General features: G+C 38.0%; 3 protein-coding genes across 10 annotated transcripts in view; all 3 read left to right on the top strand.

Moving 5' to 3' along the window:
* Window positions 1-1,140, top strand: part of ATXN3 (ataxin 3) — a 36,138-nt gene extending 34,998 nt beyond the window's left edge. For all 3 annotated transcript variants that reach the window (XM_021004269.2, XM_021004268.2, XM_021004271.2), the window contains one exon: window positions 1-1,140. This exon is cut by the window's left edge and continues 3,743 nt beyond it. The gene's annotated coding sequence lies outside the window, so the exon portion shown is untranslated.
* Window positions 1,141-24,528: 23,388 nt separating this feature from the next.
* Window positions 24,529-121,440, top strand: TRIP11 (thyroid hormone receptor interactor 11). Of its 3 annotated transcripts, none has more exons than XM_021004266.2 (21): window positions 24,529-24,762; window positions 38,675-38,751; window positions 39,303-39,413; window positions 43,252-43,530; window positions 45,080-45,148; window positions 46,887-47,052; window positions 49,630-49,815; window positions 51,704-51,744; window positions 52,477-52,563; window positions 67,948-68,160; window positions 71,153-74,161; window positions 76,094-76,234; window positions 78,795-78,988; window positions 82,928-83,091; window positions 83,837-83,940; window positions 85,592-85,691; window positions 103,572-103,653; window positions 104,993-105,107; window positions 114,618-114,737; window positions 115,680-115,824; window positions 118,976-121,440. In XM_021004266.2, exons 1-21 carry the CDS (start codon window positions 24,624-24,626, stop codon window positions 119,194-119,196), a joined length of 5,763 nt encoding a protein of 1,920 aa, XP_020859925.1. In that variant the 5' UTR covers window positions 24,529-24,623; the 3' UTR covers window positions 119,197-121,440. The 3 variants fall into 3 exon arrangements, with proteins under 3 accessions (XP_020859925.1, XP_020859924.1, XP_020859926.1); XM_021004265.2 differs by having other exon boundaries at window positions 49,477-49,815; XM_021004267.2 differs by lacking the exon at window positions 24,529-24,762 and adding an exon at window positions 24,858-24,982 and having other exon boundaries at window positions 49,477-49,815.
* Window positions 121,441-137,891: 16,451 nt separating this feature from the next.
* FBLN5 (fibulin 5) lies at window positions 137,892-274,721 on the top strand. 4 transcript variants are annotated; one of them, XM_021004285.2, is made up of 11 exons: window positions 137,892-138,385; window positions 141,185-141,239; window positions 143,182-143,230; window positions 145,400-145,642; window positions 205,233-205,355; window positions 217,683-217,799; window positions 224,675-224,794; window positions 234,764-234,886; window positions 237,013-237,139; window positions 249,537-249,732; window positions 273,968-274,721. In XM_021004285.2, exons 1-11 carry the CDS (start codon window positions 138,369-138,371, stop codon window positions 274,127-274,129), a joined length of 1,332 nt encoding a protein of 443 aa, XP_020859944.1. In that variant the 5' UTR covers window positions 137,892-138,368; the 3' UTR covers window positions 274,130-274,721. The 4 variants fall into 4 exon arrangements, with proteins under 4 accessions (XP_020859944.1, XP_020859943.1, XP_020859940.1 ...); XM_021004284.2 differs by having other exon boundaries at window positions 137,893-138,385; window positions 143,179-143,230; XM_021004281.2 differs by lacking the exon at window positions 137,892-138,385 and adding an exon at window positions 138,638-138,972.
* The last annotated feature ends 13,637 nt before the right edge of the window (window positions 274,722-288,358 follow it).

Below are 288,358 nucleotides of genomic sequence, written 5' to 3'. Positions count from 1 at the left end.
CATTCCTGTAACTATTTTGGTAGAGAAGGGTGGACCTGAGAAAGTGTAATTTAGTGTTATGGAATTGTTTTTATTAACTTCTTTAAATATTCTCACCTTAAAAACTGTAAGAAGTCTATATTACTGGTATGATAAATTTTAAGTTCATTGTAATTACTGTTTTTTATACTTTTAAAATGAAAGGTTTCTTTCATTCTTACTTTCTTTTTCCTTTAAGCATATTATGTAAAAAGATGCAGACTTTGGTTTCTGCACACACAAAAAAAAGAACTTGCTTCATTCCATTTTCAAGGTCCAAGTGGATTTTATCATCATTAATCCAAAATTTGATCTGTGTTAAAATTTTCCTGTACAAAGCCCTTCTAATTTCTTAATCTGGTTCTTCCAAAATGTCTCATATCTTTTGAATGTTAATAGGTTCCCTTCTCACATGGAATTAGGCCTGTTTAATTGATGAAATAAAGGAAATGTATCATGGTTTTTAAACTACCTGGGTCTTTTAGACAAAAGCTATGGCAGGGATTAGCAAAATGTATATGAAAAAAATACCTTTTAGGCTTAATTGGTTAGCAGTTATGTATGTTATTTTGGGAAACACTTACCAAATATGTTTCTGTTATCTTACACAGATCAAAAAAATGTGTTTCGGGGAGAGAGGGACTTGTGTGTGTGTGGGGGTGGGTATGTGAGCGCACGTGCACTTGTGTAAGATAGCCGAATGTCTTATTTTTTGAAAGAGGAAAATATAAAAACTTGAAATGTGACTCATTTCTATACCACTGGATTACTAGGTAATAGCTTTTTGTAACTAACACTCTGTATAAATGGAAATTTTAAATACAAAGAATTTATGGAAAACATCATAAAAGCAAAACATTTTGTTTTGACCATGATAGAAGTGCACTGTGACAGTGCTGTTTTCTCAGGGCCCAGCTCTGCAGCCCTTTATTGTGTAGAACTCTATCTGATTTTATTTGGAAGTATTGACACACAAAGGTTTTCATGTCTGGTCCTTAGAAAAGTCAGGCTTCCAAAGCACTGTTTGAACATTAAGGATTTTGTCTTCTTTTTGGTGGATGAACAACTAAGTTGTATTTTAAATATCAAAAATTACTAAATAAAGATTGCTCTTCTTTTTTATTTCTGTCTGTAATCTTTTTAGCTTCAAAATCTGTTTACATACATCAGTTTTTAATAACTTTGTTATTATGAAATAATATCTTTAATAATAATTCTTTTGTTTTTCTTAATAACTTGTACAAACTATTTTAATAGAAAAGATTTCAGAAAATGATACAAAATGTTAAAGAAAAGCTCAATAGTGACAAGAAGTACAAAGAACATTAAGGTCATTAGAAAATGGGTAGAAATGAGAAGTGTGTTTCTCCTGTTTCTAGGTCAGACTAAGATGGCTTAGGGTGAGTTAATGGTCAGTCTCTAGTAAAAGAATTGAAAAGGTAGAAGCAAGAGGGCAGGTAAAGGAGCTAGCTTCTAGATGTGCTTTTGGTAGGTTAACCACATTTCTGCGCTTGATCATTTGCTGTGGAGCAGATGTCCTTAGCCTTTTTTGTGTTATGGACCACTGTGGCAGTCTGGTAAAGCCTGTGAACCCCTCAGAATAATATTTTTAATGCTTAAAATACACAAGATTGTGAAAGAAAGAAATTATATTGGAATAAGTTATCAAAATATTTTTAAGTATAGATTTATGGATGTCAGGATAAGAACCCCTACCGTAGATCAGCTGACAAAATACACTGTTTCATCATGGAAAACCAGTAATGGTATCCCTACACAGCTCCTTTATATATCCGGGTTCTTTTATTCTGCTTTCTACTGAAATTCTGAAATCCTCATTTGCATTTCAGTGTGTGACTTCGGTAAAGGATAGAGACAGCTTCAGGCACACCACTAAGATTTACTTCCTCTTTCAAAGTTGTGATAAGGCAATCCAACACAACCCTCAGTGTTGTGATGACATCACTTTTAGGCCTTGGGGAAGATACAACATTTAAATAAGACACTTACCCTAGTGGAGTTTAAACCTAATGGGAGATAAGACACCCCCACTGATAGGTTGATGTCATAATGATCACATCATTGTGTGTAATTCTCCAAGGGTCTGGGGGCCTCCCTCTAGGTCTGACATTCCACCAAAGGCCAGTCATCTTGCCTTTTGTCTTGCCACTGGACTCCGATGACTGTTTGCACAGCTCTGCCTCATTAAAATCCAAATCACACACAAGCCGAGACATCACCCTTAAGATGTCATTGCTCTTCTTTAAAAACAAAACAAACATTGACAAAAACAACACTCCGGCATAACTATGTTATCTCATACTTTTGCTTCGTGTCCAGTCCCTTTCCTTTTCCAATTCCCTATATCTGTTTGTCACTTTCACATGCTATATAATTAGGAAGATGTTGTAGTCTACTTAGACCCACTATGAATCTCTCCATTAGGTCACTCACTGTTATGATTCTTTAGAGACTGTAGGGTTCAATGATTTACAACCATATAGCATCTCCAAAAGAATAATAGTGTTTTAAAATGAAGATTTTTTTTTCTTTTGGAGGGGGAAGGATATCTGGAAGGGTGGGGAGAAGTTTAGCATCATTGAAAGCCCTTTTTGTACATGTAATCCAGTCCTCTTTCCTCCTACTAATTCTAGGCCCAGCTATGATCCTCACTTGTGGCATAGCTACTGATAGACCAACTCAAAGGGTTGCTTTTTTTGGGTTGTGAGAGTCTAGTTCACAGAACTGAGCAATAGACAAACTATGTCGAACTCACCCGAGGTGAGCCTGATAATTCATTCCACCTGAGACCTGAATCATAATGAGTTACTACCTTAACACAGATATATCTTTGAGTCTAAATTTATTCGGTGATATATGACAAAGTAGACATCTGTAGCCTGCCTTTCCTAGTAAGGATGGGATAGGGTTTCATTTGGCCCCTCGTTTGTGCCATTTGGTTTTCCAGAGGACACCAGACATAGCAAGGCTTTTTTTTTTGTTTAATATTTTATTTCCCAATTACATGTAAATACAATTTTAACATGATTTTTAAAATTTTGTGTTCCAAATTCTCCCCCTCTCCCTTTTCTTCCCCTCCTTGAAAAGGCAAGCAATTTGATATAGGTCAGACCTGTACAACTTGGCAGTAGGTAGGGGTCAAAATTTAAATAGGCTACACTTTGGGCTGCAGATAGGTTTGACTAGAGACAAACTGACCGTGGTTGGTTGCCATGGTCACATGACAAACAGGAGAACCTGCAGTGGCAACCCTACATTTTTCGCAGGCCCTTGTAACTCATGAACAGTTATGTTGTGCAGGCTTGATAGAGGGTATACATGTGCAGTTATGTAAATCTTATTTCCATACTAGTCATGTAGTGAAAAAAAAATCCAACACCTAAGAAAAATAAAGTATGAAGTATGTCAATCTGCATTCAGATTCCATCAGTTCATTCTCTGGAGATGGATAGCATTTTTCATAAGTCCTTCAGCATTTTCTTGGATCATTGTATTGCTAAGAATAGCTAAGTCATTCACAGTTTATCATCATTTAATATTGCTGTTTCTGAGTACAGCGTTCTAGTTCTGCTCATTTCACTTTGCATCAATTCATGTAAGTCTAGGTTTTTCTGAGAGCATCCTGCTTGTCATTTCTTATAGTATAATAGTATTCCATTATCATGTGCCTCAATTTGTTTAGCCATTCCCCAATTGATGGTAGCCCCAAAATTTCCAATTCTTTACCACCACAAAAAAGCTGCCATAAATATTTTTGTACATATAGGTCCTTTTCCTTTTTTTTAAAAATCTCTTTGAAATACTGACCTAATAGTGGTATTGCTGGATCAAAGGGTATGCAGAATTGTATAGCCCTTTGGGAATAGTTCCAGATTGTTCCCCGGAATGGTTGAATCAGTTCACAACTCCACCAACAATGCATTAGTTTCTCAATTTTCCCACATCCCCTCCAACATTTATCATTTTCCTTCTCTGTAACATTAGCCGATCTTATAGGTGTGGGATGGTACCTCAGAGTTGTTTTAATTTGCATTTCTCTAATCAATAATAATTTAGAGCATTTTTTCGAATGACTATAGATAGCTTTGATTTCTTTGTCTGAAAACTGCCTGTTCATATCCTTTGACCATTTATCAATTGGGAACGGCTTTTATTTTTATAAATTTGACTCCTTTTTTATATACTTGAGAAATAAGGACTTTAACAGAAAAACTTTATTAAAGAATTTTTTTCAGTTATGATTACTGTGCATTTCCTTCCATCGTATCCTCCCCCATTTATCCCACTTTCATTTCATCCTGTCCATCCTCAAAAATGTTTTGCTCTTGACTACTGCCTTCCCCAGTCTGCCCTCCCTTCTGTCAGCCCACCCCTCATCCCCTTCCTACTTTTCTGTAAGTTCAGATAGATTGTTATATTTAAATGAGTGTGTATGTTAATAGAACATGCAACCCTCCTTGAGCCAATTTCAATGAAAATAAGGTTCAAGCACTCCACCACCCTCCCACATCCCATATCTTCCCCTCCACTATAAATGCTCTTTCATGCCTCTTTTATGTGAGATAATTTACCCCATTCTACCTCTCCTTTTCTCTTTCTCCAAGTGCATTCCTCTTTCTGACCCTTAATTTAACTTTTTTTAGATATCATCCCATGATGTTCAACTCCTTTGACTTCTGTCTATGTATACTCTTAACTGCCCTAAATAATGAGAAAGTTCTTAAGAGTTAGAAATATCATCTTCCTATATAGGAATGTAGACAGTTTAACCTTATTGAATCCCTTGTGACTTCTTTTTCCTTTTTACCTTTTTATGCTTCTCTTGAGTCTTGTATTTGAAAGTCAAATTTCCTATTTAACTCTGGTCTTTTTATTAAGAATGCTTGAGAGTCCTCCGTTTCATTAAATATTCACATTTTCCCCCTAAAGTATTATACTTTTGCTGTGTAAATGATTCTTGGTTGTAATCTTAGCTTTTTTGGCTTCTGGAATATTGTATCCCAAGCCCTCTGATCCTTTAATGGAGAAACTGCTAAAACCTGTGTTACCCTGACTCCATGGTATTTGAATTGTTTCTTTCTGGGTACTTGCAATATTTTTTCCTTGACCTGGGAGCTCTGGAATTTGGCTATAATATTCCTGGGATTCTTACTTTGGGGATCTCTTTCAGGAGGTGATGTTCATATTCTTTCAATTTATGTTTTACCTGCTTATTTCTAGAATATCAGAGCAGTTTTCCTTGATAATTTCTTGAAAGATGAAATCTAGACTCTTTTCTTGATCATGACTTTTAGGTAGTCCAATAATTTTTAAATCTTCTGGATCTATCTTCCAGGTCAGTTGTTTTGCCAATAAGATTTTTCTTCTATTGTTCATTCTTTGGATTTTGTTTTATTGTTTTTTGATGTCTCATGAAGCCATCATCTTTTTCTTGCCCAATTCTGATTTTTAAGGAATTTTCTTCTTCAGTGAGCTTTTGTACCTCCTTTTCCATTTGGCTAATTCTGCTTTTTAAAGAGTTCTTTTCTTCAATGAATTTTTGTATATCTTTTTCCATTGACCAATTCTGCTTTTTAAGGAGTTCTCTCAAGTGGATTTTTGTACCTCTTTTACCATTTGGTCTATTCTGGTTTTTAAGATAGTATTTTCTTCAGTATTTTTGCCTCTCTTACCAAGCTGTTGACTCTTTTTTCATGATTTTCTGCATCATTGTCATTTTCCACTTTTTCCTCTACCTCTCTTATTTGATTTTAATTTTTTAAAGTTTGTTTTTCTATTTTAAAAATTTTTTCTCTCCACATAATAGTATTTTATTGTTTCCAATTACATGTAAAGGTAGTTTTCAACATTCACTTGTATAAGATTTTGAGCTCCAAATTTTTTTCTCCCTCTCTCTCTGAGACGGCATGCAATGTGATATAGGCTATATGTGTACAATCATATTAAACATATTTCCACATTAGTCGTGCTGTGAAAGAAGAATCAGAACAAAAGGGAAAAACCACAACAAAGAAAAACAAAAAGAAAATAGTATGCTTCGACCTGCATTCTGACTCCATAGTTCTTTCTCTGGATGTGGATAGCATTTTCCATCATGAGTATTTTTGAATTGTCTTAGATTGTTGCATTGCTGAGAAGGGTTAAGTGTATCAATATTAGTCATCGAACAATGTGGCTATTACTGTGTACAATGTTCTCCTGGTTCTGCTCACTTCACTCAGCACCAGTCCCTACAAGTCTTTCCAGGTTTTTCTGAAATCTGCCTGTTCATCATTTCTTACAGCACAATAATATTCCATTGCCTTCATATACCACAACTTGTTCATTTGATAGTCATCCCTTCAGTTTCCAATTCTTGGCCACCACAAAAAGAGCTGCCATAAATATTTTTGTACATGTGAGCTCTTGTCCCTTTTTTATGATCTCTTTGAGATACAGACCTAGTAGTAGTATTGCTGGATGAAAGGATATGCACATTTTTATAGCCCTTTGCGCATATTTCCAAGTTGCTCTCCAGAATGATTGGATCAGTTCATTCTTATTGGCTTTTAAAAATAGTTTTTGAGCTCTTCCAGGAATTCTTTTTGGGTCTGAAACCCATGCACATTTTCCTTTGAGGCTTTGGATGTAGCAATTTTGACATTGTTGTCTTCTGAGTTTGTGTTTGTTCTTCCCGGTCATCATAGTCACTTTCTATGGTCAGGTTATTTTGTTGTTGTTTGCTCATTTTCCAGCCTACTTCTTGACCTTTAACTTTATGTTAAAGTAGGGCTCTGCTCCTGGGGTGGAGGGAGCACCGTCCCAAGCTTCGGCTTTTTTGTGCAGCTGTTTTCATAGGTAGTTCTGGGGCCTGTAAGTTTTCAGTGCTTCCAAAGTACTATGATCCAAGGAGAAGTGTGTTTACTGCTCTCCTGGCCTGTGCTCTGGTCTGTGAGGAACCACAAGCACTCTCTTCTGCCCTGGAAGTGTGACCAGGGTCCCACACTCCATTGTGCTAGTGCTCCTCCTTACCCTGGGACTGCAAGCCGGACTGAGACCAGGACTTACATATGGGTAATGTAATAAAGTCCTATACCAACAAAGGGACCCCGGTAAATCTCCCTCTGACCAGTTGTCAGACCCTCTTATCTGTTGGCTGAGAGTTCCAGAAACATGATTTCAGTTGCCTCCAAGGCCTTGCTGTTGGCTTGCTGGGGCATTTCCTGCTGTGCACTGTGGCCCCCTCTCACCATGGTGTAATAGACCTTTCTTGCCAGCATTCTATGTTGTCCTGAGCTCAAAAATTATTTCACTCTGTGAATTCTACTGCTCCAAAATTCTTTTTTGAGGTATTATTTAAGTTTGGAGAAGAATTTGGGAAAGTTCAGAGGAGTTCCTACCTTTTCTCCACTGTCTTGGCTCTGCTGCAGATTGATTCACAATGTTTTTTTTTTAAGGTATAAGGTAGAATAGAATGTTTATACTTGTAAGTATTTATGGGAATCCAAGGGGAATGCCTTTTTAAAAAAAAATCTCTTTTTTTAAAAAAATTTCTATCTATTTTGAACTTCAAAAAGACAAACCCCACATTTCAATGTACAGAGCACAATATAAAAAAAGGATTCAATATAAAACTATTAATTTCCATTTCACAGTTTACTTTTTTGAAAAATTATGTAATAAATACTAGACATCCATGATAAAGGGGTTGTCCTTGAGGGACATGGGGATCATTTTCAAAGTTGCCTTCCTTTTCCAGGCAGAAAAAAGGTTTTCTTTTGGGCACTTTTTTTCCCCTCTCTCCTTCCTCACCACACTCCAATGAAGACTACCATTAGACACAAACATGTATATACATGTAAAACCATACTGCACGCTTTATCAGTTCCTTCTCTGAATGTGGATAGCATCTTCCTTCATAGATTTTTTTGTAGTTGATTTGAGTATGATACTCAAAATGACTTAGTTGTTCAAAGTTGTTCTTAAAATAATATTGCTGTTACTGTGTAAATGTTCTCTTGGTTCTGATCATTTCCTTCTTCATTATTTCATTATGTGTTTTTTTTTAATCAACCAGGTCTTCATTTCTTATAGCACAATAGTATTCCATCACAATCATATACTACAACTTGTTTAGCTATTCCGCAACTGATGGACGTCCCCTCAGATTCCAGCTCTTTACCACCACAAAGAGTTCTACCATAAATATTTTAAACAAGTTGTTTTCCTTTTTCTCTAATTCCATTGGCAAATAGAACTAATAATTGGACATAATTCCAGATTACTCTCCAAAATGATTGGATCACTTCACAGTTCCACCAATAGTGTATTAGTGTCTCAATTTTTCCACATCCCATCCAATATTTTTTGCTTTTCCCTTCTATCATTTTAGCCAATCTGTATTTCTCTAATCAATAGTGATTTAGAGCATTTTTTCATTTGACTATATATAGTTTTGATTTCTTCATTAAAAAACTGCCTATTCATATCCTTTGACCATTTATCAATTGGGGAATGTCTTGTATTCTTATAAATTTGGCAAAGTTCTTTATATCTTTGTGATATGAAACCTTTATCTGAGAAACTGTCTATAAAATTTTTCTCTCAATTTTGTTTTCCTTCCAATTTTTTCTATATAGGGTTTTTGGGGTTTTTTTTTTGGAATTTCTTGAAGAGGGATACTCACTTTTAATTGAAGGTAAGCTATTCAAAACATTCATGAGATTTCAGTACATGTTCAGGGGACCTGGGACATCCAGTTTAATTGGAACATAGTATGAAATGAAATGCTGAAAAAGTAGTGATGCCACATTGTGGACAACCTTGAATGCTAAACACAAAAGTACATAGAAAGCAATAAAACACCCCTGAAGATTTTTGAACAGAAGAATGATATGACCTGACTTATTTATAAGAAAGATTATTTTGGCAGTGCTATAAATAGTGGATTCTCCTCCATTATACTATATGCTCCTTCAGGTCAGGTGTTTGTTTTTTTCCTTTCTTTTTATCCCCAGCACTTAGCATAATACCTTGAGCATAGCTTGTTCATAACATAATAGTTACAGTATTCCAGATGAAAGGAGTGGACAACATTATGTAAGGAGGTTCCTGCAATGGTCTAGGTAAGTAGTAATGAACACTTACACTAGCTTGCTTGCTTTGTAAATAGACGGGATATAGACAGGGACTAGATCATAGATAGGAAATAGAAATAGACAGGGACTCTGAATCCCTGGTAAGTAAAGGTTATAGGGTACAAGAAAGGCTAATTTTAGGGAAAAAGGCATCTATATGCATTCCATCTGTAAGTCTATTCTCAGGATAGGTTACAATTCCTAGATGTCTCATTCTCTACTCTAAATGTCAGTCATATAGTCCACTGCCTCCCTAAATTAATAACTGGTAGCTGAGAGAAGAAGAGAAGATGAGGTCACAGAATTACCTGGAGTCAGGGTAAAAGCATACTTTATTTAATTTATCAAACTAGTACGCTGCCATTTTCTCACTGGCATGTCATGTATTGTCCTGTGTTGTTTCCTTAATCCCCTTGGTCCCTGAGGTGGAGCTACAGAGGACAATTGGAAGCAAAGAGGAGAGGGTAAGAGATGGAACAGAAAGAAAGTTTAAAAAATAATGTGTTTTATATATATATATGAACTATCATTCCTTCCACCCACCCAGCCATCTCCAGGTTCATGCAATGCAGCCCCCTTAGGATCAGCCATATCTGACTCTGTGAACCTGGGAAAACCTCTCAGTGCTGAAGGCAACTCTCTTAATCCTATAAATTGCAGAACTAGCTGTTACTGATCTGCGCTGGTAAAAGTTTTCCTGTCCAGGAGTTCCTTACACCAGTGAAATCACAGATCTAATTTTTTTTAAAAAGTCACTTCTGTATTGACTAAGGCCTTGCCAAGTAAACAAATCAACATGCTGCCCTGCCTAAGAATGCCTGCTTTATTTCACACAAACGTTCACCATTCTGCTGAGTAGCAGTAACATGCTTCACTATTAGTTGTCTGAAGTCTTGATCGTTCACTGTATTGATCAGAGTTCTGAAGACTTTCAAGATTGTTTCATTTATATTATTGTGTTTATAGTATAAACTGTTCTGGTTCTTATACTTCACTTTTGATCAGTTCATATAAGTCTTTTCAAATTTCTCTTACTTCATATTTGTCATTTCTTATGGTGCAATAATATTTTATTAACTATAACATGTTCAGCTATTTCCCTAATAAAAATATGTTTTTCTATATAAGAATGTAAAAAGGTAACAGTAATATTGCACAATGATCATCTGTGAATCTCCAAGTCTTAGCTATTTTGAGCAATAAAATGATCCAAGACAATGCCAAAGGACTCACAATGAAAAATGCTATCTACTTCCAGAGAAAGAACTGATGGAGTGTGAATGAAGATCGAAGGACACTTTCTTTCTATTTTTTTGATGGATTTTTTTTTGGTCTTTTTTTTTCCACAAGATGACTAATATGAAAATAGGTTTCGCATGATTGCACATGTATAACCTATATCAAATTGTTTACCTTCACAGGGAAGGCACAAGAAAGGGAAGGAAGGAAAAAATTTAGAACTCAAAAATTATTTTTTTTCTTTTTTCTTTTTGGCTAGGCCGTGGGGTTAAGTGACTTGCCCAAGGTCACGCAGCTAGTAAGTGTTATGGGTCTGAGGTCCTCCTGAATTCAGGGCCAGTGCTCTATCCACTGTGCCACCTAGCTGCCCAAAAAATTATTTTTAAATGTTAAAAATTGTTTTTACATGTAATTGGGGAAAATAAAATATTATTCAAAAAAGAAAAAAAACCTCCTGATTCAGGAGATCAGTGGTTCTGATGAGGATGGCAGGAAGAAGAAAGGTGGATTTGAATTCCAGAAGATATTAATGGCTATGGAAAATATTGCCTTTCTCTTGCAAGATGTTAATTTTGACCACTACCATATGCTCACAAATAAACATTTATGACTGTTTAAAAAAAAAAGAAAGAATGTAGAAAGGCCATCTAAGTCAGCTGACAATTTATGTAACATTGTAGAATCTAAACTGACTAGAGAGATACAAGTATAATCAATACGAAAGGACCTCCAACACACGTGGTTTATGGGACATAAAATAATTCATACTACAGAAAAACTATATAAAGAAGCTTTCCTGGAAAGAATACCTAATCTTTAACAGAAAATCCAAACAGGAATGAAACATTTGAACAAAACAACATATAAAATGATTTCAATCACAACTCACACTTTACTGGAAATTTACAAACTCAAAACTCCTTATAAATAAAGCAAATCTTTAATTTCCTACAGTGGTTGTTCCAAAATGGCAAGTTTTGCCATACAAAAAAGAAACTTCTGCTCACTTTCAAGCTATCCTGTCCTTTTCCTTTATAACCAAACTAGAAAAAAAGAAAACACATTCATTGCCTCTGCTTTATCATCTCAATATATTTCAATCCTTTATAATTGTGTTTCCATCTGTACAACTCACGTGAAACTGTTCTCTCCAGGGTCATGAATGATTTCTTTGTTGCTGAATCTAATGGCCTTTTCTCAGTCCTTATCCTTCACTGCTTTGCAGTGTTTGGCTCTTTTGATCACCTCTCCTTCTAGATACTTTCCCCTAAATTTTTGTCCTATGGCTTTGTCATATTTCCTTCCTATTTGTCTACTCAGTCTCCTTTGCAGGATCTTCATTCATAACCTACTCTACAAAGTCTGTCCTTGACCTTCTTCTCTATCCATATTCTCTCTAGTGATTAGCTTTGATGAGTTCAATTTTCACTTCTATGCAGATGATATTTATCTAGTCTTCAACTTTCTTCTGAGCTCCAAGCCCATATCTCAAACTATTAATATTTTAGAGGACCGGAAACTGACTACCCCAACATTTGATAATCAGAACTGATACTTTGTGCAAGTCTGCCTCACTTAAATCCAATTCACACATGAGTCAAAACATTACCTTATGATGTCATTGGTCCTAAACAGAACAGACCATGGTCTGTATAGAATATAGAAAAAAAAAAGAATATACAATAATTAGAATTTGTCATGTTCTACATCTAGATAGCTCCATGATAAATAAATAGATGGGGTGTAGAAATATCATCTACGGATATCAAACTGAACATGTCTAAAGCAGATCTGACCATGTCACACCTCTGCTCAAGAAACTTAAGTAGCTTTCTTTTGTCCCTCAGATAAACTACAAACTCATCTGCTGAACATTCAAAAATCTTGATAATACTAACAGTTGAACTCATGGAAACTGAGTTCACTAAGAAAGACAATATGTAGAAAGAACCCAGGACAAAACTATGGAGAACAGGATATGGATGATGGTTCTACAAAGAAGATTAAGGAGTAATTAGGCAGATAATAGGTGTTGTGTCAGTTTGACTGGTGCCCTAAAGTGCAAGTATGCCAAGACTAATACACCTAAAGACTAGGCATTAACTCCTTTCAGCCTCTTGCTTGATTGTCCCAAATAGAATTAAATTCCCTACTTTGCTGCCTCTCTTCCTTATTAGGCAATTTGGAAAATGCCCTTACTTTACATAAATAACAAGAAATTGTTACCATACTGTCCCTTTGTCTAAAATTTTTTGACTTTGATCCCTGAGGGGGTCTGGGTCTTTGATGAAGTGTGAATGATCCTCCATGTTGTGTTGTCCACTGTAGGCAAGCAAGCCACACATCACAACTGTCCCTGCTAGGAGTTGTCCTCCTCCCCTTATAAACAACAATAAGGTTGATTTAAAGCTATCTTTGTGTGGGCTGCTTTAGCCATTTGAACTCCCCTGCACTACAAATAAATATAGGAAGAATAGACATTAAATCTGAGCTTTATTGCAGATTAATGGGGAGTGAGTACTTTTTAAAGACCCTAGGGACTACATCCTATTAATATTTTAGATGACTGGAAACTGACTGTTCCAATATCTGATAATCAGAACAGATACTTTGTGCAACTCTATTTCACTTAAGTCTAATTCACACACAAGTCAAAACATCACCTCATGATGTCATTGGTCCTTTTTGAAAATGAAGAACAAACAGCAACAATCAGAACAGAACATTGCCTGCATAGAGTCTAGAAAAAATACAATAATTAGAATTTGTCATGTTCTATATCTGAAGAGCTGGATGATAGACAGATGATAGATGATAGGTAGATGGATGGATGGATGGATGGATGAATAGATAATAGATGATGGATAGATGTATAAGGTAGGTAGGTGGATGGATAGATAAATGATAGATCCCTAGCATGATGGAAAAAAGCTGGGTTTGGAACTAAAGGGCTTGGGTTCAGGTAGGCTCTGCCACTTACTGTTTCTATGATCTTATGTAAGTCATGTTACCTCTAGTCACAATTTCTTCATCTGTAGAGTGGCGTAGCGGGACCAGTTCTATCTCTGAAGTTCAGATCCTGTCTCTTATGCTTCTTTCTTGCACAATGTTGGCCAAGTCACTTAACCTTCCTGGGCCTTAGTTTCCTCATCTTTGTGTTGTGCCTTCCCTAGCATCCTTTAAGTCTCAGCTAGAATCCCACCTTCTACAGGAAGCTTTTCCCTGATCCCTCTTAATTCTAGTGTCTTCCCTCTGGTGATTATTCCTGATTTAGCCTGTCTACAGCTTATTTGTACATAGCTGTTTGTGTATTATCTCTCCTATTAGATTGTGAATCCTTTGAGAGTAGGGACTATCTTTTGCCTTTCTTTGTATCCCTAGTGCATAGCACAGTACCTGTCACATAGGCAGTAATTAATGAGTTGGATTATATGCCCTCTAAGATACCTTCCCACTTTAAATCTATGAAACTATGAAAAAGGTTCAGATTCAATACTCACCAAGCAACTGTCTGATTTGGTTTGCCAAGTAAACTTTCTTATTGTGAAGAGATTGTACTGACCGGCAGATACAAATATATATTAGCACATTGACACTGTTTATAAATCAAATCACCTGTGAATGTTTCCCTTTTTTACCCTAGGCTAACTAGAAAGGGAGATATGAAGGGTCATATCTAAAATACCAAGCAATATGAAGCTTTTGGATCCCAGCTGGAAGCTTACCTATGAAGTTATTAGGAAAAGAAAAAGATTTTGGGGGTAAATGTAAGAGAAGAGGAGCAATTAATATAAGATAATTACAATTGATATAGGTATAAATCTTCCCAGGGATTTCAGAAAGAGTGCTAGGGAAATGGCCTTAGTGCATTCTTTCAGACTGAGAAATCAAATGGCTTCATGAAGATATTTATAGGTTTTTCCCCCCATTTAAAAAAATTAAATATGAATGCCATATTTTACATATAAATGCTAACTCAGATTCCATAGGAGAGTAAGGAATATACTCCTGGATGCTCTCTTTTCTCTATGTTTTCATGACATTACTCTCTCCTGATTTTCCTTCCATTTGTCTGACCATTCTTTAGTCCCCTTTGCTGGTTCATCATCCATATCACACACCTTATCTTTGGTGTTCCCTAATCTCTGGATCCTCTTCTCTTTCTGACCTGTCTCTCTTGTTGACCTTACCGGTTCCTATGGATTTAGTTATCTTTCTTTACACATGTCTCCCAGATCTATATATCCATACTTAGTCTCACTCCTGTGCTCCAATGCCATGTCTCCAACTATCTATTTGGAATTTCAAACAGAGTGTCCCATAACCATCTCAAATGGAAGATGTCCAAAACTAAACTCATCATCATTTTCCTTCCCATACTCTACAATCCAAACAAACTGGCACTCTTGCTATGTCTCTCACATAACAATCTATTTCCTATTTCTGAGGCTTTGTCCTAGTTGTCCCCTATGCCTAGAATGGTCTTCTACCTCCCCCGGCCTCTTAGAATCCCAATTTCTTCAAAACACTCCTCAAGCAATGCCTTCTACGTGAAAATTTCCCCAATCCTCCCAGCTATCAGTGCCCTCTCTGTCAAAAAAAATTTTTTTTTGTATATATCCATCCTTTGTGTCTGTTTTGTATGTATCTTGGACATAGTTATGTTTATGTTGCATATTTTACATATACAATATCTTGTACTTATTTTTGTACATGTTGTCTCCCTCAATAGAATAAAAGCTCCTCAAGGGCAACAAGTATTTCACTTTTGTCTTTGTATCCCTTGAGCTTAACATAGTGCCTGACACATAGTCGCTGCTTAATAAATCCTTGTTGATCCATTGATCAGTTACCTGAGGATACCGAGACTTCTACTCTGCCTCAACCATCATATCCAATGAGATGACAGGTCCTTTTCATGTTATCAAAACAAAAACTACGTTGCTATCCAGAGGAGACTTGACAGGATTAGGGGAAGTTTTGTGGGAGAAAGATGGTGGGAAGAGAATAGTAGAGAGTTCCAGTGGGGGGGGGAATTCACCCTCTACCTTGGGACCATGTCAACAGGAGTGAGAGTGTCCTGGTATTTAGCTCCCCAGCTTTTCCCTCTGGAGAAGTATCAAAATCAGTGGCTACCGTTGCTGCTGCTGCTTATTGCAGCCAAGGAATGAATGTGTGGCTGTGCTGGCATGAACCATGACTAGTGAGTTTACCCATGCACCTCCTTGTATTGGTTTCCTTTTCCTGGGCCTCAGAATTAGGGAAGGAGACAACTCTCATTAATTGAGCCTTTCTCCTCATGTGAAGAAAGAATCTAAAGTGAGAAAAGCTGATTGTTGCTTCAACTAGCTATGTAGCCTGTAGCTGGCTGCTATTCTTTTTTTTTTTTTAAAGGCAATTGAGGTTAAGTGATTTGTCTAGGCTCACACAGCTAGTAAGTGTCAAGTGTTTGGTGTGAGGTCGATTTTGAACTCAGGTTCTCCTGACTTCAGGGCCAGTGCTCTATCCACTGCACCACCTAGCTGCCCCGCTGGCTGCTATTTTATCCAACAATTTGTACCACTTTTGTTCTCTATTTTTTCATTGCTACTGTCATGATTTCTTTTTCTATAAATGTAAATATAATGGCCACTAATCCTTGTCATAAATCCTTAGCAATGTTGAGAGAGGTTTGGGAGAAGACTTGAATTGGGGTAGAAAATGAGGAATAGATATGTTCTGCTTCAGTGTGAAGCACAGGAAGGTGACAGAAGTCATCTTTTGGGGAATCACAAACTCTTTGAAGGCATTTTGTGATAGTATTCCCAGCCCAGCTCAAACTCACATAAGCAGAGAGCATAACAAAGTGAATCAGAAGCCTCTAGACATAATAGAGAGAATTTTTTGAGCCATGACCTCCTTTGTCTGCTCATAGGAGAGCTGCCCATGAAGAACTAAACAAACCATTTCCTAAATATCCTTGTTTTGGAGTTGCCAATGTACACCATCTCAGAAGTCAGTCCATCAACAAATACTTATCAAAGCACTTATTATGTGCCAGGCACTATGCCAGGAGAGGCTTTCAATTCTCAAACTAAGTGGAGAGGATGGCAAAAATACAGAAGGATCTAATGGAGCTTTTGCAATTCAAGGTGGACAAGAGATGGTTAATTTTGCCTTGTTCTGGGAAAGATCAAAGACATGTGGTTGGGAGTTTTATCATATATCATTTTGTCATATAGTGTTCAGTGCTTTTATGGTTACTATGCCAAGATCAAAACAGAACATTTTTTGCCTTTTCTTGTAGGGAGTTATAACATGTGATTAGAGATCAGTGAAGTATAGCAAGTCGAAGGGAGGAGGCAGGGTTAAGCTAATAGGTGAGCGCTCAAAGATATTAACCATATACCCTTGGTTAATAGGTAAGGATAGCCATCCATGGAGAGATGGAGCTAGAGAAGAGAAGGTCTTCCTGAGAATCAAATAAAGCTTGTCATTTCCCTAGCACTTCCTTTCAGCGGGAATGGAGCACCATAATTAACAGAATGGACTTGAGGTTCACTCAGTACCTGAGCCTCCCTGTTGAATGGGATCAGGTTAGGGGTTGGAAGTGCCACCTGGTGACAGAAGAATGTGAATGACCTGAAAGCATGGACTCTTTAATTTTTGTCTTTGTATTCCCAAAGCCTAGCATAGAACCTGGAACATAGTAGAAACTTACTAAATATTTTCTGATTGAATGAATAGCACTTAAAAAAATCTCTGTAATGCATTTATCAAGTAATGTTGTTTCATATGGCTATTTGTATTAGTGTCTCACCCCTATAATAGACCAAGTTTCATGAGGGCAGAGGCTTAGTCTCATCTACATAATGTATCATCCCCTTTGCCTAGTATGCAGTACACAGTAAACAATCTTAGATGTTTGTTGAATGAATCAATCCCTTGATTAAAGTTTAAGGACATATTCACAGAACCACACCTACGTATTTCTTGAGCTCATGTAAGGACTCTAGTAATAATGATGATAATTAATATCTTACATTCATGTAAAGTACTTTATAGTTTTAATACTAAGCTACCTCCTCTCTCCTACTGCTTAGTTTCCCATCAGTGCTCTAAAGAGATCCCTTCTAGGAGTTGGAAGCTGTGATATTTGGAAGTGATTTAGAGTTTGGAAGAAATCCTGTAGGCTCCCTGCTTCAGTTAGTGTCCACTTCATGGATCTGTCTTTATCCTGTAGCCCTACAACAGCTATCCAATAAAAAGTCACAGAATCCTTCAGAGGCTATCTAGTTTAACCGGAACCTGCCCAAGAATCACTTGTACAGTATTGCCCAAAACCTTCTGAGGCAGCCCATTCCATGTTTGAAAAGCCCTAATTATTAGGAAATGTCTACTTATGTAGAGTAGAAATGTGTCTCTTTTCAATGTCTACCCATTATTACTTGTTCTGCTCACCTCCAATGCCCCCTCCCCACCTAAGCAGAATGAATATATTCCCCCTTCCACAAGGGAGCTGTGCAAATACCAAAGATGTCAAATCTAATGTCTCTTTCATGTGATAGGCTCTCAAATACTTGAAGATAACTGTCATGTGTCACTTAAGTCTTTTCCTTTCTAAGATGAACAGCCCAAATTCCTTCTGTAATGGGATATACCTATCCCACTTTATTTTTTAAAATTAATTTATTTTGATTTATCAACAATCACTTCCATATGCTTTTGAGTTTTAAATTTTTCTCCCCCTCTCCTCACCTCCCTCCCCAAGACCACTCAAAATCTGATATAGGCTATACATATAAGTTCCTATTAAACATACTTTCACTTTAGTGATGTTGTAAGGAAGAATTAGAACCAATAGGAGGAACCATCAGAAAGAGGAAACAAACAAACAAACAAACAAAAAAAAAACAGAAGAAAAAAGTAGCAAATAATATGCTTCGATCTGCAATCAAACACCCTAGTTCTTTCTTTGGATGCAGATAGCATTTTCTATCATGAAACCTTTGGAAATGTCTTAGATCCTTGCAATTGCAGAGAAGGGCTAAATCTATCAACATTAAGTCATCACACAATGTGGCTGTTACTGTGTACAATGTTCTCCTGGTTCTGCTCACTTCACTTGGCGTCAGTCCATACAAGTCTTTCCAGGTTTTTCTGAGGTCTGCCTGCTCATCATTTCTTAAAAGCACAATAGTATTCCATTACATTCATATGCCACAACTTATTCAGCCATTCCCCAATTGATGGGCATTCCCTCAATTTCCAATTTTTTGTCACCACAAAAAGAGCTGCTATAAATATTTTTGTACATAGGGGTCCTTTTCCCATTTGTATGATCTCTGTGGGATACAGCCCTGGAAGTGCTATTGCTGGGTCAAAGGGTATGCACATTTTTATAGCCCTTTGTGCATAGTTCCAAATTACTCTCCAAAATGGTTAGATCAGGGGCAGCTAGGTGGTGCAGTGGATAGAGCACTGGCCCTGAAGTCAGGAGGACCTGAGTTCAAATTCGGCCTCAGATCAAACACTGGACACTTACTAGCTGTGTGACCCTGGGCAAGTCATTTAGCCTCAATTGCCTAAGGAAAAAAAACCAAAAAAAAGGTTAGATCAGTTCACAATTCCATTAACAATGCATTAGTGTTCCAATTTTCCCACATCTTCTCCAACATTTATCATTTTCCTGTTTTGTCATGTTGGCCAATCTGATAGGTGTGATGTGGTACCTCAGAGTTGTTTTGATTTGCATTTCTCTCATTAATAGTGATTTAGAGCATCTTTTCATATGACTATAAATGGCTTTAATTTCTTCATCTGAGAATTGCCTGCTCATATCCTTTGACCATTTATCAATTGGGGAATGACTTGTATTCTTATAAATTTGACTTAATTTTCTATATATTTTAGAAATGAGGTCCTTATCAGAGACACTGGCCATCTCACCTCAGAGTTCCAGAGTGCCTTGAAGAGTTGGGGATAACTTTTCTCTACCGCAATTGACTCTATCCCCACTCACTGTCTCCCCCCCCCCATTTTAGGGGGCCAGTCACTATCACTCAAGCAATATTTAACCATATGATATCAATTACCTTTTGTAAAAGGATATTTACTTCAAAGGTATAGCAAGAACAAGTGTATAAATATTATCCCTACTGCTTTTGTCTCTGGGAGTTGGGGGAAATTAGGGTCATAAACTGCTCAGTTCTTATATAACATTAGTCCCACCAAGTCATTGTCCAAATGTGTCATCTCTGCTGGGCAAATCCTCACCCCAGCCTCCATCAGGCAGGAGTCCCAAAGTCCTCCTCAAGGTTGCTTCCTCTTCCCCAGGGTATTAATGCTGTATTGGTGGCAACACTCTGCCTGGGGTCCAACTTTCAGATGTGTGCAGCTCAATCTCTTAACTTCTGAAAACTCTCCAAGATAGAGATCCTAGTCTCTACACTTGGAATGGAAAAGAATGATTAAGAAGTCCAAGGACCAGAAACTTAGAGGCCTATTTGAAGCTGCTAACAGTTCTGATTAAATAACCAATAGAAAAAAACTCCTTCCAAACATATGAATAGCCAACTTGTAACAGCCAACCTCTTATAGAATGTCCATTCATGTGCCTGTATCCATGAGACATTTTACACATTGTCACAATTCTTCTGGAAGTAGCTTCTGACTGTATTCCATGTGGAAAGATGCCATCTGATGTAGTCTAGGCATGCACCAGACCTCTGTTACATTTTGATTGATCTATGCTGCATAAAGCATGGCTTCCAATCCCCATAGGATCCTAGTTGCCCTGTTCTTCATGCAGTTCAGTTTGTCAATATCCTTTCTAAAAAGTGGTGGCCAGGACTGAACAAAGTACTCCCAATATGATTTGATCTGCAGCTCTTCCAGTCAGTCAACAAGCATTTATTAAGTGCTTAATACTGGGCATAGAAAGGCTAAACCAATTTTGGCCCTTAAGGAGCTTGCAACATGAAAAAACAATGTACATACAAGATAATGTATATTTACAGGGTGAAGGGGAGATAATCTTAGACTGAAGGTATCAGTATAGGAGAGATTTGGAAAACCTTACAGAAATTCAGATTTGAGCTGACTCTTGAACAAAGTCAGGGAGGCCAGTGGCCCAGGATCAGCACAAAGAACATTTCAGGCATAGGGGATAGCCAAGAAAAAGTAGTAGTGTTTTGTGCAAGGTATAGCAAGACTGCCAGTGCTTCTGGATTGTAAAATATATGGAAGTAAAAGAAGACTAGAGAAGTAGAAGGGAGCCATATTGTGAAAGACTTCAGAAGGCAAATAGAAGATTTTATATTTGATCCTAGCGAAGATAGGGAGCCAGTGGGATTTACTGAGCAAGAGAATAACATAATCAGGTTTGTACTTTAATAAGGTCACTTTGGCAGTTGTGTGGAGAATGGACTAAAACAGGAAGAGACTTGAGGCAGGGACAATGCTTTTTTTTCAGTGCAACTTAGTATTAGCTATTTTGGCTGCCATGTTAGACCAAGCTCATTTTGAGCCTGTGGTTCACTAAAACCCTCATATCTTTTTCTTGCATACTATAGTGCAATCATATCTTCCCTAAACTATATTTGTGAGGTTGATAATTTCATCTCAAATATAGAATTTTAAATTTGTCTCTCTGAAATTTCATATAATTATATTCTGCATAGTGTTCTAGCCTGTCAGTACCTTTTTGGCTTTGATCTCTGTCTTCCATGATAGCTATCCCTTCCCAATTTCATATCACCTAAAAATGGCAGAGTATAATTCTTCATTTTGTTGACCAGGGTCACATGAGAAATGCTGTCAAATGCTTTGCTTAAATCTAGGTGTTCTATGTTTATATCATTCCCCTATTCTACAACTCTAATTATCTTATTATAAAAGAAAACAAAGTTATTTAAGCACAATTCTTTTCTTTCTTTTTTATTAATTTTTTTACAACTCTTTTCTTGATGAAGCTATGTTGTCTCTTCCCCGTTTAAATGATCAGAAACTATCCTTTCAATACTGAGTTCTGGATTTTGTCAGGAATTGAGGTCATTTGAATTGAAGTCATTTGTAGAATTCATCTTCTTGATTTTCTTGATAATTAGAATAAAATTTGCCCTTCTCTAGTACTGTAGCACCTCTCCCATTCTCCATGATCATAAAAAGTTAAATATTTTTTAATATATTTTGTTTCTACATCACCTAAATTTCTTCTTGTGTTCTTTCCTTTTTCCCCTCCCAGAGATCCATTTTATATAGTAAATAATTTTTTTAAGAAAAAAAGGAAAAGAGGAAGAAGAGAAAAACAAATCAACAAAAAGAATCAATACACTGAAGAAAAAAAACCCTGAAAATATATGCAATGTGCCAGAACTGTGGATTCCCCACTTTTGAGGGAGAGATGTCTTCTTATATTTCTTCTTTGTGGTCATGCTTCTTCTTTGTAACTTTTCAGCATGCACTTTCAATTGTTTTGTCATTATTCCTTTCATTTACATTGTTGCAGTCACTATGTGTGTATACATATGTGTGCATAGGTATATACATATTCTTATATGGACTCTACTTTTCAACAATTTATGTAATAATAATAGCTAGCATTTATATATGCTTTTAAGGTTTTCAAAACACTTTAATATATTATCTCATTTGATCCTATGAAGTAGGTGCTATATTTTACAGATGAGGAAACTGAGGCTGAGAGAGGTCACATGATGTTCACAGGGTGAAATAACTACTGAGTATCTGAGATAGAATTTGAATTCAATCCTTTTTACTTCAAGACCAGCTCTCTATGCACTGTGACACTTAGCTGACTCATGTCTTTCTATGCTCCTCTGTATTCATCATATTCATTATTTCTTAAAGCAAAATAATATTCCATTACATTCACGATTTATTGAGCCATTCTCTAATCATGGGGCATCTATTTTGTTTCCAATTCTTTGCTACAAAAGTGCAGTTATACATATTTTGTTGTATATGGAGATTTAATTCTTATTAATTACCTCCTTGAGGTATAAGCCTAGTAGTGACTGGAATCTCTGCATCAAAGAATTTGTACATTTTATTCTCTTTTTGTAAGTACAAATTGCTTTCCACAATGATTGTATTGATTCACAGCTTCACCAACAATGCCCTAGTGTGCCCATCTTCCTACTATAGCCCCAACATTTTGTTATCTTTGCCAGTTTGCTGAGTGAGAGGTGAAATGTTGGGATTTTTAAAAATTTGTATTTCTCTTATTAGTGATTTGGAACATTTAAAAATATGATTGTTAATAATTTGCAGTACTTCTGAGAACCGTTTGTTCATATCCTTTGACCACTTATCTATTGGCTTTTGGTCTTATGTATTTTTATTAGTTGTCCATACAACTCGAATTTTTGCTCTTATTCAGTCATGTCAGTCATGTCTGACTCTTCCTGACCCCATCTGCAGTTTTCTTGGCAAAGATACTGGAGTGGTTTGCCATTTCCTTCTCCAGCTCATTTAACAGATGAGGAAACTGAGACAAACAGCATTAAGTGACTTGCCCAGGGTCACACAGCTAGTAAGTGTCTGAGTCTAAATTTGAACTCAGGTCTTCCTGACTCCAGGCCAGGTGCACTATCTACTTTGCCACCTAGCTGCCCTATGCTGAGATCTACATGCGTATATAAATGTGTTTATAGACAGATATATAAACATATAATACTATTATAGGACATATAATGTATTATCAATTATATACAACATAGTAAATATATATTCATATATTATATATAATATGGTAAATATTATAGTAAATATAATAGACTGTGTTGTATATTAAGTTATTGTCACATTGTAAATATAATCATCACACAATATAAGATACATTATAATTTATTACAATGTTATAAATATAATGTTATAGAGCATACATTTATAATATATTTACATATCTCCTATATCTATACAGGATAAATTGGAGAGAATGTCAGAGGAAAGGCACTATGATTAAAGAAGCCTGGGAGAGAGGCTTCTTACATAAAGTGGTAGTTTAGCTGTGTTGATTTGATCCCAACCCTTTCAGAGCCTCCTGTTCAATATTTGCACCTACTCAACATTTTCAGACTGCAGGTCCAGTGCTCCTACGTAGCTAGCAAAGTGCTTTGTCTCTGGTGTCTTTTTCCATGTTCCATATGGTATTATTAGTTACATGAGTATTCTTCAAAACCCCTCTGCTGTCTCTCTTTTAAATTTGAGCTCAGGGCTGTAACAGTAATAACCTTTTTCGTGTCTCCCCAGTGCTCAGCACAGTGTTTGGTGGTTAACGAATGTTTGCTGGATGGAGGCAGTGACTGTTGTAAAGGGCCGTGCATCTCGAATGGAAGACATTTCAGACTCTAAGACTAACCTTCCTAGCTCCCTAAGCCTGTTTCCTCAGAAAGAAGGTGCTGTACTAGATGAACTAGTTGAAACTTTATCAACCTTAAAAACGTTTCATAAATGCTATATTAATTTTAATATTACACTAAATATATTAATGTAATAAATAATATTTTAAAATCCTATGAATGACCTCACTGGGCACCCCTTAGGCATGGCTCATTTTATCTAATGATAATATATAGTTAATAAAATGTCAGGGAAAATCAGGCTGCCTAAATTGCAGCACACGTTAACTTTCTTTATGTTGCCAAACTCTAGTTGTTGTTTTTTTTCTTCTCCCCAGGGCGATTAGCGGGGAGGGAGGAAGATCTCTCAGGGCTGAACACTGAGGGAAGCCCAGCCCCCGCTGACATGGTCCTCCGGCATCCCATCGTCCCCCGCGACATGGACACGTCCTCTCCTTGGCGGCCGCTCTGCCCCACCGGTGCCCGGCGCTCTCTCGGTGATCCGCCGCAGCCCCCGGGCGGGTGTCATAGCTGCCAGCGTCGAGTTGGCAGGACTTGTCCGCGGGCCTGGCGGAAAGTGGCCGAAGTAGCCGGACAGACGTATCAGGAGCTCCCGGGCAGGATCCAGGCCTCCCTCGCAGGGAAGGATTTCTCGGTGTTGGCGGCTGGCCGTAGTTCGCGGCTCGGGAGCGGTCTGGGCGGTGGTGGGCTGTGGAGGGGCCGGCCTGTCGCTCCCCTCGGAGGCCGGCGTCTCCTTGGAAACAGGCGGAGCGCTTCGGGCGCCTGACCGGGGGGCTGCCCTCGCCCGCGGGAGCCGGGCCAGCGGCTGCCGGGACGAGGCTCAGGCCCGGACTGGGAGGAAGCTGCTTCGCAGTCAGCCGCAGCGATGTCTTCGTGGCTCGGCAGCCTGAGCTCTGGCCTGGGCCAGTCCCTGGGACAGGTGGGCGGCAGCTTGTCCTCTCTCACGGGCCAGATCTCCAACTTCACCAAGGACATGCTGCTGGAGGGCACGGAAGAGGTGGAAGGTAACGCTGGGCTCTGGGGAATCCCAAGAGGGATTTGGGACCTGGGCTGTTCCCTGAGGGTCATCCAGCCCAGCCTTCATATTTAACAGCGGAGACATTGAGGCACAGAGAGGCGACGGGATGTGTAAGACCACGCCGGTAGTGACATTGACCCGGGTCCTCTGACTTATATTCCAGTTACCTTTCCACTGCTGAACTGGCTGGCCTCCAGTTTTTACAGGTCTGGAAAGAAATGTCACTTTTTTTTCCCCCTCTTTAGCTCCCTTGCTTCCTTTCCTTGTCTGACCTCATTCTGTGAAGTTCCTACCCTGCTCTCCTTTCCTTGAGGTCCTCTCTCTCTTAGCAAAGATCTCGTTTCCTTATCCTCCTTCCCTCCTCAGTTACCGATTTAGTCTTCAACTTAGAAATGTTTACTTTGGTATCTTGGGCCGGGAAAAAAAAAAAACAACGGTTCAATAGTACTTTCTTATCCAGGAACGCCTCTTTCTAGAATTGAAGTGTCACCTAAGCTCTGGGTCTCAACATTTAAAAAAAAATCTCATTACTCTCACTCAGAAAATACATTTGTTTATCACAATTTTTGCAAATTTAATTTTTCTCCTTACTGTTACATCTTTGTGAGACCAGTAAAACCAAAACACTTTTAACTGACCTGTATGCTGTTGACTAGCCCCAATAAACATAAAGCAGCTTTTTTCTGTGTTCTCTTTGACGTAGGGTATCTTTTATTAGTAAAACAGGGTTGTGTTTTAAAAATTGATTCTTATTCTTATCACTGTTTTGCTTTTTCTGTAGTCAAATGACAGTGTACTTTGACTTGTGCTTATTTTTAATCTGCATTTTTTTTTCATTTTCTTCATTTTTCCACTGTCAGATGGTGCTTTATGTTTAAATAGTACTTCACAGTTTTCAAAGCTTATTTTCACTAATATTATCTTGTTGAGTTCTGACAACAGCATTGTGAGATAGGCACAATAGGTATTTTCCCTCCATTTTAGTTAAGAAAACTGAAGCTTAGAAAAGCAGAATTAGAGAGTCCCTGGTCCATTGGAACCTAAGTAATTGAATGTTTTAGATTCTCACTCTTTTTTCTTTCTTTTTTTTATTAATTAATTTTGATTTATCAACAATCAATTCCTTATGCTTTGGAGTTTAAAATTTTTCTCCCCCTTCCTCCTCACCACCCTCCCCAAGATAGCACACAATCTGATATAGGCTATACATTTACATTCCTATTAAACATATTTTTCACATTAGTAATGTTGTAAGTAAAAATTAAAACCAATAGGAGGAACCATCAGAAAGAGGAAACAAAACTCACCAGAAGAGGAAAAAAAAGATAGCAATTCAACTTCCATAGTTCTTTCTTTGGATGTGGATAGCATTTTCCATCAGGAGGCCTCTGGAGATGTCTTAGATACTTGTATTGCTGAGAAGGGTTAAGTTTATCAGTATTAGTCATCGCACAACGTGGCTGTTATTGTGTACAATATTCTCTTGGTTCTGCTCACTTCACTCAGCGTCAGACCATACAAGTCTTTCCAGGTTTTCCTGAAGTCAGCCTGTTCATCATTTCTTATAGCACAATAGTGTTCCATTACAACAACTTGCTCAGCTATTCCCCAATTGATGGGCATCCTTTCAATTTCCAATTCTTTGTCACCACACTCTTTTTTTCTTTCAATTACTGTTGTTGTACACATCAGCAAAGAACAGTGACTTACCCAGAGTTTCACAATAGCAAATAATTATTTGCAATTACATGGCACTTTATGATTACAAATCGATTTGTATCTTGTATCTTATGTCATATTCCTAAGAGCCCCGGGAGACAGTGACATTGCCTAGCACTAATAAGGGGTGCTTCTGAAACCCAGGTCTTTAGACCCAAAGTCCAGTGTTCTTATATCAAATTACCTCTCACACAGCTAATTGAAAGCTAATATTTACTAACATTTCTCTCTGTTTGCCAATTTGTGACTGCTTTAAGTGATTTTGGAGAGTCACAGAATTTCCGAGTTGGAACATCGATGACCTACAGCTAGGTGGTGCAGTGTATCAGGTCCTTAACTAGGAGGCAGGAAGATCTGAGTTCATTTTCTGTCTTACACTTAATAGTTGTGTGATTTTGGGCAAGTCACTTTACCTCTCTCATCCTCAGTTTCCCCTTGATGGGGCATGGAACCTTCCAGCTCTAAATCTTTGATTCTATGATGCTAAGTGGTCCAACCCATTCCTCTAAAAAGAGTCTCTACTCTAACAAGTGGTCATCTTGGCCCTCCTAGAAGATCTCCATTGAAATGTAACCCACCATTTTCAGCCCTTTGCACTTTGGACAGCTTTGCTTCTCAGGAAGTTTTTCCTGAAATCAAGCTTAGGTTTGTTTCTTTGCAGTTTCCACTCACTGTTTTGCTCTCTGGGGACAACAGAGCAAGTCTAATCATTTTCCATAAAACAGCCCTTCAGACACTTGAAAACTTAAATTTATTCCCAAGTGCTTTCTTCAGGATAAACATACTTAGGTAAATATCCCTTCAGCTGGTCTTCATATGATGTGGACTTAAGGTCCTTTACCATTCTTGTTGCCTTCCTCTAGAAACCCTCCAGCTTATGAATGCCCTTAAACTGTGGTCTTCAGAACTTAATGCAGTACTCCAGATGTGGTCTGACCAAAGCAGAGTGTGGAGGAGCTGTTACTTCTCCGTTCCTGGAAGCATTGTCTCTCTTTAAAAAAAGAATTATGAACTAGAAAATAATCAACAAAAGAACATTTCCATATGCAGAGTAGAAAAGAAAAAGATTATATGCAAAACCATGAATCTACTATGTACAACTTGGTCTTTAAAAAAATACCTAACATGATAATTTAACATGGTAGTACCAGTGTTGCTCTCCCCTTGCTTGCATGTTTTCCGAACTACTTTCTGTTCTTTTCTGTGTATTTAAAAAATAGCAGTATCTATTTTAATGTAGTCCAACATTGTATTAACCTTTTGGCTCCCTTATCACACTGCTGATTCATGTTAGCCTTTCAGTCTACTAAAACTGGCATTTTTTTTAGATAGTCTACTCTTTAAACATTCCTTCCATATTCTGTACGTGTGAGCTTGACTTTCTTTAACCCTGATGTAAGACTACATTTATTCCTATTTAATTTCTTCTAACAAGTCAATTTAATGCTCCAGACTGTCAACTTTTTATCACTCTTGACTTTGTCATCCAGTGTTAATTGTCCTTTTCAGCTTTTTGTCATCTGAATGTTTAATGAGCATGTGTTTTATGCTCTTATTCAAGTCATTGATAAAATTATTAAACCACTTGGGGCCACGCACAGATCCTTACGAAATCTGGGGGTTTCCAAACCCATGGGAATTGGGAGAGGAGGATAAGAAGGGAGTAATTTGAGTAATGGGAATTTACATAAAGCAAGAACTGTCTGTATGCATATTGGGAGTGCATGCTGAAAAATTTCTTACTGATAGGGTTATATGATAAAAAACTTGGAAAGCACTAGTTCACATCTTTCCATCTTTTCCACAAGAATAACATGAGAGACTGTCAAATGTTTTTCTAAAGCTAGATAAATTGTATCTTCAGCATTCCCATTCTACCAGCCTTACTAATCCTGTAAAAACTGGAAATGAACTTCATCTGTCATGACTTGTAGTCATTCAGTCCACTAGGCTTTTTAAAGTGTCCACTGGGTTTTAGGCATTTTACTAGGTACTGGAATAAATCCAAAGGTAAAATAGTTATTGCCCTTAAGCTTATATTCTGCTTATGTTCACACATAAGTAAATACCAGAGACACACAAAATAAATGCAGAAAGATATGAAGGGCAAATCACTTAACAACTGGGGGAATAAGGAAAGAACTGTTGAAAAAAGTGGCATTAGAACTGAAACTTTTAAGGAGTTAGAAGTATAAAAATCAGAGGTAAGAGAGAGAACATTCCGGAAATCAGGTAAAGGCTATGCAAAGGTATTTTGGTGGGAGATGGCATGTCCTGTATAGGAAACAGCCAAACTCTACTTTGGGTGGAATCTGAGGGGGAGTAATATGTAATCAGTTTGTAAAGATAGATTAGAACCAGATTGTGAAGGGCTTTGAACGCTAGACGAGATTGTATTTTGTCTTAGGAGCATTGGGGAAATACTGATGCTTCTTAAACAGTTAACTAATATGGTCAGAACTTTACTGTGTATGGGATGGATTGGAATAGGGGAGAGACACAGGGAGATAAATTAGGAGACTAGGTGATAAATGACAAGGTCCTGGACCAGGGTGATAGAGAGAGCGGGATGGGTATAAGAAATATTGAAGCAGAATCAATAAGATTTTGCAACTGATTGGATTTCAGGAGATGAGAGTGAATGGAGTGTTGAGGATAATTCCAGAGTTGTGAAGCTGAGTGCCTAGAAGAATGGTGGTACCCTAGATAGAAATAGAGAAGTTAGGAAGGGTTGGTTTGGGGGAACAGTAATGAGTTCTGTTTTAGAGATGATGAGTTTGAGATGCCTTTGGAGCATCCAGTTGCAAATGTGAAATTGGAGATCAGGAGTGAGAGTAGGGCTGGATATATAGATTTGGAAATTGTCTGCACAGATATGATCATTGAATCTATGCGAACTGATAAAATCACTAAGAGAGTCTTGAGAGAGAAAAGAAGAATGCCCAAGACAGAGCCCTGGGTTACACTCACACATAGGACATGGAGACAGAGATGCAACTGTCATACAGGTAGGAGGAGAACCATAAGAAAAGAATATCTAGAAAATTAGAGAGGAGAAAGTGTCCAGAAGGAAGGAATGGTCAGTAGTATCAAATGCATAGGTCAAGAAGGATAAAGACTGAGAGAAAGCCATTGGATTGAGTAATAGATTATTGGGTAATAGATTATTGGTGACCTTGGAGAAAGCAATTTAAGTTGAGTGATGTGAATGAAAGTGGGATTGTAAGGAGTTGAGAAGTAAAATTGGAAAGTTATGGAGTGTTGGGAGTTTTTTCTAGGAATTTGGCTGTGACAGTGTATGAATAAGAGGCCAGTAGGTTGAAGAATTGGTAAGGTCAAGTCTTTTTTTTTTTTTTAATTGGTAGTGGAGATTTCGGCTATTTTGAAGGCATGAAGGAAGGAGCTAGAAGAGGAGAAACTAAAAATTAGGGTAAAAATGGATAATTGAAGGGGAAAACTGCAGGAGGCGGTAGAAGGTGATGATGCGCTCATGGGTACTAATAGGTTGGTGTGGACAAGGAGAAGGGCAGCTTGTCCTAAGATGAGCAAAGGAAAGGATAGGGATGTTTCAGAGATGATTTGAAATTTTAAATAGAATAATTTTAAATAGGGAGCTTTGATGGATAGTGGAATATGAAATGAGGTGCTCTTCTGTGAGATTGTGATGGTATAAAGGGGGCTCAAAAAGAATAAAATGTTGTGATTGTCATTAGGGGTCTTGTGATTAAAAAGTTAATCAGGAAAGTATAAAAGAGTTGGTGTGTAGCAGAGCCATCCTATTGAGATTGGATTACATAAGGGAACCAACCAAACATGATTATGTGACTTTCTCCATTGGCATTCAGCAATAAGTGAGCAGGAGCAGAGAAGGTAAAAAGTGGGAATAATCTAGTGTTGGGGTTTGGAAAAAAGGATGAATATCAAGAGGACAATGGGGCAAATGATCCAAGGGTCAAGGACAGAATAAAGTTCAACTGATTAATCAGAGGGTCAAGATTTTTAAGGGAGAGAAGTGAGGCCAGAGTAAGAGTTGTAGCTTGGGAAAGCTGTTGGTTGTTCTTGAAGAGGACCATGACATCAGGAAGGTGATATCATGACTTGCATGACAAGATATTGTCAGTGGCAAGATATTGATCAGAATGACTGGAAATGGCCCCAGATGCAGAGGGAGACCTCAGCCATCTTCAGTCATGCTGATCAGTATCTTGCCACTGGACTCAGATGGCTCCAGAGAAGGGAGTGAGGCTGGTGACTTTGCACAGACCTCCTATGCTTAAATCTAATTCACTTGCAAGTTATGGCATCACCTTCCTGATGTCATGGTCCTCTTTGAGAAAGAAGGACAAACAACAACCTGTAAGTAATAGTAGCTACCCCACTGGGGGCCCAACTGACTAGTTGCAGTTTGGCAACTCAGCTCTTTCCTTCCTTCCTTCCTTCCTTCCTTCCTTCCTTCCTTCCTTCCTTCCTTCCTTCCTTCCTTTTCCTTCCTTCCTTCCTTCCTTCCTTCCGTCCTTTCCTCCATCCCTCCTTCCCTCCCTGTGCTTTCTCCAAAGGAATATTTGCAAAATACCTTAGTATTTACTGACTCTTTCTTAAGGACCATACATACTTTTACCCCATATCACTCTGGCTGTCAGTGATTTGCCAGCACTAGGTCCCAGCCCAAGCCTCAGGTGACTGTTGTCTGGGCCCTGATGGCTCTGGAGTGAGTGTAAATAGTAGTTGTTTCTGTTTTGGCTAGTAACCCTGAGGGTCTTCCCCTCCAAAATAGATTTTTTTTTTGACTAGGTAAAAGAGGCTATTCTTTGTCTGAGACTTAGGAAAGACCTTAACTTAAAAAAAAAATCCTGGGAAAACAAGGAAGTGGGTTTGTACTGAATGTAGAGATAGGAGATTTTGAAGGCGGAAGGCACAGGGAGAACTGGAAGGACAGGAGGTTATAGTCATAAAGTAATTTCAGTTTTATGGATTGTGGAGGTAAAAGAGTTTGAATGATACCAAGAGTTTGAGCATCCCTCTGTGTGACTAAGGTAGAGTTAAGGCACACACACGTATATACATATATTAATATATGTATATAATAGCATTTGGGGAGGTTAATGAACTGGTAAGTAACAATATTTGGAGAGATAACATATAAGTTGACATCTTCAAGTGTTAAGGGCAGGGTTTGGTGTTGAAAGGAAAAGACAAAGAGCCAGTACTGCACTTCTTGAGAAAGGAGAAAGAATTATTCTTGGGACTAGTAGGTAATAGTCACTAGGTTCTGGGTAGGGTGATATATATGGATACATATGAATGGAGTGAATCTCAAAGCAGGAAGGTCTTGGAGTTCAAGTGATTGAGGGAAGGCCTGAAAATGACAATGAAAGGCAAGAAGGATTCCTCCTACTCCTAGTCTAGTGTGGAATGCTTGAGAGAGTACTTTCTAGTACTAGAAAGGGTAGTCAGTGATGCAGTGTTTTCAGGGGAGAACAAGGTTTATGTGAGGATAAGAGGAGGAAAAGATTGGCTGTTAAGGACTATTTGTTAAAATAGGATGAGCTATTATTGATGAAGTCATGCAGTTTCTTTGTGATGAACACTTCCTTTTCTTTATGTTCATTAACCATCATTTAAAAAATACATTATAGAATTTTGGTAGGAATGGTAGTCAAGAACACTGCCCTATAGTTGAAAGGGCTCCATTATTTTCTTTTTTTTTTTTTAAATATAGGGACATTTGTACTTCTCCAGAGGTAGAGCCCACATCTCTTCCATTCTCTAGGATCTTTCTAAGAGTATTGGCAATGGTTCAGTAAGAACATCTTTCAGTTACTCTAAGGTTGTAGTTCTTCTGGGCCTGATGACTTAAATGCATCAAGGTACTCCTCCCTTTTTACCTCCCTTAGGTAAAAGCTATCTAAAAGCCATTTTTGTTTTTGCCTTTGCAGTCTAAAGATTATTATACTTGGAAGAGAATACAGAAGTAACAATAAGAGCTTTGTTTTCTTTCCTTTATCATCATCCCTTTCATCTTCCCCCCCCCACTAAACAGTTAACAACTTTTTATTTACTTTTACTTTACTTTTACTTTGCTGTCACACTGAAAGAGTACACAACGAGGATACAATGATATTTAGATTCTGTGGTTTTCTTCCCCCCCCCATAGGAAAATGTAGCTGGACATTAGGGTGGGGTATGGTACAAATATGTATAGTTGGGCAAAACAAATTCCCCCATTTAGCTATGTCAAAAAAAAAAAAGGAAGGAAGGAAAGAAAATATGCTTTAATCTGCACTTTGAGTCTATCAGCTCTCTATCTGGAGGTGGATAGCATGATTCACCGAGTCCTTTGGAATTCTGATTAAATTGTTGGATTGATCAGAGCTCCCAAAGTCTTTCAAAGTTATTTATCTTCATGATGTTGTACATAATTTTATAAACAATATTAATTGTTTTCCTGGTTCTACTTACTTCACTTTGCATCAGTTCATGCATGTCTTTCTAGATTTTTTCTGAAACCATCTCCATCATAATTTTTTAGAGTATCTTAGTATTCCATCACATTCACCTACCATAACTTGTTCAATCATTCCCCAATTAGTAGGCCGCCCTTCAGTTTCCAGTTCTTTGCCATCACAATAAGAGTTGCTATAAATTTTTTTTGGTACTTATGGGACCTTTTCCTCTTGCTTTGATCTCTTTAGGGTTTAGACCTAGTAGCAGTATTGATGAGTCAAAGGAAATGCACAGTTTAGTAGCTTTTTGGATGTAGTTCCAAATTGTTTTCCAGAATCAATCCACACCTTCACCAACAGTGCATAAGTGTATTTGTTTTTCCACAGCTTCTCCAGCATTTGTCATTTTACTTTTTTGTCAGTTTAGCCAATCTGTTGGGTATGAGATGGTACCTCAGAGTTGTCTTAATTTATATTTTTCTAATTATTAGTGATTTAGAGCGTTTTTCCATATGGCTATTGATAACTTAGAATTCATCTGGAAACTATCTCTTCATACCCTTTGACAATTCATCTTTTGAGGAATGGCTTTTATTCTTATAAATTTGACTTGGTTACACACACACACACACACACACACACACACACACACACACACACACACGGAATGAGACCTTTATCAGAGAAATTTGCTGCAAAGATTTTCCCCCAGTTTCCTGATTCTCTTCTAGTTTTAGCTGCATTGATTTTGTTTGAGTAAAAACTTAATTTTATGTAATCAAAATTTTCAATTTTGTCTACTGTAAACCTTTCTGTCTCATGTTCATGAACTGTTCCCTTATCCATCCTTCTGACAAATGTAATGCCGACCCTCTGGCACTTATTGCCTGAAGGCTAGATAGATTAGATTTTGGTCCCCTCCCAGGATTCTCTGGATGGGAGGGAGGATCTAGGCTCCTTCCAAATGGTTCCAGTCCCCACCAATGGTATTCCCTGAATTATAAAGGGTTTGTCCCTGTTCCATTAGCAACTGTCAGGTTAGCTTTTACATAGTAATATTTAGATAGAATTACAAATATACAATCTCATACTCCCTAACATGCAGTAGGCTTAGTCCCCTTCCCCCTTACACCTAGTTTCTGGGGGATACTGAGGTTCATAACTTAGTTAATTTCCTAAAGAGCATAGTTCCTAGTCCTAACCCCATTCTCAAGCTCAAGTCTCAGGGATGTTGCCTTTTCAGGGTTTCTATGCTGGACTGATTGGCTGCAATCCTGGTTTAAAGGTCAACATGGTTTGAACTTCCAGGTGCCATGTAGATCCTCTGTGGCATCTGAAATTGAGGAAACAAACAACACAGAACAGAAACAAATATACCTCAGGTCCATTTCTAAAGGCTGGAGTAAAAGAGAGGCAAGTATAGCCCTTCACCTCCCACCAGTTCAGTTCAAGGCATCAAGGCATCAAGCTATCAAGCTATCTTTAGAACTAGGAGGAGAGATTCTGAAGGTTTAGATTTGAGAGGCTAGAGGAAACATGGCATTTCTAGCACTCTCCGAAGAAAAAAAAAGAATAATCAGCTCTTGGGCAACTTAGTGCAGAAAACCCAAGCTAATGGAAGTCCCAAAATAGGTTGACTTTTTCCTCAGCTTCCCCTCAAGGTGCCTGTCTATATCAACAAACACCGTGATGTAACCTGCTGTTTCATTTCCCAATCCCAGTATGTAGAATTTTGCCACAAAGAGATCAGGAGTTAATGAGCTAAATAGAAATGTGAATGATTTAGATATAAAGGGTGAAATCATAAATAAATTGGAGGAATATGGAAAAAATTACCTGTGCAACTCAGGCTTCTTTGGGCGTGCCCAGTTCTCCTAACATGGAGACCCCTTTGAGGGGTCTTTTGTGCATGCCCAGTTTGCTTAACATGGAACCCACCACATTCCTACCATATACATGAGAGTAGCCTCCTTTGATTGGCTACCTTCAACTGTTATCTGCTACATCCAGAGGGTGAAGATCCAGTTTACCCCAAAGTGAAGATGCCTTGGACATCCCTTTCATCTTGATCAGAAGTCTTATCTTTTCTTTGAGTCAAGTAAACAAGTCAACAAGCATTTATTAAATGCCTACTATGTATGCCAAGCACTGTGCCACGTTCAAGGGATACAAAGAAAGACCTTTATAAGATAGTTCCTGCACTCAGGGAGCCGCTAGTCCAGTGGGGAAGACATTACATAAATTATGTACAAACAAGATATGTAAAATCAGCAGAGGGAAGATACTAGTATTAAAGGAGATTGGGAATGGCTTCTTGTAGGAGGTTGATTTTAGCTAGGCTTGAAGGAAGCTAGGAGGCTGAGATGGAGAGAGAAGAGGCTAGTCATAGAGGATAGCTGGTAAAAAAGCATGGAGTTGGAAAATGGAGTGTTGTGTGTGAGGAACAGCAAGAAGGCCAGGTGCTTACTCCTTTTTTGTTTTAGCCTTCATTTCCCCTTGGAATAGCAAAACAAAACATAACAAAACAAAAACCACTTAACTCCACTTTCTCTTTGTCTTCAGCATTCTTTGTCAATCTCATCTTATTCTGATATTTTAGGGCTTTGGACACCTTTCTTATAGGACTATGTGATTTTTTTTTGTCACTTCTTCTTCCTTCCATCTTCAGCATATACCTTTAAAAATCTAAGTTGTTTGAGTTCCCTGTGTATTCAGATCTGTCTTTTTAGACAACTTTCCCATTTTTAGAACTGTTGCTCATTTGATCCTCAGAATTTCTGTATGGAGAGCTTTCCATTCCTCCTAGGTTCTGTCTTGTCAGAATTTTATGCTTGAGGGTCCTACCTAGCCTTTCTTTGAATCCTTTGAAATTTGTTTTCCCAAAATCTTGGGTACATGTCAGACTATGCTCAAATATCTTCTCTTTCTTTATTATGGATTTTCTTCCTTTTTTTTTTTTAAAAGGCAATTGGATTAAGTGACTTGATCAGGGTCACACAGCTAGTAAGTGTCAAGTGTTTCTTCCGAGACTGAATTTGAACTCAGGTCCTCCTGACTCCAGGGCTGGTGCTCTATCCACTGTGCCACCTAGTTGCCCCTTTATTACGGATTTTCCGTGATTCTAATTGAAGTCACATTCTCCTTGTTGGTTAGAATCTTTTCTGGAATAGCATTTCTCTTCCTTGGTTCCTCCACTTAAAATTTTTTTTTTTAATGATCCATTTTGTTTTTATGTTATAGTCATTTCTGTATATTGAAGGGAAGCTGGCAGTGGGCTGAATTTGGCCCTTGGGTAGTTGTTTGTCAATCCCTGGGCTAGATGATGTCTAAGGGACCTTCCAGCTTTAACCCCTGTAATGATGAAAGCACTAGGTACTTTACTAGGTACTTTCTTTACAATAACCCTGTGTAGTAAGTTATAGAAGTATTATTATGCCTACATTTTACACATAGGGAAATTAAACAATTTTTGGGGCAGAGTCTTATTCTGATGGTTTGCCCAAAGTCATACAGTTGGTAGTGTCAGAGCAGGGACTTGACCCCAGATGCCCCAACTTCAGATCCATTTTTTTCCCCACTATATCAAATAAGCTTTCACTTGGTAATGATGTTTGTTTAAATCAATCAGTAGACATTCATTAAACAGCTGCTGTGTGCCTGGCACTGTGCTAGGTGCTGGGCTTGCAAAAAAGTGAAAAATCATGCTCCCCGCTCTTAAACAGCTCACATTGCAATGTAAGAGACAACATGGAAAGAACTATGTGCATGCAAGATATGTACAGTGTAAATGGAAGGTAATTTCATAGCGATGGCACTGGGAGAGGAGGTGAGGAGAACTGGAAAATATCTTTTGTAGGAAGTGGGATTTGAGCTGAGTTTCAAGGAAAGCTAGGAGCTGAAGGTAAGGAGGGAGAGCATTTAAAATTAAAATCATTGCCATTTGAAATAATTTACAAGTAAAGATAAAGTACCTCTGATATCATAATATAGGAAAATAATTAAAATCCTAATAATTTTATTTATAACTAAAGCAAATTATACTTACATACATATGTGTGCATGTATGTGTGTGTATATATAAACACCTCACGTTTATATAATTCTGAAGTTATACGATCCTTTCCTCATAACACCTCTATGAAGTAGCTAGCATCAAGTACTATCATATCTCCGTTTTACAACTGAAGAAACTGAGGCCCAAAGATTTTTAAGTTACTTGCCCAATTCATATTTCTGTAGTACTTTCAGACTTACTAGGTTTTTATCTTAAATAACCTTGAGTGGTAGGTTGTACAAGTATTATTTCACTTATACAGTCTCTAAAATCATGTATTTTGCAAATGTGGAAACCAGTGCTTGGAGAAGTTAGGTGGCTTGTAGATTATAGTATGCGTCAGCCAGATTTTGAACCTAAGTCTCATGGTGCCAAATACATTGCACTTTGCACTCTATACCTCTTATTGTTAGCGATGCAATATTTTGCTTTGAACATTGCATTGCTATCTTTGAACTTTTTTGGTAGGACTTTAAAATTCTGTTACGGCAATTTACTGTGCTTAAAGTGACCCTCCACTTTTAACAAGCTGAATGAAAGTCATTGCACATTTGTGTTGACCCCTCTTTAAATGATTGGTGTTTACTAGGAAGGCAAAGCAAGATATGGTGAAAGAAAATATTTAAATTTGGCTTTAAATATAAAATTGTATAAATACATATAAGATTCAGTTTCACGATTTTGGATGAATTGAATTACCTAACATATAAAACAAAATAATACTTTTTACTAAGTCCTGCTTGGAATGGGATAGTATGTGTTAAGATTCCCTGACAGCTTACATCTTTGGTTGCCTGGTCATTGTTTTCCTGTAACACATGGAATTTAATATTTATTTAGTGCTCATAGGAGTATGACATCATGGTGATGACTTCAGCATGTTACTTTAAAAACAAAAATAATAAAGTATTTAAATGCAGATAGTAGTATCTGAATACCCTAAACCAAAAGTGTCAGACTTGATACAAAACTACAAAACTTTCAGATGTGGCTGAGCCATATTAAAATGTAATTGGGAAATGTTTAACAAAATACAGTACAAGGATATGTAGAAATTCTGTACAAAATACGGAAACACAGATAATATTAATTTGTGGTTTTCTCAGTCAGTACGTGGCTGACAAGGCTTTGAATTTGACATCACTGCTCTAAAAAATTCTGGCATTCATACCACTGACCTTGAATAATGGAGTACAATGTCAGTTACGGTTATGGTGTTTACAATTACCAGAATTATTTGAAAATCTACTATTAAAGGCATCCCAAGGTGTTTTATCTATGTATATAGTATTGAAAACTACTACCAGTATTAGGTACATTAGGCTAAAGGAATGTCTTTAATTCTTTTATGTCATAAAGGAGAATCTTATGGAGGCAGTGCCAAAGTTGATATTGACATTCAGGTTTTTGTCTTATGATGGTTCCACACTTTTAAAATTGAACTCAGTAAAAGGTTGCACTGTATGATACAGTAGAAAGCACACTCTGCCTCTAAATTAGATCTGAGAAGCTCAGTTAACATTTGGGCTTTGCTTTCCTCATCTGTAAAATGGAGATGTTGGACTAGGTATTCTCTTAGATTTCTTCTGTCTCTTAACATTACATGTTTGCTGTAGCACCAGGTATATTTATTTGTTCATATAGCAATGATTAAAACATTTAGGATCTGTTATTTCTTTCAGCTACTACGGCAGAATTCCAAATATCCAATTCTAGGATGAAGGAAATTGAAGCCATTCATACAACCCTGAAGGCAGAGGTAGGAAGAATTATAGATTTTTCAATTATGTGAACTTATTCCATTTCACCTTTCTTATGTCTTTCTAAGCAATGTTGGTCTTCGTATTACTGACCCAGGACAACATAATGCAGTATCAGTAATGATAATTGAGCATACTGTTGTCAAAATGTATGTGTGTCATGGACTCCTTTGACATTCTGATGAATCTTATGGACCCCTTCTCAGAATAATATTTTTAAATGCATAAAATAAGATACATACTAGTTAAGTATATTTCATTCATCTAACATAATTTATTAATACTGTTCAATTTAGAAATGTTAAAATAAGCTGCTATATGAATACCTTTTAAAAATTATTTATTTTGTTCAAAATTCATCCAGTTAGAGGCATGTTGTTTTTTGTCTTTGTAACCTTGATATGATAATAGTAAATAAAATTTCATTAAGCTTTGAGTCTTCTATATGAAAAATAACTACCTTGAAAATTAATATCATACAGAATGGTATCTTAATATTTATTCCTGACTTTACACATTTTAAAAAATATGCTGTTTTCTTCCCATACAGAATGAGAGACTTAAGAAACTTTGTAGTGATCTGGAAGAGAAGCATGAAGCAGCAGAGCTTCAAATAAAACAGCAATCTGCAGATTACCGAAATCAACTACAACAGAAAGAGGTGAAGGAAAATCTCAGCTTATACTATTGGAAGTATTTAATTACTTTGTTGAAACATACTAAGTAGGTTAAAAATTTTCATTTAATTTTCATTTCATTTCATGAAAATTTCATTTCATGCTCAGTTACATAAAAATTTAGCAGAAGATGCACTTATATTATGAAATTTAGATTATTACTAATTCAGCTGGATCTATTTTATAGGTTGTTAAATTACATGACTTTGTAATGACATCTGTAAAATGAGAGTTGGATTAGAAGAACTCATAAACCCTAATGTTTCTAGCTCTTAAGTTTCTTGATTCTGTTGATTCCTGTCAGGTCATAGTATTAATAATTCAATATCTTATCATTGTACTAAACAAACATCATCAAAATTATTTTATTTAACCTTTTTTTGTTTAGAATTTTAAACTTGAGTCAGTGTGATACACTGTTTAGAGAAGCCAGCCTCAGAGTCAGGGAGATTTGGGTTTAAGTCTCACCTGTAACACATACTGACTGTGTGACCCTACACAAGTTACTTGACCTCTCATTGCCCTTGGAAACTCTCCAGTACTATAAGCTGCAGAGCAAGTTCTCATCTGCATTGATAGAGGGAATTTTCTCACTGGGAGCTAATGGTCCAAACCATACCAATGATCCAAAAAACCCTAAACGGACAAAAACCTTAGAGATAGAACACTCAACAAGCAGGCAAACCAGTGTTTTTGTTTTTTTAATTCACCCCTGAGTTACTAACTAGCAGTATGACTTTGAGCAAGTTGCTGAATGTTTTGTCATGTTTCAAATTAGGGGTTGCTAGATAATCTCTGAGGCTATTTCCAACTTTACAAAATTCTGATTCTTCAGTTTTTTAGGTGCCTCAAATCCATTTGACAATTCCTGATATTATAGTAGAAAAATAAATGAATTATTAGATTTTAGATTTTTCTTTCAAAGTCAGGAAAACATTTATTAAGTGTTTACTATGTACCAAACATAGTGATAAGCACTGGGGATACTAAGAAAGGCAAAAAACTGTCCTTTTACCTCAAGGAGCTCACATTCTAATGGGGGAGAGAATGTGTAAATAATTATATACATACAAAATAGATACAGATTAGATGAAATAATGTGAAAGGAAAAGGCATTAGCAGCTGGGAAGCCTGGTAAAGTAATTTTGCAGAAGGCAGGATTTGAGCTGAGTTTTAAAGAAAGTCAGGGAAGCTCGGTAATAGAAGTGAAGGGGCAGATCTTCCAGGCATGTGGGACAGTCAGTACAAAGGTACAGAGATTGGAGAATGGAGTGTTGTGTTCAACAGAAAGTACGCTGGCTTAGTTGTGTCATAGTGTGAAGGGTGAGGTGTTAAGAAGCCTGGAAATGTAGGTAGGGGCTAGGTTGTAAAGGGCTTTAAACACCAAAGAGAGGACTTCACATTTGTTCTTGGAGATAATTGGGAGACACTGGAACTTATTGAGTAGGAGGGGTGATAAAGTAGGAACTATGCTTCAGAAAAATTAATCTTTTTGGCTGAATTTAGGTTAGATGGGAGAAGATAGGATCTTGAAGTAAAGAGACTAGTTAGAAGGTTACTGTTTGGTGATAAGGGCCTAAACTAGAGTGGTAGCTAGGTAAATAGAGAGAAGGGATGTATGTGAGAAATATTGTAGAGGTAGAAATGATAGGATTTGGAAAGAGATTTGATATGTGGAGTGAGTGAGAGTAAGGAGTTTAGGATGACACCTAGGTTTGTGAGCCTGGGTGACTGGGAGGATGATGGTACTCTCAACAGTTAACAGAAAAGCCTAGAAGAGGGGAAGTTTAGGGGGAAAGATGATAACTTTTGTTTTGGACTTGTTTGACATGGCTATAAGTAAGGCTTCTAGTTTGAGATATTTACCTTGTTGGAGGTGTGACTATGTCTTGGCAGAGAGACTAGTCAAAGTTAATTTTCTTTATGAAAACCAGAGGCAAGCTGAGCATATTTTAGTTTATCTTTTGATAATGTTTGGCTTTATTTTAGTGAAACTGTTAATTTTGTATTGTTATGGTCTTTAGTTCTTAGTAGTGCTGACTAAACTTGTCAGTTAGAATCAAGAGCTCATGAACTATTAGATGAACTAATTGTCAGTTCCATTAGGGCAGAAACCATACCCTTATGTACTCTATTTTTGAATTTTCCATAGGTTCTCAGTAAATACTTAGAGAATTGAGCCATCTTCTATTTAGCTAGCTCTATGTTCAATGGTAATTTGTTTATTAGCAACTGTTAGGTTTTCTGTGGGGGGTGGGAGGGGTATTGAGGGAGTTAGGGGAGGGTTTGATTCCTTTATTTGGTTGTTTTCCTTTTTTGCTCATTTAGTGACATTCTGTGTTAAAAATAAATATGCCAAAGGCAGCCAGAAAAGTAAGCAGTCAGGACAGAGGAGGGAGAGTGATTTAGGCATGGGAAATAGCCCGTAGCTGAGAGGTGGAGTGTCCAGTTTTTGGAACAACCAGGAGGCCGGTGGTACTGGAATGGAGAGTATATGTTGGGAAGTAAGGTATAAGAAGACTGGAAAGGTAGGAGGGTTCTACGTTATGAAGTACAAACAGAGGAAATAGGGGTGGGGGGTACTGTGAGAGGGGGTGGAGATTATGTTATGTAATATGATTGGACCTGAAATTGAAGTCCCTTGTTACTAATAAATCATGTCTCCAAGACAGAAAAAAAAAATAAATGTGCCATATTAGATGAATATAAAACTTTTAAAAGTACAAGTTATTCTATAGGGGCATTTTGGTATTTTTTCTCTTTCTTGGATATGTAAATGTTTCTTTGTGATAAAAGAAATCTTTTGCATCTGCAGCTGTATAACTTACTGTGTTTCTGTTAAATGACTTCTGTGAAGCCTTTCTACATACTGTGTACACACTTAGAACAATGGTTGTGTATTCCATTGCCTTGCTGGGAGAGAAGATAACATTTGAATACTTTCAGTGTTCTGTTGGTCTAAGTTTTCTATTAATCATCTATTTGTTGCTCTTAACCTTGTAGTCATATTGCCCCCAAAAGATGTAAATTATTTAATTTCTGGAAATGTGAGTTAACTTATGTGAATTAACATATGATAATTAAATTTCCATCAGAGAGTAGCTACAAACAGAAAATTATTTGTTGAAATATATGTAGAATATTCCATGCATCTGTATTCTCTTTTTCTTAAAGAAAATACAGTGAAGGAAGCAACGAGTACAGATAGCTCTTATGGCAGATTTCGGGAAGTATTGTGTGTGTGTGTGTGTGTGTGTGTGTGTGTGTGTGTGTGTGTTTGAGAAAGAGAGAGGGAGAGAGAGAGAGAAGAGAATGTATATATTACAGTCATATTTAAATGAAAAAAATTCTTGAGTTTATTTATAGCACTGAAGAATTGATACTTTTATCTGAGTAATTTAGGTCTTAAAAACATGGCTACTTAAAATAACTCAGTTAATAAAGCAGGATCGTGTTGCTTTGTTTTGTGTGTATATAGAAACAGACTTAGTTTACCTGTCATCTTTCTGACCCTGTTTTTTCTTTAGTAGCATATAGAAAATCCATAACTAATTGAAGAAATTCATTTCTGCTGTTTTAGTATATAAATTAAACTGATATGTAGCTAAAGTGTTAAGTTCTATGAATATCATATTGGGTTGCTTTATTAATGAAGGAAATCTTACAGTTTAAGAAGCTTCAGGTGACTGGGGGTTCCTTAATGTGCTGTGCAAAGTTTTGACCTTAAGTCATTTTACTATCCTGTTACTGTTAACCTATTATAAAATGGTAAATGTTGTTATCCTTAGTATCTTTACTAAAATATACATTATAAATATGTAGGTGGAAGTCAGCCATCTAAAAGCAAGGCAGAATGCACTACAGGATCAGTTGCAGAAGTTGCAGACAGCTGCTCGATCAGCGCATTTGGAAGTTGGCCACTTACCTTCAACAACTACATCAGCTTCCTTTGTTTCTGGAATTAGTCATCATGTTTCAGCTTTCCATGGAGATGACATGGACTTTGGGGATATAATTTGGTCACAGCAAGAAATAAACAGATTGTCAGATGAAGTTTCAAGACTTGAATCTGAAGTTGGTCATTGGAGACGTATTGCTCAGGTTAAATACATGTTTTTTACCAATAGGAATTGAAATAGTGAGAGACAACATGAAATAATGGATAGAAAGCCAGCCTTGAAGTCAGGGAGTCTCTTGTTGAAGTTCTGCCTCTGATATGAGCTGCCTGTGTGACTCTGGGCACGTGCTTAATCTTTCAGTGTCCTACGCAACTCCCTCAAACTATTAAGTTGCAGAGCAGTTGCAGATCTGCAACAGGAGAAGTATTTTTTTCTTGATGCACGTTCCCTGTGCCAATGAAGTAACAAGTCTGGAACTTCTTCCCAGAAAAGAAAAAGAAGTATAAGTGCTCATTTGTAAGATAAAAATCTGTTATTATATGATGATTTTTGCAGGATTTGAGACCCCTCGGTCTTATTTTTTGTGCCTTATTATTTAATTCCTGGTACAGTGTTAGGGTGGGACATAAGATAACAGAGCAGAGAACACCATGCTTTTTTCCAAGGAACCTATTTGCCTATGACGTTTGGTAGAACATAATTTGAAAATCATGATTTAGGTTTTAAAGTATTAGACTGAGAAAAATTGAATTGTTTCTCATTTGGAATTAATTTTACTGCTGTAAAGATCAAAAATAACTAAGTTGAGATGTATCATTTATTTGGCTTTTGAGATTATGGTCCAGTCATATTAAGAAGGAACCTCTCCCATTAATGTTAAAATAAGGAAGTGTATCTATGGTCAATACCCCTATAATTTATGCTTTCTTTAAAAATACTGAAGATTCTAGTAACCCTCAAAAACAAAGCATATAAAAAGACAATCTATTTGTTCAACTCATTTCCTTAGAATATTGAAGTTTAGGGATTGCTTTTTTGTGTTTTGACATATGTATGAAATCTTTGAGTTCTATAAATATTAAATGGTATTGAAGATTAATGAGAGATTTTATGCCTTGAGTAAAAAGAGAATAACTGAAACTTAGTTTATGTTGTTATTCATACTTAGGACCAAAGGATGTTCTAGTTGTAGAGAAGAAATCCTTTATGTAAAAAAATTATACAATATCTGTTACAAGGTTAGGACTGGTATTAACTTTGCCTATATTTGGCGTTTCCATATTTTTCTTTTAAGAAACTGCCACATTGCAATTTCAGTTTCAGGACTTATTCATAAACAAAATAGTAATCTGAAGTTTCTCTACTTAGCTTTAATCATTATTAGAAATACTGTTTGCTCAGCTAGCTTATGGACTTCTTCAGTAGGGACTGAATTCTTTTGTAATTCTTTTGTTTTCTCTCTAATAATTACCATAATGCTCAGTGCATTCTGGATGAAGTGAAAGCTATGTAATTAAAATTATTTAAGTTTACTGAAGAATTTTATGGCATCTTTTGGAAGCTCTCTTTTAGAGACCATGAAAGTATTTTTATGAGTCAAGAAACATGATACGTCTAGACATATTAAGATGTTTTTATGCTGGTTCTTGAAAAACCAATTTGTTTTTAGATAAATAGTGTTCTAACTTTTTACTAATGTGCAAATCAAAATAGAAAAGTATGTTTTCTTAATTCTTTTTTTTTTAATTCAGTCTTCCAAAGCACAAGGAACAAATAGCTCTGATCAAAGTGAAATCTGTAAACTGCAGAATGCTATCAAGGTAAGATAGTGTGCTTTTAAATAGACTACCATGATATATAACTCAATTTCTGTAAAAATTGTACTTCAAAGTATTAATGATGTGATTCTGTGGCTGTAATGCTCGCTTGTTTCTTGTCTGTATTTCATACCATCTCTGCTTGCTGTTTAAGGTGCATAAAAAGACAGCTCTTTGTACATGATAATTCCCACAGTATGCTGTATATGTGTTTGTTTATATATGTGTGTGTATATATCAAATATGTACACACATGTACGTATATACATACATAATATGTATATATGAATAACATGTGCTCTTCAAAAATATAGTATTTTTCTGAAATTTTAAAAGTAGAACCAGCATCATAAATTATTCATACATGAGTTTAGGGAAGTACTTTTTTTTTTTTTCAAGATTCTAGTCAAGTGTAGCTATAGTTTTTGTCTGGTGAGAAACTCAAAAATTCTGCAGAGTACAGCTTTGCAGAGACCATCTTTTAATACTCTGAAAAATGTGCTTAATGTTTCTGAAGAGACTTTTTTCATGGACTTGTTGATGAGGCAGTGCTACAGTTATGCCTTTGTTATATTTAGTTCAGGCATAGCCTTATTAAATGACTAGTCTCTAAGCTGAGACAGTCTCATTTGATAGCACTCTGTAATTCGTTAGTGAGTCAAACTTTGCAGTGGAATGAACATTGAACATGGTTTTGGAAAGAGCTGGGTTTGAGCCACAGCTTTGATAATTGTGTGACACTGGTAAGTAACTTTACCTTTCAGTTTCTAGGCTTCAGTTCCATTTCTAAAATGGGGAGAATAATGCATTTATCACTAAATCATAGGGTTGTTTTAAATACTTTGTAAATCTTAGAGCATTAAAGAAATGTAAGTGGTTTTCATTCACTCAGAGATATAGAGTTTATAAGGCTATATATTTTGACCAAGATTGATTATATAGTTTATCTTTATTAAACAAGAATTCCAAGGTCACAGAAGTTGATGCAGTATTTAATTGCCATTCTGGTGAGGAAATGTTGATTACTTCAGTGTTATAATACATGTTATTGAGTGAAATTAATTTCTTTGTCCCAGAAGTAGAATCCTTCCAATTTGTGTTAGTTTTTTTTCTTTCAAGAAAACTGTGTGTGTGTATTTGTGTATACATGTATGTATGTATGTAGGTATGTAAAAATAATGACTTGTCTTTATGGTGTGAATTACTTCTGGGTACTTGTTATTGAACATAATTAATTTAGGTAAGTTTTTATATAGTCAGTTCTATATCTACATGTGGAATGTCACTTGGAAGATTACCAACTTGCTTTTAGAGTAGCTTTGCCCTGCAATCAGTTGGTGTGTGTACAAGGACTATTTTATCAGCCTACACTAAGTACAACAAAAAATGTAAATGACTACTTAAAAGTCAAGAAATGTCAGCCAAAGTGATTTTTAAAAATTTATGTGCTACATTTGATTTGCTTATTTTCTGTTGACTCTCAGTTTATTTTTGTTCCATTAAGCAGGGATAATCTGAATGGAAATAGAAACTTCAAGTTTTGAAAGCTTGATTGGAGAAAAAGAATGATTTCAGATTATTTCAAATTTAGGTACTGAGTTAAAATTACTCTTAAATTTAAAATATTTAGGATATTTTAGTGTTTTAATATAATAATTTAAAACTGACAACAGTAACCGATTTATATTCCTTTTACTTACTGAACTTAAAAGATGATTTATTCTTGTTCCTTTATTTTTAGGAGCTTAAACAGAAGTTAAGTCAGGAAATTGATGATCATCAGCATGAACTGTCAGTATTACAAGATGCACATCGGCATAAACTGGGAGAGATAAGTCGTAGGCATAGAGAAGAATTGGGTGAATATGAAGAAAGAATTGAAGAACTTGAAAATCTATTACATCAAGGTATTTAGTCTTGTCTTCATTATGGTTACTTTGTAATTGATAAATTATCTATGTAAATGTATAATTATTATTATTATTAGAAAATCATTGACACAAGATCAGTATGTATAATAAATATAATAGAGGGTCTTGAGATCTAATTGGTTTGTTTAGTGGCAGTTACAGCCATGAAGAATTCAGCGACAGGCCACTGTTATCCCTTTTTTGTTTTTCCTAGTAATAATTTCATTCACTAGTAACAAATGGTTAGCATAAATTAACTAATAAAGAGTTAATTTATATTAACTCTATTATATATTAGAATTGCATTAACTATTAACTACTTTTTAAAACTATATTAACTTTTGGAAGCATGATTTTTCTTGATACATTTTAAGGTTATGTTTCATGATTATAATTCTTGTGCTTCTACTAAGAGCTGACCAGAAAGAATTATTTGTTATAGCTCTAAAGTACTAAATTTATATCAATTTCATCTATCAGAGACTGACTCCTTATATTTTTATTAACTTGTTAGTATTTACTAGTCTTATATATTCAAGAATGTAGAAGTTGAAATTTTTCTTGGAGAGAGTTTCCACTTCAGAAAGGTTAGTAGCAGTTGTCTCTTCACGGTAGAATAGGGCAGTATTTTTAGTCTCTTTTTTGCTACGACTTTTTCCAGATAATGATAGCTCCTGCTGCACCAGATTAAGGAGCCAGAGTCTAGCTTCTAAAAGTTTGTATGCAAAACTAGAATTCCTATTAGGGAGCTGGATTTCAGGTCAGGAAGTTGGACTTCAGTTTCCTGATCATGAAAGTTCCAGTACAGTCTGGACATTTTACAGTAGTGACTCTGAACAAGCTACTTTGGAAGAATGACTTGATTTTACTCAGAAGTTTGCAATAATGATAATCTGGCTGCCAAAATTTTTATCATCTGACATATAGAATCTCATGGTTTGAAAAGACCTTAAAGATCATGTAGTATAACTTGTTCTGGAATCAGAATTCTGTTTTACAGCTTCATTTACAATTCTCTCTCTAGTGGTAAATGAATTGGAATTGCAAATTTCCATTGCACATCTTGGTGAAAACACTTTAAAAATAATGGAAAGTGTTTTTATTTTATTTCAAACTCAGGTGTATGTGCTTTTCAGCAAGTGTTTCATGCCTTTTTAAAAAAACTTTAGTGCTTTAAAAATAATTAAAATTGTTTTTATTATTTTGAACTTGATGAAAGAGTATTTCTATATACAAAGAACAGAAAAAGAGGGAAGATTGTACATGAAATCGTGAATTTTTTTTTTTTTTGGTGAGGCAGTTGGGGTTAAGTGACTTGTCCAGAGTCACACAGCTAGTAAGTGTTATGTGTCTGAGGCCAGATTTGAACTCAGGTCCTCCTGACTCTAAGGTCGGTACTCTATCTACTGTACCACCTAGCCGCCCCATAAATTTCTATTACTTGTTGATCACATTAGTTCCAAACCTGTCCTGCTTATCTTTGTTTTCCCCTATATCTCCTTTAGTTTCTTTCTGCTCACTTTTTATAAATGCCTCATTGATGCCATTATCTTCTTTTTTTTCCTGCTTTGCTGTCATTACCTGCTGTTTTCTCACTCCTCGCCCCCCCCAAAAATAAATAAAGCATCCCTCAATTATGATAAATAAGCCTAGTCAAGTAATATGAATTCAATACATTGGCCATTACTAAAAACATACATCTCATTATTTACCCCTAGTCCATCATCTTCTTGTTAAGACATGGGAAGCAAGTTCTGTCTTGGTCCTCTAGAGTCATAATTGATCAGTGCATTGAACAGTTATTAAGACTTTCAGAGTTGTTTTTCTTTAATTTTATAGTAATTGTAAAATTGTTCTCCTAGTTCAGCTGATTTCTTACTAGTCACAGGTTTTTCTGAATTTGATCCTTTTGTCATTTCCTAAGGTACAGTAATAATTCCATTACATTAATTTGTTTAGCCATTTTCCAGTTGGTAAGCACTCCCTTAGCTCCCAGTTCTTTGCTGCAACAAAAAGTTCTATTTTGATATTTTTGCACATATGCATCCTTTCTCTTTTTTTTTTTTTTCATCTCTTCGGAATGTAAGCCTCAAGTTGTATACCTTTGTCAAAGGGTACGCACAGTTAAGTGACATAATTTTTTTTTTAGGTTCAGTTCCAAGTTTCTTTCTAGAATGGCTATACCAGTTCACTGCTCTACGAACAAGCATTTGGTGTGCCTATTCTCCCATTTCCTTCATTAATGGTTATTTTCCTTTTTTTTTTTAATCATTGCCAATCTGATGTGAAGTGGAGCCTTGGAAACAGTGACTTCCAGTTTAGTAACATTTTAAGCTTTTAAAGATTTTCATTGCTTTGCCTAGCATATTTCCCTTGGGCTTTCAATTCTTAATTGTCTTAAATTTTATATTTGTTTTCTAGATGGCTCAGAGGTGTGGCTTACTGATCATTCTAAAGTTCATGAAATGCAAAAAACTATTCATATTCTACAAGCTGAAAAAACTGAATCAGTGAAGAAAATACAAGAACTTGAGGTTGAAATAAAAGATAAAGACCAAAAATTGTCTTTTACAGAAAATGAGAAAGAAATCTTGAAGAAAATACAAGAACTTTTAAATGTGGAAAAAAGCCAAATAATACAGGAATGTGAAAGGCTGAAAATGGAAGTCAGTCAGTTTATTACAACAGAAGAAGGAAGAATTCTTCCAGATAATATGTCTGTCAAAGAGGAGCTGTTGAGACTACAACGAGCATTGTCTGGTATGAGAAGTTTTTGAGTTTTAGATTATTACAAATCTTAGCACATAGTGGGTGCTTGATAGTTTTGAATATATGAATAAATTGCTTCTCTGCACAGTATTTCATCTTAGAAAATTAATTATTCATGGCATAAAAGCCACTGTTGAAATGCTCTGACCTTAACATGACTAGAAAATATTAATAGAACTGTTTTATTCATTACTGTTTAATTGAGGTTGTGAATGGCATTTCTCAAGCGATCTTAAGGATGAGTAGTATCCAAATTCCATATCTCTCTTTTTTCCTTCCAGTTTCCATATGGGTATGGTTTATGTTATGAGGGGCATATAGATTGAGAAATTTTTGTTCCTCCTAATATCATTGGAGAAAGCTGACAGAGTCCTCTTTCTTTTGTATAAATTGGTTGGCTAGTGAATCTGTTCTAAGGATGTGACCTAATGATCACACAGGCAGTTCGCTTAGTGAGCGTAGCTAGTCCTGCTAGTCTTGCACCTTGTAGTGGTCTCATGTCTGTCATTTGAATGATAAGAAAAGGGGTTTTCTGTTTCTATGTCCAGCAGGCCACAGTTTACTTTTGTGTACACGGGAGAGGATATAACCCATTTTATTAAGTTTTTAATTTTTAAATACCATATACCACATTGAAATGCTGCTTATCTTTTACAAGGAGTTATTTTATTAGGGTTTTTTTTTTTAAACTCTAGGTTTCTCCCTCTCACCCAGGCTGGAAGTACAAGCAGCCACTCACAGATGGCATTTCAATATTGTGATTGGCATAGAAATTTTAAATTTTAAAAATTTGGCATAGAAATTTTAAAATAGAGTCTGCCCCTCTTTTAGGCAGTGTGGTGGCCGGCCCCATCACTGCCAGGGGCTCACCTGGTACCAGACTTAATGTGTACTTTAGCTTTACTGTAGCTTAGAACTTGTGAGCTCAAGTGATCCATCAGTTCAACCTCCCCAGTAGCAGATTACAGGTCTCCATACAGGTGACCTGTACAGGTGTGTAGCACTATGACTGATAAAAGGAATGATTACAGTTTATTATCTGACTGCTGTTTTATGCATCAAAATCATAATTAATAGACTAAGATCAGCATTTTTGGAAAGCAAAAGTGAATGGCTTTGAGTGTTAGAACAGAATGACAAATGATATAGTGAAAACGATTTTTTTGCTGCATTTTTTTGTCTAGTATCTTGTTATGCTCTTTTATTCTTCTGTCTAAAAACTTTTATCTTAACCTGTTTACACCCTTAAAAGTTGGATTTTATTTTTTGTTGACTCTAAATTTTTTTTTCTGGAAGCAGTACCTTCTAAAATTGTTATCTGTGTTAGGTATTGTAGAACTCTGTTGTAGGAATTACTTAAATTTTTTCTTTTTCCATCTTAGTCCCCCTGGTCTTTCCTAATATCCAAAATATGTTAATCATATTTTTGAACCGTGTAATAGTTGTTTTTTACTTTTAATAAAAACCATAATTGTAACCCATATAGAATCAGCTTATAATTCTATGCTATTTGACAGCTTTTTTTGTCTTGAGCGTATAGCACAGGTTGGGCAGGCATGGATAGGTTGTAATCTGTATTGTTGGAAGGAGGGCTAACTTTGAAATCACAGATCCATTGGAGTATGTTATCTGAAGGTATGGTGATTATACTATGAAATACCCGATACCCTAGGATATGGTTATGTTAAACTTATGCAAGTACTATTCACTTAATTATATTTGTAAATAAGCCTTCTGTTTATGTTAATTGTGTTGTGGGTACACATTGTATTTTTGAACTTAGAATATAGGTGCTGATTTATTCTTAATTATGAAAGTTTTACAACTAGGAATTGAATTTTCTTTTTCAAATTTAACATGAAATCATTTGTTTTCACAGATGCGCAAAAGGAAATGATGAGACTGAGTAGTGTAAATCAGGTAAACACATCTCAAAGGAGAATTTTTGGTGTAACATTAGTTCTTAAGCATTTATAAGAAAAACCACACAATTAATTTTACTCTCTTAACTTTTGCTAGACATTCACATGTATTTACTTAAGGAAGCTTTTATCCTTTGTACTTTTATCTGTTTCTATTAATATCACAAACTTTTTGTTTCAGAATGCTGAACTGAGGAATTTGTTATAATGCAAAGGCTAATTTAAGATGCATGGTAACTTATGTGTGAGGAAGCACTGGAATATAGAGATACAGCAGTTTTCATGAAATGTAGACTCTATTTTGAGTTTTTATTAAATAAATACGGAAGGACATTCTTTTTAAAAAATGGCTTGAGACTTTTTTGATGCTTTGAATATGCCTGAGGTGAATGTTCTTAATGTGAACATAGAAATTCTTTAAAAGAATAGAATGTTTTTAAAATGAGGAGGATGACTGAGATATTTCTTAAACATCCAAGTCCTTAAATCTATGGTTATGATGCTTAAGAATACTTGAGAAAAGAACTAAATATTTTCCATAGTTTTTTTTTAACGTAGTGCTTTTCTCACAACCACCGTTTGAGGTTAATGGTGCAAATATGTTCATTCCTGATTTATAGATACAACCTAAGCAGTTGAGGTTCCTAATATTCCATAGTATAGTTTACTAGAATTTTCACTTGAAATTCTTTATTGATTTTCTGAAATTAACTGTGGAATATATTTATAGGGAAACAGTCTTACTGAAGACAGTCTAGAACTTAAGAAGAGTCTGCAAATACTAAAAGAAGAAAATTCATCATTGAATCAGGAAAAGGTATATGCTGTGGAAATGACATTAAAAAATCTTTAAAAAAATTTATTTTTTTAATGTAAATTAAAAGCAATAAATGTTAAAAAAAATAAGAATTTAAAACTTTCTCAAAAACAAATTGAAATTCATTTTTACTTATTTCAAACTCAGAATGAATTTTCCCGTAAAGTTTAATAATGGCAGCTTGTTCTTAGGCCAGCCTATAAAACTTACTTAACTTTTATTCTAGTTAAACTATATAGTCTTTATTTTCTATTGCTGGATTTATTGGTGGCCACAGTAATGGGCAGCCTCATAGCTGGCTAAGATCCCAGGCCTCTGAGGTCCATTCCAATTTTAAATGTATTATCCTATGAAATAGAGAAGAATGAAGACTAGAAATTATGGCCAGGCCAATCATTTTGAAAAAGGGATGTTTAGCTATTCTGAATCCTATTAGTGAAACTGAAATTGAGATTCAAAGCATCAGGCCAAACTGTAACACAGAAGCAAGATTTATCATTTGAATAGCTGAACCAGACTGCACTGAGTGACCCAAATGGGGCCAAAGTCATAGTCATCAAGCACAAACATGGTTTGGTATTCAGGATTTGTTTGAACTAGATATAAGGAAACAGATGATGATTGGAGTTTGTAAGGGGAGGCTTAAGAACAGGCTTACTAGAAGAACCAGAACAAGGAAGGAAAGAAACAAGCATTTGTTAAGCTCTTATTGTGTTCTAGCACTATGTTGTTCTAGGCACTATGTTCTAGGCACTTTACAAATATTATCTCATATGATCCTCAAAATACCCCTCAGAAGAAGATGTTATTATTATCTCCATTTTACAGTTGAGGAAACTGAGGAAGACAAAGGTTAAGTAATTTGCCCAGGGTCTTAGGGCTAGTAAGTTGCTGAGGTTAGGTTTGAAATTGGGTCTTTTTGACTCTGGGCACATTGCTTTATCTCTTGTGCCACTTAGCTGACTCTAGAACAAACAGGCAAGACCATGTAATATTGCAACCATGACAAGGTTAACTCTACTTCCTGAAAGTTTTCTTTTTTTTAAATTTTTTCTGGTTCTATTTTAAATGCTCTACCTGATGTGGAATGATAAAAGCTGATCATGTGAAGTGTTCTTTAAAGTGAAGTAGGATTCTTTGGTTTCTAGTGATGGCAACCCATGGGGTTGGTCTTCTTGAGAACCCTGAAAGTTCTTATAATAGGGCTCTAGAATTTAACCAGTACTTGTAATACTATTTCTATGTGAAAATGTATTCAGAATTCCATCTTGATATATCAGGTAGTTCATCCTTGTTCACTACAGCCTCAACTTTTAAAACATGGACTGCTTTCTCGGTCCCTTCCCTAGGAGGTCAATGGAAGTAGGGACTTCTCTAACCCCAGGGCATCAGCAACATTTCATGGGGTTGGGAGAAACAGGATATTTTGGCAGTTGAGTTAGGGGTTCCTTGATATCAGTGACATGATTAGAAACTTCAGGAAGCAGATCTGGGTAACTCTGAAATATTCTTGTATGGTGGTGGTCATTCTTACAAAAGGAATGACTGAGGAATAAAAAGTTGAAGTGCAGTTGTAATACCTACAGGTTAGGGGGTAATATCCTTGGAAGTGGATTTGGCAGTGAGGTTTGTGGTTGTAGAAAAGAAATTTTAGCCAACAGTTTTTCATATGTAACACGTAAGAAAGTTGGTCATTTTTAGTTTTGTTGCTGCCATCATAGACTATAATGTTTTTATTGAATTTTTGTATTTGGTAAGGATGTACTATATAGGATAGCAAAACCTTTATTAGCCATTTTTCTGTTATTAGGAAGATGGGTTTGGGTACTTATGTCTGCTTCACTGTAGTTCCACATGGACCTTTCCAGCATTTATTCATCTATTTCCAGCATTCATTCATTCATTCAGATCCACCCATTCATTCATTCATTTATTCAGTGGAAACCTTTTAAAGGCCTATAATTTACAAGGCAAAGACATTGTACTGTTGCTTGGAACCTAGGAAGACTAACATGCTTTCTTAGTGAAACTCAGAGCAGTTGTTTAACCATTCACATTGGGAAAACACTGGGTTAAAAAAAATATTGTCCAGAAGCCCATTAGTTAATCCAAACACAGTTGCGTGTGTGTGTGTGTGTGTGTGTGTATTTTGAACAGGCACTATAGACAACGAACTGGGGCTCAGAATTGAGTGAGTAGAACTCAGACTGGATGGTGCTTGGTAAACCAATCAGTGCTGGAAAACCTCACATCTTTAATACCAATATTCCCTTGGTGATGCTAAATATATATAGCTGCAGATCATGGAACACTACAACATTGGAAATCACCAAAATTAAAAATGATCCAAAGGGTAATGGGAAGTTGCATATTGTATTTAAGTAGATTGTAATAGTGTTGAAAAGTAGAAAGATGCTATTAAAGATTTGGTATTACCAGAAAAGGAAGCGGAGCAGTTATGTAGCAAGAGTGAGAAACAACTGATAGCAGTTGCGCTGGTGCTGCTGAAATAGTTTTAAAATACAAAGGAAGCCCTGCAATGCATTAAGTGGATCATCTTTGAAGGATTTAAGGAAAGAAATGGACAAAAATTGAACAGAATGAAGTGTAAAGGTGGAAAGAACACTTCAGACCTCTGAAATCATGGATCTCTTACAGTGTCAGTGTATCTTGTGCAGTGTACTATGTTAGGCCCTGGAGGGATGAACTGACAAATACTATGCTGGTCCTAGGTTCATGAGTGGGTAGCAGGTAGGTAAGATTCAAGGCACAGCCTACATGATTCCAGGGAGATAAAATACAGAGGATTTTGTATTATAGAATTCAATTCAACAAATATTTACTAAATTCCTATTATGTGCAAGTCACAATGAGAAATAGAAATATTAACAAGATCATGTTCTCAAGAAGCTTAAAATCTGATAGTGTAGAGAAGACATGTTTGCAGGTAACTGTAATAAAGGGTAGAATGTGATTAGTGCTATCAGAAAGATAAAGTATATGACATCCTAGGTAGAAGAAACAGTATGATGAAAGAGCTAGTAACAGGAAAGACATGGAAGATAAGACTGGAAAGATAATTTGGAGCCAGAATATAAGGGCCTTGAATGCCATTTTAAGGAGTTTTGAATTTGTTTTTGTAAGCCCTGGAAAACTATTAAAAGGTTTTGAATAAGGTGGTGACATGCACAAAATGTGCAAAACTACTTTTCTAGCCAGATCTTTCCTCTCTCTATTCTTCAGTAAAACCAGACCACTTGTCTCTTATCTAAATCTTGTACTTTACAATATTCATACTTTTGTTTACATTCTTCCTTATGTCTGGAATATTCTCCCTTGTGTTTTTCTGTTGAGTTTTTAACACAGTCTTTAAAGCCCATCTTAAAGGTTGCTTTCTCCAGGGCAGAATTGTACTTCAAAAAGATGAATCTGATGGTGTGTAGAATGAACTGGAAGCAGGAGAAAGGAAAACCAGAAGAAATGTAATGAGAGTCTGAATTAAGGTAGTTGTAGTAGAAAAGGAAAGGAAGTAGTTGATTGGATTGTATGCATGTATGTATGTATTTTTGTATGTAAACACACATAAACATACATTAACCTAGTCTTATATTTTAAACCTTAGTGTTATTATTGAATCTTCATTTTCTCTTACCTCTTATATTTTGTTTCCATTTCTCTCCCTTACTTATCCTTTCCCTTCTGTTTCCACCATAGTTCAGGCCCTCACTAATACATTCCTAGACTATTGTTATAGTCTCCCAGTAAATAATATTCCCACCATAATTTTTTGTTTTCCACCAAACTATTTGTTGATATGGCTGCCAGACTTTCTTTGTTGTCATTCATTTGTTTCAGTTGTGTCCAATTCTTCATGACTTCATTTGGGGTTTCTTGGCAAAGATACTGGAGTGGTTTGCCATTTCTTCTCCAGCTCATTTTTTTTCTTTTGGTGAGGGCAATTGGGGTTTAGTGACTTGCCCAGAGTCACACAGCTAGTGAGTGTTATGTATCTGAGGCTGGATTTGAACTCCGCTCCTCCTGACTGTAAGGCCGGTGCTCTATCCACTGCGCCACCTAGCTGCCCCTGCCAGCTCATTTTATAGATGAGGAAACTGAGGCAAACATGGTTAAGTGACTTGTCAGGATTACATAGCTAGTAAGTGTCTGATGCCAGATTTGAACTCAAGAAGATGAATTTTCCTGACTTCAGGCCCAGCACTCTAATCCACTTTGCCACCTGGCTGACAGACTTGCTGCCATTTTGCATAGAACTGATCATGTTACTCCTCTGCTCAAAACAGTTTTATTGACTCTCTGTAATCTATCAAAGTTTGCATTCATACAGGCATTAATTCTAGGTCTTCCAAAATGTGGTGCAAAACTACTTTTTAGCTAGATCTTTCCTCTCTCTATTTTTCAGTAAAACCAGGCCACTTGTCTCTTATCTAAATCCTGTACTTTACAACATTCATATTTTTGTTTACATTTTTCCTTATGTCTAGAACGTTCTCGCTTGTATTTTTCTATTGAGTTTTTAACACAGTCTTTAAAGCCTATCTTAAAGGTTGCTTTCTCCAGGAAGACTTTTCTGATTTCCCTCCCCGCATTCAATTATGATCTCATATATGTACTTACACTTACGTATTTTTCATGGACTATTTTTAAATTCTGAACTTAGTAAACAACACATAAAATAAACATTTCTGTATACATTGTAGAACATAAGGGAGAGGATTATACATAAACTTTGGATTTAATATGCAGTGCTTGCTTTTCTTTTTAGATATGTAATAAATTGAACACGTAACTTTTTTCCCTATAGAGCTTTAAAATTGTTATTTTTAAAAATAAAATTTTATGATATATTTAGTTTTTTTACATTGCCTAAATTTCTCTGTATATCCTCTACCCTCCAAGAGAGCCATGTCTTAATAACTAGCTTTTTTTTAAAAGAAAAAGAGGAAGAGAAAAAAATAAGCAAGACTGACCAGTACTTTGAAGAAATATGAAATTATATTTATTGTTCCACAACTGTGGTCCTCTCACCTCTGCAAAAAAAAGTTGGGGGAATTATATTATTATATCTCAGATTTTTTAGGGCCAAGCTTGTTCTTTGTAATTTTACACCATTCATTTTTATTTGTTTTGTAGTTGTAGTTCTTTCCATTTACATTTGTTTATTGTTTTTTTGGCTCTACTTACTTTTCATCAGTTCATTGGCCGTGTAAATTATTTCAAAATGTTATTTTCAAAGCTGTCTTGCTTGTCTGATTCTTTCAGCCCTTCTTTATTTGTGGGAGAGTTCATCTCATTCACATTCACAGTTATGATTACTATCTGTGTCTTTCTCTCCATCCTATTTCTCCCCTGTTTATGCTTTTCCTTCTCCTTTCTCCCTTTCCCTCCTCACAAAGTGTTTTGCTTTTGACCACTGCCTCCATCAGTCCTGCCTCCCTTTTATCAGCCCCCTCCCTTTTCTCCCCCTTTACCCTTACTATTTCTTCCCTCCCCTTCTATCCTTCCTCCCTTTTCTTTCTACTTTTTCCTTCTACTGCCTATAGGGCAAGTTAGATTTCTACACCAGATTGTTATTCCCTCCAAATTTGATGAGAGTAAGTTCAAACAATGCTCATCTCCCTCCCTTCTTTCCCTCTACTGTAATAGGTTTTTGTGCCTTTTCCTGTAACTTAATTTACCCTTGTCTGCCTCCTCCTTTCCTTTTCTCTCAGTACATTTTCTTAGTTAGATCAGATTAATCCACTTACTTAGATCCATTTAACCCACTTGATTAGATTTTTTTTTCATTACATCAAAGTCAACTTATACCCACCCCTTCTATCTATACCCTTTTAAAATGGAGAACAATATAGTTCTCAAGAATTATAAGTGTCATTCTTCCCTTGTAGGAATGTAAACAGTTTGCTCTTATTATTAACATGTTTTTTTCTGTCCTGTTTACCTTTTTATGTCTCTCGAGTCTTGTATTTGAAGATCTAATTTTCTATTGAGCTCTGGTCTTTTTGTTGGGAAGGTTTAGAAGTCCCTTATTTTGTTGAATGTCTGTCTCCTCCCCTGAAAGATTATGCTTATTTTTGCTGGGTAGTTGATCCTGGGTTGTGATCCAAGCTCCTTTGCCTTACGCAATATCATATTCCATGCCTTACAATCTGTTAATGTAGATGCTGCAAGGTACTGTGTAATCCTGACTGTGGTTCCATGATATTTAAATTGTTTCTTTCTTGCTTCTTGCAGTATTTTCTCTTTGACTTGGTAATTTTGGAATTTGGCTATTATATTCTTTGGTGGAGGATTGTCAAGAATAAGGTTTTAACAGTTTAAAGTGCTTCAGAGGTCAAGGAAGGGTAAGGATTGCAAAAAGTCCATTGAATTTGGTGAATTGGTCCTTGGTAACTTTTAAGAGAGTAGATGATAGTGGCATGAGATACAGGAAACAGTTTACAAAAGGGTTGGGGAGTGAGTATGAAGTGAACAGAGGGAAAAATGGAACAGTGGTAGTTGTGGTAGTAGGTGTTTTCAGGGAATGGGAGACTTGGAAATGTCTGGTCATAGGTGAAGGAGTTAATAGAAAGCAAGGGGTGGTGAATTGGTGGATCAAGGTCCATCAGGTTGTTTGAAGTTGGACTGAAGGATAGAGGTGGAATTAGGCTTGGGCAGTGCTTTCTTTGCACATAGGGTTTAATAGATGGTTTTTGAGTTGAATTGGAATAGAAAGATTGGTCCTTTATTGTATGAGAGACAGAATTTCAGTTCAGTTCAACAAGTATTTGTGTGACATATGTAATATATACAAGGTCCTTGCAAGCATCATTAGGTTTACATTTCTCCTAGAATGTGAGTTGCAATGGCCAGAACATCAAACCTGACCCATGGCCAGTTTTTGTAGGGCCCCAGCTAAGAGTAGCTTTTACATTTTAAAATAAAGTTTAGTTGTTTTTGAAAATGTAAAAAAAATGAAACAAAGTCATGGGCAAGGGATTTTCAAAAACAGATTTTGGCCCTTGGGTTGTAGGTTGCCAACTGCTGCCCAGAGAGTGATGCAGGTAGTTATGGATAAATGAATACAATATAATTTGAGGAGGAAAATTCTCAAGGTGGAAATGAAGGAAGGAATTCATGTTATGCATGAAAGATAGCCTGAGCATATATGCAGAGATGGAGAAGGAAGGCTGAGTTTAGAGACTAGCTAGTAGTAGTTCAGTTTGGTTGAAATGAAGGGGAGTAGTATAAATAAGCCTGGAAAGGGAGATTAGAGCCAGGTTGTTGAGGACTTTAAATGCTAGGCTGAGGAGTTTACAGGCAACAGAGAGGGAGGTAGTGAATATTTTTTGAGTAGGGCGGTGACAAAATTATTGCCTATACATACTCTTTCCAAGGGGAACTTATTTTGGCAATTGTAATTTATATATTGGAGTGAAACTGAAAGTGGGATACTAATTAGGAGGTTATTGTAATAGTCCAGGCAAGAAGCGATGAGAAGTTGAATTAGAATGATATCCTTGAGTGTGGAGAGAAGGGAATGTATGTGAGAGATAGTATATAGGTCTAGTAGCTTTGGCAACTGATTGGATTTGTCAGGGGAAAGACAGAGAAGAGTCAAGGATGACTATGAAGTTTTGTACAATATGGTGGAGCCTCAACAGATATAGAAAAGTTTGGAGGTAAGTTTACAGGGAAACATAAGGTGTTTCATTTTGGACTGAGTTTGAGATGCTTAAAAGGACATCAGATAAAAATGCCCCACAGAGTTTGTGATTTAGGACTGACTTTCAGGAGAGAGATTAGTGTTGGATATGGGAGCCTTCCATCTAATGTTGGTGACTGAATCCATGGGAGCTGATGAGATTACCAAGAAAAAGTATACAAAGAAGGAAAGAAGGTCCAAGACAGAGTCTTGGAAGATACCCATAGTCAGTAGGTAGGAGGTAGAGGATGTTTCAGCAAAGGAGATTGAGAAAGGAACAATGAGATAGATAGGAGGAAAAGTGGAGAGAATATCCAGGAGAGAGGGTGATTGACAGTGTCAGAAGCTGCCAAGAGGTCAAAAGGCTGAGGATTGAGAAAAGGCCATTAGATTTAGTAGTAAAATCCTTGGTAACCTTGGAGAGAGCTATTTCAGTAGAGTTGTGGGGTTCAGAGTTATAATATAATGTAAGGGGTGGAGGAGTGATTGGATGGTGAGCAAGTGATGATAGTATTAGGAGCTTGACAGTGAAAGGGAAGAGAGATAGAGAAAGGCAGCTTGAGAGGATGGCTAGGAAAAATAGAGATATTTTAAAGATTGGGACAGACCTTTGCATGTTTATAGGTTTTAGTTGGGAAGGAACCAGTAGAAAAGGAGGGATGAAAGTTGAGACAGAGAGGGGATGCTTCAACCAATAAGCTTCCATAGCAAATGGGAGGAGACAGATCAGAGATGCAAGAGGAGTTGACCTTAATGAAAAGGAAGCATAGACATTTAATCTGGAGCAAATGAGGAAAAGCTGGGGAATGGTAGAATGGTTTTTAGGTGCAGTGTTGAGAAGAGGGAAATTACAGGGGGGAATGGTTTTGATTTTCTTTGTAGAATAGGTTAGGTCTGCTTGAGAAAGGTGTTTGATAGCATCTGAAACAAAGATGCTTATGTTCTATTATTTTTACTATCATTCTCACCATTATTTTGTATTCTAACATACAGTTTTCAATTTCCGGTCTGCAACAGCTTCTTTCCTTTTAGGGGAATATGATTTGTAAAAGTAATAGTTCTACAGAGGACTTGGCACTATTAACTTTTTGTACTCTTTCTTAGTTGGATTAGCAGAACCTAATGGCTTCCAGAAAAGAAGTATTAACTCTTTCTAGTAAACAAAACCAGTGGTTTGTCCTTCACAGCTGTGACCTACTCATTCTTTTGGAAGAGCTTTAGGTTCTAAAGGAAGACTTTAATAAAGTTACATTAATCATTGCTTTTGTGTGTAATATTTTAGTGTTAAACTTTCAGGACCCAAGTAATCCTGTAAGTTTAGATTCTTAAAGATGGAGAAGGACCCCCGTGTTCTGTGATACTTTTAATTCAGTGAATAGCTGTAGAACATAGTATACATATCTCTGTACTGCAATTCTGAAGTACAAAATGCAGAATGGAATTAGAAGAGGAGATATCACACAGAATTTTGATGTCAGCCAATTAATCATTAAACATTTATTAAATATCTGCTCTGTGCCAGGCATTGTGCTAAGCACTGGAGAGATGTGAAAGATTCTCCTCATGTACCTTCTGTAAGGCTCATAATTTTAGTTGAATCAACCAGTAGGAATCAGTCAGTCAGCAAACAATTATTAAAGCCTCCTGTTTGTCAAGCACTGTGCTGGGTACAGGGCATACAAAGACAGACTATCTCTCTTATTCCACATCTCTGACTCATTGCCAAGTCTTGTGTATATTCTGCCTCCACAGTATCTCTTATAATTGTCTTTCAAACTCCAGTGGCTTCCCATTCCCATTAAGGTCAAATATAATTTCCCTGATTGGCTTTTTTTCTTTTTTGGTGAGGCAACTAGGGTTAAGTGACTTGCCCAGGGTCACACAGCTAGGAAATGTCAAGTGTCTGAGACCATGTTTGAACTCGAGTTCTCCTGACTCCAGGACCGGTAGTCTGTCCACTGTGCCACCTAGCTGCCCCTCCTGATTGGTTTTTAAAGACCTTTGCAACCTATATTTAGCCCACTTTTTGAGGCTTATTATATACTACTCACCTTCATTCACTTCATTCCAAACAAAATGACTGCTTGGAGTTCCTTATATTTGATGCTCCATCACATGGTTCCGTGCCTTTGCACAGCTGATCCTCCTCCTTGGAATGCATATCTTCTGCACCTCTGTCTTGCCATACCTAGTGTCCTTCAAGGGTCAGCTCAAGCATGTCCTCCTATATGAGGCCTTTCTCATGTCTTCAGCTGCTACTCCCCCTCCCCACTGCAGTTTATCTTATATTTAAATCATATGTACTTAATATATACATATCATCTTCCTGATAGAATATCAGTTCCTTGAGGACAGGGACTTATATTTTTGTCTGTATCTCCAGTGACTATCAGAGTGCCAAACACATAGTAGGTGCTTGACAAGTCCTTGTTGATTGAGTGACAAGAAGGAAACAGTATCTGCTCTTTAGGAGCTTACATCGTACTTGGGAGAAGAACATATACCCAAATAAGAAAATAAAAACTATCCATACAAACTAAGTATGAGGTTATTTTGGGGAATGGGGGTGAGAGGAGGCACTAGCAACTTTTTGGGATGAGAAAAAAACCCTGTGTTGGAACTGGTTATTGAACTGAGCTTTGAAGGAAGGTAGAGATTTTTTACAAGGACACGGTGAGGCTGCCCATTCTAGGCATGGGGAGACAGCATGGACAGAGGCACAGACAGAAGATAGAATGTTGTTAACTGGCTGGATCCTGGACTGAGAGAAGGACAGTAATGTGGAAAAGAAGGCTGAAGCCAGGTTGTAAAGGTATTTAAATGTTAGAGGACTTTGAATTTGATCCTGTCAGTCAACAAGCATTTCTATGTGCTAGGTGCTAGAGGAAAAATACAAAGAATGAAACAATCTCTTAACACCAAGGAGTTTATATCCTAATGGGAAAGACAACTAATACATGTAAGTAAGGTGAAGGACCACAACTGTAGTTTAATTGTATAGGGCACTTTCAAATGAGGAAGTTCTCCCTATCAATTACAATTAATTCAATACTTTCTCTGCAACTTGTAGTATTAGAGATTTACCTAGAATATGAAGAGGTTAAATGATTTGCCCAGGGTCACAAATTATGTACTGGTAGCAGGGGGTTTGATCTCAGGCCTTCCTGACTCCAAGGCCAACTCTTTACCCTGCTTCTCACACATACGTAAGTATGTATAGCCAAATTACAAAGGGTTGAGGTATGGTAGAGAAATGAAACAAGTAGAGGCAGGCAGTGGGGACAGCTTTTTAAGAACATTTGACTGAGAAAGGGAGGAGAAATGTAGAATGATAGACTGAGGAATTGGTGGGATCCAGTGAAGGATGTTTGGTTTTTTTCCTTTTCTTTTGAGGATATGGGAGACTTGATCATATTTGAAGGCAGTAGGGAAGGAACCAGTAGATAGAAAAAGGCGACACAGGGGAGAAAAGGTGAAAAGAGAGAGACAGAGAGAAAGAGAAAATGTGATGGTAATTGTAGTTGCAATCTGCTGGAGAAAAAAATATATGTATGTATTTACATATACATATATACATACATAGTACTTGGCCTTGGCAAGGAGAAAAGTCTACCTCTTCGTTAGAGATTGAGAAAGGAGAGAACGGGACATGATGTGAATAACTTTTGAAATGAAAAGAACAGAGGACAAGGGAGCTTATGTTGAATGTGAGTTCAGTTGCCTCAGTTTTCTGAAGGGCACGATCCTCAGCTGAGACAGAGAGGGAAATGTGTTAGAATTAATGAGGGAAGAGAATAGCTTCAGCAGAGGTTGAGATAGGGAACCAGGTAGAGAGGAATAAAAGGCCTGCCTTGTTGTGTGAAGGCCCAGTTGAAGTTGGATAACATGAGGTAATAGGACACACCAGAGCTTTTTGGACCAGGGATTAACACAAAGTAATATTACTTTGGGGGCAGCTAAGTGACTCAGTATGGGCAACTGGGTAGTTCAGTGGATAGAATGCTGGGCCTGGAGTCAGTAAGACTTGAGTTCAAATCCAGCCTCAGACACTTACTAGCTGTATGATCCTGGGAAAGTTACTTAACCCTGTTTGCCTTAGTCTTTTCATCTCTGAAATGAGTCAGAGAAGGAAATGGCAAACCACTGCATTATCTTCCTCAAGAAAAACCTAAGTGGGGTGACAAAGTGTTGGACACGACTAAAAAACAACTGAACAAGAAAACTTGGGTAGAGTGCTGGGCAAATCTGACCTCAGGCATTTGCTAGCTGTGCCATCTTGGACAAGTCACTTTTGTGTTTGCCTAGGAGGTAGCTAGATGGCTTAGTGGATAGAGTGCTGGACCTGGAGTCGGAAAGACCTGATTTCAAATTTGGCCTCAGACAGTTACTACCTGTGTGACCCTGGACAGCTCATTTAACCACTGGAGAAGGAAATGACAAACTACTTCAGTATCTTTGCCAAGAAAACTCCATGGACAGTATGTTCTGTGGCAGGTCTACACAACCTGTGGCCAATTGTGGCACACCAAAGTGGGCTGCCTGAAATCCTTTGCCACGCCGCAAGTGGCCTGTGGGCCATAGGTTGTACAGGCCTAGTGTGTGGGGTCACAAAGAGTTGGATATAGCTGAAATGACTGAATAACTACTGAATAATTGCTTTGGCAGCTGGGTGGAATAAAGATGGAAGAAGGGAGAAATAAGGCATGCTGATCCTTCAGGAGGTTATTGCAGTAGTCTAGGTGAGAGGTGATGAGAGCTTAAGCTTGCATGGTGTTCAGAGATAAGAGGATACATGCTAGAAATGTTTTGGAGGTAAAAAGTACCTGGCTGCAGCTTTACTCATTTTTCTCACTAGTTAAAGTAGGGGAGTTGGAATACCCCTTACTCCTCATTGCCACTTTCAGTTTCTCCTCCTACCACCATCACTCAGTAACCTCTCTTTCTTTGAGGTTCATGCTATTCAATATCTGTCACCCAGTCAAAATTCTCAGAGCTGTTGCATGGACCTCCAGGTTACTTCCCTTTCTTCCTCAATGAGTTCAATTCATACGTCACAGTTTTTCTTTCTTCCTCCACTCCTGTCTTCATATTAGGAGACTTCAGTACTGACTCTCCTTCAAACATCCTGACCACTCATTTTCTTGTCCTACGCACTTCCCAAGAGCTATACCCCATCTCAGCCACACACAAACGTGGTCATACCTTTGATCTTGCCATCACCCACAAATGTACCACCTCCATGTTCAAAAATTCTGAAGTCCCCGTCTCCAACTCAATGTCTTTTTACCTCTCCCTCTGTCTTCCCTTACAAAACCATACTTTTCATCTCCATGGTTACTTCAATCTTTTGATCCCTCAGTTCTCTCCCAGTCTGTTTCCTCTATGCTGTCTCTTCTTTTCCCCATCTCTACTCATTGATGAACAATAAATTCTGTACTATCTTGCATATGTTTATACTGTATACATATTTATCCTTCTTTTTTGTATATATTTGTTGTCTCCCCTATTAGATTGTGAGCTTCTTGAGGGCAGGGGTTGTCTTTTGCTTCTTTTTGTATCCCCAGTCAGCACGTTGACTGGCACTTAGGGGGTACGTAATAACTGCTTACTAATAATTATTAATTGATTTAAAAAGTGACAAGATTTGGCAAGTAATTGGATGTGTAGGGTGAGTGGGTTTGAGTAGAGGATGATTAGAAGATTGCAAGCCTGGGTGACTGGAAGAATTGTGGTACCCTCAACAGAAATAAAGACTTTAGGAAGAAGATTGGATTTTTCCAGGGAAGGATAATGAGCTTTGTTTTGGACATTTTGAGTTTGAGCTGCCTATGAGACATCCATTTTGAAGTGGCCAGTAGACTGTTGGTGATTCAGGACTAGAGCTCAGCAGAGAGACTAGATCTGAAGGAGGTAGCTATGACTGGGAGTCATCTGCATAAAGTTTATAGTTGACCCTGTGTGAATTGATGATATCACCAGGAGAGAAAATATATAGAAGAGATTCCTATTCCTGGAAATAATTCTTATTTAAGTAGAATTCGCTTTACAAAATTTTCTGGCCAACAGTTTTCATAAAAAGCAGCTATGAATTCAATAATACTTTTAAAAGAATTTGTATTTTATTAATTGCAAAAGCATACATTTGAAAACTAATATGGGCCAGACATTTATTATTTCACTGTATATTCTGTTGGATCACAATGATAATGCTTGGTGCACATATGAATCTGTGGACGTCTTGCAAAAATTCCTCAGCTTTAGGATACAAAAATTAGTAACCATTGTTCTATATTATTTTAAACTTATGCCATTTCTGACCAAGGCTTGTCTCCAAGGAATTCAGGGTTTTTGTTAGTGGAGGCACTTTTGTAAAGAGTCACAAATATGGATAAAGATTCCATTTTAAAATTAAGCAAATATGAAAGAGGCCTCTACTGTATTCTAATGGGATTAACTAGAGACCTTCTATTACCAGCAAGATGATTGAAGCACAACAGAATGTACAGTGCAATAATAAATGTCTGGCCCATATTAGTATTTTTCAAAGGTTTGTTTTTGTAATTAATAAAATACAAATTCTTTTAAAAGTATTATTGAATACATAGTTGCTTTTTATTATTTGTTTTCTTAATCAATAGTACAATTAATAATACAGTTGTTATTGTAAGGATTCATGAAATTGATTGGGATCCCTGGTATAGACCAGGACTTCTTAAATTTTTTCCACTCATGACCCCTTCAGTGCTTCTTAAACTGTGGGTTAAGAAGTGCTGGAAAGAGAAGCCTCTTACAATATCAGTTAAGGGTCGTTGAGAGCAAGAATAATACTAAAACAAAATCCACATCGTGGATGTGGGTACTCCTATCAGTGGTACAATTTGTGTCCCATTCAGAAAGCACACAATATGTATCAGTTATCCTCCTCCTCATTATCTAGTCATATGGGGGCATTTGGGGAAGGGGACAGGTATTGGCTGTGGAGAAAGTGTAACTGGCTCAAAGTTTCCTATAACTTATAAGAAAGAATTTTACAATTGAAGTTGAAAGACAGCTGCATTACTATGATGATAATTCATGTGAATAAATGTTTAATTAAAATGTCAGTCAAGCAGTAAGTATAAATGACTGGTTGTAGTATTTGTTTTGTTGAAGGGAAAGGGTTTGAGGGAAAAGAGTTCTTTGGATTCTTAAAGGTGGGAGGGAGATGAGCTAGAGGGGAAAATATAGAAAAAGTGTTTGGAAATAGGCAGTAAGCTTTAAAGTCTTCACAGGTTTGCAATTTTTCTTCTGTAGCTGCAAACAAAGGCAATTCTTTGTTAATGTTTTATTTATTTATTTTAACTTTCTAGACTTTATTTAAAGGTCCTTTTTAAAATAAGCCTTGTTCCCAGGAATATTTTTTTCGAGGTATCATTGTTTATATTTACAACATAGCATTTAGACTAGAATAGCATTCTTGTGGATAATCTGTGATTTTACTTGAATCTTAAGGTATATTTCATTTTTACTTTTAACCTCATTTTCTTCAAAATTATAGTTATTGGAATTTTATGTAAATTAAAAAATTAGAGTATATGTTCTCTAATGTCTAGATCTGACTATAGGGCTGAATTTCTGTTTATATGAGACTAATTTAAATATCTTTTTTTAACCCACCTCTTTCCCCCCCCCCCAAATTTAAGGAAGAACTTCAAAAAGAACTGTTAACATTTCAAAATGAACCTGAAGCCATTAAGTTCCCATCTACTGAAGACATGAATTTGAAGTCAGAGTTAAATAATTTAAAAATTGATTTGGAAACAAAGAAACTAGAACTTAATGAAAGTATTGCTGAAAAAGAAACACTAATAGCAGAGTTAGAAGAACTAGACAGACAGAATCAAGAAGCTACCAAGGTAACATAGAAAAGAAACTGAACCTACTTGGTCTACTCTTGATTTACTGAATTGTGGACTGGCAAACAAAATGTCTTTAAATCTCTGCTTCTCCACTGACTGGCAATGTAAATTTGGTCAAGATATTCTCTATGAATGCGTTTCAGCCACCTGTGAAAAGATGATGTCACTTGCAATTTCTACCTCCTGCATACAAATCACACACATGTGAAAATGTTCTTACCACATGGTTTGGATGACTAGTTGGTTTCTAAGGTCCTTTTCACTTCTAACTGTCTATGATTTTATGTGTTTTATTGTACATTATAACTCTATTTCAAATAATTTTTACTTATTAGTGCTTGATAGATGTAGAATAGATGTTGCCAGAGAAATTGGTCAGGCCTTCTGTGAATGTCTACCATGATGTACTTTTTAGTTATTTTGTAAGGAAGGTGGCTACTAGAATATCATTTCATAGCTTACCAGAGAATCCTTTCAGCTTCTCAGTCGAGCAAGGAATTTACCTCAAGAAGGACTAATTCCACTGGAGGGCACTCTTGATGCTTAGTATATTTTATTGTCATTTTAATTGTAGTCATTTTTATGCAGTTTTCCTTTTACATTTATTTTTAAAATCATATTTTTAAAATAGCTAATTTCATTTAGTTCATAAAACTAACACTAACCAGTTTGCAGTACAAGTTTGTGGTAACGGCAAGTCTTCTTTAGAAGACTGTATAGGTGAATTCCCTTTTTAAGAAAACTCAATACACAGAAGGCTGAATTTATAAAACAGAAAGCATGATTACAAGATATTTCCCTGTAACCTACATGATTCATTAAATAGAGAGCTACCTTGTTGGTCTTAAAGAAATCAGCCTATAAAACTGTGATTTATACACAGCTTTCCAATAATATATTTGTGTCTTGTGGCTGTTTACTCTCATAGGTAAAAATAAAAAAGGAATTGAATTATGTTCTCTAAAGTAGATGGCCACTCAAAAAATCCTAGTGTTAGAATAAAATAGACTGACCTTTATGCAGTAAGCTCTATTGGAAGCCTATTGTTTATCAATTGTATCAAAATCTATTTTAAAAGTAATTTTTATGAATATATTTTTAAATATCAACTTGATTTCATTGTAACATATGTAAATAGATAAGGCCATTTGATTTATTTGAAAATATTTTTGTCTTGGTAAGAGTTTCCTAATTAAAATATTTTTATGATATTTAGTTGTTGAAGTATTGTCAAAGTATAATTGAGTTATGACCATTTTGAATGTTGTACCCCTATTAGTGATATCATCAGTTCTTTGTATTTAATTCCAACTCTGTATTTTGTGATATACTATTTTAAGTTTTTATACTATACAATGTATAGGGGTTTTATCCTGCTATACTTAGTAGTAGTGGAACAAGATTGATTTCTAACTTATTGTGTACTTTGTATACATACAGAGTACAAGGAAATTGTTGGGTTTTTTCCCCTCACATTTTCCATTATTGTTAATTTATTTAAATTAAAAAAAATTTTTTTTTTGGCTAGGCAATGGGGTCAAGTGCTTGCCCAGAGTCACACAGCTAGTAAGTGTTATGTGCCTAAGGCCATATTTGAACTCAGATACTCCTGACTCCAAGGCCAGCGTTTTATCCAATGCGCCATCTAGCTGCCCCTACTGTTAATTTATTTAAAACTCAACATGCAATTGTGTGGATAATGTTTATTTATTTGGGAAGATAAATATGAAGCTATCTTTTCCCAAAACTTCCATGAAAATTTCTATGGAAAGAATGAAAAATAAGAACTTTAAGCTTCTGTGTTTTATCCTTTAATCTTCAAATAACATGATCTAGGTAATAGGTTGGAATAATTCGTGTATACTGAAACCTTCTAAATGGTATGATTGCAGGCTTAAGTCATTACATAAATAAGTATTAGTTGCTTTGAAATATGAAAAACAATTTCTTGTCAGTTAAGCCAGTTAAGCTGGAGTACTTTTGTTGGAAACTAGTGAAACAATTATTTAGTTTTAGAGTGCCAGATTTTGGGAAATGCAACCTTAAAGAAGAGAGGCAAGTAAATACAAGGAAGTTTTTTTTCCCCCTTATAATTTATTTATTTAAAACTGGACATCCAACTGCCTCTGGAATATAAAGTAGCTACCACATTAAAATAAAGAAGCATTGTTAGTCAGTGAGTAAGCATTTATTGAGCATTTGCTATGTGGTCAGGTACTATGCTAAATGCACTTAGTGTTTTCTAATCTGTTCTTTCAGTGTAGGGATATGTTATAGTGCCCAATTAATTTCTTTTATTTTACCTAAGCACTTTATGGAAAGGATTTTGTCAATAAGGAAAAGTTGGTTGCTTTTCATTCATATTATAGTTTGTTATTTTCATACAGTGATGATGATGAAGGACAGTTAATTTTGTTTTAGAGTACAGAAGAGAAACTTTTTCACAACTTTAGTGTTATGTAAAGCTTATCAGACTGAAGACAAAATCTTTAAGCAGACAGACATCTTTTTAGAAATTTATATTTTAAAATTATTTAAAAATACATTTTATTGATGCTTATGGACACTTCTATTAGAAAAGAACCTTTATATACACATACATAAGTTCCTTGCATTATGTATTGATTATAGTCAGTTTTAATTTAATTTTGGAAGCTACTGTTTTTTTAGTATTTATTTAGTATTTAGTATTGATTAACATAAAGAAATAAGAAACAAAATAGTTTCTCTTTCTTTGCTTAAAACTTTTATCTTTAATAGGAAACATTGGTTTTTGAAGTTATCTAAGACAAACTTGATAGTATAAAGTTACTTCAAACTGTTTGGATATTTTAATAAAGGTAGTGACAGGTATTTTATAAATGGCTGATTTTTGATATTGAAGTTTAATGAGCATTTGTCATTTGATATAGGTAATTTTATAAAGTCTTCATAACTGAGACAAGGTAAAATGTTTTAAAATTACCATTTCAATTTGTATTTTTTTCAGCACATGATTTTGATGAAAGACCAACTATCAAAACAACAAAATGAAGCAGATATCATCATTAACAAACTAAAACAAGATGTAAATGATGAAAAGAAGAGAGTTTCTCAACTTGAAAATGAAAAGATGAAAATTACCAAAGAACTAGAAGTACACAAAGAAAAGTTTAGTCAGAGGGAAGTAGCCCTTCATGATTTGAATATAAATAGGCAGGAACTTGAGGATAAAATTAAGGATTTAATAGATCAGCTAGATAAATCACAGGAATACATTATGAACATTAAAAAAGAAAATTCAGTGCTTCAGGAAAAAATAAAACAGAATGAAGAGGATCTTTTTATCACTAGGAATGACTTAACTAAGCTTCTTAATCAAGAACCTAACAGTAGCTTTCAGAATGACTTACTTAAAGAAAAGGAAACAGAAATTAGGAACTTAAATAAACATCTTTCAGAAATGAAAGAACTCAATAAACATTTAGAGAAAACTGTTTTTGATGTCAAAATGGAAAATGAAAAGTTGGTTTTAGCTTGTGAAGATATAAGACAGCAATTACAGGAATCTGTTGCTATTAAGAATCAGGTTTCCCTAGAAAAAGATACTATTATTGAAGCTTTAAGAATGGAGAAAGGGCAGTTAGAAGTAGAATTACATCAGTCTGAAAGGAGATTGTTGGAGCAAGCTCACAAATATGAGCAAACCATTGCAGAACTGTCAAATGCAGGCAAAATGAATACTTCTGCCTTGCAGTTGGAACACGAATGCTTAATTAAACTTAATCAAGAGAGAGATTTTGAGATTACAAAACTCAAAAACAAAATTGAGCAGATGGATGGTGACCATAAAGAAACTAAAGAAATCCTAACGACGAGTTTAGCAGGGCAGAAGGAGTTAACAGAACTCATAAAAGAGAAGGAGATGTTCATTGAACAACTTCAAGACAACGGGTTGAAACTTCAGAGGAAACTTGATGCATATATTCAGATTTCAGAAAAAAATGAAATTTTTAGACAAACTATAGAAGACAAAGATAAAAATCTTGCAGTTATGAAGGAAGAAAACAATCATCTAAAGGAAGAACTTGAACGACTCAGGGACCAACAAAGTAGATCTATGCCTGTGGCTGAGCCTAAAACCCTGGATATTATCACTGAACTTGAAACTGAGATAACACAGTTGAATGTAATAAAGGGTAATCTTGAAGAAGAAATAAAACATTACCAAAAGACAATTGAGGATCAAAATCAGAAAAAGATGCAACTTTTGCAGACTTTACAAGAACAGAAAAAGGAAATAGATGAGTTTAAATCCCAGCATGAACAAATGAATATTACACATACGCAGCTCTTTTTAGAAAAAGATGAAGAAATAAAAAACTTACAAAAGACAATCAATCAAATTAAAACTCAGTTGCATGAAGAAAGACAGGACATCCAAACAGAAACCTCTGATATCTTTCAGGAAACTAAAGTTCAGACGCTTAATGTAGAAAATGGAAATGAAAAACATGATTTATCAAAAGCTGAAATTGAAAGATTGGTAAAGGGAATAAAGGAAAGAGAGATGGAAATTAAGCTTTTAAATGAAAAGAATGTTTCTTTAACTAGGCAGATTGATCAGTTGTCCAAAGATGAAGTTGGTAAATTGACACAAATCATTCAGCAGAAAGATTTGGAGATACAGGCTCTTCATGCCAGAATTTCTTCTGCATCCTACATGCAGGATGTTGTTTACCTCCAACAGCAACTTCAGACTTACATTATGGAAAGAGAACAATTATTATCTGTTTTGAATGAAAAGACTAGGGAGAATAGTCAGATAAAAACAGAATATCATAAAATCGTGGATATAGTAGCTGCCAAAGAAGCAGCTCTCTTAAAACTTCAAGATGAAAACCAAAAATTGACTAGTAGATTTGAAAGTACTGGTCAGGACATGTTTAAAGAAACCATTCAGAACTTATCTCGTATCATTAGAGAAAAAGATATTGAAATAGATGCATTAAGTCAGAAATGTCAGACTTTACTGACTGTTTTGCAGACATCTGACTCTGGTAATGGTAATATGGTTGGGGGTGTTAATAGTAATCAGTTTGAGGAACTTTTACAGGAGCGTGATAAATTAAAACAGCAAGTAAAGAAGATGGAAGAATGGAAGCAGCAAGTAATAACAACGGTGCAAAATATGCAGCATGAGTCTGCTCAGCTTCAAGAGGAGCTTCATAAACTTCAGGCTCAGGTTTTGGTTGATAGTGATAATAATTCCAAGTTACAGGCAGACTATAATGGTTTAATCCAGAGTTATGAACAGAATGAAACAAAGCTCAAATGTTTTGGTCAAGAATTGGCACAAGTTCAGCATAGCATAGGGCAGCTTCATAACACCAAGGACCTTCTTCTGGGAAAACTTGATGTTGTTTCACCACAGTTGTCAATTAGATCTTCAGTTGACAGACAATCTGAAGTATCAAATGAGGCTTCTAAACCTCTACAACAAGAATTAGACCAGCTAAGAAAAATATTACAAGAAAAAGATGCAACAATTAGGACTCTCCAGGAGAATAATCATAGATTGTGTGATTCTGTTGCTGCCTCCTCAGGACTTGAAAGAAAGGAACAAGAAGAGATTGATTCAGAGATTAAGCAGATTAAGGAAAAACGAGACATTTTACAAAAATCACTTAAGGAAAAAGATCTCTTAATCAAAGCCAAAAGTGATCAGTTACTTTCTTTAAATGAAAATCTTACTAACAAGACAAATGAAAACGAACTTTTAAAGCAGGCGGTAACAAACCTTAAGGAGAGAACTTTAATTTTAGAAATGGATATTCATAAACTAAAGGAAGAAAATGAAAAGATTGTAGTGATGTCCAGGGAAAAGGAAACAGAATTTCGAGCACTACAGGAGACCAATATGCGGATTTCCATGATGCTAAGAGAAAAAGAATTTGAATCAAATTCAATGAAGGAAAAAGCTCTTGCTTTTGAGAAACTATTAAAAGAAAAAGAACAGGTACATTTTCTTTGTAGGTATGTGAAAGGGCTATGAGGATTGGGGAGAGAGATTTTTCTTTATGATTTTGTTTGTCTCTCATGATCATCTTGTTGGAGAAAATGTAAAAATATAATTGGGTGATTAAAAAAAATTGTCAAAGGCAATTCTGAGGGAGTCCTAGTTTTTGTTTTTAAGTGACTGCTTTTTTAATATTAGATTTAGTTTGATCTTCTGATTCTTAATACCTGCCACTAAATTTACAAAGTCTTTTGTCTACAAAATAGCAATTCTACTCATATGAGAAGGAAATCTCTTTAAATTTTTCTGTTTTACCCAAACATGAAAAATATCTTAATGCCATGTAGTATCTATCTTTTTTATACATTTTTAGATATGAAATCCCAAGTACTTTGTATGAGTTATTTTGAGTTGTACATGCAATTTAATGTATAATTTATTGAATACTATGCACATAGCACAATGCTAGGCCAAAGCACATGTATTTATAGTTCTTAACTACTATTATACCTAAAGAAGAGTACACTTGGAAAGCAAAATATCCCAAGAAAATTAACCAGTGTACATGGTACACTATGGTAGAAGTAAGTTATTTTAGGCCAGGGAATGTTTTACTTTTACCTTTGTATACTCAGTGTCTAGCACAGTGCCTTGCATGTAGTAGTTGCTTAATAAATGCATGAATTAAATTGAACATTTTGTTCTATATTGCCATTTGAATGGAAACTTAAATACTGTAGGAATTTTTCTCCTTCTTTACATGATTAGCTGCCTAAGAAAAGTAATACATAAGGTGAGATTAGACTTTTAGTCACAACTAGTATTCCTTAGCTTAAAAGGGTTTTGGTCAGTTCTGGGGGGAAAAAAAAAGCTCTACAGAGCAAAAGGTTGTTTTTTACTCACCAGCCCATAAAGCGGTGTTCAATGAGTGTTATGAACTAATCAGATCTATAAAATATATTTTAAATTTCTCAATAGTATGTGCTAGCAGATAGGTTGATTCAAGTATGTAGAACTCTTAAAGACTGATCTTTCATATCTCTAGTTCTTTTCTGTTGTTATTTGAAGGCATGTAGTATATATATTATTGTTATAAAATTCACTTGCCACCTAAAAGGCCTCCCTCTCAAGTACATTAGAATTAGGTAACTTTTTAACATTGAGTATGGTTGTATGTGGGTGTTAATACCCAATACAATTAAAATATACCTTTATAGTATTTTCAGTGAGAAAAGTTTGGCAAGCAAAATCATTTTATTGAGAAGAAATGTTTTTAAGCTTTCATATTATAGTTCACTTTATGTTTTATCTTTCTTGTAATGTTTGTACTTTTTACCTAGAAAACTGAAAATTTGGGGCTTCCTTTTCTAAGAAGAGACATTGAAATATAAGCAACAAATTGTTTAGTTTTAGTGACTTGTTCTGAATGTTCTGGGGTCAAATTATAGATATTAAGTGTTATAGAAGTGAAATGTTTATATAAAGCCTTAATGTAGTACATATTATGTATGTGTATATCATACATATTTAAACAGTGAGAAAAATCAGTAATAAAACTAACATTTTTTAAAATGTTTTTTTTTTTTTTTACAAAATCTGGCTTTGGCTTAAAACATGACTCTCCTTTAAAATTTCTTGCTGAAGGTAGTCATGTAATGTACATGTACAGAATGTTTTCAGGAAATAATTTTCCTGACTGTTTAGTGGCTAGCATTCTAAAATTGCTTTCATTAAATGCCAAAATGGTTTTTTTTAAGTTTCCATATAGCAAATTGCTTGTTTTCTCCATTTAATACTACTAATTTTCAATACAGTTGTATACATTTAATGAATGCACATTTAATGAATACAGTCTAATTCTTTATTGAAACCAAGATTTTTTTAAAAAAGACTTTGTAGATACCTAAAACTTGTTAATATTTTTTTCAAAAGGGTAACACTGGAGAGTTGAATCAGCTATTAAATGAAGTTAAGTCCATGCAGGATAAGGCAGTTAAGTTTCAGCAGGAGAGAGACCAAGTCATGGTGGCCCTAAAGCAGAAACAAATGGAAAGCAGTTCCCTACAGAATGAGGTATATACTTCTATAAGAATTTGTTTTTATTGTTCATTTTCAGTTGTGTCTGATTCTTTGTGACCCTATTTGGGGTTTTCTTGGCAAAGATACTGGAGTAGTTTGCCATTTCCTTCTCCAGTTCATTTTTCAGACGAAGAACCTGAGGCAAACACAATTCAGTGACTTGCCCAGGGTCACACAGCTAGTGTCTGAGGCTGGGATTTGAACTCAGGTCTTCCTGAATCCAGGCCTGACATTCTATCCACTGTGCCACCTAGCTGCCCCTTCCATAAGAATAAAGAATTAAATAATCTTATTTGATTAATAAGTTAGAAAAAAATTTCTAGTAAAATTAGCTTACCTTACACATAGCTTTCCTCACACAGCATTGACACTATTATCCACAAGTGTTCACCTTCCTATGTCAAAAATACCAATATTCTTCTGTCTGACCAAAACCAGCTATCATAACATCTCTTCCTATTCCTCACCCCTTCTAAACCGTTTGCCCTCATCCTGACTTCTAATCCCTCCAACTCTCATTACTTTCTAAGACCTGATTTTAGTTAGTCAGTGAACAAGCATTTATTAAGTGCTTCCCTGGCACTCTGCTTTAGTGCTGGTGATACCCCACCTTCCTCCCCCCCCCCGAAAAAAAGACAAAACACTGCCTCTGTCCTCAAGGTACTCATACTAATGAGAGAGACAAACAGCAAATAACTGTACTTGGAAGATATCTATTAATCTATCTCCTGTATTTCTACACACACACACATATACATACATATATATACATACCTGTGTACTAGTGGATGTATGTGCATAGGAGCCTGAAAAGGAACGGTTATACATGTGGGGGGGGGTGTTTAGGAAGACTAGCACCTCTAGTGTGAGGGCTTACAGAGCCCTTTTCAAGGCTGCTCAGTCACCTTTGGTGTCCACCTGATTCACCCAACTTTTACCTTTGGCTCCAAGAATCTGTAGCATGTGCAGCAGCCATGTTCTGGTAAACAACCCCAGCAAACAGGCTTAACCAGGTTTAGGGTAAGTGACAGGTCTCAAAACTGTTGGTGAGTTAGGGGGATGTCTAAAAACCCTTCCCCTGAGGAATGGGTGGCTAAGAACAGTTTGTTCCAATGGTCATGAAAGTGGCTGAAGCAAGTGCTATGGAGTGCTTAGAGCTTGGTCAGGCATCAAAGACACCAAGGTCATCCACTGCATCCTGGGCTGTTGTTGGTTGTCTTGACTTTTGTTTTGCCATTAGGCTTTGCGGTTGATGACTTTGTGGCCCACTGCCTCACTTAAATCCAATTCATGCACGAGTCAGGATGTCACCTGCGATGTCATTGGTCCTCTTTGAAAACAAAGGACAAACAGAAGAAGAACAAAGAGGGAGCAGAGTCATGAAAACCTAGAGAAGAGAGTGTGATCAACAGTGTTTCAGATTGCAAAGAGGTCATGAAGGCTATTAGATTTGGCAATTAAGTTATCATTGGTGATTTTGGAGGAGAAGGTTCAGTTGAATAATGAAGGGAAGCCAGACTGTAGAGGGTTTGGAATAGAGTGATAGGAGAGGAAGCAGAGGTGAGTATATACTCACAACATCAGTTTCCTTATTGGACATTTCAAACTGTATATCCTGGAGGCATCTCAAACTAACCCATGTCCAAAACAGAATTCCTTGTCTCACTCTACTTCCTCTAGCCCAAGCTTCCCTAATCCTATTTAAAGCACTTTGTACTATCCTTCAAATCTCCCAGTGTTGTCTTCAGCATTTCATTCACCATTAGATTATGAACTCCTTTGAAGCCTCCTTTTGTATCTGTAGTGCTTAGCATAGTATTAGGTGCTTAATAAATATTTATTTACTGACACCCCATGTATCTAATCAGTTGCCAGATCTGGCTATATCTGCCTCCATAAAAATCTTCCATTCCCTTCCTTCTGCTCACACAGATGCCATTTTAGTTAAGGCCCTTGGGACATTCCAGAGCCTTAGAAATGTATTCATTGTGGTACATTTCATTTCAAGAATCTTCAAGGGTTTTTTTAAAAGTTTTTTTAAAATAATTGTATTTTATTTTTTAAGTTTTTTTGAAATGAAAGTTTTTTGAAAAAATGTGAAGTATCTTAGACAAAAAAGACTGATATTCTTGTTCTCTCCTGAAAAATTGGAAAGAATACTGTAAAATAGGATGTCATAAATGGCCAAGTCTTTTTGAATTCCTTAATTTTTCAGAGTGCTGCCCTTCTAGGTTTATAAACTTAAGCAGAGGGATACTATTAGATGAGGATACAGGATAATATCTAGTCAATTATTTAGCCTAAGCTTATGTCCTTTTTTTTTTAAATGGCTCAGAACTATGAGTTTTGGGGAATTCTTGGTCTGGAAATTCCTTCCAATTATAGAGATCAGCAGCTCTTGTGTAACTTACATTTTTAGATATAATAATACACCTTATAATTTGATAAAGTAGTAACCATTTAATAGTTGTGACATTGAATAACAAAATAATTTTAGTAAAAAAATTAAAATGAGGTATTATGAGCATAAAATGAAGAAATATGTTCTGCCCAGGTTCAACATTTTCGTGACAAAGAATCTCGCTTAAACCAGGAGCTAGAACGATTGCGTAACCATCTTTTAGAAACAGAAGATTCCTATACCCGTGAAGCTTTGGCTGCCGAAGATCGAGAAGCCAAACTGAAAAAGAAAATTACAATATTGGAAGAAAAGCTAGTTTCATCCTCCAATGCAGTGGAAAATGCCAGGTAACATTTAAAAATTTTAGGCATTAGGCATATATGAGACCAGCCTTTTTAATACATGCAGAATTTTTGCTGACATAATGAAAAATCTTTAGGTTTAAAATTTTAATAAAAGAGCTGATACAATTTGTACAGTTTAGATTTTATTAGGTAAATGATTATTATAGAATATGTGTTTCAGTGGGATATTAGCTTACCATTTTATTATAGGTTAACTGTTGGAAAATGGGAAATAAGATAGTATAAACTACATTATAGAAACTGAGTTAATTGGGTAGTGTGACTTGATACTTTTCTTGCTTCTAAGACTATAATCTTGAGGGAAGGAATCATGTCTTATTCATCTTTGTATGTCCCCATACAGCCTGGTGCAGTGCCTTTAACCTGGAAATGTACTGAGAGAAACATATTATAAAATTTTCAAGTTATGTAATATCTTTGATTATGTATGAAATTCTCTCAGATCTTAAATCGAGAAAAATATTTTTGAAATGTATATTGTCAGCTGTTTCAGATTTCAGTTGTGAAGTAAAGTGCTTAATATTAAATTTATACTGGTTCAGTAGAATGTGTTTTTTCCCTCCCAATTTGAATAATCTGTTATAAACATGAAAATATTTAGTGAAAAAATTATAAAAACCACAAATTTTATAATACCTTATTAGTGTATAGTGTTTTACAGGTTTTATACATTTTATTATATTATGAATTTTATTATTTGATGTTCAGATATTGTAGGCCAACATGTTATTATGGGAAGAATACGGTACTGATTCAAGAGACCAAGATTTGAAGCCTGACTCTGCTACTAATGCTTTTGTGATCTTTGTCAAGTTGCTTTTCATTCTGTGGGTCTCAGTTTCCTTCTCTATAAAGTGAGGGGGTTGGACCAATTGATACATAAGCAGTCATTGTATTCATTTTGTAAATGTGGAAGCTTTGTCTTAGGGAGATTGGAACAATATCCTATCTTTTAACACTATTTTTTTTTCTGGTGGTATTGTGTGACTGTGAATCACAAAATATTATAGTCCTGGAGAAATCAAAGTTGTGAGTCCTCCAGAAAGTACTAGAAAGAGGCATAGCAGATATAAATAGGTTGTAAGATATTAAAACCATATGCTAAATTATGCATTTTATGGCAGTTATATGCAAGTGTGTAAAATATGTATGTGAAGTAACAGAAAAGCTATTATCAGACAGATATTGAGAACTGGAAATATTAGTGGTAGGTTATTTATGAGAGCAACTGGTAATAGATGGACAACTCCTTTACTATAGGAGAGCCATGTAAGGTTAAAAGATCTAGGGGAAGGCTTCCAGTATGTTGGGTAGAACTTTTTTGAAATTTATGAGAAGAAATAGTAGAAAGTCCCAGAGAATGAGAAGGGCATGAATAGGCTGTGATCTGGACCACTGGAAGCAGTAACTAAGTTGATGAGGTCTGCTCAAGTAACTTACATTCTGATGGGGAGACAACAAGTATAAGAATAAGAATGTGCAGAATAAATTTAAAGAGAATAAATACAAATAATATAAGTTGTCAGATATAAGTAGTTTGAGAGGAGGGGCACTACTGTTTGGGGGTATTGTGAAAGGCTTCACTTAGAAGGTGGTAGATACTTGAATTATGTCTTTTTTTTTTTTGGCTAGGCAGTGGGGTTGAGTGACTTGCCCAGGGTCACACAACTAGTAAGTGTCAAGTGTCTGAGGCTGGATTTGAGTGCAGGTCCTCCTGACTCCAGAGCCGGTGCTCTATCCACTGCACCATCTAGCTGCCCCTAAATTATGTCTTAAGGAAAGAATGAGATTTTATGAGGTGGAGCTGAGGAGAGGGGTGACATTTCAGGAATGGGACAGCCAGTTCAGAGGCACAGAGACAAGAGGTGGAGTATTATGTATGTGGAACAGAGAGAAGCCAGTTTTTCTGGATTGCGGAGTATAGTTGAAGCAATATTCAATAGAGATTGAACAATATTTAATAAGGCTGGAAAGGTAGGTTGGGACCAGGTTGTGAAAGGTTTAAAAGTTAAGCAGAGGAGCTTACATATAGGTGTCTGCAGCTTTATATATAGTGATGAATAGTTTGTCTCCATGTGTCTGCCATTATAATACAGCAAATTGAATTGACTATGAACCTTAAATATAATCTTGCAGCTTTCCTATGGAGCCAGTTCCATAGGCTCTTTATTACTTTTGGGACAAATATGAACTCCTCTTTTTAAGCTTTTAAAAGCTTGATACAACCTGGCCATCTTGTTTTTTTTAGCATTTAGCATTTCTAGCATTATTCCCCCTTCCACACTTTACAATCTAGCTAAACTGACCTTTTCTCTATTCCTCTCATATTGCACTCCATTTTGCATTGGCTGTCTCCTATTCCTGGAATGTACTCTTTCCTCACTGCTACTTAATAGAGTCCTTTTTTTTTTTTGGCTATGCAGTGGGGTTAGGTGACTTGCCCAGGGTCACAGAGGTAGTGACTGTTATGTGTCTGAGGTCGGATTTGAATTCAGGTCCTCCTGACACCAGGACTGGTGGTCTATCCACTGTGCCACCTAGCTGCCTCTGCAGTCCTTTTTAAAACTCAGCTCTAGCACCGTATTTTACATGTAGCCTGTTTTCATCCACTTGACTGCTCGTACTCCCCCCTGCCATACTACCTTGTAGTTAATAACTGTATTTATTCTGCATATATTTATACCTCTGTTTATTATTTGCCCCTTTAGAATTTAAGCTTCACTTGAAAAGTTTGTGTGAGCTTTGTTATAGGTATTTTTAAGCTCAATTGTGTGACACCGATTTTCAGGAAATGTGGTCTGTAAAGACCACATCAAAAGTTATGTTATGGTAAAAAGGAAAAGTCTTTGGAGGATAAAATGAAACCAAGATGCTGATTGTGTTTTAGTGCTAAAATTCTAAAACATAATTAACTTGTTGCAGTATTATGGACTCTTAGGTTTTGGCAGTAACTTAAAGAACCTTAGTTTTGAAATCAAAAGACTTGAATTTTATTCACAGTTTTGCCACTTCCTAGTTTGATCAAATAGGTTAACTTCATTGAGCTTCATTTTTTTTCATCAGTAAAATGGAATAACGCTTGTTATCAGCTAACAAGGGATATGAGGAACATTTTTTGTAAACTTTGTAAAGGTGCTATGTGACTGTGTGATACAGTAATAGTCGGATTTCTATCTCATTGTAAGACATCTCTTGAAGCTTACCTTTCAAAGTCCATTATAGGACAGCTCTGGCCCAAGTTCTATCATACTGCTTCCTACCCGTCTTCTGTTAGATATCAAAGTAAAGAAAACTCATGAGAATGAAAGTTAAATACTGCACCAGAAAATCTGGTTCAGCTTGGACCAAATGACTACTAAGGTTCCTTCCAACTCCTAAGATTTTATTTTTTCATGAGAAGTTGGAATTTAGAATTTTAGCCCTGACACACATTGGCAGAATTATATTAACGTTTATTTTTCTTTGACGACAGTCTTTAGTCATAGTATCATTGGATCAGAGATCTAGAGCTGGAAGGGACCTGAGAGCCCATCGAGTCTAACTCTTTGGTTTTATATGTGAGGAAACGAAAGAGGGCGATTGTTACTTGCCCAAGGCCACACAGGAGATAAACATCAGCAATATAATTTGAACCTAAATCTTCTGATTCTAGAGTCAACAACTTTGCACTGTACCTCACTGCCTCTTAATTCTTGATTTTTAATATAACCATTATTTATTGAAAATCACTGTCACAATAATAGCTCAAAAGTATTCTTCAGTAAAGATGGTTCTAACACTAACTTAATTTGATAAATGAAATATTAATATCTAAATGGTTCATGTTAAAGGGCTGTTTTGTAAATGTTTCATTCTTGTCAAGATATCTCAGCACATAGATAATTTTATATGTTTTTATTTTGATTCTTTTTTGGTTTTAAGTCATCAAGCCAGTTTGCAGGTGGAATCTTTGCAAGAGCAACTGCATGTAGTTTCCAGGCAGAGAGATGAAACTGTACTTCAACTTTCTGTTTCTCAGGACCAAGTAAAACACTATGCACTGTCACTAGCCAATCTACAGATGGTACTAGAACAATTTCAGCAAGGTAAATTATATGTTATATCCACTCTAGTGAAAAATAATTGTTTAGAGACAACTCTCTTTATTATTTTTTCCATTTTAGGTTACATGATCTAATCTTTTCACTCTTGAGGTCCACTGACCATAGGAAATATACATGGAGGGCCGCACACAAATAACAGCTCAATTTATGTGTCAGTTCTTTTATAAGTTTCTGGTGTCTACTTCAAACCCATATACTGTGGGAAAATAAGCACAAGAAATAGGACATGAGGATGAAGGAGGGAAAGGAGGGCAAAAGACCTGTAGGGGGAAAAGATCAGCAATAGATATTGAAATATGTGTTAGAGGTTTCACTCTACTGTTTGTGTTGGCAGTGGATTTCAGAGCATTTTCACTTATTATTTATTACTCTTTGAAAAGTATATTAGCTGGTTAATCAGCTAATATACTTTTCAAAGAGTAATAGTTCTTGAACTGTACTCTGGGTGGGATAACTGGAGCAGCTAATATTATTTCAGATAATTTTCTGGGTACAGCTCCAGTAATTTTACCCTGAGGGCCAGATGAAATCAATTAAAGACCAGCTCTACTTCTTTTTAAACAATAATAATGTTACTTTTATTTAAGGTAGTGTTTCTTTTTTCTAAAGTTAAACTTTCCCGTTAAGAGAGCATTTCAGACGTTTCTGTTGCATTACTGAAAGCTTGTTAAAATGTGTATGAAAGTTTAAATAAAATGAAAAACATAAATAATAAACTTTTTTGTAGAAGAAAAAGCTATGTATTCAGCTGAACTAGAAAAGCAAAAGAAAGAGATGACTGCATGGAAGAGAAAAGCAGAGAATCTAGAAGGACAGGTTACATCATTACAGGTAAGTATAAGGGATTTCCTTTTAAGTATGCAAAATCTCTTATAGATTTCTTATTCTTATTTCTTTGAACAATTAACGTATATGTGTGAAATGATGTAAAATCAGGATAAATATTAGAGAGCTCTTGAGTATAATAAAGGAGAACACTGTAATAAACTCAAGGGAATAAGTTTTGCCTTTCAATTTCTGGCTTTGAGCGCATTGTTTGATTTCCAAACTGTATATTTTTTTATTGGCGAAAAATAAATTACTCTCTGCCACTAGGCATTTAAAAATATTTGGGAATAAATAACTGTAGCCCGTATATACATATGTGTACATACATATGTCTATACATACATACATACATACATACATACATACACACACACACACATATATATATATATATATATATATATATATATATATATATATATATATATATATGTGTGTGTATATATATATACATCTTAAAATTGAGGTAGGAAATTGAGTCAGTGTAAGTCTCTTTAGCCAGAGCAACTTTGGAAATAGAAGTAATACCTACAAAATCAGACACACACACAACCTACATTCATCTTTATTTGTACAGGTATTCATTTCACTTTTGCTCTTCTCTGATTGTAGAGACATTGCCCCCATCCTGACCCCCTTTTTATTTTATTTGGAGCAGATAATTTTATAAGGCATGATTGGATTCTGTGTCTGGTTGGTACATTATAGCATTACTATACTGACATCTGATGTTTAGAGATTTTTGTAGTTTCAAAAACTTTAAATACACTAAATCTCATAATAATTTCTGATATTCATAGCACTTCTGTGGATTGTTAGCATAAACAGTAGTATTCCTATTTCTGAGATCATTGCCATAATCAGTTTTAGATTTCCTTAGGCCATTTGTTAGGGATCTTTTAGTCTAGCCACTTCATTTTGCAGATGAAGAGGCCAAAAGATACAGAGAGGGGGAATGAATCATGATCATGTAGCCAGGGAGTGATAAAGCCAACATTGAAGTTCAGTTTTACTGGTTTCCTTTCCAGTATTCTTTTCACTATATGCTGTTGAGACTCAGAGAGGTTGTGACTTGACCAAAGTCACACAGCTAATATGTGGAAAGTCAGGATCCAAAACCACATCGTCCAAGTCTGCAATTATCTGGCATCTTTGAGGAATAAACTATGCCGCATTAGTGAGCTTTCTAGATAACTGAAGATTATGTCTCTAGATACTGAAATTTATTTTAATCGTTTTTGTTGGCATCTGTCTAATTCATAGAGTGTTTGCATTGATGGGAAGCTTAGAGATCATCTGGTTCAATTTCATTATTTTAGATAAGTAAACTTTGGCCCAATGAGTTAAAATGATTTTACTAAGCCCAGTGTATGACCAGAATCCAAGTTTTTGAGTTTATTGTTCTTTATTTTATATCATGTCTAAGGTGCAATACCTTACTTTTTAAAGAAAACTAAACATAATTTAACCTGTTCTTGGTAATTCAGGATCATCAATATTATTTTATTGCTTATTTTTTTCCCCTCACCATCTTGGTTGCCCTTCTTGAATGTGCTCCAGTTTTAATTATCCCTCTTATGATGTGGAATCTAGACCTAAATTCTGTGCTATTGAATTTGAATAGTAAATTCTAATGAGCTTTCTTCTCTTAAAGGAAAACTTGGAAGAAGCAAATGCTGCCTTAGATTCAGCATCAAGACTTACAGAACAGTTGGATCTCAAGGAAGAACAAATTGAAGAACTTAAAAAACAAGGTATAAATATACATCTTTATTCTAAAAGAATAGTGTTAAAACTGAAATGTACTGAAGATAGTCAAAGGCAGGGTCAGTCTCATTGTAGTGTATTTTATGGCTTGCATTCCAGTTGACTCTGTTTGTTCTATTCCAGTTCATTGAAGCATAGTGCTAATAACGAGGACCTTAAATTCTGTACCTTCCTATGCCTTTTTATTTCACTCTGTTCTGTGGTCACAAATTTCATCCATAAGTGTGGCCTGGCATCTGGTAAATTTTTGCCTTTTGTCACAAGGAAAAGACTGACTAAACTGAGTAAAGACCATCTGTCCATATCCATCACTGTAAGGAAAAAAAATTCTAAGTACATATGAAAAATGGAATATATCAATCCAGATACAGAGAAAGGTGTCAGGATGTCACCATCTTGCTTTCTGTTTCTTGAAAGTAGTTTATATAGAATAAATGCTTCTTGATGTAAGGTATTCTGTAAACTCAGCCAGTTCCTTGAGGTTGTTGGTGATAAACTTTAAGGACATTAACTCAAATTCAGGCTTGTTATGTTGTACAGTATACATTTTGGAGAATGACGTTTGGCTAATATATTATCCTTATGTATAACCTCTTCAATTATCTGTGAAAGTGGTCTGTTCTAGGGCCATACCTGAAAGTGCTGTTCAAAGAAGTCCTAAGAGTTTATAAAGACACATATGTGGTTCAGGAGAGATAATGTACCAGAAACATGGATCTATGTTAGGTGATAGCTGAATAGCTGACTATTTAGTGCGGAGGCCAGAAGCAAATGTTCATCAAAGGTTGGGGAGTCAGAAAATAGGACTGTGATACTCAGGGTAGTCATTGTGTAAGGAACCATGCAAGCAAGAAGCCAGTGCATAGATAAATATTGGATGGTAGGGCAGGTGATGTGGGCAAGGAGTCAGGCAGATGAGAACCTAAGAACAAATCAAAGCATACTCAAAAGTCCAGACAGGCTGTTAAGAAACATAAGGTCTTTAGAAACTCAAGAGGCCAGAAAGTTATCCAGAAAAACAGATGTAAGGCACCAGTACCAAGAATTCCTTCGTTCTGACTCACTACTCCATAATATTCTTATTCACATAGAGAACAGTTCCTGGGCACATTGGTGGATATAGGAAAATGATTACATCCCTTTAGGAGTATGTGGTTGGAAAAAAATCCTGAGTCCATCACCTCTTTCTGAGGAACTAGGTAGAATGCTCTATCAAAAGTCCCCTGGAATAAGCCTGTTTTTTTGGACATGACTAATGCAGGGATTTGTTTTGCTTGACTGTATTTGTTACAAAGGTTTTATTTTTCTTTTTTTAGTGGAGGAGTGGGAAGGAGAGAAAATGGATTTTTGTTTCTTAAAAAAACTAATTAAATTGAAAAGAAAATAAACAGATCCTAACAGGTCTAGTCTTTACACAATTTGGTCCATAAGACAACTGGAAACCATTGGGAGTTCTAGTGTACCTTAGTTACTAAAGAAATCTATATCCTAGAAACAGACTAGACAATAGAGCCAAGAAACATTCTCAACTTACAAAAGATTGTCACCTCAGTGATAGATGGTGTACTAGTATATAAAATCTAACCAAGCTTACAGTTGAATATGTTGATCTGAATGTCTTAATTCCTAGAACAGGAACTTTGGTGAGTCAAAAATTCTTCTGTCTTATCATATGTGTTAACAGAGTTGCTGAACTACTTGCTTCTCCAAAAATATTACCCCTTCAACAACAATTTTAAAATCTTATCTACAGATTTTGTTACACATATTTGTTGTCTACATATGTTATTGTTATATTGTATTTTCTACTACACTGATACATTAGAAGTTCAAAGTAATTTTCATCTTGTATTTAATAATTGTTGACTCATTTGTAGAATTAACAAAAAACACATAAAAGTTCTGTTATTCTTAAACAACTATGGTATTTGAGGCAAAGGCAAGCAGCCAGTGTTGCTGAGATAGGAAAGTGGTATAAAAAGACATTTCTTCTGTTAAGTTTTTAAGTATGTTGTAAGTATGTTTTTCGCAAGTTTTACAAACTTTCTTAAAAGGTGTCGTCTTATATTCGTCTGATTAATTTATCTTTTATATACATTCATAACTGTTGAGAGATTTAAATTCTAAATAAGCTATATGCCCTTTTGATATTATAAATGAATTATTGATTAACTTGGTTGATTCAGAAAGATCATTGTATTTTTGCTTTCATAGCTCATTAAGCACATTAAATGTTAATGGATGTTGTAATATTGTACTTTATTTTTAACACAAAACTTGGCCAGACGGTAAAGAAATTGCCAGGAGAAACAACTTTGAAAAAGACAAATGACTTTTACTCTAAGAGAGTACACAGTGCTTTAAACTGTAGAGGAAAAGTTAATAGATTGTTTTTCTTTATAAGCATCCGTAGATTGAGGATTAGAATGATTAGTTAATATAAAGTTTCAACATTTAAACAATATAAGGAAATACTTTTTAAAAAAAGTTATGTTTTATTCAAAGTTTTAAATTTATCCCATCTCTGTAGAAATGAGATAATTTTTTGTTGTATACTCAGCCTAGGAAAAGCCAAATTCAATTGGAAACAATATAGCCTAGCCAACAGAGCATTTTATGAGACCTGTTTAATGTGTACTAACAATATTAAAATTTTAGATTGTTTAATTATTTTAATATTTAATGTTTAATATATAGTAAATCTCATGTAAATAAGACCATAGAAGTCATCTAGTATGAGTTCTTTCCAATATAGCAGTGTTCTTTATAACATATCTTACAGCATGTTTAAATGCTTTCAGCAATGGTGAGCTTTTAACAAGGTAATCTGTTTCATTTTTGGAAGCCCTAATAGATTTATAGTTAAATGGCTAGAAAAGTCCTGTGTAGTGGAAAAAAATTGGTATTATCAGTCAATAACCACGTATTTATTAAGTACCTACGATGTGCCAGTTACTATGTTAGAAGGATTTAGGAATACTGATACAATGGGAGAGACAGTGGGCACTTGTAAATTTAATCCGCATTATTACCATTTTTCTTCATCGTTTTCAAAAATCTAGTCAGAAGTTCCCAAAGTTGGTGATACCTCCTCTTGGGGGCGCTGCAGTGTTCCAGGGGGTCGAATGCAATTGGGGCGTTGAATAAAGATAAAGGAACGGTAGAAGGATAAGAAGAAAAGATGTAAAAATTTTGAAAAACCCTTCGTACATGTTTCATCTGTTGTGTAACAGAATTAAAGTTGTAGTGTGGTTACATTATTTTCCAAATAAACACACAAAATACAAGTAATAACTGATCAGTGGTCAATTCTGTCGACAGATCTTAACAAGCAGGTGTTGGCAAATGAGTGTGGCACATGTTGTCAGGAAATCCAGCATGCATTGGCAGGAATATGTACATGTAATAACTTGTTTACAGTGTGATAGTATACAGTTAGTTACGTGATGTAATATTGTTTCATCAAAATTTCAATGGAGGAAAAACTCATAAATTTACAACAAATTATTAAATTTAAGATGTGTCATTTTAAAAAAAATTTTATTTTTTAAATGATGCAAATTTTAAAAAAAGCATTAAAGAGTTAAAGAAAGCATATTTCCAGGGGGTGCTGTAGTAATTTCTTTTTTTGAAAAGGGGGCGTTAGGCCAAATAAGTTTGGGAACCTCTTATCTAAATAGTCAACAAATAGTAAGTCAAGCTTGATTTGTGACTTTTGTCCAGTTTCTGTGGTATAAATATATATTCTCCCATTAGACTGTAAGCTCCTTTGGGACAAAAACCATCTTTCTTATTTCTATTTTTAGTGTTTAGCACAGAGCCTGGCACATAATAGGTGCTTAATACATGTTCATTTATTCATTCATCCCTACACTGAAAATTTGACAATTGGCTCTCTCAAGCTGATTTGGGCTAGTTCCATCATCACCCCTGGAATAAGGGCACTAACTTTTGGGGTATCAAGAAAGGTTTTATGTAGCGTATGGTACCTGAGATGTATCTTATAGGAATAGAGGTTCTTTGTGAGGTATTTGGGTAAGGGAGTATGTGAAATGGGAGGTAGACTGTAGTGTATGAGTAACAGAAGGCTAGTTTGGCTTGATTGCAGAATGGAGGAGGAGGAGGAGCATCCAGTGAGGCTAGAAAAATAGTTTGGGACTAGGGTATATAGGACTTTTAAAGCTAAAAAGAGGAGTTTGCAGTTTATCCTAGAGGCAAGAGGAAGTTAATCAGATTGGTTGAGTTGAGGAGTAACGTGCTCAGATCTTGACTTAAAAATTAAGGAAAATCACTTTGACAACAATGTTAGGATGGCATGGAGTAGGGAGAGACTAGAAGCAGGAAAACCATAAATATGAAGAGCTAATTTATCTGGATAATATCCAGTGGAGGAGCTTTTATCAGTGAAGTATACATCGTGAGAAAATAATGAAAAGGAATATGAATTAACAGATCTTGTATTATAAACTGTATAAATAGATAAATACTGATCTGTAATATAATTATTTCTGTCTTTTCCTAATAACTTTTGTAACAACACATAGGTAAAACCTAGAAAATGTGTTTCCATGTCCTCAAGGGTCTGGGTTTGAATTTTGTTTCTGACACAAGCTGTGTAACCATGAGTTACAATAATACCTTATAGTTGTTAGCCTTAGGTAATCTATCTACAACTTTCAGTAAAATTTAAAGTGTGGTATAAATACCAGTTATTATCATTCCTCAAAAGGTATTTCATGTGTGTTCCCTCAAGTGGAAAGAATATTAATACACCAGACATTCTTATTTTGGTTAGCATTCACATTTTCATTAATACATTAATCTTAGAGGAAAACATATAGTGGAATCTTTATTTGAATTTAAATAGATATTTATGTTAACAAGTTGTCGTGTAATTTTGCACACTAAATTGAACTTTTTTATTTTTACCCTTGTTCTTTACAACCGTCCTCAAAACTTTTTACATAAAAGAAATGCTTTGTTAGATGCTTAGCTAAAATAGAAATAGAAGACAGATAATAACATGAAAGCTCTTGTTTTGCTAGCACTCAATTAGCAGTCTTTTATTAAGCACCTGCTTTTTGCCATTCATTGTACTAGGTGCAGGGGATTCAGAGACAGAAATGAAAGACAAAGTAGGCAACTAGCATTTCTTAGGCACTTACTGTGTGCCTGGCACTGTGGCAGGTGCTGGGGATACAAATATGAGCAAAAAGGAAGGCAATTCCTTGCCATCAAAGGGCTTTCATTCTAACGGGGAAAGAGAACACACAAAAAGGAGTTGAAATGTTAGGGGCAAGGCAGGAAGACGTAAAAACCTGCAAGTCAGAATCATAGCTGGAAATGACATGAAGATTGGCAGGCCTGGGTCCTCCCACAAAGTGAAGGCCCCAGGAAGAAAACGCAACAATCTGAGAAGGGGGTTGCTTGGCATGGCAAAAGGGGTGTTCCAGTGGGAGGTTGCAGGTTGGATAGATGTTCCAGGGTGAGGAGGCCCCAGGTGCTGAAAGAGATTCTAAGGTGACACTAAAGCTGAGGTGTGAGATAGTGAAGTTCAGAAAGCAAAAGGCACAGCTGGGAGGGGAATAGTCCTTGCTTAATTTAAACTTATATTATAATGGAGGAAAGGGGTGGTGGCAGCAATATTATATGCAAAGGTATATACAAAACATAAAGCTAATGGGTAACCTTGGCCTGGAAGGCTCTGGCAGCCTGGGAGCATCCAGAAAGGCCTCATGTAGAGAGATTCTAAAAGGTGAAGGAAAACCTTCTAGATGTGCCAATAGCCAAGGCATTGAGACAGTGGAGTGTCACATGTGAGAAATAGCAAGAAGGCTCTTATGGGCTTTGGGAAAAATATGTGTGGGGAAGAGTAAAGTGTTAATGAGATTGGGGAGATAGAATGGAGTCAGGTTGTGAAGAGCTTTATTTTTTTAAAATAAGTTTTATATCGATATCTTCTGTTTTTTACATCATCGTAGTTATCTCCAGTATCCTTCTCCCTCTCCTTTCCGTTTGCCTTTCCCCTCTCAGTGAACCATTCCATATAATCAGTAGCAGTTGATAAAGAGGGAAAAAAAATCAGTACTGAGGAGTAGAGGGATTAGAAATTACAGGGAAGATGAAGACTAGGTTTTGAAGGAGTAAAGTATAGGAAGAGATGGAATAATAGGAGATTATGATTGAATAAGGGAGTTTCAGAGTTTTTCTTGATCATGGAAGCATGGAACACTTGGGAGTAATGGTAAGATCAAGGGTGTGAGATGTACTGGGAGGAGTAGGTCATAGGAGTTGAGCAGATTATGAAAATGGGAAATTAGTGTTTGAGAGAACACCAGTGTCTATGTTGAAGCCTCTCTAGTATAAAGGCAGGAGTCGAGGTGAAGGGACTATGAGCCAGGCATTGTGTTCATTGAGAAAGAAGGGAGTAAGTATTCAAAAGAATGGTGAATTTGTGCTAGAATTTAAGTGGATATTGTAACTGTAGACTGAAGAAAAAAGAATATTTTTATACTAATTTGGTCTTCACTACCTGAGACTTGTTGAAGGTCTTATCACTACTGATTTTTTTTCTTTTCAAGCAGATTTAGTCTCTTACCCCATATTTTCTAAAAGTGAGAATGAAAAAGTACCTTAGAGTTTTTCTTAAGAACAAATTTAAAGAATTTATGAGATAGGACTCAGATTTTTTTCTGCATTATGAAGTGTTAAAACAAAGGTTTGCAGCAGCATACATAAAGGAAGCTTCTGATGTTCATAGAACTACTTTCATGATATTGTTTGATAGAATTTTCATATTATATAAAACATTCAGTTTTCTAGGCCATTATTTCCACAAAAAAAATACAACATTCTGTTGAAAACAGTCCAAATACATTCCCAGACACAGCTTTGTTGGCTAAACTTTTGAAAAATTTCTTTATGGTTATCTTTAGCAAAAGTGGTATTTAAATGGAAAAATACAAAAAAGTGCCAGGTACAGTTTTTGAATTGCCATAAATGGTTAACAAATTATTGCCAGTTGGATAAAAGATTCTAATAGTGCTACTAAAACTTAGGTGTTAGTTTTGTGGTTTTTTTAGCCTAATTTATAATATGTAAGTTGTTAATTGGTTTTCTATTTTATAGTTACATTTTTACTCATTTGAAACTTATTTAAAAATGATTTCATTTACCTAGATAATTTACAGTATTTATAGTTGACTACTAAATAGCTTATTTGCATTACACTTCAGAAATGTCATGTCTTTCAATAAATTGGGGGGGGGGAGTGGGAACAAAACAGGAGTTCAGAATAAATGTTAAAATTTTATTTTGCTTATAGTCTTCTAATTTTTTTTATTTTTTACTTTGTTTTTTAGAATTAGTTTTTAGGGTTTTTTTTTAAATTTTATTAATTTATTTTGATTTATCAACAATCACTTCCATATGCTTTTGAGTTAAAAATTTTTCTCCCTCTTTCTCCCCCCCCCACTCTCCCTAAGACGGCGCACAATCTGATATAGGCTTTTGCTATTAAACATATTTTCACATTAGTGAAGTTGTAAGTAAAAATTAAAACCAATAGGAGGAACTATCAGAAAGATGAAACAAAACTCAACAGAAGGTAAAAATAATTGATAGCCATCAGACTTCCATAGTTCTTTCTTTGGATGTGGACAGCTTTTTCCATCCTGAGGCCTCTGGAGATGTCTTAGATCCTTGTAATGTTGAGAAGGATTCAGTTTAACAATGTTAGTCATTGCATAATGTGGCTGTTGTTGTGTACAAAGTCCTCTTAGTTCTGCTCACTTCACTCAGCATCAGACCATATAAGTCTTTCCAGGTTTTTCTGAAGTCAGCCTATTTATCATTTGTTATAGCACAATAGTATTCCATTACATTCATGTACCACAACTTGCTCAGCCATTCCCCAGTTGATGGGCATCCTCTCAATTTATTTTTAGTTTTCAAACATTCACTTCCACAAGATTTCCCCGAGTTCTAAATTTTCTCCCTATCTCTCTCCTCCCCCACCCCAAGACGACATGCATTCTGAATACCCCTTCCCCCAATCTGTCTTCCCTTCTGTCAACCCGCTTCCCCCTCTTATTCCTTTCCCTTTTTGTTTTCCTGTAGGGCAGGATAGATTTCTGTAGGAAATTTCCTATATATCTTATTTCCCTGTTGCATGTGAAAACAAATTTTTTTAAACTTTTGTCTTTAAAATTTTGGGTTCCAAATTTTCTCCCTTCCTCCCTCCCCACCCAACCTCATTGAGAAGGCAAGCAACTTGATACAGGTTATACATGTGTAGTCATGCAAAACAGTTCCATAGTAGTCATGTTCTTCCAACAAAATGATCAGGACAACATTAAAAAATAAAATAGAACATTTCACAGAAAACATTTCTTTCTTTCCCATCTCTTCCCTCCCTCCCTTCCTTTGTTCCTTTCTTTCTTCCCTCCCTCCTTCCCTCTTTCCTTTCCTTCCTCCCTGCCTTCTCTTTCACTCAGACTGGAAATGCTGATCCCACTACTGATCATCACAGGAAACTTTGACTTGCTTGGTTTCAGAACTGAGCTCCTCCTTAGGCAACCTTGAGGTATCTCTTGGGGGTTGGAGGGGGCTCTCTCCCCACCCCACCCTTGTTGTCTGGAGATCAGTCTCATTCTCTCCAGTACATGCAGTTGTAGGTGTGAATCATCACACCCAGTCTACATTCATATTTTTAAAAAAGTTTTTGTTCTCATATAGCTGTACTTTTTTGCCATATTTATCACAGATTATAGTAAAACTTTACCATGTTAATGGTATATGTATCATCAGTCTAGTTTAATGAGTATTTTTTTTTAAATGGAATTATATTCCTTTCAAGTTTACTGTTTTTAAGTAGAAATACTTCCTGGCTCTTTTAATAATAGGTAAAACTGACATATCCAGGATATTAATTTATATAAGCAGAATTTTATTTATTCATTCATTCATTTGTTTATTTTTATCTCAAATGCCCTTTAAGTTTTACAGAAATAAGGCAAAATGATACGTTATATTAGGAGCCGACTATTTTTGTAGGTAAGCTCAAAAACTGGTAGTTTGGTTATGAAGTACTGGTACATTAACAGCATATTTTGGATTTCAGGTAATTATACAGAAATGCAAATAATTCAGTAATATAAGTAGAATTTTAAAAAGACTTTTTAAGCACGGTGTGAGATAACCCTTATGCTCACCTAGGCAAATTCTTCTCTGTGTACCCTGTAGTCATCCTTTTTCTCTCGTGTGTCTACTAGTCATATCTTTCTCCCTACTAGCGCTTTTCTTTTTGCATGCAAACATGCTCAGTGTCTTCACACCTGGAAGATGCCTCTTCCCTTGATTCTGTTGTCTATCTTTTCTTGCCATTATTGATAAGCCATCTTTGTCAATCTAAGTGTGAAATTGAATCTCAGAGTTGTTTTAATTTTTATTAATCTTCTTATTAGTGATTTAGAGCATTTTTGTATGCTGTTGATAGCTTGGATTTCTTCCCTTGAGAAATGCCTATTTATTACATCATTTAACCGTTAATCTATTAGAGAATGGCTCTTGTCTTTGGAGGGCTCCTGAGGACACGCCATATTAATGTCTCACTTGGTGTGGACATTCAATTGGCTTAACCCAGTGGAGCTCAGAACTCCTGGGTTCAAGAGATCCACCAGACTCAGTCTCCCTGGAAGCAAGGATTATAGGTGTGGAACCCCCAGCTCTTCGCATTCTTCAAAGCCCAACTCAGATGTTACCTCTGTTAGGAAGTTTTCTATGACCCTCTTTGTTGGTAGTAGTGTTCTTTCACAAATCCATCATAGCACTTTATTTTTTTTTAACTCAAATATACTTATATGATCATATAATCAATAACTTGATGTTTTATACCCTTGTTATACTACATAAGATACAAGAAGGCAGACTGTCTTTCTTAAACAACTTATTTCCCAGTGTTTAGCATAGCACTTTGTACATAACAGGTGTTAGGTAAATATTTATTGAATGAATTTTGAATTGGTATTTTCAGACTTTGATTAATCATGCTTCTTATGCTTTTGTTTATACTGTTTATTTTATTCATTCATTTGAATATCCATTCAACAGACTTTCACTAAGCTCTTAGTATATATACCATACTATGCTAAGCAACGGGGAAAATGATATATAAAAACCCTTAAACAGCCCAATTTAGTAAATCTGAATGTGTGATTAACTTGTGGCCTGGACAGATTATTAAAACATCTTATCCATAAATTTAATCGTAGTAAATGGAATATTTTGAAAGATTTTTGCATATAACAGTCAGCTTTTTCTGAAAGTTTATGGACAAAATCACTTACCTTCTATACATTGCCTCCAACAATATGATCACTTAAATACTCATGAAAGTGTAAAGCTTTTTCATCTCTTAGTCTTTAACTGAAATTTTTTTTTCCTTTTTCTGAATTTATTGTATCAGAAATTAGCTTTGAGAAAGTACAAAAAAAAAGTAATCTTGACTTGAACCTTTTTTCAAAGGGGTGTTACTTAAATTTAAAATTTTCTTTATGGAGCATTCTTTCTTTTTTGCATAGCATTGCAAATAGATTCCAAAGCTAATTGGTGTTAATAGTGAAACTACAATGTCATTTACTCTCTCTCTCTCTCTGGAAAACATAAAATCATGCCATCTTGTTTTACTGTAGCTTTGCCATTGTATGACCAAATATTTTATAAGCAAAGGAACTTGGACTTCAATTAAAAAAAAATAGAAGAACCATTTTGATATGTTACATTACCTCATAGAGATGTTATATTTGGCTTACAGAGCCATATTTTGCCTGCCTTTATGTAAGTGTTCCAAATTTGAGCTGTGGTTTGAATGAATTATGGATTTTTCTCTAGAAACAAAATTGATGAGAGATTGAGAGGAAGATGTGGTTGAGAAGTGGTTTTATTTAAGGATTTTTGAAGTGGGTATTTGGCTCTCTCAAACTTTTCCTGGTTATTACCATTACCCTTTTGACCTCCATTCCTCAGATTCTCAGTGTTTTCCAGACTCTTATTCAGAATATATTCTAACTACTGCTTGACCTTGAAACATCTCTTTACATACTAAATGGATAGGTAAAATATTATACTGCAAACAAGATATCAGATTAGAATTAAGGAAGAATGAATAAGAATATATGCATGAAAAAAGTACTATGTCACTAGGATTTTGTTGCCATTTTTTGTTACTTACATATATATAAAATGGATGTATTAAATACCATACCATTTCATTTTGGTGTTAGGTTAGGAAAAGTTCCCAGATATTTTCACTGTCTTAAAATTTTAATTTTACTTAAATCATGAACTTCATCATTTAGATTTTTACAATGTTTTTGTGATGCTTTCTGTCTTTACCTCACCTTTATTTCAACTCCTCTAGATTAGACTCTACCTTGTGACAAAAAAAAAAATCCCTGACAGTTGCCATAAACATTTGACACAGTGACCACAGTATATGATATTCTGCTCTGATAGTTCCATGCCTTTCTGACTTGAGGGGGGAATGTTTGTTTCATTATCTGTTCTCTGGGATTTTCGTTGATTTTTCAGTTATTCAGAGTTTGACTTCCTTCAAATGATTTTTTTCATTTACACGGTTGTAAATTTTTTTTGTTCTGCTTATTTTGTTCTGCTTCTGTTCTTACATTTTTCTGAATTTCTCATATTTATCTTATTGCACAATAATAATATATTTTTTCATATGCTATAGTTTAGCCATTCTTCTAATATGTACCCACTTTGTTTTTATCTTTTTCTACCAAAAAGTGTGCTGCCATTTCTATTTTGGCATATAATTTGACCTTTATTTTTGTCTTTGACATGTTTAGGGTCTGCGCCCAGTGGTGGAATCTCTAGACCAAAGGATAGGGAAAATTTAGTAACTTTTTTTAAACATAATTCCAAATTGATATTCATAATGGTTGGATCACTTTATGCCTTCACCATCAATGTATCATTGTGACTGTCTTCCTAAAGCTACTCCAATATTGACTGTTCTTGCCTTTTTTCTTTTTTTGCCCATTTTCTGGTGTAAGGTAGAACCTCAGAATTGTTTTAATTTGTACTTCCCTTAATGGTTTGGGACACGTTTTCAGTGGTCATTTATACTTTGTAATTATTCTTTTGTACTAAAACCCTTTGGTTCTTTTCAGCTTTGCAATTTCCTTGAGACAATTTAGCCTACTCTCCCCTTCTATTTAACTCTGGGCTCAACTTATTGTCTATTTATATTTCCTGTCCCGAATATATATGTTGATGCACAAGCCTTCTAAGCTGTCCATCCAATTGCATGCCCTCATCTAGGTAATAGACTTTTTTTTTCTTGTGGGAATGATTAATTAACCCAGATTTTTTTAGGTTAGATCTTTTCTAAGAGATTTTATTAGCGTCCCTGGGCTTAATGCAACCAGCATGATATTATCTGTAAGCATATATGCATATGGAGAATTTCACCTTCTATAGGGTGAATATCCCTCTTCAACTTGGACTATGCACAGATCCTCTCTTCCATTATAATGGCAAGCATCTTTTGGAAGTATACATCTCCCAGTTTTACATCTCACCTGATGTTTATGGAGAAGGTCATTGAACAGACATTTCATAATTTTGGTGTATGAATAGGTAACAGCTTGTTGAAAGAGAGACCTTAAGGTAGTGTTTTCTTCTACTGAATCAAAAGCCTTTTCATAATAAACAGTGAGCACAGTGGGATCTTGTATTTTATACCTTTTTTAGTCAGTTACAGTATGGTAATAATATTTTATTTAGGGTCAAGGCTATTAAGATCAAATATTTATTAGATATAAATCATGTAAATTTCTTTTTTTAAATATAAATTTATTAATTTTAGTTTTCAAAATTTACTTCCACAAGATTGAGTTTCAGATTTTTACCCCATCTCGCCCCTCCCCCACCCCAAGATGGCATGCATTCTGAATATCCCTTCGCCTAGTCTGCCCTCTCTTCTATCTCTTCCCCCTCCTTCTCTTATCCCCTTCCCCTTCTATTTTCCTGTAGGGCAGGATAGACTTCTGTACCCCATTTCCTGTATTTCTGATTTCCCAGTTGCATGTGAAAACATTTTTTTTAAACATATGCTTTTAAAACTTTGGGTTCCAAATTTTCTCCCTTCCTCCTTCCCCACCCACCCTCATTGAAAAAGCAAGCAACTCAGTATAGGTTGTACATGTGCAGTTATGCACAATACTTCCATAGTAGACATGTTGTGAAAAACTAACTCTATTTCCCTTAATCCTGTCGTGCCCTCCCATTTATTCTATTCTTTCTTTTGACCCTGTCCCTCCTTAGCAGCATTTGTTTCTGATTACCCCCTTTCTCAATCTGCCCTCCTCTCTATCATCCCCCTGCTCTCTTGTCCCCTTCTCCCCCCTATTTTCCTGTAGGATAAGACAAATTTCCAAATCCAGTTGAATGTATATGTTATTCCCTCTGTAAGCCGAATCCTATGAGAATAAGTAAATCATGTAAATTTCAAGAAGTTGTTTTCCCAGCATGATGTTGTGATACCATTCATTTAGAGAGACAAAACGCTGAATGTTATGATCTAGTTTTGATCTAGTAGTAATCAAGGTGGTTATTTCTAATTTAGCATCCATATGTGTAGTTACAAATCAGGACTGAATGTTTATATAAAAACGTGGACAAGCAGCCAAAACAACCATTTATAATGTAAAACATTGTAAAAGCTACCCTTTTTTCTCTACTAATACCCTTATTGAGGATGTTTTCAGTGCATATGTAAGTAAGTCTCATAAAAACTATGGGAAAGTAGGCATATAGATTGGTAGTTTTTGATGTTTTCTTGTTTGCCTTTTTAAAAAATATAACATCCAACTTTTCCCTATGACTTTGATATCTAACCATCATCAGATAGCTTGTGAATGCATTACTTAATGATCTCACAGTTGTATTTCCTCCAGGGTAAATCTCTTATGTATATACTTGGTGTATTGTAATTTCTTTTCCTATATGTGTCTTCTTTATTCTCATTTCTGCCCCTTCCATAAGCATATCTAAGATTGCAGTGTGAGAGTCTAGGTGTGGTGGCTCTGCTGTCCTTGATGGTGAAAATAGATGGTTATAAAAATCTTTGCATATCTTTTCCATTTTTTTCTTCCCATTCTTATCTGTTTTCCTCCTTAAATATTTTTGTGATGACTTCAGTTATATCTCTTGGCAAACTTTCTTTAAACTAATTTTACCTTGTACCACCTCTGTGCTTTATGATTTGATTCATTATTTCCTTTTATTCTCTAAGATTTTACAAATGAGTTTATATTCTAAACCTGTGTTCCTTTTGGCTGCCATTTCTCTGCTATCAAGTAAATTTGCTAAGGTGCTGTTTAAGTTTATTTCAGTCTCCTTGTTATGGCAGTAGATTTTTATAAGTTAAGCTTCTACATGAAAGTATTATAGTCTTTGTCTATGTCCTTTTGTCTGTTTTTTTTCATTATCAGTAACTTGTTTGAATAGATTGTGTACTACATATTTTTAAAATTTTTTTCTTCGAGCTTCTAATTTTGATTTTTTGCTGTAGCAAGTTGTTGTGGGTTGACTTTACATAGCTGATTCAAGACTGTCTCCTACATCATTAATGAATCATTTCTTGTATGTTAAAATACAATCAATTTTGTGATGGTATTTGAAGCTCTTAGCTGATTCTTTTCTTGAAGAAAGTGTTCATGATGTATAGATCTGAGGCTTCTATGCCAATTATAGGAGTAAGTGGGAGGTACAGCTGACTGAGGGCTCAACTGTTCTTCTTCCTAGCTCCACTGCTTTAGGAGAAGAATGTTACAGGGAAACTGATGGGCATTTCCTTCCAACTTGTAATTGGGCCTAAAGTTAGTTTTAAGTTTTTAAATTTTAATTTGGGTTAGCAGGTTTTTGCAGGACTAGACCTACCTGTAGTCTATCATTTGCATTTCTTTTCCATTTGGTTTATCAAACACTGAGTTATTAATTTCCATTGCTTCTGATTTTCCCTTTTCTAGTGTGTTCCATTGATCTAGCTATTTTTTTAACTAATAACAAATGGTTTTGATAACTGCTGTTGTATAATATTATTTGAGGTTAGAAAATTCCTTCTCTCCCCCCTTCATCTTTACTTATTTTCAGGATTTCCCTCTATATTCTTGAATTTTTCCAAATGAATTTTGCTATTCTTTTATCAAGATTTGGACCGTTTTCAAATCTATTAGAGATAAGAATCACACACACACACACACACACACACGTGAAAAATTAAATAACATGAGCAGGCATTTTGTGATGAAGTGTCAAATGGTAAGACAAATACTGTAAACTTTAGAAGAGGGAGAGTTCACTTTGCTCTGTGGTCAGCTGAAGGAGAAAAGACTGGAGCTGGGCCTTGAAATGGGTAGAAAAGTGAATGCAACTGATTTGTATGCACTGGAGAAAGCTCTGTATTTGGAATGAGAGGAACTATGTTCACATTCTAGCTCTGCTACTGTTTGTTCATTGTGTGAGCTTGGACTAATTATTTTAATGGTCTGATCCACCATTTCTGTATAAAATGAGCAAGTTGGAATAGGTGGACTTCAAGTCATGTATGAATGTAAATCCTGTAGAATGTTGGCTTCTTGAGTGTAGGAACTTGAGTGCAGTTTTATTTTTGTCTTTTCTTTATGCCTGGAACATATTAGGTATTTAGTAAATATTTGCTGATTAATTGATGCTGTGATTTTGTGATTTAGTGACATGTAAGGTTATATCTAGCTCCAAAATTTTATGATTTTGTAACTGAGGTAGATGGAAAATATTTGTACTTCTAGGACATTCATACTTATCTGCTGCTTCGGGGATTATTGTGAAGATAGAGGAAGAAAGCTTTTATTAAATGATTACTTTCCTAGGCACTGTGCTAAGTGCTAGAGATACAGATCCAAGCAAACAAGACATTCTTACTTCTAGGAGTTTATATTTTAATGGGTGAAGACAGGAGCTAGAAAGAGAGAGGGGCAGAAAGGATACCTGGATAGGAGTGAGGTGGTTGGTGTGGAGGTAGAGAAGTCAAGCCAGAAGTAAAATGAGCCTGCCTGGGACCTCTTGTGAAATGGCCTAGGATAAAGGGTTTGACAGCCAGGAAAGCAGGGCTCAAGGTTGAGGTTTCCACAAAGGAGAATAGATGTCAGATAATTTTATAAACAGTAAAGTGTTATACAGTTATAGGATATTATTACTTTAGGAATTTTTGATTCTGCTTACATGAGCACTTTCCCCTAAATGTACATTGAAACGCTTTTGTGCATTAATGACTTTCTGTGGCTAAAATAGCCATTATCTTTCTAGATCGGCCATCTAGTGGAGTGAATTTCTCCAGACTTAGGCGTGTATGTGTATGTGTGTGTGTGTGTGTGTGTGTGTGTGTAAATACATATGTAATACAGTTTTATTCTGAAATTAGTGCTTTTATATTTGTTTTCTTTCAAACCAGAATTTTGCCTCATTAATAATGAAAAGTGAATGAATAATTACAATCATTTAAAAAAAAATTTAAAAAGTGAATGTTGTAGAGAGGTCAGTTGTAGTAAGGAAAATTTTCCTAACAATTAGAGCTATATAAAACATTGACTTCCCCAGGAGGTAGGGGGTTCCTTTTCACTCTAGAATCCTTAAGCAAAGGGCTTAATGGCTACTTGAATATTGTAGGTGGAATTTGTGTTAGATAAGGGGTTGGAGTAGTTGATCTCTGAGGACACTTAAAATCCTGCCATTCTGTGATTCTATGAAAATTAATAGGAAATATAGCATAAATACAAAAGAAGAATGGTGGGTCACCTTAGTTCTGTGGGATATGGGGGTATTTCTTATTTTGAAAGACCATCTGTACATCATATTTGAGATTTTTATCTTGTTCTTTGTTGTACTGAAAAGAGATAACTTCCTATCCCAACTTGGACTGATTAAGTACTTTTTTCAGCTGACATTTTTAGTTTATTAAGTTACTGGTTTAAACAAGGAATTTGATGCTATGAGACATTCTTAATACAAAAGTCTCTTTGGCCCTTTAGTATATAGCTGGCTTTATGGAAAGTAATTCTAGGAAATATCCATGATAATTCCATCTGTATCTTCAAAGTTTTGTAGGTTTCCCTTATATAGTAAGAATTTCTTTTTTAAAAATAAAAAATGAAGTTTGTTTTAATCCAGTGGCAAGCTATTACAGTTTCGTTATATTAGAGCAAACATCCTGACTTTCAGGTGATGCCTTTTTAACCAGGGTGCCTTGTCCTACCAGCTGTATCCTGGGCCATGTTCTTAGTTCCACTAGACAGCCTTCCTAGACAGCCTACTAAGAGCAAGGTCTAGCCGGGAAAATGGAATAAAGTAAAACAAAGAATCCTTTCCATTTCCCAGCACTTACCAAAGGGCTCTGGGACTGCCACTGATATTTCTAATACGCTTAAAAGTGTTTGCCAGACTTTGTAATGCAGCAAAGAAATGAGAAAACTCTCTTCTTTGCTTAGTTGAGCTTCCAAAGAAGATGAAAAACATTACCTAAAATGTACTATTGAACATTTTCGTATACCTTACTGCCTTAATCATTTCATCCTGACATGAATTAAATAATTTGGAGCTACTGTATAGATTTATTGATTTCATTTCAAATTCTCTCCAAATTCTTCCAATACAAGGGGAAAAGTTGAGCTAAACACAATCATATACAATAAATGTTAAGATTCAAAGTAAAATTTGTATAAATTTTATTGTATTTGATTATTTTTAATGTACTGTTTGTTACAAAATGACAGTGATATATTTATTATATTTTAAAAATTCTTTAGGTGTTCTCCGTCAGGAAATGTTAGATGATGTACAGAACAAATTGATGAACCTGATAAATAGCACAGAAGGAAAAGTGGACAAGTAAGGGGGTTTTACTATTTGTTGTTGTATTTCACGTTATGTTGAGATTTGTTTTTATTCAACAAGTGATTTTTAAAGTTTAAAAAATTGCCATATGCAGATAAGTATTAATATTGTTTCATGTAATTTATTCAACATTTTCATTTAATTTGTGTTTTCTTTATGATGTAAATATTATATAGTTATTTAATTATATAATAATTTAATAGCATAGATACTTCATTATTTCCTCTTTTGCAATATTTTTTCACCCTAAAATGTTTTGGGAAACTTTATTATTGCATTAAAATGTTATTAGAAATTCAAAGCAAAATAGAAAAATTCTGTTCATATTTTTAGCCTTCAGGTTTTCTTTGTGAAAATGGAATCATTGTGAGGAAAGCACTTTGCAGATCTTAAAATATTGTTGAAAAAAGCACTTGTTTCACCTTACTCAGACTCACTGGTTCAGGGGCATTATAGTCAGGCTGATATAGTGGAACTTGGAGTCAAATGATTTGAATTCAAATCTTGATGTGATTAAAGAGGGCCTTTGGTATATTGGCAAGAGTTCTGACTTTAGAGATAGGAGAACATGGATTTGAATCCTGTCTCTCACACTTAGTGGTGAGTGATCATTGATAAGTCACTTATCCTGAAGAAACCTCAATTTCCTCATCTGTTAAATCTGGATGTTAATTGCACCTATCCTGCAAAGTGGTTTTGAGGATCAATTGAGATAATATATGGAAATAACATATCATATATGGAAAGTGCTTTGCAATCCTTAAAGCCACTATATAAAGTTAGTTATTTTTATTATTTTTTATGTTTATTTTTGACACGTCACTTAACTACTCTATGTCAGGTTCTTCATCTGCCTAGAATTTGTACTCTGTATAACAGGTCATTGAGAAGAAAACATTTTTGTGAACCATAGATTTTAACTGCTATTATTCACGTATTTGAGAGAATCATTCAGTATTTACTGTTACTCAGTAATAATTGTGGATATATAAACAAGGTAATAATTGAAGGGCCTAGAGTTCCCTGTTTTTCTTAAGGAAATTTGAGATGTTTATGTTATGGGAAATAATAAGCAAAAACCAGCATATACATTGCAAATTAATTTAGAGCTGGTTTTTTCACTTTAAAACATGGCTGTCTAACATTTAATAAGTTATTATCTATAGGGGGATGTGGGATTTGAGTTTTTTTACTTAATTAAATTTACTAGGATGAGAAAATGGGAGAGTAGCTAAGAATATTTGGTGCTTGGAAGAATACATTTAGTGATGTTTGTTTTGGAATTAGTATTTACATAGCAGTTGATCTAGATTAACTTTTTTTTGTCTTTTAGGGTTTTAATGAGAAACCTCTTTGTTGGACATTTCCATACACCAAAGAATAAACGTCACGAAGTGTTAAGATTAATGGGAAGCATCCTGGGAATTAAAAAAGAGGAAATGGAACAGGTAATAATAAAAATAAAATCTAGTCTTAATGAGCTTAAAACTGAAAGTGTTGCTTATTTAGAATTTTGTTTCTTGTTAAATATAAGTGGGAAGAATATTTTTACTTAGATCAATGTGAAATGATAGGATTTTTTGGGGGGAGGGATAGTGAGGCAATTGGGGTTAAGTGACTTGCCCAGGGTCACACACCTAGTGTCTGAGGCCAGATTTGAATTCAGGTTGCCCTGACCTCAGAGCCATGCTCTATCCACTGCGCCACCTAACTGCCCCCATGATTCTTTTCTACAGAAGATTCATTCATGTAGTCTGAAGTTAATTTAATTCAGCAAACATATTAAATGCTTCCTTTGTATAAAGCTCTATGGAAATGCAAAGATGAAATGGATAGTTCCTGTCTTTTAGAGCTTACAGTCTACTAAAGGATACACAAATATATACTGATAGAGTCATATATGACAATGTGAAAAGTGAAGAGAAGGGAACTAAACAATATGCTTTGAGGAAGAAGTGATTGCTTACAACTGGTGTGGTTGGGTGGCAAGGGGAAGAATCAGTAAAGGTTTCTGGAGGATACTGCATCAGACTGAGATTTTGAACAGGCTAAAAATGAAGACTGGAATTGGTGGTGGGGAGGAAGGTAGTAGGCAGAGTTAATTCTAGCCTAGTGAGATTGTATTAACAAGGCACCAGGAGATAGCAGAATAAAAGAGAATAATGACAGAGTTGGGGGATGGGGGAACAATTTGACTTAAATATTAGAATATGTGAAGGTAGATAATATGAAATGAGAGTAAAAGGTAGAATCATAGACCAAAGCCCCTGAAGCTTTCTGAGTAGAGGAATGATATAATCAGTTAGTGCTGCGTTAGAAAAATTAGTAGACTGCAGTCTACATTTGCAGCACTACAAATCTTAGGTGTTTAGCACCAGTTAACCCCTCAGAATCTTCCTTCTCTACTTATTTCTTAAAATTTCCCACAGTGAATAATCTGAATTTTTCTTCTTATAATAAATGATTCAGACTCTCAGTTCAGTGGAGATAATGAAATCTTTCCCCCCAAATTCCTTCAACTCACCTCCTCTCAGTATTTTCACCCACTGAGGAATGCCTAGTCATTTCACTAAAGCTAGTCTCTTTACTTGTGCCCTTAGTCCTATGGAATAATTGCTGTTCTGGGACCTTATAGCATCAGTCTCTTTTAAGAATCTTCACTGGCTCTTTCCATCTACCTAATAACATGATTACCTCTTAAATGTCCTTGTAAAAACAAAACAACAAAAAAACCCTCTTGATTTTTCAGTCCTGTACATTTGCTATTCTTTTTTGTCTCTTTTACTGTCAGATTCCTTGAAGATGTTATCTATACCTGGTGCTACTACTCTCTTACTTAACATTGTCTCCTTGACTCTTTACAATTTGGTTTTAGCATCTATTCTACTGAAATTGTTCTCTCAAAGGTCATAAATTGCTTCCTAATTCATGGCTTTTTCCCTTATTCTTCATCCTGTATTACCTCTCTATAGTGTTTGATCATCACCTCTTCCCCTGGGGACTTTCTCCTTTGCCTTCAAAAAACCTATATTCATCCGAGTTTCTTGCCTCACTAACTTCACTTTTTTATGTTTGCTTTGTTGGCTGCCCACTGCCCTAAGTTGGCTGTTTTCAGAGTTTACTTTTTACTCTTTCCCTTTTCCTTTTTGAACTTTTTCACTTGACAGTCTCCTTTATCCTGTAGCTTTTAATTACCACCGCTGTGTAGATGAAAGTGCTTTCAAGAGCTTCCTCTTCAGTCCTGATCTCAGTCCTGAGCACTTGACCCACATCTTTGACTGTCTATAAGAAATTTTTACCTCAATGTTTCAGTTTTACCTCAAACTAAGCTTATTATCTTTCCCATTAACCTTGATCTTCCTTCTTACTTTATTATTTCTATTAGCTGTCCTACCATTTTTCTGGTCTTTAATATTTGAAACTTGAGTGTTGTTTGAGACTGACTCATACTTCTGCTTTTCCAATCAGTTACCAAATCTTGATTCTTTCTCTGCAATATCTAGTATGTTGCCCTTCCTTTCTATTCTTCCTGCAATAATCCAGCTTTAGGGTTCATGCCATCCACCTGGACTTTCATTACTGTCCTAATAAGTATCTTTTCTCTGCTTTTCCCCCTTTCCAACTCATTCTCTTCTATTTCCAGCCAAGATTGCAACATGAATGAGAGGCAGTTGGTCCAGCTCCCATAAATACTGACTCTGGTAAAGTGTGTACTAAGCTGAATAATTATAAAGAAATTCAATGAGAACTACAGTAAAAGGCTTATTATTCATTCCAGAACTCTGTGAGTCAGCCAGAAGCCCAGAGATAGTAGGAAAAGGGGCACCAGCAATGTCAGTGTCAGTGCAAGGTAGCCTCTCAGCATGGACAGAGATGGCATATATGTAGCCAGCAGGACTTTTTTGTCTTGGAGCAGCAAAAGTAGAAAGCATGAGGAGTTGTAAGGTGGAGGCGCTGAAAGCACCAGGGAACAGCAGGGGGCAATAACCAGCATGTTGCCATTGCAGTCTGACCAAAACAGCCCAGGTCCAGGGGCTCTGAGGTTCCTAATACTCTGTCCTGAAATTATAGAGAAGGCCCTGAAGAATGCTGTGAATCTCAAGATTGGGGCAGGAGGCAGGGAAGGAAGGGGTTGCCTAAACTTCGGAGGAGTAGGTCAGCTAGACTAAGTGGGGCTGATCAGTCCACCCAAAAGTGCATCAGGGAAAAAGCTTAGAACTGGGCATAAAGCCCTAGTTCAAGAACTGAACTTCTAGAAAGGTGAAAAAATAAAAATGTCTTTCCAGTAAAGATGGAAAGATGAGCTAAAAACCAAAACAAAACAAACAAAAAAAGTGAAGTATCAAAAGTTGTTGGAGAGAGGCACAGCCAAAATGGCAGAGTAAAGGCAGGGACTTGCCTGATCCTCTCCCCAAATCCCCTCCAAACAACTTTAAATAATGCCTCAAAACAAATTGTGAAACAGCAAAACAAACCAAAGGACACGTGAAACAATTTTCAGCCCAAGACAACTTAAAAGGTCAGCAGGAAAGGTGTGTCTCACTGGAGTGAAAGTGGAGCATAGTGAAATACAGGCCATGCCCTGGTAAACCATCAGCAGGCTGGGGGTGGGGGGTAGGGAAACTGAATCTACAGTGGCAGCTTCTAGAGCTCTTAGCCCACATGTGGTAACGGGGTCAGAAAACTGGTCAGAAGGAGATTATAGAGGATCCTTTGTTGGCACCAGGAGTACGACTCTGTTACATTGCCCGTATGTGGTTATGGGTCATCATAGTCTTAGGCTGAGGAGGAGCACTAGCAGGAACAGGGACCCTGGCCACTTCCAGGGCAGAAAAGAGTACTTGTGGTCACTTACAGAACAGAGCAGTGACAAGGAGAGCAGTGACCACACCTCTTTTTAGATCATACCACCTTAGAATAACTGAAAACTTACAGACCCTCCTAGAACTAGCTCTACAAACAACAGCACAAAAAACCTGAAGCTTGGGACAGTGCCCCTCCATTCTGGGAGTAGAGCCCAACTTTAACATAAAGTTAAAAGTCAAGAAATGGGTTAGAGAAATGAGTAAACAACAGGAAAAGAACCTGACCATTGAATGTTATTGTGGTGACAGGGAAGATCAAAATACAAACTCAGAAGACAATAATGTCAAAACGAGTACATTCAAAGCCTCAAAGAAAAATGTGAATTGGTCTCCTGCCCCCCCCCCCCAATTTCTGGAAGAGCTCAAAAAAGGATTTTAATAATCAAATAAGAGAGATAGAAAGTTGGGAAAAGAAATGAGAGTGGGAGAAACCATGAGAAAGAAAAAAAAACAAAAAAAAAGAAAAAAGAGACAGAAGATAATATGCTTCAATCTGCATTCAGACTCCATAGTTCTTTTTCTGGATGTGGACAGCATTTTCCATCATGTGTCCTTTGGAGTTGTCTTGGATGCTTGCATCATTAAGAAGAGATAAGTCTATCAAAGTTAGTCCTTGCACATTGTGGCTGTTATTGTTTACAGTGTTCTCCTGGGTCTGCTCACTTCACTCAGCATCAGTTCATTCAAGTGTTCCCAGGTTTTTCTGAAGTCTGCTTGCTCATCATTTCTTATAACACAATAGTATTCCATTACATTCATATACCATAACTTGTTCAGCCATTCCCCAGTTGATAGGCATCCCCTCAATTTCCAATTCTTTGCCACCATAAAAAGAGCTGCAATAAATATTTTTGTACATGTGGGTCCTTTTCCCATTTGTAGATCTCTTTGTCATATAGACCTAGAATCGGTATTGCTGGGTCAGAGGCTATGCACAGTTTTATAGCCCTTTGTGTATAGTTCCAAATTGCTCTCCAGAATGGTTGGATCAGTTCACAACTCCACCAACAATGCATTAGTGTTCCAGTTTTCCCACATCTTCTCCAGTAGTTATCATTTTCCCATTTTGTCATGTTGGCCAATCTGATAGGTGTAATGTGGTACCTCAGAGTTGTTTTGATTTGCATTTCTCTAATCAATAGTGATTTAGAACATTTTATAAAAACAATTTTTAATAATCTTTTTCTTTAGTTTTGAATTCTAAATTCTATCCCTTCCTCCCTCCTGCTTTTCTTCCCCTCCTCCCTCTCTGAGACAGTAAGCAATCTGATATAGGTTATACATGTACATAAAACCTTTCCATATTAGTCATGTTGTGCAAGGAAACTATAACAAAAAAAAAGGAAAATGAGAAACAGTATGCTTTGGTTTGTATTTCGACAACATCAGTTCTAAGTTTGGAGGCAGATAGTATTTTTCAACATGAGTCCTTTAGAATTGTCTTGTCTTAGACCATTGTATTGCTGACAGCATATTACTAAGTCATTCATAGTTGATCATCATAAAATGGCGCTGTTACTGTGTACACTGTTCTCCTGGTTCTTTTCAATTTGAATCAGTTCCTGTAACCCTTTCCAGGTTTTTCTGAAAACACTGCTTGTCATTTCTTATAGCACAGTAATATTCTGTTACAACATATTGTAGCTTGTTCAGCCATTCCCCAATTGATGGGCATCCCCTCAGTTTCCAATTCTTGGCCAGCACGAAAAGATCTGAGAAGTAAAACACTTTTGAGAAGGTGGGAGAGAGAGGGTGGGAGAGGAAGAGAGAGAGAGAGAGAGAGAGAGAGAGAGAGAGAGAGAGAGAGAGAGAGAGAGAGAGAGAGAGAGAGAGAGAGAGAGAAATATACTATTAGTAATCATAACTGTGAATGTGAATGGGATGAACTCACCCATAAAATGGAAGCAGATAACCAAGTGGATTACATGGTTTAGACATAAAAAATTATACCATAAGCAAATTAAGGGATCATGGAATAGTTTAACTGTCAGATCTGTGTATAAGGGAAGAATTTATGACCAAACAAGAGATAGAGATCATTATAGGATATAAATAGGTAATTTTGATTACATTAAATTAAATAATTTTTGTACAAACGTAACCAGTGCAGCCAACATTAGGAGGAAAGTAGAAAACTAGGAAAAATGTTTATAGTAAGTTTCTCTGACAAAGTCCTCTTTTCTCAAATATATAAAAATAAGAGTCATCCCAATTGATAAATGATCAAAGAATATGAACAGGCAGTTTTCAGATGAAGAAATCAAAGCTATTTATAGTCATATAAAAAATGCCCTAAATCACCATTGCTTAGAAAAATGCAAATTAAAACAACTCTGAGGTGCTACCACACACCTATCCTATTGGCTAACATGACAGAAATGGAAAATGACAAATATTGGAGGGGATGTAGGAAAATTGGGACAGTAACACATGGTTGGTGGAGTTGTGAACTGGTCTAACCATTTTGGAGAGCAATTTGAGACTATGCCCAAAGGGCTATAAAATTATGCTTACCCTTTGACCCAGCAAAGGTAGGTCTGTATTCCAAAGAGATTTTTAAAAAAAGACAAAAGGAAAAGGACCTATATGATCAAAAATATTTATAGCAGTTCTTTTTGTGATGGCAAAGAATTGGAAATTGATGGGATGCCCATCAATAGGGGATAGATATACAAGTTGTGATATATGATTGTGATGGAATACTGTTATGCTATAAGAAATGATTAGCAGGATGCTTTCAGAAACACTGGAAAGGCTTAGGTGAAATGATGCAAAATGAAGTGAGCAGAAGCAGGAGAACATTGTACACAATAACAGCAGTATTTTATGATGATTGATTGTGCTCTTCTCAGCAGCACAGTGATCTAATTTCGGAGGACTTATAGTGAAAAATGCTATTAACCTGCAGAGATTTAACTAATAGAGTCTGAATATAGATTGAAGCATACTTTTTTTTTGTTCTTTTGTTTGTTTTTGGCTTGGCAATTGTGGTTAAGTGACTTGCCCTGGGTCACATAGCTAGTAAGTGTCAAGTGTCTGGTCTGGGACCAGATTTGAACTTGGGTCCTTCTAACTGCAAGGTTGGTGCTCATACTTTTTTTTTTAACTTTATTTTTCTTGGGTTTTTTTTTGTCTGTGGGTTTTTTTTTAAAATAACATAACTAATATGGAAATATGATTTGCATAATCCCACATGTATAACATTAAATTCCTTGATTTCTCAAGGAGGGTTACAGGGAAGGAGTGAGGAAGAAAATTTGGAACTCAAAATTTTAAAACAATAAATGTAAATTTTAAAAATCAAACAGCAAGAGTTAAAAAAAAGTTGTTGCATATATATAGAACTCCTGGAAAGAGTTAATTCTGTAACAGCTGCAGAGTTGATTTTTCATTAGGACTAAGTGAAATGAAGAAATAAATAAAAAATGAAATAAAAATTATAGAGGAAAGAATTCAAAGGAAAATACATAGCTTAGAATAGAAAGTGATAAGTTATCTAAGTTAACAAAGAAATGGACTTCCTAAAAACTAGAATACACCAAAGAGAAATCACTGACTCCATGAGACAAGATATGTTAGAACAAAATAAAGATCAACAAAATAGACAAAAATGTAAGATATTTTGTATAATAAAAACAACTGACCTGGAAAAGATATTCAGGGAAAGAGGATTTAAATTGGATTCTCTAAAATTCTCTGGTATTAAAAAAAGCCTGGCTACTACATTGTATTTAAAAAAATAATAAACGAAAACTATTAGAACCAGAGGGCAAAGTAAAGATGGAAAGAACCACTGATTACTTCCAGAAAGCAACCTGAAAAGGAAAAGTCCCAAGAACGTCATAGCTAAAATCTAGTTCTCCAAAGTCAAAACAATGGTGATGCAGAAAAGATGAAAAAAGCCTATTTAAAAATTTTTAAGGATATAGAGAAAAGAACAAAACAAAGTTCAGAAGGAACAGACAAGCAAGACAGTTTGAAAGTAATGTAAAGATTTATTATGTTCTAAAAAGCAAGTGGTATGGTAATAGAGATTTACAACTTCATATAAACATCTTGTTGTGTTCTAAGATGGAAATTTGCTTTTTTGGTTCTTTTCTTCTCCCTCTCCAAAAACAAGCACACACAAAACCACAACTCACCTATTTTCCTTATTACTTTCAGATGTCATCAGATCAGGGGTGGCGAACCTGCGAAGGCCACATGTGGCCTTTTAGGTCCTTAGGTGCGGCCTTTTGACTGAGTCCAATATTTTTTATTAAAGGGATTTGTTCTGTGAAATTATGTATTATGGAGGTCTGGCCATATAATTTTTCTGTTTAGAAATTTCTCTACTACCTACCTGAGTGAAAGTTATACTCCTTTTTTTCCTCATTCTGAGATTTCCATAGTCTGGCACCCCTTTAGTCTTTCTAGCTTTAATTCATATTACTTCCTTCCTTATACACTGCCTTGTAGCAAACTACTCCCTCCACCTCAATGTTACTAGTTTACTGTGTTGCCTACACTTGAACTATACTCTTTTCCTGTTCATCTTTTAGTGCCTAATTCAGATGCTACTCCTTCAGTGTATTCTTTTCTGATTTCCCCAGTAGTACCCATTTTCCCCCTGAGATCTAATATAGCACTTTGTTTTGTACTCAGTGAATTTATCATATATTATTTATTATAGTTATTTGTTATGTCTCCATTTCAGACCTCATGCGTGAGGACTAGGACTTTGACATTAAAGTACTCTAGAATTGTAGCTTCCCTAGAGCTTAGTGTAGCATGGTCCACAGTAGGCATTTGATGAATTTTTGTTGAGTTGAATTACTTTGAATGATTTATTGTAGAGGGGAGAGATTAAAGGCAGGAAGACTAGAAAATAGTTTATGAGTTTTGAATTTAGATGATTACAGTAGGAGTAGGAAGAAGTCAGTAGATGTGAGAAATATGCACAGTAGAAAGCAGATTGGATTTGTAATCATAGAACCTAGGTCCAAATATAGATTCTGCCATTTACTACCAATGTGACCTTGGGCAGATAAATCATTTAACTTCTCAGGAGCTCAATTTTCTCAACTGCAAAATGAAAGGGTTAAACTAGATGACCTATAAGGTCCTTTTCCAACTCTAAATCTGTATGATATTGCAGAAGTAAAAGTCATGTGGTAAAGGGGAGCATCTTAAAAAATTCAAGTTTTTAAAAGCCTGTGTGTCTGAGGATGATGGTCCCATCCCTAGAGATAGACTTTTCAGAAAATAAAATTTTATTAGTTCTTGTTTTTATTTTCTTCTTTCTTAGAGAGGCATCCGCTATAATAAAGAATTTATAAAGGAAAAAAGCAAAAACAAAAGAAAAAGAGTAAGGAGAAAAAATAAATCAATAAAACTAACTAATACATCAGAAACAAACCCTGACATCATAGGTAATATTCCATACTTTATGGACTCCCTACCTCAGCAAAAGAGTAAGGAAAGTTTCTTCTCATAAAAAATAGACTTGAGGGGAAAATGAGGACTTCAGTTTTGTCTGGTTTTATACTTGGCACGAAATACAACCTTAATCCAGGTGGATATTTTCAGAAACAACTAGAAATATAATTAGGTCTTTGAAAAGTTCCAATATCAGTTTTGGAGTTAATCTTCAAAGAGCTGATAAATATTGAATTGAAACTATGGGAATGCATGATGATCATGGGAAGGAGAGAATATAAAATGAAGCAGTCCAAGGTTAAAACTTTGAGGCCTCTTTGTGTTAGAAGGTGAGAGGAGGAAGAGGAAACAGGATGGATATGGAAATGAGAGAAACCACAGAATTGCAGCATCATGGAACCTAAGCGACAGCTTTCAGAAGTCACCTCATATTTTAGAATGACACAGTTGTCATTGTGAGACACAATTAAAACTATATAGAAATGAATCTGTGGGAAGAGGGGAGGGATTGTTTGGATTATATTTGGTTATAAATCTAGCTTTTACCAATTAATATTTACCAGAAGTCAGGTTGGGATAAAGCATTTACTATAATTTCAAATCAGATATAACAAATTCTTATTTTTGTGACCTGATATTATGGTGATTAGTAATGTCTTAAAATTAATCTTCTAGTTGTTGAATGAAGATCAGCGTGGTGTCACTAGATGGATGGCAGGATGGCTTGGTGGAGGAGGATCAAAAAGTGTACCTAGCACACCTCTGAGACCAAATCAGCAATCAATGTTCAATAGTGTAAGAACTTCTTTATTCTTTCTACATATGGGTAGTAAAATGACAACTATTCTCATTGCTTTGTCATATAATGCTCGTAGAAAGGTAGGCTAATGCATTGCAAAGAATAATGGAGTAGGTGACTTCTCAAGCCCCCTTCCACTTTTTGATTCTGTGGAGTTAAAAGACTTGTGTTAAAGTCCATGGATACCACTTAGTGGTTATGTGACCTTGAACAAGTCATATGCTTCAGTTTCATCATCTGTAAAGTGAGACTTTCATACAACTCGATAGGGTCATTGCAAACATTTGCTGCTTTTTCTACCAAAGTTTTTTTCTGATGCCTCATCACGATGTGGAGACAACCCTAGGTTCTTCAAAGCTATGGCAGCAGAGCACAAGCTTTGGCAAGTCTTACCAAGCTGGAAAGCCTTGGAGAATGGACTCAGCAAAGCATGCTTTATCTTCTGAGTGTGGATCAGCCTCTCTAAGATCCAAGAAACTCGCCCGTTAGGCGTCTGGTTCACAGTGGTTAGTGTTTTAGCTGTAAGAGTTCTGGAAGATAGTCTAAAATTACAGAAGGATTGTGACATGTGAAGGAAGAAGTATTTAATCTGTACATTCATCATGCTTGTTTAAGCGTTTTCCAAAAAGCTAGTTACCTCCACGCAATGTGGCAGTGGAAGAGGATTGAAGGGGAGGAGAATGTCGCCATAGTTTTTGTTGCCTGTGAGTGTAAGGAATTAAAAAATTTTGAAGGTGTGAAGTGCATCTGATGGACAAGAATGACGAAATATCGGTTAGGAATATTACCTTCAGATATTCTTATTTATATCTTGAAATTTCTATTGTGATATTCATGTTGTAAAGCAAGCATTACTCATTGAAACAAACATTTAGATTTTGATTAAAATTACACAATTTAAAAATAAGCAGTATTTTACAACACTTTTTAAATTTTAGTCTTTTTCAGAACTCTTTGTGAAGTTTCTGGAGACAGAATCCTGTCCAAGTCTTCCTCCACCAAAGCTCTCTGTTCATGATATGAAACCTTTAGATTCACCAGAAAGGGGAAAACCAACTAATACTGCATCAGGCAGTTTAACAGGTAAAAACATCTCTCTCTCTCTGTCTCTCTCCATATGTGTATACATATATGCATATATATATATGTGTGTGTGTATATACACACAATACATATAATACATACATATATATATACATATAGAGAGAGTTTTTGGATTTAGTATATAATTCTGTCTGCGTGGGGAGCTGCTGATCAAGACTAATACATTTCAGTTCCTTTTCTGCAATTTATATAGTCTTAGAGAATTTGCATGGGGCACTGAGAGTTTAAGTAAATTGTCCAGAGTTCCACAGGCAGTATATGAGGTGGGACTTGAACCCAAGTCTTCTTGACTCTGAGGTTATTTCTGTATTTGCTTGCCTTGATGCCTCACTAATATTTACTTTTATTATTATTTATATTTTAAAGTGATGCTAACTAAAATGGAATGTCATTTAAATTTGTTTACTGTTTTTGAAATTGCAAAAGAAACACATTTTCTCTCCCTGCCTTGCACATAATAGACAAGTATTTATTAAGTTTTTACCTTGAATGATGCAATTGCATGCTAAAATGTTACTGACTTATGTTTCTTGAATGTATGCTTTTTGGGGTTTATTTAAATTTTTATTAATGACTTTTGTTTTTATATCACTATTATTTCTCCCCTCATCCACTTAGCGATGTTGTTGTTCTGTTGTTCAGTCACGTCTGACTCTTTGTGACCCTATGGACCATACTGTATATGGGATTTTCTTGGCAAAGATACTGGAGTGGTTAGCCATTTCTTTCTCCAGTGGATTAAAGCAAACAGAGGTTAAGTGATTTGCCCAGAGTCATACAGCTAGTGAGGCCAGATTTGAACTCAGTTCTTTCTACCTCCAGGCTCAGCACTCTATCCACTGAAGCCACTTTGCTGCTCACTCAGTCATTCATAGTCACAAATGATAATAGCAGCTAGCATTTATATAGCTCCTACTATGTGTCAGACATTAGGCTAAGCACTTTATCTTATTTGATTATCGCAACAGTTCTGGGAGGTGGGTGCTATTATCGCCATTTTATAGTGAGGAAACCAAAACAAACAGGTGAAGTGACTTGACTAGTCAAGCTCCCTTAGCTAGTATCTGAGGCCAGATTTAACTCATCTCTTCCTCATTGCAGGCCCAGCTTTCTATCCACTGTGCCACCTAGTCACCCAAATAACAAAGAGTTAAAGGAGGAAAACATAGTTTAGCAAAGCTAACCAATAAAGCAACCAAGTCTGAAAGTATGTTCAATAAAAGGTGTATTTTAAATTTAATAAAAGTTTGTTAGATACCTACTATGTGCTGGACCCATCTGAGACTTGACATTGTAGTCATGTGGATGAATTAGTGTTGATTCAACTGTCCTGTCACCTGATTTTCCCATTTAAACAAAGGGGTTAGTGTGTGGTATATCCCAGAATTAGGAGTGAAGGCTTTGGTCAGGGAATGGTGCCATTTTCTTCTCTCTAAAGCTTATTAGGTCTGTTCTGGGATTCAGACCCACAAAGATTGTACAGACCAGCTCAACTGATCTAGGCATGATAGATAGATATAAAATGCTTTCAGGTGACACAGTTTTGATCTAGTGTCCTATGGACCTGATTACCACTGAAAATAGTTGTCATTGAAGAGATTTGTTTTTGGAATCCTCTTTTTCTCCCTGTCCAGAAAAAAGTTAACCTCTATAAGCCTGGGTGTTATGTTGTAAATAATATAAGGACACTGATTATTGCATACTTCCTAGTTTTTAAAAATTGCATGGCACACATCTCAATCCAAGCAAAAAGACAGAGGAATTTTCACTCTGTGATATTAAAAAAAATTACTTCAGTGGTCACTCAGGTTATTCTATACCTTAACTGAAAATATCCTTTTTATAGGGAGGGAAATGTTAATTGTTCTCTCTTGTATAGATGGTTCAGATGTTTTATGGTGCTCTAATGAAAACCCTTGGTGTTTGCACTATAGCTACAGTTTGAATTAAGAATAATTTATGCTTGGTCATTCAGGATTTGGCATTTTGAGGTTGTTCCATGGTTGTACTATAACAGAATTTCCTTTTCCCTAAAATTGGGCTTTTGCTGGTGATGATAAAAAAAAGGGGGCAATGGAAATGCATGTGGTGGTTGTAAATAGACTGTAAGACATTATCAACAGTGACTTGCAAGGAAGAAATAACATGAATGACCAGAAAATGTGTGATGAAAAAGGGTAACAGATGGACAACATAAGTACTTACACTTGTATCATGAAATGTTAAAGACTTAGAAGAAAGTCTGGAGCATATTTGGTAGGTCCTCTATGGAACATTTATGGGAATACATGACCAAGAATTACGTAGGATGAAAATGTATGTATTGCTTGTGATCTTTCCTCTTAGATGAAATATTTACATTGATAGGATCACAGATTCATTGAAGAGTTGTATTTTTCTTATTGTTTAGAAAAATCTAAACTCAGATATCTTATCTTTTTTAGTAGGAAGGTGGCAGATAAATATAAAAATTGGAGCCTTTTTACATGTTAGTCATTACCAAGTTTTGTATTATTGAAATTAAATGATATTTAAATGTAAATTAACCCCTCTGAACCTAAGTAGGATAGCAGACCACTTGAAGCTTTTCCAGGTTAAGACTTTCCCAGACCTAGAGTTCTAGTGGCATAAAAACTCACATCACTTCCCTACCACAATAAAGAATTTGAGTGTACCCTCCCTTTCCTTGGAGGATAATATTATAATAATAAATAATAATAGTAATGAATATTATAAACCATACATATTTCCCTTTGGTATGTTCATTCAGTCCTTATTTTAAAATATCTGCGTAAGTACTGTGGAACTTTTAGTTACCTCTCAAATGTATGCATCTCCATTTGTATAGTCAAGAAGCAGGTATTCTTTTGAACAGTTAGAGCATTAAAAATGTGCTGAATATCACACTGGTTAAAATTTATATGGATATTGAATTTAAAAGTTTATTAGTGTCTAGCTCTTCTTCCTTTTAAAAATAGATTGAGAATTCATGTGCATTAATCATGTATGTTACTGTAAATTATGTGTCAAATTTTGTCATTTTATTACATTTAGAGAATAAGCTTATGCTAGCATGAAATGATTTTTATTAAGAATATGATGCTAAGTAAATTGTATTTTTATATCTTAGATACAAAAGGATCTGGAACCAGTAGAAGGCCAGATGTAAATCCATTCTTGGCACCACGTTCTGCAGCTGTACCTCTGATTACCCCAGCTGTGCTTGGAGCTGGTGGAGCCGGGCACTTGCTTATGAAGCCCATTTCAGATGCTTTACCTACATTTACACCTCTGCCAGTGTTACCTGATAACAGTGCTGGTGCTGTGCTCAAAGATCTCTTAAAGCAATAGATGATGCTGAAAGCTGAGTTAAGATATAGCACTTTAAAGAAGTCATAAACACTATTTGTAAATAACCTTACCACAAGAGGCCTTTAGAAAAAAGTCATATATTTGTTTGAATTTTTTACTTATTTCTCTAAATTTGATTATGAAGTAATGAATGCTTTTGGGAATTGTATATGTCCCAAATCAAGTGCCCATTGCTCAGTATTTTTTGTTGCTTTTGCTTTTTTGCTTATTGATTCTGCAAGCTCATTTTTAGTTGATAGAAATTTGGTTTGTCTTGGTTCTTAGGGGAAAAAAATTGTTAGTAGCCGAAGTACAGGAATTTGTAGACTAATTCTAGACTTCTCTGTGTAGTGAAGAAATCAGAATCAAAGCATGTTCTAAACCACTCTAGAGCACTTAATGTGGGCAGACCTAAGAAGAGATTTGAGGATTTTTTTCCTTTCTTAAATTATGACAGAGTTAAACCATGCCAAAATGGAATGTGCTGCTTGATTCTGAGAGTTAATATTTCCAAAGGGTGGCCTATTACTAATATCTGGTATGCAAAAAGAAACCATTTTAAATTGAAATTCTAAGGAGTCTGTCCAAATTAGAAATTCCCTATTTTTGTTTTTTACTGGCTTGTAATCATTAGCTTTTTTTAAATGAGGCAATTGGTGTCATGTCTAATTCTGTTATAATTGTAGTTAACAAATAGATGAAGTAATGTAGTTTAGTAATTGTATACAAGTTAATTATGTAACAGTACATTTAGTGTTAAGATATCATTTTTTTTCTGATTCAAGGGTTTTTTGTGAGACACACTAATCTAAGAAAGTCAAGTTTTCCTGATGGTTGTTTTTGACTGTGACACAATCTAGACCACCAGCACTAAGAGTTTGAAACTAGAGAAAGAGTATTTGTTTAATTTTATATAAAACCTTCACAAAGAAATAATGCCAACCTGGAATTTAATTGATTGTATCAGGATGTTAATATTTGTATTAGTAGTTGAAGATGTACATTTAAAAACGCATTTCTTGCCATTTTTGTATATTTCCATGTGGATTTAAAATGTAAACATCTGTATAGAAATGAAAAGTTAAAAGATACTTATCCAAATATGTAAATAGGTCTAGACGGTTAATGCCAAAACTGAAACCAGTTATTTGTAAATTTTGCTATAATTGACTGTATACTTTATACTCTGTGAGACAGACTGGAAGATTTTTAATTATATGTGGATAGGTAGAAATTGCCTTTCTGCAAAATTAAGTAACCTAGGGCAATGCTGTCTCATATTCAGATATCATTTAACTTGTTTTATTATCATTCCTTGTTTAGTCTATGGAAGTTGTCATTCAAGTTCTATGTTAGAACTGTCACACTATTCTATTACTGTTTTCCATTGTTACCCCATGAAATTTTTACTGTTATAGAACATATTTAAAGTACAAGATTGTATAGAATCTTCCAAAACAATAAATACAAGCTTTTTTAAAAAATTATTTATTTAAATGAAGATTAAAAGATACAGTTGTTCAACTTAAATTTTTTCAGTGGACTGAATATAACTCCACTTTTTGTGTAAAATTTATTCAGGGTTTTTTTTGGGATACTTTAGAAGTTGAAATCAATTTTGTGAAAATTGAAACTTATTCAGTTAAAGTACTTTTCCATTCAACACTCATATTTCTTTTCTAGCCTGAAAACATCTTAAAGATTATGAATAATAACGAAAGAGTTCTTATAGTTTTTGAAATTTGCCTTTTGGAAATTCATTACATGTCTTGAATATACCAAAGAAGCAATAGGTTTAAAACTTATTTAAACTTTTTTTTTTTATTTTTGAAGTCTCACAGTAGTGTAAATCTCTTCTTTCCAGTTTTGTTTCTTAAATGCACCTTGTGATGATACTTTGAGTCAATGAAAATGTTTCCTACTAGTGTTGAAGCACCATTTCTTTGGAATAACAGAAAAAAAACATTTCCTAAATGTTTAAAGAAAACTTAGGACATATAAATTTTTATTTTGGAGGGAGGAAGATGGGGAGTATGCAGAAGTGTTTTCTCATTCTTTTGTATCACAAAAGAGATGTGTGATGGATGTCAGAATGACTAATGATAACGTTTTGGGTTATTCCTTCTCTAGCCCAAGTTGTTTTAGGTTTTTTTCTTTCCTGTGACTTAAAATAAGTGTAAAAGTAGTTATGTAGTTATGCAGTGACTACTTAGCTACCATAATAAAGAGTGCAGTTTTACATAATTATCATTTGAATGATAATTGTCTTTAAAATTATACTGATTTAGATGTGTGTTATTGCAACTAACTTCCCATTGTTAGTGGTTATTATCAGGTTAAATATTTTTAAGTGGCAGCGTCATGCTTTTCTGACATCTCATGCTTCTGAAAACTCTTAATGTTGAATGAATGAATGAATGAGTGAGTGAATGAATAAAAAGAATGAAAAAAAATGTTAAGCTCTCACTGTGTGTCTGGCACGATGCCAGTGTATATTGTTTTAGAAGTAAGCCATATATTATTTTATCAGAAGGGATACCGTTTTAATGTTAGTACTTAAACATTGCTGGGCCTAAAAGTGATTTCACTACTTTCTTGTATTTAAGCCTAGTGGAAGTTTGTGGTTGAATTCTGACTTAAAAGCCGCAGTTTTTCACAACATTCATAATTGTTTAACCACTATACTACAATTTAAAATTTAACCAGCCACAATTTAAAACAATCAAAACATGATAATGCACCATTTGACTGCTTGATTTCTGCTTGCTTCTATAATGGATAAAAAAAATTTGGTCCAAAAAGGGAGAGAATGGTTTTGTTGCAACCAACTGTTTGAAAAAATTAACTTTTTTTCCCATGGCAAAATCTCTCCACTTTTCTTTTTTGAACAGGGAAATGCCATCTATTTGGAGAAAAGATTGTCAAAACAGTTGCCAAATGAATAGAAAAAAAAGCTTGTGGCTTGGAGAGCAGTAATCAGAATTATTTCAAAATGCTAAAATCAGATTAAAAACTTTTGAATTGTGTTTTTCAAAGGTAATAAGATTTTTTTCACCTTATATGTCATTTAAAAGGTCTTCCACTTGCCAAAACTATTTATAAGATTTCATAAATATCACACCAATGTATTTAAAGAGAAGCATGTTCCTGTTTGGGGTGGGGGGAAGGGGAAACTCTGGCGGAAAGAGGTAATTGATGCTGTGGGCCACATATCTAGGAAGTCACATACTTCTGACAGTTGTACTTATTTGTTGTCAGCCTGTAAGATATAATTTTCAAAGTTTTCCTTACATAATATTGGAAATTTATTTTTTAGGTTTTAGAGAAATAGTTTATTTGAAAGCTGGAAATTTACAACACAACCTTCAGATCAGTTTGTGCTTTATTAAGCCACAGGCTAATGTATTTCTGAACTTCTTGGGAGCATTGCAACTCCTAAAAAGCTCCAAACAAAGATGATATATGTAAGTTGGCAATGTATAACACAATAAAAAAATTAGCAAGCAGCTGCTGGCTTTTTCTTTAAGAGGGAGAAAAATGACTTACACATGTTGTTTACAGCAGCAGTGAGTGAACTACTGCACCCAACTTCCACAAGTTTATAGTTGAAAACCAGATATTTCCAGTTATGTTGTACAGTGTAAGCTTTGGAAATGTAAGTATGTAAGTTTTTTTGCTTTTAGTTTCAACAAATCAAGATGATGTATTAAAGTATGAGAAATGGTGAGAAAAGGGGTCCGGATACTATGGATTTTGAGTTATTTTCCTACTGCCTGATAAGGCTGGTTGTTAGGTTCTTAATTCTTTTAAGGTCATAGATCAATTTATGAGTTTTGTCTTTATTTGCCTATAATTTGATTTATGTGAACTTATCACAATAAGAAAAATCAATATATTAAGTATCTACTGGATTCAAAGCACTATCTTAGGTATTAGTAGGAAAAATTTAGATAAGAGATAGACCTTGCCCTCAAGTAGTTTGTAGAACAGTGAGGACGTGAGACAACACCACATATAGTTAAAATAACCAATATTTAAGATAAATGCCTTAGAAAGTTACAAACTAAACTTTAATTTTAAAGTCCAAGAGGTAAGGCAGTATTACTGAGTGAGGACCAGTGAAAGCTTCATAGAGGAGGCAGCATTTGTATTGAGATTTAAAGGATGCTTAGAAATTTAGCAGGGAAAGATGGTGAGGGAGAGAATAATCCACTGAGTTGGTTATGTTCAGGGGGAAAGAGAACAGTTAATTTTTTCTGAAGCATAAGGTATATGGAGTGAAGTAGAGTAGAGTAATAGAGGATAAGAAGATCAAATATGTATGATGGTGCCAGAATATGGAATGCCAGGAAGAGGAGTTTGGACTTTACTCAGTGAATAACAGGAAACTACTGATGATTTTTGAACATAAAGAATATGACCAAATCCATTCATAACAGCAATTCTATTGAGAGCAGCATGAAGATAGATTGGAAGGTTAAATAGAATTGAGGTGGGAAAGACCTATAAGGAGGACTAGACTGTAGTGAAAAGAGCACTGGATCCTTTGTACATCTCTGTTTTGCCGGAAGTACTAAGATAGTATATCTGTTGTGGAGTCAAGAAACATGAGTTTAAATCCTGGCTCTGTTATTTATTCCTTGTGTGGTCTTGGGCAAGTCATTTGTGTTTCAGTTTTGTTAACTAAAATAAGGGTTAGATTTGACCCTGTCAGGCCTCTCTTAACTTTAAAATCCTGTGATCCTCATGGTTCAGGAAGGCATTAACTGGGACTTCTATTAAGGTGATGGAAATAGATGGTGGGTCTGAGATATGAGATATGAAAAGTGTTGGGGAGGTAGAATAGATAGGAATTATAAGTGATTGAATATTAGAAGTGAGGAAATCTCAGAGTCAAAGAGAATGCCATATTTCTACACGTGGGAGACCAAGTGGTACCACAATACTATGGGCAAAAAAAATCAAATCTGGAGGAGAAGAAAGTTTAGGGAGAAAAATTAAGCTCCACTGGGAAGTGAATATGGAAGTGCTGTTGGGGACATTCTGATTGGAAATGTCTTTTACACAATTGAACCTTCAGGTCTGGAGATAAGAAATGAGGTTTTATTTCCAAAAACCTCATAATAATTAGAACAGTAGTCTGTGTGACCCTGGGCAAATCAACCCCAATTGCTTAAAAACAAACAAACCGAACAGTAGTAATATGATTATTTTGTCTCAGAGGGTCATCAGACAAACTAAGAAGCAGATTAGAACTGTTTGGACCTTCAAAACTTGACCCTGACCATTTCTAATAGAGTAGTAGATTTGAAGTTGGATATTACTTTATGGGTCCATCTATTGCAACCTCCTCATTTTATAGATGAGGAAGTTTAGGTCCATAGAGATTAAGTGACTTACCCAATATCACACAAGTTCTAAGTGGAAAATTGAGGATTTGAACCCAGATCCTCTGACATTTGTGTATACCTTCTCATTTGATTGTCACAACACACCTTCTAGGTAGGTGCTGTTGTTATTTTTACCATTGAAGAAACTCTGGCTGAAAGAGGTAATTGATGCTGTGAGCCACATATCTAGGACGTATCTGAGGAAGGATTCACCCCTGGTGTTCTTTGGCATTTTTCTTACTAAGTCACACTATTCACAATAGAATTGGTAATACTGTAGGTAGAGTTTTGCAAATCTTACAAGACTTGCAAATCTTAGAATAACTTACATGAAGTTATCATCATCATTATTATTATTGTTAATAGTAGTAATAGTAGTAGTAATTACTTGCTCCTTTAGGTTGTGTTAGTATACATGTTACTCTGAACTTTATAATATGTTTTTGTTCCACTTTTGTAGATCACTCTGTATCCTGGAAAACCATTAAACTGAAAAAAAAACCCCAACATATACATAGTAAGTAGTTGGAGGAATATTTTTAAAAAGTGATTAAAAAAGAATGATTTACATTGAATACTTTGCATACTCCAGGACTAATTTACTAGTTTTGTTCCTAATGTTGAGCCTTTATGTACTTGAATAACAATGCTCTGTCTTTAATTTTTAAACAAATGTTTTTAGGAAATTCTCAAAATACTTTTTCTAAACTATCTGATAATCTGAAGGGAAAGTGGTTTTTATTTTTATTGCAGTGGATGACATTGCATCAAGTTGGATTTCAATCAAGAATTGAATAATTTAGAGAGTTGGAAAATTAAATCTTAACGATTTGAAAATATACCTGATACTTTACAAAAAAGACATCTAAAAGTGGACTGTTTCCTAAGGCACTGGTCGTCTTGATCTGTATGAAAAATGGGACATTTATCATTCTTTTCTGAAAAAAATGCAAGGCACTTAGATGTTCAGAGGAACACCATTATGTAATTTCCTCAACCAGCTGCCGTTGACTCTCAAGTGCTTTTCGACATTTTACATGAAAGTGACAATATTTGATGTGGCAAACAGGATGGAGGACTAGGCATTTTCTCCTAGGGATTGAGTGAGGCTGGTGACAAATGAATTTTTCAACATGGGAAGAAGCTGAGAGTTTTGAGATCTATCCTTTCAGGGATCATCAAAAGGGAAAGAGAAAGTGAGGATTAGAGGAATATAAGGAGAAAAGATGGAAGTCACCAAAGCACTTGGGAAGAAGAAAAAACTCAGTTAAAAACCTTGAGCACAAACATAAATCAGGAAAGGTAATAATAACAGGAGAGAAGATGGCTTCCAGGATGTAACATTTAAACATCTCTGAATAAATATTGCAAGAAAAATGGAAATAATTCAGCACCTGATGAGGCAGAGAACCATATGGACCCAAGAAAGCATGTAACCACTTCAAGATGTTCCTTAATGGTTCAAGAGAGAAATAAGATTCATGAAAGCAGAATTTATGTTCCATAGAAAAGAAATAATTGGCTGAATAGAAAACTTGAATCTATAATGGTGAGTCTATCCAAAGAAGTGACAGACCAACTGGTTGGGAATAGAAATACACAGAAATAAAAAATGATCTGGAAGAAGAAAAGCAATAATGTTAAAAGCACATATGATCTCTATAAGCAAGCATTGATACTAATGACAGAGTGTATAGAGACAACTTAAGGATTATATGTCTCCCAGAAAAGCACAGTAAGTAAAAAACCCAAACATCATAGGGGCTGCTGGTGGCAGAAAACTGCTTAGAACTTCTGAACATTGAAAATCAAGTGCTAATTGAAATAATCCAGAGATTGTCTTCAAGAGGAGGAAAAAAACCTATTCTGAAAATTCCAAGAGATGGTGGTTGTCATTAACAATTACAGTGGCCAACAACAGATTCTGTCAGTGACCAGGGGAATAATGTTCAAATTTGAAAGAAAGATTGCTCAAATATCACAAGATGATTCTGCACCTAGCAGAAACTATGGATGGGAATGGAATAATACCTTCCAAAGAGCAAAGGAGCTCAGAATCCCCCTTGCAAATCTAAACCTAATCATTAATAATAATAATAATAATAATAATAATAATAATAATAATAATAATAATAATAATAAAAACATGTTTAACAAGAGAAGTCTGTGACATTCTTACAAATTAAAAAAAACTAAATGTGAGCCAATTGTTTGCTTTGTAAACACATTAGATGTCAGAAATATTGAGGTAAATAAAGCAACTAAGGAAGTCACAACTAATTAAAGTATTCTGGGGAGGGAGGGAGGGAGAGATAAATACCTGTGGTGTTAAAAACAATAACAAAAACAAAATGGTGAAACTATTAAGAAATTTCTAAAGGTATACAAGGACACAAGGGTGACAGCAAAACTTAAATAGAAATGATGAGGTAGAAACAGACTTGAAACACCATGGATTAAACCTCAACACCCTGCCTACAGATGCTTCAATATTTCTTTGGAACTAAACTGAAGAATGGGAGGGCACTTAAAAGGGTTTGAGAATGAAGGAAGAATATAGAGGGGAATATGTAATGTGCCGAAAACAAGTAGTTGATAAACAACGAAAAGGAAATAACCCCTTCAGTCTCAGGAAGTTGTAGGGGAATGGATGAAGTAGCAAAGGGAGGGGTTTCCTCTCATCCCAAAAGGGAGGGAAAGGGGAAAATCTTGATTCAGAGGTGGGAGGGGGTCCCACTGAAAAACACTCCCATGTTGGGGGAAATGATTCTGTAATGGCAGAAGAGGCCCTTACAATGGGTGTAACCTCTAGGAATTTTGCACTTAATTTTGCCTCTGAGAGTGTCGTCCCACCAAAGAGAGCATCCTGCATTAAGAGAGGAGGAATCAAAGTTCCAAAGTGCAACTGACATTGAGAAGCTTGGGAAGGCATGGACCCAGAGAGTGGGTTTCAAGGAGAATGGAAAAAACAAAACAAAACATGGGGACTTAGGAGAACCAGGAGAGAGTACTGTCCTAAACTGCACAATAAGAGACACTGGAGAATTTCTACCATATTTCTGTCCTCATCTACAGAAATTGAAACAACAGAAAGAAAGGAAGAGGGTAGTATCTATATGGCAATAATGTCTATAAGAGGGAAGTCTTATAAGTTTTAATTCCATGAGGAATGGAGAGACTAAAGAAGGAATGAACTAAAGACAATAAATAAAAACAGAATGAGGGAAAGAAATACTTTTTATAAAAAGGTGCAGAAAATGAAAAAAAAACCAAAAGTTGGAGAAGGGATTTTACGTAATGACTGACAAAAGAAAAGGGAAGAATTAGATAATTAGATAAAAACTGGAAAGAAAAAGGAATTATGTACAACACTGGGGGGGGTTGTAAATGGGAGGGGTCAGGCTTGAAGGTGAGAGAAAGAGACCCTGTAGAAACAATGTTGCTTTAAAGTAGATTAGTCAATAAACATTAAGTGCCTACTATGTGCTGGGCACTGTGTTAAGCACTGATATAAAGAAAGATAAATGACAGTTCCTGCTCTTGAGGAATTCACAGTCTAATAGAGGAGACAACATGCAAATAATGAGGTACAAACAAGCTACAGATAGGATAAATAGGAACTAGTCAACAGACAGTAGTCACTAGAATTAAGAAAGTTCAGAAAAAGTGTGTTGTAAAGGTGGGATTTTAGCTGGGACTTGAAATCCAGGGAAGCAGAGATAAGGAAGGAGAACATTCTGTGTATGGGGGACGGGCAGGGAAAATGCCTGGAGTTGAGATAGAGTATTATGCAAGGAACAAGGAGGCCAATGTCACTGGACGGAAGAGTATGTGTTGGGGTGTAAAGTATAAGAAACTGAGAAGATGAATGGGGCAGGTTACAAAGAGCTTTGAATACCAGATTTAGACATCTGATCCTGGAGGTGACAGAGAGACACACCACTCACTTAGTAGGTGACATGATTAGACTTGTGATTGAGGAAAATCACTGACAGCTGACTGGAGGATAGACTGGAGTGGAAAGAGACTTGCAGCAGGCAGACCAACCATGCTATTGTAGTAGTCTGAGAGAGGTGATGAAGGCCTGCATCAAGGTGGTGGCAGTGTCAGAGAAGGTGTACGTGAGAGATGTTAACAAAAGTGAAATCAACAAGGCTTAGCAAGAGATTGTATATGGAATGGATTGAGGGTGAGAGAGACTGGGGATCTGAGGATGACATCTAGGTGGGAACCTGAATGACTGGGAGGAGGATGGTGCTCAACAGTACTAGGAAGTTTGGAAAGGGGACAGGGAAAGGTTTAAGAAGAGTGGAGATAATGTGTTCAATTTGGGGCATAATTTAAGATGTGTATAGGACATCCTGTTTGAGATGTCTGATAGGCAGTTGGAGATGCAAGTCTGGAGTCAGCAGGAAGGTTAGGGCCAGATAAGTAGATTTGAGGATCAGCAGGATAAAGATAACAGAATCTATGAGACCTAATGAGATCACCAAATAGAGGGAGAAAAGGACAGAGGACACAACTCTGGGACACCCAAGGTGAGTGGGCATGACCTGGAAGGAAATCCAGCAAAGGAGACTAAGCAGCAGTTGGATAGTTGGGAGAAGAACCAGGAAGATGTAGTGTCCTAAAAACCTGGAAAGAAGAGTATCAAGGAGAAGAGGTTGATTGACTGTCAAAGAATGCAGAGAAGTCAAGATGCATGAGAATTGAGAAAAAGCTTAGAAGATGGTTATTAACTTTAAAGAGAGCAGTTTTGGTTAAATGAGGAAGGTAAAAAGCCAGATGGTAGAGAGTTAAGAAGACAGTGAGAAGAAAAGTAGAAACACCTGTTGCAGACAGCCTCACAAAAAAATAGAGATTTGAGATGATAGCAAGGGATAGATGGATCAAGTGAGGGTTTTTGTTTTTGTTTTTTTGAGACTGGGGGAGACATGGGCATGTTTGTGGACAAGGAAGCAGTCAGCAGACATTGAAGATAAGTGAGAGATTGAGAGTGATAGGGCAGTATGTTGGAGGGGACAAGAAGGAATGGGTCACATGCATGTAGAGGGCAAGTGAAAGGGTCACCTCTTCATCTGAGATAGGGGTGAAGTAGGAGATAGTGGTAGAAGGCTTCTGGGTTGTGTGAGATGAGGAAGAGAGGAGAATGGTCTCAATTTTTTCAGCCAAAAAAAATATGTCAAGTTTCTCAGCTGAATGGATTGGAGGGGGGCAAGGATAATTATGGGAGAGATGAAAAGGTTTGGAAGAGCTGCTGTGGTGAGCAGGTTAGTGAATTAGGCAGTTATAAAAGGATTGCCTTGTAGCAATAAGGGCCTAGTTGAGGTTATGTAACAAATTTATGAGACAGGTAGGAAGTATGGTGGGTAGAGTGCTGGAGTCAGGAAGACTGATTTTCCTGAGTTCAAATCTGGCCTCAGACATTTACTAGCCATGTGACCCTGGGCAAATCACTTCACCCTGTTTCCTCATCTGTAAAATGAGCTGGAGATGGAAATGACAAACCACTTCAGTATCTTTGCCAAGAAAACCTCAATGAGATCACAGAGAGTTGGACACGACTGAAAAAGGACCGAACAGAACAAGTTTATGGTGGACCTAGTCAGCATGGTTATTTTCTCTACCTTTGTTCAGAAGTATATGTGTAAGAGTGAGGCAGCAGATAGTGGGAGAGCCAAGGCTGAGGCTTGTCAGGGCATGATTGATAATATGATTAAGGGACAAGGGACTCAAGAGTGTAGAGTTCAACTTGTCCACCAATGGATCAAGATGGGGAAAGGAGAGTCTAGCTAGTACAGGAGTGATAGCCTGGGAGAGAACTGAGGATTTAAGGGATTGGAGGTCATGGTCTGAAGAACAGAATTTGGAGTTGCAAAGCAGAGGGAGAGATGAAATAACTGATTGTGATCAGATAATCAGAGTTTATAATCACAGAAGTGGTGCATTTCTGAATGCAAGATCAAAAGTATGACCATCTTTGTGTATGGCTGTGGTAGGGTAGAGGAGTAGGTCATGTGAAATGAGTAATTTGAGGAACTGTGAAGTTAGGGTGTTTAAGACGGTATCAATATGTATGTTGAAATCCCCTAAAATAAGGGCAAGAGTATGGGAGGAGAAAAAGCTTGTGAGCCAGGCACCAAATTCATTTGGGGAAAGCAGGAGAGTAACCTGGAGCTTGATAGACAATAGCTACCAGAATTTTGATTGGGATTTAGTCAACCTCAAAGGTAGGGAAAGTACTGAATGATGGGGATAGAGGGAAAACCTAAAATTGGCAGGAGGGAGCAAGAAGTATTCTAATTCCCCGACCTTGACTAGTGAGTTGAGTGAAATTGCAGCCAGTGCTGGAAAAGGGAGCCAAGGAGGTTGTGTCATGAGGAGGGAACCAGGTCTCAGTAAGAGCCAGAAGATTGAAAGAATGAGAAATGAAAAGATTTAAGATGAAAACAAATTTGTTGCCTATGGAGCAGACATTCCAGAGAACACAGAAGAGTTGGTAGATATCTTTGGGGTGGGACATTGGAGAGAGTGAATTGAAGAGGATCAAAATAAGGCATTGGGTTGTGGGAGGTCAGGAAAAGGATTTGAACGATAACCAATAGGATGTCAATATCACTGGGATAGGTAAGGCATAATGGGAGAGTTTGTTAATCATTAAGGGAAGATTTTTAGATAGCTTTTTTGATGTCCCTAGGGCTTTGGCCTTATAGTGAAGTCCTTTCAGGGCTTTAGGCAGTTCAGGGAAGGGAACAAATACAGCTGGAGGAATGATGTTACTGTCCTCCCAAGCAGGAGACCAGGCTGGAGACTTGATGGAATGTCAATTTTTTGTCTTCTCTTTAAGGGGAGGATCTGGTACTATATGGAATGGCACCTCTTCCTGTGGGAGACTGGAGACCAGGCAGGACACATGCCTAGCATGACAGAATGACACCTTTTCTCCTCACCATAGAGACAGGGGACTGGTGTGATGGAATGGCTCTTCTTTTCTTCCCTTAGGAGGATGGAGAATCCTTACCTCAACAGCATGAGATTGGTGCAATGAAATGGATTGTTACAGATCTAAAGACACTGGAAAATCCAACCCTTTCTCATAATTGTGGTGCATGAGACAAAGGGCATACAAATATGAAGGAAGGAGGACCAAAGACCCAAAGTTCTGTCTTCACAGAGGAAGAGGAACAACACCACCAAATCCCAATTATGAAAAATTTTTTTAAAATATTAGGGGAAAACAGAGAAAAATATAAACCTAACTCACAACTTTAAGTGTGAATGTATTAAAAATTAATAAAATGAAAAGTGATAGATTGAATAAGAAAATAAAACCCCACAATTTGTTGCTTACAAGAAACAAAAGGCAAAGGCTCACAGAATAAAAATGAGGCAGTGAAGGGGGGGAAGGATGGACACTTTATTATGAATCAGAATGTTATCAGACAAAGCAAAAATAAAAATGTACAACACAAGAAAATATAAACAAGGATACTACATAATACTGAAAGGAATAATAGAAAACCAATATAGGTATTAAATCTGTATGCTAAAAATACCTAAGCATCTAAATTAATAAAGAAAAATCAATTGAATTACAAGATGGTAGAGACAATAAAAGCAGGAGACTTTACTGGCCCTATGTTTTGGATAGATTGAACAGATAAGTAAAATGGAAAATATTGAATTGAACAAATTTCTGGAGATTTATTATATCTTCTAAATGAGACTACTAAAGAATGTAAGTGTTTCTTAGCATCACATGGAACTATTACAAACACTAACATTGTGTTAAAGCACAGATATTGCAAATAAATATAAGAAGGCAAAAACAGAAGAAAATACTCTTTACAGATCATAACAATAAAAATAGCAATTCGTTCAGGGAGCACAAACTATACAGACACAAATAGAGACTTAATGAAATACTAAATAATTATTGGGTCAAAAATTGCTGAAACAATTATGTGAAAGAAAATAACGGTAAAATAACATGAAAATTTCTGGGATACAACTAAAGCAATCCTCAGGAGAAAGCTTTTATTTCTAAAAACATACATTAACAAAATGAAAAAATAAACTGAATATGCATTTTTAAAAATTAGCGAATAAATAACTCTTCCTCCAAAAAAAATCAAAATAGGAAATATTGAAAATTGGTGAACTAGACTGGAAATCAGAAAGATTATAGAAATGATAAGACTAAAACCTAGCTCTCAAAAAAAACCCAACTTAACAAAATTGGTAAACCTTTAGCCAACTTGTTTTAAAAAGAACCGGGCAAGGGGTAGGTAGGTGATGCAGTGGATAGAGCACTGGCCGTGGATTCAGGAGGACCTAAGTACAAATCTGGCCTCAGACACATATCAGTTACTCGCTGTGTGACCCTGGGCAAATCAAGTCACTTAACTGCATTGCCTAACCAAAAAAAAAGCAAAACAAAACAGGGCAGAAAATCAAATCAACAAAATAGCAAATGAATAAGATGATATCACAACAAAACTAGAAGAAGTAAAAAGAATTATCAGAATGTACAGTTCTGATCCTACTGGTTATATTCTACCAAAACTGAGAATACAAAAGAAATAGAGGAAAACTTTTAAAAATATAAAATACCTAAGTAACTAAAGACCAAATAGAGATCTTCTATAATCCAATCTCAGAAAAAGAAATAAAATGAGTAATAAAGGGGCTACCAAAGGAGAATGGTCCTGGTAGATTCACAGGATAATTCAAACTTCTAAAGAACAATTAGTTTTAGCACAGCACAAATTATTCTCTAAAACTGAGGAATTGCTTTATCAGACTCCTTTTGGGATCAATATGGCCTTGATTTCTAGATGAAGGAAAGATAAGGCAAACAAGAATCATAGACTGATGTCATTACTGAATATTAATTAAAAACATTTAAAGTCCTGTCAAACAAAATATATATCAACATAATCATATCAAGAATAAAAACATTGAAAACCACATGATTATCTCAATTAATAGAGAAAAAGCCTTTGACAAAGTACAATATTCATTTCATGCTACAAATCCTACAAAATATAGGCATAGAGGGATCTTTTGTTAATATCAGGAAATGTACTTAAAACCAAAAGAAAGAATCATAATCAACAGGGATCCACTAGAAACTTCTACAAGAAATGCAGGAATAAAGCAAGCATGCTTAGTTTTTCTGCTATTATTTGACATAGTTCTGGAAATGATAGCAACAGCAATAAATCAAGAAAGAAGTTGAAGATGAAAAGACAGGCAAAAAGGTCATAAAACTTTTCTAATTTGCTAATGACACTATGGTTTATTTATAAAATTCTAGGCGGACAGCAAAGATATTAATTGAAACAATTGTTTCAAAGTTTCTGGCTGCAAAAAAGAACAGTATTTCTATATAGTAGCTAAAAAATAATATTTCCATATAATAACATCAAATGAAAGAGTTAGTAATAGAATGGGAAATACCATTCAAAATAACTACAAAAGCACAAAAGAACTGGAGCTCAATCTATCAAAGCATACAAAACGCCTGTCTATATATTCAATTACAAAATATTCTTTATGGAAATAAAGAACAACTTAAATATTTGGAGAACTATTCAGTGGTCATGGCTGGGCTGTGCCAATATAATAAAAATGATATAATTTTTGTTATAATTTTTGGAGGGAAAAAAAGAAATTTACATGATAACTTTATTATATATTTAAAAGAAATAACAAATTCTACCTAGTAGATTTGTAGTTTCATGTGGTTCTATCTTTTTTTTGTTCTACTTTGTTATGGAAATGATTGTTTTCATTTATAAATTAAAAATAAATAAAATTTTAAGAACATTATAGTTTTAATACCATACCAATCAAGCTATCAAAAGCATATTTTAAAGAGCTTGGTCAAGTTATCTCAATTCATTTGGAGAAACAATATCTAGAATATAAAGGAAAATAATGGGGAAAAAAGGCAGGAATGAAAAGGGGAGGAAAGCACTTCCAGAGTTCTAACCGTGATATAGCCTATCAGTTATCATAACCACTTGGTACCGGTTAAAAAAAAATAAGAAAGTAGATCAGTGGGACAGACTAGACATGGGAAGAGTTAAAAAAAATAGAACTCAATAACCCAATGTTCAATGAACTAGAAAACATAAATTAGAAAAGAACTCATCAGATAAAAACTTCTGGGAAAACTAGAAAGTAGTCTGGCAGAAATTAGACTTAGACCAACATCTTTCCATCATATTCCACAATGCATTCTAAATGGATACATTACCTTAATATTAAAAACCATACCATAAAAAATTAGAAGAGAAGTAGATCATATGTGTCTTTCACACAGCTGTGGGTAAGAAGATGTATTCTCAAACAAATAGTTGATAGAAGTAACTACACAAGATAAATATGTGAAACTTAAAAGCTTCCACGCAAACAAGATTAATGCATGTAGGAAGAGAAGGGAAGCAGTTGAATTGGGAGGGCAGAAGAATATCGAATCTGTTTGAGAAAGATTTGGTATCCAAGACATACAGACTACCAACACACATGCACATATATTGTGTTACATAAGTATAATGGAGTTTTACTGTGCTGTAAGAAATGATGACTAATGAATACTAGGAAGCATGGAAAGACTTCAGTGATTAGACAAATAGCAAAATATGCAGTCCAAAATAACAATATACACAATGACTATAGTATGTAAGTGGAAATAACAATCACAAAACCATCAAAAATGAATGTTTAAAAATGCCAAAGGTCAGGGGGGCAGCTAGGTGGTGCAGTGGATAGAGCACCGGCCCTGGATTCAGAAGGATCTGGGTTCAAATCCGGCCTCAGACACATAACACTTACTAGCTATGTGACCCTGGGTGTCACTTAACCCCCATTGTCCAACCAAAAAAAAAATGACAAAGATCAAGCTTGGTTCCAAAGAAGAAATAAGAGAAGACACTCCTATTCTGCTCCTTTGCAGAATTGGGATATCCACAGGTATAATACATCGCATATATTTTCGGACTTTTTTGGTATACTGATTGATAATGCTGATTTTTTCACTCTTCCTCTTGATTTTTTTTTTCTTTAAAAATATTTATGGGATAGTCTCTGGGAGGGAAGAGAATGGGATATTGAGGAAATGTTAATGATGTATTAAAAATGAAATATATCAAAACTTATTTAAAAAGTAAAATAATAGTGATCCACCATACAAAAATAAGTGCCAATATTTAAATAATTTCTCAAAGGGAAATGATAAAAGGAGACATTCCTTCTTTTAATTAAAAGCTATACATTTAAAATCCAAGAACAATATAACAAAAAAGTAAAGCAAATTTGATTCATACCTCTGTCTGCATAAAACTTCAGTTGCTTGAGTAATTTTTAGTCCTGGTTTTTCACCTACCCTAAAGTAACAGCTACGTTCACTGGCCTCTTTTTTCCTTATAGGAATAATTTGCCATTGTAGGATGGTTTAATTAGTAAGCAAGCATGAGAGAGGTAGCATGGTGTAGGGGCTAAGGCCATTCCCCTAGCTGTCAGAATACCTGGATTTTAGGCTTAGCTTTGTCCCTATCTGGCCTGATTTTTTTTTTTGAGTCACTTTACCTACTGGACCTTCAGTTTCTTCCTCCATAAAATGAAGAAGCAACATTAATAACTGGTAAGTTTCCTTTCAGCTCAAGCTTTATTCCTTCTCCCCTTCTAAACTTCCTTATTACTGTTGAGGGCACCACAATCCTCCCAGGCTCTAAATTTAGGTGTCATCTTCAACTCTTCACTTTTTCTCACCTTCCCCCACCCCAACCAATGTGTTGCCAAGGCCTGTAGATGTTACCTTTCTCTTGTATTTGCCCCATTCTGACACTGTTACCACTCTGGTGCTGGCCCTTATTACTTCATGCCTGGACTATTATAATAACCTGATGGTTGGTCTGCCTGCAACAAGTCTCTCCCCAATCCCAGTCCATCCTCAACTCAGCTGTCAAAATGATCTTCCTAAATCATAGATCCAACCCTGTATCCCCTCACCATTCAGTAAATTTCAGTGGCTCGTTATCACTTCCGGGATCAAATATAAAAAAATCCTCTGACGTTGAAAGCCTTTCAAAACCTACCCCTCTCCCCCACCCCTACAGACCTTTCCAGTCTTCTTATATTTTACTAACCTTTATATACTCTCTAGTCTGGTGACACTGGCCTCCTTGCTCTTCCTCAATCAAGACATTCCATCTTTTGACTCCAGCCAATTTCACTGACTTTGTCCAATGCCTGGAAAACACTCCCTTCTCATTTCTGCCTTCTGATGTCCTTGTCTTTCAAGTCCCAGCTGAAAGCTCACCTTTCCTGGTCTCCCATAATGCTAGTGCCTTCTCTCTGATAATTCTCTCCACTTCATCCTGCATATATCTTGTTCCTACAGAGTTGTTCCCATGTTGTCTGTGAGCCCCTTGAAAGTAGGTGCTATTTTTTGCCTTTCTTTGTATCTCCAGTGCTTAGCACAGTATCTGACACATAGTAGGTGTTTAATAAATGTTATTGACCATTGACTGAAATGTAAGGCATTTGAAAGCTGAATTACCTTACTGAGAGCATCCCCAATTGCTCATGCCTCCTTCTTTTTCTCACCTCCTCCTATCATTTAGGAAAAGCAGTGTAGTGTAATGAAGAAATCACTGAATTAGGGAGGCTGAATCTCCCGTTTGCCATTGACTATGTATGTAACTTTGGGGAAGTCATTTTCTCTGGCCTCAGTTTTTTCATCTATAAAAGAAGAGGTTCAACAAGGTAATCCCTCCAGTTTTAGATCTACTATGATCGATGACCTATTTTTTTTTTAGCAAAATCATTAATCTCCTGCAAAGGGATGCTAGAAGGATTACAGTTAGAAGTTTGCTGTGCAAAAGTTAAAGGGAAGGGTTAGAACCCTGTGTTTTTAATTTTACTAGCCATTGGTATATGATTTTTCTCACCCTATTTTTTTTGGAAAATGTTCAGTCCTCCTTTTTTCTCATCTTTAAATCTTCACTTAATTGGTGCTAATTTTTAATAATAAATCAAGTGTAGCACTCACTGTAGCTGCATTTATCATGAGTTCAAGTTGCTGTTCTTCCAGAGGCTAAAACGTTCTCTTCAAATGCCAATGACCTAGAGGGCTAAATCTTCATAACTCGCTCTTACCCCCTGACTCTCCAAGGCCTCTCCAAAGCTCCAGGATGTTCTAGCTGGGAAGGAAACTAAAGGGTGAACTATCCCCATGGCCCCACCTCCCTCCATGCACTTGATAACCAGCCCTGCCAATAAAGATGCTCTCTGCAGAGAGTGTGTGTTTGCTTGCTGGAGTCCAGGAGGAGAGGCTTTCCTTCGAGCTCTGAGACTTTCGTCCTGGCAGACGCCCCAAGATTGTTGTGAGGAGTCTAGCCAGTTGGTGAGCTCTCTAATCTGAACCAGCTGTGTCCAGACTGAGGCTCCATTTGCATTGTTTAACATACTTAGAAAATGAAGTGTTCATTTTTAACATTCCTCCTCCAATTGGTTTAATGCTGAATTACTGAAGAGGACTAAGCAAAACCAGGTGCTTTCTCTGTACTCACTCCAGTGCCTCAGGAGGTTCAGACCCTTACCCTGCCCGCTTCACTACTTGCTGTATTGGAATATCATTAAAGCAAGAACCGGAGGGCAGAGAGGAGGTTGAAGTTCAGAAACGCCTTTGAGTAGTAGGCACTGTGATCTTTTTCTTTCTTTTTTTTTTCCACCCTCCCACCTCCTTTTTTTTCTTCTCCACACATCTGGGACATGCCAGGATTAAAGAGGTAGGTTCTTTGTACGGAACTTCTTTCTTCAGGGATTGGAAAGACTTGCTATATAGTCTGCTCTGTGGAAAATGTCTATGGCTGAGATTCAGTCTGTGTCAGGACACTGGAAAAGAGATTTGCTAGTGATGCAACAAGATTGCTAATTATAAAAATGTGCTGTTCAGTAATTTCCATCTTGAAGATCTTTTCTGGGTTGGGGGGGGAAAGGAAGGGGAGGGACAAGGAGTGGTGTTGTATAATAGTTTTAGAAGTCACATTGTCTGTCCCAGGACTGCAGAATTCTACTGCTCCAACGCCAGTGCCTTCACGCAAAAAACATTTTCACAGACTGGCAGCAGCTTTCTGAGCTGATTTACCAAAAAATATCACTAATTTGAGAGACCAAGTTTAAGTTTACTAGCAATCTTTGCAGAAAATAATTGCTATTGTGTATGTATCATCTACTGGATAAACCATCGTGCCTGGCTGAACACACTTACACTCTTGTGCTGGATTGTACTATATGTCTGTGTGTGATACGCAAAGGGAATGAGACCCAGAAGTATAAAGCCAATGAGAAGTGGGGATTGCAGACAAAAGTACATGTAAGCAAACTTTATGTTATTCTGTAGGGGAAATTAAGAGACAGTTAAGTGATTCTCAAAATTGATGACTAAGAGAATGGCAGCTCAGTGATCCTTGCCTAGTAAAAGCTTGTAGATTCTTTCAATCAATGGATTTCAGTGTATGTGTGTGTGTGTGTGTGTGTACTATGAACTAAAACTTAAGCCTGGGATGACCTCTTCTGACAGCTAGCAATGACATTTGGTAGGTCCCTCGTCCCTTTCTCTTTCTTTAGGGGTAAGGCATGGAATGGATGGTTCACCTGCTTTTTAGAAAGTACCCTGGATTGTGAGAATGAGAGGTTGGACTCTAGTCATACATTTGATGACACATTTTTTCTCATTCTTTTTTGATTGCTTTGCTTTTGATCGTCCTGCAGAACAGAATGCAGATTCAGTGACACAGGGTTAGACCTAGTTATTTGTGCTGTTGTTACAAGTTTTGCTAATGGCATTTTGGGGCTCGTGCATAATTGTAAAAACTCTTTTTGCTACTGATTGAAGCTTTTTCGACTCCCAGAACTTGCCTGTCACTCTGCCAAGGGTGAGAGCCTTTGTCTGGGTACCTTGACCTGCTTTGAAGTTTGAGGGGAGACTCTGTAGCTGGGGAATACCTCTAGCCAAAAGGTGAGGAGAATGGGTGTTAAAATGGGTTTTGTACCAACTCTTGAAGGCACTCACCCTACTCAGCCTCCAATATAAACGAGACATTGTCTAATAACTAACTGAAAGGAAACTTCATGTGAGGAAACAGGAAAACATTGAAATTCATAATATACAGGCTGGAAAATAAATTTGTTGTTACTCTTTTTAAAAAACAGATAATTTTAGTCTTTGTGAATTAAAATAAGTCCACAAACACTACAAAAAACTCAAACCAGAACAACTCTGGGATGTGGCTATGTGCTTTGCAAGGTCAGAGCAGTCTCCAATAATATGGAACCTGGCTTATGCTGCCTTATATATTAAATAGCTGAGAAACTGTTGGAATTTCAGAGTATTCTTTAGCTGGGGATAATGATCTTGTGATTAGATGAAGAAAGTGGGAATTATGACTGCTGACTTTGCTGTCTTTGAATAATCGTCAAATCACCTTATTTTTCAGGTCCTTAACTTATCCAAACAATAAATAGACAAAGTCAGATGGGCCACAGAATAAGTATATGGAGGTCAGGTCTGCATCTGAAGATAATTTGTTGATTGAATAATAATTTTCCAAAGAAGAAATGAATGAATTATCCAATTTTGGCAAACACATCACCAGTCTAGACAGTTCAGTTTTGCCTTTCCTTTGATTGGCTTACTGAGTCATCCAAATTCATTGAGTATTTGATCAACCTCCCTATTAACTATGAAGAGTCAAATTTGAGATCATGGAGCATTAAACCTAGGCAATATTTGCTAATGCCTCCATTGTTGGTTGATGGAAGATTCTGCACTGATATATGTATCTAGGCTAGATGAACATTTATATTAAATGATACTTTGGTATCAAATTCATTAAGTACCTTGCTCTTTGTGTTTTTTTTTTTTTTGGCTAGGCAGTGGAGTTAAGTGACTTGCCTAAGGTCACACAGCTAGTAAGTGTTATGTGTGAGTACCTTGCTCTTTGGAACTTCAAGCATTTCACACTATTTATCTCATTTGTTCTCACCTTTTGAGGTCGGTCACAAGTATCATCATCTACACACACATATTTATAATAAAAAAACTTTGTAAACTCAAGCATCACTGTCTATATTTGCTTGTATACAAAGTAAAAACTTGGTAAATGCTTAATTTGCCTCTGACAGTCCTCCCTGTTTCTCTAGCCTTTACAGGCACAAAATGGTATTATTGAGTATAAAAACATCATATTTGAATGGGATGCTGCAGTGAGGTGGCAGGATACACAGCTTCAGAGTGAGAAAAACCCAGTTCGAGACCCCCCTTTTGAAACATACTGGCTGTGTCATCCAGGGCAAGTCACTTAATTACTGCTAAGATAATACACTATAGAACAGTTATCAATTTGCATTGGTAAAAGGAATTTTCTTCTTTAGCAGTTCCCAACTTCAGTGACATCATAGATCTAGACTTTCCCCCTCAAAGTATTATAACACATTCTTACTACTTACTACACATTATAACACATCTACTACTTAGATATTTGTATATATAAAATATTTATTTTTGATTTCTCATCCCTGTTTAGGATACTGACTGTTTCCATTCTGACTCTTTGTCTTACAAGTCCTGGACATGCACAGGTGAGAATGAACCTTACCCTTCCTCCTCCTCTCCCACTAGTTTTTAGGGTTCTAAAATATTAGAGATAGGAGATACTTTGAGAAATAATAAAGTTCAGCTACTAAATTTGAGGGGCTCTAATATGCATCTGTGGAAGAAGTATCCAAATCTATGAAATTATAGATCCTTGAAGTATTGAAATATGTATTCAGCAATTCAATAAATATTTAAGTTTCTAGTGTATGTAGAGCACTGTGCTAGGCCCTAAGGAAGATACAAAATTTAGGTAAGAAATCATCTCTACTGATATTGAGTGTAAATTCTAATAGGCAGATTGTGACACATACAAAAAGTATATACAAAATACAGGCGGAATAAAATACACTGTCTATAAGAAAGGTAGAAGTAAAGTGCCATATGAAGTATTTAGGTGGTGGGTAGTGGGGGTCATTAAAGATTCACAAATGAGGGAAGACTTCCTGGAAGAGTTAACACAAGTTAGGTAGATAGTAACTGAAGAGGTGAAGAGGGTGGGAAGGGTATTCTAGGCATAGAGAACAGTGAAAGGGCTCAGATGTCATAAAGTGCATCAAGTGTATGGGTTAGGGGTGAAGAAGAGACAGTGAGCCGTTCAATTAAAAAATAATGTTTTTATTCCAAACATCAAACAAAATGATTATATGTGTACAAACACACACATATACACACATACATACATTATATATATTATAACATAAGAAAAGGCTTGTGCATGAAACTACTGATCTGTATTATGTAAAGTTTGCTTTTCTTTTAAGTATATAATAAATTCGACCTATAATTGTCAAAACTGTCCTAAGTGTTTGTGATCCTCTGTGGACTTCCTTCTATTCTGGCACATTGTAGTAAAGAGTGGTGAGCATGGGAACCAGATTACAAGGGGTTAAGAAGAGGGCAGGTAGTGAAGAAGTGGAATAATCAGATGTAGATAACTTTTTAAAGAAGCTTAGCCAAAACAGAAAGGACAATGATTGCATGATAGCTAGATGGGGGTTAAAGTCTCAACAGAAGGCTTTATTTTTAGGATTGGAAGAACTTGAGCAAGTCTGCAGGTATATGGGAAAGAGCCCATGGCAAGGGAGAGATAGGAGATGTAAAAAAGGGTCACCTGCTGAAAAAGTCATGGAGGTGGTGGGAAATAATGAGGTCAAGGATGCTGATAGAGAAATAAGCTTCAGTAAGGACAGGGGTGAAGGAGAGAGAGATAGTGTTAAGATGCTGAGAAGTTTTGAAGGCTAACTTGGTCTAACTGAAGGAGTCTGTTCTGTAGGGAATATTTTGAACTGGAATTATTTGTTACAAGAAACATATCCAGTTCTTTTTTGTTCCATCAAGGCAAATATTGTTTCATACCTAAATTTTTCATCTTACTTAAGTTAAGGAACACAGTATTTATGTATTTAGTAAATGCTTATCGAATAAACGAATGTATGTAGCAGTATCACTCCAGAATAGCACCCTGACGAGGAGAATCATAGCTGTGCCCTAACAACCAGCATCTTTCAGGAGTGTGATGTGGAAAGGTACCATGATGTGGTGGATTTGAAGTTAGGGAACTTTGGTTTGAATCTTAGTTCAGCTATTTACTACCTGTATAATCTTGGGAAAGCCACCTACCCTCTCTGGGCTTCAGTTGACTTAGAAAATAGAAGAGACAGACAAGATGATCTTTAGATTCTATGACACTAGGTTAGAATTCTGTATTTAGGGATCTCCAGAAAGAAATACAGAGCACTGAAGGATGTAGTTTAAAGGGGAGGGGGAAATTTCAGCTGCACCTAGAATGTCTCCATTATGAGACAGTGCCCCAGGAAAGGGAGAGCCCTTGTGACCTGTTATAGGAAGTAAAGATTACGGTTCTGTAACTTTATCCTTAGAGTATTTTAAAATCAATAACCAGACCTTTCTTTTCTTTTGCAGCAGCAATGCACAAATGGTTTTGACTTGGATCGTGCATCTGGACAGTGTTTAGGTAGGAATCTCCTGTAGTTGCTTCCCTCTTAATAGGGCCATTGCCCAGTGGTTCTCATTTCCCTGTCCTGGGAACAGAGAGTCAACTTTTTTTTTTGGGGGGGGGGTTAGGCAATGGGGTTAAATGACTTGCCCAGAGTCACGCAGCTAGTGAGCATTATATGTCTGAGGCTGCATTTGAACTCTGGTCCTCCTGAATCTAGGGCTGGTGCTCTATCTACTGCACCATCTAGCTGCCCCAGAGAGTCAACTTTTGATCACCTATGAGGAAAGCAACATCATGGGGAGTGTCGAAGAGTGGATTGTACAAAAATCTTTTTTTCCTGCCTAATTAACCTTCCAAATTAATTGTTTGACTTTGCCTAAACTACTTTTTTATGAGCTGAGGCATAAAGTGGATATAGAGTTGGCTTCAGAGTCTAGAATAGTTAGCATTTACATAGTGCTTTAGGGGTTGCAAAATATAAATATTACCTAATTTTATGCTCACAGCAACCCTGGGAGGAATGTGCTGTTATTATCCTCTTTTTATAGATGAGGACACTGAGTCAGATAGAGATGAAGTGACTTGCCCAGGGTTACATAGCTACTAAGTGTCTGAAGCTGGATTTGAACTCAGATCTTCCTGACTCCAGGGCCAGTGCTCTATCCACTGCTCAGCTCAGCTGCTTCTGATAGCTCTGGAAGACCTTGGTTTGTTTGGCTTCTGATACATACTGGCTGTGTGACCTTGGTCACTTAAACTCTGGGTGCCTTAGGCAACTCTCTAAGATTACAGGTTGCAAAACAGTTTCATATTTGCATAGACAGAAGAAATTTTTTCCCCTGGGAGTTCCTGGTACTCTTGGATTCACAGATTGGGATCAACATTTAAAAAAAAAATCTAAAACCCAAACTATTTAAAAAAATTTTTCTGAGTTTGTTCTTGCCACATGATAACCCAGGGGTTGGGGGTAGGGCAGCGACGGCATGAGGTGTGACAGAAAACCAGCAGAAACTTAAAAGATTTGCCATGGGAAATAAGATTTTTGTCTACTGGCTATGATTTTAAAGATGGTAGTCGGGCATTTTTGTTTTTCATCTGGCCATCTCATCCCTATTACCAATGACTTTACGTTTCAAATTTTAGAATAAGCTACATGCTCTGAGTCTTGGAATTTCCTTTTCATGAGGTGTGAGTTGGCTCTGCCTCTGTTCAGATGGTTGTCATATGCTTTCAGGACCCAGGCATGCTTTTATTCCCCACTCCAACCCTCAAGCTGCCAATGCCAAGGTGAGAGGGACATGAGTGTGTGTGTGTGTGTGTGTGTGTGTGTGTGTGTGTGTGTGTGACTGATCTATTTGTGTGACCAGGCTGCTTGTGTTCATGCACATTATCTAGAAAGACATTCTCTGGACCAGGGAGGGGGCCCTGAAGGTCTGGGAGAACACATGCTGTCTTGGAAGCATGCCCTGCCTGTTTCTTAGTCTAATGGAAGTAAACTTTGAAGTAAAAAAAAACACTTCGCAATCAAAGGAGCTATTATGTCAGTAACAATTCCTTCTTGCCTCTCCCAATACCCCCCTCCCTTGTCCTTGGAATCAGAAATTATGTCACTTTTACATCCTGGTTCTGTGGAAACAGAATGTGACTAGAGCCAAGAGACTGGGTTCAGGTCTCACTTCTGACCCCAACTCCTTATCCGTTTCCTAATCTGTAAAATGAGTTAATAATATACTGCTGACCTCATGGGGTTACTGTAAAGAAAATGTACTAAAAACCATGTGGTGCCACGTCCATGTGGGCTATAATAATAATTATGTTTATGTCAATTAGTTGCCGGCAGCCTGATATAGTGCTTAGAGCAGTGTGCTTGAAACCAGGAATGCTTGTGTTCAAATTCCACTTTTGAGATTTAGCAGCTGTGTGACCCTAGTTAATACTGAATCTCCGTGTGCTTCAGACAACCCTCTAGGACTCAGCTACTAAAGTGGGTTGCATTCTGCATTGGTGAAGAGAGTTTCCCAAGCAGATGAAATCACATCTCCTTCCCATTTTGGAAAATTAATCAGGAGCATGTATAGGCGAAGCCTATTTAATGATTTTTAGGAGGGCTCTGGCTAAATGAAGGCAGACACAACATAGCAGAGGGACTATTCATACTCTTGCCTTTTCTGTCCACCTTGACAGATGTCGATGAATGCAGGACTATCCCTGATGCCTGCCGAGGAGACATGATGTGTGTGAACCAAAATGGTGGATATTTATGCATTCCCCGAACCAACCCAGTATATCGAGGGCCATATTCAAATCCTTACTCAGGCGCATACCCACCACCCCCAGCACCGGTTCCTGCTCCAAACTACCCCACTATTGCAAGACCTGTTATTTGCCGTTTTGGATACCAGATGGATGAAAACAATCAGTGTGTTGGTGAGTAATCAGGGTCTGAAGCCACCAGTGTTTTGCTTTAGTGGAAACATTGTCTGTGTTCCTACTCTTGGATGTGCAGTCTTAAAAAGAGTGATCAAATGTGATATAATGAGCCAGTGAACATTTATTCAATCCTGTTTGCCCATCTGTTTGGTGGTTATGGAAGTCATGTTCAATAATAGATAATTAATAAATGTTTGTTGAATCCATTCATTCAACTTACTAATCAATGCTTGTTGAATAAATTGAATATATAGATCCAACAAACATTTATTAATCATTTATAATATGCAATATACTGTGTTTGGTAGAGAGGACCAAAATATAAATAAGATTCAATCTTTGTCCTTAAAGAGAGTACAATCTAGTAGGAGGAGCTAAGATAAAGATATGATAAACCACGACATGAGAGGTAGTATGAGAATTCAGAGCACTTTTGATTGGAGCAGCAGGTAACAGTGTTCAGGGAAGGTTTCTTGGGAGAGGTAATATTGTAAGGATGGGAAGGATTTCAATAGGGGAGTTGAACAGTGGGAGCAAAGGCATGGGGGAAAGGATAGGATGTGTCTGGGAATGGCAAGTAGTCAAGGTTGGTTGGAACATAAAAGTACGTAAGGGGAAGAAGTATGAAGTAAGGCTGGATAGGTAGGTTGGGGTCAGAACGTGAAGGGCCTTGAATACCAGTGTTCATACTATTTGGTAGGTAATGTGGAGCCACTAAATATGTGTCCATATATGTCACTTTAGGAATGGCCAATGATATGTTCATTGTTACGTTGGAGCAAGGTTTTCTTCCCCCTCTTTCCCAGGCAATGTTCACGTTTTCAAATTAAATAGTACTTTTTGAAACACATGTATTGTTCAACTCAATGAGTGAGATGTGGCCAGATCTCTTTTCCCTCATTCATTGAGCCTCTGAAGTTTTGAATATTTTGCCTATATAGAAGCTGCCTTCTATAATATAGAGGAAAACTATAGAAGAAGACTATAGAAGTGTTGGAGTGGGAACCTTTGAGTTTCACAGAGGGCCTCTGAAGGCAAGCCTAGCCTTTTTTGAAAATTCTTTTCAGGAAGACAACCTGACAAGAGAGAAATAACATGTTTCTGTAAAGAGTGTTGGAAAAAACATTGGGATTTGGAGTCAAGATATATGGATTTCAAATTCATCTCTAACACTTACTATGTGACCTGGGGCAAAGGATTTCATCTCTCTGAACCTCAGGTTCTCCATATATAAAAATGAGGATGATACTGTGTATACTGCCTCACTATTTTACATAGGTATTGTGGGGAAAATGCTCTATAAGCTTTTAAAATGCTGTAGAAATGGAGGTTGTTATTATTATGGTTCAAATAGGGCCCCTGGTCACAGGGCCTAGTTGCTGGGGAAGGCTATCAGAACTGAGCCATCACCAGGAGAAGATGCCTTTAGATTTGGACTAGTGGTCTCAGAATGAGATCTAAGGACCCTCGTGTGTGTGTGTGTGTGTGTGTGTGTGTGTGTGTGTGTGTGTGTGTGTGTGTGTGTGTGTAGAAGGGTATTTGGTAGGACTGGAAATAGCCTATAGCCCAGGTAAATTCTTTCTACAACATGTGGCCAATGTGTATCTGGGTTTTATCAATTGGGTACTTCAAGGCTCACAGAATTTCAGAACTAAAAGAGATTTTAGACACCATCTAGGCTAAATTGTACAAGAACACAAATCCCCTTCATAACCTGTCTAACAACCATACTTTCAACCTTTACTTGAAGATCTCCATTGTGGGAATAACCCACTATCTTCCAAAGCATCCCAGCCCTACTTTAGGGTAGCTCTAATTCTTTTCCTTATATTTGCAGTGTCCCCATAATTTCCTGATTCTTTTGCAATTCAGTAGAAAAATCTAATCCTTATACCAAATGAAAATACTTGAAGTCAATTTGCATGGCCTACCAAGTCATCTATTCTCCAAAATAAATGTCCCCAAGAAGCTAGAAGCATTTCCAATAAGATCGAGGGTGAAACAAGGATGTCCATTATCACCACTGTTGTTAATGTTAGCTTTAGCAATGAGAAGAAAAAGAAATTGACAGTATTAGAATAGGCAAAGAAGAAACAAAGCTATTACTCTTTGCAGATGATATGATGATAAACTCAGAGAATCCTAGAGAATCATGTAAGAAACTACTTGAAATAATAGACAGCTTTAGTAAAATTGCAGGCTACAAAATAAACCCACGTAAATCATGGGCATTTCTATATATGACCAACAAAGCAAGAGATAGAAAGAGAAATTCCATTTAAAGTTACTGTAGACATTATTAAATATTTAGGAGCCTACCTACTGAAACAAACCTGGGAACTATATGAACACAATTACAAAACACTTTTCACACAAATAAAGTTAGATATAAATAATTGGAAAAACATCAGTTGCTCATGGGTAGGCCGAGCTAATATAATAAAATGTCAATTCTGCCTAAGCTAATTTACTTATTCAGTGCCATACCAATCAAACTACCAAAAATTATTTTATAGAGCTAGAAAAATAATAACAAGATTCATTTGGAATAACAAAAGGTCCAGAATATCAAGGGAACTAATGAAAAGAAATACAAGAGAAGGTGGTCTAGCCATTCCAGATCTTAAATTGTATTATAAAGCAGCAATCATCAAAACTTCTTGGTACTGGCTAAGAAATAGAGAGGTGGATCAGTGGAATAGGTTAAGTATGCAAGACACAGTAGTCAAAGACTATTTGATAAACGCAAAGGCCCAAGCTTCTGGGATAAGAACTCACTATTTGACAAAAACTGCTAGGAAAACTGGAAAAAAGTACGACAGAAACTAGGCATAGACCAAAATCTCACACCATATACCAAAATAAAGTCAAAATGGGTTCATGATTTAGATATTAAGGCTGATACTGTAAGCAAACTGGGAGAACAAGGAATAGTTACCTATCAGATTTATGGAGAACAGAAGAATTTATGACCAAACAGGAGACAGAGGACATTACAAAATGCAAAATGGATAACTTTGATTACATTAAATTGAAAAGTTCTTGCACAAATGAAATAAATGTCCCCAGAGCTTTTTTCAAGCAGTGCTATGACTTAGGCAATGTTGTTGCTATTATTATTATTATTACTATTGTTTCTGTTTTTGCAAATGAGGACATAGAAGCTCAGAGAAATGAAATTACTTGGTTGGTGAACTGAGATTTTAACCTTCGGTTTCTTTATTCCAAGCCTACCCTCTCATTTAATTTTTATTTTTTTTTTCAGTTACATGTAAGCAAAAAAATTTAACATTTGTTTTAAAAAATTTGGGTTCCATATTCTCTTCCTCCCTGTCTTCCTTCTCCCCTCCTTAAGAAGGCAAGCAATTTGGTTTAGATTATACATGTGCAGTCATGAAAAATATTTCCATCAAGTCTACTCTTTTTATGACATCATGCTTAACAGGAGCTCAGGGCAGGGTTGCATCTTATTTGGTTATTTGTATTTCCCTTTTGATCTCTTTGCTCCTGGATGCACTGGGTCTCAGGAACTGTCTTTCTTCAGGTTACAGCTAAAATCCCACCTACTTCAAGAAGCTTTTCTTTATCCTTTTTAATAATGCCATTATTAATAATGTTAATCTTCGCTCTAAGATTATTTTCAATTTATCCTATCTACATCTTGTTTTCGTGTTGTCTCATTCATTGGTCTGTGGCCTCCTTAAGAGTGGGACTTTCTCCCTCTACCCCTTTCTTTGTATACCTAGTGCTTGACATAGTTCTTGGCACAGAATAGGCACTTAATAAATGATCATTGAGTTGACTTGATTTGACAGCATGATAATCATACTGGGGCATCTGGAGGCACAGCCTTATTTGGGAAAGCCTTGGCCCATTCTAGAAGTCCTCTTCCCTACTTCTCTCTCCCCTAGCCCACTTCAAGACCAAGGAATGTTAGAACTGGAAGGGACTTTAAAGATCATCAAATCCAGCTTCCCTTATTTAGAGATTGGGAGACCAAGGTTCAGAGAGCAGAAATGGCTGACTCAAGATTGCGTAGCTAGGAAGTGGTGGAGCTAAGACTTTAGCCCATGTTTTCTGAGTCTAAATTCAAGGCGTCATTCCAGTATATAATCTTTGAGATGATATATTTGTGTGTGTGTGCCATAATGATTTCTGGGGCCCCATTACTATTTATTTCCTGCATGTGGCTCTGAACTGTATGCAAGCTTTGGGAATGGTACAGAGAAAATAGATCCCCTGCTTATAAGGTTTGTTTCACTTCTCCTAGGGCTTAATGTTTGCCTGTAATATTATTTTAGAGGTGGCATTGAATAATGTGTGTGGTTTTTTTTTGTTTTTCTACATACTTGGAGCTTTACAAATTTTATGGGCAAATATATATTTTGCCATGTAAATGTATGCAAGTAGCATACAAACATGTGGTTCTCAGATTTAGTGGAAAAATTGGGCAACCTTAAGATTAAATCTCACTATTAGTATTGGCCTCAACAGAAGGGTGGGTGGCAGTTTCTTTTAAATCTAAAAAAGCACTGGGAGGAAAGAAAAAAAGAGTAGCAAGGCCCAAACTAGGAGAGACAAAAGCTGAGGTTTTCATGGAAAAGCCATTGAATCCTAGAATTTTAGAAATCAAAGAATGTTATAGCTAAGAGTCATAACATAGAATGTTAGAGGTGGAAGGGACCTTATAACATAGAATGTTAGAAGCCAAAACAAAATGTGCACTCTGGAAGGAACCTTAGATATCATAGTATCACTGACTGAGTATTAGAAAGGTCCTCAGAAGTCATCTAGTCCAGGATCCTTATTTTACAGAGAGAGGTTAAGTGACTTGCCCAAAGTCACACCAGGTATCAAGTGACAGAGCCAAGAAAGGTTGTACTTATATACCTCTTATCTTGAGAGTCAGCAGCATGTACGCTCCATCCCTAACACAGAAGGAAAGGAGCTGGAATTTGGGTATTGTACTTTTCAGAGGCTGTCAACCCCTTAGTGTGATATTCATCTAATTTATTACCCTCATTTGACAGATGAGGAAACCAGAGCCCAGACTGGGGCTGTTGACCTGTCTAGTGCCATGTATATTGACAAAAAAACAACTCAGGCCTCTTACTACACTCTTATATCTACTTGAAAATAAAAGTGCATGTTGGGCTTCGTGGCATATACCTATAATCCTAGCTAGTAGGGAGACTGAGGCTGAACTCAGGTTTTCTGAGCTGCAGTGTGCTAAGCCAATTGCATGTCTTGTACCAATTGTGGCATCAATATGGTGAGCTGCTGGGAGGGAGATTCCTAAGAAGGAGTGAACTGGCCAAAGTCAGAAGTGGTAAAGGTCAAAAAAGGTCTATTAGTAGTGGGATTGAGCCCACTAAAAATAACTGATCTTCTTCAAACTGGGGGAGGGGCCTTACTTCTCATAGGGGGATGACTACACTGATGACCCCGCCATCTTCCTGCTGTCTGGCTTTGAGCCCATCAAGGCCAAGGACCCTTCTGTCTCCTTAGACCCCTCTTCCTCTGGGAGGGGGATGATCCAGGCATCAGGGTCCCCCTCCCTTCCTTGCCAGCCTTCCTGAGGGTGGGAGAGGGGCACTGTACCTTGTGTTTGTGCCCAGAGAAGTTGCCAGAAATCTAATTTGGGGCCAGACAAGCCTGTTGGAGGGAACCTGGCCACAGGTAGAACTCAGGCCATAATTAAGAGAGAGAAAAAAACAATAAATATTGCTTAAGGAAATGTTGGCATGTGGAGTGCTGCTAATAATCAGATGTCTAGGCACAATATGGTACTTTGGAAAGAATGTGAATTTAAAGTTAGAGAATCTAGATTTAGAGCCTGGCTTTGTCATCTGTGTGATGTTGGGCAACTCTGTTAACTTCTTTCGCTCTTAGGTTACACATCTGTAAAGTTAGGGAGGTTGGATACTATGTAATCTGTAAGTACTCTTTCGACTGTATTCTGTATTAAGAAGAGTTTAAAGTGATGAAAGGATTTTGATGATGCTTTTATAAATTTCCAATCTTATGAAAGTGACCCAATATTTTACAGAGTATGACAGCTCCTTGACATGATCACTTTAGCAGCTTCATAAGCTTTTTTTAAAACTAAATTTTCATATATGGATATATATTTCCAAGTACATATAAACCAATTTTGAAAATTCATTTTTAAAAATTTGAGTTTCAAATTCTCTCCCTCTCTCCCCTCCTCCCTCCTTGAGAAGGCAAAAAATTTTGATACAGATTATACATGTGCAATCATGCAAAAGGCGTATTCATGTTAGCCATGACGTGAAATGGAATATGGACCAAAAATTTAAAAAGACAAGAAGAATAAAGGAAGTTTAAAAAAAGTACACTTCAATTTGCATTCAGACTTCATCAGTCCTTTCTTTGGAGGAGGAAAATATTTTTCATTATAGTCCTTCAGGAATTATATTGCTGAGGATAGCTAAGTCATTCACAGTCGATCATCAAATAATGCTGCTGTTACTGTGCACAATATTCTCCTGGTTCCGATTACTTCATTTTGCATCAGTTCACATAAGTCTTCCCAGGTTTTTCTGAAGGCATCCTGCTTGTCATTTCTTATAGCACAATAGTATTCCATTACAATCATATACCACAACTTGTCCAGACATGCCCCAATTGATGGGTATCTCCTCAATTTCCAATTCTTTGCCACCACAAAAAGAGATGCTATTAATAGTTTTGTACATACAGGCCATTTTCCTTTTCCTTTTTTTTTTTTTTGTTCTCTTTGGGATGTGAACCTTGTAGTGGTTTTGCTGGGTCAAAAGGTATGCACTGTTTTATAGTCCTTTGGTCATACTTCCAAATTGCTCTCTAGAACTGTTGGATTAGTTTACAAAATTAATGTTCTAATTTTTCTACATCTCCTCCAACATTTGTCATTTTCCTTTTCTGTCACCTTAGCCAATCTGATCGATGTGAGGTGTACCTCAGAGTTGTTTTAATTTGCATTTTTTTAAATCAATACTGATTTAGAGTATTTTTTCATGGGACTATAGATAGCTTCGATTTCTTCTTCTGAAAATTGCCTGGACCATTTACCGATTGGGGAATGACTTGTGTACTTATAAATTTGAATAAGTTCTTTATATATTTTAGAAATGAGGCTTTTATCAGAATAAACTTGCTGTAAATATGTTTTCCTAGTTTTCTGCTTTCCTTCTAATCTTTGCTGCATTGATTTTGTTTGTGCAAAAAAACTTTTTAATTTTGTATAATCAAAAGTATCCATTTTACATCCCATAATGCGCTCTATGTCTTGTTTGGTCATAAATTCTTCCATTATCCATTTATCTGCCAGGTAAAATACTCTATCTTCTACTAATTTGCTTATATCACACTTAAAATCTAAATCCTATAGTCATTTTAACCTTATCTTGCCATACTGCATGAGATGTTGGTCTATGCCCAGTTTCTGCCAAACTGCTTTCCAGTTTTCACGCCAATTTTTGTCAAATAGTGAGTTCTTGTTCCAAAAGTTTAGATCTTTGGGTTTATCAAATACTAGATTAGTATGGTCATTTACTACTGTGTATTGTTACCTAATCTGTTTCACTGATCCAGCACTCTATTTCTTAACCAGTACCAGAGTGTTTTGATGCTTACTGCTTTATAATACAGTTTGGGATCTGGTATTGACCATCTTCCTTCACATTTTTTTTTCATTGATTCTCTTGATATTCTTGATCTTTTGTTCTTTCAGATGAATTTTGTTATTAATTTTTCTAGTTATATAAAATAATTTTTGGTAGATTGATATGTCATGAGCAATGAATATTTTTCCATTGTTTATATTTGACTTTATTTGTGTGAAAAGTGTTTCATAATTGTATTCATATAGTTCCTAGGTTTGTCTTGGCAGGCAGATTCCCAAATATTGTCTTAAGTTATTTTAAATGGAATTTCTCTTTCTACCTCTTCCTGATCAACTTTGTTGTTAATATATAGAATTGCTGATGATTTATGTAAGTTTATTTTATATCCTGCAAACTTGTTGAAGTTGTTAATTATTTCAGCTAGCTTTTTAGTTGATTCTCTATGATTCTCTATGTGTACCATCATATCATATGCAAAGAGTATAGTTTTGCTTACTCATTGCCCTTTTTAATTCCTTCCATTCTTTTTCTTCTCTTATTGCTATAGCTAGCATTTCTAGTACAATATTGAATAATGGTGGTGGTAATGGGCATCCTTCCTATTCCCTTGATTTTATTGGGAATACTTCTATCTTTTTCCCATTACAGATAATGATTGCTGATGGTTTTAGATAAATACTTATCATTTTAAGGAAAGCTCCATATATTCCCATGCTTTCTAGTGTTTTTAATAGGAATGTGTTGTATTTTGTCAAAAGCTTTTTCTGCATCTATTGAGATAATTATATGATTTGTATTGTTTTTATTATTGAAATGGTCAATTATCCTGATACTTTTCCTAAAATCGAACTAGCCCTGAATTCCTGGTATAAATCCCACCTGATCATAGTGTATGATCTTGTTGAAAAAATTGCTGTAATCTATTTGCTAGTATTTTATTTAAAATTTTTGTATCAATATTCATTAGGGAAATTTGTCTACAGTTTTCTTTCTCTGTTTTAGCTCGTCCTGATTTAGATATCAGCACCATATTTATGTCATAAAAGGAATTTGGTTGAACCCTTCTCTGTCTATTTTTCCAAATAGTTTATATACTACTAGAATTAATTGTTTTCTAAATATTTGGTAGAATTTACTTGTGAATCCATCCGGTCTTGGGGATTTTTTTCTTAGGGAGCTCATTTATGGCTTATTCAATTTCTTTTGTAAGATAGGGTTATTCAAATATTCTACTTTCTCTTCTGTTAATTTGGAAAATTTCTATTTTTGTAAATATTCATCCATGCCACTTAGATTGTTAGATTTATTGGCACATAATTAGGCAAAATAGCACTAATAATTGCTTTAATTTCCTCTTCATTGGTGGTGAATTTAACCTTTTAATTTTTAATACTGGTAATTTGCTTTTCTTTCTCTTTTTTTAAAATCAAATTAACCAATGATTTATCTATTTATTGCTCTTTGTTTTCTTCATAAGACCAACTCTTAGTTTATTTTTTATTTCAGTGGTTACTTACTTTCAATTTTATTAATCTCTCCTTTGATTTTCAGGATTTCCAATATGGTATTTAATTGGGGATTTTAAATTTGTTCTTTTTCTAGTTTTTTTTTTTAGTTACATGCCCAATTCATTGATTTTCTCTTTCTCTATTTTATTGAGATAATAAAATTTCCCCTAAGTACTGCTTTGGCTGAATCCCATAAATATTGATGTGTTGTCTCATTATTGTCATTCTGTTTAATGAAATTATCAATTATTTCTATGATTTATTCTTTGATCCACTCATTCTTTAGGATTAGATTATTTAATTTCCAATTAATTTTTAATCTGTGCTTCCATGGCCCTTTATTGAATGTAATTTTTATTGCATTATGATCTGAAAAGGTTGCATTTAATAGCTGTGCTTTTCTGCATTTGGTTATGGGGTTTTTATGCCTTAATATGTGGTCAGTTGTGTAGGTGCCTTTATAGGCTTTTTTTCTTTTTACAATACAGTTGGGAATTGCCTTAGAGTTCTGTTAGGTTATCCCCTTCCCTACCATACCTCTTGCCAGGGTCTCAATGCCCTTAAACACTTGGACTTGACTGGGACTCCTATTCATCTATCGAACCCTATATGAAGTCATGCAATCTATGACTCTATTAATCTGTCACATAGGAGAACACTAGAGCATAATAATACTACCCCTTTTGTAAAATGAACCCAATCTAGGAAACTTGGCTAGTATTGGAACTAGGCCCATCCATTTCCAAAAAGTTCAGCATTATACATTCATAAGTCCTGAGTTCCTTCCAATTTCCCTTCGCTCCACCCCAGCATTTCCTGATTTGCAACGGGTTTTCAAATAGGCCTTCAGCAGAAATCCTTCTGGGCATTGTGGATGGTGGCGTCAGTGCTGAGAGGTTAGGAGGGGGGAGACAGGAAGAAGAGGTGTCTATTTTTACCCTCTGTTCTTCCCAAGAACATAGAAGAGGGAGAGCCAGGCCTAGTTAGTAAGGAAAAGGAGAAGCAAGGCCCAGAGATGACAGAAAGGGAAGTGAAGAAGAGCAAAGAGAAAAATAAACAAAAACAGAGTAGGGGAAAAGCAGCAGCCAAACAATTTATATTTATTAGGGATGAGATATGCCTATACTTTCCAACTCTTAGTCAGCAGCTCCCATGTTGAAGAGTTGGATGTAGGAATTAAATGAACATCTCTGGTACGTTTTATATTTGGTTGACAAGAAGACAAAGGAACAGAAAAAAAGAGAGAATTGGGAAAAAAAGAGAAAATCAGTTTCTGGAAACTGCTCCATTTTGTCAATAATACTAGGAAGTCTCCCTGTTGTTTTTCCCATGCAACCTTTTTCAAAGGCCTTTGATCCTTGGCACTTTATTGTTTCTTCCACATCATGGTTGAAGATGATCTAAGTTCCATGTCTTACTCTGCCACTAATTATGAGGCCTTAGACAAGTCACTGACCTTTATGAGCCTCAGTTTCCACATCTGTAAGATTGGGGAAATAATTTTCACTTTGTATATCTCATAAGATATAAGGCTAAGATGAAATAACAAATGTGAAAATGGTTTAAGTTGGAAGCATAATATAAATATGTTATTATTATCTCTACTAGAAATTTGACTACATTTGCCACTCTCCCACACTTCAGTGTCAACTGCTCATGGTCCCCTTAGCTTGTAATTGTTCTATTTACCATTAGACTCAGTTGATGCAACAGATCAAGTGTTGGACTTGAAGTTAGGAGACTTGAGTTTTAATCCTGCCTTATTAGATACCTTATGGGTAAATTACTTAACCTCTCAGAGTCTCAGTTTCATAACCTAGACAATCGGAATAATATTACCTGCACTTTCTACCTCACAGAGTTAAGGTACAAACAATGTTTTTCAGGGGTTAAAGCACTACTCAACCCTGATGTGAATGACTTGCCATGGGACCATGGATTCAGGAGAGGCCCAGATTTTCCGGCCTCTTACTTCCCTCTTTGTAAGCATCCACAAAGATGGTGAGTGAGAATCTTGTGGTGTCAGGCAGTAAATGGGAGCAGTCAACCTTTGAATACCTAGGGACTTGTGGAGGAAACTGTCCTTTTAGAAATGAGAAGGGAAGAGGAAGTACTAGCCCAACATCCCTAAGTCAAGGGGTTTAATTTGGCTTAGAAAAAGACAAAACAAAACAAAACTGATAGCTATATTTCAATATAATTGGTTTCCTTTATAATTCTATGTTTCTTATTTTATGTCTTACAACACGTTCTGTGGGGTCAGGAGGCTTCACCAGATTTCCAATGGCATCCAAGACCTATAAAGGATGTGAACCTCTGCCCTAGATCATCTTTCTTGTGCTCTGCTCTTTTGAGAATTCATACAGACCCTGTCCTAGAATCCTTTCCTCCTTTGTCCCATCACTGATAATGCCTCATCAAACTCCAGCCCTAGATTATTCCCACCATTTGCTCCTAGTGCATCCTTCCATATGGATGTTTCAATTCTAACTCATGTATTGCTAGAGTAAGTGAAATAATCATGCTGATTAGGTCTATTACAAATTCATATTATTTAATCTCAGTTGGGCCCTCATTAAAGCAAAAGAATCTTCTACTTCTCTGTAATTGATTCTCTATCCCAGTGATCTCCACACTTTTTTTTGATCATGCTCTCTTAACATTAAACTTTTGAACATGCTCTCCAAAATGTGTATATTTACTTATTTATATACATAAGTTAACTTATTCATAAATTATAATGATTTACTACTATACTGAAATTATATCATGAAGCATACAAAAATAGAAACTAAAAAATGGAATGAGCTAAGGATCAAATAATATTTGATCCTACAATCAAGAGCAAGTTACTAGGATTTGCACTTCCATAGACAAAGTAGAAGAGAAAAAGAGGATTGTGGGAGAAACTGGGCATGTCTATTACATAAGCTTGCTTTTTCTTTTTGTTGTTTTTCAATTGTTTTCAATTGTTTCTGACTCTTCATGACACTATTTGGGGTTTTCTTGGCAAAGACACTGGAGTGGTTTGTCATTTCCTTTCCAGCTCATTTTACAGATGAGGAAAATGAGGCAAACATGGTAAATAACTTGCCCAGGGGCACACAGCTAATAAATGTCTGAGGCCAGATTTCAACTAATAAAGATGAATTTTCCCAACTTCAGGCTAGGCACTCTATTCACTGTACCACTTAGATGCCTTTTCTTTTTAAGGATATAGTAAATTTAACATGCTACTGCCAAAGCTAGCCTTCTTGTCTGTGTTTCTTTCTGTTCACTTCTGTGCATTTTAAAAATGCTTAAGTGGTCATCTTTTTTGTCTTTTCTTTTGGCATCCCTATTGCTAGTTTTTCTCTTTTTCTCCTCCCCTGCTGAAAAGCAAAACAAAACCACTGTGTTAAATATGCATAGTCAAACAAAACAAATTTCCCTGTTGACTCAGAATGAATGTGCATTTCTCATTAGGTCTATCTCCTCTCTGTCATGGTTGGTCTTTGCATTGATTATATAAAGTCTTTCAAAGCTGTTTTTCTTTACAATGCTGTTGTTATTGTATTAGCTACTTTGGCTCTGCTCATTTCCTTCTGCATCAGATCAAACAAATCTTCTAGGTTTCTCTTTGAAACCATCTCTTTCATTATTTCTTACAATGCAATCATATTTCAATACCATAATTAGTTTAGCCAGCTCCCAGTTGATTGACACCCCCATATTTTCCAATTCTTTGCCATAACAAAAAGAGCTGTTTTAAATATTTTTGTATATATAGGTCTTTTTCTTCTTTCTTAATTCTTTTTGGGGTATAAACCCAGTAATGGCATCTTTGGGTCAAAGGGTATTCAGTTTATTCATTTTGGGGCATAATTCCAAATTGCTTTAGAGAAGAGTTGGGTTTATTAACAAGGGAGCCTATATTTTAATGGAGACAACACTCAAAGGGAAGTAGTGGTCAGGGAGAGAGATACTTTGGTCAGAAAAGTTAAAGGGATGGTGAGTAGGGACCTAGAAAAGTAGAATGATTATGTTCTATACAGGTATAATGGCAGTGTTGGTTTTATCATGGTTTGTGGTCCCCAAACTAGGGCAAACAGGGAGGCAAGGAGAGAAGGGCAGCAAGTCATTTGGCAGGGAGAATAGAGAGGCCAAAGTGTGTATGTGTGTGTGTGTGTGTGTGTAAATGAATCATGGCTGAGTCCAAGGCCACAAGGCAGCTGACAAGGAGGAGAGGCGGGAGTAGTGTGACAGATCAATCAGGGAAACTAATTAGGAAGCTATTCCAACAGTCCAGGTGAAAGATGATGAGGGTCTAAATTAGAGTGGTGGCCTCATGAATGGAGAGCAGGGGATGGATGTGAGAAATACAGTGAAGGCAGAAAAGACAAGATCTGGCAACTGATTGGAGAGGGGGGAAAGAAGGGAATAAACATTTCTATAACACCTATATGTGTGCCAGGCACTGTGCTAAGCATTTACAAATATTATCTCATTTGATTCTCATAACAACCCTGAGAAGTAGATGTTGTTATTATCCCCATTTTACAGTTGAGGAAACTGACTTAAATAGAGGTTAAGTGACTTTCCCAGGGCTACAGAGCTAGGCAGTATCTGAGGCCGGATTTGAATTGAAGTCTTTATGACTCTAAGTTCAGTGCTCAAACTGCTTCACCACTTGGATGCCTCTGGATTATCTCATTTGATGGTTATGTTTGGTAGGAAGAATGGGGGTCAGAGATGACCTTAAGGTTATGAACTTCTATGACTGGCAGGATGGCAGTGCCCTTGATAATAATAGGGAAGTGTGAAAGAGAGGAGAAAGATAACATAATAGGATACGTCATAGAAATTACGATAACCCATGACTTCTTGTCCTATATGAATCATTTTATCTCCACTGAAAATGGTAAGCGGAGAGTTAGGTCTTTTACTCACTAGTCATTACTCCCAGTATAGAACCTACCCCTAGTCACTGGACCCAAGTGGCTCTGGACGAGAAAGTGAGGCTGGTGACTTTGCACAGCCTTCCCCACTTAAATCCAGTTCACTTGCAAGTCATGTCATCATCTCCCTGACCTCACAGTCCTCTTTGAAAATGAAGGACAATGGTACAGTGGATAGAGCACTGGCCCTGGATTCAGGACGACGTGAGTTCAGATCTGGCCTCAGACACTTAACTTACTAGCTGTGTGACCCTGGGTAAGTCACTTCACCATATTGCCTCACCAAAAAGAAAAAAAAAAAGAAAAAAAAATGAAGGACAAACCATACAACCCCTAGCACTGAAGTCACAAATTGAGCTGGTGGGCAGCAGGCTGCTATGGTGGAGGAGTAGAGAATTTTCTCAATGCCACCTATACAGCTGCTGTGGGTGCCTGGGCAGCAATTAGGTTAGAATTGTCCTGAGGAGCCAACCCCTGGCTCAGAGGAGGTTGGGAACTTATTTAGCAAAGATCAGGGGAGCATTAGGAGAAATGGAATGTGGCATTGTGCTCTAAGAAGCCTCATATTTGGCTTTGTTGAAGAGTGTGGGATGTAACCTACCTTCACTTCTTCTGATTGGTCGATTACATACCCCTTGGAGTCAGATCAACCTCCTCTTTGGGCATCACTATTTATCCTGTTCCACTTACACACATGGCTCTTCCAAACCTTCTCTCCTAAAGCCTTGCATTGCACCCCTCCCCCCACCCTCTCAGTTGAGGTGCTTATTTTATCCTCATGCTGTCCTCCTGACATTGTTCCCCACAATAATGAATAAGAGGATCTCTCCTAAACCTTCTTTGCCTTTTTTTACTCTCTCATTTAGTGATCCCATCAAGCTCTCATGGGATCAATTACCTCTATGTAGATGAACTCTCATTTGTGTGTGTGTGTGTGTGTGTGTGTGTGTATACATATATATAAATAAAAAACATGTATAAATTCATATACATATATGTTACACATATGTATATAATCCTAGTGTATCTTCTGAGTTCCAGTTCCACATGATGAGCTCTGTTAAAGACAAGCAATATCAATATTAATACTATATTCTATTGATTTTTTTTAAAACAATTCTGAACTTAAATACTAAACAAGATAAAAGTCTTTTATGTTCCTTTTGTAGGCAGGATAAACACTGACCCAAGAAACATCAAGTCTGAGCCAAGAAAGTTGTGTGTCATTAAGAAAACTGGCATTTTGGTTCAGGATGGTGTATAGCAACCAGGGCAGTCTCCCAGAAGGTGGTGGGCCTTTAGAGCTGATAAGAATACAGCATATCATGCAGGATCCTGGGGAAGTGTAAAATGGTGACCAGCCTTCTGAGAGGGCTGCTTTAAGTTAGGAGAGCAAAACAAATGGAATCATCTTAATGAACTGCCTCAGTTCAGCTCAGCCTACACACAGTGACCTCTCACTTATTCAAAACCCAGCTCCATAGCCATCTCACCTCATGACAAAGGGAGCAAAAAAAGGTTGAAGCTGTCAAAAATAGATATCACATACACTCGAATTCATGCACTTTACTTATAGGGGTACATCTTTATTTTCACAAAATTTGAACTGAAATTCAGCATTTCCTTCAATTACTTAACACATTTTTTCTCCTGCAAGAAGCCTTTCCCAGCCCTCTTTAATCTTAGTATCTTCTGTCTGAGATTATTTCAGATTTATTATTTGTATTCTTAGTTGTTTGCATGTCTTCTCACCCCTGAGATGGATTTTTTTTGTTTGTTCATTTTGACTTTTTTTTTTTTTGCCTACGTGCTTACAACAGTGTTTGGCACATAGTAGGAGTTTAATAAATGCTTATTGACTTGACTCTATTATTCTGAGAAAAAGTCTATAGGTATCACCACTCCATCCGAAGGAGTCCTTGAAGCAAAAAAAGTTAAGGACCTTTGCTATGAATAGGTGGCATATAAGTTTTCCTGTACAGTTTAGGTAGCTTTGAAGATATCATTTTGGGTGTTGCTATTTATGGCCATGAGATCAAGTGTTTACTTCAGGATGAATAAATTTGTGGTGCCTTAACAGGGAAGGGACAGTGATTGGCCGCCAATGCAAAGCCGAAGGAAAGCAGAGACAGGACAGATTCACTGAATGTCAGAGCTGGAAAGGATCTCAGAGATCATCTGGTCCAATTCACTCAAAAGAGAAGAAAACTGAGGCCCAGAGAAGGGAAATCACTAGCTCAAAGCCACAAAGCAAGTTCGTGGTGGAGCTGGAACTGGAGGCATCATGGGGTGGTGGAAAGAATATTGGTCTTGGAGTCATCTCATTATTGGAAGGGAATCTGGAGGTTATCTAGGTCAAATCATACCTAAGCAGGAATCCTCTTTACGAGGCATTGGACTAGGTGACCGCTAACATCCCTTCCAGCTTTGAATCTTTCATTTAAACCATCCCCGTAATTCCATCATTCGAGAATGCAATGGCTTGGGCTCTCATCCAAGGGAAGAGCCTTTACTCAAAGTAGTCACAGCTGCCCTTTCCTCTTGCTCCAGCACATTGTGTGTTTTGATATTCCTGTTTCCTGGAGTCTGTCATTTTATTTGCGAACTGGTTCCTTACTTCATTCCAGGCACCAGATCAAGATCTGAGGCCAGCCCAAAGTGCTGTTTCTTTCTTCCTCTTTTTTATTCATGTGTAAGGGGGGAAGGGAAGATGATCAGGGCAGTTACTGATCAATTTAATGAGGTCTCCAATCAATTAAGTTACCGTGCATGGAGGCATCAGAAGGGCATCTCTCCATGGAATGTAGGTAGGCTTATTAGGGCCTTATTGATAAGATATAGGGAACTTTCTTCATGATTGCTTGACTGAGACTCAGAAGGATAATCTTTTGTAAGAGGAACTGTCTCTCTAGGTAATATCCCTCTTCCCCCTCCCTCTTCTTTTCGCATTCCCTTCCCTCTTCCTCTTTTTCTATCTCTCTTTCTTTCCCTCCTTTTTCCCCCCTCTTTTTTCTCCTCCTCCTTTTCTCTCTCCTCCTCCTTCTTTCTCTATTCCCTCCCTGTCCCTCTGCCCTGCTCTGCTTCCCAGATGAGCAGACAGAGTAAACCAGTGTTCTGAGGTGGGGGAATCTGTGAATATATGTGTGTGTGTGTGTGTGTGTGTGTGTGTGTGTGTGTGTGTGTGTGTGTGTGAATCTGCTCATGCTCCCACCCCTTTAGTAGATCATGATGATTTGCCCCCAAGCACAGAACAGAGGAAGACATATACATGAGAGTATCTGTCCTAAGAGTGGACTTTCTTAACTCCACAAATTGCTAAATAACTTGAGTTTAGTATTTTATGTGGTACTGAGGTTGCATCATTTTAGATATAAATACAGGATCTTAGATCTAAAAAGTACTTAGAGAACATCTAGTTCAATTAGATGAGGGGATCTAAAGCCCAGAAAAGGGTTAGTGGTTTGCTCAAGGTCATATTCTGAATTAGGGTCTAAGCTGAGATTCAAACCCAAGTCTCTGACTCTTGAGAAGTCTTTCCAAAAATCCTGACACAGACTCAAAGCAGAGATGGAGCTCTAGAGAGTATTCTCTTTGATTAGTTAGCTGTCAGGAAGCTCAGATAGGGGCTCATCTGCAACAGCAGAGTCATAACTAGCATTGGATGAAAAGGACTTTGTTTCAGGACCATTATCTTCATCTCCTTTCTACCTAAACTCTGGACACAGCACGGTTCCCTCTCCCTTTCCCATTTGCCCCCTTTCCCTCACTTTCCCCCTCCCTACCATTCCCCCCCCCACCATAACCCACACCACATGCGCTGCATTTGTCCCAGGGTTTTCTCTTGCAAGGGCTAGGAATGGACACTTTGGGGGATGGTTTCCCCTCTCCCCAGCAGAATTGCATCTATGGATATGACTACTTTATTCCCTACCCCAAACCCCCTGAGCTATTTTCTGCCCCAATTGAAGGAATTCTTAGGGCTCTATACAGCGTGTAGGCAGCCTGGATCCACTATTTCCCTGATACTTCCCAAAGGGACATACATTAGGAGGCACCTGACCACATATAAAGGATGTGCCTTCGTCCCTGACTAGCAACTCTGTGCAACTCAGCCATGCCCAGAAACCTTCCTGGTTCTATCCTCTCTCTCAAACTTCCTATAACTTTTAGAGACCATGGCTGGTCTCACCAAAACACCAGCAGGCATCCTGCTTTGTTTCTCACATGTTGCCAAGCATAAAAGTGCCCAGACAGTTGGGCACCTTGTGGCAAATGCTTTTAATAGCTGCAACAGAGTGAAAATGAGAAGCAGTATGATATGGGGAAAGGCACACTGTATTTGCAGTCAGAGGACCTGGATTTGAATCCCAGCTCTGAACCTTACTGTATGACCCTGGGTAATCATCTTCTCCCTTCTGAGTTTCAGTTTTCTTCCATGAAAAATGAGGGATATGGACTCAATGATTTCTAAGGTCCCTGCCAGCTTTAAATCTATGGTCTCCATGAAGCAGTCACTTGTATTTGCAGCACACTCTACCCACCTTCTCATTCATTTCTGAACTCACTGTGTCGCATTCTCTCCACCATATTGGTCTGTTTGGATACAGATGATTGGCTACAAACATTGAAGGCCTACATTGTTTTCTCAAACTACAGAAGGTGAGCAGGGTGGTGAGAGGGATAGAAACCATGACACTGGAAATTAGTTAAGAATCTGGAGATATTTAACATGGAGAAGAGAAGACTTAGAGAGACATGACAACAGTCTTCAAATATTTAAAGAGCTGCCATGTAGAAAAAGGATTAGTTTAGATTTGTTCTTCTTTGAACCAGGAGAACATTTTACCCAGTAACAGCAACACTGTGTGATGACCAACTTTGATAGACTTAACTCTTCTCAGCAATGCAATGATCTAAGACAATTCCAAGGGACTCATGATGGAAAATGCTGTCCACATCCAGAGAAAGAACTATTCCATCTGAATGCAGATGGAAGCATATTGTTTTCTTTTTTTTTCTTTCTCATGGTTTTTCCCTTTTGTTTTGATTCTTCTTTCACAACATGACTAATGTGGAAATATGTTTAATATGACTGTACATGTATAGCCTATATCAGATTGAATGCTGTCTTAGGGAGGGGACAGGGGATGGAGAGAGAAAAAAGTTTGGAACTCACAGTCTTGTAAAAGTGAATGTTGAAAACCATCTTTGCATATAATTGGAAAAAAATAAAATACTATTAAGTGGAATAAAAAAAAATATTTGTTCTGCTTTGACTCAGAGGCCAGAAACTAGGAGTGATGGATAGAAGTTGTAGGGAGGCAGAATTCTGATCAATGTAAATAAAAAACTTCCTAACAAGTAGAGCCCCTAAGGAAGTCTCCAAAAGGAGTCGAGATGACCATTTGTTGCAGATAGTATAGACTGGATTCCTGCTTGGATGAAGGTTATACTAGCTAAGTTCCTTCTTCTCCTTGGACCTTGCCACCATATCTCAGCTGCTCTTGCCGACAGCTCTGTGGCTCCCTTCTCTTTTTAGTGAGTTCTTCCTGGAATCTCCATTTTGAAGAAGGGCCTATCTCAGCCATGCTTCACTCTCCAAACTTTGTTACCAGGCCCCAACATGAGTACCTCTTCCCCACTCCTTTTTCCATTCCTTTTATATTCTATCTTTCCCTGTTAGAATGTATGCTCCTAGAAGGTAGGGAGTGTCTTTCTGTATAGTAAGTATTTAATGCTTGTTTATTTGACTTGATTTCCAAATCATGCATCCTAGGAATTTATGTTGAATCAGTCAATATTTATTCATTCATTCAACAACATTTATTGAGCTCCTACCTGTACTATGGACTACATATGTATATGTATATGTATACATATATGTATATGTATATATACATGGACTACAAAGATGTACAGACAAAGTTACTGCCTTCAAGGAACTTACAATGTAGTTCCAATACCATAAACATTTATTAAGCATCTACTATGTGCCAGGCATTGTGCTAAGGGCTGGAAATACAATTAATGAAAAGAAATACAGTCTCTGGCCTCAAGGAACTTACAATCTAAAGGGGGAGACAATCTACAAGAGATGCCAGGAAAGGGGAGGTAGGGAGGACTCCTATGGGTATTTGTCATGAGGGCATCTTCTTCCATGGTGTTGAAACAAAGCAGAGCAGCAGATACAAAATGGAGTGAGTTGAGAGTTTAGTTCCTTCCCTCTATTAAGGAAGGCATTGGGAGGAATTTGATACTCTGCTCACCAGTTCTCTAATTAGAAGGGAGAGGAGGCTGAGGAAGGCTGGAGTTAGCTACATGTGAATTTAGAAGTGATGAGCTTATCTGGGAAAGGCCTCTTGTTCTGAGGAGTTGAAATCAGACAGGACAGCAGATGCAAAATAGAGTATTAGGAATATGTAGCTGACATTTGTACAGGCTAAAATGTAAGACACTACTCATGCCCTTTGAGTGGTGCTACAGTAATTTAATGGAGGTCATTTTTTTTTTCTTTTGCAAGGCAATTGGGGTTAAGTGACTTGCCCAGGTCACACAGCTAGTAAGTGTCAAGTGTCTGGTCTGAGACTGGATTTGAACTCAGGTTCTCCTGACTCCAGGGCCAGTACTCTATCCACTGTGCCACTTAGCTGCCCCCTGGAGGTCATTTTTAATTGAGATGACCAAAGAAGTCTTCCTTTGCCTGTCATTCAAGTCCTTCCACAATCTAGTGTCACTTTACTTTTCCAGACTTATCTCTTACTATCTTCCTTTATGCTCCAGCCATCCTTTGTTTTCATTCTATCCTTTCCTTTCTCCATGCTTTTGCTTATTCTATTCTTTAAGCATAGAATGCCTTCCTTCTCTTCCCTCCTTTGATTGCCTACCCATCAGTTAAATCTCAACCCAAATGCTGGCCTGTTACCTGTCTTCTGAAACAAAAACACTTGAGCCTTTCTGATTTTATGATTTTGCTATTATCTGGAACATTTTCCTGTTGAATCCCTACTCATTCTTTGAAGCCCAACTTCAAATACCTCCATGAAGCCTTCTATGATTTCTTCAGTCAGGAATGACCCAAATATAGCACATTGTTTTGCAACTCTGTAATGTACTTATACGTACTATAGGTAACTGTGTGGTATAATGCCTAGGACAATGATTTTACTTCGATACACCAAAGGCCTAATCCTATAGAGTTCTCTAAATAACCTAAAAATAAGAATGGAGTGTTTCTGTGTCAAAACAAAAAATACTTGTGAATGAGAGGGCTCACAGTGTTTCATTTAAAACAAAATTAAATTAATTAATTTACAAATTAATTAATTATTAAATTAATTAAAACAAAAACTAGAAGACATACTAATATGGCCTAAACTCCTTAACAAAGACTCACAGAACAAAAACAGTCAGAATCCAGTCCACTCTCTGTCTCTATGCCCCATAGATCCCTGGTACTGCCATCTGACCTGCTGATGTAACCCTGCCATTTGCCCCTCTGTGGCACCGGTAGAACTTCCAGGCTCTTCCATCTCTCCTGAAGCAGAATTTCTTTGGTGTGTTGTCTTCCTCAATCAGAGTTTTAGTTCCTTCAGAACAGGGACTCCCTAGCATTTTCCATTTGCATTTCCAGTGCTTACTTAGCACACTGCTGCAAGCGCAGTATGAGTCTATAGCCTGCCTTCTCAGCCATAAAAATTATAAGTGCATGATAAATGTTTGTTTATTCCTTCACTCAACATGACATTCATTAGGAAAGAGTAATGTATAGTTCAGGGGATACATGATGCATAGCAGTACAATGTGGTAACTTTGTATGGTGAGTGAAAACTAGAGAAGATCCTATTTCTTTGCTTGTACTAAGCTGATAGTTCTTTCGAGTGGGACGTAATTTGATGCCATATCCCTGCAATGAAAAGAGAAAGATGCACAGACCAAAGAACATTACTATTCTTTAATCAGATGCTGAATCCAAGCAGTGAAAAATGTTAGGAGGGATTTCAGAAGGCATCTAGGCCAACCCGTCCCTGGCCTGGAATCTCCACTGCCACATCCCCAGAAGGAGGCCCTCCAGTCTCTGCTCAGAGACATTCTATGGTGAGAAACTCACTACCTCTCATGGCAGCCCGTTCCACTTTGGAATATCTCTAATTGTTAGGAAGTTTTCCCTTTCGCTGATCTTGAATGATCTATCTCCCTGTAGCTTCCAACCTTTTGTTTCTAGTTCCACCTTTCTTATCCAAGCAGCACAAATCTAACCCCTTTTCCGCATGGCTGCTCTTCAAATAATTGAAGACATCTATCACATCCCACATAAATCATTTTTCTTTAGGTTAAACGTTTCCAGATTACTCAACAGATTTTCATATGGTATATTTCTAAATGCCCTCATCATCTTGGTTGTGCTCCTCTGGATTTGTTTGTTTGTTAACAGCATTTCTAAAATGTGATGTCTTGAGCCGAACAAAATAGACCAGATGTCTGAACAGGGAAGGGTGTAGTGGGACTCATCTCCCTCGTTTTAGGTATTGTGCCTGATGAATACAGCCTCATATCACATTAGCTTTAATTACTTAGCAGGCATACTACTGACTCATACTGAGCATGTAGTCCACTAAACACCCCCCCCCAAGATTTTTTTTTGTGTGAACTGTTTTTCAGTCAAGATTTTCCCTTCATATACTTGTGAAATTGACTTTTTGAATCCAAATGGAGGATTTTACATTTATCCCTATTAAATTTCATCTTATTAGGCTGAGCTCATCATTATATCCTATTATCCTGTACAAGATTTTCTATAGGCAGGAAGACGGATAGAGTGAAACAGGACAGGTCAATGAAACATTAATGGCTCAATCAACTGATAAACATTTATTGAATACCTTCTACACTCCAAGCACTGAGCTGAGCAAGAAACAGTTCTTGAGCTTAAGGTAATTACATTCCAAAAGAGGAGATAAAATACACACACACACACATATATGTATGTGACTTATATGTATATTCCAGATAGGTATGTATTTACATATCTATATTACGCATAACTCATATACATATTGTTGTGGGTCAGGATACTGGTGGAATTGGGGAGACATGAGTTAACACTTCTCCTCACTCCTACCCCACATACACACCCACACAATACCTACCCACCTATATATAACATCTACCCACCCACATACTCCTACAACACTAGCTGAGACTGTTCTGAATAAAGAAGCAGTGGCATGAATCTGGAGCAGTTGGGGTTAGGGTAGATTGATCTGAGACCCAGATGTGTGGCCCATTGGGCCAAAAGAATATTAAAGCAGGTTTTAGGACTTTGGTGAAGAGTTCCTAGGAGCCTCTTTGCTAGTGGCTTTTATCTGTTTTTTATCTTTCTGAACTTCTTTTGAACCCCCTTGGGAGCTTCTATTACTTGAGAGATGCTCAAATGTGTTTTTAGTAAAAGTTTATTTGAACCCTTGGGCTCTGAGCGATCCACTCTACCAGATGGAGAACCACAACTGGGGCATGTATATACAATTTACACACAAAATAAATACAAGGTAATTTGGCAGGGTGGTGGTAGACACACATTTGCAGCTGGAGGGATCAGGAAAGATTTCATGCAGGATGTGGCATTTAAACTGTACTTTGAAGGAAATCAGGGATTCTATGACGTAGAGGTGAGAAAGGAGTGATTCTAAGCATGGGGGACAGACAGCCTGTGCCGAGGTAGGGAAATAGGAGATGGAATGTCCTGTGTGAAGATCAGCAAGGCCAGTTTGGCTCAACCTGTACAGTGCATGAAAGAGGTAAATGTATGATAAGGCTGGAAAGGTTAGTTGAAGCCATAAGGTGAAGTCCTTTGAATGTCAAACAGAGGAGTTTACATTTGATTCTAGGGATATTAGGGGGCCATAAGAGCTCATTGAACAGAGGACTGACATGGTCAGACTTGTGCCTTAGGAATATCATGTTGACAATTGAGTAGAGGATGGATTGGAGAAGAGAGAGACTTGAGGAAAGGGAAATCAATTAGGAGATTATTGCGTTATTTCAAGTGAGAGGTGATGAGGGCTTTAACTGGGGTTGTGGCATCAAGGTGGATGAGACATCCTACTCATATATTATTTCAAGTTCTGAGCATGTAGCTTCCTAATAAGAAGGCTATACATCCTTATTAATATATTTGGGCATCCTTAACATCACAGCAACCTCTTTTAACATCTTATAAGAATTAAATTTAAAGTTTTTTTTATTAGTATCTTTTGTTTTTATATCATTTTCATTTTCAAGTGTATTCCGCCCACTTTCCTACCCAGTGAGCCATCCCTTGTAACAAAGAATAAAAAAGAAATAGAGAAAAAGCAGTTCAGTAAAATAAACCAATACCTCAACTCTATCTGACAGTACAAGCAATTTTCTGCACCCATTGACCCCTACCCCACCCCGCATTCAACCCGACTCTGCAAAGAACAGAGGGAAGTACATTTTCTCAACTCTTCTTTGGATCCAAGCTTCTTAATAAGCCTTAAGGTGCTCTGTACATGACATTATTATCATAATAGTTATTTAGAATCACAGAATTTATAGCACTGGAAGAGACTTTGAGATCTTCTAGGCCAACCCCATCATTTTACAGAAGAGGAAATTTAGGTCCTGAAAAGACAAAGGACTGGCTTACGATTATGTCAGAGGCAGGACTGACACCAAAATTTTCTGACACTAGTTCTAATACTTTCCCCCTTATATCTATGTATTCCCTATACTGAAGTTTTAAATCTTTTTAAAAAATGATATTTTATTTCCCCCTCAATTACATGTAAAAACAAATTTTAATATTTGTTTTTAAAATTTTTTGAGTTCCAAATTCTTTTCCTCCCTCCATCCCTCCTTCTCATTGAGAAGGCAAGCAATTTGATACAGGTTATACTGTATAGTCATGTAAAACATATTTCCATGTTAGTCATGTTGGAAAAGAAAATCCAGAACAAATAACCCCCAAGAAAAATAAAGTAAAGAAAAAGTATGCTTCAATATGCATTCAGACTCCATCAATTCTTTCTCTGGAGATGAATAGCATTTTTCATCATCAGTCCTTCAGAATGGATCATTGTATTGCTGAGAATAGCTAAATTATTCACAGTTGATCATCATGCAATATTGCTGTTACAGTATTCTCCTGGTTCTGCTCATTTCACTTTGCATCAGTTCATGTAAGTCTTTACAGGTTTTTCTGAGAGCATCCTGCTCGTCATTTCTTATAGGATAATAGTATTCCATCACAATCATATGCCATAACTTGTTCAGCATTCCCCAATTGATGAATAGCCCTTCAATTTCCAATTCTTTGCCACCACTAAAAGAGCTACTATAAATGTTTCTGTATATATAGATCCTTTTCCTTTTTGTTTTTTATCTCTTTGGGATACAGACTTAATAGTGGTATTGCTTGGATAAAGGGTATACATAGTTTTATAACCCTTTGGGCATAGTTCCAAATTGCTCCACAGAATGCTTGAATCAATATACAACTTCATCAACAGTGCATTAGTATCTCAGTTTTCCCCTATCTCCTTCAACATTCATCATTTTCCTTTTGTATCGTATTGGCCAATCTGATAAGTGTTGGGTGGTAGCTCAGGGTTGTTTTATTTTGCATTTCTCTAATCAATGCAGTTTTAAATCTAATAATTTCTTTATGAATATTTTAATTTTACTCTATTAATATACAGGATATAGGATCATGGATTCAGAGTTAGAAGGGACTATTTGTTGTTGTTATTGTTCAGTCATTTCAGACTTTTTGTGACCCCATTTGTTTGTTTGTTTTTGGTAAAAATAGTGGATTGCTTTCTCCTTCTCCAGCTTATTTTACGGACAAGGAACTAAGGCAAATAGGGTTAAGTGATATGTTACACAGCCAGCAAGTGTCTGAGGCCAGATTTGAACTCACTCTATCCATTGTGCCACCTAGCTGCTCCAGAAAGGACTCTAAAGACCATTGCATCCAATCTCCTAATTTTACAGATGAGGAAACTGAGGCACAAGAGGCTAAGTGACTTACTTGCCCAGGGTGACACAGCCAGTAAGTGTCTGAGGCTAGGACTTACTGACTGCAAGGAATTTGCCTTTCCTAATCACATCCAGTTTATTTTAGCTCACAGGGTAGATAATTGCCCCATGAATAGGACTAAGACACCAATGGGAAGTCCAAAATCTTTTAAGCCCTTTGAAGTACACAAGGTCTAATTCCAGTAAAGGAGAAGAGGAAGACACTGAGATGAAGGCTGAATAGAGCTCTTCTCCTGCAACCAAGTAAGCTTCCAGATGCTCAAATATCTATGTTCCGAGTTGGCTATTACACAAAACATACAGGATGTAAGCATTCTCTAAAACCAATCCAAACACACTTCCTGTGAACATCATGGTTGTAAGGATATCTATCAAATACTTTTATCATCTAGTCTAAGGCCTATAATTAATTGTTTGATTCAATAAAGATGTCTAGGCCTTGTTCACACTTAGTTTACACCTTTGATTGATGGGCTCATAGCATCTTGTCACTTGTTTTAGGTAGAATGTGGTAAAATGCTTGATTGTCTCCATCAGTTGTGATATCTATCTTCTATTCTATCTATCCATCTTTCATCCTCTCTCTCTCTCTCTCTCTTTCTCTCTCTCTCTCTTTCTCTCTCTCTCTCTTTCTCTCTCTCTGTCTCTCTGTCTCTCTCTCTCTCTCTCTCTGTCTCTCTCTCTCTCTCTCGGACACAAGTAGCTGGGAGAACCAGACAATATTTCATGGAGAATGTAATACCTGAGCTGAGCTTTAATGAGAATTCGGAGAGGTAGAGATGAGGGGGGAGTACATTCTAGGCATGAATAATGACTTATGTAAAGGTTGGAAGTAGGCTATGAGTTCAGGAAGCAGTTCATTGTCCAGTTTGGCTGCAGGGTAGAATTGGGGAAAGGGAGGAGTGTGAAATGAGACTGGAAAGTTAGGTGAGAGCCAGATTTTGAAGGGCCTTAAAAGCCAGGTAGAACCATTTTGTGCTTTTCTCTTAGAGGCCACCATGGGGAAGCTTGGAAGGTTTTTGAGGGAGGAATGTGATCATCAGATGATTTTTGAAAAAAATCTATGTGAAGGCCTAGCTTGGAAAAGGGGAAGTATTGCAGGCAGGGAGACCTGAGGTGGTCCTAGAACTATTTTAATAGTCCTGGGAGAATATGGGGAGGACTTCAACTAGGGTGGTGTCTATGAGTGGAAATAGTGGGATAAATATGAAAAATGTTAGAGGAAGGATTTATAAGACTTGTTAACTGATTGTATATGGGGGTAGGGAGACACTGATAGGGGGATTATAAGTGAATTCAGAGAGGCAGATTGGTAAAGTGAAAAGAGCAATCGGTTTGGAATCAGGACATCAGTTTTGATCTGACCTCTGTTATTGGCTACATGTGTGGCTTTGGGTAAATAATTTATCTTTTCTAGCCCTTAGTTTCCTCATCTAGAAATGGGTCAGAATCAGATAAGCAATAATGATCCTTCTAGTTCTAAAATTCCATTTTTCTAAATCATTCCCAAAAGATTAGATTTCCTTCCAAGTCTCCAGAGAATGTATCTCTTTGGTAATGATAGGCTCTACAAACAAGAATAATCTTTTCCTTTCAGCTTTTTTCATGCACCGTGTCCAAGGTGAGGTAGTTCCTTCCTTTTTGTTCTATGTCTCTAGTTGGTGTCTGCTCGCTTAATAAATGGTAGCTCACCTCAGTTCAATTTAGCAAACATTATTTTCTTTTTCTCTTTTTTAGGCAGTTGGGGTTAAGTGACTTGCCCAGGGCCACACAGCTAGTAAGTGTCAAGTGTTTGGTCTGAGGCCAGATTTGAACTCAGGTCCTTCTGACTTCAAGGCCGGTGCTCTAGCCACTGTGCCACCAAGCTGCCCCTAGCGAACATTTTTTTAAGTAGCTGATATCTATAAAAGATGAAAACTGATACAGAGCCTGCCCTCAAGCAGCTTATACTCTACTAGAGGGAATGGACATAAATACCTATTATACAAAGTATAACGTGAGGGGGCCAAAGGAGAGATAATCAAAGTGCTCTAGGGAAATATGAAGAGGGAGAGTTCATATTCACCCAAGACATGAGGAGAGCAGAATCGGGAAACAGTTTATAGAAGAGGTGGCCCTTGTAGCTAGGGCCTGAAGGAAGAGAAGGCTTAGAATTCATGGAAGAGAAGAGGGAATGTGTTTTAGGTTTGTGTGATTGTTTATGCAAAGGTAAAGATGGGAGATAGCAAGATGAGACTGGTGAATAACTAGTGGTCCAGTTTGGCTGGAATGTATACAAAATGGAATACAGTGAAATAAGGCTGAGCGGTTAGGTTGGAACCCGATTGCAAAGGGCCCTGAATGCCAGGACTGTAGGATATATATGTATGTACATAAGTATGTATACACGTATCTATATCTATCTCTATCCTCTTGGTAATAGGGAGCCACTGAAGGCTTCAGAATCAGGGAATGACATGGCAAGATCTGTGCATTAGGAAGGTTTCTTTTCTTTCTTTCTTTTTTCTTTTCTTTTCTTTTTTAGGCAATTGGGGTTAAGTGACTTGCCACACAGCTAGTAAGTGTCAAGTGTTTGGTCTGGGGTTAGATTTGAACTCGGGTCCTCCTTACTTCAGGGCCGGTGCTCTATCCATTGCGCCACCTAGCTGCCCCTAGGAAGGTTTCTTTTAGCTTCTGCTGAGGACTTCTAAGTTTCTTTCTCTTTGTAAGGGTTTACCTGCAAGGTTGCACCATAATGGTACAATGGGGGTACAGAATGGTATTTCATTCACTTATTGTCAAAGCTACCCTACTTCCCTCAGCTAGATAATAATCCAGACCCAGGAATGAGAAGAGTGGCTCCTAGTCATTTTTATCGTTGTACATAGTTAGCAACCTCTGTAGTGCCTAGGAATGGAAGTTTTCTCAATGACCTGCAAGTTTTTCTTGGCTTTTCCCTTATGTTCCTTGGTTCAGCCTTGGTTTTTTTCATTATGTTCCACTCTGAAATTAGCCAGTTATGTGTCAAAAGCAGGAGATGTTGCCAAACTATGGATGAAATATGCATTTTTTAATGACTGGATCAGTCATATCTAACTTCTCCCTTGCCAGACAGTCCAGGCAAAGGTGAATGTGTTACGCACTCTGTGTTGTCTGGCTGCTGAAAGGCCGGAGTTCAGGAGGATATCCAGCCAGGTGCAACCATTCGAGAATGTCAAAATTTTGGGCAGAGTAGAAAGCACACACCGGAAGCCCATTTTTTCAGTGTTTCTTAAAGAAGACATAATTTGGGTATAAATGCTTACATATGTACTCACGTGGTATATATATTTAAGACCTTTAGTGGGAGGTATTTATGTTTTCTCTTTTGTAAATACAAATTGTATGTGTTTAAAAATATTGTAGATCTTTAAAACATATGCCTTTGGATGTGTTTACTATTTTTTTTTTGGTCTTGACCTATGATTTCAACAGTTTATAGAACTCTCTGTACTGATGCAAGCTGATAAGTCCCCCATAACTTGTACAGCCTTAGAGAGTTGCCCTGAACACTAAAAGACTAAGTGAGCTGCCGAGGGTTACATAGTCTGTGTGCGTCAGAGGCAGGAATTCAACCTAGGTCTCCCTGATTACAAAGTCAGCCCCCACTGACTCTCACACCTAGAATAGTTCAATGGATTGGTAACTAAGAGTCACAACAGCACTGTCAACACAGGGAACAATCTCTTGATCTGCAGGCTGATGGTAGCTATTAGCTGAACATGGTGATGCCAGAAAATCCTGTGGCCTCTAGAGTTATCTGCTTCACTAAACAGGGGAACTGTGAATATTCCAGATGTGCACAGGGAGGAACGAGGCAGCAAACGCCATGGTATTTACAGCTGGATGCTATGCTAAAGAAACAGTGTTTTTATTTGCCCCAAGTGAGAAGGCCAGACCTGATCCAGTGATTCAGAAGCTGTAAGCACTTGGGAAATTGGAAGCCTGTTTGATCAGCAATGGAGACTATATAATAAATAAATATGATAAACCCTTAAATAAAATTTCAGAAATCAAATTTAGTGCTGCCACCAATGGCTCTATCCAAATTCTGCATAATTGACTTGTAGGTTATCATGCCAAGTTGATGAATATGAGGAAGGATGCTCTTCTACGTGTGAGGCCTGGGACCTAGACTCCTAAGGCTCACATTGATTTCTTACTTTTCCAATTTTTTTTTTTTTGCACTTGGGTGTACTGCAAAATCATCACCTTTTTGTATTCTATTTCCTTCTTTTCAATGCTTTATTATGTTTATATCAATATAAAGACTGCCCCAAAAGTATAAGTGCAGTTTAAATTATTAAAGTTTACAACCACACTTAGAATTTTGGGATACCCAGTATAAAGCTGATACCTAGTTCCATCTCTGACGCTAACAAGCTGGGTGACTGCAGACAAGTTACTTATTTTTCTGAGTCTCAGTTTCCTTAACAGTAAAGTGGGGATAATTATTCTATATTACCTAGCTTACTGGATTGTTGTTTACTCTTTATGAACCTTAAAGTGCTCTATAAGTAGACGTAAACAATGAACATTATCCTTTTTGGACCTGAGTTTCTTCACTTGTAGGTTAATTTCCAAGGTTCTTTGTAGTCATAACATTCTGTGTTCTAAGCACTATTCTAGTTATGGGTCTATTCCAGCTATATTGTTATGTGTTCTGAAGGCCCAGATAGCTCCAACATTGTCTGATTTTAAAATAAAATATGGTGTTTACTAATTTCATGTGTTTTCTTGACTAGACTGTAGGCCTCTTGAGGGCAGGGACCATGCCTTATATTTCTTCTGTATCCTTATACAGGGCTAACTACATAGTAGGTGTTCAATACAGACTTTTGAAACAGTGGGATATTATGGAAAAATTTTAGAAAGGAAAAGATCTAGCTTCAGATTTCAGCACTGCCACTTATTAGCTGTGTTACTCTGAAGAAGACAATTCTCCTCTCCAGATCTCAATTTTCTCCTCTATAAAATACAGAAGATAATACTTATGCTACCTGATTTACATTGTTGTGAGGATCAAGTGAGATCATGTAGGTAAAGTGCCTGGTAAATAACAAAATGTTATGTAAATTTCAGCTATTACTTGAATGATTATTTTCATTGTTTGATTAATCTAAATTCTTGGTGAGGGAGAGGTGTTATCCGGGTTCCTAGCTGAGCCTTGAGAGAATCTGTTTCTCCGAGTAATTCGCTGTCTCCCCTCCTCCCTCCCCCTCAATCCCAAAGATACTAGATGTGTTGGGATCAAAGGAGCAAGCGCATGGAGCTGTCCCAGTACTCTCTGGGATGACTCTTTCCTTGAGAGCTGGCAGAGGATTCACATTCATGGGATTCTTTTCTTCCTAAATGCCTTTAAGACCAGAATGCATGTCAGTGACCTCCTCTCTCCTTTAGCTGCCAAGAAAGCCAGAGGGGAGATCAGGACACCAAGCACATAGGCCTGACCTCTTCTGACTCCCACTTCCCCATCCCCTGATGAGATGGTCCAACAAGGGGTTTGTCACAATTTAGGTTTGAGGGCTGGCTGAGAAAACTGGTATGGGGGAGGAAGCACAAAGTAATGGGACTAGTGATATAATTGTATTTAGAATCATTACTTTGGAAGGGCTCTCAGGGGTTATCTCATTCAACCCCCTTATTTTTGCAGAGGAGAACACTGAGGCCCAGATTGGGGAGGTGCCTTGTACAAGGTCACACCGAATAAACGGCGCAGCCAGGGCTAAAGCCAAGTCTCCCAATGCTTAGTCTTGTGCCCACTGGACTGCTCTTCTCCTTGGAAGTTTGTCAGAATTCTCTGCATCCTCTTTAAAGAATGGCAGGAGACACTGCCAAGGCTGACTGATTAGTTATACATATTTCACAAGTCCTTAAAATTCCACGTTAGTTCACTGAGGTCTGAAGAGAATGGACTTTGCATCTGTAATAAACATGAAATTGGCATCTCCAGAAGTTCCCATGAAACAACACATCATTTGAGAGGGATTAGGTGGACTTTAAAAAAACCTATCTAATTTCCATTTCTGTTGACAAAGGAAGTCAACTTGTCTTCTTCTTATGAGTGTAGTGTGGCACTGTGTGGCCAAGACAGAGTCTGAAGGAACATGGAGCATCTTGCTCACCTGAGGCCACTCAGAACTTGAGGGACATAAACAGAATTCAGATGGGCAAAAGAAATTTGTTCTATCTCAGAGCTGGTCTATCAAATCAGATCATAACAATATAATCCCTTATATCCTTCCATGATCTCTTTTTTAATATTACTAATAGGTCACTTTTGTATGGGATTTTAGTGTTTGTAAAGAACTTTATACATATTATTTCCTTTGCTCCTTGTAACAACTCCTTGAAGGTGGTCATAAAATAGGATCATCACTATATCATAAATGAAGAAAAAAATCAATCAATAAACATTAAGCACCCACTATGCTAAGCACTGGAGATAAAAAAAAAAAAGAGGCAAAAGACAGTCCCTGCTTTTAAGGAGCTTGCAATCTAATTGGGGAGACAACATACAAACAAATACATACAAAACAAGCTATATACAGGATGAAGAGGAAATAATTAACAGAGGGAAGGTACTGGAATGAAGAGGGGGTAGGGAAGACTTCTTGTAGAAGGTAGGATTTTCATTAAGATTTAATGGAAATCTTAGAGTAGTGAAGGGATGTAGCAGAAAGAACATTTAGCTTTGGAGTCAGAAGCAGAGCTGTAACTAGCTGAAATTAGGTGTAAGGCATACAAATTTGGTGGTGTGGTATAATTAGGTATGTAGTGCAGAAGATAATCCAAGTGGAGTTGCCATCATGGAGGGAGGATGTGGCCAGTCCTCCAGAGGATACAGAGGAGGTTATGGGAAAAGCAGAGGTGGGAATCACAATAACTGGGCCATTGATGGGTACAACTGAGGGCTGTGGCAGGGAGCCACAGGGCAAATCCCTGTTTCCTGTGCTAGTTACAGGTCCATTCAGAACTCCTATATTGTGTGGCTTTAAGCAAATCAGTTTCCTTTTCTGACACTCAGCTTTTTCATTTGTTTAGAGAGTTGGACTATCTAAGATCTCTGAGGTCCCTTCTAAGCTCTAATGCTCATGACTCACCCAGGGTCACACACTTGGTAAATGGAGGGAGGAGACTGTGGTGCTGGGATTTGTACCTAAACCATCTGACTCCCAACTGCAATGCTCTTTCTACTATAGCGATCTGGTTCCCTTGATCTAATAGAGAAATTCGTGGTACTGAATGTGAAATATGTAAGGGTATATTGATATTTTATGTCATACTCATCATATCACCACTTTACGTGTGCATGTATGTTTGGCTGTCTAGCTGCGTCCTTAGAACAATTTTGAAATGCATGTAGGGTTGAGATTATTACCTCCATTTGGCATGTGAGGAGTGTGAAGCTGCAAGAGGACAGATTTGCCTGAGATTAGACAACTAGTTAGTGCCAGAGCTAGGAGGGTAAAGGTCTCCTAATCAACAAGTCAATCCCCACACATTTATTAAGTACCAAGTGGCACAGTAGATAGAATTCCAGGCCTGGAGTCAGGAAGACTCCCACCTCTCTTCCTGAGTCCAAATATGGCCTTAGACATTCAACAGCTGTGTGACCCTAGGCAAGCCACTTAACCCTATTTGCCTCAGTTTCCTCATCTGTAAAATGAGCTGGAGAAGGAAATGACAAACCCCTCCAGTATCTTTGCCAAGAAAATCCCAAAAGAGGTCACAAAGAGTCAGACACAACTGAAATGACTCAACAACAGTGAATGTCCCAGTCCTTTTGCTAGGTTCTGAGAATACAAAGACAAAACTAAAACAGTCCCTGATCTCAAGGAAATGTTACATTCCATTAGGGGAGACAACATACACAAATGTGCTTATATACGGAATAAATACAGAGTACTTTAGAGATTTTTAGTATTTGAAAGCACTGGGAAAGGTTTGATGTGTTTGAACCGAGTCTTGAAGAAAATAAATGCCCAATAAAAGCTTATTCTAGTGGGTAGAGGTGAGGACAGAGTACATTCCAACAATGGGGGTCACAGCCCGTATAAAGGCATAGAGATTGGAGATGGAGTCTCACATATGAGGAACAGCCAGAAAGCCAATTTGTTTGAACCATATGGTGCAAGAAGGAGAGTCATGTTTGACGAGACTGTAAGGATAGGTTGGGGCCAGGTTGTGATGGGGTTTAAAAGCCAAAGAGAGGAGTTTATATTTGATCCCAGAGGAGATAAGTTGGCATTGGAGATTATTGAGTTAAGAGTGTGACATGGTCAGACCCATGCTTAAGGAAAATCACTTTGGCAGCTTTTTGGAGTATGGATTGGAGCAGAGAGAGACTTGAATCAGGGAGACTAATTAAAAGGTGATTCCAATAGTGTTGGAAAGATGATGGCCTTCCCTTGAACCAGTGTTGCCCCTCTAAATGGACCTTATATACCTTTGTAGGAGTACCAACTCATATTTATGTAGTGCTTTATGATTTACAAAGTGTTTCCCTCATAATAATACTATGAGCTGGGTAATTCAAATATTATCATCTCGATGTTATTAAAAAAAGGTTATTTACTAAGGCCATATAGCTAAGTATCAGAGATTAGGCTTGAACTCAGGTTCCCTGAGACCAAGCCCGATAAATATTCTTTCCGTTACATTATGCTACCTCACATGTGGCCAAAATTTAGGCAGAGTAAAGCATGATTGATGTCCTTAGCAGTGAATTACTTGGCGTCAAAAGGAGGAGTTCCTGGCTCCCAAGTCACCAGTTCAAATACTAGATGATGTTTCCTTTTGCCAGATCCAGAATGAATACATCAGATGTGCCTGTAGGAAAGAGGCTGTCAGTGGATGGCACAGAGATCAGGAATGAATTTTGGTTGTTAGCAACCTGATGTAATTCCATGAGACATCTGGCATTGTCTTTATGATGCAAGTGGCCAAGTTTACCAACTGGAGCCTCCCATAAAGTTATTTAGAAAGCCAAGTGCCATAGACATGGCCAGTGGAGAAAAAGGGATATATGAAATAAAAATGAGATACGTCTGTGAAATCATTTAGCCCCTGCCCTCCACCCTTCCCCGGTACCCAGTGATGAGTGATACTTCACAGACTAGGAGGATTTTTCCATCATTTACTCCACAGTAACACCAATCTTATGGCAATGGATAGAATTCTGGGCCTGGATTCAGAAAGACTTGAGTTCAAATCTGGTCACTGACACTTATGAGCTGTGTAACCTTGGGCTAGTCACTTAAACTTTGTCTGTCTTGGTTCTTCAACTATAAAATGGCACTACTAATAATACCTACTTCCTAGGGTGGTTGTGAGGATCCAATGAGACAATATTTGTAAAATGCTTAGCACAGATTGGCACATAGTAGGTGCTTCATAAATGATTGTTTTCTTCCTTCTTTCATTGTGGTATGGAGGCAACCCTTGGTTCTTGGAATCCATGCCAGGGGAATTCAAGCTCCGGCCAGTTCTACCAAGATAGAAAGACTTTAAGGATAGTTCTAGTGACAAAATAAGCTTATGGTCCAAAGACCATTCTGTGAGGAGGAGAAGAGAGTCATCACCAGTGGGTTGGCCATTACTACCAGGTGAAGTAGGTTTTGGCCTTAGCAAACTGTGAAACAAACCATTTATGTGCTTGGTAAATGGGACTGTGTTCAAAGAACAATGGACCCTAAAACTCTCTGCTGGTAATTATTTGTGTGACCTTGGATAAGCCACTGAAGCTTCTTTCATTCTTAGTTTATTCTGTGAAATGAGAGGGCTTGACTTTCAGTTCTGATCTAACATTTTGCATGTAATCCTAAGGCCGAATCTGCTTTATTATTCTATATGATAAAGTTCCTTCCAGTTCCGAAATTCTTGGTTTATGGTCCCTTCTAGCACTATTATAAAATAAGGTTCCAAGTTCATTTCTGTTTCTAATGTTTTATATACTATCAAGTCCCATTTGCCATAAAATTCTCATGTTTTAACTTTCTTCGGCATGTTTTTAAGGCTTCATCCAACTCTAGTTTTCTTTGACTCTGATAATAATGATAATAATTCACATTTATATAGTATTTTAAACCTTTAAAAACACTTTTTGCACCTCAACCCAGTGAGGTAGGTGGTACAGGTAATATAATCTTGATTTTGTAGACAAAGAAACTGAAACTCTGAGAGGTTAAGTAATTTACCCATAATGATATCTAATAATGCAGGGTTCAAACCCAACTATCCCAACTTCAAGCAACACTTTATCCACCGTATCAAGCTGAGCTTAATGGTGAATAGAACGAGTGATGGCTAAGGGGACCAAGACCAGTTGCCACTGAAGTATGGGAGAATGGCAAACGTAGTCAAATTTCTAGTAGAGATTTAAATGGTAATAACTTAGATTTATATTATGCTTTCAACTTAAACCATTTTAACACCTATTATTTCATCTTAGCCTTATATTTTATGAGATATACAAGGTGAAAATTATTTTCCCAATCTTACAGATGTGGAAACTGTGGCTCAGAAAGGTCAATGATTTGTCTGAGGCTTCATAATTAGTTAGTGGCAGAATAAGAAATGGCACTTAGTTCTCTAGGCTATCAGCCTCCAGTTTTTTTTGCACTGGACCACTCAAGATTCTCCAACTCTCTCTGCAGTTTATGTTTTGACTGAGCCAGCCCCTGTGGTTCATCTCAGGTCCAAGACGGAAGGCAGGGACCTCCAGAAACTTTTGGATCTTTGCCTCTTTAAATTCTTTATTAACCCTCTTATTGTTTTTCTTTAACTTGGTCTTATCCAAATGGTGCTTCAATTACAGGTGATATAGTAATGGGTTATTTGAAGTAGAACATACATGAATGGACTGAACCAGGGGTGGAGAACCTGCAGCCTTGAGGCCACATGTGGCCCTCTAGGCCCTCAAGTATGGCCCTTGACTGAATCCAGACTTCACAGAACTATTTCTTTGGGTTAAGTTCAAGGGCTGCACTTGAGGACCTAGAGGGCCACATGTGGCCTCAAGGCTTCAGGTTCTCTACCCCTGAACTGTCTGGGTTCCAAGACAGTAATTGTCAGATCCACAAGATTTGAAAAATGTTTGGCACAGGACCACAGTCTTATCTTGTGAATCAATAATATATTTAATGTGCTGTCTGTATTATTAAATATAATGCCTATATGTTAAAATACAACAAAGACGTTAGTGACTCTGTGAATCTCTGCTTCTGCTTCTCCCTACACCTTCCCACTTCCCTCTCCAACCTCCTATTACTCTTCATGGCCCCATCACATACCACCAAGTTCATTAATTTCTCAGGCTAGTCTCTAATGTACCCAGTCTTTCATTTTAAGTTCTCTTTAATGCAAGAGGAGGGCAAAAAACAAAAAACAAAACCTCAAGACTTTTTCTTTCCACTGTTGGCTGCATCTTTATGCCTTTCCTCCTTTTGCCTTCTTTAGTCTGTCCTGGTAGCCAGGCCCAACAATTACTACACTTTGGGGGTGAGCACACTTTATTTTTCCTGTTTACTCAAGCTGGAAGGAGGCAGATGTACCATTATTTGCTACAGACACTGTCAAAGGAGACCTAATGTTGGTTTTGCCCATTTAGAACCTATCTTAGATGAACTCATAAGATTCCTCAAGTATTAGAAGACAGACTGCTAGGGTCTCCCAACTTCAGATTTGGGTCCCTTCTCTGTTTGTTGCAGGAAAGGTGGAACTTGGCTTCTACTTTCAAAATCTGTGAGGATAGAATGACATTTAGAGCAATGAGAGTTTTAATGTGGACATGTGTAAGGATTGTTTGTTTAAATTCTTAAGTTTGCGTATGTAAATTTAACATTATATGTTGGAGTTGAGTGAGTGGAGGTAGGAGGTGGACTTCACTTTTATCTCAATAGTTACTCCACTTGTCAAAACTAAGCTGAACATTTCACTCATCAGTTTTCTCGTCAGTAAAAAGGGATTAAAAGCATACTTCTATCCTACTGGCATCAGTGTTTATCATAGTCCTTTGCAAATGCCACGCACATTATAATTGCTTGTTGAATGGAATTGTTGAACTAAATACTATCTACCTCACGTGGCTGTGGGGAAGTTCAATGCTTTGTAAATTGCAAGGTGCCGTATAAATGTGAGCAATTATCATTCATTTATTTACTACTCTGATGATTCCATGTCTCATTTTAATGGAAGTGACCTCAGTTTCTCAAAAACTATTCCAGTAGAATGCACACCTACCAAGTTAGAAAGACTTCAGGCATGGTCCTGGTGCAAACTAGATGTCTGGTGTCCAAAGATCAGTCTAGCTAGGTTCAGAGAAGCTCATTAATGAGCTGGACAACTTGGGAAGAATCCCTTTTCAAGTAAACATCTATCTTGGCCATGACTTCTTTGCCTTTACTACAACTCTGCATCAAATGTTTAGTTCATGTGATTCAGGGGAAAGAGCTTTGACTGAAGTCAGAAGTTGTTGTTCATTCGTTTCAGTTGTATCTGACTCTTTGTGACCTCATTTGGGGTTTTCTTGGCAAAGATACTGGAGTGGTTTGCCATTTCCTTCTCCAGTTCGTTTTACAGATGAGGAACTGAGGCAAACAGGGTTAAGTGACTTGCTCAGGGTCACACAGTTGGTAAGTGCCTGAGGCTGGATTTGAACTCATATCCTCTTGACTCCAGGGCCAGCACTGTGCCACCTAGCTCCCTTCTGCTAATGGAGCAGATTTCAATCTAGCCATGACTTACAGTATGGTGATTGTTGCCCATGTTCCCCCCCAAAATCCTTCATTGATAATATTTGCCCAACGGACTGATGGTCTTTCCCCATAGTACTTGTTCAGCATTTGGAATATACTCCAACCCTATTTCTGCCTGGTAGAATCCTCTACTTCTTTCAAGACTCATCTCCATTATTACTTTGTATTTGAAGCCTTTTCTGATGCCCACAATGGCTAGGGATCTTCCTTTCTAAATTACTTAGTATTGTGTGCTTATATATGTACATATGTCTCCCCTGATAGAATATAAGCTTTTTGAGAGAAGGGACTATTTAATTTTTTGTTGTTGTAGCCCCAGAGCGTGGCACATAGTAGATGCTTAATAAATGCTTATTTTAATTGTTTGAGTAATTGACTTGTGCTATCCATCTGTTATCCCTAGCTCTTGCTATGTCAATGGGTCCCCTACTTTTCCCGTCATTCATCTCTTAGATGATTTATTTTGCCTCTGATATAGTTTATGAACATCATTGTAGTATGCAAAAGATCATACTAAATTAAGGTTGGCTAAATCCAGTAGTTTTTTCTCAATATTCACCCTACAGCTCTCTAGGGCATTTGACACTGTTGACTATTCCCTCTTGGATTCTCTTTTCCTTGGATTTGTGTGCTTGTATACTTTCTTTGTATTCCTACCTCTCCGTCTGCTTCTCTTTAGTCTCTTTTGCTGCATCTTCATCTATGTCTGACACCTTAACTGTGGGTATTCCCTACAAGGCTCTATCCGGAGCTGTCTTTTCTCTCCTAATACTCTTTCTCAGTGATCTCATCAGTTCCCATGGATTCAGATTCCCATCATCTCTATGCAGGTTAGCTCCCATATCTATATATTCAGTCCTAGTCTTTCTATCTCCAGTCCCACAACCAGTCTCTGAAATAGTAGTAGTACTCCTAGGACATCTTGCTTCCCACTTGGCTCCAATAGCCATGAAGGAGAACAACCCTTAAGAAGCAGGGATTTGCTGTCCTCTACACTACTAACACCAATTGCTGTCCTATAGGCAAGTAAACCCAGCAACCCTAGTTTAAAAGACATGTCTCCCAGACCACCATCTGTGCTTCTCTTTTGATCCCTAAAGGCATTTTCCAGGGAAAAAACCTTTGTGGAGAAGCCTCCCAATACTGAAGCCCCAGGAAAGAAAGTTCATGCCACTAAAGTCCTTGGTACTCTAAAATGCCTCAACATTAAACATAGGTGTGGTAGTATTAACAGAAATGAAGTTAACAAAGATGCATTACCATCTGCTTTGCTGCTATGACGTAATAACCACAGGGCCTTGCCATTTGAGTTACAGTTGAAACTTTTTAGGTCCTGGCTTCCCCTTAGAATAATCCTAGACTCTTCTTTCTCCCCATCCCCAATCCAATTCATTGCCAATGTAGCTGATTCTGCTTCCACAGATCTCTTCCATCTGCCCTTTTCTCTATTCACATAGCCACCACCGTAGACCCCCTAAAACCTCTTGCCTGGGCTATTGCAATAATTTTGAAAATGTGTTTTTCTTCTTCCAGTCTCTCTTCAAGTTATCTTCCACACCACAGGTGTCAAACACATATTGCAGCCACAACACTCCTGAGTGTAATCCGAACCAGATTAAAATGTAATTAAGAAATACTGAGCAAAGTAAATAAAAATTCAATAGAATATAGAAAATGCTAATATGTGGTTTTCTAAGTCAAGATGAGACTGTAGCGATCCTTATGTATGGTTGAGTGGCCCTGATTTCTATTTGGGTTTGACACCACTGCTCTACACAGCTGCCAAATTGATACTACTAAAGCACAAGTCTGATCATGTCACTTCCCTACTCAAGAAGCTCCAGTGGCTCCCTAATGCCTCTAATATAAGATTTTAAAAAAAAACTCAGACATTTCTAAAGTCCTTCACAATCGATCCATCTCATCTTTCCAGGCTTCTTACATTACTCCCCTTGTGCACTCTACATTCCAGCCAAACTGACCTCCTTGTTCTTCTCCATATATGTGTCATCTCCCCTCTTTGTGCCTTTGTATAGGCTGTTCCCCATGTCTAGAATGCTCTCTCTTTTTTCATCTGTGCCTCTTAAGATCCTTGGCTTCTTTAAAGCTAATCTCAAGTGCCACTTCCCTATTCTTCAGTTGCTGGTATCCCTCCCCTTCTAAAATTGCTTGCTATTCACTTTTGATGCATTTTCTGGTTCTTTGTACATATTGCAAGATCCTTCAAGGCAAGGCTTATTTTGGGAGGTATCTTCATATCCCCAAGACCCAGCACGATTCCGGCCATAGTAGGCTCTTATTAAATTCTTGGTGAATTTAATTAAATTGGGAATGATCTATTCCAATCCTTTTATTTTAAAGACAAGGGCCCATGTAATCATAGAAGTTAAGTGACTTGCCCAACACATTTCAAAGGCAGTAAGTGGAAGAAGCAGAAGTTGGTTTGACTATACCTCAGTGCCCTGCTAGACTATCAGCATAGTTTAATTTCCTAGAGATGGTATATTTCACACGAATGGGCACATCTTCCACCAACCATCGAGAATTACCCAACTTCAAATACTAGTAATCCCTCAGGGCTCGCTTCCCCTTTGGAGAAGCTGCTACCATTTCTGTCACTCGTCAGGGGTGGAAGAATGTTACGGCGTACTGATGGGGGCAGCGAATGGTTAATGAACTAGAAAGTGAGGAGGACCATAGAAGATAGAACAACTTGACTTTTAAATCTCATAAGGAAGGAATCTTTGCCAGGACCAAATTCCAGTCCAACCCCCTGACAGTCAAGAAGACAGTGTTTCCTTCCAGAAACAAACATAGAAAGCCACAGGCATGTTAATAGGATCTCGTCAACAAGTACCCTGAACTCCTCAATCATTGGCCCTGACCAGAGGTTGAGGGGGCTGTAATGGATGTTAAGCCACTCACTGTCTTTCTGGTATTTGGGATGCTTTGTGTTATGATGTTGGTAGCTGGAGCCATACATATAGCAGCTTCCTAGGTAGCATAGCAGCTGCCAGGTGTCCATTATTGATTAACCACCCACAGAGGTCTTTGGAACAATCCAGAATGTATGCACAACATGGTCTCTGTACTCTGCTGATGAACATTCTGAGGCCTGAGCTCCAAGTTGGTGGAGCCAAGAATGTAGGGTAGGAGGGGTTGGGGAAGCAGGGGTGATGAGGTTATTAAAAACAAACAACATGACATTCCTCAGAGCTGATAGTTTCTTAACTTATCTACAGGGCTGAGCTACTGAATTTATAAGAAAATTGGCCCTCGCTTCCATTCATCAGATCTGGAAGGGCATGAGGTCTTAGAGATCTAGCCCTCATTTCACAAAGCAGGAAAATAAAGTTCAGAGAGGTTAAGTGAATGTTCAATGAAACAAAGTTAGTGGAACCAAGATTCTAATCCAGAGCTCTTTCCACTATGCCATCTTTGAACCCTAGTTGCCAAGTGAAACCTGGCACTCAGGCCTCTCAAGTGTCTGGAATTCAAAGATATTAGATCCTATGGGCCTGTTTTGATGAGGAGACTCCAATAATATCTTAAATAACTAGAGGTTTTTTTTGCAGTAGTTTCACATCCACCCTCTTGTGCTTTACTCTCCCCCTATCCATTGACCTCCTGCCTCTTTATTTCTTGGCTGGATGTCCATGTGTGCTGTAGAAATTGAAGGCAATTTTTACCAGCATTGGGTGTCCTTCCCATGAATCCAGAGTCCCATAGCTGATAAAAACCTGACCATGCAGAAACAACTGTTTTTTGGCAAGGAATTCTTGAAAACAATAATGATAATTTAAAAGCACATTGCTACAGAATGGTGTGTGGGAAGATGAGGAATGCACAGAGCAGATAAAAGAAGTTACAGATCTTGCCAAGAGAATACTCACTCAGAGATCTTCCTCTGAAATAGCTCAAATTAGTATGAGTTGCTTCGTATGAACACAAAATCAGTTTCCCAATACCTATCCTATAAAAAGAAATACAACTTATTATTACTAGTGGGGAGTTAGAGTTCCTGGCTTTTGATTGCCAAATCTTGCCTATGACAGTTCCTGATGGTTTAGTAAAGCATTTGCATTGAACTGCTTTGTAGTAGTTCCTATGTATGGAAGTTGGATGGGAGAAGGGATTACTGAAACAAGAGTCCAGTGTGTTCTGAACAACCTCCTGGCATGTGTGCTCATTGGCTGACCCAACACTGAAGCTACCTTTCAGTGATACTGTGCATGAATCATCAAGTTCTGGAGTTATAGCGACGGAAGAGGCATAACAGGGTTGTTTAGGCTCTTCCCATCCGTGACATTGGCCTGTGCTCCAACAATCTTTAAAAGATGGCTGTTAGCACCTTCTGTGAAACATCCTCAGGGAGACGACAAAATGACTTTCCTAGGGTAATGTTTCAGTGCTTCATAACCTTTAAGAATCTGGAAATTCTTTCTAGTGTGCTATTTAAACTTTTCTTTCATTCTTAGAGCCCCAAGGTAGGGCAACCAGGACTATATCTTAGGATGCCAAAATGTAGTGGGTACTGTGTGCCAGGGTATGCAGCTGCTCCCTCCCAGCACCCTTGTTTATCCACCTGTCTTTATTGTAGAGGCTTTATTGTCCACGGTATAGACGCTAGCCCTTCAGCAATTATAAGAAACTATGTGGTATCTCAAGGCATACTTCTTCTGCTGATAGCAGCACCCAGGTGAGTTCTCTGCTCAGTCTCACCTCCCTCCTCACCAACAGGAACAAAATTTCCTAGTTGTGTTTCTGCTCATTCCAGCCTTGGCAAAAGCAGTGAATAGAGGGGCAGCTAGGTGGCGTAGTGGATAGAGCACCGGCCCTGAAGTCGGGAGGACCAAACACTTGACACTTACTAGCAGTGTGACCCTGGGCAAGTCACTTAATCCCAATTGCCTAAAAATAAAAAAGGTTATTTAAAAAGCAGTGAATAGCAGATCATTACTATCTATAGTAACCATGGTTAACACTTTATAGCACTCTCACACAGTATCTCTCATTTTATTTTAATACTGTGATGGTATCTTTTAAAGGCTTTGTTACTGGATTGAATATTCTGGGAGGTCTTTCCAAATTGACCCCATTGACAGACATACACGCATATGTGTGAATGTATATGTATATGTATATGTATATGTATATGTATATGTATATGTATATGTATGTGTATGTGTATGTGTATGTGTATGTGTATGTGTATGTGTATGTGTATGTGTATGTGTATGTGTATGTGTATGTGTATGTGTATGTGTATGTGTATGTGTATGTGTATATGTATATGTATATGTATATGCATGTATATGTATATGTATATGTATATGTATGTGTATGTGTATGTGTATGTGTATATGTATATGTATATGTATATGTATATGTATATGTATATGTATATGTATATGTATATGTATATGTATATGTATATGTATATGTATATGTATATGTATATGTATGTGTGAGTGTATATATGTATATGTATGTGTGAGTGTATATATATATATATATATATACGTATACATCTATATGTCTATTGTGTTTAGGAACAGATTAGCTAAACTAGAGAGGCTTAACACCAGGTAGATGGCAAAGTGATGAAATTTTAGACCATGGAAGACCATCTGCTAAGTAAGTCATAGAGAAGTTGTGATCTGGGATAGTAGTAATGGTCAGGCAGGCAACAAATATTCATTAAGTGCTTACCACATGTCAGGTATGGTGCTAAGAGATACAAAAACAAGTAAAAAGAAGGAATTCACGTTCTAATGAAAGTAAGACTACACATTAAAAGGAAACTGAAAAGCTGGTGGGGTGTTTGGAAAGTGAGATGGGGAAGGTCCTTATGTAGGGACATGGCAGAGAAGTGCAGAGAATTGGGAGGGGAATGAAGGATGTGGCAGATGTGCCAGAGTCAGAAGGCCTCAGTACTGAGTAGTGAGTGAGTAGGCATCGAGTGAGTAGGCATAGTGGGGATATCATAGATCTACCAAGCATTTAACTGTTGCTATGACAGACTCCCAATCTCCATTGACACCACCTCAGGGTATGGGGTTGTTTTCTGTGCCTACAGTCCCTAGAATATTTGCCTCCCTTCATAATCTGTGCCCCATCTCCCATGTCCTGTCCTCCTCCTCTTATTAAAGTATTATGATGACAATAGACTTCCAAGAAATTACCGTGTTTACAGGTAGTGAGACAATATGATTCAACAATTTAATTCTGCAAATGTTATTAAGTGACTACCATGTACCAGCCAGAAGAGGAAAGAAACTATATGCAGAAAGGTAATTATTGAGTAGATAAAGATACAGAGTTCAGTTTTGTTTGGACTGGAGATAAGTTTTATCTTGTGATCCCTGAACAGATACTCAGTTTCAGCTTTCTGCCTAACCTCCTGAAAGGTCTGTATGTTCCAAATCCGTTTCAATCTAGCTTCTCATTAACATTTAGGAAATGTCTCCTCTGACACTCAGTTTCTTCTGTACTCTTCCCTAGTGGTTCTCATTTGTCTGCATTCCATTTTAACCTTTTGTTTTCTTGGAGTCCAGAGTTGTCTATCATTCTAAGGGGAGAAGGATAGGAATACCAGGGGATGAAGACACCTTCTCCTCTTTAGTCATTCATTAACACATCACAGATGATTTATGGTTATTTTATGCATTTGTCTTTTTCTTTTTTTAATAGAAAATCACATAAGAGGTCACAGTGTGTTACTTGTAAGAGAGATGAGGAGAGAAAAACTATAGGCCCATATGATCCTCAGCTAGAAGAAACATTAGAGGTTATCTCAGGCGTGGGGAACTTGTGGCCTCGAGGCCACATGTGGCTCTCTAGGTCCTCATGTGCAGCCCTTGGTTCTTTGACTGAATGTGGCCTCAAGGCTGCAGATTCCCCACCGCTGATCTAGTCCAACCTTCTACTCTTACATATGAGGAAACAAATCAGAGAAATGAAAAGACTAGTCTAATGTCACTAAGTTTAGAGCAGGAACTTAAACTACATCTTTTAATGCTCCATCACAAACTATATTACAGTATATTGTCTTTTGAATACACATGCTTTTTCCTACAGTGCTCATTTTTTCCTATAATTTTTCTACAATGCTTATTTAGATGTGCTACTTAAATTGGGGGCAGTTAAGTGGCACAGTGGGTAGAGCGCTGGCCCTGGACTCAGGAAGACCTGAGATCAAATCCATCCTCAAACACTTATTAGCTGTGTGACCCTGGAGAAGTCACCTCCCTGCCTCAGTTTCCTCATCTGTAAAATGAGCTGGAGAGGCAAACCACTCCAGTATCTCTGCCAAGAAAACCCCAAATGGAGTCACAGAGAGTTGGATGTGATTGGAACAACTCAATAATTAACAATCCATTTAAAATGGATAAAAACAACTCTCTTCCCAGATAGTGCCTTTCAAAAGATTCTTTCTTGGTCATTTGCCTTGGTAATTCCCTACATGTTTCCAGATGCTTCCTGATTGGGCAATATTGCCATGTTGGAATCATGAATGCAAGGCTAATGTGTTTGTGTTTAGGATCCAAAATGATCTTAATGGACTAGAACAATGAGAGGAATTGAATGAGATGAATTTTAAGTTGAGATAAATCATTTTTGGTTAGAACAGTCCCTTGGCATATAGTAGACACTTAATAAATGCTTGTTCCCTTTCCTTGCCTTTTACATGAGCTCAGCTGTTCAATGGGACACATTTGGGGTATGGGAAGTAAATAGTGCCTCATGGTTTTAATGGACTGTATGTGCAATATAAGTCAACAGAGTGATGTGACACAAGAAATAAAAAGCCAAAGCAATCTCTGGCTAAATTGTTTTTTCTTATTAAATTTTTATTTTTATTTATTTTTAATTTTTTTTCCATATGCTTTTGAGCTGAAAATTTTTTCTCCCTTTTTCTCCCCCTCCACCCTCCCCAAGATAGCATACAATCTGACATAGGTTTTACATTTACATACCCATTAAACATATTTTCACATTAGTGAAGTTGTAAGTAAAAAATTAAAACCAATAGGAGGAACCATCAGAAAGATAAAACAAAACTCAACAGAAGGTAAAAATAAGTGAGAGCAATTCGACTTCCATAGTTCTTTCTTTGGATGTGGACAGCATTTTCCATCCCAAGGCCTCTGGAGATGTCTTACATCCTCATAATGCTGAGAAGGGTTCAGTTTAACATTCTTAGTCATTGCATAACGTGGCTGCTATTGTGTACAAAGTCCTCTTGGTTCTGCTCACTTCACTCAGCATCAGACCATATAAGTCTTCCCCAGGTTTTTCTGAAGTCAGACTGTTCATCATTTCTTATAGTGCAATAGTATTCCATCACATTCATATACCACAACTTGCTCAGCCATTCCCCAATTGATGGGCATCCTCTCAATTTCCAATTCTTTGCTACCACAAAAAGAGCTGCTATGTATATTTTTGTACATGTGGGTCCTTTTCCCATTTGTATGATCTCTTTGGGATATAGCCCTAGAAGTGCTATTGCTGGATCAAAGGGTATGCACACTTTTGTAGCCCTTTGGGCATAGTTCCAAATTGTTCTCCAAAATGGTTGGATCATTTCACAACTCCACCAACAATGTATTAGCGTGGCTAAATTTTAATAGCATTAGTGTCCAGTCTGATAATCTCAGTGTACTTCATCCTCATTAGACCATGTCTACAATATTATGTTCCATTCTGCATGCCACCATTTTGGAAGGATATTGACAAACTGGAACATGCCCAAGAGAAGGTGACCAAGATGTTGAGATGACTGGGGACCTTACCATTGAGGATTTGTTGAAGGAATTGTTTGTTTACCCTGGAGAAGAGAAGACCCATTCTTCAGGTACTTGAAGGGCTGCCACAGAGAAAAGGCATTAGTTTGCTTGGTTCTGTTTGGCCCCAGATGGCAAAAGGACAAGATGTCTGCTGAATCTATAAATATCTAGTGCCCTAGTCTCTCTCCTGACAGGCAGAGGAGTAACAGATCATGGTTTCAAGTCTTGCCTAAACTACTGTGATAGCATCCTAATTGGTCTCTCTACCAAGTCCTTTCAGGCTCTCCCTGCTCTAATATATTGTTCAAAATAATTTTCCTAAAGAAGCAGCTTCCTATTGCTTATAGGATAAAATACAGTGTCTTACATATGGGAGGAACCATAAATATTCGCTGAACTGGAAAAATAGGAAGTTTTTTTACCTAAATATAAGGAAAATTTCCCTGAAATAACCAGAGCTGTCCCAAAGTGGAATGGATTACCTTAGGCAGGAGTGGGTTTTTGATTATTGGTAGTCATAGGAAATTAGAATTACAGTCTAAAGAAATCTTAGGGATAATCTAGTTCAGTATCCTCATTTTGCAGATGAGGAAACTGAGGCTTAGAGTGGCTTATCTAAGGTGACTAAGGTAGTAAGTGGCAGAGCTAGGATTTGAACCCAAGTCAACTAATTTCAAATTCAATGCCCTTTCCATTATATACAATGCTATATTTTTGAGTGAAGGCTGTTTTGCTGTAGACAAATTACCTGGTCATTTATAGCAAAATGAGTACATCTGAATATAATTGGTTTCCTTTGTAATTCCCTGCATTTTATTTTATGCATTTAAAAATGTTATTCTGAGAAGTGGGTCCATAGGCTTCACCAGACTGCCAAAGGGGTCCATGTCACAGAAAAGGTTAAGACCTCCCTACCCCCCAATCTAGATGACTTCTGAGGCTTTTCCAATACTGTGATTCCTTGAGTCTTCATTTTATGAATGCATAGATTTTTCATTTTGTTCTTGCCTCTTCCAGTTATCAGTCCATTGAAGGAAGAGTTCAATCCCCTTTCCCTGTCACTTGATCCTCAGCATCTCAGAGCTGTGAACTGCCAGAGAATTTTAGAACTGGAAGTTGGCCTAGATTTCATAAGTTTTTTTGAGAGCTTTCAAGAAGAAACTTGAAGCAAGTTTCTTTAGATCTTAAGAAACTTGAGACAAGTTTCTTGTCTCATTTATGTAATGTCTGGCATATATATACGTATGTAAGTATGTATATATGTATATATATATATGTATGTATATATATATATATATAGCGCTAGCCTTTATATCATACCTACCATGTGCCAGGCACTATGCTAAGCACTTCAGAAATAACTCATTTGATCTCATAATAACCCTGGGAGGTAGACACTGATATTATCACCATTTTAAAGTTGAGAAAACTGAGGCCAACAGTGGCTAAGTGACTTGCCCAGGATTATATAGCTAGTAAGTAAGTATCTGAGTCCAGATTTGAACTCAGCTCTTCCTAACTCCAGGCTCAAAACACTATCCACTGTACCACTATGCTGCTCGTATGGTTGTTGATTGATTTTTACTTTGCTCTAAAATTCTATGATGCTTTATTAGAAGTGATTTACCCCAAAAGGAACTGAAAGCCCAAGTTGACTTTCCCAAAGACATAACTGGTTAATGGAACAGCTGGACGTGGAACATCAGGTCTCAACTTGTGGTTCAGTGCTCTTTCCACAATATTAAAGCAAACAAAAGAACAAACAAACCAATCTAAGCTCTTGTGGGAACTGCCTAAGTCAACTTTCACTCCAAAGTTGGGTGGGCTGCTGTCCTCAGTGATTACAAAACCCCAAGGCATTCTTCATTAATTCAGCAATTAAATATATAAGAGGATGAAAAAAGCTCTAGATTACCCCTTAAACTTTTGAACCCAGTACTTCATTTGTGGAATAAGAGCCTAATAACTCACCCATTGAAAGTTGGATCCCAGGGAAAGAAAGTCTTAACAAATTCAATAGCTAACTTCTGAAAAACAGGTTGAAATGTAGCCAGGCCTTACTAGGAAGCTGTCAGAAAAGGGTCACATTCCTTAGTTCCAGAGGGGTGACAGGAAGCAAGAAATGGCAGTTGGTGTGGGGATGCCCCCAGACGAGAGTCAAACATTTGCCCCAGGGCCTTTTGGATGCAATCTGGGCTGCCTTTTTCCAGATAGTCGACAGATGAGGAGAAGCAGCATGGCATAGCGTATAAAGAGAGTCAGGCTTAGAATCAGGAAGACCTAGGTTCAGGTCTGGCCATGGACACACACTGGTTGTGGATCCCTGGGCAAGTCTGAACTTCTCAGTGACCCAGGCAACTTGCTAAGACTAGCACTTGCAGAACAAGTGCCACCCTGGTTTGGTAGAGGAAATTTCTTCACTAGGAGTTCCTTATACTAATGAAAGCACAGATCTGATAAAAAAAAATCATCATTAAGATGTTATTAAGGAACTAATAATACAGAATTCTATAAAAGGAGAACTTCATCTCTTTGTATTATGTGTCTTGTGCCACTAAGCTATGCATTTTTAAAACTCAATTTACCTTAGAAATGTTGTAAATCAAACTGATTTAGAAAAATTGTCAATAGAATCAAACCTAGGAATAGCTGTCCTCCCTTTGCTCCTCTTTATCCAACCATCCCAATGTTTTAAATGATTTTTCCTATCTATGTTTCCCTCGTGGTGGTTGTAGCATAGGCATTATGGGAAAAGCCCTGGACCAGGAGTCAGGATTTTACAAATGTTATTTTATTTGGTCCTCACAACAACCCAGGGAGATAGGAGCTGCTATTATCCCCATTTTACATTTGAGGAACCTGAGGCAAATAGAAGTTAAATGACTAGTAAGTATCTGAGGCCTGAGGGGTTTTAGTCCTGTCTCTGTCACCAACAAATTTTGGATTCAGTTTTCTCATCTGTCAAAAGAGCAGTTGAACTAGATTATCTCTAAAGTATTTTCTAACTCTGAATCTACGATCCATTGATAACAAAGTATGTCCTGCCTATTTATAATGCTGCTGTAATGATCGAATTAGAAAGTGCTGAGGAATATGCTTTGGAAGATACAAAATACATTATTCAAAACTCTGATTGAGCTGGTGAATGTTGAGGGAGGGAAGGAGAAAGGAAGGAAGGAAGGAGGGAAGGAAAGAAGGGAGGAAGGGAGAAAGAAAGGAAGAGAGGGAAAAAGAAAGGAAGGAATGAAGAAGGGAGGAAGGGAGGGAGGGAGGGAGGACAGAAGTTCTGAGTGCTGGGGAGTTCTGGAAATGCTGAGGGAAGTTCTGGGATGAGACAGCATGGCTTGGAAATCTGGAGGCCAGGAACAGGGGTGGGAAAACCCATAGACTCACAGAATCTCAGACCCTTTATTCCTTCTACAACATTCCAGAAAAGTGATTATGTCTCTTTTAAAGGTGCCTGAGTTAAAGGTGCATTGCAGCAGTTAAAGGTACCCAAAATGAGCAGGCTTTTAGAAAAAAAATTTTTTTAGAAACATTTGCTTCCTGAACAGGCACTGAAGACTGAAGGACACATGGATTGCAGATGTACTGGGAATTCTCTAAGCTAGTTCTCCAGTACTGAGATCTTTAATTAAACAGGTGTTTGGGGAGTAGGTCCTGAATAGCTTCCAAGCTTGGCTAGGCTACTCTCCATGGGAAATAGCACCGTCCAGCCCTGCAGCAGGCCTGAAACTGGCTTTGGTTTGAGTCTGAGGAATGTGCCATTGTTATTTTCTACTTTCTTATCGAGTACAATTAGTTTGAGGGGAGAGGGGGAGGAAAAAAAAGGTCTTAGCTGGAAAAATATGTTATTTCACTGGGTAAAAATTTACTACCAAGGAAATAATTTTATTAGTGTCCAAAAAAGGAATAATGGAGGGACTTGGGAAACATAGTGCCCTTCACTTTATTTTGGACGTACTGTTTCTATGTCACCTAGCTAAAATGTTTCTCTTTGGCTAATGTATGTTCTCATAAAAGAGGAAAGATGAAATCTAGGTCATTTAACAGTAGCTTTTTCTAACTTATTCACACAATAGAGGGCAGAAGAGATGTGGATAATTTGTTCATTTTACTAACATTTATTAAATGCCTACTGTGTACAGAGTATTATTCTGTGTTAGGTTGTACAAAGTACAACCCCTGTAAGCCCCTGTCAACTGCTTTTGTATATCACACACATGCTTAGTGTCTATCCCTTTTCTAATCTCGCCTGTAAATGGCTGCCGAAATGATTTTCTTAAAATACAGGTCTGATCACGTCAACATCTCCCACCCCCAATCAACTCCATTGGCTCCCAATTCCCTCTTAGGTCGAAATGTGAACTGTTTTGCTTGTCTTTTAAAGTTACAACCTGGCTGTGTCCTACCCCTCAGGCAATGTAGTCTAGCCAGTCTGGCCTTCCTGCTCTTCTTCCCGTGACACTCTTACCTCTCATCTCCAAGTCTTTGCACTGACTGTTCCCTGTGCCTGAAATACTCTCCCTGTTCATGTCTACCTCTTGGAATGCATGGCTGCCTTTGAGATTTAGCTCAAGTGCCAACTTCTACATGAGGCCTTTCCTTTTCCAACCTCCTTCCCTCTTTCCCAGCTCCTAATGCCTTCTTTTTCAAGGCTACCATGTATCTGCTTTGTCTATATCTATATATGTGCATGTTTTATCCTCCATTAGAATGTAAGCTTGAGGTCAGGAATTGTTTTACTTCTGTCTTTATAGCTCTAGTGTCTAACACAGTGATTGATGCACAATAGGTGCTTAAGTTTTTGTTGATTTATTGTTAATCATAGCCAATTAATGTTTAATGTAGAAGAATCTTATATTTGTTTTTTGTTTGTTTGTTTGTTTTTATTTTTTGGCTAGACAATAGGGTTAAGTGACTTGCCCAGGGTCACACAGCTAGTAAGTGTTATGTGTCTGAAGCCACATTTGAACTCAGGTGCTTTTGAATCCAGGACCGGTGCTCTATCCACTGCGCCACCTAGCTGCCCCCATGATCTTATATTTAGAGCTGGAGGGGACCTTAGCAGCCATCTGGTCTAATTCCTTGATTTAGTAGATATTAAACTAAGACCCAGAGAAATTAAATGGCAGAACTGAGATTTGAACTCAGGCCATCTAACTCAAAATCTCACTGCAAGGATCCTTGTTTTCGTAGGTATGGGGACACCATTCTTCTATGCAGATCGCAGTCTTAGGCCTAATTAGATAGTTTTATGAATCACTATAGCTGAAACACTTTCCGACCTGTTGGCCAAAAGAGAAGCCTCTCCAAACTGAGTTAGGATGATTAAGCATCAGTTGATGGGCAAATAGTCCACCCCCAGGTCCACACTTTTCAGGTGCATAGATAGGCCACCTCAAAGCCTTTTGCTTCCCTAGTATAGTCTTTGAGAGGCCAGGGTCATCTGCATGTCTCAGTTAGGCAGCAGAGAGGAATTTAGTGGAGAATAACGCCAAAGAACCATTCGTATTTGGCTGAGGAATGCAAAGACACACACATAAATGTACCCTCCCTCCCTTAAGTATTTATTTCCCTTCTTGTTCTCTTCCAGTCTCCTCTTGGGTCAGCTCTAATGTCACTGGGGCCAGGGCATGTCTGGGTGACATGGGAAGGAGAGCCTCCCTCGCTAAATTCTTCCTTTTGGAACTTCCTGCCTGTGAGGCACCACAACATGTTGCCAAGGACAGTTGTGAAGTCTAGACTTTTTAAAAAAATGAAATAGACTCCTATCTTTCTTAAATATTATGACTGTTAATATCTGGAGGCATGGTAATAGACCAAATGACTTCTCCAATGGCTGTGATATCTGCACTCATTTTTTTTCAATAAATCACTTATTGAGTACTTATCAAGTGCCCAGCCAGCTAGGTGGCTCAGTGGATACAGTGCCAGGCCTGGAGTCAGGAAGACTAATCTCCCCAAGTTCAAATCCAGCCTCAGACACTTACTAGCTGTGTGACCCTGGGCAAGTTACTTAACCATGCTTGCCTTAGTTCTTCATCTGTAAAATGAGCTGGAGAAAGAAATGGCAAACCATGGCAGTATTTTTGCCAAGAAAACCCCAAAAGGAGTCACAAAGAGTTGAACATGACTGAAAAACACCACAAGCAAGTGCCCAGCACTGTGCTAGATACCATAGGGATGATGCCAACAGAGCAGATGTGGCATCTGCCTTCAAAGAGGACTTGTTATCATGTTGGAGAGATAAGACATATCTGCATGGACCAGCGATAGATGAAAAAGGAGTTCATGATTGTATAGAGCAAACTATAACAAATTTCAAGGCTGTTAGGTGGACCTGGACCTGAAGATCTGAATTCGAATCTGAACTCAGTCATTTATTGGCTGCTGTACCCTGGGCAAATTATGTTTAACCTTTGTTTGCTTCAGTTTCTTCACCTGAAAATTGGGGATATTAGTAGAAGCCACAACTTCCCAGAGTTGTTGTGAAGATCCAATAGGATAATATTTTAAAGGTATTTAGCATAGTAACTGCTAGATAGTAGGTACTTAATAAATGCATGTTTCCTTCCTTCAAGAGTTCAGCAAGTAAAGGAGTTGTCAAAGTAGACTGAAGGAAAGGTTTTCTGGAAGGTGTGAGTCTAAGCCAGATCTTAAAGGAATTTTAGAGTATGGTCTGGCAGAGAGAAGGGTTGAAAAGACCACTCAGGGTAGAGGAAAAAGTATGAGTACGAGCAATGTGGTAGCCAGCATAGGGATACCATGGTTTTGGCTGGGGGAGAGAAATTTAGAGAGTTCATGTGACACATGCATTCCTTGAAGAGGAGGTGAAAGAAGTATGAGCTCAAGGCCAGCCAAGTTGCAGGGAAGAGGAAGTTCAGATTCTAGCTGGCTATTGGGACTGTAGACTGTGGAGTAAATTGCTCCTTTGCTCTCTCCCTCCATTTCCTAGACAAATCCCTCACCAGGCCTGGGTCCTTCTCCTCCTGAGAGCTTTCTCTTCCTTCTTTCCAAGTGAATCAACCCTGCTCCCACAAGCTGTTTGCAGGGCCAAGTAATAATTCTGGTAGGCAGTTATGTGGATCAGTGGATAGGGAGCTGGATCAGGAGTCACAAAGACCTGAGTTCAAATCCATTCTCAGCTGTGTAATCATGGGCAAGTCACTTGACCTCTACTTCAATTTCCACAAATGTAAAATAAGGACGGTAAAAGAATATCCCTCCCCAGGGCTGTTGAGAAAATAAAATGAGATCATATTTGTAAAATGCTTTTCAAACCTTAAGGCGCTATATAAATGTTAGCTATTATTATTATTATTATTATTATTACTCCTACCTCCCCTTTTAAAGGTTGTATGGTAGGGAACATGCCTGAATTCCCCCCACCCCACCCCGGAGGAATAAAAAGAGCAGGAGACCTCAAATCCATCAGACAGGACTTGAAGACCTACAAAGTCCCTTCCAACTCTGAGAGTCTGTCCATTCAGTCATTATGGTAACAAATTGTCCCTTCCACTCAATTAATTTGTCTTAATTTCTTGTATTATTGTCACATTATGAATTGCATAGTTGATTTAAGGGCACATTTCATTCTTTTTGCCCCAGGTAAAAGGCTGGTAGATAAGAATGAGCAAAATGTCTGGGGAGGAATGGGCTATTGGGTCATTTGTTAAGAATTAACAACCAATCAGTATTTAATATATAAGGAAGGTCCTGTGCTAGGCATTGTCGGAACGTCAAAGAAGTAGAGGTCATTATCTTTTACCTAGAAGAACTTATGCTCAAGATGGGGAGCAAGACATATGCTGATAAAAAGAGAATGAACACTATAAGGCTGAGTATAAATACCAAGAGATGGGTAGAGCGGAAAGGCTATAGAAGCTCAGGGGAGAGAGAGCACTGAAGAGCGAGCCAGGAAATTCTGTGTTTTCATCCTTGCACTACACTTAGAAGCCCTATGACCTTGGGCAAGTCTCTTCTCTAGGGTTCAGTTTCCTCATCTGTATGAAGAGGGGATTCCATTAGATGGGCATCTCAGGTTACTTCCATCTGGCTCTAAAATCCCTTGAGTTTCTGAGATCACTTTGGGCTAGGGTAGCCAGGGAAGGCTTTGGGCTGAAGAGGCCATGCTTAGGAATGATTACTTTTTAAAGTGGGTTTTGTGAAACCATAGCAGCTGGTCTTCAGGATGAGAAGTCTCGTTACAAGGCAGTGAGTTTGGGAAAAAAGAGGTCAGGAAAGAGATATACCTTAGACTAGTGGAGATGCTCATTTATTTCCTAGTGAGGTTGAGTGTTAAGCTTTGATTTGCTGCCTCATTCTGGAGAATCAAAGAATCGCTGGTCTTTTTTTTCCCCCTCTCCCAAGGGAGTTAGTTTCCCCTACAATGGACAGATGGAGAGGAGCCTTAACTAGGAAAAGGGAGTGTAGGAGGAGATTGTAGTTGAATGTCTTGCCAAGCTACTTAAAGGGTTGATAAATTCCCAGTTAGGTAGAGATGGAATTGACTCCATTGATACTACAAGGGGTTGAAACATCAGAGCCAATACTGAGAAATGTAAGAATGAATTAAGTGCCTGCTATATTAACTCAGCATCCTTTTCTTTCAGATGGAGGTTACTATGCTGAATTAAACAAATATACGTATCTTATGTAGCCTTCCCCATTAGCCCCTTCCCCCCCTTCTCCCCACCTCCCCACCAATCCTATAATTTGCATGTGAAAAATAATGACCCTCACTCAGGTTACTTTTACTCGTACTTTTCCACTGAACCAAAAAAGGAGTCCATGCCAAAGAATGTCCTTGGAGTGGTTCAATGTGCTTTTCCTTCTGTTATTTAAGTCAAATATATGCAACATAGGCAATTTCAGTTGTGAGCTGGAATGTGTGAAGAGTCATTTTTGCCCCACTTGGAAGCACACAGTTTGTTCATTCTATGGTCAATTTCCAGTCTTATATTTGTCAGGTGTACTGACTGTGTATATAAGACACTATAATAATAATACCTATATTATTATATTTCACCACTGAAATATTTCTCCAATGCTTCATTATGGCAAGGAAGTGACCGAGATTCTTTTCAAAGACTATGTTAGTAAGTGAAAAACTGAATCATCGATCGAGCAACAGCATAGATAAGGAAGGGTTCATCAATTGCTGTATCTCCCTGGTGCCAGCTGTGCTTTACATTCCACCCTGGGCATATTTTTTGCCATCTGCTCTAATGTTGCTCTTCTTTTCCTACCTCTTTTCAGCTCTGAAATCATAATCAAATTACTACTTTCATTTCTACTAGAAAGGATATGTCAGTCAATTCCCCTACATCTCCTTTCACCATCTCCATTTTCCCAAACCAAAACACCCTTCCCTGGCCAACACTTCCCCAATATGTGTTTTCTCCCTATATTAGATTGCAAGTTCCATGAGGACTGGGACTAGAGTCTCATTTTGTATTTTGCATCCCCAGTGCTTAGTATAGTTCTTGACACGTGGGGCTTACTAAAGGCTTTTTTGTTCATTCATTCACAAGGTTGGCCACCAAGTGATTTATTTTTCTATCTCACCAATGCGTGAAGATGACGACTAACTAGAGGAGGGTTGTGATCTATGGCATCTAGGTGATGCAGTGGATAGAGTGCTGGATCTAGAGTCAGGAAGACCCGAGTTGAAATCCGGCTTCAGACACTTACTGACTGTGTGACCCTGGGCAAGTCTCTTACTCCTGTTTGCCTCAATTCCTCATCTATAAAATGAACTGGAGAAGGAAATGGCAAACCACTCCAGTATCTTTGCCAAGAAAACTCCAAATGGGGTCATGAAGAGTTGGACATGACTGAAACGACTGAACAAAATGTTAGCTATAGTTATTATAATATAAATATATATCTAGATAGCTATGTTGCATACCCTGCATATGGTATATTGTATAAATAGAGAGTGCTGGGAACTGCCTTCAGCCACTCTCCTCCTATTTCCCCTGGCCCCCTTATGTCTACTCTCTCCATTTATCGCAGGATAAGGCATAGAGTGAACATTCCTGAGACAATGTTTTTCCCAGGATAAAATTGCCATCCATCACTTATTGCGCCTGAATAGCATAAATATGTGCTGGCCGATGGTATTATTTATCACACATTTGAGCTATGGATTATTGCTGAAGAGGCTGCTTGCCAAGCATTATTAGTCTGCTCCCCTGGGGAATAATGCTTACTGGGCGGATCCAATTGTGACTGGAAGGCAGAAATGGACATGAACATAGGAAGCATTTATAGTAGAGAATCAGGCTGGATTTCTGATATCCTATCTGAAAGTTACAAATGCCTTAATGTTAGATCCAGTAGGGCAGTGGATAGAGTGTCAGTCCCAGACTCAGGAAGACCGGAGTTCAAATTTGACCTCAGACACTTACTAGCTCCGTGACCCTGGGCAAGTCACTTAACCTCTGTTTGTCTTGGTTTCCTCATTTGTAAAATGGGGATAATAATAGCCCCTACTTCCCAAGGTGCAGGGCAATTAGGAGGGGTGGGGCAGCTAGATGATACAGAGGCTAGAGTGCCAGCCAGGACTCCAGTCAGAAAGACTCATCTCAAGTTCAAATCCAGCCTCAGACACTCACTAGCTTTGTGACCCTAGGCAAGTCATTTAACCCTATTTATCTCAGTTTCCTCATCTGTAAAATGAACCAGAGAAAGAAATGACAAACCACTCTAGTATTTTTACCAAGGAAACCCCAATTGGGATCATGAAGAGTTGGACATGACTGAAAATGACTGAGAACACCACCAGCAGCTCCCAGGGTTATTATGAGGATCAAATGAAATAATTGTGAATTATTTGGCACATAGCAAGTGCTATATAAATGTTAGCTATTTAAAAATTATTATTATTATTATTATCCAGGCAGGGGCTGCCCTCTACATTTGAAATCAAAGTCACATAAAAAGCTGTCTATATTTGAATTTGGTTAAATTCAAAAGACATTTATTGAATAGCTTCTATGTGACTTGTATTAGGTAACGACAGAAAACACTGTCCTACACAGACATGTATAGTGTTTTAAGGTTTGCAGAGTACTTTGTGTTCAATATTAATTGGACATTCACTCCATCTTTCACAAAAACCCTACATGGTATTATGGACTCCATTTTACATATAAGGAAACTGAGGTTCAGAAAAATGAAGTCATTTGTCCCTGGTCACACAACTAAAAAAGTGAAATTCAAATATAGGACTTCCTGATTCCGAGTTCAATCATCTTTCTGCTGCACTTATTTTTTCACTGGGGCAATGAGGACTTGGGAAAAAAGGGAGTCCGCAGCTAGTCAAAGAGACACAAGATCTGGGAAGGGCTTCTTTCCCTAGGAAATGACAAGCAAGTTTGAGTACCTAAAAGGAGTAGATCTGGGTGGCCAAAGGACAAAAGAATATGCCGTATGGAAGTCTTTTGAAAGGCCCTGGTGATGTTTGGCTTGGAGAAGAGAAGATTCAGAAGGGATAAAATAGTTGTCTTCAAGTATCTGAAGGGTTGTCATGTGGGAGAAGCATTAGACTTGGTGCCAGAGAGCAGTATTTGTAACAACTAGTGGAAGTTACAGAATTTGATTTTGGCTCTGTGCAAAGAACAAAATTCCCAACAAGCAGAATTGCAGAAAAACCTGACTGGCAAGGGAGGGGCTCCTTCTCACTGGAGGTCTTCAAAAGAGGCTGAGTTGGACATATTTTGGAGGCTATTATTTCAGTTTCAGGTTAGACTAAATGGTCTCTGTCTTATCCAGCTCTTACATTCTGAGACTCTCTGATCTGTAATCCATGCCCATACAAACAGCTGCTGCCTGCAACCATTCCATTGCTGACAATGCTCTTGGTGTCTGTCTCTGTTGCAGATGTTGACGAGTGTGCATCAGATTCTCATCAGTGCAACCCTACCCAGATCTGCATCAACACTGAAGGAGGATACACCTGCTCTTGTACAGATGGATACTGGCTCCTGGAAGGCCAATGTTTAGGTAATGCCTCTTTTTACAACCTGATTTATCTAGGGTGTTAAAAGTAATAAGGGTTATATTGCTTTCTAAAGGGCTTTTGGGCATGCCCTGATGACATATGGTTTAATTCCACCGATTCATGAAAGCCCTTTGCTGTCATTATCAATGCCATCTTTATAAAAAGGCAATTCATAATTAGGGCAATTGTACATAAGAGCAATGTAAACCTAATCCTGACCCCTAGCCATTGGGATGGCTTGACGTTATGGGAATATGCCCCAAATTAGGAGCAAGGCCTTGAAGTTTGGAATGTAGCAAATCAGGCATAGGAATCTTTCCAGAGATAAACGTATCTCTTAGGGGCCAGTTTGGTTGAGATACAGCAATTGAAGTATAGGCAGGATAATCCAAGTTCACATATCCTTATAAAATAATATAAAATGACCTCAGGCTATATTTGCATTCCCAAGGCTACATGAGAAAAGATTACCCATCAAAAGCTGCCAATCGAGCATTTGTGTCGTACATTTGGCATTTGCGATATGTTTTAAAATTTATATTATTTTTGGGTTTTGTTCCCATTTTTCTTTCTTTGGGTTGTATTTTAGGCAAGGAAATGAATTTGTGGTGCTGTCCAGCTGTCACGTCAGTTTCTATGGGTGTGATTCATGTGCCGTGTTTTCCTGGAAAAAAGACCCTGTCAATTTGAATTTTCTAAGACAAGAATATATGGTTTGAAAGTCACTCCTAGAGGAACTGTGAAACATATCCAAAAGGAGTTCCTTAAGGCACAGAAGGGAGGGAACGGGCGTTTCTCTTTCCAAGGTTTTCTTGATGAATAAAACTGAGTTTTAGTGAAGATAGGAAGAGCTATGGATCACAGATCTTTCCCAGGACTGAAGACTGCTCCATACAAGGATGGGCTGGAGGAGTTGAACATAAACAACTCCAGCCTGGAGAAGAAATGACTTTGAAGGGACATCATTTTGAAAAGGGAGTAGATTTGTTCTACTTGACTCCAAAGGGCATCATAGAGAAACACCTATGTAAGAAAAAATATTTCAAAGTATAAGGGATTTCCTCTTATACTGGAAGTTTTCAAGTATGAGTTGAACGACTACTTGTTGGGAATGTTGCCGAGGGGTTAATGCATCAGAGGGGTATTAGACTGGAAGACCTCTGAGATCCTTCTCCACTCTGAAGTTCCAAGATTCTAAGAATCTATTTATACTGTCTACTATCTTGAGCTGGGTTTGAATTTAAACTTATGCCAAATTGGGGCATGCATGCCAGTATGTGATGATGTGAGAGTTAATAGGCATTTTTTATCACAAAATTTGGTGCCTCTGCTTTGAGCATGAATAGATTTGTACCACAGATAATCTACTTCACCCTAGAGTCTGAACAGTTTTGTGTCTGTTTCATGGGAAGTGAATCAAATAGTATTGGTGAATGGTAAGAAGAGTGCCCAGGGGTCAAGAAAATTGCAGGGTTTTTCCATCTCAGCTAAGGTGATTTCTTTTTCTTCCAAGGACACAGCCTCTGTGATCTATAGCAACCTGCCACAACTTGCTAAAGGAGCCTTTAGAAGAACTTACTTTTATGCTAAGTAACCAATGATAGATGACATATGTCCTCAAGGATACCTTTCCTTCAGGAAGTCTTACAGTATGGGCTTTCTTTCTGGGCCTTAGCTAATATGCTCAACTGAACTCTGAAGTGGTCATCATTAGTCCTAAAAATTAAAAAAAAAAATTCCAGAGGAGGGGCCCTTTAATTTCCATTTTGAGGAGTTGCCTTTATCCTCCTCTTCTGTTTTCTAGCACAGGCTTTTTGCCACATCCCTCCCCCTCCTTCCCATGCCTGGACTTTCCTGTCACACAGCCCAGGCTGGACTGAGAATGGGATTCCCTGCCCATTCATCCTTGGACTAATTCCATTTCTGCTTCCCAGTCTTCCCTCTCATGCAAGTACTGTGCTGAAGGCTAGGCACCTGAACTCACTTAGATCCTGTCTGACTCACCTAGAATCAGTTCTGGACTTTCATTGTCCTTGAGATATACTTGATATATCTGTATATACATCAGGAGCTTGGGTGACTTGTATGTGCATGTACGTGCATGAGAGAGACAGAGAAAGACAGGGGGAGACAGAGACAGACTGACAGAGACAGAAACCAAGAGTGAAAAAGAAAAAGGAGAAATTCTTGGTCGGGAGTTGTCTGTTTTATCACTTAATAAAAGTGATGATGATGATAACTCACGTTAATAGAATACTTCAAGATTTGGTAAGTTCTTTCTTCACAATAGCCCTATAAGATAGATTGTGCCAGTATTATTACCCCTATTTTACAGATAACAGAGAGGCAAAGTCCCTTGCACAAAGTCACATATCTAGTAAGTTGGGATGCTGGGACTTGTGTCCAGTTTGCATGACTCCAACTCTAGGGTTTGTTCTATTCTACCAAAGTGTATCCTTAATGAAAGGTTTTTGTTTTTACCTGGTGGGGTCAGCATGTTCCAGTGAAAACAGTCCTGAGGATTTACTAGTGGTAGGGAAAAGGCAGGCGGCTGGGTGGCACAATGGACAGCATGCCAGGCCTGGAGTCAGGAAGACTCCTTTTTCCTGAGTTCAAATCCAGCTTCAGACACTTCCTAGCAATGTGACCCTGGGCAAGTTACTTAGCCCTGTTTGCCTCAGTTTCCTCATCTGTAAAATGAGCTGGAGAAGGACACAGCAAACCACTCTGGTAACTTTGCCAAGAAAACCCCAAATGGGGTCACAAAGAGTCAGACATGCCTGAAAAATGACTGGACAACAAGTATGTTAAGTGCCAGGGATTGAAAAGAAAGGCAAAAACATTCTCTGCTCTCAGGGTGTTCACATAGAGGAGACAACATGAAAACAACTCTGGATAAGCAAGATAAGGTGGAGATGAGACGATCAACAGAAGGAAGGCATTGGCAGTCAGGGACATTAGGAAAGGCTACTAGTAGAAAGATAGGATTTTAGCAGGGACTTGAAGTAAGTCAGGGAGACAAAGACATGTGAGGTAAGGAGAGAAAATGTTCCAAGCTGGGGGACAATGAAAGTCACAGAAAAAAACCAACAACCAAAAACCACGGAATCTTTGCAAGGAAACATGGAATCCAGTGTTACTGGATCACAGAGTGTATAGAGGGCAGTAAGATATAAGAAGAGTGATGGATTATTAAAGGCTTTCAAAGCCACCCAGAGGATTTCACATTTGATTCTAGAGGTCATAGGGAACCAGTGGAGTTTATGGAGGAGAAGGCAGTGGGAAGTATTGGACTTGCACTTTAGAAAGATCAATTTGACAGCTGAATGTAGGATAGACCGGTGCCTCCTAGCATGAGGGCAGGAGTTGTGGCTTGGCACTAAACTCTTGGAGAGAGGAAGAAGAATTTTCTGGAATCTTCTTCACAACTTCCTTTCCTTGGTTCTGTCCTCTGGGACTGAGAAGAACAAATTTCTTCAACTCTGAACATGGAGTGTCCCAAAAGTCTCAGTGCAGGTATAAAAAGCTTAGACTTTTGGGACACCCTGTGTTTGAAGACAGCTTTTATGTCTTCCCTACCCCCACCCCATGCTTTATCTAGTAAAGGCTAAATAAACACTATCAGTTTCTTTAACTGATCAATCTATTATAATTTTAAAATTTCATCCTCTGGATGGCTTGGAGCTTTTCAATGTTCTTCCTATGATGTTGTACCCAGGACTGAACATAATACTCCAGGTGTGATTTGATTGGGATAGACTATAGCAGGGCTATGACTTCTCACATTTTAGATGTTTTTATTAATGCAGCTTAAAATTACATTTTATGCATCTTATGGCCATGGCAAGCAGTCAAACAAATCCCCCGTTTCATTTTTGAATGTCCTATTTTCTAAACATACCTTCTCCGTCCAGTCCTTGTGCTATTGATTTTTTGAATCTAAGTCTGTGCATTTACATTTATTTCTTTAAATCTAATTTTATTAGAGTTGACCCACTTTTCTATTCTGTCATCCAATGTTAACTATCTCTTCCTGATGTATGTGATTTAGATATTTGATAAACCATGCTTTCCATGCTTTTTTCTACTCAGCTAATAACTCTACCCAAGGATTGAGTTGGAAGCTGGGGAAGGGAAATATCAGCATTATTAACCAATAGCAACAGAAGTTGCTGCCACTTAATTTCTAGTGTGTGCTGCCCCTCTGTGATCTTTCCAGCTGAATGACATGACCCTGCCTGGCATACTTATTCCAGCAGGTGGCACCATCTTACAAGTGTCGGTTAAAATTAATTCAGTTAAATGTAATACAACAGATATTATATTAAGTACCTACTATGTGCAAAGCACTGCACTTGGTGCTAGGGATACAAAGATAAATGATAACATACATGTCTACATTCTAGTGGCTGGGAACATGGAGGGCAGAATGCAACATGTATAAAGATAAGTATAATACAAGATAGCGTGTGATGGGCTATAAAAGAGAGATCCAGACAAACTACTCAAGGAAAATATGAGAAGGGAAAAATAATTTTTAGTTTAAGAGTTGATGGAAAGCTCTTTAGAGATCATAGCATCTGAGCTTACCCTTGAAGAAGAGAAGGGTTTGGAAAGGTAGCAACGAAGAGGGAGTACATTCTTCACTTGTCTCCTCAGGGTCTTCCACATTCAGTTATCCCCTTTCTCCTTAATTTTTAACTTCTCTTTGTTTTTTTGAGTACTACTAGATATAGTATATAGAGAGTCGGCCTTGGAGCAGGGAAGATTTGGGTTCAATTCACCACTGCCACATATTGGCTATGTGACCCTGTGTGACCCGTGTGGTCCTTTATAATCTGGCTCCAGTCTACCTTTCTAGTCTTATTATACATTATTATACATCATTCATTTAAATTCTCAGTGTTCTAAGCAATTCTCCAAGACTGTAAGTTGCAGAGAAGGAGCTGACCTGCATTGTTAGAGGGAGTTTCCTCACATGGGAGTTTCTTTTAACCGTTGAAATCAGGTCCAGTCCCTATCCCTATTCTCTCATTATTTGGTTCTTTCCCTATTACCTACAAATGTGCTCAGATTTCTCTCTTCTTTAAAAAAATCATTAGATTCTACCACCCTCTCAAGTTATCATACCATAGTTTTCTTCTCTTTCACAGGGAAAAAAAGCTGCCTACACATGTAGCTTCCTCTTTTTCATCACCTACTTGCTTCTCTCCTGCTTGCATCTTGTCTGCTGACTCCACTACTTGACTGAAACTTAACTCTCCAAGATCATCAATGACTTCTTTATTGTTAATTCAATGGCTTTTTATTGGTCCTCATCCTTTTTGACCTCTTAGCAGCGTTTGATACTCTTAACCACCCATCTATAGATACTTTTTCCTCCCTAAATTTTTGGTCAGCGTTCTCTTATCCTACCAGTTCTTTCTCAGCCTCCTTTGCAGGATCATCATCCTTATTCCACTCCCTATGCATGGGTATACCCCAAGGTTTTATCCTGGGCTTTTCCCCTTCTCTTTCTATATTCTCTTTCATTGATTGTATCAGTTCCTATGAACTCAACTATCATCTCCATGTAGATAATTTCCAAATCTATGTATGCTACCTCCCTTTCTGTCTTGAGAGCTATTCCTACATCTCCAATTACTTGCCAGACATCTCTACCTGGGTGTCCCATAGGCATCTTAGATTCAACATGTCCAAATTAGACTTCATTTTCTTTCCACCTAAATCCATTCCTCCTCCTAACCTCCCAGTCTGTATTGAGGTTACCACCATTCTTCCAGTCATCCTCATCTCTTCATTCTCACTTACCTTCCATATCCAACTTTGCCTCTTCATTCTCACCTTCTATTTCTAATCACAGTTTCCAAATCTTATTTACTTGCTGACATCCTTGACATCTGAACTCTTCTCTGCTCAACATATCTTATAGCTCTTCTTATGGACTGCTGCAATAACTTCCTAGAAGGTCTCCCAGCATCTAGCATCTTGCGTCTCTATTCCATCCTGCACACAGTTGTCAAATTGATATTCTTAAAATGCAACTTTTTCATGTCACTCCTCACCTTAAGAAGCACCAGTGGCTCCCTATTGCCTTTAGAATAATATGGGGGCAGCTAGGTGGCACAATGGATACAGCACCGGCCCTGAAGTCAGGAGGACCTGAGTTCAAATCTGGTCTCAGACCAAACACTTAACACTTACTAGCTGCATGACCCTGGGCAAGTCACTTAACCCCAATTGCCTAAAAGAAAAAAAATAATAATAAAAAATAAAAAAAATAAAAAGTTTCCTAAAAAAAAAAAAGAATAATGTGTAAACACCACTGTTTGGCATTTAAAGCCTTTGATGATCTGCTTCAGTCTACCCTTCTAGCCTTATTATGTAACATTCTACTTTTTGCACTTTTTGGTCCTTCTTGCCTAGGGACAGCTGGGTGGCATGTGAAGAGAATTCTGGACCTAGAATCAAGAAGGCCTAAGTCTGAATACTTACTAGCTGTGTGGCCCTGGGCAAATTACTTAACCTTCATCTACCTCAGTTCCCCAAGTGTGGAATGGGGATGATAGTAGCACTTAGATCTCAGAGTTGCAGGGATTAAATGAGATAGTATTTATGAAGCACTTAGCATAGTGCCTGGCACACAGTAGATGCTTAATAAATGCTTGTTTCCTTCTTCCCTTCCTCATATGTGACATTCTATTCCATCTCCCTCCTCACCTCACCCTTTTGGAACTCCTAGTTACTAGTCAGGTATATTACAGAAGGCATTCTTGTTCAGATATGGGGTGGATTAGATGGTGTCTGAGGTCTTTTGCAGTTCTGGGATTCTGTGATTTAATGTCTCACAGTGTGTGTGCATCATTTCTCAAATGTGACACTCCACATCCCATTGCTAGGCCTTTGTGTTGCGTGAACCCCGTATCTGGAATGCTCTGCTCCCTTACCTCCACCTCTTAACCTTTCCCTCTTCCTTCAAAACTCAGTTCACATACCACCTACTATAGAAGGCCCTTACTGGTTCAGCTGCTAATGCCTTCCCTTTTCAGAATTCCTTTTTATCTAATCTTCATACATCTTATATGTATCTTGTTATTTCAAGTTGTCTACCCCATTAGAATGTAAGCTTCTTAGGGCAGGAACTTTCTCCCCCTTTTCTCTAAAGTCCTCTCTATAATTTGCTTAACACAGTGTCTGGTTCATAATGTGTACTTAATATATACTTATTGACCCACTGACTGACTGACCATATTACTCCACCTCTCTAATGAGAGGGAGAAGGTCTGTTTTATAAACTGTTCTCCAGAACTGAGATTTGTTAGTACAATTGCAATTAATCAGAGCACAGTTTAGCAATGCTCCCATTGACAATCCAAATACTGAAAGACAACTTTTAAGAAAACCTTTCTTTTCCTCTGAGTAATGGTACTAAGAATTTTACACCAGAAGATGGGTTTTGTGCATGAGGTTGTAAGGGGGTGGGATTAGGGTTCTAATTAAACTAAACTAAAGGCTCTAATAGCATTTGAGACACGCTTTCCAAAACCTCACAGTAATAGACTGGAGGAATTACTCTGCTGGGACAAGTTGTCCAGGATATTATAAGTGGGGGAAGAATGAAAGTGTCAGTTATTCAGATTCCTATGCTAAAAAATAGTTTAGCGGATCCCTGTTAGCTCACTTGACAGAGTGTGTCTAAGCAGGTGGGTAAGTATACATCATTGACTGAATGCTGATTTACAAGCCTTTTGTACCTCCAAAGGCAGATGCTTCCCTAGGGATAGTACAGACAGGGAGAAGAGTTGTATTTATCAAGTGTTTATTGTCTCTTCTGGCTCAAGGAGTGACTCCATCCTTTGCCCTCACATTTTAGTGTTGATTGGATTCACATGTCTTCCAGTTGAGTTGTTACCCGACACTCTCCTAAACCAATCTTTTGTTCTTGACAGCTGAACACATTCATCCTTAATGACCTTGGCCAGGAGTCCACTGGAACTATGCTAGGGATTCCTTTCCTGTTTTAGAATAATTCATCGCCTCCCATGACAGTTATATATACATATGCATATGTACATGTTATATATTTAGACACTCATATTTATTTAAAGAAATTCTTTGGAACCAGAAGGGAGAGTTTTAGGGAGAATAAAATTAACAACGTTTTTACAATTCAGCCAGCAAAAAGCTGTGACCATTGCTTTATATATTTCCTTGGCTGCTCCAAAGTCCATAACTTACCCATTTGAATGGTCTTACATCAGTATCTGATGTAAAAGCTTTTTGTTATTTGCCTAATAAATGTCGTTCTTTGAAACCAGGGCATCAGAGTTGCTTAACCATTTGGCACAATGCCTGACACACAGCAGGTACTTAATAAGTCCTTGTTAAATTGAATTAAACTGTGAGATTATAGTTTTGCTAGGTACTAATCAGGTACCTCAGAAAAAAAGTGGAAAAGGATTGGTTCCTTGGTATCAAGATGTTGCATTCTTGGCAGCTGGGAAGTCAACTCTCTTGTCTGAGTGTGTTTTATACACCTTGGATCTTGTTTGTGGTCAGTCTTTAAGCTCAGACTTGTTTCCCCCTCCTCTGTCCCAGGACATTACCACAAGCCATAACTCACTATCGGCTTTTGGTGTCTACTTAGGTAATATAAATAAATTAATTAACTGATTTATTCATTAATTTACCCATTTATGCACTCATTCATTCAGCATTTATTCAGCTATTACTACATAGAAGGCACAACTATAATTTCAATAAGAATAGCTACAAGATACTTGACATACATTATCTCACTTGACTTTGAAGTAGATGCAATTATTATCTCCATTTTAAAGATGAGGAAACTGATGCTGAGAAAGGTCAAGCAACTAAGTGTTTGAGGCAGCATTTGAATTTGGGCCTTCCTGACTCCAGGTCCAGTGCCTCATCCATTGTGTCACTTATCTGCCTCATAAATAAGTCATAATAAAGCATATTTCAATATTCAAGAGTCATTAATTTTGTCCATGGGCGTATTCCCTGCACAGGTCACAACCACTCTCTAATTTGGTAGAGGGGTTTTGAGAGTTTTGATGGCCTAAAAAAAAGTCATCATCCTTTGGTGAACTTGGTAAAAAGGTTCTGTGAATTGATAGTAGCTCTCTAGACTGCTGCACAGGTGACAATATATCCCATCCACCACTGAGCCTACACTCCAGGCCTTCCTAGCTTGGTAGGACCTGGGGGAGAACCCAGTGTCCCCTTCATGCAATAATAATGCATGATATCTGAATAGGATATCAGTGAAGACTAGCAAAGCATATATAAGTAATTAGATCAATCAACAAGCATTGATCGAACACCCACTGGGAATGGAAAAATGAAATAGTCCTTGTCTGCAAGTAGCTCGTATTTTTACAAGGTAAACAATATATACACATATATGCATATAAAAACATTAAAAATAAATATAAGGTAATTTTTCAAGGGAAGGCAATAACAGCTGGAGTGGGGATTGGGTGGATCAGAAAAGGTTTCCTGTGGGAGAGGCATTTAAGTTGAGTGTTGAAGGAAGTTAGAGATTCTAAGAAGTATAAATGAGGAAGGGGGCGAATTCTAGGAATGAGGGACAGCCTTTGCAGCTGGCTATTTAAATCAAATTCAATTAATGTTTTTTTCCTGGCCATATGTTTGGTACTAGATTGATTGCCCCTGGGGTGGGAGTGAAGGTACCCGGGAAGCGTGAGATACAATTCTTAACCTCAAGAAGTTTATTATTGAGTCGCCAGAAGGGAGCTAACATATGCAGATAAGCCCCAGGTAGGTAGATCATTAATCACTAGACCAAGCTGGATCCCCTTTTTGGAGAAAAGAGTCCAATGCTTGAGTGAAAAAGAAAAGCTAGGTCAGGTCAGGAATAAGGGTTCCTTGAGAATACACAAGCCAAGAGCTAACTGAGGTGGTAATAGGATACTGGGGGCCAGTAGGGGCTATTGAGATTGGAAGGTTGGTAAAGACATCAGGAGGCATAGTGACAGAAGTGTCAGGGTAATGACTATCTGATGCAATACGGTTCTTTGAATTACTGCCCTTTTATTGTGATGTTGAGTTTTCCCCACTTCACACTTCTTGGATATGCAGACACACACAACAGTATAGGTGTTGGGACCACCCTCTTTACCTTCACTATATCAGTTAAGGGCAGTGAGGTGGCACAGTGGATAGAGCACTAGGCCTGGAGTTCAAATCTGGCCTCAGACATTTATTAGTAATGTGACCCTAGGCAAGTCTTCTAACTCTGCTTCCTCATCTGTAAAATGAACTGGAGAAAGAAATGGCAAACCATTCCAGAATCTTTGTCAAAGACAACCGCAGATGGGGTCATGAAGAGTCAGACAGGACTGAAATGACTAAACAGTGCATCAGTGAAGTGTAGATGGGCATTGGTGTCTTTTCTTGGAACAGCTGCTTTTCATAGATTGCTCAAACAACTGCTTCTCTTTAGGAGGGGTTGATAGCTAAGGGCTGAGACTATTGTACTGGACAGGGTATATGTGAAGATTTCACCCAACGCTTCTTTAAAATTCTTTTATTGATAGCTTTTGCTTTCATATCACTTTCATTTCTGAACATACATCCTTCCCCCGCTGAACCGTCTTTTGTAATTCAGAATAAAACAAAGGAGAAAATCATCAGTTAAACAAAACTAACACATCAACCAAGTATGATACTAATATCAATGTTCCATATCCGTAGTTCCCCATGTCTTTAAATAAAGGAGGGAAGAGCATTTTCCTATATCTTCTCTCACAGTTATTGTATGTTGTTTTCCTGCATATTTCATTCTCTATTAGTTCATATGTCTTTCTGTTCCTTTGTTCAATTCTTTGTAGTCATCACGTCTTATAGTGCGGTAATATTTCATTTGATTCATTTGCAACAATTTCTTTTCAGTTCTTTGCTACCACAAAAAGTGCTGCTATGAACATGTCGATACATATTCAGCAGCAGGCTTGAGTGAGCTCATACTGCCCCACAGGAAAGTGATTGTTAAATTTTCAGTGTGAGCATTTATTTACCTCAGAAATCAGCAAACCACATGTGAGTTATTGTTTTGTTGATTGTCTAGACTTAAAGTGATAGAGAAAATGTTAATTACACCAATTCAACTCAAAAGTGTGTCATGTTTACATTTCCCCCTCAGAGAGCCAGTTATTAAACATTAACCAAGACATTCCTGTGTATATGAGCTCTTTCTTCTTGCCTTTGGCTTCATTGGAATATATGTATAGGAGGATCATTGAGCAAAAGAATATTGACATTTTAGTCATTTAAAAAATACTTTCAAGTTGCTTTTCAGAATTGTTCAACCAATTGACAGCTCCACCAACTATGTAATCTGTCTTCTCAGCCCCTTAGATATAGATGATATCATTTTTTTTTGCCAATTTGGTGAATGTTCAATAAAATCTGAGTTATTTGGATTTTTCTTTATCAATTATTTGGATCAATATTTCATATTGTTGTTAATCACCGGAATTTTTTGTTTTGAAAACTGATTCTATCCTTTGACCATTTATCCACTGAAGAATGATATTTGGCCACCTGATGTTTTTTTACACAAAAACATATTAAGTGAAATAATGTTACTGGGAACAGTTGGTTCCACAGAAACAAGTTAATAAATGTCTAAAGATGTAATGGTATTACAGTGGGTCATTGCAGTGTTTATAATGGTACTTATAGTGTTATTGTGTACTTATAATGTGTTGTTATTGTTATATAGGGGATGCCTCTATGTGTTGCGTGTGTTCTTATTTATTTTTGTGTGATCTTTCTTAGCCTTATCCATGGAACTCATTTATTTAGGATAGGGACTTTCTATTGCAGCCACAATAGTGTCACAGACATTAGGATGATGACAGATGAACTAGAATATTAGAACTAGAGATCATTTAATCCAACCTCCTCATTTTATAGATGAGAGAACTAAAAAAAACCACACACACACACACACACACACACACACACATAAATGACTTGTCCAAGGTAACATGTGAAGTATGTTGATGACAAAGCTGGGACTCAAAAGCAAGTCCCTTGACTCTTTGGCTAAAATTCTTAGACTTAGACTCTTCCCATTCTACCATGATGGCAGTGGTGGTGGTGAGGTGATATTCATGGCTGAGATAGCAAGTGATGGTGATCCTGATGGTGATGGGAAGAAGGGAATACAGATGATGGGGATGAGGATGGAGATGGGGATGGGAATACATATAGGAGTATGGATGGAGATGAAGAAACAAGAGCAACCTGACCTATTTTTCTTTCTTTTATATTTTCAGACATAGATGAGTGCCGTTATGGCTACTGTCAGCAGCTCTGTGCCAATGTCCCTGGTTCTTATTCCTGTACATGCAACCCAGGTTTCACCCTCAATGAGGATGGAAGATCTTGCCAAGGTATTTCTCATTGGGTAATAGCTTTCAAAAATTGAAAACCCAAATTATATTTCTATTTTAAATTTACATTTAGAGCCTGAACTTTTTAGACGTGTTGGAAACGCTAAAAGAATATTCCTATTCCTCATTGCTTATCCTGAATGCTTCCAGAAACCCAAGTATTGATCTTAGGGTATGTGACTAAGGCAGCTGTATAAACCCTCCTGAGGGTTGCTGGGTAAGAACTTCAGCCAGTTGTCCACAGAAAGCCTAGGTTTCTTAGATGCAGCTGTAGCTGATGTTTCATACCTGAAAGTTGCCATATTTATTCTCTTGGCTCATTGGGAGCTATGTCAACAATCCACTTCAAGAGCCCAGATCAAACTTTTCAGAAAGACCTGCCTTATCTATGATTCGTTTCTTTTTTCCTCAGAGAGAGAGGGACTATACTTATGATTACATTGATATAGGAAACTCTAGGGTAAAGCACCTCTCTCTATTATTGCTGCACACTTGTAGCCCTAGAGAGCTGCCTAGAACTGCACTTCTTAAACTGTGGGTCATGACCCCATATGGGGTTGCAGAAAATCTGGCAACGGTAAAAAGGTTTCTGAAGGTGTGGTGACCAAAAATTAATGAAAAATCAAACACGTAATGAATCTGAGGTGTTTCTGGCAGCACCTGCCTGTGTGGCAGTGTGCAACTTCACCGCAGCCTTAGTTCTGAACACACAACATGTGCACTTTGCACCATGCATGCCCTTAGGCCACGCAATGGCCAGCTAATGCTGCCAAAACCAAAAGAGGTGGCAAGCAGAAAAAGTGTGAGAAGCCCTGTCCTAGAACACTGGAAGTTAAATGACTGGCCCAGTATGCATCAGAAGCAGAACTTGAACCCAGGTCTTCCTGCTTCCAAGGCCTACTCTAATACAATATGCCATACTGACTGGCAAAATTAAAAATGATTCTATACAAGCTTCCACTGTACATTAGGCATTTTGTTCTCCCCATATGTACCCAGTAAGCAAATACACCTCAGTGTGTTGGCTCAGGTTTACAGGCCTCTCTTGCCGAAGAGGGGAACAGGTTAGTTCAGGGGTGGGGAACTGCAGCCTCAAGGGTGGCCCTTTGCCTGAATCCAAACTTCAGAGAACAAACCCCCTTAATAAAAGGGTTTGTTCTGTAAAACTTGGACTCAGTCAAAAGGCCGCACCCGAGGACCTAGAAGGCCACATGTGGCCTGGAGGCTGCAGGTTCCCCACCCCTGGGTTAGTGAAACTCATGGGTTTCCTTAAGTCCTTAATGCACTACAGTGCCTCTCTCTCTCTCTCTCTCCCCCTGCCCCCTCTCTTTTTGGCTAGGCAATGGAGTTAAGTGACTTGCCCAGGGTCACACAGCTAGTAAGTGTTATGTGTCTGAGGCTGGATTTGAAGTGAGGTCTCCTGACTCCAGGGTTGGTGCTCTATCCGCTGCTCCACCTAGCAGCCCCGTACAGTGTCTCTTGAGGAACAGAAAAAATCCTAGTGCTAATGGACCCATTAATACTCCACTCTGGTGTTTGGGCTCTGAGTTCACTTGTACAGAGTGGGGGTGACTTGAAGCCTGTTTCACTGGCTTGTTTCCATGCTGGGGCTGACCACCACTGGCCTGTGTTGTGGTTCTCACCCCATGCTCACCAAAACCCTTGAGGAATCTGCACTCAGACCCACTCAGAAAATCCCCAAGGATACATCCCTGAACACACCCATAAACCGTCATGGGTCTGTGCCCAACCATGCCACAATCCACTGGTGCTGACTCAAATTCCCTCAGTTTCCATACAGTCCCATCACACTCTAACCTCACTTATTCTCATGGTGTAGTTTAATCTTCATTCTTGCCACCAGTGCCTTGTTCGGGCTCTCTGAACCCACTCAATGAATGTGCCACGCTCCACCTTCATGTACCCAGAGGCCTGTTTCCTAGTGGTCTGTGTAATATTTCGTCAATTACCAGGATCAGGAGAATGATCTGCCTGCTATTTGTATACCTGGTGGGCTAATGAATATCTGGCTTTTCTTTCTCCATTTATCCAGAGCTGCTGCTACTTTCTGAGTCAGTATGAGTGGACCCCTAGGCCTAGAATTAGAAAGACCTGCCTGCATTAAAATCCCGCCTTAGACCCTGAGCACATCTCTCGATCTCTCTGTGCCTCTGTCTCCTCATCTGTAAAATGAGGGGGTTGAACTGAGTGATTTGAAGGTCCCTTCCAGTTCTAAATCTATGCTGCTAGGAACTCAGCCACATAGCTTCCCCTCCTTTAGAGTTGAGCACCTGGGTCTGTTGGTATAGGAAAGACTCTCAGAGTTTATTTGAATCCTGGCTCTTTCGAGTCTAAACTGTGTGACTTAGGTAAGGTCAGTTCACCTTTCTGAGACTCATGTATAAAATGGAAATGCCATTTGCACTATCTATGTCATAAGGTTTTTGTGAGTAAAAGTATTTGTAAATGTTCACACACTATAGGAATATGAGTTATTCCAATCTAAGGTCAGGATGAAGCCTTCATGTTCTCCATGGTGGGAGGGGTAGGTGGTTTTCCTTTCAAACAGGGACCATTTGGGCAGTTTTTATGTCTTTGTCTGTAACCTTCCCACTAAACCTGGGGCTACAGAGCATGAAACTCAGAACAGAGGTTACTGCATAATTTCCCTTTCCACCCAAGTCTCAACAAAAGCATAACGAAACAAAAGTACCGTCTGGTTTTCACATAATCAATTCAAATGCTGATAAGTCAGAAAAACAAATAGCACCACTGGCCAGCACCATTCCCATCTGATCTTTTATTTTACTCAGGAAGTGAACATGGCCTTGAGACCTCAGGAATTAGGGCAAGTCCTGCGGGGGGTCCTGGGCCTTGGCACACTCCCAGTCAGCCAGTGTGGCAGACGCAGAATGAGGTCTTTGTCTAGAGGCTGTCACCAGACTTCACAGGGACAGTTTCCTCATTACACCATTAATGGTCTGGCCTGCAAGCTTTGGACCTGGCTGGGCTATATTAGATGAAGGATATTATGACTCAATCAGTTGGATCATATCTACATGTTGGGTAAACAGGAAGGCATCAGAATTAGAGAATTTGCTTCCATGTTCCCTGTTAACCACCCCTCCAAGGCAGTGCCTGCAAATGATTCTGAGAAATTACTATTATGTTCATATCGCCAGTATAGGTTCTAGATTGTCTGAGCTGGCAAAGACCTTTCAGATCAACTGTGTCAGGGATTCTTAACCATTTTTATGTCACTGACCCTTTTGGTAGTCTGGTGAAATTGTAGAAGATTCCTTCTCAGAACAATGTTCTCTAAATGCATGAAATAAAATTTATATGTTTATAAAAGAAACTATGTGAAAATAGCTATTAAAATATTTTTTAAAGTCCATAGACTCCAAGTTAAGATTCCTTTATTTGGTCCAGCACCCTAATTTTACAGATGAAGAAACTGAGACCAGAGATAGGAAGTGATTTGCCCAATAACTAACAAGTGGTGAAATAAAGACTAGAATCTAGGTCACTTGACTTGAGAGCCACAGGCTGAACTTTTCCTTTGGAGGAGCCAAAGGGGAATAGGGAGAAGTTTAAGTATCCCTATGCTCTAACCCCAGTGAAGTAGGCAGACAGTTCCTGGCTCCTTTAGGTGTGGGGAGATAAGGAAGCTGGTATCAGTGTAGCAGAATAGCTACGTGGCACAGTGGTTAGAGTGTCAGGCCTGGAGTCAGGAAGACTCATCTTCCTGAGTTCAAATCTGGCTTCAGACACTTACTAGCTGTGTGACCCTGGCAAAAGTCACTTAACCCTGTTTGCCTCAGTTTCCTCATCTGGAAAAAGAGATGGAAAAGGAAATGGCAAACCATTCCAGCATCCTTGCCAAGAAAATCTCAAATGGGATCATGAAGAGTCGGACACGACTGAAATGACTGAAGAGCAGCAACCACCAGTGTAATGCTTGGGAAGCTAGCACGGGGAATGTCTCACAGCCAGCAGGGTCTGCTTCCCAGGGTCCCGGACTCTACCTGCTAGCTCAGGGTGTTTGATACCAGGTCAGATCAACCTGGCTATAATACATCCCTTTGCCAACCTGGACAGCCATGTGATGAAGAATCATAAGTGCATTCAGAGCCTAATTATGTATTATGTCTTCCAAGATTTTCAGCAACAAACATAGAACTTGGAGGGCTAAGTGTATTCTTTTTTTTGGCGGGGGGAGTAAGGCAATTGCTGTTAAGTGACTTGCCCAGGGTCACAAGCCAAGTGTATTCTTAAGGGGAAAGTAGTGTGTGCTGGAAATAGGTTTAGACATGTGAATTAACAGACTTGTGCTATGGGAACATTTTTTTTAAATTAGCAGTGCCTGCAGATAACAGCTGCATCTTGTATGCACTGCCAGGGTTTGTAATAATAAGACTTTGTGTTATAGAACACTTTATGCTATTCAGAGTACTTTCATATCTGTTATTTCACTGGATCTTTGCAATAGCCTGTGGGTGAGATAGATCTAAGACAGGTTTAATGACCTGGCCAAAGTCACACAGTTAGTTTGTGACAGAACCAGGATTAGGATTCTATCTTTACTCCTAAGCAGTATCGTGGACCATATCAGGGTACCCGAAAGGTGACTGGAGTATTTTCCTGGGGACTGTTCCTCTATCTCGTTTTTCTAGAAGGGGAACAGCTGCGGGGGCGGGGGGGGGAGTTCTCCATCCCCAGCTTAGCCCTGGGACTCTTCACTCTCTGCCCCTAAGTGACTCCCATTAGAACATCCCAATCTTCAGATCTCCTACTCAGCCTCAATCTCCACCCAGTAGCCTAGCATCATGGAAATTTTCCTGGCTTTTTGGGTGACCTAGTCTAATACCAACTGGTACCAAAGAAAACGAACCTTTGTTTGATGGATTGGGAAGATATTATAGCATCACAGGATCATAGATTTAAAATTGGGAGGAATCTTGAAGGCCATATCAGTCCAGCCTCCTCATTTGACAGGTAAGGACACTGAGGCATAAAAATAATAAATGACTTACCCATATAGCTAGGATGAGATATAATAATAATAGCTAGCATTTATATAGCACTGTAAGGTTTTGCAAAATGCTTTACAGATATCCTTGCAGCAATCCTGAGAAGCAGGTGCTGTCATTACCCCTATATTAAAGATGAGGAAACTTGAGGCAAAGCAGAGATTAAGTGACTGACCCTGGGGAAGTAGGTGCTGTAATTATTCCCATATTACAGAAGAGGTAACTAAGGCAGAACAGAGGTTAAGTGACTTATCCTGGGAAGCAGGTGCTATCACTAAACTCATTTACAGATGAGGAAACTGAGGCAGAACAGAGGTTAAGTGACTTATCCAGGGTCACACAGCTAGTAAGTATCTGAGACAGGAGTTGAACTCAGGCCTTCCTGACTCCAGGTCTGGCACTCTATCCACTGTACCACCTAGTTGCTAGATATGATACTCTGTTTTGCATTTACTGCCTTGTCTGGTTTCAATTCCATAGATCAAGATGCCCCTGCCAGGAAAAGCTCAAATTGCTTCTAAACTTACAGTGGATAGAGTACCAGATCTGTGGTCAGGAAGACCTGAGTTCAAATTTGACTTCAGACACTTACTAGCTGTTTGACCTTGGGCAAGTTATTTAACCCTGTTTGCCTTAGTTTTCTCATGTGTAAAATGAACTGGGGAAGGAAATGGCAAACCACTCTAGTATCCCTGCCAAGAAAAACCCCAAAAGGGGTTGCAAAGAATTGGACGTGACTGAAAAATGACCAAACAAAAACAACCACGGGGCAACTCAAGCCTTGACTGACACCGCCCCCCTCAGCCTTCTCTCCCTCTAATTGGAGGGCTGGGGGTTGGAATACCAAACTCCTCCCAGAGCCTTCCTTTGTAGGGGACAGAAACTGCACTCACCTCCTCCACTTCACATCTGCTGCCCTACCGGGTTTCAGTAGAAAAAGATGCCCGTGTGTCAAGTGCCCCCTGGGGCCCCATTTTGCCACCCCAAGCTGGCTTTCTTGCCTCCTTTCGTATGTTGTCTCCCCCCTTTAGACTGTAAGCTCGTCGAGGGCAGGGACTTTCTTTTTATTAATTGTATCCCCAGTGCTTATCACAGTGCTTGGCACATAATGGCACTTAATAAATGCTGACTCCAAGTCCAGGGCCCTATCTACTGTGTCCTGCTGCCTCTTGGTGATTTAGTTTAACCCTCGCCTTTTTCAGAAAAAGAAACTGAGTCTCAGAGAGACGAAGTGACTTACCTGAGGTCACACAGAGAATTCGTGGCAGACCTGGGACTCAAGCTGATATAGAGCTGAGACCCCTACTTTACTATTTTTATTTTTATTTTTTAGCCAGCACCTGCTATGTACCTCATTTAAACAACAATAATACTGTATTAGCTTTTTTCATTTGCATAAGGATTTATAATTTACAACCAGATCATAGTTGTGAAAGGCAGTGAGCTGTAGCCAGAGCTCTGGATTAGGAAACCTAAGTTCAAATCCAGGCTTTGCTGCTAACTAGCTGTATGACCTTTGCTAAGTGAGTTTTTTGAACCTCTTTGGATCTATTTTTTCCTTTGTGAAATAAAGGGGTTGGATCAGGGGTGGGAAATCTGCTGCCTCCAGGCCACATGTAGCCCTCTAGGTCCTCAAGTGTGGCCCTTTGACTGAATCCAAACTTCACAGAACAAATCCCCTTAATAAAAGGATTTGGTTTTGCTCTGTAAAAGCTGTACTAGATAATCTTTAATGCCCTTCTTAGTTCTAAATTATAGAATTTCAGTTTTATCAGTCTGCATTATTTGACATGGAAGGTATGCTATGAAAAAAGGAAATAATAAGCTTTGTTTTCCCCCCAGATGTGAATGAATGTATGACAGAGAACCCCTGTGTACAGAGCTGCGTCAACACTTTTGGCTCTTTCATCTGCCGCTGTGACCCTGGCTATGAACTTGAGGATGATGGTGTTCACTGCAGTGGTAATGGCCTTCAGAGGGGCGACCCCCATTCAGTATCTGTACACTAGAGAGAGGGGATGGGTTCTTTCACAGACATTTCCTTCTACCTTCTGGCATATCTTTTGTTTATTAGCATATCTCAATAAGGCCATAAGTCCACAGAAAACAGATGTGAAGTCACATTGGTGAGGGGAAGGGATTGAATTGGGAGTGAGGATGAGAAAAAGTGTTACCAAAATATCCACAGGCAGGACTGGTATTTGGCATGTGGCACTTGGTAATTGTCTGCCTTGGGTATTCATTCATTCATTCATTCATTCATTCATTCATTCATTCATTGATTCAACAAAACCTTATTAAGCACCTACTACACACTGGGGAAAGTACAACATATAACTATTATACACAATAATACTTGACCAATACATTAGAGATGTAAAACAAAGTACTACATGAAGTCCCTGGAGGAAGACCCTGGGGATTCATGGAAGGTTTCATGGAAGACACTGAGCATTTTAGTTCAGCTTTAAAAAAAAGGGTGGGCTTTCAACAGGTGAAGTTGGGAAGAAGGAACATTTCAGGAGCAAGGAAGAGTGGCATACTCCAAGGCAAAGTCATGAAGGCATGAGAGCACAAATTATATTTGGGGGTCAGAGAGTAGCTCAACACATACCACTTAGTTTTACATTTCTCTAATGCACTGGTTATTTCGTACTATAATTATATGTTGTACCTAGCTCAGTGAACAGTGCTCAGTGGCTACTTAATAAATGCGTTGAATGAATGAGCAAACATGGTAGCCAATTGGCAATTAAGATAATACTAGAAAATTTGTGTGATACCAGATTGTGGAGGTTCTTGAATGCCAATCAGACCATTACTCAGTAGGTGATAGGGAGCACTGAAGTTTTTTGAGCAGAGCAGAAGCATGGCCAGTTGCATGCACAGAATGATTAGTCTGACAGCTGTGCAAAGGACAGCTTAGGGGAAGGAGAAGTGGTCTGGGTGGATGGCAAAGAGAACATTTGCTAGTGTGGTGACAGTGGTGACAGAAATAGGGGGATGAATAGGAGGTGGAGGTGGAGGTGAAAGGACTTGTTAAGTGATTGGGTAGGAGAAGGAACAGTCAAAGGTGATACCAAAGTTTTGAAAATGGGAGACTAGGAACATTGTGGTGTTCCTGAAAGAAGGGATGAAATCAGGAGGAACAGCTTTAGAGGCAAAGACTTAGTGGAGTGAAGTGCTGTCTTCTTGGCAGTGAAGGGAAGGGGGAGGACCCTTATAATCATTTCTTGTTTGTTTGGCTTGAGAACATTCTTCCCTATCCAAAATTGACCAGACACCCCAAGAAGCAACACAGGACATGCTTATAAGGAATCTGGGCTTTTCAGACTTTGTCCAGCTAAGAAAGAGAAGTGAGAAATGAGAGACTACCATTCCCCTGAAAGACATGGAGTGTAATCTCTGAACCTCCTTTGGAGCTCTTCTGGTGTTATTGCTGCCCAACCTTGAGGTTACACAATCTGTACTTACGGTAGGGGAGGTGTAATGCCTTTTCCCCTTCCTTAAACCATCACTTACTTACACAATGATTGGTGTATTGGAAATTTGGGAAGCCTAACCCCGGATCATGAATATGGTAGCAGGATGAGGCAAATCCAAATACTGTGACAAAGGAGTGTCCTTTTCTCATGGCCCATGTCATAGTCTTCAGATATTTCTCCCCCTCCCCAACCCAGGTGATAGAGGTGTTCTTGGGTTTCTGAAGACTATACCAGTAGAGAATGTAAACTCTTGTACTTTCTACCCAGCTGGAAAGGATTTGAGTATGGTGACAGGGATTCATTATATGTTTTTCATTTGAGAACTAGCTTGGCTGTGTGTGCAGAGGTGTGGCTACCTCTCTATGACATATGACCGCCAGATAATAAATTGTTTTGGCCATTATTCATAAAAACCAGCTGCTAACACTTGGAACGGAGGAAGTATTGACCCTAATGAAACCACAAATGCAATGCAATTCAATGAAAAACATTTCTTTTTCATGCCTATTTTCAATCACTCAAGCAACAAGCATTTAACCAGCTATTGTATAGGACTGAGATTGCTAGGGCTGGGGATACAGAAGCCAAACCAGAGCAGTCTCTGCTCTCAAAGAGCTTTTATTGTATCAGGGAAGGAAAGACATGTGTGTGTATATATACACATATATGTATGCACACATACATATGTACACACATATTCATATATACATCATATATACATACAAATAGGCGGTAGCATACGTGCATACAGTACATGCATTCTCTCATTGCTGTGGCTGCATTTGATTTAGACCCATTAGGGAAACCTGAGGTGTTTTGTAGCTCCTTACTCCCATACCACAGCTGCTGTCCCCGTTGCTCGCGGAGCTCTGAGAGACCTCAAAGAGGGGTGCCCCCTCTCTCCTTCTGCTGAGGCAGAGGTATAAAGGAAGGGAGCAGCACTAGGCCGGCGTTCAGCTAGGGCTTGACGTTTTCCAGTTTTGCAGAACACAGATTCTCAGAGTTAGCTGCGACTTTGTAAGTTGTTTAGTCCAAACCCACACTTAAGCATGAGTCCATTCTACATCTCCAATGAGCACTTAGCCAACCTTCTGCCATTAGTGACGGAAGGAGAAGAACCAACAAGCCTTTATTAAGTGACTACTGTGTGCCAGGCACTGTGCTAAGCACTTTACAAATCTCATTTGATCAATACAACAGCCATGTGAGGTAAGTGCTATTATCCCCATTTTACAGTCGAGGAAACTAAGGTTAAGTGACTTGCCTAGGGTCACACAGCTAGTCAGAGTCTGAGTCTATATTTGAATTCAGGTCTTCCTGACTCCATGCCCAGTACTCCTTCTACTACGCCACGTAGCTGCCTAATGGGGAACTCACTACCTTATGAAATAGTCCCTTCCACTTTTAAGACACTATACTTTTAGGAAGTATTTCCTTATATTGTATTGAGCTGAAACCTGTCTCCCTATGTCTTGGTTCTGTCATGTGGATCCACATAACAAGTTTAATCCCTTCCACTTCAAATACCTATCTCCTCCCCAATTCCTCTTATAAGTTGCCGTGAAAGAGTTATTATTGGTATAATGAAATAAAGATCCTTATAAATTGGACCTTATAAAGGGCCAATATAAATTAATTTTATCGGCTGAATGTTCATCTTCAATTCCATTCTTGGGCCGGGGGGGGGGCTGCGTATCTAAGAGATCTTTTCAATTCAGTGTTTTGAGTCAGAAACCATTTACTAATTATTCAGCTTTAAAGGACATCCAACTTTTGACATTTGGGATCATGAATTACCAAAATCCACAGAGAAGCTCAAATGCCATTTTCCTCATTAGCTCCAGACTTCATTTCCCATTAAACTTTTTTTTTTACCAGAGTTGCTAATAAGATGCAAAACTGACCTAGTCACTGGGTTTGCTTCCTTCTTCTTTCCTTGTCTACAATGATAGTGAACAGAAAAAAAAAAACAATGACCCAGTAGGTTCTCAATTATCTCAAGAAAGGCAGTGGCACCAGGCAGACCAGAAAAGCAAGACGCCTGGGTAGTCCTCCCCTGAATAACTGAAAGTTGACCACAGGGGGAAAAAATATTGGCCTATGTTTTTCTTCTCCGCTCCCATAATCCTCTCTCCCCAGAGAACAGAGAGAATTAAATAAAACCTACATTCTTTTCTTCTTGCCTCACATACCTTACTGCTTTGTCCTGGAGAATGACTATTTGCAAAGCCATTAGATAAAACTTGAAGGGATTTGTCCAGATTCTTTTCTTACACTGGAATTCCATTGCATTAAATACAGTAAGTCCTCACTCATTTGAATCAATTGGGGGAAAAGGCAGTTGGAAGTAGCGAAATGTTTAAATTAGAGATTATTTTTAAAGAAACACATTTATTATTTTTAAATGAATATAGTAACACTTATCTGCCTGGCAAGTTTGAGGAACATAGAATGCTAGTTTGTGGTTAGCATAGACATTTTTGCGAATTCTAAAGTGGGAAGACAATCAATTCTTTTAAGTACTTAAACATCCTTCCTGTAATCTTGCTTATATCATTTTTTTCAGCAAGCTATTTTTGTGGTGCAAAGATTTAAAATTACCGATACCTACTTTCTGTATTAAGTACCCAGTATATACAATTCTCTGTGAGGTATACAAAACTATAGTAAATGACACAGGGCTTTCTCCATCAGTCTTCGTGCCTTCCCTTCTGAGATTGCTTTCTATCTACCCTCTATATGTATTCTATCTCCTTAGTGGTTTATATATTGTCTCCCCCACTAGAATGTTCACCCCTCAAGGGCAGAGATCATTTTTCCTTTCTTTATGTCCCCAGCACAATGCTTTGCCCATAGCCAGCTCTTCAATACTTAATGACTGACTGATAAGACACACAAAAAGCACAACAGAAAATAGAATGTCCCCTGGATGTGGAGTCAGAAGTCCTAGATTCAATCCTGACACTTCCATTTCCAACCTGTGTCACCTTGGGCAAGTCATTTAACCTCTCTGGGACTCAGGCTCCTTCCCTGTTAAAATGAAAGAGTTCATACTTGGTAAATGAAAGAATTGGTATTGCCACCAACTTGGTGTAGTGGCGAGAGCGCCAGACCCAAAGTCAAGAAAACTTGAGTTCCAATCCGGCCTCAGATGTTAGCTGTGTGATCCTGGGCAAGTCATTTAACTGCTGTTTGCCTCAGTTTCCTCTTCTGTAAAATGGGGATGATAATGGCACCTACCTCTCAGGTTGTTGTGAGATAACAACTGTGAAACAATTGGTACAAGGTAAGCACTATATAAACAGCTGTTATCATCATTATTATTAGCAGGAACTTCAGAAATGTTTATTGAATTGAATTCAGAGAGATCAGTACAACAACAAAGTGCTAAACTGACTATGGTGCTACAGGACACAAAGAGAAATAGAGATCACTGTGGCTGGATCTGTCAGAGGCTTTGTAGAGGAAGGCTGACTTGAACCTGGCCTAGCATCTCGCACAGTGCCTTGGGTATAGCAGTACTTAGCTGCTGTTTCTTGGTTTGGATGGTCAGAAGGGAGGAGAGGGCTCTCTGAATAGGGACCTGGGTGGGAAAGAGTAAGTGAAGGCATAATATTAACATAATGCTATATGTGTGCGTATTTAGACACTTTTACATGTATACACCAGAAATGCACACATACTGACCTTCAGTACCCATATGACACAACCACACAATACATATCTACATATACATACATACACACAAACACACATGTTTTTGTTTTTTACAAAAGTTTCTAACAGGCCAACGAAGTATAGGCACTCTAAGTATTGTTAGTCCCATTTTATAGATAAAAAATACTGAGCCTCGGGAGAGGTGAAGCAATTGTTAGAGGCAACAAGGTAAAAAATGGTAGAAATGAAACTTGACCTCAGGTCTTCTGACTTATTTCAGTAGTCCTACCAGACAATGCTTCTTCTGCATGATCTATGTATGAATTGCAGCACCTGCAGGAGTCTAGGCACTGGTCACAGTACCCCCTAGTGGTCACATGTAATTCGTTTCTGGATTACGTCATTAGAATTAATGCTGGGTGCTTTCACAGCATGTGCACTATTTTCACATCTGCTCCCTGATTTAATCCTCCCAATAGTTCTGTAAGAATTTAGACAGAACATGGTAGGTGTAGTAGTTTAAATTGGTCCGATGAAAAAAAGCAAGGCTGAAAAAGCCTGAGTGGCTTATCCAAATCACACATCTGGTCAGTGGTGGAGCCAGGACTATTGTCCATGCCTCTAGGACAGTCAAGCGCTGTTGGTCTGCATTCACGTGTTACTGAATGAAAATACCCTATTAGTCCTAGAAAAATGTTTATATTTCAACAAGGTTCTTCAGAGAGGTACCTCGAACGTTGAGTTCAGTCACTGTGAAAGAATGGTGGTCTACCGTCGGATTATACATGACAGGCATATGACCACCTTTTCTGCTTGTTTTTGGGTCAGTCCTACTCACAGAATTCCAAAAGCAGGATCACCCAAACTCAGGTCCCTCAAAATCTACCTTAATTTATAAGATCTTCCAGCTCTAAATCCTATGATTTGGAGTCCTCAGTCTACCGGGGTGGGGATCTCTAACCTCACTGGAAATCAACCAAGAAGCTCCTCATTCTGAAGTAAGAGCTGGGAACTGGGATCCATATGCCCATTTCAGGGGGAAACAGGGTGGTAGAATGAGTGGGACTGAGACCACCTGCCCAAATAAAAATTCAGAGGCTTGTCTCAGTAGAAACAGAAATTTTATTCTAGCAAGTCTCACACGAGAATTGGGCACCACCTAGCCAGGGCTGACCGGAGTAGGGAGGCAGGATACAAGCAGCAAGCAAGCAGTTACATACCCTTAGACAAACAACTCTAAGAAACACCCCCCCCACACACTTGTTTACTTCAATCTCTTTATCCCCATTGGTTGAGGTAAGAGACCTGACATTGTACCCAGAAACGAAGAGATAGATTTTACCCAAAACAAGCTTGGGAGCTAGAAGATTGCCTAATTTGGCAAAGATAAGGCTGGGGTGGTGGTTACAAAACAAGGGAGGGGGTGGGCAACAGATGTATGACCTGATCACATGATTTACAGGAAAACAAAACTTAGGCCCAGCTGATGCTAAAGCCTTAACTAAATTTTGGGGCATAGCTTCCGTTTCATATGAGAAACTTTCATTTCTCCCACACATAGAAGCAGGCTTTTCCTTAATACACCACGTGTGCCACTGGGGACAGAGTATTCAACTTGGAATTAGGAAGATCTGTGATCAAATATTGCCTCAGATACTTATTAAATGTATGACCTTGGGCAAGTCACTTAATCTCTCAGTCTCAAGTTCTTCAGTTGTAAACTGGGTATAATAATGGCACCTAACTTGCAATGTTGTTGAAAATAACAAGTGAGGCAATATTTATCTATCTATCCACTTTGTAAAACTTAAACACTATATATATATATATAAGTGGTAGCTATTATTCACCTTTTAAATCTATACACTCAGAATGAATTTTGCCAGAGTGGCCCTTTTCAAAGCATCACTCAAAGGCTGTGGGAGCAGAGAAAAAAGGACTTTTCATTCCAGCAGAAAGAGATACATCAGGTTTACAACACCTGCTATGTTCACAGGGTAGAAAAGGAGACTCATTTACAAAGTTACCTACCCTGGGTAATTCTAACTGCTAATGGTATGTGAATCAGGGAGTAACCTGAGGACGGGTCACATGGGAAAGGAGAGAGGGAGAGAGAGAGAGAGAGCGAGAGAGAGAGCAAGAGAGAGAGCGAGCAAAACATGTTTTTTTTGGAAGAGCAATCAAATGAGGCTCAAATGAAGGCCGTACTGCCAAATTCTGCTTGTAATGAACAGTTTCATTATTTGGGAATACTTCCATTTCACTCACCATGGCCGACATTGAAAAATTATAAAATCCCCCTTACAATAGCTTCCCTTTTCTTTATACCCACCCTTCCCAGTCCAAAGGATAGGCCGGAGAACACTCTCTCTGCCAATTGCAGGACTGGCTGGAACCATTCATAAAGCCCCATAGGAATAGAAGTTTCATATGCCTTAAGAAAACTTCTAAGGCAAGGAAGAGAAAGAAAGATGGATTCTCTTTCCTTTTTCTTTCACATACTCAGAAATTTCCTTCCTCAGCAGTGGTTTCTTTCTTTCTTTCTTTCTTTCTTTCTTTCTTTCTTTCTTTCTTTCTTTCTTTCTTTCTTTCTTTCTTTCTTTCTTTCTTTCTTTCAACTCACTGAAGCTTTAAAATAATTGTTAGGCTCATAGATTCAGATTTTGGAAGGTAACCTATAAGTCATCTAGTCCAACCTATCATTTTACAGATGAAGAAACTGAGGCCCACCAAAGTTAAGTAACTTGTCTAAGATCACAGAGATAGTGTCTAACAGAACTAGAATCCAAACCCGAGTCTTCTGATTAAAAATCCAGTTCTCTTGCCATTGTGCAAAAAGGCTACAAAGACTATGAAAAGGCAATAGGTTCTCTGTCTATAGATTTATAGAATGAGGATAGAATTAGTTAATTTGGGAGAGGGTCATCACCAGAAAATAGGTAAAAATTTTAGCCATGGAGATCCTTATTAATCCACGGAGGGGCCACACACTACATCACTGAGGGAGCATATTTGTGAATGAAATTGTCAGTCTGTTGAAATATTGGGAGGAATTGGCAGCCAGGAATAGAACCCTCTCCTGAAGCGTGGGGCCTTAAATTCTGTGAAAAGATCTACAGCACTGGAGAGGAGCTCCACACAGGGAGAAGAGCTGGGGTGGCCCTTCTAAAACTGACCTTATCTGGAGTCCAGCCATTTCTCTAATACATCTTCAGAATGATATAGTGGAAAGAGCAACAGGTTTGGAATGAGAGGATTTGGGTTTGAATCTTGGCTCTGTTACTTATTAACTGTGACTTAGAAAAGCTCTCTCTCTGGGTTCTCAGTTTTCTTTCTTAATGAGGGGGTTAGACTAGCAAATCGCCAAGGCATTTTTTCAGTTATAAGTTCAAATGACAAGTAGGTGGAATGGGCAAGTGGCTTATCACAGGACTCAAGAAATACCAGGCACCAGTTCAGCATTCAATTCAATTCAAGTCAACGAGCAAGTATTGAATGCCTATTCTGAACAAAGCACTATACTGGGCCATTGGAGATACAAAGGCAAAACAGTCCCTCCCCTCAAGGTACTTATATTCTTGAAGGAAACTGAGTCCTAAATCCAAGATAATTTGAGGAGGAGAGATAATTCAAATAATTAGGGAGATCAGGGAAGATTTTCCTAGGTGACTCCTGAGTTGAGCCTTGAAGGAAGCTAAGGATTCTAATCAGCAGAGGTGAGGAGGTGAGGCCCCAGGTATGGGGGGCAGTTTGTATAAAGACAAGAAGGTAGAAAGTAAAATTCCAAGTCCAAAGAGCAAGAAGTAGACCAGTCTGGTTAAAACTGGCGCCTAGTAATTTCATTTTGGCCTGGGATTTGGGAAACAAATTTATCTCAAATTATATCATGTTTTACTTTCAAGGTAATTTAAAAAAGTTGAAACGAGTCCACAAACCAAACAGGACCATTCAGTTCAAGGGACCCACTTGAGAATTTTCTTGAACTTCCCAATAGCTGTGGCATCTACTCTGGCTTAGATTTGAGCCGAGCTCCCTGCAAGGGGAGGTGAGAGAGAGAGGAAAATTGAGATAGAAGAAGTAGGAGGGTTAGTGGGCTTTTAACTATCCCAAGTATGATCCTGGCAGTACCCTGACCAGATATGCTTAGCTCCCTCTTTGAACTTTTTTTTTTTTGCCTTTTTTTTTTTTTAGGCAATTGGGGTTAAGTGACTTGCCCAGGGTCACAGAGCCAGTAAGTGTCAAATGTTTGGTCTGAGGCCGGATTTGAACTCAGGTCCTCCTGACTTCAGGACGGGTACTCTATCCACTGCGCCACCTCTCTGCCCCGCCTCTTTGAACTTTTCCAGGAATTCCATTGAGACAGTGTGGTACAATGGAAAGAACACTAGGTCTGGAGTCAGTGAAACTGACTCATCATTAAGTAAGTAAGCCACTTTGCCTGGCTGGGCCTTAGTATCCTCATCTGTCCTCATTGGACCGAGTGATCTTTAATTTGAAGACAAGACCCTCCCATAGATAAACACCGATGACCCTAATTTAGACCTGGACATAGGGTTGGAGGCCATGCTACCTTCTTTTTTTCTTTTTCTTTCCTTTTTTCATTCCTTGAGAGGTGAAAAATGGACTTAGTTTTGAAATTGGTAGGGGTAAGGGAGAGATGGGGAAGGGGGGACAGGATGCTACTCTGAGATCATAAGCGACTTTGTTGAACCCTACTGTGACAGGCAGCACAGGTGTGCCTGGAGAGTGTTGCCTTGAACTCATCAGTCCTTGTGCTTGTTGCCCCCAGATATGGATGAGTGCAGCTTCTCTGAGTTCCTGTGCCAGCACGAGTGTGTGAACCAGCCTGGCACATACTATTGCTCCTGCCCTCCCGGCTACATCCTGCTGGATGATAACAGAAGCTGTCAAGGTAAGTGTCAACGTAATGAGAAGAAAAAGTGCAGTGAGTGCATTAGGGCTGGTGGATGGGAGGAGGAGGGAGGTACAGGTGAGATTCTGTGCCACAGACTATTCCACCTTCTACAGGTGCAAGAACTAGAAGACAGTAGCTGGGGTCAGGAGCTGACTGCATCAGGGTTTGCTCCTCTTCTTCTCTTTCTTCCCCTCTTTCAGCTAGTAAGTAGCTGGGACATGTAAGGAGAGGGAATGGAATGAATTCCACTGGCTACTGGGATTGGTGATCAGACCCCCTGAGATATGTGTCCTTGGGTGGTGTTTGCTGTCCTGGGGCCAACTGATTTTTCACCTTTAGCTTAGCCTGTGATGATGAAAGATGTGGTCAGGTCCAGGGGAAACTGAGAACCCTCTCTGAGAATAAATTTGGAGCTGCTCTCTCTCCCTTAAGGCACGCCTGTGCCAGATGCCATGGCAACCTGGAAGACAGAAGCTATAAGACCCTCACAGTAACTTTTTTTCCAGAGGGCCCCAGACAAGGTCTATGAAAGAAATCTGAGGCAGTACTGTGGCATTGCAGACTGGTAGAGCCAGAGCCAAAGTTTTATCAGTGTTGAGCAGCTTGAAGACATAGGTAGATCATTCAAGGGCAAGGTCTTTCTCGGGGCTGCATTATGAATATCTATCTAAGAAAGAAGGAATGATTAGAAACTGGAATCAAAGAACTAGGAATACAGACGTGAAGGCAGTTGAAGTGGGAAATAGGTGAGATCAGGGGAGCTTAATTGTGGTATCTGATTGGGGGATCTAGGGAATGGAAACTAGGAACCAGCTAGTAAGCAGCTGGGACATGTAAGGAGAGGGAATGGAATGAATTCCACTGGCTACTGGGATTGGTGATCAGACCCCCTGAGATATGTGTCCTTGGGTATTGCTTCAATCCAGACCCAAGGTGGAGTGGAAGCAGGTAGCACTGTGTCACTCATAGCCAGGTGCAGAAGGTGGGCTCTGATAAAGCAGGTAGCCTACTTTGCATTAACACTCACTGCTGGTAGTTACGTACAAACCCCATTTTCTACCTGCTAGTGCTCCCACAATCCTCTGCACTTGCACCAGCTGATGGTCAACAGGTTGGGCTAATCCACTGGGGCTGATCCGTGATTTCTTCATCCAGAAGCTGAAGTAGCTTTAAGGAAAACTATTCATTGAACCGAATGATGTTAACACAGCCTCCAACTGATAGCTGCTTGAGGCAAATGGCTCTAATAGAAGAGCCCTACTTGGACTTGGTTTGGATCATGGAGCTCGGCAAGTATCATGAGATGGAGAGTCCATGGATATCTAATCTTACCCTCCCGAGTCAACTGAATGCACAATAGGTTGCCTGTCTCTCAATGGTCTCTCAGTGCCCACAGCTGCTGCTGTTTTTGCTTCTGTTTTGGCTGGCAGGCCTCTCGTGTTGCCTGCTTTGTCCTGCCAAAGGGGAATTCTAGAAAGTTGTGAGTGAAAAGAGCAGTCTAGTTCCTTCATGAGGGCCCCTCCAAGGAAGGCGCTGAACCAAGCCAGGATTGCTGTGAACCATACTCTTAGTCTGGTCTGTTCTGCACTGAGACCTCTCTTATGTTTCCAAAGTTCCCCTGGAGAGCTGGCTTTGGTCATGCTTTCCTCTTCATTTCATTGAAGAATATTAAGGATTAATTTAGTCACAGTCGGCGGAGGCCCACACTCTTGCCCTGTTAAGGAATGGTACAACTTTTCTGGCCTCTCTTCCCCAGAACCTTTTTTTTTTTTTCAACTTACTTTCCATGATCTCCTGCTCTACTCCCAGGTCTTCATGCTCATGGCTTGTCTATACTGCTGGGCATTAATGATCATAGGAATGGCAAAGGAGCTAACAGTAAGGGGCTGACAAGCTATATGGTAAAGCTGGTTTCCTTGTCCCTTGTTAGTAAAAAAGACAGCGTTTCAAAGATTTCTTTCTCCTTCCATCTTCCCAATTCCTCACAGATGCCTTCTGTATTGAACTATATAGCTAGGCTCTGTTTTTTTTTTTTGTCAGATCTGTCATGAGTAGTCCTTTCCCTGCTCAGAGCTACATTTTAGGAATCTCCTTATTGACTATGTCCCCTTTCTGCATTTCAGATATCAATGAGTGTGAGCATCAGAACCACACCTGCATTCTACAGCAAACTTGTTATAATTTGCAAGGGGGCTTCAAATGTATAGATCCCATTCGCTGTGAGGAACCTTATATCCAGATCAGTGACAAGTAAGTTGTGGGTTTCCAAGTGGGATAAAATAGCCATGGTATGGTGGAAAGAGAACCAGATTCTGAGTCAGAATCAATCACTCAATCAGTCAACAAGCATTTATTTAATACTTACACTATGCTAAGCACTAAGGATGCCAAAACAAAAGGCAAAAAACAGTCTGCCCTCAAGGGGCTTATATTTAGACTTCTGTTCAAATTCTAGCTTAATTCCTGCAACTTATCAAGTGTGGCACCCTGGGCAAATGACTTCCACTCTGACTCAACTTGCTAATCTGTAAAATAGGGCTAATGTTATATATCCTGCTTACCTTATCATTAGAAAGGCCAAACATATAGCAAAATCTGATGTGAAGGTTCTTCAAAAATGTTAAGCTAGCACAAATGTCAATCACTAAGCATCAATCAATAATCAATAAGGACAGCCACTGTCCTTAAGGAGTTCACAATTTAGAGGATCATGCTTTGTAAATCTTAGAGCACTATATGAATGCAAGTTATTATTGTCGCTTGCATGTTCAGATAGATCTGCAGCTTCGTCAGTGTACTTATACTCTGATCATTCATCATAGATTAGAACTTATATAGGCCTTTTGATTCTATGCAATTCCCATTCATATTCTTCTGTAAATTCTCCACAATGGAGAAAGCCTCTTTTGGTTTCAATAATGCTGATTGTCAATGATATTAAAATGGGAGAAACTAGGAAAAATTCTGGCACTAGAAGCTTTTGTTTTTGTTTTATTTTGTGTAAAAAAAATTATTAATACATCAATAACAATAGTAATACTATCCTGAGGAGCTCATGAAATTGGAGGTGTATGGCCTGGCAGAGATGCATATGGAGAATTTTTATATTTCAAAGTGAGTGGGGGTCAAGGTGAAAAAATGTTACAAAACTCATGGAACTTTTTATTGGATTCCTGTTCATAATGGATAGCATAATTCTTTCTCCAGGGAGGTCAAACCTTTCCTTTCCTGTTACTTTCAATATTATTTGGACAAAAAGCTATAAGCACGAGGGTGTGGTTGAAAAAATTGTGGGCTGGGAATTGAGAGACCTAATTCACTGATTACTGCCTCTTCCACCAACTAGCTGTGTAATCTATGGCATCTCAAATTTTCTGAGCCTCAGTTTCCCCATCTTTAAAACAAAGATATTGGTCTAGTTAGATTTGAAGGGGCCTTTGGATGTGGGGAAAGTGGGGATGAGAAAAACTACATCTTTTGTCACTAATCTCTAGCTGAAATTTAGCATTTTCTTCAGTTGTGAATTTGAAAAATTATTCTGAGAATGAATCTGTAGCTTTCACTAGACTGTTACAGGGGTCTGTGACACAAAAATCAGTTAAGAATCCTAGTCTAGGTTATTTAACAAATTCAATCCAATTCAATATTTATTAAATTCCTGCTGAGCACTATAAAATCTTTTACAACTCACTCTGTGACTCTGCATTCTCTTGATGACAAAAGCATATAAAAGCACATTCCCTCTCTCCCCTCCTGCCTTCTTACGCACAATTTCTGACCTGGGAGAGATCTCATAGGCCGGTTATTTAGGCCAACCCATGCAGACACAGGAATCTTCTCTGTTCCCACTTAGTGACCATCCAGCCTTTGCTTAAAGACCTCCAGTGATGGGGAATTCCCTATTTCTCCAGGCAGTCCCTCCCACTTTTAGACAGCCTTAATTAGGGGGCTTTGAATGAAATGTACTTCACTGACACTTCTACCCAGTGTTCCTAGTTTGGGTCTTGAGGAGGAACAATAAAAATAGGTCTAGGGGCAGCTAGGTGGTGCAGTGGATAGAGCACTGGCCCCAAGTCAGGAGGACCTGAGTTCAAATCCAGCCTCAGACCAAACATTTGATACTTACTAGCTGTGTGACCCTGGGCAAGTCACTTATCCCCAGTTGCCTTAAAAAAAAAAAGAAGTCTAATGACTCTTCCGTATGACACCTCTTTAGATACCTGAAGCCAGCTCTCATGTGTCCTTCCTGTCAAGTATTTTCCTCTCTAGGCTAAGGAGCCTCAATTCTTTCACATGACTGTTCCATGGCAAATTCTGCTCTCTCATTATTCTGGTCAGTCTCTGATCAATCTATGTCCTTACTTAAATATGACACCTGGAATTGAACACAATATCCTAAAAGTGGTTTAACCAAGGCAGAGAACTCCAGAACTAACATATTTCTCTATATTTCCACCATATTGATACACCATATTGAGAAGGAACACATATTGAGTTCTGGCCTCATAGTCAGGAAGACTGGGGTTCAGGTCTGGCCTCTGACACATGCTGACTGTGACACCCTGGATAAGTCATTTCAAATCTCAATGCTCCAGGTAACTCGCTAAGAATATGAATTGCAGAGCACGTGTGGACCTGATTTGATAGAGGGGATTTCTCTCAGGCAGCTCCTTATATTGATGAAGTCTTAGGTCAGGACCAAAAAGACATCAAACCCCAAAACACGATCATATTAGTGCTCCCCATCATTCATAAAGAAAATGCAAGAACCACGAAAACCTAACAGAAAGATCTGTCAGTCAAAGTCTGCAACAAAGTCTATTAGACAAAGTCTTCATTTATCTTTAGTGCCTGACTTCCTATGCATTCAAAGCTCCTCTAGATAAATTGTTATACTTCTTCTACAAGTTCATGGAAGCCAGTGTACACGGTCTACAATTTTACTTTTTTCTACTTAAGAGTATTTTATTGTTTCCAATTACATGTAAATATAGTTTTCAACATTCACTTTTGTAAGATTTTGAGTTCCAAATTTTTTTCTCCCTCTCTCCCCCCTCTCTGAGATATCAAGCAATCTGATATAGGTTATACATGTACAATCATGTTAAACATTTTCACATTAGTTATGTTGTAAAAGAAGAATCAGAACAAAAGGGGAAAACCATGAGAAGGAAAAAAAAATAAAAACCGTGAAAATAGTATGCTTCAATCTGCATTCAGTTTCATAGTTCTTTCTCTGGCTGTAGATAGCATTTTCCGTCATGATTCTTTTGGAATTGTCTTAGATCATTTTATTGCTGAGAAGAGCTAAGTCCATCATAGTTGATCATTGCATAATGTTACTGTTACTGTGTACAGTGTTTTCCTGGTTCTGCTCACTTCACTCAGCATCAGTTCATCTTCAGGGGTGGGGAACCTGCAGCCTGGAGGCCACATGTGGCCTTCTAGGTCCTCGGCTATGGCTTTTTGACTGAGTCCAAGTTTTACAGAACAAATCCTTTTATTAAGGTGATTTGTTCTATGAAGTTTGGATTCAGTCAAAGGGCTGCACTTGAGGACCTAGAAGGCCACATGTGGCCTTGAGGCCTCAGGTTCCCCACCCCTGATAAGTCTTTCCAGGTTTTTCTGAAATCTGCCTGCTCCTCATTTCTTATAGCACAATAGTATTCCATTACATTCACATACCACAACTTGTTCAGCCATTCCCCAGTTGATGAGTATTCCCTCTGTTTCCAATTCTTTGCCACCACAAAAAGAGCCACTATAAATATTTTTGTACATGTAAGTCCTTTTCCCTTTTTTATGATCTCTTTGGGATACAGACCTGCTAATGGTTTTGCTGGATCAAAGGCTATGCACAGTTTCATAGCGCTTTGGGCATAGTTCCAAATTGCTCTCCAAAGTGGTTGGATCAATTCACAACTCCATCAACAATGCATTAGTGTCCCAATTTTCCCACATCCTCTCCAACATTTATCATTTTCCTTTTTGGTCATATTAGGCAATCTGGTAGGTGTGAGGTGGTACCTCAGAGTTGTTTTAATTTGCACTTCTCTAATCAGTAGTGATTTAGAGCATTTGTTCATATGACTTTAGATAGTTTTAATTTCTTCCATCTGAAAACTGCCTGTTATATCCTTTGAAGGTCTACCATTTAAAATACTTTATTCATTCACTGGATATTGAAAGAAAATAATGCATAGGAATCACTGAATCATAAAATTTAAGAACTGGAAGGGACCTTAGAGGTGCCACCCAGTCCAATCTTTACCTGAACAGGAATCTTCACTATAACAACACATAACAGTTTGCTGTCAGTCATTTTTCAGTTGTGTCTGACTCTTCATGGCCCCATTTGGGGTCCTCTGGGCAAGGAAACTGAAATGGTTTGCCATTTCTTTCTCCAGCTCATTTGACAGAGGAAGAACTAAGGCAAACGAGGTTTAGTGACTTGCCCAGGGTCACACAGCTGGTAAGTGCCTGAGGCCAGATTTGAACTCAGGGAGATGAGTCTTCCTGACTCCAGTAATCTAGACTTGAACAAGAATCTTCTCTATGCATTTTTGATTAGCTGTCACTTAGTGTCTGCACAAAGACCTTCACTGATGGGGAAACTGTTTCCTTCTGAGGCAGCCCATTCTAGTTTTGAAATAGACTGCCCATCGTCAGACCTTTTTCTGCTCATATCAGGAAATGTCCTTAAGCTAGAAATTAAATTAAATCCTTCTTGGATTGAGGGCACCAGGGTAGTGCTTTGCAATATTTTTTCTACCTTTGACACAATGGGACTAATTTATTTTCTTCATCTAACCATTTTTAAAATTAATGTTATTTTTTCAATTAACAAGTATTTATTTTCTCTCTCTTCCATCACTCTTTCTCATCACTGGAAAAAAACCCAAAACAAATCTTTCCCCCTCCCCTCAGCAAATCCCTTGTAACATATATGCATAGTCAAGCAAAACAAATTTCCACATCCGGTTTATTCAAAAATGTACATCCCATTCTGCATGTTAATTCTGACACCTTCTCTCAGAAGGTTGGTAGAATTCTTCATCATTTCTTTTCTGGAATCATGGTTGATTACTAAATTGATTAGAGTTCCTACGTCTTTCAAAAATATTCATTTTCTCAGTGTTGTTGTTATTGTATAAATTGTTGAAGTTTTGCTCATTTCACTGAGCATCAATTCATTTAAGCCTTGCCAGGTTTCTCTGAAACTGTCCCTTTCATCATTTATATTGGCACAATAATTTCTGTTACATTCATATACCACAATTTATTCAGCTATTCCCTAATTTTTGGGCATCCCTTTGTTTTTCATTTCTTTGCCACCAAAAAAAAAGCAGCTATAAATATTTTCGTGTACATAAATTCTTGCCCTCATTCTTTGATCTCTTTAGGAGTATAGGTTTAGGAATGGTATTGCTAGGTCAGAGGGTCAAAGGTCAAAATTCACCATTTAGTAACTTTCCAAATTACTTTCCAGAATGACTGTAGTCATTCACAGCTCAATTAACAGTGCATCAATGTGCCTGTTTTCTCAAAGCTTTTCCAACATCTCTCATTTCTCTGCTTTGCTAATCTGATGAATATGAGGTGGAACCTTGGAGTTACTTTTATTTGAATTTCTCTAATTATTAGTGCTTTAGAACGTTTTTTCTGAGGCTATAGATAGCTTGGATTTCTTCCCTAGATAGTTGTTATTTATATTCTATGACCACTTATCAATTGGGGAATGACTTTTATTAATTCAAATCAATTCCATATCTAGTTTAGAAATGAAACCTTTATCAGAGAAATTTGGTACAGGGATTTTTTCACAATTAGGTGTTTCCCATCCACAGAACCATGTCTTTACCTTCTCCCCCTTCCATTGTTGTTGGCTGCTCCCCACCCTGGGTATGCCACTACCCTTTCACTTTCTGCCATATTTACTATTTCCCATTCACTTTTAATGCTTTATTTAAAATTGGCAAAGAGGAATGAGAAAAGTGAGAAATGTGTGATGCTTCAAAGATCTTTGTGATGAACAAAACTTTATAATATGCCAATTGGAAGGTGATGTATTCAATAGCCTTTGAAGTGAAAGCCATGCTCTCCACCCTTTGGCACAAGAACCATTGTAGGTCCAGCAATGAATTAATGTTTTATTAAAAGCTTAACACTGAACATCAATGGAACCACTTTGTAACCATTTACAATGTAGCTAGATGATGCAGTGGCAAAAGTGCCAGCCTTGCAGTAAGTTCCTGAGTTCAAGTCTGGCATCAGACACTTACTAGCTGTGTGACCCTGGGCAAGGCACTTCACCCTATTTGCCTCAGTTTCCTCATCTGTAAAATGAGCTGGAGAAGGAAATGGCGAACCACTCCAGTATCTTTGTTAAAAAAACCTCAAATGGGGTCATAAAGAGTTGGACACAACTGAACGATAACAACAAACAGGGTTGGAAGTGAAGAGGGAGTACTTTGAGGCATGGGAGCACAACCTGTACAAAGGCAAAAAGATGAGTGATATAAAGTCACATTTAGGGGAATGACAAACAGATTTATTTGGCTGAAACATAAAAAGCATGAAGGAAAGCAATGCTTAATAATATCTCAGAAAGGTGGGCTGGACCCAGATCATGAAGAGCTTTAAATCCCAAATACAGGAGTTTATATGTGGTCCTAAAGGTAATAAGGATCACTGGAGTTTACTGAATATGGGGGTGAATAGTCAGATTCGCTTTTTAGGAAAATCTCTTTAATACCTATGTGGAGGATAGGAATGGGAAGAGATTCGAGGAGGGAGACCAATCAGGAGGCTATAGCCATAGTGTAGGTTAAAAAGTAACAAAAGCCTGGACCAGGATGGTGGCTGTGTGAGGGAGGAGAAGGGGATGAATATCAAGATGTATTATGGAGGAAGAATAGGTAAGACCCTGTAACTGACTGAATATGAGGTAGTGAGGTAAAGGGAACAATTGATGATGACTGAGATTGTAAACTGAGATTATAAAGATGGTGGTGCCCCCACCAACAGAAACTCATCTCCATGTCTTGTGGGGTATCAGAGTTTTGTGATGCTAATAAATATTATGCACTTAGATGTGGCCCTTGAGCAAATACTGCTCTGTGAATGGGGAGGCCAATTAGCTGGCTATTATAGTAGTTTAGGAGGGAGGACTGATTCATTCTCTTCCTTGTCTTAACCAAATTCTGTTCAGTTGTCAGCATAATCATTATCTGAAGGCCCAGTTAACCACATCAATGATATTTAAAGCCCTTTAACAATCTATTTCTACCTTACCTCTTCAATCTCATTTCATATTACTCCCCTTTATGAACACAGTGTTAAAGTTGGGATATACTATTGATTCTTCCTTGAACTTGGCATTCTCTCTCTTTGTCTATATGTGTGAACATATATACACACACACACACACACATATATATATATATAATATAAATATACATATATGTTATATATATGCATATATAGATAGATAGATAGATGTGAAATACATTTAGAATTTTATTGTTAAGTTGTTTTATCATATCCAACTTCCTGACCACATTTGGGGTTTTCTTGGCAAAGATACTGGAGTGGTTTGCCATTTACTTCTCCAGCTCATTTTACAGATGAGGAAACTGAGGAAAATAGGGTTAAGTGACTTGCCCAGGATCACACATAAAGAAGTGTCTGAGGTTGGCTTTGAACTCAGGTCCTCCTGACTCCTGGGCTGGCCCTCTATCCACTGCATCACCCTAGCTGGAATTTGGAATGCTTAATTTCCTTTAAGACTTAGCTCCACTGCCAATTTTTTAATGAAGTTTGTTTTCGTCCTCATATGTGTTAATTGTCTTTCTTTCTGAAATTGTCTTATATTTTCTTAATATGTGTAAATGTTGGAATCCCACTTAGAATGCAAGCTCCTTGAGGGCAAGGGACTGCTTATTTTTTGCCTTTGTATTCCCAGGGCCTCCAAGAACAATGCCTTTTCATTAGAGGATAGAACTAGGTACTAGACCTACAATTTTATTGCTATAAGGAAATCTCAGGGAAGCACACTCCCTGTGTCAGAGTAGGTCAGTATCTACTATGCAACTTCAGAGTCTTAGAGAGGGGCCCGGTGGGAGCCTGTGACTTGCTCAGTCACAGAGCCAGTATGTGTCAGAATCAAGAACTGAGCTCACCTGGCTTACTCTGAGGGCGCTCCACTATTCCTTACAGATAGAAGATGGTTACTAAATGTTGAGTTAATTGAAATGATTGTGATTGATAGAGAGGGACAGGAAAACAATAAAAAAAAAGATACAAGAACATGAAAGACAGCAGTCTGGGAACAAATCGCCCTCTATACCACAAGAGTCCCTTTTTGAGAGTGTCTCAGAACGACAGCATGGTAATAATAGTAGAGCTCGTATTTCTAGACTATTTTTAGGTTTGTAATAAAGTTCCTGTTTGTTGTTGTTTGTCCTTTGCTCTCAAAGAGAATCAATGACACATCCACAGGGTGATGTCTTGACTTGCAAGTGAATTGGATTTGAGTGAGGCAGAGCTGGGCAAAGGCATCAGCCTCACTCTCCTCCAGAGTCGCTGGAGTTGAGTGGCAAGACATAGGTCAGGAGGACTGGTGATGGCCTCAGATGCAGTGGGAGACCTTGGCCTTTTTAAGCGAAGGTCTTTCCCTGGTCTCAGTCTGTCTGAGGCAATGCGCATTCAGTAGCTAAAGGCTAAGTTAAGAATTGAGACAAAAGATGGCCTCCTTTGCCTTCACAAAAGCATCAGTCTGGGAGTGGCATATTTCCTGGCAAGAGCTATGTGAGAAAGGTGATGCAAATATGATATTTGCAAAATAAAGTTATTATTTTGGTGGCTACTACCTGAAGGCCAGGCATGTTACACTTTACTTCTCCTAGGGTTCTCAGGTACCTTTAGGAGACTTAAGGGTAGCTAGTCTCTGCCATTGGCTCAATTCCGCCCAATTCTAAGGGTCCCCTGCACCTTAGTTCCATTTAACCATGTAAAAGTCAGATTACCTTTTAAAAAGAAATATTTGCTTCAAAGATATAGCAAGAACAAACATACAGACTTTCCCTCTAGCACCTGGAAGCACAATCTTGCCTATTTTCCCTCTATCTCTGAGGAGGGGAAGGGGATTAGGTTCTCAGTTCCTATAGAGCATGGTTCCAGCAAGTTCCAGATTCAAAGCACTCTGGGATTTACAGCCCAGGATCTTGGCTTCTCAGGGTTTCCTTGCTGGACTGGTAGCAACATCTGGCCTGGGATCTTGGCTGCAAGGTTGCTATGGCTCGAGCTCCCAGGTACAGGGATTGCATGCCTGTGCTGAAATAGACCCAAACCTCAAGCCATAATCTTGGGCCCACAGGATCTAAATGGGGAGGGGAAGGTAGACCCCACCTCCCCCTGCACAGAGCTTAGTGTGTGGTGCCCATGTTGTGGTGAGCAAGATTTTCACATACACACACACACACACACACACACACACACACACACACACCCCACTAGAAAGAGAACAAGACTGTCCCAGTTGAGTGATTTTAAAGACACGGCTAGTTTCAGCTAGCTAGACAGTGGTAAGAGGCTACTCCTACCCAAGTGCTAGGAAATACAGAATATCTTCTCCCAGGAGTAGGTCCCTACCATCTCCCATATGGGTGCCATGTCCTGGGCATGCACAAAACTCAGTTACACAGGTATTATGGCTCTCATTTTACAAATGAGGAAACTGTGAAAGGCTTGGAAGGTGAAAGGAAACTCAGAAAGGTGAAGGAAATGGCAAAGTAGGAACTCAAGTCTGCTGGATACACTGTACCATATTTCCACTAATAAGCAGGATGGATATTAGCCCCATTTTTTTTAATAGATGAGGAAACAAACCCAGAGAGATTCTGTGATTTGATTAAGGTCACACAAATTATAAGTGGTAGAACTGGAGCTCAAACAGGTCATTTGGCTGCAGGTCTGGTGCTCTGGCCAATATGTTATGCTGCTGACTCTTAAAATGAATGTCAACAATTATGATTCTGAGTCATCAAAAAAGGTTAAGTCATGTTTAGTATCCTCCATTTAAGAAGACAGAGATGTGCAATATTATTTCTAGAGAGATTTCTATCCCAAATATTTACAATTTTAAAACCTTTTCATATCTAATGTGTTAACCTGTTATCTGGAATTTTAACTTTTGTGGAACAGCTTGTTCATGGAAGATAAGATATTACTATGTTAACATCTATACTTAACAGATATTGATTAAAGAAGAAGAAAGTCTCCATAATGATTATCAGGAATTTTTGTCAAGTGTTTATTATAAATGTTGTCATACTGTGCACTGTCAATAATTATTAGGGAAAGGTAACATGTTGGATGGTAGAGTTAGGATCCCAAGAGAACTCAACAGGAGAGAATGTTGAATTGCATCTAATAAGATGAAATTTAATTGGAATAACTATAAGATTTACCCTCAGTTTCAAAACACTGATTTTACAAGTGCTTTACAGGGAAGGCAGGGCTAAGTAACAATTCATCTGAAAAATGATCTGGCAGTTTAAGTGAACTTCAAACTCACTATTAGTGAACAGTGTGATAACAGTAGCCAAAAAGCTGATCCAACTTGAGTTCTGTCCCGGTGATGGACTGTGTGTGCTTTCTGAGGACCACCTCAGCAAAGTATATGGATACTCATCACCAGTAGACCATGTATTAGTGATAAATTCCTTCGCCATAGCAAACCAAGAAACAGAAAAATACAAAATGGCTCTTAGTAGCAGAAGGACAGATGAAAGGGCCAAATTTAAATGTTGTTATTTTAAGTATGTGAGGTTCTTATCCAATGACCAACAATATCACATATTGTTGGATAAAATGAATCATATAAATATTGACATTTTCAATATAATTGAAGCCAGAAGATGAAAGGATATTGCTTCAAACACATGTATGTCTAGAAGAGAAAGTAGACTAGTAATGTAGTAAGAGTAAGGGATGATCAATGTATACTCCACTGTTGTTGTTGCTCAGTTGTTCCCAACTCTTTGCGATCCTATTTGGGGTTTTCTTGGCAAAGATACTGGAATGGTTTGCCATTTCCTTCTCCAGTTCATTTTATAGTGAGGAAACTGAGGCAAACAGAGTTAATTGACTTGCCCAGGGTCACACAGGTAGTAAATGTCTAAGGCTATCTTTGAACTTAAAAGAGAAGTCTTTCTGACTCCAGGCCTGGCACTTTATCCACTGCCCATGTAACCCATTACTACTGACAAAATGGTGAGAGATCTAGCATGAGGTTTCTAGCAAATTGGATTAATCTCCCATGAGAAGGCATAGCTAGCTTATCATCTGCACTGGACAGAGTTGCTCACATTGAAGAGATAACACATTGATCCAAGTATCAAATTAAGAAAAAATAATAATTAGAGTCATCCAGAAGAGGAACGGTCTATTTTGGAGGCAACAAACCCCTTCATTGCCTTTTCTTAAAGACTTCACTTTAAGAAGAGGCTGGTTGACTGCTCCTCAGGGCTGTTGGTGAAGGGGATCTTGTTCAGGATTAAGTTGGAGAAAATGGTCTCTGGAGCCCCTTCAGACTCAGAGATTTTGAAATTCTGTGCTCATTGTTCCCTTCTTTATAGATCAGAAAACGGAGGTTTAAAGTTGTGCTGTAAGCTCATAAAATAGGGCTGTTACATGGGTTGAGTGAAATATGAGATGTAAAACATTATATAAATGGAAAGTGATGGTGGTGGTAATATTCTCTGAATCCATTTCTTGGCACACTGTGGGCAAAAACTTGATCCCAGAATAGCCAACTTTCTGGTGATGAGACTGCACATAGCTAGGCTGGTCCTTGGACAGAGGACATAGAGTCTGTTTCAAGAGCTGTAACTGGAACCTTTCCATACTGGAAAAGTTTATTCTGCTCTGGCAGAACTGCTGAAAGGCCAGGAGCCATCTCCATACCACAGTGAGGCATTGAATAAGACTTTTGTGGAAGAATCAGAGGAAGGCCTCTACTTCTTTGGAAAGAACCTCTATGGGGTATTTCCTGAAAGACATGGAAAAAAATTGCATGGGATAAGAAGTCTTGGATGGATTGTGATTTGCACCAGTGGAGGGAATACTTACAACAATGAGTTTTTTTAAATATGTATGTATGCACACATTCAAACATACACACAGAGTTCTTAAAAAACAAAAAAACAAAAAACTGGTCATCTAGGTTTACTCTAGGGGATGTCCCCAAAGTCTCAGTGCAGTTTTAATCCGTTAAAGCTCAATAAAGCATTATACAAGAACACTCTGTATGATGATAACCAGAATGTAACATTCCCTGGTATCCTAGACAATAAAGATTTTATGTTTGTTGGCTCTGTTGAAATGTTGAGACGAGAACAGAGAGTCTGTAAGATTGCCACATTGCAGTTAGTAGAATATAAGCTACCTGAAGACACATAAGATTTCATTTCTGTCTTTTTGTCTTATCCCCTAGCATAGTGCCTTCAACATAGTAGGTGCTTAATAAATATTTATTGGTGTCCCAATTTCTATACTGCCCAGTGGATTTTAGAAAGGGAAAGAAATGCAGCAGTCCATATGGAAAGGATTTGTGAAGTAATAATGCTATTTCTACCTCCCAAAGTCGCTGCATGTGTCCAGCTGAAAATCCTGGCTGCAGAGACCAGCCCTTCACTATCCTGTACCGAGACATGGACGTGGTGTCAGGACGTTCTGTTCCCGCTGACATCTTCCAAATGCAAGCAACCACTCGGTATCCTGGTGCCTATTACATCTTTCAGATCAAATCCGGGAATGAGGGCAGAGAATTCTATATGAGGGTAAGTGGTCAGTGAGTGGAGAGCTTCTAATGGTTATTGACAATTGTTCTTCCAGTCTTGACATCAAGGATTTATAGTGTTGTGTTTATAGGACTGGATGTGCTCAGTGGGGCGAGTGGTAGGAGGGATGGGCAAGGAAGCAGCATGGTGTGATGGAAAGAGTATAGGACTAGTAGCCATGGCGCCTGGCTTCTGGTCCCAGTTCTGCCCCTAACTTTTGTATGACCTTTTCTCAGTTTCTGCATCTATAGAGTGGGACAGTTGAGACAGATCGGAGATGTCAAGCACTTTACTCACAGCCTGTGACACTCTAGACTATGGTCTCAGATTAAAATGTAGTTGGGAAATATTTAGCAAAACAAATAAAATACAGTAGAACATGGACAATGTTAGTATGTGGTTTTTCAAGTCAGTATGTAGCCCACAGAGATCCCCATGTATGGCTTTAGTGGTCCTTGACACTATTGGGGTAGATGACCTCTAAGTACCCTTCCAGCTTCAACGTTCTTTGGTTTATGTTCTAATCTGGGTCATCAGGTCATTTCCAGCTGTAAAATCCTAGCTCTAACTGATGTGAGTGGAAAGATCACTGGATTTAAAAGCAGAAGATCTGAGTTTAAGGCCCAGGTCTTCCACTTATTAACTAAATGACCTTGAACAAGTAACTTAACCTCTTTAAGTCTCAGTTTTCACCTCTGTAAAACAGAGTTATCAAATTCACGAGGCTATTGTGAGGAAAGTGTTTTGTAACCCTTAAACTCATATAAATGTGAAGCATTATAACGATTAAGGGCCTTCCCAGCCCTGATACTTAGTGATTCTGTGACAAAGGAGACAGGGTTCAGCCAGTGATATTTATTGTACCTCAAATTTACGGAAGGAACTCCACTGGTCACTGTGGGATGGTACAAAGGAAGGAAACAATGCCTTAAGGATTTTATTGTCTTATAATGGAGGCAAGACAGAGGATCGTGCCTAGATATTACTAAGCTTTCTGTGGGATTATATTTTTGATGATTCTATTCCATATTTTCTCCTACCAGCCTCCCTATCCAATTATTCCTGCTAGACTCGATACTTTTTCTTTGCAGTATATTTAAGGGTTGTAGGGTCGATTGGAAGGAATCTGGGGCTGGAAAAGGGAATTTATGATGAAAAAGAAAGGTAACGGTGGGATAAGAGTGAAAGCTCATTCCTATATAATTCCAAATCCATAAACAGCTACTGATTTCTAGCTGATTTACATGCTGTGAAGGCTTTTGAAGTACAAAGTTTAAAAGATTGTAAGAATATGTCATTCCACATATTAGTTCTATTTTAATATTTCTAGACTCTGAGAATCTCTCAAATATTGATTTGCAATGTACCAGGTAGGTCACTGGAGGCATGTGTTATCCCTCTGAGTTTTAAAGATTGCTGCTGCTGATAGCTGGTCACAGATTGAAAATCTATGCTAGGTACTGGGGATACAAGTTAAAAATATCACAGTCTTTTCCAGAGCTATAATTGCCCAAAACTATGTCTGCGGCAAATTCATTAGGAGAGGACAGTCCTACCAAAGATGATTTAAACCAGGAGGAGGAAGCTTGTCCTCCAGGGTCCAATGGAAGGATTCCTTCCAGGAATGAGCAATGGCTTACATTAACATAAGGAGGTAGAAGAGGACCGGATGATAATAAGAAGTCCAGTTTGGCTGGAATATACATTCCAGTATGTGGATGGGTGTGGTATGAAATAAGACCAGAAAAGATAAGCTAGAGCCAGTCTGTAGAGGACCTTATACACTAAGTTGAGAAGTTTGTTTTGTCCTATAAAATATAACTATGGCTGATGGGAAATCCTTGGTAATGTTTTATCAGCTCTGCTTCTTATTAATTACATGACTTTGGGCAATTCACTCCCCTGCTATGGGCCTTAGTTTCTTCATCTATAAAGTGAGAGGACTGCACTAGATTCTTATGTGGATAATCCTGAGATCTGTATATCCAGCCCTAATCTCTCTCCCGAGTTCTAGTCCCGCATCGCTAATCACTTTTTGGAAATCTTAAACTGAATGTCTCAAACACCACATGATCAAAACAGAACTCAGTATTTTTCTCTTTATAGTCTCTTCCCAATTTATCTATTACTGTCAAGTATATCACCACCCTCCCAGTCACCCAGGCCCACAAGCCTGGTGTCGTCCTTGATTCCTCAGTCACATTCTCTCCACAATTCCAATATGTTGTTCAAATCCAGTTCAGTATGTGTTTATTAAGCACCTAGTATCTGCCAGGCACTATGCTAATTGCTAGGAATACAAATAAGAAAAAGACAGTCTCTGCCCTCAAGAAGTTTATAATCTAATCTAATCGTGGGGATACAAATAAGAAAGACAAGGAGTTCCTGCCTGCTTATAAACTTAATGGGGGAACACAGCACAATAAAAGAAGCTGGAAAGAGGGGGGCCACCGGAGAGCACCCGACTTGGTGGTGTGGAGCCCGAACCAAGCAAAGCCCCTTGTGGAAAACTGAGAGTTGAGAAGTTCAGATCCTGTCTCTCTATAGAGGAAAGCTTTGGGAGGGGGTTTAGTGGTTCAGCCTGCAAACCTCCAATCAGAGGGGAAAGAAAGCTGAGGGAGTGGAGAAGGTGTTGAGTAGCCAAAGCAGAGTCAATTAGCAGGATAATGAGATTTCAGGTGAGCAGCTTATGACCATGAAGTTCTGTGGAGTCCAAACTGAGTACAGCTACTGATGGAAAGTGAAGAGTTTTTACCTTTGACATGTCTCATATGTATCCCTCTCTCCTTATTCATGTAGCCATCACTCTAGTAAGGCTCTCATCACCTCTTGCTTAGACTACATAGCCCTCTGAATGGGCTCCCTTCCTCAAGTTTCCCCAAGCTCTAATCCATTCTCTACTTAATTGTCAAAGGGATCTTCTTAAAGCACAGGTCACTGCCTCCCAACTCTACCCATAAACTCCAGTGGCTGCCTGTTATCTATATCCACATTCTAGTTCTATCCCACAAAATGTTAGTGATTCCTATGAGATTGTCCCCTTGTATAGTTTACCTTGTTTATTACCATACTCCAGTGGCTTCCTATTTATTGCCTCTAGGATAAAATAGATACTCCCATGTGGGGCATTTAAAGCCCTTTACTTCAGGGTACCTAGGTGGTGCAGTGGATAGAGTGCTGGTGGGCTTGGAGTCAGGAAGGCTCATTCTTCTGAGTTCATAACTGGCCTCAGACACTTACTGTAACTCTGAACAAGTCATTTAACCCTGTCTGCCTCAGTTTCCTCACCTGTAAAATGAGCTGGAGAAGGAAATGGCAAACCACTCCAGTATCTTTGCCAAGAAAGAGTCAGACATGACTGAAAAAAATACATTACTTCCCCTTCTAGATTCTTTGATCCAGTCATACTGGCTTTCTCTCTGTTCTTGACAAAGGACCCTCCATATACCACCTCTTTTCCTTCATACTGGCCACCCCATCCCCTCTATCTGAAATTAATTTCCTCATCATTGAATCCATCTCTTATTTCAAGATTCAGCTCAATATCACCTTCAACATGAAGCTCTTCCTGATGTCCCCAGTTCTTAGTGTCCATCTTCCCTAACTACCTCGTGTTTATTTACATTCATTCTCTTTGTTCTGTAAATATTTATATTTGAACTTGTCACCCCAGTTAGAACAATCACTGGTTCTCTCAATTGAGATTCTTCTTACTGCCTGTCAGGCCTGCTGCTTTTTTATATAATCTGACTTGGGCATTTCCTTTCCATTACCAGCATAAAGACTTCTTGAGATATGCATGGTTCCAGATATAAGCACACAAGGACACACAGATACTTAGCAACCTTTGTTATGTATACTCTAAATCCCATATTCAGGTACCATCTTTTAAATCAGCTGTTTTCTTTCAGCTGGCAAGAATGATTAAAATCCTAGTCAGTCAGCAAACTTCTATGTGCCAGACGCTGTGCTAAGCTCTTTTACAAATATTATATCATTTAATCCTCACAGCAATGCTGATAGATAGGTGCTATTATTATCACCATTTTATAGTTGAGGAAAATGAGGCCCATGGCGGTACATTGATTTGCCCAGGGTCACACAGCTAGTAAGTGTCTGAGACCAGATGAACTCAGATCTTCCTGACTCTAGACCTAGTGCTTTATTCACTCTGTCACCTAGCTGCCTCATGGAGTTGAAGGAAGAAAGAGATTGGGGTTGGATATACAGATTTGGGATTCATCTGTATATAGGTGAAGCTATGTATATAATTGAAGCCATGAGAATGGGGGAAGTTGTCAAGGAAAACAATCTAATTTGGCAAAGAAGATAGATTTAGAGGAGAAGGTTGAGGAAAGAGATTTTGAGGACATCTGTACTTAGTGGACAAGTGGAAAAGAACCATTAAAGCAAGCAGAAGGAGCGGTCAAAGAGGTAGAGGGAGAACAAATATGGAAGCCAAAGGACAGAATATCAAAGACAGAGTTATCAACAACATAGAATGCTGCAGGAAGATCAAGGAGGAAAAGGCCATTGGATTTGATAACTACATTTAAGAGTTTGTTGTTGATCTTGGAGAAAAATTTTAAAATAAACTGTTGGTGATGGAAGCCGGATTGCAAGGGATTGAAGAATAAAAGGGTTGTGAGGCAGTGGAGACTGTGAATGTTACTACTTTATTCTGAGTTTCTAAAGCAAAAGGGAGGAGATTCTATATGATAATTTGGAGAGATGGTAGGGATAAGAGATAAAGAAGAGCTATAGATAGAGGGGAAAAAAAACCCCACAACAACCCTTAAAGGAGAGACTGATGATGAGAACACATGGGAATATTTGGTAGAAAATGTCCTACAGGAGATGGGAAGATCTATGCCATCAAAGGTAAAAATGATGGGACTGGTCTAGGCAAGGAGGCTCATCTCATCTTCAGAGAAAAGAGGGATAGACAAGAGATTAAGTGAGGACATAAAGAAGTAATAATGTTCAGAGGATGGATGACAATAGATCTCATGATGGATAGCCTCAGTATTCTCAGTAAAATAGCAGTTCTTCTGAGGGAGAAGTGGTTAGGAGTGGAGTTAAAGGCTAGGGGAAAGAAAAGAACATTTGAAGCAGCCATTGTGGGTAATATGATAGGGAGTTCATCAGCTATGAATGAAAAGATTGCCGGGCAGAAGTGAAGCCTAATTAAGATTATATCATTTAAATTTATACTAAATGTGGTTGACTGTGGTCTTATGAGTTCCTGTAGCGTAGAAAAGGGTAATGGTGGGGTTAACTAAGGGTGCAGGATAGTAGGATGGGAACACTTAAAGGATGAAGGAGCAAGAAATTAGTGGAGGATGGCACATTGTTGAAGATTCTGCAGTCATGATTTTGAAAGAGTGAAGTTAGAGCAGGATCACTAGGAGAGATTGAGGACAAAGAGTAGGTTTAGAAGGAAGGAGGTTTTAGGAGAGCTGAGGACAGGATATTGTGACCAGAGAAAGAAATTTCAAAATTCTAGATCTTAGAAGTGGAGCAATTTTGGTTGTGACTCCCTGATAAAGAGGACATGGAGCTCATATTGTGGGAGCTGAAGATGTGGATAAAGTGAGAGGCTTGTTTGTTAGAGGAGTGGAGGTGGGTACTTAATATTAAAGACATCCATATATAATGGTGGGTATTGGGTTGTAGATGAAATCAGGTGTTGAGGTCATTGAGAAAGGTCCAAGAATTTCCTTATAATTGTGGCAAAAGAGAATTTTGCTATTGATGTCACTCAAGAAGCAGAGAGGAAGGGAAGAGGGAACTGGTTTTTTTAATTAATTAATTTTTGGTTTTCCAGATTCATTTCAATAAACTTTTGAGTTTTAAATTTTCTTTCTCTCCTTCCTCACCTCACTCCCCAAGACAGTGTGCAATCTGATATAGGCTGTAAATATACATTCCTATTAAACATATTTTCACATTAGTGATGTTGTAAAGAAGAATTAGAACCAATAGGAGGAACCACCAGAAAGAGGAAACAAAACAAAACAGAAGGGGAAAAAAAAGAGCAAATAGTGTGCTTTGCTCTGCATTCAGACTCCATTGTTATTTCTATGGATGTGGATAACATTTTCCATCATGACAGTTTTCGAGATGTCTTAAGTCCTTGCATTGCTGAGAAGAGCTAAGTCTATCAGTGTTAGTCATCTCACAACGTGGCTGCTACTGTGTCCAGTGTTCTCCTGGTTCTGTTCACTTCACTCAGCATCAGACCATACAAGTCTTTCCAGGTTTTTCTGAAGTCTGCCTTGTTCAGCCATTACCCAATTGTTGGGCATCCCCTCAATGTCCAATTCTTTGCCACCACAGAAAGAGCTGCTATAAATATTTTTGTACATGTGGGTCCTTTTCCCATTTGTTTGATCTCTTTGGGATACAGCCCTAGAAGTGGTATTGCTGGGTCAAAGGGTATGTACATTTTTACAGCCTTTTGGGCATAGTTCCAAATTGCTCTCCAAAATGGTTGGACCAGTTCACAACTCCACCAATAATGTGTTAGTGTTCCAATTTTCCCACAAATTCTCCAGCATTTATCATTTTTCTGTTTTGTCATGATAGCCAGATAGGTGTGATGTGATACCTCAGAGTCGTTTTAATTTGCATTTCTCTAATCAATAGCGATTTAGAGCATTTTTATATGCCTATAGATAGCTTTAATTTCTTCATCTGAAAACTACCTGTTCATATCCTTTGACTATTTACCAATTGGAGAATGACTTGTATTTTTATAAATTTGACTTATTTCTCTGTATATTTTAGAAATGAGGCCCTTATCAGAGATACTGTTTGCAAAAATTCTTTCCCAGTTTTCTGCTTAGAGAGCACTGTTTTGATAAGAGATAGTATTTATAGTAGAAAAAGCACTAGATTCCAGAATCGAGAAAACTAGTTCCACAATCTGCTTTTATCTTGACTCTGTGTCTTGGATAAGTCCCTTTCCTTCCCTTTGTCTTTGTTTCTTTATTTGTAGAATGAAAGGTCTGGGCTAGGTCATCTCTGAGGCCCCCTTTGGTTCTGAAGCTATTATCCTATGATCTATAAAGTCTCTTCTAGCTCTAAATTCCATAATCCCATGGTTTGTTTTTGGGAAGGCACACTGGCTCTGGAGGTCTGAAGACATGGTTTAAAATTCCACCACTGACACTTACTACCTATATACAAGTCACTGACGTGACAGTGTGGTATAATGGTCAGGGCACTAGATTTTTTTTTTTTTGAGTTGAGGAGATCAGGATTCAAATCCTGCCTTAGACATAAGAAGTATCACCCTGGGCAAGTCATTGAACTCCTCTGCTCCTTCATTCCAGCTTTAAGTCTGTAAGCCTAGGCAGAGCTGTGTCTAACCACATAGCATTTGCTTGGTGCCCACTCCCACACACCCCTTCTCTAGTGATGGGATAGCGGGAGTAAACTCTGCTGGTGCTATTCAGACAGATGTCTCTAAGGCTGTTTCTGACCACCACTTTCATCCTTACTTACCCCTCCAGTTCTAGTGCATGCTGTATTTGGTATCTGGAGCAGCATGAACCATGACTATTGTGGACACCCAGGCACGCCACCACTAACCACGATGGTGACACAAGAAAAGAAAGACTCCGGATCTTCCGGGCTTGTGCTGCACCACACCTCTCAGTTTTAAACCTGTCCCCAGCTAGGTAATACATTGTATAGAGCCCTGAGCCTGGAGTCAAGAAGACTCAAGTTCAGATCTGGCCTCTAACACTTAACAGCGCTGTGAACCTGGGCAAGTCGCTTAGCCCTGTTTGCCCCAGTTTTTTTAATTAGCATATGAATAGCACCTATCTCACAGGGTTATTGGAAGGATCAAATGAGGTAATATTTGTAAAATACTTAGCACAGTGTGCGTGGCACATAGTAGGTGTGCATGATACATGCTTATTCTTGCCTCCGCTGCCTTTACTCATGCTCACAACAGTGCCCTTTCTCATGACCATGTGCAGACTGGTTTCATTCCAGATACACTAGACTCCTTCCTTCTCTCTGACGCATGTCAAGATCATAGCTGAGACAGAAGAGGACAACAGATTAGCTTGTGGCCACCACTAAAGGACAGTGTCTCAGGTTGATAACTCGAGTGAGAAAAGCTATCAGCTGCTGATGCTTCACATCTCCCTCCATGTTTTTTTTAAAATTTTATTAATTTATTTTGATTTATCAACAATCACTTCCATATGCTTTTGAGTTTAAAAATTTTCTCCTCCTTCCTCCCCACCACCCTCCCCAAGGTGGCACACAATCTCATATTAAACATATTTTTACATTAGTGAAGTTGTAAGTAAAAATTAAAACCAATAGGAGGAACCAAATAGAAGAGAAAAAAACTCAACAGAAGAGAAAAAAAAATGATAGCAATTGAACTTCCATAGTTCTTTCTTTGGATGTGGATAGCATTTTCCACCACGAGCCTCTGGGGATGTCTTAGATCCTTGTATTGCTGAGAAGGGTTAAGTTTATCAATATTAGTCATCGCACAATGTGGCTGTTATTGTGTACAAAGTCCTCTTGGTTCTGCTCACTTCACTCAGCATCGGACCATATAAGTCTTTCCAGGTTTTTCTGAAGTCAGCCTGTTCATCATTTCTTATAGCACAATAGTATTCCATTACATTCATATACCACAACTTGCTCAGCCATTCCCCAATGGATGGGCATCCTCTCAATTTCCAATTCTTTGCCACCACAAAAAGAGCTGCTATGTTTTTCTCACCTTGCTCTTTACTGTGCTCCCACCTGCTTGGAACTTTCTGCTTTTGGACTCAGTCCATGATTTCTTGCCTTGCCTTCCTGATCCAGATTTCAACCTTAGCCCAAATTTCTGTTTGCTCTCCTGGACCTTGGTTCGCAACACACCCTGCCCCACGCCCATCTCCAGGTGTGTTTTCTCTCTCCGTAGGCCTATTTCTTGCCTCTAATCTCTGGTGTGCATTGGCCCTCTTCCCTAGCTCTTTAGGGGGTAGGGACACAGAAGCTATCCTAAATATTACAATGCCAAAAGCCAGACCAGAAGGGAAAAAAAAAAAGTGGTTGCACTCTTGTAAAATAAGTTCCTTTTCAGTAGAGATTGTGTTATTCTTTGTATTTACATCTCAAGAACTTAGTACAGTACCTGCCACATAGTAGGCACTTAATGTAATCTACATAAGTTCTAAGAATTCATATTCCAACTTTCAGCCTTATGGGTGCATCTCAAATTCTGGAGTAAAATTTCATCTTTCTCTCAGAGTCCTAGGTGTGCCCCTCAGGAATTAAGGGTGATGCAGGTAATGCCATTAGCTTGAGCCCCCATCAATGTGTTTTCTCCTCTCCTGAACTCCAGATTATCAGTTGAGAATAATTTAGTCAGCTCACCTTAAGTAATTTTTATTTTTTATTTTTTCAGCCAAAGACAAGGTTTATTAGCACATCCATCATATTAGGCAGACTCTTAAGGAATCTGAACATTAGTGAGCTATTGGATAGATTATAAGAATCTGAGCAGTGGCTAGATTTAAAGAATCTGAGCACTTTAATGGAGACAAGATGGACCTTATTTACAGAAAGACTGTGGGAAGGATATAGGAGTGGCCAAGTAGTCTGTGGGAGACTGTGAGGTAATAGAATGCCAGAGACCTGGACCACATGGCCAAGGGAGAATGGAGCCTAGCTAGTATTAAGGGTGGGAAGTGGCTGGGGGCCATAGGGAGGGAAGACAATGGAGGGCTAGGCTAGGTTAAGGGTAACAGAATAACAGAATTGGGAGATTAGGTTTAGGAGATAATGAAAGTTCAGTTGATAGGATTATAGCCTCAGGCAAATGCCAGAGATTTGGCCATGTGGGAAAGTCCAGGGTTTTTCCTTTGTGGGGTCCAGATCCCAACCCCATCATTCCCCCCCTCACACAAATGGGACCCAAATTCTTTTGAGGTAAGGGATGTAGGTCTTGGCTTCTGAAACTGCTTCCTGCTGGCAAGGGGCATAGAGCTGTCCTGGTCTCGAGGGAGTCCCAAAGAGGAGGTTGACTAGGACCGAGGACAGGCTACATCCAGAGAACAATGGGGGGACATTGGCTGGTACCCACTGTTTGCTACCAACTGTAGATGAATGGCCTGTAGGCCAAGTTCAGAGATTAACTTCTTTACCTTGAGCAGGATGTGCTGAACCTGAGTGATGCTTCCGGGCAAAGGTTGCCCCATGACCCAAGGCCATTGGCAGTGGGACCCATGCTGTAGAGGGAGAATTCAGAGGTGGGAGGGAGGGTGAAACTCTCTTCTCCTGTGAGAGGGACTAACAGATACCCTCTTGACTCAAGGGAAGGGAGTAGGAGAAAGGAGTGACCAGGGTTGTAAGGAGGTGGTTCAAAACTCCTTAATGACTGATCACAAAACCTCCAGAATCTGTGTATTGGTCACCAAAATGTTGAGGTTTAGGGGTTTAGGGATTTGAGCACCTGTGAGTTATTGGCTAGATTGTCTAAGATGTTTTTAGCTGTTCTAACTTTTCCCTGTAACCTCCATGAAGGAGGGTCCAGGGGTATAGAGGGAAGGGAGTAAGTAAGCTGCTGAGAAAATTGACAGAATTGGGCATACACTTCCAGATAGGGTGTCTGTCCTTGTCCTCTATGCCTCAGAAGGTGTACTCACTCAGGTCCATGGCCTCTAACTGAACCAGTGGACTGAGAGCCTAAAAGCATCAAGCTGAGTGTGAGACAGCTTCATAACTGTCTGCCCACAAAGCACCTCCAAGCCTTCCTAGGTGCTTGTAGAGTGACCCCAACATCAGGGCAAGAAAGAAGTGGGGGAGGCTTACATACCTTCCAGTCTTGGCTGAAGAAGAACCTGGGGGTAGGCAATTTTCCCCATACGGGCCACCAAAATGTTGAGGTTTAGAGGTTTAGGGGTGCTAAGACCCCAAAGTCAAAACACGTGGGTCCTGCCCAAAAGAATTTGTCAGCCAAAGACAAGGTTTGTTAGAACATCGGTCATATTGGGCAAACTCTCTCTCTCTTTTTTTTTTTTTTTAGTGAGGCAATTGGGGTTAAGTGACTTGCCCAGAGTCACACAGCTAGGAAGTATTATGTGTCTGAGGCTGGATTTGAACTCAGGTCCTGCTGACTCCAGGGCCAGTGCTCTATCCACTGCTCCACCTAGCTGCCCCTGGGCAAACTCTTAAAGAGTCTGAATATTAGTGAGCTATTTGTTAGCTTATCTGAGCAGTGACTAGATTTTAAGAATCTGAGTTTTAAGTAACTTTTAAAAAGGGATACTTACTAAGGTGATGCAGGAAGTTGGTAGACAATATTCCCCAAAAATATGTGACATAATTTCCCACTACTACATATAAAGTCCATGGTTGGACTCCAACTTAGCTTCTGGTTGTTGGAAGTCCTTTCCTCTCATTCATGGATACTTAATTAAGCAGGTGACTCTGCCTCCAGCTTGTTCTTAGCTCCCAATGAAGACACTGCCATGGCTGTCCTGGGGGATGATGTTAGGACAGTAATGAGAAGATGGGAAGTTCAAAATTCTCTGGACCTTTTAAAGCTTGAAAAGTCCTCCTCTGGCAAAAGGGGAAAGGAGGAAAAACATTTGGCCAAGGCTGAAGCCTGGGCCTCTCCTTCCCTTCCAGGTGGTTTTTCCTCAGGGGTATTACTGGAAAGTCATGCTTGTTCTAATTTCTGGAATTTTCTGATTCCAAATCACTTGATACCTTTCTATAGGACCCAGAGGACATGATAAAATCCCTCAGCCAATTGGAACAGATTTCTGATTTGACCGTGATCAAATGGGCTTTCCATACTTATTTTAAAGCCTATGATTGATTGAATATCTTATCATTTACTATAAATGAGATAGGATTGAGTAAATCAACCAATCCTACCCTTATATTAATAAATGCTTGTTGTTGGTTAATTGATTAGGGCGCCTCAGGGCTCAAGTAAAGGAATGGTTCTGGAAATGGTTTCTGCCAACTATTTCACCTACTAGTGTATAATGAGATTCCCAGACTAGTTTACCAATTAGGGAGCAAAAGAGCTCTCTCAAATTTCTGGACCTTCACCCCAGGGACTCCTTGCATCTTAGGCTAAGATGGCTGGTATATTGTCTTGTCTGTTGGAACTAGCTTTCCACTGGTCCACCCCTTACTTCACAAGGAAATGCCATCTATCAGAGGACGTGAAGGAATTCCTTCAGCAGATCCTGAAGACTTTCAGTAATTTCTTTTAACATCAAAATGCAAGCTATTGGTTTTGCTGGCTAAGCTATAGAAGCAGAAATACAGCAAAATAGTCCAGTTCCTTCAGGCAAGACCCAAAGCCAGGATTTATCTTGGAATATACTTGTTTCGATCAATTTTTTTAAAAAGAAAATTTGGCCAGGCCTACTTGCAATGAATTAGCAGGAAGATTCACTAAGCTGGGGGAGGTAGTTAACCACTGACTGACCCACACTCATCTTGCAATATACCCACATAGAGTCCTATCCTCAGTTGTGCCCAAATCTATTGCAATTCCTCCAGCATTCTTCCCTTCCCAATAGCAATGTATAATGTATAATATGAAAGTGCCTCTCTAGGTTATAAGGTACCAGATCTAGCTCACAGATAACTGGGTCCAAGGCATGATAAGAAATAGGGTTATCCATATGTTATCCTGCCCAGCTCCATGGATAGGTGGTGGGGTGGTCTTGATAGAGACCCCTTCCTTATAGTCCCCGCTCTAAGTGAAAACTGCAGCTTTCCTAGCACTCTTCCTATTACTGATCCTTGAGATTAAACTCCAAAATAATCAAGATTGCCAGTCATAGCTTTGGTGAACTCTGGAGCCTCGAGAGATTTAATAGACAACAAAGATAACTTCCCCTGGGACCTTAACTTCTTTTTATGGTGATAGCAGAAACAATCAGCAGGGACCCAGTTCTTTCTGGACCAGTGATCCAGGAGACTAAGTCTTTTTTTTGTTCAATGCGGCAATATTATACTTGCTCAGCGTTAACATCAATTATTCACACACTCCCAAGTACTTCTTGGCCATTTATTGCCATGATTTTCTTAATTTTGACATTGCCTGGAATTTAGGAAATGTCACATCCTGCTCAGTATATTACCAGCAGCATTGGCTGGAGTAGATGTCTACCTTACTAGCTATGATCCTCAGCTAGATTGTCACCAGATACTGCCTTGCCAATTCTAGGAATTCTGGGACATGTTCAGTTTTGGGACATATTCAGTTACCACCATATTGGCCTTGTAATTTTGCTATTAACTTGGTCCTGGGAGCATAAAATCCAGTTATCTAGATCTATTCGTGCAAGAATTTCTCAGAAAAAAAAATATTATAAAGAAATCATGAAACCTTCCATGTATCCTACTAGGGGTTTAATATTATTTGTTAAGAAAAGGAACAGGGAGTTGAGGCTCTGCTATGATAAAAGGGCCTTGAATTCTATTACTATCTGGAATCAATATTGAACCAGCTGGTTCAGATGGGGCAATCTGCAAACCTGACCTCCAGGGATTGTCCAATCTGATTTTGATGCTGGAGGGTAATGAGCAGAAAATAGCCTTCAAGATATGTCATGACCTATATGAGTCCTGGAGTTTGCCATATGGCTTGTACAGTGGCTCTTCACTACTTCATAGGTCCACAATCTCTATTTTTAAAGAACTAATGGACTGTGGGCAGTGGTGTAGTTTGGCTCAATAATAGTTTTATCTGTGCCTGGGATCTCAGATCTCTCTCAACATTCTGAATCCATCTAGGCCATTCTCCTGCCTAGGACAACACCAACTGCCAACTGGAAAAGTAGCACCTGAAAAACAAGAGATGGAATACCTGGAGCACTTAATAAGCTGGTACAGAGGGCATCCACCTAAGGGGGAGGTGATACTATAATGCCAGGAGATGTGCAATGTCTCATCAGTTTAGTAGAATATCAATGCCGTTTCATTTTCAAGTTTACCCTAATAGACCCGTGCAGAAACATCTAAAGGCATTCTAATAGACACCGGAGGCAGGTGGTACATTCTTTGAGTTCAAATAGCATGCTGCCTTGTCTTCCTTCTTGCCACAAACATTGCCTTTCCAAGTTGGTAAAGGTCTTCCAACAATAATATTTTGCTAAGTCACAACCTTGTACTTATGGAAAGCTTCTAAGGGGAGCAATGATGGCCTTGACTGCATCCGAAAGAAGAGGGGGCCAGGCAAGGGTGTTAACAACCAGCTCTCTGAAAAAAAAAGTATACTTGACCTATTTTAGTTTAATTAGCATTATTAATATTTTCTCCATCAACAAGGCAAAGAAATTAAACCTTCATTTTTAGTGTTTATTTCTGAAATGTAAATGCTCACAAGAGCAGCTAGGTGGCACAGTGGATAGAGTGCCATGCCTGGAGTAAGGAAGACCTGAGTTCAAATGTGGCCTCAAACACTTACCAGCTATGTGACTCTGGCAAGTCATTTCAGCCTATTTGCCTCAGTTTCCTCATCTGTAAAGTGAGCTGGAGAAGGAAAAGGTAAACCGCTTCAGCATCTTTGCCAAGAAAACCCCAAATGGGGTCAGAAAGAGGCAGACATGACTGAAAAAGAGCAAATGCTCACAATGAAAATTCAACAATCAGCTCTTAAGAGCCAGTCCAAACTGGCTGCAGCACACCCTTGGAAGGCTATCATGCCTCTGCTATAGAAGGACAGTCTATCTGACTGATTTCTCATATGAGGAGTCACCCTTGCTTTGTACTTTTCATCATTCGTAGTGCTTTCCACACCTGTTCAGTGCAAGTCTTCTCTATGTCCTTGGACCTTTTGCTCTTGGACTCAGCTCATGATTTCCTTCCTCAGGCTCTAGACCGGATACCTGTTGCCTCTAGGCTTCAGCCTCAACCCAGATTTCTATTTACTCTCTTGAATCTTGATTTAAACCTTGCTCCCTTTCTGCCCAGTTGTGTTCTTTTCCTCTGGGTTTGCTAATTGCCTCTAATCTTCCCTATACTTCTGGCCCCCTCCACCTCTCTCACTTTTGACCTTGGGCCTCAGTTTACTTATCTGTAATATGAAGGGGGTAGACTTGTTCTCTGAGGTCCCTTCTGGCACAATGAACCAAAGTGTTAAAGCCGCCAGCCTCCCCCCAGTGAAGCAGTTCACAGCCTTAGTCACTGTAGAGGAATTTTCCACGTTTTATGCGAGATACTTATGTTCCATTTCACTTTTGTTCCTTAAAGTGCACTATTTTTCCTATTCTACTGACATCCTGAGAGGCCGCGGAGACAAGAGCATTGCATAGGGAGGTGTCCTTGGAGCCAGAAATACCTAGGTTTAATCTTCAACCTGACACATATTAGCTATGGGACCTATACGAGTCAATTTATCTCTCAGTGCTCTAACCAAATTATATGGAAAGTGCTCCCCTGCCATAGGAGAGGGAGTTTTTTCATTTGGGAGTTCTACATACATTAAATTCATAGGTCCAGTCCCTATCCCTACTAACACTATGTGTGGTAGTTTGCCTGAAATTCCCTCTTAGAATTTAGCAGTTAAAGTACTACTGAGGATTTTAAGGTAACAACGTTGAGCCAACAACCACAGCACTGCACATGTATACAGTGTCTCTCCCTCTCTCTGTCTCTGTCTCTTTTTCTCTGTCTGTCTCTGTCTCCCTCTGTCTCTCTCTGTCTGTCTCTGTGTCTCATGCACTGCTCTTCTGGTTGAGCTCTTTTGGGACTCTGTTATTTCCGATGAACCACACAGAGTGCAAATGGACTACTTTAATGGATGACTGGTATTTATCGTTATCCAGGTGGTTTGGGGACATGATCATATCTGGCAAATGGGCCACAGTCACAGGATTCTAACCGTGCCAAGTTTTCTTTCATATGGAGTAGAGTTACAGAGCCAAGCTGAGCTGACATTCTCCAGCCTGCCCATTTCCTGATTGTCAAACAATGCTGATCACACATGAAAACATACTCTCTGATCCAGGGCCAAACTGGGAGTGTACATCCAAGAATGGGGTGGGGGGAGAGGAGTGGCTAGAAGAGCAATGGTCTGGGTGGGCCATGGACCCCCTTCCCTCTTAGCAAATGTAGTGCCTCGTGGGGGCAGTGATAATTGGCGTCCTTCACTATCCACTGTCCTAACTAATGTGGAGAGGCTGGCATGGGTTTCCCCATAAAGGAATGTGTGGCTGGGGTAAATCATCCTGTCTTTCTCCTCCTCCCTCCCGACATTATTTACTCAGGTGAAATCATGTTAGAATGAGCTTCATAACTCACTGAATGTTCGAAAAGGAAAGAATTTCACAAATCATCTAGTACAATTCTCCTCTTTTTACAAATGAAGAAACTAAGATCCAGAGAGGTGATTTTGCCCAAGGTGTCATAGCCAGTCAATTACAGAATTCCAGCGCTCTTGATCTGCACCATAAAAAAAATCACAATGCATGCAATCTCAGAAGTGAGAGTTGCTAGAAAGGGAAGGGGTTTTCCCTTGTCCCCTCCCCCTCCCCCCTTTTTTCATCCTCCTTCACCAGGAGAATCTGGTGATAAAAGGCAGGGAACTTAGGGAAAAACAATACAGCAGAGTAGACAGCACGTTGGTCTTAAAATCAGAAAACCTGGTTTTTTAATCCCTCCTTTACAATTACCAACTATGTGGCCTCAGGCAAGTCACATGACCTGTCTGAGCTTCAGTTTCCTCATCTGTAAAATGGGGATAATAGTACTTGTACTATCTAGCATACAAATCTGCTACGAGGAAATGCCTTATGAACTTTACATATAATCAATCATCAGTGTAGTAAAGAGCTATTATTATTTCTAAAGCACAAATGAGGATAACAAGCAGCAGGCGTCCACAGTCTGCTGAATCAGATAATATGGAATTGGATCAAAGGTGCATGTAGAGAGGTTTGTCTTAACAAAAAGAAGGTCCTCCTTTTCATGTGAGTCAGGGGTGAAGGAGGAAACAGTGTGGAAAGACATCTGAGTGATGTGAGATGAAGAAGTGAGGAGAAGAGAGGGCTATTGGCAAATGACCTTGATTTTTTTCAGTGAAGTATGAGGCAAGGTTCTCACCTGAGAGGACGAAGGAGAGGGTGCCATGGGAAGCTTGAGAAGTGATGAAAAGGTTTGTAATAGCTAATGAGCCGAATGGGATAGTGGATTGATTAGGGAGGTCTGAAAAGACTGCCATGCTGCAGTGAGGACTCACTTGAGATTATGTGACATTAAGTTGTAGTTGACTCAGTCAAAGTGATTTTATGATTTTCCTCCAAATCAGTTCAGCAATACATGAATGGGAGCAAAGTTTAGCGAAGATGGGTTTAACCCAAGGTTGGTAGTTGGCAAGGCATGATTGGCAATAGGATAAAGGGTCAAGGGACTCATGAAGAATAGTGTAGAGTTGAACTGATTCATCAAAAGGGAGAGATTGGGAAGAAAGGAGAGTATAACCAGTGTAGGGGTAATGTCCTGGGAAAAAAACTGAGAGATGAAGGCACTGGAGGTCACAAGGTAGATGAAAGAATCGTTATTGTTGTTTAGTCATTTCAGTTGTGTCTGACTCTTCATGACTCCATTTGGGGTTTCCTTAACAGAAACACTGGAGCGGTTTGCCATTTCCTTCTCTAGCTCATTTTACAGATGAGGAAACTGAGGCAAACAGGGTTAAGTAACTTGCTCAGGGTTACACAGCTAGTAAATGTCAGGTCTTCCTCCTTCCAGGCCAGGTTGGCTGCTCACTACACCACCTACCTGCCCCAAAGGAAGCATAGGCATGGGGAAGCTGGAATAATAAAATATGATCAGTTAAAGGGATTTTTGTGTTCACGAACATGGTAGTGGAACACGTGTAGATAACAGCAAGATCAAGAGTGTGACCCTTTCCTTGTGAGGCTGAAGTGGAATGGAATGGGGGTAGATAATGGGAATTGAGTAGATTGAGGAACTAAGGAGTTAGGGTCTTTGAGGAAATAATCAATATGTATCTTGAGGTCTTCTAGTGTGAGGGCAGGAGTTGTAGTGAAAAGAAAGACTGTGAACCAAGCTCTTAAGGAAGAAGAGTGTCCTGAGGGTCAAGAGATAATGACCTTTAGAATCTTGTTCGGAGAATAATTTTGTATTGAATGAGGAATGAAGGAGGAAAGGTTACCGAGTGATATGGTTAGTGGGAGAGCCTGGAAATGGCAACCAGGAAGAAATATCTCTTTTCCCATCATGATCAATGAGTCAAGTAAAAGTGAAAAATATAAGACTGGAATGAGTGGCCAGGAATGAAATATCATTAGAAGGGAGCCAGGCCTCAGTGAGAACAAGAATATAGAGGGACTGGGAAAGGGAAAGGCTTAAGAAGAAAGCAAATTTGTTAGGTATTTAGAGAATGCAACAAATGGAGTGGGTAACTCTGGAGTGAGACCATGTGGGGAGGGGGCTGGGTTGAGGGGAAATGAGAAGAAGGGAATATGCAATGGGAGATGGGAAATGAGATTTGCATAATGACAACCAGGAGTTCAGAATCTTTGGGATGGGAAGAATATGAGAAAGTGTGAGAAGTGAGTCTACGCAGAGTGTCAAATGCTTGGAGAGAGGTCTGTTGAAGGAAGTAAGTGATTAGACTGTTCAAGGCCCTCCCTTGAGATCTAGACTAGACAGATCTTTTTTGATCCTGATTCTGTTATATAACATGCTAGCTGTCCCTCTCAACTTCGTATCATCTGCAATTTTTTTGCTCAGATTGGACCCATATTTTATTCTAGAGTGTTTCCCACCCTTCCTAGACTGACTTGTCCAGGGTCCTACAGACATCTATGTCAAAGGAGTGACTCAACCCCAGGTTTCCTGACTCCAAGGCTGGTTCACATTATAACACATGGCCTCCCCACCCAACCCCACCTTTTTCCTTTCTCAAAAATGCTAAGATACAGTGATCACTCTTCTCCGAGGTGACAGCTGTTTCTACTTCAGAACCCAGTTCTTTGGTAAGAATCAAGTCCAACAGAGCAATTCAACACAATCATTCCTCTACCTTTTGAAAGGTGAAATTTTCATTAAGGCAAACTAAGAAATAATTCTTATTTAGTTTTTGTAAGCATTCCTTCAGTTGATCTGAATATTGCCTGATGGTCTCAAGGCCCTTTATCTTTTTTGGTTGTATGCTTTGGACTCTCTTCATCTTTCTCTTATTCTTTTAAAATGTGATGGCCAGAACTGAATCCAGTATGGCAGGTCACAGAAAGACATTTTATTTTCCTTGATCTAGACATTCTCTCTCTTTCTGTCTCTCCCTGCTCCCCCCTCCCATCTGTCTTAATTCAATCTGTTTGCATTTTTATTTTTTGTCTCTATTTTTTGTGCATATTGAGGTTCACAGCTTACTAAAACCCTCCAATCTCTTTTGGACTAACTGCTATTTGGCCACATTTCCCCCATCTTATACTTATCAGTTAATTCTTTGAACCAAAGCATAAGACTATTGATCCTTATTAAAAGTCATCTTAGCCTAACCTTGAGACCTTTTGTGGATCTGTACTCTGCTATTCAATATAGAAGAACTATAGCTTTTCAATTTACAAATTTGATGACCATGTCATCTACACACACACACACACACACACACACACACACACAAACACAAACACATCCCATTGATGAAAATGTTTAATTAGCACAAGGCCAAGCGCAGATCATTGGAATGGTTTACTAGAGTCTTCCCTCCAAGCTAAGGACCCATTAATGAATTTCTTTGGATCTAGCTATTCAGTCAATTCCAAATCAGCACTTTGGCAGAGTGGAAAGTACATTGGCTCCAGAGTGAAAGGCCCTGAGTTCAAATGTCACTTCTCACACACTTACCATCTATGTGATCTTGGACAAATCACTTAACCTCATTGGATCTCAGATTTTCTACCTTTGAGATCCCTTTCAATTCTAAATCTCTATCCTGTTACTCTAGATAACTTACATCTTTCCATCTAGTATAAAAGGACAGCATGGAGAACTTTGTTCAATGCTTTTCTGACTTGTAGGTGAAGAATATCTACAGGATTCCCCTGATCTAATAGTTATGTGACTGTTGAAAAAGGAAATGAAGCCATCTTGACGTGACCTGTTTTTGATGAAGCCACTCTGACTCTGTGATCAGTGCTTTCATTTCTAAGTATTTACTAACCATCCCTTTAACAATACATTCTAGAATTTTGCCAGAAATCAAAGCCAAAACCACATCTTTTGAAAATCAGAAGACTATTTGCCCCTTTCCAGTCATGCAACATGTTTCCCATTCTCCTTGATTCTGAAGAGTACTGACGATGACTCAGTAATTACATCTGCCAGTTCCGTCCATATCTAGAGGCATAGCTGGTCTGAGCTCTAGTGCACCTGACATCATTCTTGTAGAATCATGCCATACCTTTGTATTTATCTTCCATTATCTATCCTTGCTTTAGTCTTCTATGCATATCTTTAAAAAGATCTAATTTGGTTGATGAATTACCTGTGTTATCCGCATTAGTTTCTTTAAATGATACCCCTTTTTCTCCCCTTCACAAATTTTCTTTTCCTATCTTCAAATGGTATTCATTCATTTTCTCTGGGTTGGGTTCTGTTATAGTATTTTGCTTTAATTAATTAATTATTTTTGTGAGGCAATTGGGGTTAAGTGACTTGCCCAGGGTCATACAGCTAGTAAGTGTCAAGTGTCTAGTCTGAAACTGAATTTGAACTCAGGTCCTCCTGGCTCCAAGGCCGGTGCTTTATCCACTGTGCCTCCTAGCTGCTCCCATTACAGAATATTTTAGGGCACAGTATTCTACATAAAACCTTCTCTGAACCCTTCCAAATCTGCTCCCCCCAAATATAGGATTCATGTCAGACTGATTGGCTTTCTTTTCCTCTGTATCAAATTCTAAAGACAGACTGACCACTACTTCCCAGGTTGCAAACATTTCCACTTTGGCAAACAAGTTTCTACTTGCTGAGAATGGCTTTCAGAATAGTGGTTCCTCTCGTTTGTTTGAATCCCCAGCTGCAGCCTCTGATATTTCCACATACCATTAATTTTTTTTTAGATGTGTCTCTTACATGTAGCGAAATGATGAGGGGGAAGGATTTTGCTTTATTATCCACTCTGTTATTCTATCTTCCTTCTACTGAATTGTTCAACAAATTCGCATTTAAAGTTATGATATTTAGGTTTGGGCTTTCTTCTGTTTATTTCTTTTGTATTTATTTTTAAGTCAGTACCAATTACTTTGGTACTGGTCTGTTCCTCCCTTAGTGCCATGAATTGTTTCATTCCAAATTCTTTGAATTTAATTAAATTATTAATTTCTCTCTCTATGTTTTTTTTCCTTGACCTTCCAAAGGGAAGGTCATGCTTAGTGTTGTTCAAAATCTTCAATTTCCCCAAACTTCTTAGTTTAAGTAACATCCTTTAGAAATACCCTTTCCCAAGAAATTATCCTTTACTTTTCCTTCTTCCTCATTCCTCTCTTCTTTTAGTCTATTCTGAACTCTAACATAGGCTTCATTGTCTCTATTCTTCTTTATCCTCTCTGACTCCCTCATGAGGATAATGTTCCTGGGGTACCAGATTTGAACTTCCTCCTTATCCTATTTCTTTGTTGGCGCATATGTACATCTTTTCCCATTTCATTATTTTCTTCTGTCCCTTACTCTTAGAAATACCATTTCAAGAAGGAAGCATTGTTCATCGGAAGCACTGCTTTGCAGAGGGAGTTGTTCTGTGTCCTGAATCACGAGGCCTAGTCCTATCCTCTGCCCTTGCTATGATCACTCAGTATTCCTGCTAGGTGGTGCAGCAGAACTTATGAGGAACACCTGTGATGAAATCCAGCCTCAGGCATTTACTAGCTGTGTGACTCTGAGCAAGTCACCTTACCTTTCCCTGCCTCAGTTTCCTCACCTGTAAAATGGGGATAATAATACTACCTACTTCCTGGTGTTGTTGTGAGGACCCACTGAGATAATATTTGTAAAGTGCTTTGAAAACATTAAAATGCTATAGAAAGGCTAGCTATTATTACTCCTAAAGCCATGATAACCTCCACCTCTGTTTCTATCTCCTTCCTGCCTAGAGACAACTAGGTGATGCAATAGATAGGGTGCTGAACCTGGAGTGAGGAAGATCTGAGTTCAGATTTGGCCTCTGATACTTACTTTGTGACCCTGGGCAAGTCATTTAACCTCTGTTTACCTCAGTTTGCTCAGTTATAAAATAGAGATAATAACAGATCCTCCCTCTTAAGGTTATTGTGAGGATGAAATTAGATGATATTTATAAAGTGTATAACATAGTGCCTGATACTTAGTAGGCATTATATAAATGCTTATTCTTGTTCCCTGTCAAAATGGATGTTGGTTGTCATTGGGGACTTATATACCCCTTCTCTTGGAGTGGGATACAGCCCTCAGAAAGGGAGGTCTTGTAGTATAAAAATACTCCTTAGAAGAAACCAATTATAAGGTCCTTGTCTCTTATTACAGGCACATACCTCCCATCCCAGAACATTCTTTAATTTTAATTTACCTTTTCTTTTCCTTTCAGGGGAAATGACTTGAAATTTTCTTAGCATACAATCCTATTAGGCTTTCTTACTTCCTACCTTTTTATTTATTTCATTCCTTTTAATTTTTTATGCATATTTCTATATATCAGTTCTTTTTCTGGAGGTGGATAGCATCTTCCTTCATAGGTCCTTTGTAGTTGATTAGAGTAATTATAATTATAATAGTATATTTATATATTATACATAATAATTGTAATATAATTATAATATTGTTCACAGTTGTTCTAACATTATTGCTGTTACGGTGTATGTTCTCTTGGTTTTGCTCATTTCACTCTTCATTACGTTATGCAAATCTTTCTATGTTTTCCTAAAATCAACAACCTCATCATTTCTTACAGCAGAGTAATATTCCATCATGATCATATGCCATAATTTGTTTAGCCATTACCCAATTTCATTCTTTTTAAATAAGTTACTCTCTTACACAGCCATACGCAGTCATGCCCCTCCTTCCCACCCCATATTTCAGTGGTAACTGTGAGGTTGAATTTGTTTCCTAGCTTTAAGACCTTTGTTTTGTTTTGTTTTTTTACTTGTTAGCCTTGCTTTGTGCATTTGAGGCTAGATATCTGAAGCCAGGCATTTTATTGATAATTACTTTCTTATATTTTGTCTGCTGTGAATTGTATCTCTACTGCTATTCTTCCTATAGTAACTACTCATACCTTGCTATGTTGTGGCTACTCTTTATAATATCTAGCTCAGCATACATGCCATTTTGTCTCCCTGCCTTTTTTCTCCTTTTGATTAGATGTGCAAGATATATGTGTGTGTGTGTGTGTGTGTGTGTGTGTGTGTGTGTATGTGTGTGTGTATGTCTGGCTCTGTTTATGTATATAATGTCACACATAAACACACACGCAGAGCATATGATGAAACTGCAGCTCAGGGAGCTGATGTTATTTTCTCAAGATCACAAAACGAGTCATGAAGGAGCTGAATCTAAAACTGAAATCTTAGGCCCTAGAGTCTGCCCTGCTATTGTTCAGTAACTGCTTTGGGATCTTTGGAGAGAAACCTTCCATGCTGTGGAATTAGTCCCTCTGAATTACTGTCTTATTGATCTCATCTCTGGCACTTAATTCTAGTGCTTTCCCTCTGTCGATTATCTCCTATTTACCCTGTGCAATATTTTGTTGGTGTATAATTATTTGCATGTTGTCTCTTTCACTAGACTGGGAGCTCTTGAGGGCAGGGGATATCTTTTGCCTTTTTAATTTTTTTCTTTTGGTATCCTTAGAGCTTAGCACAGTGCCTGGGCTTAGGCAAGTGACTGTGTCTCTGACTTTCAATTTCCTGCTCTTCTGCATATCATGGTGTGGAAGTGATGAGTTTTCAAAGGCTCAAAGTTCTGGCAGGTCTTACCAAAGCAGTAAGATTTTGAGTATGGTCTAAAGACCAGCCTAGCTAAGGCTCATTCCTAGCAGATTTGCTATATAAGGTGGTGAATTCTTTGACCATGGTCAAGCAGGAACCAGATTAAAAAATAAACAAACAAACCCTAAACTTACAATAGGGATAATGTTGAGTTCTTGTGAAAAAAAAATTGCTTTGTTAACCTTTAGGTGCTATAGAAATGTGAGCTTTTCTTATTATTACAGTCATTGTTTTTGTTCTTTCTGTAGCAAACTGGACCCATCAGTGCCACCCTGGTGATGACTCGCCCTATCAAAGGGCCTCGGGACATCCAGCTAGACTTGGAAATGATCACTGTAAACACCGTCATCAACTTCAGGGGCAGCTCTGTCATCCGGCTGAGGATATATGTGTCACAGCATCCATTCTGAGTCCCAAGCTAGGGATTTTTTTTTTTTTAACACTCCTACATGCCAGAAACAAGAGGAAAAAAAAAAGAGAAAAAGGAACTTTATCCCTTTCCTGCTGAATGTTTCTCTCAGGAGTCAGTGCTAACTGTTCTGACTCCACAATCAGTTATCACCGTGTTGACCTGCTGGTCCATGACACTCTGAGGAAGCACTGCCCCCATCCCCAGAACTTTCTATGATGTAAACAAGTGGAAGTGTATTATCATGTGGCTCCATTTGATGTCAGTGGTGATTTTTAAATTTGGTTATTTCTGTCTTTTCTATTTGATTAGGTTTGGCCAGGGTATGATTATACTGCAAAGGACTGTGAACACCTTTCCTCTGCTCAGCCCTTCCCTTTTCTTCCTTGCCCTTCCTGTTTGGAGCTATGATGCTGCTTTGCAATGGCCCCAAAGAACTGGTGGAGAATGCTGGGTGTAGCTAGTTTGCTCTTGCATGTCCTGAGAAGGCTATAAAAATCAAATTGTGGCAGGATGTAAGCATTTTTATAGAGTTTGTTTAAAAAACATGTCTGGAATTGTCAACCATAAAAGAAGTTTCAGTTGTTCCTAAATTTGTCTGATGGTTTACTCCTTTCTTGACCATCTTGGGCCCATTAAAAAAAGAAACAGAATGGGAATGGGGGATGTGGGGATTGGATGAAAATCTTTCAACATGTCCTTAAAAATCACTTTCATATTTGATTTTTCCAAACTAATTTTCCTACACACTGTTGCATAGCCTATGGTGATATAACTAACTTCAGAAGTTTGAGGACTGGTGGTTTTACTCCACTGAAGTGGATATTCCTTTCACAGATGCAAAATCCAACTCTTTCACACCTTATCATATGGTCTTCATTGGATGCCTTGTCTGAAAAAATTCATCATATGATGACCAACCCTCTGGCAATCAACTTCATTGTAATAAATCATATTTATGTAACACTTTAATATGTACAAAATACAAACATCAAAACAATTCAAAGAGGTCGTGAGTATAAGAAATATTGTCCCTATTTTATAGATCAGGAAACTGAGGTCCAATGAAATTATTTCCCAGAGAAGTACACACAGCTAGGAAGTGACCAAGCCAGGACTCAAATCCAGGTTTTCTGAATCCAACTCCAATTTCTACTACAGTCTATTGTGTATCCGGGAAGGACCCTTTAGTCATACATTCTTTAGAATTATTCCACAAATAAAATTGGGATGCAGGGGACTCCAGCCCCAATTCAGTAATAAAAAATCTTCTCTATTTTGCTCACTTTGACTTGCCGTTATGGGTTAGCTCTAGTTCTGCTAAAGCCCTAGTTATTGTGGACAAGAGCAGAAAGACCACTAGGCATTCATTTTCGAGTCATATGAAAATGTTATTTTCAATAGCTTTTAGTGAGGCAGGGGAAGCTAACCTTGAGTTAGTCAATGGATTTGTTACATTTTGATTGTTAAACCATTTAAACTCCCTGGGATTCAGTCACCTAATCCATAAAATGAAAGGACTACACTAGATCTCTAGGTCTTTTCCAGCTTCAAATCTTAATATCCATTTTTTAAAAAGCTGACTGTGCTTTCTAGTACTCAAAATCATCCAGCCTGAGGATGAAATCAAGTTTTGGTAGGCTTTATTAAAAGACAAAGTCTGTCAAATCCTTGCCACAAAGTATACCTGGGTGCTAGTGAAGTTATCTTACCAAACAACACCTTTCCTGTTAATTAGAAATCTTGAATTGGAGGTACCAAACATTTCTCCTCTGACATATTTCTTTTAGTCAACCTAAAAGCTTCTGATTCATGTAGTAGGGTGAGGTGGGAGAAATGAGAATGAATGCTGCTGATTGAGGTGACAGACCTAGTTTGTGGCACAGGGTGGAGAGAGACTAGAAGTGCAACTTGTTAGTGGGTATGGTGGTTGTCGTTTTTGAAATCCTCAAGGGAAGTTGGGAGCTTGGTAATGGTAGCCAATTTGGAGACTGGTCAGGTAAGTCTTGAGCTCTATCAGTAGATTTGTTACAATCAAGTTGTTGGCAAACATTGACTTGAGTTAGTTTTTTACTGGGTCAGTGAATTGTTGGTCAACAAAATTTGTTGGGAGGTAGATCTTATTTGTTTTCTAGCTGGAATGGACCTTAAAGATCATCTAGTAAACTGAGGCCCAGAGAGGATCAGGTTGACTGAAGATAATCCAAGTGGCAAGCAGCAGCTCTGAGATTGTCAATAGTATTCTGCTCTAAAGCTGATGGGATTTTCATTAGGCCAAACTATCTCATGCAGTTCTTAGATAAAAGCTAGGAAAAGCAGGAAGCCATAATACCTAGCTTCTTCACCTTCTACATAGGCACATTTCTGCCCCCTAAGAAAGGATCTTTGTATGGCTTTTTATGAGGAAAGATATCTTTATACGTCCACACTGCCTACCTGCTCTTATAGTCTTTGGTGGTTTTAAACTAAAGACCGGCACCTTCAAATTATTTCCATTTGCATTCATCCAGTCAAGTTCTACTGACAAAGAGAAAAACTGCTGAGAACATCCCAGACTCACAGCCTGGAAAAGACACGTTTATTCACCATTTCATTCCACACACCCTTCTGTCTGTTGGTACAGCTTCATTGTCTAGACTCAGATCAGACTCACAGATTGTTGGAGCTGGAAGGGACCAGAGAGCTCGTCTACTTCAAACCCTTTGTTTTACAGACTAGGAAAATATGGGGAAACAGGGTAGGGCAGCAGAAAAAGCCCTTTCTCTGGAATGAGAGGACTTGGGTTCAAATCTCACCTCTGATGCTCACTACCTCTGTAACCTTGGACAAGTCACCCAACTTGCCTAGGCCCACATGTTTGCATCTGTAACAAGAGAGCGATAAATTAGATTACCTTTGAGATTTCTTTCACCTCTAGGCCCAGATCCAAGGCCAAAGCATAGTTGAGCCCAGATGGATTCTTCCTTTCCGCACAAGTCATACAGATCAGTGAGGAAGGGCAAGGGCACCAGATGCTGTCTCTCGTTTTGAACGAGTGCACTTTGTCGCTGCTTTGTAGAAAACAAACCTGTGCTGCTGAGTTCTTGAGTTTTTACACAACGGAAGGACCCGGTTTCATTTTGCTCCTGGAGAAGAGGAAAAGGAGAATGTGTCTTGGTGATTTAGAGACCCACTGGCCCCCAGGGTGCCACATTTGGAACTAAACTCAAATCTCTGGGGCCTGGACCTTGTTTGTTCACAGAGCGACTCATAAAACCTTCAAAGACTCAAGGGGCTCCCTGGACATTAGATTGCTCTTTCAAAACAATGCTGTGATGAGTTAAGTGTAAATGAATCAGGAGCATGTGGATTCAATTTTCCTTAAAATACACTCGGGCTTAAAAATTAAAGGGGGAAAAATGCTTGGGGCAATGTGTGCACTGTATTGCCAAACCCCAAACATTTGGGAAACCGTTCAAGAGGCTCAGATCATCCAATGAGCTGTTTGCTTCACCCACCCCTGGGGAAAAGCAGGGTGTTGTTATTTTCACAAGATCGAGGATAAACTGTTTTTTGGGGCAACAATATTGTCCTCCATTGTGGAATCCGATGAGGGTTGTTCTCTTCTATCACTTCTTCAGACATAAATCTTCCACACTTGGCCTTAGTTAGTCATTTCCTATGTCGGTGGAATGGGATTGCCTTCTCCTCCACTACCCTGTTCTGCCTGAACACAAGAACTTAAAATCACAGAAAATTAACTCTGCAGAGACCATCTCAGGGGTTTTTAGCTTGGGGTCTGTGAAGTTGTTTGTAAAAATATTTTGACAATTGTTATTTCAATATAATTTGTTTGTTGTATGCTTTTGTAAACATGATTCTGAGGAGTCCATAGAGTTCGCCAGACTGCCAAAGGTGTCCATAATACACAGAGGTTAAGAGTTACTAATTCAGACCAACCTCCTAACTTTTCAGATGAGAATGCTATAGATCAGAGAGGAGGAGTAAGTCACCCAAGACCACAATCGAATTAAATCAAAGGAATCCAGCCTTAAAAGGGGGGAATAGAGAATTAGACTTTAGGGCCAACAGTCGGAATTTCTCCCAAATTATAATTTCACACAGTGGTTTACTCATCACAGTGCTTTCTAAATGGAATAAAGCTCACTTACCTATGATTAACCCATGTGCTTGAAAACCTGATTAGGTAACAGATTTGGTCCTTGGGGTGCTATTTTCCTAGTCTGTGAGCTCATTTAATTTAGAAATTTTGATTTTTGCCACATGATCAGTGTAGTTCGTATGTATCTTTGAGGCCCCAAAACAGGACCATTATTTTGCAACCTACAAAAAAAATTAAGGGAAGTGGCATCAAATAGTGGAAAAAATACTGGACAAGGACAAAGGTGAGACAAACTTTGTTTCCAGCTCTATCATTGGTGGGGTAACCTTGGGCAAGCCACATCTCCTCCCTGGACCTCATTTTTTTTTTCCTCTGTCCAATTAGGGGACCAGACTAGAAGCTCTTGAAGGTTTCTTTGTAGGTCTAGCATTCCAGGGATCTAGGGAGCTAAGAATCCATCCTAAACCACAGTGGTCATGTGGTGAGATATAATGTTTTGAAAAAGGCCTGCCCTTCACTCACCTCTAATTAAGATGAAAGCCTGTTTTGTAAGAGGCAGTTACAAGCAAAGGATTTGATTAGGCAAAATGCAAGGAGATAATTTCTTTCCCATTATAATTTTTAAAAATCCTAAAGGCTGAGGTCCCCTGAAAATGAAATATTAATACATGAAGCTTTATGAATATTTGAAAGTGTGTGTGTGTGACCATGTTTACTCACTAAAAGTTGAATTATTATGCCAATTTTTCTAGCTCCAATAGAGGTCAGACATGAATATAAGCTAGTAATATTTACAGAATAAAATATCACCCTATTATGAAGATCCTTTTGAACTCTAGATTTCTATGATTCTAGTATCTATGAAATAAATATGAGATATTTCATTGAATCTTAGACTACTAATGTTGCAAGCAGCCTCAGGATATAGAAAGTTGACATGTAAAATGTAGAATTGTAGAGCTAGAAGAAACATTCAAGATTGTCCAGTCCTGTCAGTTTAGAGGTGAGAAAAATAATAGACTTCAGGAGGCAGTGGGATTTTGCATTGGCTGGAGTATGGGTCAACACTTGTCTGCTCTAATATAGGGATGTAACCATTTTGTGAGGGTAGCCATTACCAGAGCTTATTTGGCCTTTCACATTCGTTTTTTCTTTTATTGACTTCTAGGCTTGATGTTATCATGGTAACAAAGCCAGACACAAATAAGAAATTGCTGAGCACATAATACCTAACAATAGGACAGTGACCGTTTTCTTTCCTGAATGCTAAGTTCTGGGTCAAGGGGAATGAATACTTTGAACCTGTACAGGAGGCATGACTTAATAGAAAGCTATGTTGAAGGAGGTCTCTTTTAGTCTGTTTTCTACTTGTTTATTCTGCCTGGTAAAGGGCTACTGACGCACTTGATGTTGAGAAGATGAAGATGTGATGATTTTATTTTATAATTGAATATACATGGGGGCCCTGTATTTATGATACTGCTATTTTAGGGTAGAATTTGTACCTAACCACCTTATGCAGCAAATGACATTAGCTGTGATATAGTGGAAATTATTTGACCTATTCAGTTCAGTAATATCTGACTCTTTGTGACCCCATTTGGTGTTTTCTTGGCAAAGACACTGGAGTGGTTTGTCATTTCCTAGTCCAGCTTATTTTGCAGATGAGGAAACTGAGGCAAACAGGGTTTAAGTGACAAACCTAGGATCCCAGTAAGTGTCTGAGGCCAGATCTGAACTCAGGAAGATGAGTCTTCTTGACTCCAGGCCCAGGACTTTATCCATTGGACCACCTACCTGCCCTGATTTGACCTATAGTATTGGTGTAATAACAAACCTGATTTTCCCTGATGGTTCTACAATTTTTTTTCCACACTTACCTTAACCAAATCTGACCTTGAGCAAGTCACTTAATCTGTTTGGGCTTTGGTTTCCTTGTCTGCAAAAGGACAGGGGTAAAATTACATGATTTTTGAGATCCCTTCCAGTTCTAAATTTGTGGTCCCTATTATCCTAGGTGGTATTTTTAAAGAATATGAATGGCAGAATGGCCATTAATGAGGTACCAAACGGGACAGTGTGCCTGGGCTGACCTTCCTTTATTTTAGTAGTTCATGGCTGTCCTTGCTAGGAGGATCCCTTAGCACTTGAGCTTTAGGAGCAGAAGAGTAGGTGCAAATGTGATCAATCATTTTGCCAGTCTGAGGCAAAATGTTTTTGTTTTGCTAAAAGCTTGTAGTGAGACTTTTTGATCTGTAACTGTTCCCTAAGAAGTAACAACAGCCAGCAACTATGAGTGAAATGAACCCATTAAAAAGTGAACAGAAGTGTCATTACAGGAACAGATTGTTGATGGACTTTGATCCTGGAAATTCTGCTTTAGTTGGCAATGGATAGCACTTTTCTCAGGTGACTGGAATGCTGTTGAGCAATAATGGCAATGCAAAGGCAGTTGCACACAGAGCATCGTGACACCTACTGAAATATGTAAGATAGTGAGTTATGCAACTGCAGTGCATTGGAAGCATGAAAACATAGCAAAGCCAGTTAGTGTTATTTGGGTGTCCGGGAGTCACTGGATAGCTGAGTTCTAGCTTGAAATAGGTCTCAGTTGAGGAAGGAGAATTGTTCTATTCTGTTTTGCTTCCACCTTGGATCTTTATCTGATTCTCTTTTTTCAATATGCTACTCCAGCTATTCCAGTGCTGGCTTACTTCACATAAATGGCTGCTGTAATTTAAGCTAGCAAGTGGCCTGAGTTTTCCCTAGGCTTAATATACAAATCCTTTCTTAATTTCTATCTAGAATAGAGTTGGAATTGGTATAATATTTATGAAGGGGTTACCTTCAGCATGCCCTTGTGAAACTATAGCTTAACAAATTTTACCAAAAAAAAAATTTTGAATCAAAGCCAATGAAATTAAAATGAGAGTCTGGCACGTTTAAAACTGGGTTCATTTTAGCATGCTCTTCCTTTAAATTGGCAATTATAATGAGTCATTAGTATGTACATACTTTTAGTATGTACATTCCTTACTTTTTGAAAAAAAGAAATGGGGATTTCTCTTCAAACTTCGTAGTTTCATACAGAGTTCCCCCAACTCCCTGTCCCCATTTTATCCAGAAGTGCTGAAAGGCAACAATTTTACAGTATTTTTCATACACTGAAGCCTTGTTTAGATCATAATCTGCTTCCTTTGGTAAAGTAAGTGGCCCTTAAAGAAATGCATCGTTCTACATATCCAAGGAGAGCAAATGATTTACTGCTTTGGATTTCCTTTCTATGCTGAAACACAATAACTGATCACTAATTACTGATTGCTGAGCTCTAATAAAAGCTTGTGTTGGAATGCCCTCTTCTTTTCTGAGCAGTCATCGTTCAGGGTTCAGCCATCTTATCCCCCAATGCCCTGTAAACTCACTGAGGGTGGGGACCAGGTTTATTCAAGCTACACATCTCCCTTAATGCCTTGGAGCATAGTAACATGCACACAGTAGGTGCTTACTAAATATTTATTATTTAACCATCAGGTGGAGTTGCTAGCCACTAACATAAATCTATTCAGAAGGAAGGATCAGGTTCTAGATCGGTGTGATGCTCACCCTGGTGTTTACAGTGCTTCACCCCCTAAGTATTAATATTGGAGAGATGCCAAGTTTTCTGTGATTTTCAGAAAGAGGACAACTTTCTCCTCCTCAATTCTACCTTCCTCTGGGTGATCCCCCAGCTTGTTTTCTAGTGTATGTAAATTATTGTGGGTTTACCTAATCAGAATCAGAAACCCCACCTTTAGTAAACCAAACTTCTCCCCTGTACTCATTATGTTTTGCTGAGCACTGGCAATGGGATTTTGTCATAGTGGCGCCATCTTTCCATAGGAATGGAGAGCCACACTTGGATTCTGTATATGTTTTTGCTCTTGCTGTGAAATCAATAAGAGCAAAACAAATCAGGATAACAAAAAAAGACATATGATAAAACATCTAACAACCAGAACCAGATCAAGGTGACCTCCTGGATAATACAAAAGCCACTCCGAACTCAGTAGTTCTAGCAAAGGCACTATTCAGTTTACTTAGCTTGCATGGCTACTCCTCCTAAGGTCCAGCAAAGGAGTACAGACAACACAACACAGTCTACAACTGATTTTCCAATCAGACCCAGTATGGCTAGTCTTTAGGTGAAGATGCTGGAACTCTGAACTCAGCATTCAGCTTCTCTAAAGATCCAGAAACTCATGTCTCTAGACTTAACAACAGGAGTCATGCACTCAGGACCAGTTGCAAAATGAAACCCCTCTAGATGTTGTTTTTCTTTTTAGTATTCTGATGCTGACAGGGACTTCTGATTACTTCTCATCATGGCTAGTTTCTTTATTTGTGAAGCATGAGAAGGTTCCTCAGGAATAAGTCCCAGCAAGGAAAGCTTGCTACCATTCCATCCTGGCATTATCTCATTTAAACTTCAGGACAACCCTAGGAAATTCCTGAGAGGAGGGCTGAAGACAGAGTTTCTATGCTTATTCTCTGGTGTTTTCCAAGTAAGCCATCACATTGTGTATAAATAGAAAAATTGTTGCCTAAGTGTTGCAAAAGTTTAGTCAAGAAAAGTCAACAAACATTTATTAACAATGCCAGGCACTGTTCTAAGCACTAGGGGTACAAAGAAAAGCAAAATATAGTCTCCAACGTTCAAGGAATTCACAATCTAATGGGAGACACAACATGCAAACAACTATGGATAAACAAAGTCACACAATATACTGGGTAAATCAGAGATAATCAATAGAAGGAAGGTACTTCCATTAAGAGGAACAGGGAAAAGTTTCTTGTAGAAGGTGGGACTTTAGCTGGGATTTGAAGGAAACCAGGAGACAGAGAAGAAGAGGAAGAGAATTCCAGGCATGGGAAACTGCTAGTGAAAATGAATGGTGTCAAGAGCAGCTAGGTGGCACAGTGGATAGAGCACGTCCTTGGAGTCAAGAGGACCTGAGTTCAAATCCAGCCTCAGACACTTGACACTTACTAGCTGTGTGGACTTGGGCAAGTCACTTAACCCCAACTGCCTCACCAAAAAAAGGAATATAAGTTGTAGAGAAGGTGCTTCATTGGGGGCAGCTAGGTGGAGCAGTGTGGATAGAGCTCCATCTTTGGAGTCAAGAGGACCTGAGTTCAAATGTGGCGTCAGACACATAACACTTACAAGCTGTGTGACTCTGGGGAAGTCACTCAACCCTAATTGCCTCACCAAAAAAAAAAAAGAAAAGAAAAGAAGAGAAAATGTATGGTGTCTGGAGATGGACTATCATGTGTCATTAATTTCTTTGTCTTCTATTACTGTCACTAGAGTTTCTAGACCTAAGGCATACCCAGTGCAAGAGGCATCCTTGCTTTATTCTACTTTTTATTGACTTTGATATATACTTTTTTTATCATACTAAAAACTGGCCCTTTGATGTCTATTCTTTTTATGGTTTTTAGCAAGAATGAATATTATACTTTGTAAAATGATTTTTTTAATCTATTGATATAATCACATAGTTTAGGTTGTTTTTGGTTTTTTATAGGAGTGATTATGTTGTTTTCCTAATTATGAGTTATCTTTGCATCTCTGTTCAGCTGCATCCAACTCTGTAATAGTGAATAATTTTTTCAATATATTGGTATGATCTTTTTACTAGGTTTTAATTAAAATTTTTTTGCAACAACATTCATAGTGATATTGGTCCATCATTGCTTTGTCAATATCTCATTGGTTTAAATATTAAGATTATATTTGTCTCATAAAAGGAGCTTGATAACATTTTTCTCAATTTTTGAGAATAATCTATTTGTTAATTACTTTAAAATAGTTTAGAATTCATTGGAAAATCCATCTGAATGAAGAGTCTTTTTCTGTGATAGGAAAAAAGATGCTTTATGCCTAATTCCAAATTAATTTTTAAAGCTTGGTTTAATATATCTGTTTCATGCTCTGTTAATTTATTTTGTACTTTTGTAGATGATAATCCATTTAAAGAATTCTTGGTAAATATATCCTCTTCTAGTTGTAGCCTTGGAGGTGGGAATAGGAAAGGGGAAAAAGAACAAAGTAAAATGTGCATAGCAGAGAACAAAAGAAAGCTTACAAGGAAGCAAAGAAAAGATGGATAGCTCTCAGCATAATACGTTGTGTTTATTACATAGGCTTTCTTGAAATAGAAATGTATTGTAATATATTTTGAATCCTCTCTTAGATTCTGCTGTGCATATGACATTTTTTTCTTATTTTGTATTTAAGTTTATAATGTTTCTTTTTCTTTTCATATTGTGTATTTATGTTTTAGAAAAATAAAAAAATAGAAAAAAAACTCGGCTACATTGACAAAATTTTGTATAGTAGGGTCTGATAATTATTTTTCTTTCTTCTTTATGTTGTGACTTTTTTAACTTTTGTAATTTATTTTCCTCTCTTTTTTGGTCAAGATAGCTTGAAGTTTGACTTTTTCTTCAAAGAAACAGCTTTTAGTTTTGTTTATAATTTCTTGAGGTTTCTGCCCCTTCATCTATGGTTTTATCTGTGGAAGTAACAGTAAATACATTGATTATCATCTGCCTTGCTACTAACACTAAAGTAGAACTTTCCATCTAGTCTGTATTAAGGCTCCTTATATATGTGTTGTCTCTTACTTTTAAAATATGAACTCTTTGAGAGGAGAGACTGTCACTTTTCTGTATATATCTTTAGGGATTGGTGCACAATAAGTGGTTAATAACTTCATTCATTCATTTACTTCTCTAATTTTCAAGATTTCTCCTTTTATGCTTCTTTTTAAAAAGTTTTTAAAAGTTTCTTAAACATTAATTAATTTATTTTTAGTTTTCAACATTCACTTCCACAAGACTGAGTTCCAAATTTTCTCCCCATCTTTCCCCTCCTCCTCCTACCCCAACATGGTGTGCATTCTGAATGTCCCTTCCTTCAATTTGCCCTCCCTTCCATCATTCCTTCCCCTCATCCCCTTCCCTTTCTATATCCCATTGCCTGTATGTCTTACTTCCTAGCTGCATGTGAAAACAATTTTAACATTCATTTATAAAACTTTGAGTTCCAAATTCTCTCTCTTCCTCCCTCCCCACCCACCCTCATTGAGAAGGCAAGCAATTCGATATAAGTTATACATGTGTGGTCATGTAAAATACTTCCGTAATAGTCATGTTGTGAAAGACTAACTGTATTTCCCTCCATCCTCTCCCACTGCCCTGTTTATTCTATCCTCTCCTTTGATCCTGTCCCTCCTCAAATGTGTTTGCTTCTGATTACCCCCTCCCCCAATCTGCCCTCTCTGCTATCATCCCCCCCACCCTTTCTTATCCTCTTCTCCCCCTATTTTCCTATAAGGTAAGATAGATTTCCATACCCAATTGAGTGTGTATGTTATTCCCTCCTTAAGCAAAATCCAATGAGAATAAGGTTCACTCATTCCCTCTCACCTTCTCCGTCTTCCTCTCCACTATAAAAACTTTTCTTGCCTCTTTCATGTGAGATAATTTACCCAATTCTACCACTCCCTTTCTCCTTCTCCCAGTACAATCCTCTCTCACCTCTTAATTTTATTTTTTTAGATATCATACCTTCATATTCAACTCACCATGTGCCCTCTGTATACACACACACACATATCTATATATCTATATGTATTCCCTCCAACTACCTTGATACTGAGAAAGATCTCATGAGTTACAAATATCATCTTTCCACTTAGAAATATAAATAGTTCAATTTTAATAAGTCCCTTATGATTTATCTTTCCTATTTACGTTTTCATGCTTCTCTTGAGTCTTTTATTTGAAAGTCAAATTTTCTATTCAGCTCTGGTGTTTTCATCAAGAATACCTGAAACTCCTCTATTTCACTGAATCTCAATTTTCCCTCCTAAAGGATTATACTCAGTTTTGCTGGGTAGATGATTCTTATTTTTAATCCTAGTTCCTTTGACCTCTGGAATATCACATGCTGAGCCCTCTGACCCCTTAATGTAGAAACTGCTAAATCTTGTGTTATCCTGATTGTGTTTCCACAATGCTTGAATTGTTTCTTTCTGGCTGCTTGCAATATTTTCTCCTTGACCTGGGAACTCTGGAATTTTGCTATAATATTCCTAGGAGTTTTCCTTTTGGGGTCTCTTTGAGGAGGTGATTGGTGAATTCTTTGAATTTCTATTTTGCCCTCTGGTTCTAGAATATGAGGGCAGTTTTCCTTGATAATTTCTTGAAATATGGTGTCTAGGCTCTTTTTTGATCATGGCTTTCAGGTAGTCCAATAATTTTAAAATTATCTCTCCATCTATTTTTCAGGTCAGTTATTTTTCCAATCACATATTTTACCTTGTCTTCTATTTTTTCATTTTTTTGGTTTTGTTTTATAATTTCTTCATTTCCCATAGTCATTAGCTTGCATTTGCTCCATTCTAATTTTTAAGGAATTATTTTCTTCAGTGAGCTTTTGGACCTCCTTTTCCATTTGGCCAATTCTGCTTTTAAGGAATTCTTCTCCTCATTGGCTTTTTGGGCCTCTTTTGCTATTTGGGTTGGTCTATTTTTAAAGGTGTTATTTTCTTCAGTATTTTTTTGGGTCTTCTTTAGCAAGATACTAACTCATTTTTCATGATTTTCTTCCATCTCATTTCTCTTCCCAATTTTTCCTCCACTTTTCTTACTTGCTTTTCAAAATCCTTTTTGAGCTCTTCCAAGGCCTGAGATCAATTCATATTTTTCTTTTTCTTCTTTTTTTAAAATTTAAAAATTTTTTATTTTTAGGCAATTGGGTTTAAGTGACATGCCCAGGATCACACAGCTACTAAGTGTCAAGTGTTCGGTCTGAGGTCGGATTTGAACTCAGGTCCTCCTGACTCCAGGGCCAGTGCACTATCCATTGTGCCACCTAGCTGCCCCAATTCATATTTTTCTTGAGGCTTTGGATATAGGAACTTTGACTTTGTTGTCTTCTTCTGGTTGTATGTTTTGATCTTCTTTGTCACCAAAGTAAGATTCTGCTGTTTGCTCATGTTCCCAGCCAATTACTTGACTTTTTAACTCTTTGTTAAGGTAAGGGATCTGCTTCCAGTGTGGAGGGTGTACTGTCCCAAGCTTCAGAGGGTTTTTATAGCTGTTTTCAGAGATACTTACAGGGACCTGTAAATGTTCAGTTCTTCCAAGGTGGTATGATCAAAGGCGAGGTGTTTACTCCTTTCCTGGCCTGTGCTCTGGTCTATGAGTGACCACAAGCACTCTTTTCTGCCTTGCAACTGCCTTGGAGGATTTTCTCTTTACCACGACAGCACTCCTCTTCATCCCAGGACTGCCACCCAGGACTGGGACCCAGATCCCAGCACAGGCAAAACAAGAGAATCCTGTCTCTGTGCCAGCAAAGAGATCCTTGCAACCCCCCTCTGATCAGCTGCTCAATTCCCTCACCATCTGTAGGCTGAGAGCTTTGGAAGCAGCTACTACCCACGGGCTGTGGCAAGGCTGGTGCCAGACCATGCTCCTCTCTCCCCCAGGTCTGACAGACCTTTCCTACTGACCTTCTATGTTGTGTTTGGCATTTGTGGGTTGAGAAGTCTGGAAACCACCACAGCTGCTATTGATTCAGTTCCCTGACGCCTGCTCCAGGTTTGCTGGGGCCCCATCTTTGCCTGTGAGGCTGACGGTAACTGCTCCTCTCCCAGCCCAGCACAACAGACCTTTCCCAGCAATCATCCAGGTTGTTTTGGGCTGGAAATTTGTTTCACTCTATCTTTTTGTGAGTTCTGCTGCTCTAGAATTTTTTTGGAGTCATTTTTTGCAGGTATTTGGAGGGGTTTGGGGAAAAGCTCAAGCAAGTCACTGCTTTTCCTCCACCATCTTGGCTCCACCCCGTAAAAGTTTCTTAAATTTGAATACCCAGTTAATTAATTCTCTCTTTTTTTAATTTGTAAAGATATATTATGAGAGATTTAATTCTTCCTCTGAGGACCACTTTAGTTCCATCCCCAAATTTAATATGTTGTTGCATTCTTCTTCTCTTTCATATAGTTTTTGTTTTTGTTATATATTTCTTGACTTACTCATTATTCATCATATCATTATTAAGATTTCATTTTGGTC

This window comes from Phascolarctos cinereus, unplaced genomic scaffold, assembly GCF_003287225.1.
Source record: "Phascolarctos cinereus isolate Bilbo 61053 unplaced genomic scaffold, phaCin_HiC Scaffold_3;HRSCAF=262, whole genome shotgun sequence".
Classification (NCBI taxonomy): Eukaryota; Metazoa; Chordata; class Mammalia; order Diprotodontia; family Phascolarctidae; genus Phascolarctos; species Phascolarctos cinereus.
This window is presented reverse-complemented; position numbering and strand designations above follow the sequence as displayed.

What these genes read in the sequence shown, in the direction of transcription:
- TRIP11 (XM_021004265.2), top strand. Translation starts at nt 24,624, where the DNA reads ATGTCTTCGTGGCTCGGCAGCCTGAGCTCTGGCCTGGGCCAGTCCCTG. An exon ending in GGGCACGGAAGAGGTGGAAG is followed by an intron (nt 24,763 to 38,674) that starts GTAACGCTGGGC and finishes TATTTCTTTCAG; the next exon opens with CTACTACGGCAGAATTCCAA. An exon ending in AGCAATCAATGTTCAATAGT is followed by an intron (nt 114,738 to 115,679) that starts GTAAGAACTTCT and finishes TTTAAATTTTAG; the next exon opens with TCTTTTTCAGAACTCTTTGT.
- FBLN5 (XM_021004280.2), top strand. Translation starts at nt 138,917, where the DNA reads ATGAGACCCAGAAGTATAAAGCCAATGAGAAGTGGGGATTGCAGACAA. An exon ending in CAAGTCCTGGACATGCACAG is followed by an intron (nt 141,240 to 143,178) that starts GTGAGAATGAAC and finishes TTTCTTTTGCAG; the next exon opens with CAGCAATGCACAAATGGTTT. An exon ending in TATATCCAGATCAGTGACAA is followed by an intron (nt 237,140 to 249,536) that starts GTAAGTTGTGGG and finishes TACCTCCCAAAG; the next exon opens with TCGCTGCATGTGTCCAGCTG.